Source organism: Girardinichthys multiradiatus, chromosome 12 (genome assembly GCF_021462225.1).
Source record: "Girardinichthys multiradiatus isolate DD_20200921_A chromosome 12, DD_fGirMul_XY1, whole genome shotgun sequence".
Classification (NCBI taxonomy): Eukaryota; Metazoa; Chordata; class Actinopteri; order Cyprinodontiformes; family Goodeidae; genus Girardinichthys; species Girardinichthys multiradiatus.
The window spans coordinates 45,329,417-45,612,956 of NC_061805.1; the positions used below are offsets into that span (position 1 = coordinate 45,329,417).

The window sequence follows — 283,540 nt, forward strand, 5'->3', positions numbered from 1 at the left end:
TTAGGGCCTGGGCTAAAGACCCCAATGGTTCATACCCTAAAAACGCCCCTGGTGGTACCTCTATAAGTTATTTTGTTCCATGATGGAGCTCTTAACTAGAATTATTCATATGTGGAATCATTGAAATGAATTGAAATACAATTAATCAATTCCAGACACCCGAAAGACCACAATGCGGCATTCATGAAGGTGCTCTAAAAATGTAAAATATTTGGTTCTGTGTTAGAAAAAAGATGAAGTAAAAGTAAGCCTTGAGACAACATGTGTTGTGAATTGGCGCTATATAAATAAACTGAATTGAATTAAATGTGGAACAGAAAAACTGCAGAGTAAATACAAAGAAAACAGGAAAGTTAAGTAAATCACAGTAACAGCAACTGAATGAATTTCTAAAACAGTAACATCAAATGTACCTGACTCTTTTACAAAAGTAAATGATTCAATAAATAAATAACTAGGCAGAGAGCTTTAAAGGTGGTGTGTGAGAAACACTCAGAGGTTCCTTATTGGTTCTGCGAAGATGAGCAGAGAGCTGTGTGTCCTGTCAGACAGTATCTCTGGTGTTGAAGAAGACCTGCAGAAAGACAACGTGTCGTTCCTCAGCAGCTATAAAGCCACTCAGAGCAGAACCAGGCAGGAAAGGAGAGAGATGTGCTTCACCAAAAGATGGAATCTGGGGTAGTGATGGAAAATACACCGATGGTGCTGGTAAAACTCTCACAGTGAAGAAGAGTCTCCATAGGATCAGAGTCCAGCTGGACTATGATGGGGGGAGGTGTCCTTCCACGACTCTGAAGACTCACATCTACACTCACAGAGACACTTTCACTGAGAATATCTTCCCAAATTTCAGTATCCTGCTGATGCCAGAACTTCTGAACTCAAAATCTGTTAAACTGAGATTTCATTTTAAAGTTTAAAATTGTGTTTTTCAATATTCTGAATTATTTTGCATTTTTAGATCAGTGTTTCTATTTGCAGCCAGACCAACTTTCTTTGAACATCTTGAAACATTTTCATGGTTTTTGAACTTTTAATCGAAATTAACAATAGAAATGGATCACTAAAAAAAAGAATAGAAAATCAACACATCTTGATGTCATTTAAAAAGTCTGTTGTTACTTTTTTGAAACCAGTATAAAAAGATTCCTTTATTAATGTTTTGACTTCAGTGTCTTTTTAATTAAATTGGAAAATCCAAAAAAATCTTTAAAAATATTGAAATATAACAGTCACCGCATTTCACTGAGAAAACATTTAACAATAAACACAATTTAATGTTTTGCAAACCAGATCAAATATTATATTATCATCATCAATCTTTATCCAATAATCTCTCAGCATCATTGGACATTTCTTCACATTCTAATTAATTTTAACAAGGATGATTATTTTTAGTTTGTTTCTAACTCTGTTTTATAAAAACTGTGAACAGAAGTTCAGAAAGGACACAAAGAGCTTAGATTTCTTAACTGGGTTTTCTTGTCAGTCTTGTTTTTAATTGTTGTAATGATTCACTTTAGCAGGAAACCTCTGAAAATAAATATTAAGGTCCAGTTATCTCTCTGACTGGTTCTGCTCACTGATATGATGATTTGTTTTCTATTCCTCAATGTAAAACTTATTTCCTTAATATTCAACCTGCTGCTGAAAATGATCTTTGTTGGTTGTTTATTAAAGTTTCTTTATTTCTTCTACACATTTATTTATTTATTTTGGCACCTGACCTTCAAATTACAGTCAGAACCCAGCAGGCAGTTATATTAGTCCAGTTATTATTGATGCTGATCCAAAGCTTTAAATCATGAAGGTTTTTTTCTCCTGAAACATTTGTCAGAATCAGTTTATATTCACCAGCAGACATTTGATACATGCAGAAAATTTTCTGATAGCAGTTCTGTTGTGCCTCACAGTAAACTGGATTCAGAACCTGACTTGGTCCAGATGCTTCATGTTCTGGTCTCTGTGCAGCCTGCAGAGCTCTTGCAGCTCCTCCATGTAGGAGGATCATGAAGCTCAGACTGCAGGAAGTTAGATTTGTTCAGAGGATCAAAGTGCAGCTCTGATTCTGGTCATAAACAAGTTATCATCCTGGTTAAATATCAACGTTACATTTATTACTGAGATCATTCAGTTTAATCAAAGCAGGTAAAGAAGAAGAAGATAAAGTCAGAAACAGGTTGAAAACACACATCAGAGCCGGTTTTAGAACAGAAACAAGAAACATGAAGGTTCTGGAAAGGTCTTCCCAAAGTCCTGACATCGGTCCTGGTACCAGTTTGTGGACCGTGATTAAAAGTCGGGTCAGAGACAGAAAACGAACCAGTTCATGAATGAACTCCGTCTGTTCGGAAAAGAGTCAGAATGATGCCAGAAGATGGATATCTGTGTTTGTGTTAAACAGAAAGAAAATGATGAGGGAATATTAAAAAGGAGTGAGAGGTGAAGAGATAATATGGTAAACATTGATTTTTTTTTTTCCAGATCAGGAAGGAATCTCCAGAGTTTAAATTACTGATGTGACTGAAATCTAAAAATCATGTTAAAGCAAATTGCCGAAGTAAATGATAAAACTAACTAGTAGATGAAATCAATATGTTGGCTGTTGATGCTGGTTGTCCTGTCATTATATCCTTTTTTAACTGAATAAATTTTATACTCAGTCGCTAGTTGGGGTCATGAGTCTCTTTCCGTTAGTTTGTGGGTCAGAAGCTGAAGGTTTGTGTGAATAACTGGTTTAGATGATATAACAACAAAATACAGGCTCATAAGTTGCCATAAATCCTTATTGATTCTGTCATTTCTAAACAACCTTTCTCCTAATTTAGCTCCAACACAGCAGCTAAAGAAGAAAACATTCCCTTCTTGCTATTAGCATTAAGGATGCAACCAGGGACAGACTGGGACTAGAAACTAGGAAACCTTCTCCTAAACAGATCCACCACCTAAATGTGTTAAACATTTGCTAACAGGGTTGTCCTGATATCTGCCTATTTCACATTAGATTAAAACAGACAGGATTCACAGTGAATAACATCAAAAACCAGTGGTTGATCTTTCACACACAAATAAAACTATAAATACTGTGACAAAACCCTCAATATGCAGCTTCCTGCACTCATCCTGTTATTTTTAGTGAGATCTGCTGATAAATAAAACACTGAACTGAATGTTTACTGTTTGCTGGAGGACAAAAGTTGTTACTGATTCGCAACTGAAGCACAAAAAGTATCAAAGAAATAGCTTCCATCTTGTGAATTGTGATGAAGTACAGAAACAAAAGGTTCAGTTATGATGTCCTCACAGCGTCCTCTGCTGGAGGCAAATACACACAGCAGAGATAAATTACACTTATTGAACACATCTCTGATCCTGCTGACTCAATTCAATTCAGTTTTATTTATATAGCGCCAATTCACAAAACATGTCGTCTCAAGGCACTTCACAAAAGTCAGGTACATACATTCCAATTAATCCTAACCATTGAACAGTGCAGTCAGAGTTAGTTATTTATTCAAATTGGATAAAAAGTTTTTCTATCTAAGGAAACCCAGCAGATTGCATCGAGTCAGAGACTTGCAGCATTCCCTCCTCCCGGATGAGCATGAAGAGACAGTGGACAGTCACTGGCGTTGACTTTGCAGCAATCCCTCATACTGAGCATGCATGTAGCGACAGTGGAGAGGAAAAACTCCCTTTTAACAGGAAGAAACCTCCAGCAGAACTGGCCTCAGTGTGAGCGGCCATCTGCCACGACCGACTGGGGGTTTGAGAGAACAGAGCAGAGACACAAAGAGAACAAAGAAGCACTGATCCAGGAGTCATTTCTATGGGAAGGAAAAGTAAATGTTAATGGATGTAGCTCCTTTAGTCGCTTCATCTAGAAAGAAAGAACAGATCAACTCTGAGCCAGTTTTCAAGGTTAGAGTCCGAAAGAGAGCACATATAATTAGTCACAGTAAAAGCTCAGTCAATTGCCATGTCTAGGAGAGAGAAAGGGTTAAACAATGAAAGACAGGGCCAAGTGGATCATCTGTAGAGGGTGAGCATTAAGTTGTTGCCAGCAGAAGCTTGGACGATTCCCGTCTCCAGAAAGGTTTCACAGGTAGACACAGAGTCAGACCAGGTGTAGCTTCTAGGAAGAGAAAAGAGAGAACATAAAGTTAAAACCTGAAATAACAGCAAATGATGCAAATTTGGAGAGTAGTGGGAGAATGTAGCAAAGAGGGTGAAAGTGGTCGTTATGTCCTCCAGCAGCCTAAGCCTATAGCAGCATAACTACAGAAATAATTTCAGTTCAGTTTATTTATTCATATAGCGCTTATTTACAACAATGTCATCTCAAGGCACCCCACAAAGGGTCCGGAATGGCGGGGGGCCGCCGGGGAGGCCAGACCAAACCACCGAGTGCCAGAGCCCGGCCACCCCAGAACGGGCCACGTGTAGGGGCACTAAGTAAAATAATAAACTGATAAAGTTTTATCCATCTAGAGCCCACTGATGGCCATTGTTATACTGAAAACCACAACGTTAGGGATACCTCTCTCTGTCAGATTGACCATAACCATTGGAAAAGAGAAGGGGTCGTACAGGTAGCAGAAATGGAGGGTGTGTTTGTACCTCAACCATAACTGAGCCGGTTTAGGCTAAACCTGTTGTTGACAGGGAGACTCAAAGCTTCTCTGTATTTAATAAATCAGATGTTGATCAGTAAGAACTAGAAGATTTCTTAATTATAATCGGGCCTGGAAGAAGTCCTACTGAGGGAGTTTTACCAATCAGAACTAGAATGGTTACAGCTTTATTCAGATTTATCAGAGCATAGAGGGATTAAATTAAGGTCAGTCTCATCAGATGATTTAGGCTGGTAGCAGGTTCCAAAATTTTTCATTTTTTATAAGTATGAAGATAAAGTATAAGTTTATTTACATGGTTCTTTTTCATAGAGAGATTTCACAAAGGGATTCAGAAAAGGGGTAACCCAGCAAAATGCTCAACAATGTACAGAAAACAAAACACAATAAATAACTCTAACGCAAATCTTGTTGGACTAATGTCTTTAGCAGCTTTTTAAAAAAACAATTTTTAAAAAGCTGTGGAGTCCAATAGAAAAGTCTGGATGCAACAGCTTGGATAGATTGGTCTCTTCAATTCCTGAAGCGGGTTCAGGGAACCACTTGAAGGTTCTGATTAGATGAGCTCAGATTACAGGATGAGGAATATGGTTGAATCAAATCAGCACCATAGGAAGGAGCCTGTCCATGTAAAGCTCTGAAGGTTAATATTATAATTTGAAAATGAAATTTACATCTTGTTGGCAGCCAGTGTAACAACTTTAAAACAGCTTTTGTGAGTTCATCTGTTTGAGTTTTGGACAACCTGAAGACGAGCCAGCCCTTTCCTATTGAAAGAAGTACACAGAGAGTTACAATAGTCCTGTCATGTAGAGACAAAAGCATGAATTATTATCTTCAGTTGATTGGTTGACACAAGAAATCTGTGTTTTTAGATATTTCTCAAATAAATCAGTTTCTTACTATTTGTTTAAATGATGCTTCAGGGAAAAGCTTCATCAAAAGGTAAACACAACATTTCTGAGGCTATGCTGAGTCTTAAATCACCCTGCTGGAGTTTAATGTCAGAGATTTCACTGTCTGGTGCAATAATCAAAGCTTCCATTTTGACTGAGTTTAGCTGGAAGTAGCTGTTATTCAACCACTGCTTTATGATTGTCATAAAATAGTTATAACTTTTTTTAGGATCAACTTTAATGGCCAAGTTTGTATGGAAGAGAATTAGGGCCACTAAAAAAATAAAATAAAATTTTGACTTTAATCTCAGAATTCTGACTTTAATCTCAGAATTCCGACTTTAATTTCAGAATTCTGACTTTTAATCTCAGAATTCTGACTTTAATCTCAGAATTCTGACTTTTTTCTCAGAATTCTGACTTTAATCTCAGAATTCTGACTTTAATCTCAGAATTCTGACTTTTTCTCAGAATTCTGACTTTAATCTCAGAATTCTGACTTTAATCTCAGAATTCTGACTTTAATCTCAGAATTCTGACTTTAAATTCAGAATTCTGACTTTTTTTTCAAAGTCTTCCCTGCAAATCAGTGTTAAGATCACCCTTACGCCAATAGGAAAATACTGACTTTAAATAGCATAAAAGCTATATATTGTTTTAGGGAGACATACAATGGTGAAAGAAGGAGCTAAAGCATAGCCTTTCAGTAAATGGACCATCCTCTACTTTATTTAAAAATGAAAGGATTGGATTGATTATCATGTCGGTACAATAACACCGATTCATTAATATACAGTCTAATAAAGGGTATTACACATAGAACACACAATGAAACATTGTATATCATTATTTGGAACAGCAATTGGATCATCCATCCATCCATCCATCCATCACATAATTTTTCGTTTCCATTGGTTGTGCGAACAATATCACATCACCCTGTGGTCAAAGTTCAAGGCGGCTGTGCTCCCCAACCAGCAATTTTAGTTTTACTGTTTTATAAGAAACATTAATGAGTGTATTAAGTTTGATTTAGTCAACTGTAGCCCACCATTTCCGCACCTTGGCGATAACTGCACTGACAACAATGAGGGTAGCTCAGAGTATAAAATGTCATTTAAGTCTTGAGCTGGCACATAAAACACAGAGCAGGAAAATTATTTTGTGATTCTGACATTTTAACAGTTTGTATATTTTTCCGACATTGTACCACTAACATAGCCTATATATAGTTATTTGCACAACATTAGTTGGTGCTAGCGAATGGTTTGAGAGGATCTTTAGTCAACCACAATCAGAACAACAATCGGGGATCGGCAGCTGTTTATGCAAGCCATCCATTTTCCTGATTAATATATATAAACATGTATTTCACCTTCAATTTCATTCAAGTTTCTCTCCTCTGCTGTACGAAAAGTTACTCAATTGAACGCATCAAATACATTTCTCATGTTGGCAGGTGGTTAGCGTCTATAATTCAACTACTGGTTAATTACCTTGGAAAACATTCAACACAAAGAACAATAAAATAAAACACAACCAACACTTTTGGGATAATTCCAGCAATCAGCAGCTAATAACCCTATATTCAATGCGTGTGATGTAACATTGTGGAACACGTTTATTCCTCCTAACGATGTAAGCTAACAAACATGCTAACAGCTGGTTCCATTTTGGACACTAAACCAACTCTGTTGTTTTTACTCACCTTCTGCTCTTCCAATAATGAAATGGCATCTTCAGGAAGCCCTCTGCCACGTAAAAAGTCACTTAAATCTGACATGTTCCCCAAGATTGCTGGACGTTCCCCTGCACGACTCACATCTCAGGCAATGAAGATGGTTGCACCCAGATGCTTCCAGGTGCTCACCTGCATTAAACTCAGAATTCTGAGATTAAAGTCAGAATTCTGAGATTAAAGTCAGAACTCTGAGATTAAAGTCAGAATTCTGAGATTAAAGTCAGAACTCTGAGATTAAAGTCAGAATTCTGAGATTAAAGTCAGAATTCTGAGATTAAAGTCAGAACTCTGAGATTAAAGTCAGAACTCTAAAATTAAAGTCAGAATTCTGAAATTAAAGTCAGAATTCTGAGATTAAAGTCAGAACTCTGAGATTAAAGTCAGAACTCTGAGAAAAAATTCAGAATTTTATTTTATTTTTTTTAGTGGCTAATACTCTTCCGTAGGTTTGTGAGTACAAAAAAGGAAATTGACTTAGGTTTCCATCGCTCACGTCGTATATCAAGCATTAATCCAACACAACAACAACTACATGTCAAAAAACCTTGAGATTTATTTTTCTTTAAATATATTAATATAAATACACACACACATATATATATATATATATATATATATATATATATATATGACTATATATATATAGTCAGTCAGTCAGTCAGTCATTTTCTACCGCCTATTCCATAATGGGTCGCGGGGGAGCTGGTGCCTATCTCCAGCAGTCTATGGGCAAGAGGCAGGGTACACCCAGGACAGATCGCCAGTCCATCATACACATATATACATACACACAGCAGGTTGTGGGAGTGCAATGTGTTTATTTGTTTCCAGCAGAGTAGCTGACTACGCTGGCTGTATGGTGTTTCTGTTATTCTCTGTTATTCTGTTATTCTATATTCTAGGTTCTTCAAAGTAGCCACCTTTTGCTTTGATTACTGCTCTGCACACTCTTGGCATTCTGTTGATGAACTTCAAGAGGTAGTCACCTGAAATGGTTTTCACTTCACAGGTGTGCCCTGTCAGGTTTAATAAGTGGGATCTCAAGCCTTATAAATGAGGTTGGGACCATCAGTTGTGTTGTACAGGGGATGGATACATTACACAGCTGACAGTCCTACTGAATAGACTGTTAGACTTTGTATTATGGCAAGAAAAAAGCAACTGAGTAAACTTACTTTAAGAAATGAAGGTCAGTCAGTATGAACAATTGGGAAAACTTTGAAAGTGTCCCCAAGTGCAGTCGCAAAAACCATCAAGCGCTACAAAGAAACTGGCTCACATGAGGACCACCCCAGGAAAGGAAGACCAAGAGTCACTTCTGCTGAGGATGATAAGTTCATCCAAGTCACCAGCCTCAGAAATCGCAGGTTAACAGCAGCTCAGATTAGAGAACAGGTCAATGCCACACAGAGTTCTAGCAGCAGACACGTCTCTAGAACAACTGTTAAGAGGAGACTGTGTGAATCAGGCCTTCATGGTAAAATAGCTGCTAGGAAACCACTGCTGAGGACAGGCAACAAGCAGAAGAGACTTGTTTGAGCTAAAGAACACAAGGAATGGACATAAGACCAGTGGAAATCTGTGCTTTGATCTGATGAGTCCAAGTTTGAGATCTTTGGTTCAAACCGTGTCTTTGTGCGACGCAGAAGAGGTGAACGGATGGACTCTACATGCCTGGTTCCCACCCTGAAGCATGGAGGAAGAGGTGTGAGGGTGTGGGGGTGCTTTGCTGGTGACACTGTTGGGGTTTTATTCAAAATTGAAGGCATACTGAACCAGCAAGGCTACCACAGCATCTTGCAGCGGCATGCTATTCCATCCGGTTTGCGTTTAGTTGGACCATCATTTATATTTCAACAGGACAATGACCCCAAACACACCTCCATGTTGTGTAAGGGCTATTTGACCAAGAAGGAGATTGATGGGGTGCTGCGCCAGATGACCCGGCCTCCACAGTCACCGGACCTGAACCCAATCGAGATGTTTTGGGGTGAGCTGAACCGCAGAGTGAAGGCAAAAGGGCCAACAAGTGCTAAGCATCTCTGGGAACTCCTTCAAGACTGTTGGAAAACCATTTCAGGTGACTACCTCTTGAATCTCATCAACAGAATGCAGAGAGTGTGAAGAGCAGTAATCAAAGCAAAATGTGGCTACTTTGAAGAACCTAGAATATAAAACATATTTCAGTTGTTTCACACTTTTTTGTTCAGTATATAATTCCACATGTGTTAATTCATAGTTTTGATTCCTTCAGTGTGAAGCTACAATATTCATAGTCATGAAAATAAAGAAAACTCTTTGAATGAGAAGATGTGTCCAAACGTTTGGTGTGTACTGTGTGTGTGTATATATATATATATATATATACAGTTTATCTAAATTAAGATTATTTCGATTCAAAATCGACTATCACCGTAAATAGTGTAAAAACATTGCGAACTCATCACGGCAAACCGCTGTTTAATTCTCAAATTAAAGACAACAATAGTTTGACGGTTTTAAATATGCTTGAAATGGCGCTGTCGCGGAAGAGAAGAAGTCTGAACATGCGGATCTGAAACCTCGGGGGCGGTCTGCAAACAAATGCTTCTTCTCAGAAACGAAACTGAACGGATTATTTTACGGATCAAGAAGACTACGTTAAAAGAAAGTCTCTCGTCTGTACAGAGGAACACAGAAGCAGGACTGCATCTCAACATACTGCAATCTATTAATCTATTCAAATGGCGGAGAAAATCGCTCTTGTTGAAAGTTTCCTGAGCTGCCATGTGTGTTCAGAGACTTTCAGAGATCCTGTGTCTCTGAGCTGCAACCACAGCTTCTGTTCAAGCTGCCTGCAGAAATTCTGGGAACAAACTGAAAACAAGAACTGTCCCATCTGTAAGAGATCTTCTAAGGATGATCCATCCATCAACTTCTCTCTCAAAGAACTTGCTGATTCATTTGCTGAGAAGCAGAATGAAGTTTCAACTGAGATGGAAAAAGAGGATAAGAAACAGAAGAAGGTGGTGTGTGAGAAACACTCAGAGGTTCCTTATTGGTTCTGTGAAGACGAGCAGAGAGCTGTGTGTCCTATTTGTGAGTTTTCTCTCCACCAGAATCACAAAGTGGTTCCTATAGAACAAGCAGTCAGTGAGCTGAAGGAGCAGCTGAAATCTGACTTAAAGTCTCTGCAGGACAAGAGGAACAAACACAAACAGGTGGAGGAAACATACAATGATGTGATTCAACACTCCAAGAAGCAGGTGTTGTCCACAGAGAGACAGATCAGAGCAGAGTTCAACAAGCTCCACCAGTTCCTGAAAGAGGAAGAGGAGTCCAGACTGGCAGCTCTGAGGGAGGAAGAGGAGCAGAAGGGGAAGACTATCATCAGAGAGATGAAGAGGATTCAGGAGCAGATCTCCTCTCTGTCAGACAGTATCTTTGCTGTTGAAGAAGACCTGCAGAAAGACAACATGTCGTTCCTCAGCAGTTATAAAGCCACTCAGAGCAGAACCAGAGCCCAGAACTCACTGTCAGATCCACAGCTGGTCTCAGGAGCTCTGATAGATGTGGCCAAACACCTGGGCAACCTGTCCTTCAGAGTCTGGGAGAAGATGAAGGAGAAGGTCCACTTCAGTCCTATCATTCTGGACCCAAACACTGCGAGTGGATGGCTCCATCTGTCTGATGATCTGACCAGTGTGAGACACAGAGACACGTGGCAGCAGCTTCCTGATAATCCAGAGAGAAACAAGTATATTGAAGTGTTTGGTTCCAAGGGTTTCATCTCAGGGAAACACAGCTGGGACGTGAACGTGGGCGACCATTCTGACTGGTATTTGGGTTTGGTTAAAGAGTCAGTAGACCGAAATGGAGAAAGAGATGTGTCACCACACTTTGGGATCTGGTGTTTGTGTTATGAAGATGGAGAATACACCGATGGTGATAATAGGTCCATCTCAGCGAAGAAGAGTCTCCAGAAGATCCAGGTCCAGCTGGACTACAACAAGGGGGAGGTGTCCTTTTATAACGCTGAAGACATGACTCACATCTACACTTACAGAGACACTTTCACTGAGAAACTCTTCCCATATTTCAGTGTTGGAGAAGCTGCTGAAGACAACATGACAGAGATCAAAATATGTGAATCTTAATGTGGGTGAGCTTGAAATGACTTGTTTTTTATGTCTGATTTTTCTTTTTATGTTATTTTACATCGTGCAGTTTTATTTCAACAGGTATTAAAATAATATTCTAGTTCACTCTGTAAATGAGAAAAAAGCTGAAGTCTGGGTAAAAAAAACAAAACATTATTTTAATTGTTTAACTATTTGATAGAATCAAAGAAATATTCATATTGACGGTATGGATCCTAAAAGCTGCTGAAGCATAAATGTAGTTATGCTTTATTGATAAAAACTGCTCTCATTTCTTTTAATTTGAAGATATATTAACCAAATGTTTTTCAAGATGCATTGATCAAACTTTGGTTAACAATACTTTCTGTTTTCTTTAAGGTCCCACCTTACTTAAAGGGCTTTGAATGGTCAAGAACCACCATACCTCTCAGAACTGTTGTATGTCCTTTAGGTCATGTGACCAAGGCCTGGTGGTTGTGCATCATACGAGGTTAAAATCTAGAGGTGACAGGGCCTTCTCCTCCCCAGACTCTATTAAGGTCTTTAAAAAGCAACTACAAACACCCTTTTACAAATGCTTTTGATTAGCTATTGTCTTTAGTTTTCTCCTGTACAGCACTTTGTTATATATATATATATATATATATATATATATATATATATATATATATAGTCCTCTGGTCAGTTTAAGTCCAAACTGAAAATGTATCTCTTCTCCTTGACCTTTAACATTAGCTGAAATAAGATAAGAAAGATGTATTTTATTGATCCCAGATTTCAGAAATTTTATTGAAATGGAGTATACCTTGGTCTGTTACTTTTATTGTTACCTTTATCGCAAATGTTATTAATTTCATTGTATTCCCCATTTCCTTTTATACCTATTTCTATTTGTGATGCAGTAACTATTGTGCAGCTGAGGTTGTTTAAAATGTGCTATATACATTTTTTATATATATATAAATAAGGTTTTAATTACTTACTTTTACTTACCTGCTGAGTCCAGTCTTGGCCAATTCTGATTTTCTTCCTGAGAACCGTAACACAGAACATCTTGTTTGGCTTCAGCTAATAAATTTGGAGATTACAGTGTTTTTAAGTTGTTACAGATTTTTTTTTTTTTTTTTTTTGTCTTTGCTTGTTTTATCCCACTTAAATGTGGAAGATCATCAAAAGATTTTTTGATAAGACAAAGAAAACCTGAGTAAATACAGGTAGTCCTTCAATGATGATTTCACTGAGACAAAAAGCTACCTAAATTAACCTGGCCCTATGTTAAAAGCAATCAGTTCAGAACTTCAGACCTTTGTGCTCTTGGGTTTTGCAGCAGGGCAGTAATCCAAAGTTCAACAGAAAGTCCACCTATAAATGGCTAAAAGAAAAAAGGTTTTATAGTGCCTCAAAGTCTGGTCTGAAATCTGATTGTGATATTGTGGCATGACCTTAAACATTGTTCATGCTTGAAAACCCTTGAATCAGTCTGAATTAAAAAAAGATTCAGAAAAAAAGAATGGGCCAGAATTCCTCCACACTGACGTAAAAGACATCACTGTTTGACACAGGGCAAGACAGGTTTGAGTATGTTTTTTCTTTAATAAATTAAATCAAATTATTCCAATCCAAGTTATCTTTGTCTGGTATTATTAATTTGTTTGCTGGTCTAAAAAAATATAAGTGCGACAAAGAACAAAAACCTTGGAAATCTCTAATAAGGCAAATACTTTTTCATAGCATTGTACCAGTCCATTTATGCATCAGCAAATGTTTAAAGCGCACCAGAGAACCGGCTGTTCGATAGCGTGTGACAGATTTAACCTGCTGATCATCAATCAAGAGAAAAAGCGGCCAGTTTGAATCACTGGCCAGCTGATTGGTGCAGCCTAAGGATTTCTGTGTGACTTTAGGTTTTGATCATGTTTTACAGTACAGAATGAACTAATAGTTCAGCTGGTATTTAGTTATATTGTTATACTGACTAACATACTGTGTACATTTAGTTGTCTTCGTTAAACTTTTGAAAACAGTTTATATCTTTATATATACAGTATATTCATCTTTTTAGTTATTCACACACCATAAATAATATTCAAAATATCAAATCTAGTTTTTAGAAACATTTACAGTATTTCTTGCTTTGATATATTGTCTGTGCATCTGTATCTGTTTATTGCCTTCTCCTCGGTATGGATGTTAAAAGCTTAGATGCTTATGTGAGTGATTGTAGAAAAAGATTTAATAAACATCAATTCGATTTGGAATGATGTGTTGTCCCAGAGTGTTCTTGTAAGCTAAACCAATGTGATTATTTTTGTTGTATATTTTGCAAATAATCAGCATGCACTCTGTAGTTTGTGGGTTTTACAAACACAAAGACACCAAAGTTTCTATTTAAACTCATTTTATTGATAACACCTTAACACATTTTCTTGAAGTTAGAGAAACACGTGTAGCACGTAAGAGAACGAAGCAATAATCTGAAGAATCGGAGAACTAGAGGATTAATATTATACAGAAGAAAGTCAAACTGACAATAAGAGACAAAGGGAAACTAGAAAGAGCCAACTGCAGAGAAATGATTGAAGAAGGCTGGAAACAAAGGGAGCAGGAAAGAGAGAAAGACTCCCTGGGAAGAGAAACCAGCTCAGTGCTGTCAGAGCAGCTTAGTCTCTGCTGCAGGAAGATGGCAGAAGTTCAGAGTGAACATGGTGGCTCCAGTTTGTCTCTACTGTTGTTGCTGTAATGAATTGGACTCTCTCTCTCTCTGATCCAATTTCTGGATCAAATATTTCTGTCAAATAACAGTCAGTTTGTGCTCATGTGGTGCGACTGCACCTCCTGCTGGAGCACCTCCACCTAGGAGACAACCACTGCACTGACAACACTGAGAACCCATAGAAAAGCATGCAAAAGTATCATCAACACATCATCATCATCAACATCGACTTCATCATAGTCATCCTTAGTGCCACACTCATGAATATAATAATCCTTACCATATGGATAATCTTCATTATATTATCTGGAGACAAAAATAGTTATATGCACTTAAAAAGCTGAGAAAATAGAGAAAGGTCGAGTTCACCAGCATTTAGTAGAAAATGAGAACCCAAATAAAAACACCAAAAAACCAAGAGTCCTTTTGACTGTCATGCACGAAGATGAAAGCTACGCTGCTATTAGCAGTGCTGTAATACTGTGTACTCCCTCATTTTAAATATGTGAGTCTTATCATACTGATTTTCAAGGCTAGAAACACTAAAAAGAACAGAAGAACATCACCTTGGTACTGAACATGCTGCTATTTCTTCTTTTTTTCAGGAGGGTCGGGGTCATGTTCGGACAACGACCTCTTAGTATTAAAACATGTAGAAGTAGACATGAACGTTCTTATTGGATGAGACATGAGTACAATACAAACTAAGTGGTGAGAAAAGGCTTCATCTGACAAAATTCACCATCCTATAAAGAACGTGTTGATGAAGCATATGAAGGACAGTTCACACAAAATACAATCCTGTATAATATGAGTCATAAAGTGTCCCACATAAAACATTAGCTTAAAAAACTCTATGGAGGTCCAAATGTGCCGCAATTCAATAAGGAAAATAAATCATTAAATTATTACCAAATGTGTCTTTTAATTATTAGAACTTCAATATAAATGCATAGATTATTTATTATTTAACTTTAGCATAAACTATTAATTTTATTTACTTTAGTGAAGTACTAAAATAATTATGGATACATTTAATTTTCTGGTTTTGATTTTATTATAATAAAAAAAAAATATTCATTTATTTTTTACATTGTGGAACTTTTGGCACTCCAAAGAACTAACTCACTGCATGTTGGCGTAATTAGGTGCGCTATCCCTTTAAGAACTGGTCTTACATGGAGCAAATTTCTGTTTGAACAACAACAAACAGTACTTTTGCACAATTGCAGGAGTTGTACAACAGGAGAACAAATTAATAAGAAAAAATAATAAAGCACAATAAAAACATTGACTAAAATAAATAAATAAATACTCAAAATAAATAAAAACCTGAGGACTGTTCACCACACCGACTGCTGGGTCTCTTTGAATTTCTTGTTCAGACCAAGCGGTGAGATAAAACGCAAAGGAACCCATTGGTGGACGAAGAACAGCAGAGTTGATCGTGAGACGAACCTTCACTAAAACAAATCATCGGTTTTCAGCGCTGCAAAGTCCATCTGTTCTACCCTGCTGCCTCTGGTACAAGCACTTATGAAAGGCTAATAATGCTGTACACAAACCAAACATAATGAAGTAAAAGCATAAAAAACAAAGCAAAAAATATCTAATTTGACCTGGGTTGAAGGCCCTCTCTTTCCATTTCTCATAAACACCTCCAGAATTTCCTCCCAGGGTTTTAAAGAGCACACAATGAAAGCTTTACATCTACATGCACATACAAATATATTGCACAGCGTATTAAAAGACCGACATGATTGAAGCACCAAGCAAACAGCCGTCATGATTCCTCACAGCTGCGGGTTGGAGTCGTAGTTTTTGAATGTGCGTCATTTGGAAGAAGCAGCAGTGGCACCAGCTTTTTGCTCTATGGCTTCAGAAACGAGAAAGGTCACATATCCCAAAGGATCCGTCATTCAGAGCTCTGACTTCTTTTGTCACTTTCAATTAAAGACAAAGAACCTGCTGCTGTGTTCTAGGCAGCAGTGCAGCTGTAGCAGGGTTAAAAATAAGTCCGTCTTTTTAAGAGAAAGCGCTGAGCTTCAGGCGGGTGTTCATCTGTCTCCAAGCAACAGCAGGAGACACCAACAGAGCATCCCCGTCTGCCCAGAAAATAACAAGCACCAAACAGGTTCAGGATGAGTCACTGAGCTTCAGGTCTGACTAAAAACAGAGGGAGTCTTCAGCAGTGCTTCCTTCTAATCTGACACTTTTCTTATGACGCATGTATACGCTCTTAAAAAAGAACTAAAAACCAGCTCTGTAGACAATGTGTTCTTGTGCATTTTTACAACACTGCTTTAGGTTTTGCAGCTTTATGTGGTTGTAAGACATGAATCAGAGCTCCTGAGCACAAGTTAGAACAAGGTGGGAAAGAAAGTTTTCTTCTTGATAAGTTTATGTGCTTCAGACCTTAGCAAAGACTCTTTCCTGCGCAAACACTGCAGCTAAGAAACAACATCAGGCTCCTCAGATTGTGCTCAGTTACCTGGAGTGAACTGTGAATGCTACCTCTCTACCTTGCACGACCATGCCCACAGACACACGTCATGTACAGTTCTGATCATAAGTTTACTTTCATCTGTTCAGAACTTTATTAATTTATTTGAACAGTTCTTTTTCCAGCCTCACTTATAATAAACAACCAAATTGACTTTTACGAACCCCTAACCCTAACCTCATATACCATATACCTTCTAATGAATGGTGCTGAATGTTTTACAATTTCTTAACTTCTGGTCAGTTATAATAATTGATTCCAGCTAGCAGTTTCTCTTAGCTGGGATTAAAATATTTTTTGATAGAACTGACAAATGATAAGAACAGTAGGAAAGACCAAGGAACTTAGCAAAGATCTAAGAAGGAAAACTTTAGATTTGGGAACACAATTTAGGATTGCCTTTTCTAAATATTTTGATAGTCCCCGATGATCTGTTTAAATAATTGTACCCAATCATTGAATTACTGTATATGGATTTTATACCACTTTGCTAAGACCCAAATGGTCACCATCAGATAAAAGGGAAATATTTAGGACAGCCCAGGAGACACAAAGGCTTCAACCTGCCATGAACTTGAAGCTTCTGGAAGCCTAGTGTCACTGTCCACAGTTTACATCTGATGACCAAGAAAGAAGCCCCTGCTCCAAAATTGACACCTTCAGGCAAAACTGAACTTTGAATAAGGTACATGGCTTCTGTTTTATGGCCAGATGGGAGAAAGATTGAGCTGTTTGGCTACAGTGAAAAGAAGTTTGGAAGAGTCAAGTTAGGGGTTTCAGGCTTAAGAACACTGGATCATCAGTCAAGCATGGTGGTTGGCAGCATCATGCTGTGGGACTGTTTTCCTGTCGGTGATACTGGTACATTGCGTAAAGTATAGGGAATAATGAAAAAGGAAGACTTTTTACCTCAAATCAACAACTGGTTGTTTAAACAGGATAACAATTCAAAAAACACATCTGAACTGGTTTTAGAATAAATGAACCAAAAAAACAAACCAGTTAAAATAAACTATTAAATTCCTGCTAAGACATCAGATCAAACATGGAGCCAGAAGTATGAAAGAAGCTTGCTGATGGGTACCAAAATAATTTGGTAGAGATGCAACTTGCTAAGGAACATTTACCAAATATCAGTGGGGATTTCTCCATAAATTTGAGCCTGTATGTATAATTATGACTCTCTGTCTTGAGATAAAATCCACAGTAAAACCAAACTTGCATTTAAAAATAATTAAAGTTGTGTTTTTGGAACAATAGACAGGAAAGGTAAAAGTTTAAATAAGTTTCAGCCCAACTTAACGACATCCATGCCCATGATGACTGTATGTAAACTTCTGAGCCCAGCTGTAACATCATACTCTACATTCTTCAATGACACCGATCAGAAACACCCCTTCCAAGAAGCAACAACAAAGACCGAACGATAAAAAGTAAAGATACCAAAACCGACAGAAACGTTTGAACCAGGACTTCAAGTGCAGTTTTTAACTCATGCAGAAGAAGCAAATTAGACAAACGGCCAATAATCCTTTTCCACTTAACAGCCACAATAAAAAATAAAAAGCCACTGTTACTATGGGGATAAAACATGCTTCCTTAAAAAGATAAAACAAAAAAATTCCTTCAACTCTAAAAACCACTGGCATCAAGAAATCTGAATTATACAAAGTACATATACAATTGCAAATGTGTAACAATAATAATCATAATCATAATATAGTAATGATAATTATAGATTTTACTTAAAACTTTACATACTGTTTTTCCAGTGAAGTGTTTATGTCACAAAGGTGTAGATTCACAGGAGAACAAGAGGGTTGGTGTCACAAAAATATTGTTGGGGAAGGAGAGACCGCAGAATGGAGGAGTCCCACCCCGAATCAAACACCCAGCTGGAGAGAAGAAGAAGACGAGAAGAAGTCGAAGGCTAGTGGTGTCAAGCTGCTGAGCGATGTGTAGCCGATGTCGGATAGTTGTCAGGAGCTCATGTTGTGGATGCTGACAGAGCCGGGGTCATAGCTGTAAAAGTAGAGATGCATGCTGGGGGATGGAGGCTGGGAGTCCAGTGAAAGAGGGATTTTTTTTTGTTGAGGCGTGATGAGCCATGTCCTCCAAGTCAACACTGGATGTGTTCCTTCATCACTTCATCCTCCTCTTCTCTCTCCAGCAGATCATTCCTGACAGACACAACTACAGCATTCAACCCCTGAAAAGGAGAACAGACCACTATTAAAGTTGCAAATTTAGCCTTTTAAGCTTTTCCCAAATTAAAAACAATGATGTATAAGTTGACAGAGTGAACATAAGAAAGAGTGAACAGGAGAAGCATTATTATGTCTTATTTCCTCACGTTTTAAGACATTTTGGTTGGCTTTTCTTACCATATGACATAGCAATCACTTGGATTCATATTGAAATTATCTTAAGCTGTTCAGTCACAATTTATAGTCAACAAAATTTGCAAATGTTCCTTTTCTTGCTTTTATGAGATTAAAAATGTGTCATGCAAACCCTTTTTAAAGATGAACAAGGACATTACTGCATATCCTACTTTAACTGCTATCTGTCCCTGTCCTGGTGTTTTCGTGTCCTCTTCTCTCTTCCAGTCAGTTGAGATAAAATAGTTGTCCTTCCAGATTTTTGAAGGACTCGTCCTGCTATACTACCACCTTACTGTTTGCCTCTAATCATTAGGGTTTGAATTGTATCAAACTTTTTGCATAGACACAAACTCCACAGAAAAGCAAAATAAACTATTAAAGCACACCCAAGGTGGTAGCCACATTTATTGGCATTGCTTGTTAAAGTTGTGCAAAAACCCTTTAAATAATGTTATTTTTTTTATTGGAGCAGCATAATCCCAATACTTAGAAAAATCAAACCATGTTTTTTTTAAAGAAAATGACACATTTACAGTGTGGCATTATAGTTGGAACCCTGAACAAATAAATGTACCTGAAGCATTTCTTTTTATTTATACTGTACATTTTAAGTTGATCAGAGTTTCTAACGTCTACATCATAATTTTCTGTTTTCAATGGGTATAAATATAATGTGACACAAAAATCCATTTCTATTAGCCACTAGTCTCTAGGCTGGATTAAGACTCATGTTGATCTTGCCACAATGTCCAGTGAGGAGGATGGTAAAGCTGGTAAAAAAAATCTTCCAAAGTTCTGCGTTGGAGGATGGAAGTAAAGTAAAGACCGCATTTCGGATTCACCAAGTCTCCGCAGCAACCATTAGACACTGTCTACATGCCATCCAGGTGATTCCAGGAAAAAACATTTCTGTCGTACCATCACAGAAGTAAATATGTGGCTTTCTGTACTCTGCTGGGACTTTAAGCGGAACAATGTGTGATGATCAGATGAGACTAGCCAATAAAAAAAGTTGTATGGGACTTGAAAAAGTCACACCTTGTGAGCTGGACTACTATCACAATGTACCTTAAAAGATACCCGACTGCAGCAGTCCTGTGCCAGAGCGGTTTGACAGAGATATCAGTGCAATAATGGGCAGAAAGTTTCAGGTGTTTCATACTTTTCATTACAGTTTGATGCTGAAAGCTGAAGGGGATGTAGACAGCAGAAGAAGCAATCATGGATAAAAAATGGACGATAATCAGATTTTACTTGCTGCAGAAGTCACACTGCACGGTTTGGCCCTTGGAACCTTCTTTGACCACATATCATCATAGACTCTCTGAAATCCCAGAAGATAAATGAACATCTGTTTTTTTCTCTGCCAGAAAACTGGTTATAAAATTCACTAGGTGTTTCGGTAAATAATCATACATGGTCAAATCAACACAGAAATGCTTCATTAGACACACAATCAACATTCCTCCATTGTCAGGTGGGCTGAGCTGAAGATAGGAGAGCATGGCAGAGGGCCTACTGTTCTAGACTATCTGGAGAGATTGTAGATAGAAATAATCCTTCGCTCTGAAGACAAAGTGCTGTTTTTTTGACAAAGGGGAGTTACCAGTAGGTCTGCCCAACCATTGTGTCACCAGTGATTTTGTTACAAAAAAGGATTTCTTGTTGAATTTTCTTTCATGTTGAATCTTATCCCCAATGGATCAATGTATTACAGTTAAAAGCTGCATTTTTCAAACGTTATTAAGCTACTGCAATAAAAACACTATCTGCCGCCATGTTTTCCAGTTGGGTGGCTCGTACCTCACTGGAGAGGCGCAGCTGGCGCGCCTGAGCAGTGGAAGTGGATGTTCTGCCACTTGCTGTCTCTGCGATGCCAGACACGCGTTTCCTCTGACTGGCTGGAGCGCGGCTGGCCCTGGTTGTCGACAAACTGAGTCAGCCGGATGTACGCGATGCAGGCGGCGTCCTCGCCAATCAAGTGGACGTGGGGGTTCAGGATGGTGGTGTGGATGGGCTTGTTGTTCTTAGCCAAAACTGATAAAAGAAGACATTGGGGAAAAGGTCAGGAGGACAATCAACAGAAAAAGAGAAGGCAAATAAAAAACCATATGCTATAACTAAATCTAATTTCTTAATTACAACCACACACCTCAATGCACCTCATTTGGATTTTATGTGAAAATGGAAAGTATGCAATAACCGCAAACCTACCAAGACACAGGAAGAAGAAAGCCAGTGAAGTAATTGTTAAAGTTTGCCACATGTCATGTAAGAGACACAGCAAACACAATAAAGAAGGTGCTCTGGTCAAAAGAGGCCATAATTTAACTTTTTGGCCGACTTAAACACTGTGTGTGATTTAAAACTGTACATCACCTTGACAACACCATTCCCACTGTGAAACATGGTGGTGGCAAAATCATGGAGTGGATAGGCTTGTAATCAGCAAGGTCATAAAAACACGTCACAGTTGGTGGGGAGATGGATGAAGCTAAATCAGGGCAATCCTGGAAGAAAAGCTATTAGATGCTAAAAAAGACTTAATTTTCCAGCTGGACAACAACACTAAATATGCAACTACAGCTACAATGGAATGGTTTAGATCAAAGCATATTCATGTGTTGGAATGGCCCAGTCAAAGTCCACATATAAATTCCAGAGAGTTTGTGCCAGGACTTGAAAATCAATGTTTTCAGGGTCTCTCCATCCAATCTGACTGAGCTTGAACTATTCTACAAAGAGAAATTAGCAAAAACACTCTTTCTCTAGATATGCAAAGCTGGTAGAGACATGGCCCACGAAACATTTGACTGTAAATTCAGCGAAAGATGGTTCTATAAAGTATTGGGTTAGAGGAGCTGAATTCAAATGCAAGCCACACATTTCAGATTTTTATTTAGAAACATTTTTAAATTCATGTATCCTTCCGCTGCATTACTTTGTGTTGATTTGTCAAATAAAATCACAGTAAAATCCAGTCAAGTTTGCAGTTGTAATGAAATAGTTCTGCTGATGTAGAATTTTATTTAAAGTTGTGTTATAAATTAAAGCTGTATTATATCCTACTTATGCAAATAAAGATCCTTTACAATTTATTTTTGATGTTAAGAACAAAATTCTACACAAAAAAGTTTAATTTATTTTTTTCTTTAAATTTACTGTAAAGCAAAATGTTTGACTTCATCAACAAAGGAAATCATTTTTAAGCAACAGTCCTTATATTGGCCACAATCAGGCCAAACTGGATCTTATCTAGGTGTCTTAACTGATGCAGGTAATTAATTTTAAAGCATTTTTTAGCCAATACTAATCGACATCATCAGGCATCATGTCATATTTCATCCTAATTACCATAATTCAGATCTGAGAAGTGATGTGCGGAAATCTTTCTTCGTGGGTAAATTATCACTCTTAATGATTCCTATAAAAGCTTCTTCTGATGTGACCAAATAGGCATGGCCATGTCTCTGTCTAAACCCACCATTACGGCTGAGAAGAATCTGGGGGAAACAAATATTTATATCTTACGATTCTCAAAGTAGAATCTGTGGAAATCCATTCCCTCTACCAGGTTTCCCAGCGCCTCCGGTTCAAACGAAGTCAATCCAGGTTCGCAGATCTTACTGAAGAGAGAACAGCAGGATTTGTTTAAGATGTAATATTATGCAACTGAAACAAAACACACCAAAGAGCCCAGACTCACGCGTATGCGTCAAAGTCTCCATTGTTGATGGCCTCAATCAGCTGTTCGGTGATCTTGATGATTTCTTGTTTGCGCGCTGCAGAGGACAGAAGTAAGACCGGTAAATCAAAAGTAACCAATCACATGAGCTCGACTAACGGAGGGAAGTTAGTTCAATAAGTTGAACACAACCAAACAGATGCTCTGGCAAAGGCAGCAATAACTCCACCCAAGGCCGAAGAAATGTCATTACAGACAGTTACTCTGTTTTACAGAATTAATGAGAACACATTCAAATAAGAGCAAAACCTTGCGTACGGAAGAGAATTAGGGCCACTAAAAAAATAAAATAAAATTTTGACTTTAATCTCAGAATTCTGACTTTAATCTCAGAATTCCGACTTTAATTTCAGAATTCTGACTTTTTTCTCAGAATTCTGACTTTAATCTCAGAATTCTGACTTTTTTCTCAGAATTCTGACTTTAATCTCAGAATTCTGACTTTAATCTCAGAATTCTGACTTTTTTCTCAGAATTCTGACTTTAATCTCAGAATTCTGACTTTAATCTCAGAATTCTGACTTTAATCTCAGAATTCTGACTTTAAATTCAGAATTCTGACTTTTTTTTCAAAGTCTTCCCTGCAAATCAGTGTTAAGATCACCCTTATGCCAATAGGAAAATACTGACTTTAAATAGCATAAAAGCTATATATTGTTTTAGGGAGACATACAATGGTGAAAGAAGGAGCTAAAGCATAGCCTTTCAGTAAATGGACCATCCTCTACTTTATTTAAAAATGAAAGGATTGGATTGATTATCATGTCGGTACAATAACACCGATTCATTAATATACAGTCTAATAAAGGGTATTACACATAGAACACACAATGAAACATTGTATATCATTATTTGGAACAGCAATTGGATCATCCATCCATCCATCCATCCATCACATAATTTTTCGTTTCCATTGGTTGTGCGAACAACATCACATCACCCTGTGGTCAAAGTTCAAGGCGGCTGTGCTCCCCAACCAGCAATTTTAGTTTTACTGTTTTATAAGAAACATTAATGAGTGTATTAAGTTTGATTTAGTCAACTGTAGCCCACCATTTCCGCACCTTGGCGATAACTGCACTGACAACAATGAGGGTAGCTCAGAGTATAAAATGTCATTTAAGTCTTGAGCTGGCACATAAAACACAGAGCAGGAAAATTATTTTGTGATTCTGACATTTTAACAGTTTGTATATTTTTCCGACATTGTACCACTAACATAGCCTATATATAGTTATTTGCACAACATTAGTTGGTGCTAGCGAATGGTTTGAGAGGATCTTTAGTCAACCACAATCAGAACAACAATCGGGGATCGGCAGCTGTTTATGCAAGCCATCCATTTTCCTGATTAATATATATAAACATGTATTTCACCTTCAATTTCATTCAAGTTTCTCTCCTCTGCTGTACGAAAAGTTACTCAATTGAACGCATCAAATACATTTCTCATGTTGGCAGGTGGTTAGCGTCTATAATTCAACTACTGGTTAATTTCCTTGGAAAACATTCAACACAAAGAACAATAAAATAAAACACAACCAACACTTTTGGGATAATTCCAGCAATCAGCAGCTAATAACCCTATATTCAATGCGTGTGATGTAACATTGTGGAACACGTTTATTCCTCCTAACGATGTAAGCTAACAAACATGCTAACAGCTGGTTCCATTTTGGACACTAAACCAACTCTGTTGTTTTTACTCACCTTCTGCTCTTCCAATAATGAAATGGCATCTTCAGGAAGCCCTCTGCCATGTAAAAAGTCACTTAAATCTGACATGTTCCCCAAGATTGCTGGACGTTCCCCTGCACGACTCACATCTCAGGCAATGAAGATGGTTGCACCCAGATGCTTCCAGGTGCTCACCTGCATTAAACTCAGAATTCTGAGATTAAAGTCAGAATTCTGAGATTAAAGTCAGAACTCTGAGATTAAAGTCAGAATTCTGAGATTAAAGTCAGAACTCTGAGATTAAAGTCAGAATTCTGAGATTAAAGTCAGAATTCTGAGATTAAAGTCAGAACTCTGAGATTAAAGTCAGAACTCTAAAATTAAAGTCAGAATTCTGAAATTAAAGTCAGAATTCTGAGATTAAAGTCAGAACTCTGAGATTAAAGTCAGAACTCTGAGAAAAAATTCAGAATTTTATTTTATTTTTTTTAGTGGCTAATACTCTTCCGTAGGTTTGTGAGTACAAAAAAGGAAATTGACTTAGGTTTCCATCGCTCACGTCGTATATCAAGCATTAATCCAACACAACAACAACTACATGTCAAAAAACCTTGAGATTTATTTTTCTTTAAATATATTAATATAAATACACACACACACATATATATATATATATATATATATATATATATATGACTATATATATATAGTCAGTCAGTCAGTCAGTCATTTTCTACCGCCTATTCCATAATGGGTCGCGGGGGAGCTGGTGCCTATCTCCAGCAGTCTATGGGCAAGAGGCAGGGTACACCCAGGACAGATCGCCAGTCCATCATACACATATATACATACACACAGCAGGTTGTGGGAGTGCAATGTGTTTATTTGTTTCCAGCAGAGTAGCTGACTACGCTGGCTGTATGGTGTTTCTGTTATTCTCTGTTATTCTGTTATTCTATATTCTAGGTTCTTCAAAGTAGCCACCTTTTGCTTTGATTACTGCTCTGCACACTCTTGGCATTCTGTTGATGAACTTCAAGAGGTAGTCACCTGAAATGGTTTTCACTTCACAGGTGTGCCCTGTCAGGTTTAATAAGTGGGATCTCAAGCCTTATAAATGAGGTTGGGACCATCAGTTGTGTTGTACAGGGGATGGATACATTACACAGCTGACAGTCCTACTGAATAGACTGTTAGACTTTGTATTATGGCAAGAAAAAAGCAACTGAGTAAACTTACTTTAAGAAATGAAGGTCAGTCAGTATGAACAATTGGGAAAACTTTGAAAGTGTCCCCAAGTGCAGTCGCAAAAACCATCAAGCGCTACAAAGAAACTGGCTCACATGAGGACCACCCCAGGAAAGGAAGACCAAGAGTCACTTCTGCTGAGGATGATAAGTTCATCCAAGTCACCAGCCTCAGAAATCGCAGGTTAACAGCAGCTCAGATTAGAGAACAGGTCAATGCCACACAGAGTTCTAGCAGCAGACACGTCTCTAGAACAACTGTTAAGAGGAGACTGTGTGAATCAGGCCTTCATGGTAAAATAGCTGCTAGGAAACCACTGCTGAGGACAGGCAACAAGCAGAAGAGACTTGTTTGAGCTAAAGAACACAAGGAATGGACATAAGACCAGTGGAAATCTGTGCTTTGATCTGATGAGTCCAAGTTTGAGATCTTTGGTTCAAACCGTGTCTTTGTGCGACGCAGAAGAGGTGAACGGATGGACTCTACATGCCTGGTTCCCACCCTGAAGCATGGAGGAAGAGGTGTGAGGGTGTGGGGGTGCTTTGCTGGTGACACTGTTGGGGTTTTATTCAAAATTGAAGGCATACTGAACCAGCAAGGCTACCACAGCATCTTGCAGCGGCATGCTATTCCATCCGGTTTGCGTTTAGTTGGACCATCATTTATATTTCAACAGGACAATGACCCCAAACACACCTCCATGTTGTGTAAGGGCTATTTGACCAAGAAGGAGATTGATGGGGTGCTGCGCCAGATGACCCGGCCTCCACAGTCACCGGACCTGAACCCAATCGAGATGGTTTGGGGTGAGCTGAACCGCAGAGTGAAGGCAAAAGGGCCAACAAGTGCTAAGCATCTCTGGGTACTCCTTCATGACTGTTGGAAAACCATTTCAGGTGACTACCTCTTGAAGATCATCAACAGAATGCAGAGAGTGTGTGGAGCAGTAATCAAAGCAAAAGGTGGCTACTTTGAAGAACCTAGAATATAAGACATATTTCAGTTGTTTCACACTTTTTTGTTCAGTATATAATTCCACATGTGTTAATTCATAGTTTTGATTCCTTCAGTGTGAAGCTACAATATTCATAGTCATGAAAATAAAGAAAACTCTTTGAATGAGAAGATGTGTCCAAACGTTTGGTGTGTACTGTGTGTGTATATATATATATATATATATATATACAGTTTATCTAAATTAAGATTATTTCGATTCAAAATCGACTATCACCGTAAATAGTGTAAAAACATTGCGAACTCATCACGGCAAACCGCTGTTTAATTCTCAAATTAAAGACAACAATAGTTTGACGGTTTTAAATATGCTTGAAATGGCGCTGTCGCGGAAGAGAAGAAGTCTGAACATGCGGATCTGAAACCTCGGGGGCGGTCTGCAAACAAATGCTTCTTCTCAGAAACGAAACTGAACGGATTATTTTACGGATCAAGAAGACTACGTTAAAAGAAAGTCTCTCGTCTGTACAGAGGAACACAGAAGCAGGACTGCATCTCAACATACTGCAATCTATTAATCTATTCAAATGGCGGAGAAAATCGCTCTTGTTGAAAGTTATCTGAGCTGCCATGTGTGTTCAGAGACTTTCAGAGATCCTGTGTCTCTGAGCTGCAACCACAGCTTCTGTTCAAGCTGCCTGCAGAAATTCTGGGAACAAACTGAAAACAAGAACTGTCCCATCTGTAAGAGATCTTCTAAGGATGATCCATCCATCAACTTCTCTCTCAAAGAACTTGCTGATTCATTTGCTGAGAAGCAGAATGAAGTTTCAACTGAGATGGAAAAAGAGGATAAGAAACAGAAGGAAGTGGTGTGTGAGAAACACTCAGAGGTTCCTTATTGGTTCTGTGAAGACGAGCAGAGAGCTGTGTGTCCTGTCTGTGAGTTTTCTATCCACCAGAATCACAAAGTGGTTCCTATAGAACAAGCAGTCAGTGAGCTGAAGGAGCAGCTGAAATCTGACTTAAAGTCTCTGCAGGACAAGAGGAACAAACACAAACAGGTGGAGGAAACATACAATGATGTGATTCAACACTCCAAGAAGCAGGTGTTGTCCACAGAGAGACAGATCAGAGCAGAGTTCAACAAGCTCCACCAGTTCCTGAAAGAGGAAGAGGAGTCCAGACTGGCAGCTCTGAGGGAGGAAGAGGAGCAGAAGGGGAAGACTATCATCAGAGAGATGAAGAGGATTCAGGAGCAGATCTCCTCTCTGTCAGACAGTATCTTTGCTGTTGAAGAAGACCTGCAGAAAGACAACGTGTCGTTCCTCAGCAGTTATAAAGCCACTCAGAGCAGAACCAGAGCCCAGAACTCACTGTCAGATCCACAGCTGGTCTCAGGAGCTCTGATAGATGTGGCCAAACACCTGGGCAACCTGTCCTTCAGAGTCTGGGAGAAGATGAAGGAGAAGGTCCACTTCAGTCCTATCATTCTGGACCCAAACACTGCGAGTGGATGGCTCCATCTGTCTGATGATCTGACCAGTGTGAGACACAGAGACACGTGGCAGCAGCTTCCTGATAATCCAGAGAGAAACAAGTATATTGAAGTGTTTGGTTCCAAGGGTTTCATCTCAGGGAAACACAGCTGGGACGTGAACGTGGGCGACCATTCTGACTGGTATTTGGGTTTGGTTAAAGAGTCAGTAGACCGAAATGGAGAAAGAGATGTGTCACCACACTTTGGGATCTGGTGTTTGTGTTATGAAGATGGAGAATACACCGATGGTGATAATAGGTCCATCTCAGCGAAGAAGAGTCTCCAGAAGATCCAGGTCCAGCTGGACTACAACAAGGGGGAGGTGTCCTTTTATAACGCTGAAGACATGACTCACATCTACACTTACAGAGACACTTTCACTGAGAAACTCTTCCCATATTTCAGTGTTGGAGAAGCTGCTGAAGACAACATGACAGAGATCAAAATATGTGAATCTTAATGTGGGTGAGCTTGAAATGACTTGTTTTTTATGTCTGATTTTTCTTTTTATGTTATTTTACATCGTGCAGTTTTATTTCAACAGGTATTAAAATAATATTCTAGTTCACTCTGTAAATGAGAAAAAAGCTGAAGTCTGGGTAAAAAAAACAAAACATTATTTTAATTGTTTAACTATTTGATAGAATCAAAGAAATATTCATATTGACGGTATGGATCCTAAAAGCTGCTGAAGCATAAATGTAGTTATGCTTTATTGATAAAAACTGCTCTCATTTCTTTTAATTTGAAGATATATTAACCAAATGTTTTTCAAGATGCATTGATCAAACTTTGGTTAACAATACTTTCTGTTTTCTTTAAGGTCCCACCTTACTTAAAGGGCTTTGAATGGTCAAGAACCACCATACCTCTCAGAACTGTTGTATGTCCTTTAGGTCATGTGACCAAGGCCTGGTGGTTGTGCATCATACGAGGTTAAAATCTAGAGGTGACAGGGCCTTCTCCTCCCCAGACTCTATTAAGGTCTTTAAAAAGCAACTACAAACACCCTTTTACAAATGCTTTTGATTAGCTATTGTCTTTAGTTTTCTCCTGTACAGCACTTTGTTATATATATATATATATATATATATATATATATATATATATATATAGTCCTCAGGTCAGTTTAAGTCCAAACTGAAAATGTATCTCTTCTCCTTGACCTTTAACATTAGCTGAAATAAGATAAGAAAGATGTATTTTATTGATCCCAGATTTCAGAAATTTTATTGAAATGGAGTATACCTTGGTCTGTTACTTTTATTGTTACCTTTATCGCAAATGTTATTAATTTCATTGTATTCCCCATTTCCTTTTATACCTATTTCTATTTGTGATGCAGTAACTATTGTGCAGCTGAGGTTGTTTAAAATGTGCTATATACATTTTTTATATATATATAAATAAGGTTTTAATTACTTACTTTTACTTACCTGCTGAGTCCAGTCTTGGCCAATTCTGATTTTCTTCCTGAGAACCGTAACAGAACATCTTGTTTGGCTTCAGCTAATAAATTTGGAGATTACAGTGTTTTTAAGTTGTTACAGATTTTTTTTTTTTTTTTTTTTTGTCTTTGCTTGTTTTATCCCACTTAAATGTGGAAGATCATCAAAAGATTTTTTGATAAGACAAAGAAAACCTGAGTAAATACAGGTAGTCCTTCAATGATGATTTCACTGAGACAAAAAGCTACCTAAATTAACCTGGCCCTATGTTAAAAGCAATCAGTTCAGAACTTCAGACCTTTGTGCTCTTGGGTTTTGCAGCAGGGCAGTAATCCAAAGTTCAACAGAAAGTCCACCTATAAATGGCTAAAAGAAAAAAGGTTTTAGAGTGCCTCAAAGTCTGGTCTGAAATTTGATTGTGATATTGTGGCATGACCTTAAACATTGTTCATGCTTGAAAACCCTTGAATCAGTCTGAATTAAAAAAAGATTCAGAAAAAAAGAATGGGCCAGAATTCCTCCACACTGACGTAAAAGACATCACTGTTTGACACAGGGCAAGACAGGTTTGAGTATGTTTTTTCTTTAATAAATTAAATCGAATTATTCCAATCCAAGTTATCTTTGTCTGGTATTATTAATTTGTTTGCTGGTCTAAAAAAATATAAGTGCGACAAAGAACAAAAACCTTGGAAATCTCTAATAAGGCAAATACTTTTTCATAGCATTGTACCAGTCCATTTATGCATCAGCAAATGTTTAAAGCGCACCAGAGAACCGGCTGTTCGATAGCGTGTGACAGATTTAACCTGCTGATCATCAATCAAGAGAAAAAGCGGCCAGTTTGAATCACTGGCCAGCTGATTGGTGCAGCCTAAGGATTTCTGTGTGACTTTAGGTTTTGATCATGTTTTACAGTACAGAATGAACTAATAGTTCAGCTGGTATTTAGTTATATTGTTATACTGACTAACATACTGTGTACATTTAGTTGTCTTCGTTAAACTTTTGAAAACAGTTTATATCTTTATATATACAGTATATTCATCTTTTTAGTTATTCACACACCATAAATAATATTCAAAATATCAAATCTAGTTTTTAGAAACATTTACAGTATTTCTTGCTTTGATATATTGTCTGTGCATCTGTATCTGTTTATTGCCTTCTCCTCGGTATGGATGTTAAAAGCTTAGATGCTTATGTGAGTGATTGTAGAAAAAGATTTAATAAACATCAATTCGATTTGGAATGATGTGTTGTCCCAGAGTGTTCTTGTAAGCTAAACCAATGTGATTATTTTTGTTGTATATTTTGCAAATAATCAGCATGCACTCTGTAGTTTGTGGGTTTTACAAACACAAAGACACCAAAGTTTCTATTTAAACTCATTTTATTGATAACACCTTAACACATTTTCTTGAAGTTAGAGAAACACGTGTAGCACGTAAGAGAACGAAGCAATAATCTGAAGAATCGGAGAACTAGAGGATTAATATTATACAGAAGAAAGTCAAACTGACAATAAGAGACAAAGGGAAACTAGAAAGAGCCAACTGCAGAGAAATGATTGAAGAAGGCTGGAAACAAAGGGAGCAGGAAAGAGAGAAAGACTCCCTGGGAAGAGAAACCAGCTCAGTGCTGTCAGAGCAGCTTAGTCTCTGCTGCAGGAAGATGGCAGAAGTTCAGAGTGAACATGGTGGCTCCAGTTTGTCTCTACTGTTGTTGCTGTAATGAATTGGACTCTCTCTCTCTCTGATCCAATTTCTGGATCAAATATTTCTGTCAAATAACAGTCAGTTTGTGCTCATGTGGTGCGACTGCACCTCCTGCTGGAGCACCTCCACCTAGGAGACAACCACTGCACTGACAACACTGAGAACCCATAGAAAAGCATGCAAAAGTATCATCAACACATCATCATCATCAACATCGACTTCATCATAGTCATCCTTAGTGCCACACTCATGAATATAATAATCCTTACCATATGGATAATCTTCATTATATTATCTGGAGACAAAAATAGTTATATGCACTTAAAAAGCTGAGAAAATAGAGAAAGGTCGAGTTCACCAGCATTTAGTAGAAAATGAGAACCCAAATAAAAACACCAAAAAACCAAGAGTCCTTTTGACTGTCATGCACGAAGATGAAAGCTACGCTGCTATTAGCAGTGCTGTAATACTGTGTACTCCCTCATTTTAAATATGTGAGTCTTATCATACTGATTTTCAAGGCTAGAAACACTAAAAAGAACAGAAGAACATCACCTTGGTACTGAACATGCTGCTATTTCTTCTTTTTTTCAGGAGGGTCGGGGTCATGTTCGGACAACGACCTCTTAGTATTAAAACATGTAGAAGTAGACATGAACGTTCTTATTGGATGAGACATGAGTACAATACAAACTAAGTGGTGAGAAAAGGCTTCATCTGACAAAATTCACCATCCTATAAAGAACGTGTTGATGAAGCATATGAAGGACAGTTCACACAAAATACAATCCTGTATAATATGAGTCATAAAGTGTCCCACATAAAACATTAGCTTAAAAAACTCTATGGAGGTCCAAATGTGCCGCAATTCAATAAGGAAAATAAATCATTAAATTATTACCAAATGTGTCTTTTAATTATTAGAACTTCAATATAAATGCATAGATTATTTATTATTTAACTTTAGCATAAACTATTAATTTTATTTACTTTAGTGAAGTACTAAAATAATTATGGATACATTTAATTTTCTGGTTTTGATTTTATTATAATAAAAAAAAAATATTCATTTATTTTTTACATTGTGGAACTTTTGGCACTCCAAAGAACTAACTCACTGCATGTTGGCGTAATTAGGTGCGCTATCCCTTTAAGAACTGGTCTTACATGGAGCAAATTTCTGTTTGAACAACAACAAACAGTACTTTTGCACAATTGCAGGAGTTGTACAACAGGAGAACAAATTAATAAGAAAAAATAATAAAGCACAATAAAAACATTGACTAAAATAAATAAATAAATACTCAAAATAAATAAAAACCTGAGGACTGTTCACCACACCGACTGCTGGGTCTCTTTGAATTTCTTGTTCAGACCAAGCGGTGAGATAAAACGCAAAGGAACCCATTGGTGGACGAAGAACAGCAGAGTTGATCGTGAGACGAACCTTCACTAAAACAAATCATCGGTTTTCAGCGCTGCAAAGTCCATCTGTTCTACCCTGCTGCCTCTGGTACAAGCACTTATGAAAGGCTAATAATGCTGTACACAAACCAAACATAATGAAGTAAAAGCATAAAAAACAAAGCAAAAAATATCTAATTTGACCTGGGTTGAAGGCCCTCTCTTTCCATTTCTCATAAACACCTCCAGAATTTCCTCCCAGGGTTTTAAAGAGCACACAATGAAAGCTTTACATCTACATGCACATACAAATATATTGCACAGCGTATTAAAAGACCGACATGATTGAAGCACCAAGCAAACAGCCGTCATGATTCCTCACAGCTGCGGGTTGGAGTCGTAGTTTTTGAATGTGCGTCATTTGGAAGAAGCAGCAGTGGCACCAGCTTTTTGCTCTATGGCTTCAGAAACGAGAAAGGTCACATATCCCAAAGGATCCGTCATTCAGAGCTCTGACTTCTTTTGTCACTTTCAATTAAAGACAAAGAACCTGCTGCTGTGTTCTAGGCAGCAGTGCAGCTGTAGCAGGGTTAAAAATAAGTCCGTCTTTTTAAGAGAAAGCGCTGAGCTTCAGGCGGGTGTTCATCTGTCTCCAAGCAACAGCAGGAGACACCAACAGAGCATCCCCGTCTGCCCAGAAAATAACAAGCACCAAACAGGTTCAGGATGAGTCACTGAGCTTCAGGTCTGACTAAAAACAGAGGGAGTCTTCAGCAGTGCTTCCTTCTAATCTGACACTTTTCTTATGACGCATGTATACGCTCTTAAAAAAGAACTAAAAACCAGCTCTGTAGACAATGTGTTCTTGTGCATTTTTACAACACTGCTTTAGGTTTTGCAGCTTTATGTGGTTGTAAGACATGAATCAGAGCTCCTGAGCACAAGTTAGAACAAGGTGGGAAAGAAAGTTTTCTTCTTGATAAGTTTATGTGCTTCAGACCTTAGCAAAGACTCTTTCCTGCGCAAACACTGCAGCTAAGAAACAACATCAGGCTCCTCAGATTGTGCTCAGTTACCTGGAGTGAACTGTGAATGCTACCTCTCTACCTTGCACGACCATGCCCACAGACACACGTCATGTACAGTTCTGATCATAAGTTTACTTTCATCTGTTCAGAACTTTATTAATTTATTTGAACAGTTCTTTTTCCAGCCTCACTTATAATAAACAACCAAATTGACTTTTACGAACCCCTAACCCTAACCTCATATACCATATACCTTCTAATGAATGGTGCTGAATGTTTTACAATTTCTTAACTTCTGGTCAGTTATAATAATTGATTCCAGCTAGCAGTTTCTCTTAGCTGGGATTAAAATATTTTTTGATAGAACTGACAAATGATAAGAACAGTAGGAAAGACCAAGGAACTTAGCAAAGATCTAAGAAGGAAAACTTTAGATTTGGGAACACAATTTAGGATTGCCTTTTCTAAATATTTTGATAGTCCCCGATGATCTGTTTAAATAATTGTACCCAATCATTGAATTACTGTATATGGATTTTATACCACTTTGCTAAGACCCAAATGGTCACCATCAGATAAAAGGGAAATATTTAGGACAGCCCAGGAGACACAAAGGCTTCAACCTGCCATGAACTTGAAGCTTCTGGAAGCCTAGTGTCACTGTCCACAGTTTACATCTGATGACCAAGAAAGAAGCCCCTGCTCCAAAATTGACACCTTCAGGCAAAACTGAACTTTGAATAAGGTACATGGCTTCTGTTTTATGGCCAGATGGGAGAAAGATTGAGCTGTTTGGCTACAGTGAAAAGAAGTTTGGAAGAGTCAAGTTAGGGGTTTCAGGCTTAAGAACACTGGATCATCAGTCAAGCATGGTGGTTGGCAGCATCATGCTGTGGGACTGTTTTCCTGTCGGTGATACTGGTACATTGCGTAAAGTATAGGGAATAATGAAAAAGGAAGACTTTTTACCTCAAATCAACAACTGGTTGTTTAAACAGGATAACAATTCAAAAAACACATCTGAACTGGTTTTAGAATAAATGAACCAAAAAAACAAACCAGTTAAAATAAACTATTAAATTCCTGCTAAGACATCAGATCAAACATGGAGCCAGAAGTATGAAAGAAGCTTGCTGATGGGTACCAAAATAATTTGGTAGAGATGCAACTTGCTAAGGAACATTTACCAAATATCAGTGGGGATTTCTCCATAAATTTGAGCCTGTATGTATAATTATGACTCTCTGTCTTGAGATAAAATCCACAGTAAAACCAAACTTGCATTTAAAAATAATTAAAGTTGTGTTTTTGGAACAATAGACAGGAAAGGTAAAAGTTTAAATAAGTTTCAGCCCAACTTAACGACATCCATGCCCATGATGACTGTATGTAAACTTCTGAGCCCAGCTGTAACATCATACTCTACATTCTTCAATGACACCGATCAGAAACACCCCTTCCAAGAAGCAACAACAAAGACCGAACGATAAAAAGTAAAGATACCAAAACCGACAGAAACGTTTGAACCAGGACTTCAAGTGCAGTTTTTAACTCATGCAGAAGAAGCAAATTAGACAAACGGCCAATAATCCTTTTCCACTTAACAGCCACAATAAAAAATAAAAAGCCACTGTTACTATGGGGATAAAACATGCTTCCTTAAAAAGATAAAACAAAAAAATTCCTTCAACTCTAAAAACCACTGGCATCAAGAAATCTGAATTATACAAAGTACATATACAATTGCAAATGTGTAACAATAATAATCATAATCATAATATAGTAATGATAATTATAGATTTTACTTAAAACTTTACATACTGTTTTTCCAGTGAAGTGTTTATGTCACAAAGGTGTAGATTCACAGGAGAACAAGAGGGTTGGTGTCACAAAAATATTGTTGGGGAAGGAGAGACCGCAGAATGGAGGAGTCCCACCCCGAATCAAACACCCAGCTGGAGAGAAGAAGAAGACGAGAAGAAGTCGAAGGCTAGTGGTGTCAAGCTGCTGAGCGATGTGTAGCCGATGTCGGATAGTTGTCAGGAGCTCATGTTGTGGATGCTGACAGAGCCGGGGTCATAGCTGTAAAAGTAGAGATGCATGCTGGGGGATGGAGGCTGGGAGTCCAGTGAAAGAGGGATTTTTTTTTGTTGAGGCGTGATGAGCCATGTCCTCCAAGTCAACACTGGATGTGTTCCTTCATCACTTCATCCTCCTCTTCTCTCTCCAGCAGATCATTCCTGACAGACACAACTACAGCATTCAACCCCTGAAAAGGAGAACAGACCACTATTAAAGTTGCAAATTTAGCCTTTTAAGCTTTTCCCAAATTAAAAACAATGATGTATAAGTTGACAGAGTGAACATAAGAAAGAGTGAACAGGAGAAGCATTATTATGTCTTATTTCCTCACGTTTTAAGACATTTTGGTTGGCTTTTCTTACCATATGACATAGCAATCACTTGGATTCATATTGAAATTATCTTAAGCTGTTCAGTCACAATTTATAGTCAACAAAATTTGCAAATGTTCCTTTTCTTGCTTTTATGAGATTAAAAATGTGTCATGCAAACCCTTTTTAAAGATGAACAAGGACATTACTGCATATCCTACTTTAACTGCTATCTGTCCCTGTCCTGGTGTTTTCGTGTCCTCTTCTCTCTTCCAGTCAGTTGAGATAAAATAGTTGTCCTTCCAGATTTTTGAAGGACTCGTCCTGCTATACTACCACCTTACTGTTTGCCTCTAATCATTAGGGTTTGAATTGTATCAAACTTTTTGCATAGACACAAACTCCACAGAAAAGCAAAATAAACTATTAAAGCACACCCAAGGTGGTAGCCACATTTATTGGCATTGCTTGTTAAAGTTGTGCAAAAACCCTTTAAATAATGTTATTTTTTTTATTGGAGCAGCATAATCCCAATACTTAGAAAAATCAAACCATGTTTTTTTTAAAGAAAATGACACATTTACAGTGTGGCATTATAGTTGGAACCCTGAACAAATAAATGTACCTGAAGCATTTCTTTTTATTTATACTGTACATTTTAAGTTGATCAGAGTTTCTAACGTCTACATCATAATTTTCTGTTTTCAATGGGTATAAATATAATGTGACACAAAAATCCATTTCTATTAGCCACTAGTCTCTAGGCTGGATTAAGACTCATGTTGATCTTGCCACAATGTCCAGTGAGGAGGATGGTAAAGCTGGTAAAAAAAATCTTCCAAAGTTCTGCGTTGGAGGATGGAAGTAAAGTAAAGACCGCATTTCGGATTCACCAAGTCTCCGCAGCAACCATTAGACACTGTCTACATGCCATCCAGGTGATTCCAGGAAAAAACATTTCTGTCGTACCATCACAGAAGTAAATATGTGGCTTTCTGTACTCTGCTGGGACTTTAAGCGGAACAATGTGTGATGATCAGATGAGACTAGCCAATAAAAAAAGTTGTATGGGACTTGAAAAAGTCACACCTTGTGAGCTGGACTACTATCACAATGTACCTTAAAAGATACCCGACTGCAGCAGTCCTGTGCCAGAGCGGTTTGACAGAGATATCAGTGCAATAATGGGCAGAAAGTTTCAGGTGTTTCATACTTTTCATTACAGTTTGATGCTGAAAGCTGAAGGGGATGTAGACAGCAGAAGAAGCAATCATGGATAAAAAATGGACGATAATCAGATTTTACTTGCTGCAGAAGTCACACTGCACGGTTTGGCCCTTGGAACCTTCTTTGACCACATATCATCATAGACTCTCTGAAATCCCAGAAGATAAATGAACATCTGTTTTTTTCTCTGCCAGAAAACTGGTTATAAAATTCACTAGGTGTTTCGGTAAATAATCATACATGGTCAAATCAACACAGAAATGCTTCATTAGACACACAATCAACATTCCTCCATTGTCAGGTGGGCTGAGCTGAAGATAGGAGAGCATGGCAGAGGGCCTACTGTTCTAGACTATCTGGAGAGATTGTAGATAGAAATAATCCTTCGCTCTGAAGACAAAGTGCTGTTTTTTTGACAAAGGGGAGTTACCAGTAGGTCTGCCCAACCATTGTGTCACCAGTGATTTTGTTACAAAAAAGGATTTCTTGTTGAATTTTCTTTCATGTTGAATCTTATCCCCAATGGATCAATGTATTACAGTTAAAAGCTGCATTTTTCAAACGTTATTAAGCTACTGCAATAAAAACACTATCTGCCGCCATGTTTTCCAGTTGGGTGGCTCGTACCTCACTGGAGAGGCGCAGCTGGCGCGCCTGAGCAGTGGAAGTGGATGTTCTGCCACTTGCTGTCTCTGCGATGCCAGACACGCGTTTCCTCTGACTGGCTGGAGCGCGGCTGGCCCTGGTTGTCGACAAACTGAGTCAGCCGGATGTACGCGATGCAGGCGGCGTCCTCGCCAATCAAGTGGACGTGGGGGTTCAGGATGGTGGTGTGGATGGGCTTGTTGTTCTTAGCCAAAACTGATAAAAGAAGACATTGGGGAAAAGGTCAGGAGGACAATCAACAGAAAAAGAGAAGGCAAATAAAAAACCATATGCTATAACTAAATCTAATTTCTTAATTACAACCACACACCTCAATGCACCTCATTTGGATTTTATGTGAAAATGGAAAGTATGCAATAACCGCAAACCTACCAAGACACAGGAAGAAGAAAGCCAGTGAAGTAATTGTTAAAGTTTGCCACATGTCATGTAAGAGACACAGCAAACACAATAAAGAAGGTGCTCTGGTCAAAAGAGGCCATAATTTAACTTTTTGGCCGACTTAAACACTGTGTGTGATTTAAAACTGTACATCACCTTGACAACACCATTCCCACTGTGAAACATGGTGGTGGCAAAATCATGGAGTGGATAGGCTTGTAATCAGCAAGGTCATAAAAACACGTCACAGTTGGTGGGGAGATGGATGAAGCTAAATCAGGGCAATCCTGGAAGAAAAGCTATTAGATGCTAAAAAAGACTTAATTTTCCAGCTGGACAACAACACTAAATATGCAACTACAGCTACAATGGAATGGTTTAGATCAAAGCATATTCATGTGTTGGAATGGCCCAGTCAAAGTCCACATATAAATTCCAGAGAGTTTGTGCCAGGACTTGAAAATCAATGTTTTCAGGGTCTCTCCATCCAATCTGACTGAGCTTGAACTATTCTACAAAGAGAAATTAGCAAAAACACTCTTTCTCTAGATATGCAAAGCTGGTAGAGACATGGCCCACGAAACATTTGACTGTAAATTCAGCGAAAGATGGTTCTATAAAGTATTGGGTTAGAGGAGCTGAATTCAAATGCAAGCCACACATTTCAGATTTTTATTTAGAAACATTTTTAAATTCATGTATCCTTCCGCTGCATTACTTTGTGTTGATTTGTCAAATAAAACCACAGTAAAATCCAGTCAAGTTTGCAGTTGTAATGAAATAGTTCTGCTGATGTCGAATTTTATTTAAAGTTGTGTTATAAATTAAAGCTGTATTATATCCTACTTATGCAAATAAAGATCCTTTACAATTTATTTTTGATGTTAAGAACAAAATTCTACACAAAAAAGTTTAATTTATTTTTTTCTTTAAATTTACTGTAAAGCAAAATGTTTGACTTCATCAACAAAGGAAATCATTTTTAAGCAACAGTCCTTATATTGGCCACAATCAGGCCAAACTGGATCTTATCTAGGTGTCTTAACTGATGCAGGTAATTAATTTTAAAGCATTTTTTAGCCAATACTAATCGACATCATCAGGCATCATGTCATATTTCATCCTAATTACCATAATTCAGATCTGAGAAGTGATGTGCGGAAATCTTTCTTCGTGGGTAAATTATCACTCTTAATGATTCCTATAAAAGCTTCTTCTGATGTGACCAAATAGGCATGGCCATGTCTCTGTCTAAACCCACCATTACGGCTGAGAAGAATCTGGGGGAAACAAATATTTATATCTTACGATTCTCAAAGTAGAATCTGTGGAAATCCATTCCCTCTACCAGGTTTCCCAGCGCCTCCGGTTCAAACGAAGTCAATCCAGGATCGCAGATCTTACTGAAGAGAGAACAGCAGGATTTGTTTAAGATGCAATATTATGCAACTGAAACAAAACACACCAAAGAGCCCAGACTCACGCGTATGCGTCAAAGTCTCCATTGTTGATGGCCTCAATCAGCTGTTCGGTGATCTTGATGATTTCTTGTTTGCGCGCTGCAGAGGACAGAAGTAAGACCGGTAAATCAAAAGTAACCAATCACATGAGCTCGACTAACGGAGGAAAGTTAGTTCAATAAGTTGAACACAACCAAACAGATGCTCTGGCAAAGGCAGCAATAACTCCACCCAAGGCCGAAGAAATGTCATTACAGACAGTTACTCTGTTTTACAGAATTAATGAGAACACATTCAAATAAGAGCAAAACCTTGCCAGCTTCCAGATGTTAATCCTGAACACACACAGTTTAGTAAGAGGGCACACACACACACACATACACACACACACACACACACACACACACACACACACACACACGGCACCTCCTCCAATGCCATCACAAGCACGGTCACCTTTTTTTAAAATTTAAAGACATGTCAAAACAGCCAGCTGAAACACAGATCCATCTGCAGTTAGTAGCAAACTACCTGCAGAGCACTGACAAGGCTTCATGAGGCTCAACAGCACAAAAAACAAAACAACTGCATTTAGATCAATATGATGCACTTCAGAACATCATTCTGTTTATCCACACATGTTAAAGATTAACATTAACACACAATCCCACACTGGAGTCCAAAGTCATCATGTCTTCTGATTGGTTACCATGCAGCAAGAGGGGGGTGGTGTTGGACTTAGTACTCACTCTGGGAGGAGGACAAGGGGGGACTGGAGGGGGAGTGAGGGGGAGGTGGGGGAGTGGTGTGTGCAGGTGGAGGGGCCGGCTTGGCGCTGGGAGCTGGCGCCGAGGCGGCGTCGGCTTCGGGTGCAGCGGGGGGCGGCACCCTGCGAACACTGCTTACCAGGTCTGTGAGCCGGGACACTGAGGGGGGGGGGTCCAGGATGGATGGATGGACAGAAATCGTACGAGAATATGGAACAGATTAGAAACAGTAAGATGGGAAGAAAACAGGAAAACAAATGAGGAAAAATGAAGCAATGGGTAAATATCTACAGTCAAATTAAATAAGAAGCTATATGGTACTTTCACAAATTAGGATACAGTATCAAGTTTTTGCTACAAACGAATTATTCCATTTACTAACAGTATTTCTTCTAAATCTTAATTTTTGGTTCTATTAAAAAATAACAGAAAGAGTTGCTTATTAATCATTAATCATCGTTATTTATTAAGCTATAAATATTCACTGTGCTGCACTCTGAATGCCGCATAGAGGCTCAAAATTTAAACTTTACCTTAATGTAATTATGGTGGTATTTTTAATAGAGTTTTGGAGAATAACAGAAGTTTCTTTGGGTTTTAAGTTTTTGGTAATTTTTCAAACAAGAATATTTCCTCTTTAGCTTTCAAAATGACGTGAAGGATGTAATTGTGTTGTCAAGGACGGACTGTCTCGGGGCACAGCCATTTATAAAGGTCCCCATCATGTCAGGTAGTGGAGTGAGACACCCACTCTTAAGTACATTCCCAGTTTCTTTTTCATTGTTTTTTTCTGTCTCTCTTTAATAATTTAGCATCATCTTATCTTTTTAAATATGTTCTGTAAAAAAAAAAAAATCTGTCTTTTGTATTTTTCTGTAGTCAGTATCTTTGCTCTTGGTCATTTTGTTCCTTTATCAGGTTTATTTGTGGGTTTATTAGCGTTGCTCTTTTTTCTTGTGTCAGTTTTGACTAAGTTTGCATCTCCTTAGAACTGTATTGAGCACTAGTGTAGACTGTGTGAAATGTTCCATGTCGTTTTTGTTATTTTCGTTGTTTCTCTGAGGTCAGTTTGTAACTGCAGAGTTTTTGTGCAACATCTTGAATCTCTTTCTTGCAGTTAAATGTTTGCCATTTAAATTATTTTTATAGCTTTTTGTTCAGAGCTTGCATGAATGTCTCTTTATAGGAATTATTAGCACTAAATAAGTGAGAAGCTTTTGGCTTCCTCGATTGCCTTGTTTTACATCCATTATGACCCTGTTCAGTAATCTGTCCAGGCTTCTCATCATGCAGCATCCTGGCATTGGATCAGAGGAAAAGCAGATGCCAGCTGACTGAATATAACTCTCATTTAGAGGTCATTTGCTGTTGAGTCTGTTTTGGCTCCTGCCCACTTACTCTGCATGGGGACAACGGGGGTGTGTGGAAGGGAGGGGGTGGAGAGGACAGCGGGAGGTGGAGTGCTGGATCTACCTTCTCCGTCGGTGATGGGCCCTGAGCCCCTACGCACCGAGCCCAGGAGGTCAGCGAACTTCGCAGCAGCTGAATTTGGGAAGGGAGGAACATGGAGGCGTTTGAATATAAGATAGAATTTAAAAACTTCCTCCTTGTGAGCAGTTATTAGCATTAAAATATCCTTATAGCTCCCAAACACTTTCTGCATAATGTTCTGACAAAGTTCGTGCTTGGAACTGTGAGGAAAATAAAAAACCAGCACCGACCAGAATTAAGGAGGACTATTGTTATTTTATTTAACTCCATCAGAGGAAGTCAAAGAGTCATCCTTAAGACAGAGTTGGAGAATTGACTGAAAGAATCTAAAGCAATTTAACATTTATGTTCAATTCTAAATGCTGTTAGTAAATGTTTAAAAAGGCTCAGGGTTAAATAGAAAAATGCTGCTGACGTCACTCTGCAGAAGCCTCTGGGATTTAGTGTTGCTAAACAGCAGCAGATGGATGCTTTTAATACATGCAGGGACCAAATGGAAGACACACCAAAGTAAATGTAGCCAGCATCTGGTAGGAGATATGAATGTGTGCGTGTTACAGGCTGAATTTGGCCGACCATGCCGACTTACAGTGCGCAGCAGCTGAGGAGCCCTGGGTGCTATCAGGCTGGGAACTTGTGCTGGACTGTGCCTTAAGCGAGCTGCTGTCTAAGCTCTTTCCTGACAACATGCACACACAGAATGAGACCAAACACAAGTAAATCAACAGATGAAATCCAGATGGATATTTTCCAATAGAGAAACAACAGAAATCGTGAAATAATGAAAGGAGTGGGGTTAAGACATGATGGGGGTTTGTAAATGTGTGAAAAACCCATTTCTGTCCTCACACTGAGAAATTAAAGCAACTATTTAGATGACGCACCAAAAGTAATCGTTATCTCAGTTAGCGACTCAATTGCAGACAGATTTACAGCTATGGCTGCTGCTGCAAATGGGGTTTTTATTGGGATATTACTACGATTCTCACCAGAGAGCAAAAGATCAATGATGACAACAGTGATTCCTGTAATGAGAAAGATTACTCACGTTTGACTGTTTAATCAGCTGGAAAACAGCGGATGAACATCTCCACATTTTTCTCGTTACAACCACAAACTAGAATGATTTTATGAGACAGACCAACACCAGGTAGTACATAACTGAAGTGGAAGGAAAAGAATAAATGATTTTCAATACTAGAGACAAATAAGAAATGTGCGGCTTGCAACCTCCTTTACTATGGTAATCCCAAATAAAATCCAGTGCAAACAATTGCCTACAAAAGTCACCTAATTGGTAAATAAACTCCACGTGAATGTAATTTTATCTCACTATAAATCTGGCTGATCTGTGAAGACCTCAGACATTGTTAGAGAACATTAGTGAGCAAACAACATCATGAAGACCAAAGGACACAACAGACTGGTCAGAAGTTGTGGAGAGGTTTAAAGCAGACTTAGGTTATTAAGTAATATCCCAAGCCTTAAACATCTCACAGAGCTCTGTTCCATCCATCTGAAATAGGAAAGGGCATGGCACAACTGTAAACCTACCAAGACATGGACATTGACCTAAATCCACAGACTGGACAAGAAAAGCATTAATCAGAGAAGCAACCAAGTAGGCTACGGTGACTCTGGAGGAGCTACAGAGATTTATAACTCAGGTAGGTAAATCTGTCAGTAGGGCAAGTAACAGTTGTGTACTCTACAAATCTAACCTTTATTAAAGGGTGACATGAAGAAAGCCATTATTAAAAGAAAGCTGGTCAGAGTTGATGGAAAGATGGATGGAGCTTAATACTGAAAACAATCCTGTAAGAAAGCCTGGTGGAGACTGAAACACCACTGAGACAAATGTGGAGGTTCAAACTTCACATCGGTCTCACATCTCCACATCGACTGGAGCTACAAAAGAATGGTCTAGATCAGAGGTCTGCAACATGTGGCTCTGGAGCCGCAAGTGACTCTTTGGACCTTCCACAATGGCTCTTAAGAACTATGGCTAAAATGATAAAGAGCCATCTAATGTTTATAAATTTAGATAGAATAACAAATTCTGATTGTTATGGGATAATTGCATTGAATATCCACAACAAAATGACATTATAAGTACCTGTAATATTTTTTTAGATATGTTTTTCTTGTCATAGGGTTGGAAACTATGTGCATTTTCCTGCAGTATCAACATCCTGGACAAGAAAATGTATCCATCCCATCCGCTGTTTGCAAAAGTTGTTTTTCTTTATTTTAAAACCTAAAAATAGAAAGAAATTGTGGTTCTTTAAAAATGACAACACATTACCTAACTTGTATGTTGTCTTTCCAAAAAGTCACATAACATTAGTTGCTCAAAAATTTAGTTGGTTTGAGGACAGAAATGGCTCTTTGGTTGCAGATCCTTGGTGTAGATAAAATCATATTCATGTGTTGAAATGGCTTAGTCAAAGTCCAAACCTATATCCAATTAAGAATAGTTGGTGAGACTTAGGAATTGCTGTTAACAGATGCTCTTCTTCTAATCATAGTGAGGTTAAGCTAATTTGCAAAAAAAAACAAAAAAAAACAAAATCAGTCTCCAGTTGTGTAAAACTGGTAGAGAAACGGCAACGAAAGGTAATTCTTTGACATCTTGCCTTAAAGAAGGTGAATAAAAATGTTCACCACACTTGTCAAATTTTGATTCCTAAAATATTTTAAAAGCCATGCATCCTTTTCATATCACTTCACATTTACGCGCTACTTTGTGTAAGTCTATCAAAAACTCTCAAGATAATCCAATCAAGTTTGTTGTAATAAGTGAAAAGGTTGAAGGATCATTAATACTTTTGCAAGGCATGAATTCATCTGGTGCACATGAATGTGATTTGAAAATAAAAGGAAAAAAAAAAAAAGACATAAAAACCCTGCAAATAACAATAAACTAAATATACCAACTTCAAAATAACCAGTAAACAGAACAAGGTCTAAAATGTAAAAGAGTATTGTGCAAGTATTGAGACTAATACAACAGATAAGTACAGATGATCCAAAAGTCAGTGTGGGTGTCTGATTACAAAGCAGCTGTCAAGCACTACCCTGACAAGACCCCACAAAGACCAAGAAGGAACGAACTGTTCCAAACAAACACGACTGCCCCTCCTGTCTCACTCACCTGGCCCGTGAGGTTTTCTCTGCACCGTCACCCCTGTTTAAATCTCAAGATCCATAAAAGTGCCGTGTGAGACGAATGCCTTCCAGCGGTGGCGCTAGCAGAGCGGCGTGTGTTCACTGTGTCGCCTCTCTGGGCGGTCCGTTTCTGTTTCCTGCCACTAAAGCTAAATTTAAGCAGCCTCCCCCTTTTTTAGCCTCGACATCCAAGTCAAGTCAAGTCAAGTTTATTTATATAGCGCTTTTCAGTAACAAGGCACTCAAGGCACTGTACATAAGGAAAAACATTACAATGATACAGAAAATCAAACAACAGAGGTAATTAAAAAAATAAAGAGAATAGAATGATGGATAAGAAAATGAAAGAAAAATTGGACTGAAAACTTAACTAATAATGTTTAGATAACACATTCAAAGGCCACTCTAAACAAATAAATTTTTAATCTTGATTTAAAGCAATTTAGGGTTTCGGTGCTTTTACAGTTTTCTGGGAGTTTATTCTAGATTAGTGGAGCATAAGAACTAAAAGCTGCTTCTCCATGTTTGGTTCTGGTTCTGGTTCTGCAGAGTAGATTTGAGCCAGAAGACCTGAGAGGTCTGGGTGGTTGATACATTGACAACAAGTCTATAATGTATTTTGATGCTAAGCCATTCAGTGATTTATAAGCTAACAGAAGTATTTTAAAGTCTATTCTCTGAGCTACAGGGAGCCAGTGTAGGGACTTTAGAACCGGGGTGATGTGCTCCACTTTCTTAGTTCTAGTGAGGACGCGGGCAGCAGTGTTCTGGATCAACTGCAGCTGTCTGATTGACTTTTTAGGCAGACCTGTGAAGACAGCGTTGCAGTAATCAATTCTACTAAAGATGAACGCATTAATTAGTTTTTCAAGATTCTGCTGAGACATTAGTCCTTTAATCCTGGAGATGTTCTTTAGGTGATAGAAGGCCGACCTAGTTACTACCTTTATGTGCCTCTGAAGGTTCAGGTCTGAGTCCATCACTACACCCAGGTTTTCGAGCCTGATTGGTGGTTTCTAGCTCTATTAACTGAAGCTGTGTGCTAACTTTTAAACGCTCTTCCTTTGGTCCAAAGATTATTACTTCAGTTTTGCTTTGATTCAGCTGAAGAAAAGTTTGGCACATCCATGCATTGATTTCTTCTAAGCATTTACCCAGCGCTTGAATGGGTTCATAGTCACCTGGTGACATCGTAACGTATAGCTGTGTGTCATCTGCATAGTTATGATAACTTACGTTGTTGTTTATTAAAATCTAACTTAGGGAGACATGTAGATATTAAATAGGAGGGCCCCTAAGATGGACTCTTGGGAAACGCCACATGTGATTTTTGTGCTCTCTGATGTAAAGTTACCTACTGACACAAAAAAGTCCCTGTCCTTCAAGTAGGATTTAAACCAGTTGAGTGCTGTACCAATAAGGCCTACCCAGTTTTCCAGGCGCTTTAACAAAATGGAGTGATCAACAGTGTCGAATGCTGCACTAAGGTCCAATAATAAATAATAAATAATAAAAGCTTTCTTAAGGAAAGCTGTGGGTAAAACATCGAGACGGCAGGAAGAAGAGCTTAGTTGCTGTATGATTTCTTCTGAGATTTTGCAATTTATTTGGTGAAATTGGGAGATTTTGTCAAAATCAGTTCTAGTTGGAGACAACATTGGTACTGGAGTTGATGTGGATGTGCTGATTGCCGCTCTGATCTTTTGTGTTTTTACAGTAAATAATTTAGCAAAATCATTGCAGGCCCTGGTAGAGTAGAGTTCAGATGCTACAGTTACAGGAGAGTTTGTTAACCTGTCGACCGTGGCAAATAATGCACGAGCATTGTTAATGTTTTTGCTGATGATCTCAGAGAAGAAAGATTCCCTTGCATTTTTCAGTTGTAGGTTATATCTGTATAGTCTCTCTTTATAGATAATATAGTGAACCTGGAGTCCAGGTTGCATTTTCTTATCATGTCTCTCTGGCAAACTGAGTCATTGCAGATGATGCTTTCAAAAATAACAGAAAAGTGGTCAGATGGAGCAACATCAATTACAGACACCTTGGAAATGTTTAGACCCTTAGTGATGATCAAGTCCAAAATATGTCCGTGTTTGTGCGTTTGCTGTTTAACATGTTGAGTCAAACCAAAATTTCTAAGAGTGTCTATTGTACTTCTGTCTTCAGGATTGTCCATGTGAATGTTGAAGTCTCCCACAATAATTAAACAGTCATAATCAACACATATCACAGATAAAAGTTAATTAAAATCACTGAAAAAGTTTGTTTTGGACTAAGGAAGCCTGAAGAACATGGTTCGGACCGGGCTCTTTACCTGGAGAGCCAAATATCCAAAAGTCAAATTTGCCCAGAAATACTTTTTTACACTTTAGTAAATCTTTAAACACAGTGGCCACCCCTCCACCTTTTCTTTGCTGTCTGCTCTCACAAAGAAAATTGTATTTCGGAGGCGTCGCCTCTATCAGAATGGGAGCTTCATTACATAACATCAAGATCGTGGTCAGTAATGAAGTCATTGATTAAAAATGATTTTCCTGACAGAGATCTAATGTTCAATAACGCCAGTTTATATGACTTAGTTGTTGATATTAACTCTGTGTCTGGTTGTACCTGACAGTTTATGGCTTTTGTTGATTGTTTATTACTGTCTCTTATCCTTTTGGCTTTGTTCTTTCTGTCACGTATAAGCACAGAGATTTTACAACTATCTCCTATTAGGGACCCAAGTTTTTCCTGGACATGCGAATTCCTGATAGAGTTACCTCTGGGGCCCAGACTGTCACAGAGAAGTGATTTGAAGGTCCTGATTAGGAGGAGATAGATTAGGAGGTGGTGGGGCTCTGCAGCATTTGGAAGATGTTGGTTTAGTAGCAGGGCCTCGGCCACGGGGGGTGTTGAATGGAGAAGATGTCAGAGCCATTTGGGTCCCGATTTTAAGAGCTCCTTTCATGTTATCAGAATCCAGTAAAGCAAAAAGCGGGCTCAGTGGGGAGATTGGGGAGTTCTGTGCGGTCTAGGTCAGGGTCTGAGGTGAGGGGGGTTTAACGGGGAGGGTCGGTCTAGGTCGGTGTCTGGGGTAAGGGGCGTATAACGGGGGGGTTCACTTTTGCTGTGGAATTCGGCGGGGAGACCTTTTGTGATGACCTCTCTTTCTCAGCCAACTGGCTGATTGTTTCTGCTGGAGCTGTTGGAGGCAGCGTTATCATTGTTGTTGATACTCCATGTTCTCTGCTGAAGGTCGAAGCTGCTGGTGGATTATTTACTAAATAGAAGAGATTAGATGTGAGATGTCTGGCTCCTAGCTTGTTCAAACAGAAACCATCTTGCTTGAAGAGCTGTCTTTTTTCCCCAAAAATATTGAAGTTGTCGATGAAGTTCACAGGTGTGGTGGCACATGTTTTTTTCAACCACTTATTAATCATCAGAAGTCTCGAAAAAACCTAATCTCCACAGAAAATCGGTGCAAAGAGTCCGCTGAGAAACACCTTGATAATGAGACCTCCAACAATATTCAGAAGACGAGTGAAATCCTCCTTCAGTGCTTCAGATTTTTTCTTAGCCACGTCATCCATGGATCCACAGTGTATAATAAGGTTTTCTAGAGACGGGCACTTTTCTGTGATTGCAATAATATTCTCTGAGATATTCAATTCAATTCAAAGATACTTTATTGATCCCCGAGGGGAAATTAGAAAATATCGGACACCATGTTACTGGTACCAATCATAACGTCTGTGTTTTTCTTGTGTTGCCCCCACTATTAGGGTTCTTGGTCCGGTGGGGCGCTTTTTCTCTGGCAGCTTAGGAGAAGACTGTTTAGAATGAAGGTTGTTCTCAAACCTTTTATTGTTCTCAGAAGATGGATCATTTTCCTGGTTTTCATTCTGTAGTGAAGCAAATCTGTTTTGGAGGGGAATTCCATTATTTCCAGCTGTCTCACTCCTATCAGTTGTTGTGACAGCAGCTCGCTGTCGAAGTCTCCTTTTCCCAGGGGAAACGGGGACATTTCTCTGTAATTCTGGCTATTCTAATTTATTTAGTTGCTGAGATCTTCCAGTGAGTCGTCCACCTTGATTTTTTGGGTGTGCGCCTAAAACATGCCAGGGGGGTCGGCCGGTAGGTTTATTCTCAGTGTTCTGATTGCCGGCTGAGTCGTTGAGCTGACTGTCACTGTTTGGGATCACAAGCAGAGTTGAATCATTGTTGTACCCCATATTCACCTCCACATTCACTTCTAGTCGATGGATTTTCATCTCCTAAACAGACAATTTCTGTAAAAGTTTGTCGAAGTCCTCTGTGGTGAACGGAGGCATTGTGTGCTGATTAGCTGGCGTCAACTTGTCCTTTCAAGTTCAATTATAAAAACATCAAAATCCTTTAGAAAAAAAAAAAATTTATAATAATCCTTGGGAGTCACTGGTAAGAAGTAGTTTTAGTCCAATATTTCTGTAATTTTGGCTAAGAGATAAAAAGTTAGGAGTAAAAAAATGCAAGCAATCAGGGAGCTTAGGAGAAAAGCGTATGAGTAGGCAGAGAGGCGGAAGCAGAAAAGTCCCTGCCAAAGGTGCCCCAACCCTGCCAAAGCCTTCTAGAAGGGTGTGGTGGTAAGATAATTTAAGGAGAGAAGTACGGTGCCAGGCTTTAAGGACTACAAAATATATGAACAATTTATCAGCATGCACAGTACAACGTGTAAAATAAGTTTCAAACACGTCTGCATTGTTCTCTGTTTAAATGTTGTTAATATGGGCAGTGACATAAGATTTAAATTCGATAATGGTAACAACCAAGGGTATCCACACATACAAAATAATCTAAGAAAATTTGTCCAAAAATTAAGTTATGTGTTCAAATTTGGAATGAAACTGGGAATAAGTTTGAACATATGAAGAAAATAATGTGCAGAAAGGCATGGAAAGCCAAAACCCCTAGCTAAAATATGTCAGTATTTAGAAAGCATTAGTGCTGGTATGTGCAAATCAAGATACATTGGTTTGATATTAACAGATGGCCTATGAAAAGGTTTCTCAAGAAAAAAGGGTTTCTCAAGTACTGCACAGAGTGGTACAATAGGTAAAAGCACAGAGACCTTCACAAAAAATTCTTTATGTTGCAAAACATACTAATGGCAATGGTTACTGCTACATTTCTAAACTCTTGAATGTTCCAGTGAATGCCGTTGGAACTATAATTCGGAAGTGGAAAGAACACCATTGCACAATAAATCAGCCACGACCAGATGTCCTTTGTAAGATTTCTGACCGATGAGTCAAAAGAGTTTTCCCAAAGCGAAGAAGCACTCGCAGAGAACTTCAGAAACACCTGGAAAGAGCAAGTACAGTCCTGAATTGGACCAGTTTTTGTGATGGAGAAACCACTGCCGTTAAACAGCCCCAATGTATTGAGATTTTAAAGGAACCCTGATTTCCTTATAGAAGTATTAGCTGACCATATGCTGGAGACAGTTCATGTTCATGCCAGGTCCCAACACATTTAAATTGCTTGATTTAAAGACTTGGGTCGAAAACGGCAGCACACACAATCACAGCGGCTTCTTTTCCTCCAGGAGAAAAAAATTAATTTATGAATCCATGTAGTATGATGAAAGTTTTCTGGGTGGTTATGATGGAGATAATGTTGGCCTTAGATGACTTTGATGTTTGAGGGACAGAAGAAGCCTTGTTGTGGAGGAGAGGCTACATGGTCGACTGCTTCAATGCGGCCTGGCTGGACAAATTAGCCCTGAGAAGTCACATGGAATGTGGTGTGCTTGGGGCCTGTCATCCCAAAATTATTTCAGGATTATTCAGGATCTGACAAGACTTTAACAATCACTGTTTTAGTCTCTTCAAACATATCCTGTAACTCACTATCAACTAAAAATAAAGCTGATGGACAATTCTACAAAATATGAAACATGGTGTCAATCTTAATCTGGGTGCGCAGTTGGTAGCACTGTTGCCTTGCAGCAAGAACGTCCTGGGTTCGACCCCCGGCCGGAGGTCTTTCTGCATGGAGTTTGCATGTTCTCCATGTGCATGACTGGGTTCTCACCGGGTACTCCAGCTTCCTCCCACAGTCCAAAAACATGAATGTTAGGTTTGGTTAGGTTTGGTCTTTCTAAATTGCCCTTAGGTGTGAATGAATGTGTGTATAGTCGTTTGTCCTCTGTTTCGGTGTTGCCCTGCGATAGATTGGCGATCTGTCCAGGGTGTACCCTGCCTCTCGCCCGTAGGCTGTTGGAGATGGGCACTAGCTCCCCCGTGTCCAACTATGGAATAAGTGGTATAGATGATGAACGAATGAATGGTGTTAATCTCTATAGGTTGGAAAAAACCCAGACTCCTCCAAAAACCTAGAAAACACTGCTTTATATCTGGAAAAAATTAAGAAGAGTAATAACTTTTACCATACATCTTTTAACCAGAACATCAACTTTGAAAACCTGGTAAAATAACTTCTTGTTCTGTTCTACTTAATAGTTGTTTTTTCTTTGCAACACTGGTTCAGCTTTCATGCAGTTCTCAGCTGTAGTTGCTAGGGAATTCAAAAACAAAGAGGAACAGAAGATGGAACAGCACAATCTGTTCTATGTGTTTGACACTGAAAAAAAGCATTTATGACCCCGTTAAGACACATTGTACTCAGCTGAGATGTTGAAAATGGAGCTATTTCATTTAACTGAACTCCACAGGCCATAAAAACTCAGGCACACCCACAAAAGAGAACAAAAAGACTTGAAACAAAAGCGGTGTGGAGTTATTTGCTAATATGCAGGCTATGTTCTGCACAGCCACAACTGTGCCAGCAGAATATTCAAACAGGCGTGTTGGTATTTTAAGGAACGGATTACTCAGGATCGTACATTCAACCAAACACGTTTGCGGAGAGCCAAACTAAAACAGCTGTACATGACATTTAACATTTTACAGCCCTCGCTCACCTCTCAGACACACCAACGATCACACAGCAGGTGTCAGAATGCATCATAATGAGGCAATGCAGTCGGGCTCCACCAGGGGTCAGTAACAGGTTAGCTTTCAGCTGATTTAATGCACAGCAAAAACATTAGAAACATATTTTTTGTGAAGAATTCTTAACTATTATAATGTGCTGCAGGATCTTCATGTAGGTGTTTACACACAAATAATACCATAATAATTTAAAAACGACCACATAAGCAGGAAAAATCCAAAGACAAGAAACGTCATCAGTGGTTGCCATAAAATACATTATATATATTCTCAAGGTTCCTACAGATTTTTAAAGTCCAAATGCCACAGTTTACCAAGACTTAAATAAGTTGATTTCTCTGTCCATTTCTGGTCCAATAATTAGGTTCCGGCTCTGGTTTTAAATACAAAACCAGGAAAACCAAAGCGGGAGGGATGGTGGAAGGGAGGGAAGGAGAAGGAAGAATGAACAAATGATTACTCAAACAAATTAATGATTGATGGACAGACAAACAGATGGACCAATGAATGGATGGATGGATGGATGGATGGACAGAAAGACAAACGGATGGATAGATGAATGGACACAGACAGACAAACGGATGGATGGATGGATGGACAGAGACAAACGGATGTATGGATGGATGTATGGAAGGAAGGATGGAAGAATGGGTAAATAACTAGATGGATGGATAGATGGATGGATAAATGGACAAATAACTGGATGGATGGATGAACAGATGATAGATAAAGAGATGGATAAAGGGAGATTTAGACAGTACCAGTGAATAAAGTCTGTAAATATTTTTCCAAGTTTTGGACATTTTGCCCCTGAGACTCAAAATATTACAGTCTTATAAACAACAGAGGCTCAGGGAAAACAAAAGATAAAACAAAGTCTTGTTCTTAGACAAATATTCACAAACTGAGCAACTCCACAAAGAGACTCTTTCTGTAACAAAACTGTCAGGAACGAAAACCTGCTACTCTGAAAAACAAGAACCCTGCTGCAAATTAAAAAAAAAACTACCAGGCAAGAAAATGGAAATAAAAAGAATTTTCCTCTGCAGTTGTAAAACATACTCATCTGTCTAATATGAAATTCATCATCACAAGCCTGCAGTTACACAAGTTGGCTGCCATGACAAACTGCTTCATGAACAGTGCTGCTTGAAATTTACCAGCTTGGATTTATTTGTATCTGTGCAGCCTTACCTTTCACATCCTCGTCCTCCACAGTGGTGTTGCTGCTGTCTGAGGATTCCTGGAGAAGAAAACAAATTACACAATCATTTTGTGTTCAAGCACAGCAGGGGATTCAAACTGTGCAGGATGCACATAAAGAAGCACATCACAAGAGGGGTAAACAAGGTAAATCTGCACAGGCAGAATACATGCCAGCAGGGGGCACACCCTATCATGCCATTTCATGTTTTCAGAAAGTCACGAAAATCCGAGAGCATCTATAACATCTAAACAAATTTATGTGGAATTCCTTCACAAGAGGAAGCCAAAAATCCTGCGTATGTTAGTCAGAATCATTGTTAAACTGTGCCATCACACCAAACTGTGAAATCTGTGTGACTTTTGACCTTAAACACTTTCTGTGTACATCAAAAATGCCTTTCTTTCTTTCTGGAACTTTTCTTAAAAACAGAAGCAGACAGAGAAGCTTCTCATAGGAAGATCACATGTCATCCTCAGCTGAGTGGCACGCTGTTCAGATATATTTATCTACCTGTCTGTCTGCCTGCCTGCCTTTCCGTCGCTCCTTTCCCCAGATGAGGAGTTTCTGACTTCCAATTAGCAGATTAAATGGGTCTAAATTCCCCTGCATGTACAGGGGTGCTGAGAGACTTGATGACCTGATTAGTGAGTGCACATGTGCACCAGCAGCTTCAAGAGCACAAAAGTGGGTTTTTATAGCCTTTAAAAGAGCAGCTGGTGACGTGAGAAGAGGAAGAAAGAGCAAGAGGGAAGTAAGCTTCATTTCTGTTCCTGAGAGGGAAAGGAGACTGTAACACTTCTTCAACTCCTAATATCTGATAAGACTTTGTGTTTGTTTTGTTGCACATTTGGCAGTTTTCTTCCTCGTATATTTATAATACAGTTTATCAGATATCTCAGCAGCAGGTTTACTAGAATCCTTAGATGTCAGATTGACTTTAGAATTAAAGAATAACTATACTTTTGGTTTGAAACGTTCTATACAATTCAAAACTACTCAGATCTACTGAAATGAGAATTATTCTTCTCTAAACCAGGTGTGTGACAACCACAAGGGTTTCAAAAAATGTTGTGTTAGTATTTACTTTGTGTAAAAACACACCAGACATCCTAATAAGGTCAATTATGCCTGAGTAGAGGGGAGTTTTCTGCCAACTCATGCAGATGCATGCACTACTTCCTAAAACAAACTGCAAAAACACATTTTCTGAACTAACTATCAGAAGTTACATAAGCAGAGAAATGTACAAACATAAGAGTACATTTACCTACAATACAGCTCTTTGATTTTACATGAGAGATAAGAATCTGATCAAATATCTTACCGATACTTACAGTTAAACCTCACCGCTGGTTGTTTGGGTAAGAAAAAGCTTAAAGAGACCATGTGGTGGGATAATAAACCTTTACTAAACTGAATTTCAAGGTTTTTTTTTATTTCATAAAACATCTGACTGCAAAGTCAACAACAAGATTGAATCATCTAGACTTACTTAGATGGATACCTTTTTACCCACTGGCATCATCTGGTTGGCTGAATATGACTGTTTTATCACTGGACTGATTTATTAATTGGACCTGAATCTGACTATATGATGGGATTATATGGGAACAAACTGGACTGATCTAAACAGAATTTGGACCAAAGTGGAGTCTAGAGAACTGCATATGAATTTTACCTGTTTGTCAGTTAAAATGACAAAAAATAAAATTTACTATGATTTGGCATTTTAGAAAAAAATCTAAATAAATTGAATTATTTTCACTTTTTCCAAACCAAGAAACACATTAGTAATAATTATTTCACATGTCTTCGTCCAAGCATACTGAGGACAAAATAAACAAATCATGAAAGGAGTCTAATTTGAAAACAAGCACTATTTATCTCTAACAATATAATTTCTTACAAAGATTTTTAAAAACCACTGATGAGTAATTATGGGAAAAGAGTTTTTTTTTCAATCAAGTCTCCAAGGGGAATATTTTCATTGTGCACTGCATTACATGGATGAACTCAACATATCTGCACATTTTGCCATTGAACACGGGTGCACCTGGATCTGATATTCTTGATCAGATACAGTTGCTAAAAACTGATGCATTTGTATATTTATACTCTATAATCAATATGAAAAGCCAAGATTTTTTTTTTCAGGTAATAAAAAGAAACAGAAAACCACATAATGCACTTTGATGCAAAGCTATCAAATCAAATAAAGTACTACTAAGTTTTAGGTCAGTTTTTATTTTATCTTTTGCTGCAGATTTTTCATACATTTAGCTATCAACTGCTTGATACCTTTTAATTATATTCTAATTTATTCATATGCACCTGTATGTAGGGAACACATCTATGAGGAAGTCGAGGTAAAAACAGTTACTGAGCTAAAGGCCTGGCAGGAGCAAATACTAGTTTTTTACTAAGCAGAACGTCATGGAAAAGGTGACTGCAAGAGAGATCATCAGTGGGTCTTCCTCCTGTTGGACTGTTGACTTAGAATTCTGGTTTGTAACAAATAAACATGCAAAGGTAGGGAACATTTTTTTCATAACAGCATGTATCTGTGGAGTTCAATCGGTTACACCCACACAAACACTATATCTACACACAATGAAATGGTGCACTCACACGGATGCATATTGAAAACAATTTAATAATAGGAGAAGGAAAAGGAGAGGAATGACAGAAAAGGATGAGGAGTGAGGTCAGGACTCGGGAAAGGAGAATACCTTTGTCCGGTCCACCGGATTATGGATGACAGTTGTCTGAGGTTCCTGAAAGAATATAAGGGGAGGTGGAAGAATATGGAAGAAAAGTGAGAGAGAAAGAGCAGAATTTGAAGTAAATTTAAATAGAAATGGGAAAAGTAAAGAAAAAGAAGAGACAGAGACAGGAAAGCTGGATGAGAAGAGATTTCTTGGAATGCTGATGTAAGACATGGGGGTAGAACCCTCCAACAAAGCGACAGAGTGGGTGGATGAGCTGAAAACTGTAATTTGGAGTCAGCTCTGCTCCCGGCAGACAAATGAATGAAGAACAGAAACAGTCATCCAACAATATAGTTTAAAATCAGCTCATCAAACTCATTTTTAATTTCAAAGAATACTCTACTCTGACTTACCCTAAAAATCTCGTGCAAAGAAAGCACAGATTTCCCCACAACATGCATTAAACAGGTAAACCAACTGTGTTCTTTACTGTACCTGAACTTACCCTGTCTCCGCTGTACAAGAGCAATGTCGTATTTCTGGACCAGCCAGCTGTGCATGCATAATTTTGAACTGCCCTCCATGTTTTCGATGATACAAACATGCACTGAATCATGTGAATTGTAAGAAAGCAAAAGAGAAGAATCAGCCTGCTCATATATTATGCATAACGTGTACTGTGACATATTTCACAAGGGGATGGCAAACCCTGCACAAAAACTGCAATAACCCCCAAGATAAAAATAGGTCAAGCTGTTCTATCACCCTCGTCTCAAAAGAGAAGATAGAACAGTGAGAACCATTATTTCAGGATTATAATCTAAAAACAAAAATTCAGAAATGGCGTTTTGATAGTTGGAATGTTTGCACCGAGTCGGGCCTTTACTACAAGATGCCACAAATAAATGCATAAGAACACTCAGAAAAACATTGTGCCCTTTCTAATATTTTTTGTTTAAGTAACAATCTAACATTAGCCACCCCCTGAATTACATATTGCATTGTCAGAGTTTGACTCAAGGCTCCTTTCAAACCCCAGTTCTTGACTTTTGTGACATACAGTTAGACACTATTCCCTTCTTATTTCAGCTGGCTCTGATACCTTATGACTCAAGCCGTTCACAGATGTTTTTCCCTCCGTTTTCTACAGCTGTACAGTCTTCACTGGAAATACAGTAAATCAGAACCCATCAGCACCCTCCATATCCTCAACAACACTCCTCTCCCTGCAGGAAGTGACACCTCTGTGATGACCAATCATTAGCTGTCTCTCTCTCTCTCTGTGATGCTCCTAGTGTTGCCTAGGCAACAGTCTCCTAGGGAAACAGGCACTGATGGCAACTCAGATGATGATGATCATGAGTGAGAACAAAGTACCTGGGGTTTCCACATTAGGTGGGTGTGACTGCTGATGGCATTGTATCATCCGGTGGGGGAAGGGAGCACCACTGAAATCACTTTGGGTCAGTGTAACTGATTCATTACAATTTGGAATCACAAAAACAAGACAGAGTTGGTATGAATGCATTAATGCCTTCCAAATCCCTTCAAATGACCCAACACCTTCCAGGTCAGATGATTAGGGTTGTGGAAGTGAAAGCAGTGTGCTCCCGATTCGACAAGCATGAGTTAACATACTTAAAGACTAAACACAAACTTGCTAGAGTCCCTGGCAGCATAAAACAAATCCCAGCCTCCCTCCCACTCTCAGTTCCTTTCAAGGATCAGATAATCTGTCTGTTCTACAAACAGCATCAGTGAACATTTGTAAAAATAAAAGTGTACCTCTCCCCTTAAACACTTTTCACATGAGCTGAACAGAGTGCATAAACACACACACGAGGAACACACAGCGAGCATGCTTGGTTTAGAAACACGCACATGTGGCGGCACGTGTTGCTCTTTACTCAGAAGAGTAGATGTTATAGATTATTACTACATGCTCAGCTGTGTAACATGTCACAGTTACTGAGATCATCTGGAGCTACGTTTCCACCCATATATAACTGTGGCCTGAGGGTACAAGTGGCTATACAGAGCCTTGCAAAAGTATTTCCACAGTAGGAAGAAAGAATGTATAATTAATCTTAAAAAACCTACTTTTAGGAATGTTGAATTAAAAAAATAAAGTCCAACATTTAACATGAATTTATAACTCACACTGCATTTTGCACAATTTGGAAAGAATAAAACATCTTTTCCAAAACAATCTGTTCTCAAAGGCTTGTAAGCAAGCAGAAGAAACTGTACTTTTAACTTCTTAAGAAAACTACAGGAGTTGGACAATGAAACTGAAACACCTGTCATTTTAGTGTGGGAGGTTTCATGGCTAAATTGGACCAGCCTGGTAGCCAGTCTTCATTGATTGCACATTGCACCAGTAAGAGCAGAGTGTGAAGGTTCAATTAGCAGGGTAAGACGCAGTTTTGCTCAAAATATTGAAATGCACACAACATTATGGGTGACATACCAGAGTTCAAAAGAGGACAAATTGTTGGTGCACGTCTTGCTGGAGCATCTGTGACCAAGACAGCAAGTCTTTGTGATGTATCAAGAGCCACGGTATCCAGGGTAATGTCAGCATATCACCAAGAAGGACGAACCACATCCAACAGGATTAACTGTGGACGCAAGAGGAAGCTGTCTGAAAGGGATATTCGGGTGCTAACCCGGATTGTATCCAAAAAACATAAAACCACGGCTGCTCAAATCACGGCAGAATTAAATGTGCACCTCAACTCTCCTGTTTCCACCAGAACTGTCCGTCGGGAGCTCCACAGGGTCAATATACACGGCCGGGCTGCTGTAGCCAAACCTTTGGTCACTCATGCCAATGCCAAACGTCGGTTTCAATGGTGCAAGGAGCGCAAATCTTGGGCTGTGGACAATGTGAAACATGTATTGTTCTCTGATGAGTCCACCTTTACTGTTTTCCCCACATCCAGGAGAGTTACGGTGTGGAGAAGCCCCAAAGAAGCGTACCACCCAGACTGTTGCATGCCCAGACTGAAGCATGGGGGTGGATGAGTGATGGTTTGGGCTGCCATATCATGGCATTCCCTTGGCCCGATACTTGTGCTAGATGGGCGCGTCACTGCCAAGGACTACTGGACCATTCTTGAGGACCATGTGCATCCAATGGTTCAAACATTGTATCCTGAAGGTGGTGCTGTGTATCAGGATGACAATGCACCAATACACACAGCAAAACTGGTGAAAGATTGGTTTGATGAACATGAAAGTGGCCACTATCCTGCAAGAAGAATGGCATAAAATCCCTCTGACCACTGTGCAGGACTTGTATATGTCATTCCCAAGACGAATTGACGCTGTATTGGCCGCAAAAGGAGGCCCTACACCATACTAATAAATTATTGTGGTCTAAAACCAGATGTTTCAGTTTCATTGTCCAACCCCTGTAATTGATGAATGTTTGAAATTTTCTGATCTGAAATAAGTCATGGTTGTATTCTGACAGTTTCACATGAATCTTTAACAAGACACTGGTACAGAAAGACTAAAGTTTAAATACAGTATTGACATAAATTATTCCAGAAAATGTGCAAAGCGTTGTGTGGTTTGGCAAGAAGAAAACTAGCATTTCTCTCAAGAAGCATTTTACTGTATTATTAACAAAACATGAAACTTCTTCACTCTTTGCTTTAAAATTTTAGGATTGTTCTTTTGAGGAATGACAATAACATTTCCCTCATGTTATGTACAATAAACATATTTTAATAGGTTTATCCTGCCTTTATAATAAAATGCATTTAATTTTTTACTCAAGCTTTCTGACATGGCATTGGGTGTACTAAGGTTTTAAAAGGTTTATGAATTTCAATGTTGCTGTTCCTAGCCCCATGAAATTGACTGAGAAAGTACAAGAGCGACTTGAGTTTTAACCCAAAACAGCTTAAAACAAACTTGCTCTTTTAAATGGTCGTGACTTCAAATTTCATCTAACTACTTGGAAATCTTTCAAAATGTCTGTAGCTTAAAGAAAATGACTGGTAAATCACTCTCCATGTGTATGTCTATGCATGAAAATAAGAAGAACATTTTTATATGGAGTTAAAGTATTTTAACAGCAACATAAATACTGTTGTTTTTCCATTTGGAATAAAGGCAATTGAAACATGTTTTAAGCTTATGTTTTAAATAAATCAATACTGTCAAAAAATACTGAGGGTTATCATACCATAAGAACCTAATTCCAGCCTATGACTAATCAGAATTGAAAATTATGAAGCAAATAAAATCTATCTATAAAGCACCATTGGAAGCATAAAATCACAAAGTGCGTCACATGAGCTAGCAATGCAAAACAAAAACCCAAAAAACAAGATAAGTTCATTAAAAGCAGATTTACAATGATTTTTCAAAGATATATATTTTAACTGAGACCACATAGTCCACAGATCTCAAGTCCAAAGGAAGAGAGATCCAGAGTCTGGGGGCCACTGAATGGATGCTCTGTCTCCTTTTGCTTTCATATTAGTATGGAGAACCATCAGCAGGCCCTGGTCAGAGGACCTCAGCGACCTTCCCGGGCGCAGAAGACCTTTGATTGAACTTGGTGCCTGTCTGTGAAGAGCTCTCCAAGTCAGTAAAAGAATCAAACTGTGTCTATAGCACAAAAACACATCTGTTCAGGGGATGCCGTTGTTGGATTAGTTATTATTAATCTACTACTTTTTGTTACTTAATGTTTTATTATTCTTTTCAGGATACATGTGATGAACTACCCAATGAATTGCCCATTAGGACTAATAGTTTTCTCAATCTTAATCTTATTTGTACTAGGTTAAACATTTTAAAAATGGTTGCTGATAATAAGCATAAAGGTCCTCCAAGTCTATTAACATACAAGCTTCCATTTCAACCCATGAGATTTAAAACATGAACAGAAGAAAATCGGTTGTGGTGTTATTTTACCGATGTCGGTGTATCTGTGGACTCACACAATGGAGATCAGATTTGCTATGAGAAGAACAGGGTAAAATCACACTGAGAGTCCCTGCAGGCAGTCAGTGTCCAGTCCTTATTAGAAAACTTACTTAGACGGGTAAAATGCCACGGCAGCACAATCCCAACCTGGGTGCAAGTCAAACCGCATCCCCACCAGCCACAGATAAATGTCTACCTACATTACCTGCTGATCTAAAACCTAACCAGCCACTCTGGCCAAAGATTACCTACAACTGGTGGATGCACAGAGAAATAAACAAACAGGGAGCAGTAGGGCGAAGACAGGGAGGTTTAAGGCACAAACACACACAGGTGAAGGGAGGTTGGGAGGTAAATACCAGAGCAGGTGAAGGGATGTTTCCTTTGGGACTGGTGACTATGCTGTTTTTGGTGCTGTTTGTCTGGGGCTGTGCAGGAAAGGAAAGGAGAAAGGAAGAGACACAACAAGAGTGTTAACAACAGCAAAAGAGTGTTGTCCATGCTGGTGTATGTGTGTTCTTCTTCACTGTGATGGGGTATGAACTGACTGCAAGCATTTTGACTTCATGTTTGTGAGATAGCAGTTTTATGTTTTTTTCTTTTGACTTAGACATACAGCAACGTGCAAAGGTCCTGAGTCATCCCTCAATCATTCATTTTGCTCCCAAGGAGCCAGACTTTCTTGTAATATTTTAAATTAGTTTCAATCAATATTTTCTTCAAGTTTTTTTCTCTTTTAAAGCTGCTGCTTGGTCAGTCCTTTATTGGTTAAATATATTATGTGACTGTATGAACTAGGAAGTGCTTTTTTGTTGTATGTTTCCATCTCTTTTAGGACATAAACTTGCAACAAACAGCATGTTCTTTGATGCAATTCGTTTTGATAAAGGTCTGGGACATATCACTTGATCCATAAATAAGGATAATCTGTAAACTCTTTTTACATGTAATAGTTGTTTTGTAAAATGCATTAATGCATCTCTTTAGAGAAGCAACTTTAAATTAGATCTTTAAGTTTCATTCATTGCTGGATTATTTTATCTTTCTTAAAAGGTACACGAGTATGATACCGTCCATCTGTCTCTAGATACTTTTCAAGACTTATACATTTTTGTCATCCTCTTGTCCAAATTCCTGTTTTTTGTAAGAAAATATGGTGTTTGTCAGGTGCAATAACTTCATAAAAAGTGAGTGAAAAAGCAGCAAAAGTCAAAATAGAAATATTGAATATGCCACAGAAAACCTAGAAAACTAGTAATCAAGAAGATTTTAGTAGATTAAAGGTAATTTTGGCTCCTTGGAAAGCATGATAGAACTGCTTTATAGATGTATTTATAGTGTCCTCTGCATTGATTGGCACCCCTGGTAAAATGTGTGAGAAGTATCTGCTTCAGGTACATTTATCTTTAGGAACTGTAGGAGATGGCACCAAAGGTTGGATTTTTCTACATTTGTATTGTCAGACTGCAATAAAATATAACTTTATTTTAATGTTTGTTTAGCATACCTTCACCATGGGTGCCAATAAAAGAGGAAGATGCTGTATATAAGTTATCAGATGAGTTTGTTTTTTTTTCTATTAAGTTTTATCTTCAGTAGATGTGTAATAAAAATCTCCATATAAAGAGAGGGAATATAATAATATGTGAATGACCTCACAAGCATAGCAGGATAAAAATAGGTGCATATCATATACAGTGTAGAGTCCAGAAAGTAAGAGGTCGCTGCAGAGATAAACAGTGAACACTATCTTAAATGTTATTCCTCTAAACTGATCTGTTTATCGTAAGAGGTGACGTATTAAGGGTGAGTGGTACTGCCTGACATCATCTCATAGTCACCACTGACGCCTCCTGTTAAGGGTTACACATAGCAACCATTCAACAATGCTTTTTGGCCGCGAACCTCCTGCTTAAAAGCTTTGTGGAAATGCGCGTCAGAAGGCCGCACATCAAAGAGCAGCCACTCCTTCATACATCACACAGATCATAGCGCTTTGGCATCGAATCCGCATTAAATCTGTTGGGTGAAAACATCAACTTGAAATTGCTAAGTGGGGCAGAATACTGGGAGTGGAAGTGAATCATCAAAGTGAGTCACTTTTAGAAAGTCAGCTCCCATTACATAAAATTTTAACCATGAGACTCTGTTCCGTCTCAGCAGTTCCTACTCATCGGTACGAGGTCAAACGAGGTCAACGGTTACTTAATGCCAAGAATTGTGTGATGTGGGAGGTAAGATTTTAAAAGGGAGGGAAAATAAATCTTTAGGAGGGTATAGGGAAAGTTTGAACTAGATCACACCTGATCAAGTTAATGATAATCTTGCATCTTGATTTAAAAAAGGAACAATTTCACCTTGAAGGCACCTGTAATCTGCTGTGCTGAATCAGAGAGATGGTTTATTGTAAAATGAAGGATAAAAAGGAGTTTGTGTATCTGTGTTAATGTGCTAGCCATAATGTGATATTTATACACCAGTGAACTTACACTGGAGAGGGAAGGATAGTAAGAGAGAACAGGTGAGCACATAGAGGCAGAAAAAAAGCTCAAAAACATTGAACAGCCATTAAAATAAAAACAATTACATGCAGTAAAGTCAAACTCAATCATTCCCAAACAAACCCCTCCTCTCATACAGACATTACAACTGCCAAGCTCATCTTCCTCTGTCAAACCACACAGGATAAATGATTCTTCATCAACAATCAGCTCCAGCGGTATCAGTGCTTCCATCATACCATGTTAGAGAAAAAAAGCTCAGAAAAGGCTAAATTAATCATGTTCATTGTTGTCCTATTGGAAGCAAGACCACAGTATGATTTATTAGAAGAGCAAAACAGAGAAAGTTGTTGAGAAGTTACCCAACATTGCTCTTGAAGATAAATAAGATGAAGGATAAGGGCAAAACCCACAGACAGCTTCCCAAGTGGGAAAGAAACGTTGAACACTGGGAGAAGAGAAGAAAGGAGGAAAAAGTCCAAAAAAGTCAGAGAATAGGGAAACAAGTTAGAGAGTCAAATAGCCTTCACATTTAATTACAGTACTTATTTGGTTTAAAAAGGTTTTTTATTGAACATTTTTAAACCAGAGAGATGTTATTCAGGAAGTTCTAACACTTGAATGCAGGAAAAAGTGTTGACAATTGTACTTTTATTTAGAAGTATATACCAGAGATTTTTACAAGTCATTGACAAGTCATTTTCTATAGAAGAAGAAGAAGCAGCAGCACTAGCGCCAAGATGACGGACCAAGAAACTACGGTACAAAGCCAGGTAATGTTCAAAAGTTTATGTATGTCTTAATGTCCTGAATATATGCTCTTGGTCAGTCATCTTGGCGCTAGTGCTGCTTCTTCTTCTTTTTCTGCTGGTGGTACGCAACAAATTCAGAGGTGCATACCGCCACCTACTGTACATCATTGTATAACTCCACCCACTATATTCTATGTTTTAGTTTTGTATTTCATAAAAATAAGAACAATGCTTTATTTATTATACTCTTGATTTCCCCCCATCCCCCTCTGTTCCTAGTATTCCTTTTAGACTGAATTATCTCCCATTACCTTTTTCCATCATCATATCCCAGCACTACGTTTACTGGCGGTGAGGAGTGTGACAGCGAATGCGCAATGCGAATCGACTAACTCTGTGCTCCACTAACCAGCCAGAGATCACGTGATGCCAAGCCGCTGATGTAAATTTTTATTCTCAGAGATAAGAAATCGTATTCACAAACTCTTATAGCATATTGTATTCATAAAGAATAAACCACAAGTGTAAACTTGAACTTTGTGTTTGTAATTTCTTGAAGCTGTAACATTTTATTTTGTATTCTTATAGAGAAAATATACAATACCTCTTTTGGATTTTACTTATGCACAACTATTGACTAATATGCACACATTTCCGTCTTTACATACATATTGTTTTTGACAGGGTTCTTATCCCATACTTTCCCTTCCAGAATTTTGTGTCTAATCTTGAAATAATTTAGGGGTTGGTTTTAGGATCATCCCGAATCACCAAGGGATCAAAGGTCATGAAAAAAAGGAATCTTTATTTTAGTGTTCAGTTCAATGATAAGAAATGGCACCCGTTGCACTTCAGAAGAAGCACTGAAAGGCACATTTCCACCTACTTCACCAACTGTTTGAATAAAAACTAAAAAAGGTACCGACACCTGCTATCAAACGGAATGAAAGTGAGGGAGAGATGGATAAAGCAAATGAAAGTCAGCTGAACATTATGATCAAAAAAGGAGTGACAGCGCAAAAGTGTTATTAGCATGCTCACCATGTACTGGACAGTCGAGCTGGACTTGCGTTTCTGTCCTCAGGCAATTGATGGGATGGATTTATTGATGGATGTGCAGATGATGTATAAAAAGAAGAGGTTGGGAGAACATAAAGCAAGCAATAACGACTGAAGAAGAAAATATAACTTCTGCCCCAAAAAAGGAAATGGCATTCATGAAAAGACCGTCAATAGAGAAGTCTGACTTTGAAAGTTATTGCAAAAGAACGGTGGTTTAAGCAAGAAAAGAATGACATCAGAGAAAAGACATATAAGAATGAAGTTTGCAATAAAGAGTGGAAAAAGCAAAAATTTGCTGACTTTTACATCTTTTAACAACATTATGAGCAACAAGAAACAAGATGGCACCGTACAAATTAGACAATTGAATAGAAATCTATTTATAATCAATAGAAACTGAAGCCATTCTAAGTCATTTTATAATAAATATATCCAGCGACTGTCTGATTAACAGATCAACACCGTTTGAAATGCTGAATGATGTGGTTTTAATTGATGTAACTGGCAGCACAGGAGCCTAAAGGTGGCAGGTAACTAGTGCCAAAGAGAGACCGCCTGCATGCGCTGGACAGGTGCTACAGCTGAGAAGCGTCAGGTGCCATTACGCATTAATGACTCGGGAGGAAGAAATAACGGAGAATTGAAAACGATGACAGGAGGCCGCAAAAACATTAAGGGAGACGTGGAGGAAAGGAAGGGGAATTGTGGCAAGGGAGGAGAAAAGGAGGAAAGCGGGGATATTAGCAAATGAAGAGGACGGCTTTAGAAATGCTTCAGGGTGAGTGTGTGGGGAGCCTGTTGCTAGGCGATGAGTGCGCCGCAGTGGAAGTAACAGTCTATTTCTGTCGTTTGAGCTTCCAGGGTCCAGACTGGCAGCTATTCCTGGAACCGGAGTCACATTCCCTGGTGAACCGAATGAGCAGGGAGGAAGGGGGGCCTTCACACACACACTTACACTGACACCCACGCTTACACACACTCCACGTGCAGGCATGCTCACACCCACATTTTCACTTTCAAGGTTTTGTTTATTTTAACTGGACGTACTGACAAACACACGTGCAAACTCCAACATAATGCATAACTGAACAGTATGTTCCATGCTTCGGCGCCATGCATACAGACGCACTGATGGAAGCCGTGTGTGGGATGTGTTACTGCCGAGTGTCTCCGTGAGCGTGGGATGGTGAGAGATCTTCATTAAAGGATGAGCGGGAATGTGGGGTTAACGACCAGATGGGGTGAGGAGGAAAAGGAAGCGATGAAAGAGGAGGTGGAAGAGGCCAGTGTGGTGGAATGAGAGGGAGAGGAATTGATTAAATAAGGAGGGTTAACAGATGGTTATATTCAATAATGAAGATGTAGATAATGGTGGACCAAAATAAAGGGGCCTTTAGAAAAAACTTGCTACTGGACGTTTGTGGGTTGGGAAGAAACACGCAAGTTGATGCAAGAGCAGAAACACAGTAGATGTGTATCCAGGCAAGAGCTGTTTTATTAAGCAAAATAATATCTCAGAATAACCTTAATTTTAAAACTGCCAGAAATGAAAATGAAATGAAAATTCCCAAGCCCTTGTTTAGATGCACACAAGTGAAAAACAAGCCCACAAATCCAACATCTATCACAAGGAAAGACAACAGCAAGGCAAAAATGAGCAAGGCAAAACAGAAAAATCAGCAAAGAGGTAGAGGAGACAGACTGTATAGCAAAGACAAAGAAGAGAAGGAAGTGTTGAAAAGTGCGAGGGAGACAATAATGTCTTACCTTAACATCTGCCTTTTTGTTGAGCAAGGTCTTGGCTGCTGCAGGGACAATGCAAGGGAAGCAACAATCAGTGTTTCACTCTGTTTCATGTTTAGCTTAGATTGACGCCTTCAAAGATAACATTCACAGCATTTTTTAGGATATGTTGTTCTTAATTGATCTATGTAGTAGATCTGCACAATATTCTGAGTGCCAATTTCAATGCATTATAAATGTGTGCCATATCACAATAGCAAAAAAGGACTGCATGGATGTGACATTTGGTAGGCTATTATATCTCATGTGTAATGCATTTAAACTCGGCAGGAAAAAAGAAAGTCTGATAAACTTCTGCTGTACTACACGTCCACGCCTGATCCAGAGCTTAGTGATATAGAGACTAAAGGTTAGGGGAGTGGTGGGGATATAGTTATAATGGAATCGATAGAGTAGTGATGAAAATGTGGGTTAATCGCAATCACAGTGTCACGTTTTCCTAATACTATACAGTCCAACTTTGTAGTCAATCATTCTTTTATATACAGCAACAATTAGCAGCGGTAGCCTTAGACAGACAGAGAAAAAGCACCTTATCAACTTGTGCAGCAAAGTGACACCTTCCAGTTATGAAATCACACCTACCTCCACATTCCAGCACTGCTTTAAGTTAGTGACTCATTTAAGGGTCATTCAACTTTTCTTACTGTTGTTTCCTCCCAAAACAGGATGCACTTCAGTTGTCTTATCGTTCTATACTTTGAACTGAGATGGATAGAAACTTTATCTAACTGGAACTTCAAGCTTACTTCCGCATAAAGCCACAGAGCTGTTTTATGAGTAAATAATAAGAACGTTGTTGTCAGTGAAATAAAGATGTTCTCTGATTTATTGTTCCAAGGCTGACTCCAAGGTTCCCCGCAGGACTAGAAGAAAGCTGAAACAACAATGGCCACCACACATAGCAGCCATGTAAACCCAACAATAAGCCCTGCTTGTGGAAGCCTTAAGGAGGATTAGTTTTCGGTCTGCTCTCTAATGAAGTTTAATGACGGAGGGGGTGAGCGAGGGAATAATACTTCGTTGTCTGATGAATATTAACACTAATCAGCCTTTACAACAGCTAATGGAAACTGCAAGCAGAAAACAGTCTGCAAGATATTTCAGCTATTCGAGGTGGTTCTGCTTCAAGAACAGATTGAAGGAGGTCTGACTAGATTTAATTATTGTCCCCCCAGAGGGACTCCAAACCTGAGCCAGACGTGTTGCTGGAGTGAGTCGGGGTAGAAGATTAAAAACAATTGTTATATGTTTGAGTGAAGATGCATGAATCTGTGCTTTTTTTAATGCTTTTCGTATCCCACATTCCCAAATGTCAGGACAAATGTTTAATGAAAGACTTCCATCACACACAAAGTAATGGGTTTTAATGGATTATTGTCGGGTTTACAGGTCCAGCATTTAGAAAACCTTTAGTCAAAGAATATGAATTTGAAGTTTGATAAGTATAGTCCTCTAGACTTAATGCACAATGAACAAAAAAAGCTCTTCCATTGATTTTTGTACACTTCCTTTGAAGTTCACATGCAAACAATGAGCATTGGTAAAATAAACAAAGGTCGTCACCATTTGAAGAAGCCCAGTCTGCTCTGACTGTCTTGATACATAATATGTGTCAGGCATGATTGTTTTACCAGAAAAAACAAATGTTATAATAATCAGTCACTTTGCAATGCGACTGATGCAAACCCCCAAAACTGATATTACAGCAGATATTGTTACTTACTGAATTATTTATCCACTGTGGAGTCCATGGAATAATACATATTAGGTTTGGATATAAAATAAATAATTTAAATTATTGTGCACTGGACAGGTCAAGTGAAGAGGCCTTTTCAATATTTGGTTTTTGGAGCAATTTTAGTGTTATTGTGGTGCTAGACTGCTAGCAGCTTCAGAATAATAGCGAAAAAAACATTTTGAATTTTGTAAAATTTTTTAATCACCACTTTATACTCATCACAATAAATATTGCAAATGCTAGAGTTAACAGTTTTGGTCATTATCACCTATTCTTAAGCATAAATTAAAAATTCCAAATCTCATTTTATTGTGCACCAAAGAAGAATAACCTGAAGTTCAGTATGAGCTGCATAGATTTAATCATTTACCACAAAATGTTTGTATTAAAGTCTTATTCCTGGACCAAATATCCATGCATTAATTACATATGAAGGATAACATTTAATGAAAACATTTTTTTTAAATATATTGTGACAGCATGACTGGACTGAATTGAACTTTAAGTACTTTTTCAACCCTTTTTTCCCCAACAGGACAGCAATGAGTCTTCTATAAAATTTCACAAAGTTGGAGAATAAAAAGAGAGGTATCTGCACAATCTCTAGATCATCTACAGGTTTGGGTCCTTCTTTATGCTCTTATCTCCTGAGCTCGCCCCACAGTTTTTCTATAGGATTTAGGTCAGCAGCCTGAGGTCTTCATGGAAAGAGGTAAAATGTTGGTTTGGCGCAACATTTCGGTGGTAATTTGACTATAGGTTTTGGATTATTATCCTGAAAGACTCAATGGTGACCCATTTTCAGTTTAGTGGTAGAGACAAATAGATTTTTCTTTTTATAATGCAATTCACCCTAAGAGCCTTCCAAGGGACTTTGGAAGATAAGTCCAGAGCACCTCAGACCCTCCACATATGTATTTTATTTAAACCTAGACCCACAAAGAGGTGCACATGCCTACTGTTAGAAATGAGCAAATTCAGTACATTTAGATTTGTGATGGAAGGACATAAAAATAAGTTTTCTTGACATGCCTCCCAAAAAAACAGCTAGGATGTTGATGGGGTCTAACGGTTGTGGGTCTAATGTAGACTTGGAAAACCCAGATGCCACCCTTTGTTACAGTTCATTGGGCTTTGGAGATATTTCTTTCTTCCATCCTCACCATCTTGTAGGGTGACAAGATAAACCTTTCAGCTTTTAAATATGACTAAATAGGACTGTAAATATGAGCAACTCGTGAATTAACATTTTATTTTACCCATTTCCTTACTTATGAAGATAAACACATATTACCACTTCAATCACATGTTCTCTTGTTTGTCTTCTTTTAAAGACTGTTTAAGAGAAATGGACCTCTGACACATCTTGTTTTTAATTGCATGGAAACAGGAAGTCATTGATTACCATTTAAACATTCTTAAAGACTGTTTAATTTAAAATACAAATAAACAGTTACATATTACAAGTGTAGCATTAGTGATTTTGTACATGTGATTTTTCTACGTTTCATTGGGTTATTATGAGATTACATCTGATGTAAATTGACAGTATATGAGTAAACTTAACTGAACGATATCAGGTACATATTAGATCATTTGATATTATCATTATAACCTAAACATGAGCAACCTGTGTGTTCTAGGTTACTGTTGGAACATTTTAGTGAATAATTCATGACCTGCTGGTTAAAGTGTCACAGTCATGGCTTCCTTACTTCCATGGATGAAGTCCTTGCAGGAACTTTTCAAGTTCCTGAGTGCAATTTCAAGTCTAATCAGATGCAATCACATCAGCTTCCCGCCGGTTACGTAAAAACACTATTTCTGGAAGTCTGGCATGTTTTCCACTCTCTCCTTCTTCATCTCCCTCTATTGTCTCTTTTTCGGAACATCTTGCTCTCAGTCTGAATTTGTTTTGTGTTCTTCTCTTAACATGTTCCAAAAGCTGATAAATTTAGAGATAAAAAAGCTTGGATTTACTACTTTTTTTTATAAGACTAGATTTAAATGTATGTTTAGAGATACATAAAAGCAGGAAGAATTGATATAAAAAAAAAAACAATAGGTCAGAAACGGACATACAGTAACTCTCCCACTTTGTTCACGTCTGCTTCACTGATCAAGTATCTCATCCTTGAAATAAATTTTCATATTCAACAGTATAGGGGGAAGGAAAAGGACGTGATACATAAATAGAGCATGTTCCAAATAGAGGAGACAGTGGCATGAATGTACACTACTTGTAATGCTGTTCGTCCTCAGTCTACTTCCAAATGCTGCCTGCTTCTGAAGGAGAAAAAATGGTGTCAGAAAAAGAGTCACGTTCGTTCTGTCCTATTCTTTGTTGGTTTGTCAGAGGAGGAGAGGACATGAGAGAAGAGAGGAAAAGTAAGTGGGGATGGCAATCACGCTGAGCGTTCAGATTTTAAACATGTTAAATATGGTTTTGAACTCCAAGCACAATGAGGGGACTCTGAGGAATTCTTAAAAGTCAAAATACAAGGGAGGTTATTTGAAACCACAGGTGTGGAAAAAGGGGGCGCTCCTTACCTTGCCAAAAATTACACATGAAGCGAGAAGAGAGAGGAAGAACAGATTAAAAATCAAACTATAACGAACATGAATCTGTTAAAAATAGCAAGATGCGTCACTGCAGAAACAGAGCAAGGATGGGCATGGAGTCACATGAACAGGTCGGACCAAGTTGCACTGAGGTGCAAGGCTGCCTGAATACCTTCTCTTTAAAACACATAATTTACCCCTGCATAAAACAGAACATGTACCGCTAGATGGTGACTGCATTTGTGTGTATGACATACAAAAGGCAACAGGGCCTCCCGTAAGATGGTGAGGCAGAGCACTATAAATATTTGATTGGAGCCTCCTGGAAGCTGAGGGACATGGAGAGGACCAAGGGGTCCCGATGGACCACAGAAACAAGGACGCGGCTACCACTTACATCTCCTTAGCTGACAGCTAGGCTGTCATGTCAGAGAGTTATTACAGTCTGTGTAAGTGGTTTTCATTGACAGAGACCGGCTCAGACAGAAGAAAATTAAACATTTTTCAAGAAAGATGAGGCTGGAAAAAGCTGTAGATCAGATCCATGTTTGACATCATTAGTAAGGTTTGAGGTTGGGTCCTGTTGCATTTGTATAAGCTGATGTGGTCTACAATGACTATCAGTAATAACCAAGTGTATATGACAAGACTTAGCTATGACTACACAGACATTAAGATAAGTTTGACATGATTGAAAACTATGAAATCTTAGCTGTGGAAACAAAAAAAAACAATAACTGAACTGATTGTTCCCTTTAATCATTAATTTAGGTCCGGAGTTCCACTGGTCCACTCTAACACATGCATACGCGTTGATCTAAACTATTTAATTGAATTTGTGCCGTACCGCAGGAAGCTGAATCTTCAGTCTCAAGTATTTTGCAGCCTGTAACACCTTCCCTCTCCCTGCTGAAGAAAAGCATCCCCACATTATGATGCTGCCCCCACCATGTTTAGCGCTGAAGAAGTTGCATCCATAGTGATATGCAGGGCTAGTTTTCCAGCATTTTGGATGTAGGTAAAAATGTTCTCCAACACGGTTTCTATGCCTTAAAAATTGCTGGTAGCAAACTGGGATTTCTTATGCCTTTGTTTCAACAATGGCTTTCTTTTTACATAAAAGCCAGATTTGTGGAGTGCATGAAACATAGGTTTCTTGTCAACTGGTTCTTGGCTATGTCTTGTTGGGTTTGAGGTTGTGACATCCCCATCATTGTCAGATGATGGATTGAATAGTGCTCTGTAAGACATGGGATGTGTTTTTTAACAATTAAACCTGTTTGAAACGTCTCCACAAGGTTTCTGTCACCTGTCTTCTGTGTTCCTTGGTCGTCTTTGATGCTGTTTGCCCACTAATGTTCTCTAACAAACCAGAGCTGACTATATTTACTATCAGATTTCATTATAAGAAGAAAAAAGTGTCTAAATAAAAAAGCACCCCATTAGTTTTTATTTGTGAAAATTTGAAAACCATTTTTCTCTCATTTCACAATTATGCACTGCTTTGTGTTGTTTTATCACACAGAATCCCAATGAAATACATCAAAGTCTGTGTTTGCAATGTGACAAAATGTGAAAACGTTTAAGGGGTAAAAATAATAGAGGCACTGTATTATCAACAATCAGCTGTGATATCAACTCGGATAGGTTGGCATTATAGTTCTACATTGGGCTGACTCAACTGCTCACACAATCAACATGTCCGACAGAGAGTCTTTGCAAAAACCTTTACAGACATACAAGCAATATGCAAAAGCATCAAATTAAATTTATTTTAGAGCTAAGCCACATGTCTCTACAGTCATATCACTGAATTTTACATGAACATTTGTGACTTTGTTGGAACTTTCCACTGAATTTGGTCCCAAAGTAAATGAAAAACAGATCAAACTATATTTTTTCCTTCCTTTGTGTTTATGAAGCTTTCAAGTTCCAGGTTTAGTTCAGCTGTTTCAGATTACAGAGGTGTTTCTTTATCACATTAATGCTGATCAGCGTAAAATAAGTTGTCATCACATTTCCATTAAATCTTTTAACAATCTCATATTGTCAAAGGTTTCAGTGCAGAGTAATATAAAATATACCCAGAAAAAACGTGTGTGAAAAGGTCCGTTGAGATCTACATCATTAAATACATCTATACAGCCACAAGTCAGGTCAGACAGCAGTCATTAAACAGCCTAAATAAGAATAAGTATTAAACCAACATCCTAAAGGTTTTTGGCTCTATGTGAGCATGCCCAGTCTTGCATCATCTGCAGTGTTCATCATGCACCAAAAATCCCTTTTGTGCAGCAGCGCATGCACCAGTCCAGTGCCCCATGCAGCATTCACTGACAGCTCTCAGGCAGTTCCATCCTTCAAAGTTGCAGGGGGTGAACTTTCCAGTGTCATTGTCCGACAGTGAAAAGAGAAGAGAGGGAAAGAAGAGCGAAGAGAAAAGCTAAGATGGGGTGAAACAGTAGGCACATGGAAACCTTGAATGAACCGAATTAAATTATGGAGAAGAACCAGGTGGGGTGAAGGAAGATGATAATCAGAGAGGTCGTATGATAGATGATGAAAAAAAGAATGGATGTAAAATGGGGTTGTGAGACACATGAGATGACAGTAAGAGATTGAGAGGAGCCAGAGGTGAGAACATCAGTCTGACAGGACCAAGGCCATGCTCTGTGTATGAGGGGGAGGACAGGATGAAACAGTGATGACAGAGCAGTGATAGGCACCGAAGCCACACCATTAGATCTGAGACAGGAGGTGACGTGTGTAGACAGTTGTAGCTAGGCTTTCATCCGTAATCTCCTGAATCTATTATAAAGCACTGACACAAAAATAATCACACAAAAACGCAAATAATTGTTTTGCAATGATGTCTATCTTCTTTATATTTAAGAAAAAATACTTTATATGGTTATTCTTATGAGTTTCAAAGAGCTCAACAGCAAATATTAAATTAGGGCTTCCCTGTCAAAAACTACACTCAAAGTCCATTTTCTTGCCAAAAAGTAACTTTACACATTAAAAATGTATACTTGTAGGCTAAATAATTGGATGAAAACTAAGCTAGACCTGCATCTGATGAACTGATGACAGATGTAGTTAGCAGTGTGGTCAGCCATCATGCTCTGAACTCCCATGCTCAGGGAGGAGGGAAGGAACGAAATTAGAAGAGAGTTAGAGAAAGTTTTAGAATTTGGTCAGATAAAAAAAAAAAAAATCAAGTATACAGAGAAGGAGTAGAGGGGGAGTGGGGTGGCATGCCCTGGGTGAGCCACCGAGCTACCTTGTTCCACCAGCCCTGCGGTGGTGCCGGCGGCTGCAGCCACAGCTGCCGCGGCCGCAGTCACAGAGGCTGGAGCGGTGGTCTGTCTGCTGCCGACTGTTAAGAGTCCAAAAACCCAGTAACACGTGAAGAAAAAGAGTTAGACATTAAAGGAGAGGGGGAAAGGATCAAAGAGGTGATGGACGAGGGAAGATAGAGAAAAGGCCCATATGATATTCAAGAGAGGGAGTCAGTCAGCAGGAGGTCAAGGGGAGGGGTTGGGAAGAGGCTCATTGGTGGGGATTCATTTACAGTTCTGGTGAGAATTTCCCATTAAATCATCACTGGCATGAATGTCATTAATTTTGGTCTTTTAAAAACATATTTAAATCATTCTTTCTCCAGGATGGAATGGTTATAAGACAAATTACTTCAAATATTAAAAAGGAGTGCCAAAGTTTGAGTTCATTGCTGATTTTCTGTGATCCACACAGCGTTAGAGTTACAGTATACAAGCAGACTGAAACATACACATACACCTGAACCAAGACTTAAATGTCCCTTAGCAAGACACAGCTCAGCCACATGCTTGTTGTATCAATCAGCAAGCTTCTGGCATAATTTGTTAAGGATATTCTTGGCAAAATTAGTAGAGTTCATTTAAATTGATTGGTTTTCTGACTTTTAAAAAAGTAGGGCTGAAACAATTAATTTGATTAACTGAAATAATCATAATCGATTAATCGAATAATTGTTAACGGAAGTATACAGACTCACATCATTTGCTGAGAAAACAACCTACTCAGAGCAGTAATTAGGCCAAAAATGTACAAAAATATATACATTTTGCATTTAAGATGATACATTTTCTTTGTCGGTAAATATACTCCATCAAATGGCATAGCTTTAGCCTTACCTGGTTCAAATTCTGTGAAACAAAATCTACTATTAAGCAACTTTTGCTATCAGATCATTAATCAATCAGAAGAATAGTCAACAGTTGAAGCCCTAAAACATTGTCAACATATTTGTAATGAGGTTAAAATTGTCACTTTGGAAAGAATATTGAACAAGCTGAATGTTAGCCAGTTTAGGTCACTTCAAAATCCGTTTGGTGCCTGTTTGGGATCATGGTCCTATTGGAGTATCAAACCATGTCCAAGTTGTAACTAGCTGTTAATTTGAGATAAGCTTAAAGAACTTGAAGGCAGTCATTATTATATCGGTAATGCAACAAATTTCCAGAATTGACTTTGGCAACAAAAAGCCCCCAATGATGATTCAGCCACCGCCATCCTTCGAACAGCTCAATCTTTGTCTCGTCTTTGCCTCGCTTGACCATGTGGGCAGCTAAAAATTTAGGGCGACCCTGAAAGTATCGTTTGGAGCAGAGGATTTTATTTTTGTCGATATGAGGCTTGAGTGTTTTTGGTTCCTTGGATGTTTGTGAACATTTTAACACATTTATTGCATTGGAGAGGGACTATTTGGCTCTCCTTCTACACCTAGGCAAAGTGGTGGCGTATCCTTATGACTAATGCTTGATTACTTATGAGTGCTTGAACTGGTGATCTTGGAATTTACCAATGATTAAGAATGGCTTAAAAAGACATTGAAGTATGTGGAGTTTCCTACTGCTCTGTATACTAATCAATAAAATCTGTGCCAATAGCAAATGCTTTTAATGACGAAGAGAAAGTACAGACTGCAATCAGAATTACCAATGAAGATTTTGTCTCAAATGAATAAAACATTTAGCTGAATGTATGTAAATATGTAAGCCTGTACAATTTTGACATGATGATTAGAAAAATCCACAATCCGACTTAAATGTTTTTTTTTATATAATCATTCCATCCTGGACAAGGACACATTAAAATAAATGGTTAAAAGCCCAAAATGCAGATGGCATTCATGCCCATGATGAGTGAATGTTAACTTCTGAGTGAAACTGTGTGACCAGTGACATTACTTGGTATATTCTGTCATACATGAATCCAAAAACAAAAAAAAGTCAGGGAGAGAAACAGGTCTTATCTTTTGTCTCACTGTTTGAAGCTTAACACTCTACTGCATGTTTTCTCAGTAAAAGCCTTAATGTTAGTATGATGGTAATGGTAATGATGCAGAAATTAGCAATGTTAATATTTGGCTTCATGTGGCTATATTAGTGCTTGCTGACCTAAGAAACTGCCAGTTTAATTTGACATATGAATGTGGGCCTATGTTACAGGTGATAAATCAGATTTGAAAATCATTCTTTTACCTTTTTTATGGTGTTGTTACAGTCTACATCAACAGGGAAATAAATCGCACCACCTCTGCTTGTACAGCTACACTCTTTTTATAATGCGTGACTCAAAATATGCTGAAAAGTAACTCAATGCAAGAAGTACTTATGCTGACATTTGCTTTGGTTTACTGTACAACAACTTCCTTCCACTGATGGCTCAGATGCTTTTTAAAAAACTTTCTCATTCTCTTACTCATCACCCTGATGGCCTCACACTTATAATGGAGTACCAGTTCCTAAAAAAGGGGAAAAAGAGTGAGAAAAGGTGCTTGGGTGAGGTGAGACAGCAGAGTTATACACCTGGGTCAGTGTGAGTGTGTGTCTGTGGGAGTCAGCTGAGTGGTTGCAAAGTGGATCCTCAGACAGTTTCCAACTGTGCAGCTTACAGAGTCAGAAAGCCCACTGTGAGTCATGTTTACTTAAGCAGCGTGTCAGCAGAGGCACATGAACGCACACACAGAACACACAAATATTTCAAACCAACACACACCTTTAATGACTCGTTCTAAATAAATATAATCAGGAACGTTCCTGAGTAGTTCACTCCAGGAAGGATTTAAGTTTCAACAGGTATTTTTAAACATTTTTCCTCCAAGTTGGATGGCTTTAAAAGTACGATTTGTTTTCTGGGAGATTCAGTATGATGGTCGAAAATGCAACTTTTATTTCACTGACCACAAGGTAAAAAACAACTCATTAGGTTAATTGTTGAGTCATTTTTGCAGATTTTTGGATCTCCTGTATTTTATTTAAAAATAGTTATTACAGATAATAAAGGGTTAAATCTTTTTGTAAAAAATCAGTTACAAAAGGTTTTAAATGAGGTGGGGGGTGGGGGCAAATATTTATTCTGTCTCACTTTATTACTTAACAGGTTCAAACTCCTGACTAAGATATTTAAAAAGATGCCAAACACAGGGATATACAGACATACAAAGACAAGAACAAAGACATTATGCATCTTCAGCTTTCGGATCAAAGTCAGTGTTCCCTTTATTTTATTGTGAAAGTTCAGAAAAAAAACAGCAAAATTAGATCCAAAATACTTGGACATCATTCTGTTGGGGACCAGCGTTCACAGTAAGCATTAGAGATGCAACTAGAAATCAGGTGATTTTTAACTTGACTGTCGCTGAAATCTGATCTTTATCGGATCAGTGAATGGAGCACAACATTCTTCAGTACAGAAGTTGTTACTGTGGGAAGAAGACTCAACGTTAGTTATTATAAAGTAGCAGATTTTCTGTCTTTTGGCACATCTAAAAGTTTGTTTCAGACTCCTTTGAGTATGAAAAAGAGCCGTCGGTCAGTGGATGTTAATTTGTACCCATGTTGGGGACACTGTTTCGAATCAGGAACAAATTAAGACCTGCAGCCAATGTCTGTCAATACCAGGAAGGCTGAAGTACTTCTGTTTTATCATCTTGAACTTTCAACCTCTATCTTGAATCTGTGAGACATCACTGTTTTTAAAACAAATCATTTATACAGTGAAGGTTTGCGAAAACACTGAATTTGAACTGCAATGAAATGAAAATGTGATTTGCTTTTTATAACATGCTCTAAAAACTTCAAACTAAGTCTTGGGTTAAGGGAGAAAAGTGATTTGTTGTTTAATGCCGTCATTTTAGCACACACCTAAAATCCGATTTAACATCGCATTAAGTCAGGAATCAGATGAGGTTCTTCCAAGATGATGGCATGCTCCAACCACAAGAGTTCAACAGACATTTGAGTTACACTGAAAGCTGGTTATTGACTAGTGCTACTTCAGAGTTAAGTTATAGAAACTGTGAATAAAATGAGTCCATAACGGTCCTACCTGAGAAATTTCGAGAAACCAGCATGGTCGTAAGAATCGCCCCCTAAGAGAAACAAAAAAGCATTGAAAATAATTTAATCAGATTCATCAGATATCTTTTTATACAAGAAAATCCATTATGCAGCTAATTAATCAGCCATTAACCAAACCTTATTATATTTTTTTAGAACTTAAAACAAAGATAAATTTTTGAAAAACTCTTAAATCAAATCAGGTAGAAATTCATTACGGGAAGAATAAAACTCAAAGTAATACACCATAATAATGCTGTTTTCTGGAGAAATGCTAAAAAGAGAACAAGCTCAGATTGCAATCAACCACAGTTTTAGAGTTTGGTGTGACTGATTCACAATAAAAATATATTTTAAATTGAAAATTCAATCAAACTAGAGAAATTAAAAAGGAAAGAAAAGGTTTTTAGCTGAAGCTACCCACACTTTTTAAATTCTTGATGTGATAAAACATCAATTAGAAGCCAAAGAGATGATGAACACGAGGTAGGAAAATTGTAAAATCATCCTAACACATATTTAAATTCATATATTACTATATTTCAAAAAGGAAGGGCTGCACACTAACTAAATGTGTGACAAAGTGTGAAAACCAGAAACAAGTGATTAATCATTTGTAAATCGCTTTGCATAAAAGCATTTGCCGAAGGTATAAATGCAATGTAATGGAAATGTAATTTTGTTAAGTTTACAAAACTTGTATCAATAAAGAGGAGAGCTCCACAAATGGTAATGGCACATTTGGAAATTTAAGCAAATGTGATCCCATTCACCACCAACATTTCTCTCCCTTTTCCTATTTCAAACTGCAGTTTGTTGTAAATTCCCATCTTCCAAGGGTCCATCTATATTTTAAGTGTGAAAAGCCTGAGAGTATTGGTGGCAGCTGATGGCATGCTGGTTGAATAGTGCAACATTTGCCTGCAGCCACCTGCGCTTCTGTTTCCAGCTTCCAATGAACTGGTATTTGAGCCGTGCCAAGAGAGGCCTGAAAGCAGCAGGGTAACAGTGTCATGCTCCAACGGCTAAGCTGTTATATCCACACAGATGTCAGCAATAAATCAGCATGAAAGGAAAAGTTCTGATGCAACACAACTTTGCCCTTTTTACTGCATTTTCACAACAAAGTCTAATTATATGAGTTGTTCATTACAGATCATATAAAAGGTAATCATTTATACACAAATAACAGATGAGACATAAAACAAGAAAAAACAGTGGAAGAAGTACTGCTTTTTGGTTATTTCACCTCACATGAGAGCTTATTAGAGCAGAGGAGGGAGATGTTGGAGAATGAAGCATGCAAACAGACCTTGAGTTTCCTCCTGGCATTGAATTTCTTCAGGCACTCCACAGTCTCCTGTCTGTGCATCATAGATGCCACTGTGGATCGTTGCTGGGAAGAGAAGGAACAGAAAAAGAAGCTGAGGACATGATAAACAAAGAATATGAAAACTCAGGTTTCATTCTGATGATCCACTTATCTGTAAGCTTGTATTTAGCTAACTAGTAAAGAGGGGACCACATACGCAGACCCATGGGTGCTTGAGGGCCTCCTGAGCAGTGATCCTCTTGGCTGGGTTGATTGTAAGCATCTGGTTGATCAGGTTTTTTGCCTCTGGGGTGACTGTGTCCCACTCTGGGGACGGAAACTGGAAAACAGAACAGAATCTCTCTAACTATGCGGCCAGTCCTTAAATAGACAGCATTAAATATGGTGGTTATTCTTTGTGTTTAAATAGGGTCAAGCTTGTTTGCACAGTTTAGGTATAATTTATGAACCGAATAAAAAAAAACAAAAGAAAACTGGAGGATGCACTACAGCAGGAGAACATCTGTCCAAATTAATACATACAATCCAAAGTGAAACCTAACTTGGAACAACTAAGCAGCTCATAGTTACAAGATTCACCAAACCGGTTCTGGTGCTGAATCAAGAATGAGCACCAGTGTCCTCTAGTACTGTTATACTGGTGCTATCTGTGCACCAGTTCTTTGTTGGGCAACGACAATGAACTGCTTTCAATGCAGTTGGAGAAAACAAATTACAAAACAATGCTTTGAGGTCAGTTTAACAACTCTATGGTTTCATTTTTAATTTAGGACCCAAAAAAGTGGATGAAGTGAGCTTTAATAATATTAAAAGTCAGATTAGTTTTGTAGCAACACAAGGATACTGTCTCCAGTTCTTTGGCTGTGTGTTTTAATATCACCTGCTATGTGATGAACCCAGCTCAGTGCACTGCATAGATATGCATTGACAATTTATATTTTTAACAAAATTTATAAATGTGATTTTAAACACAGTGTTTATGATAATTTTACAACTTCAGCTTGAAACCATGGATGTAATCACAGGTTGCAGATCTGTTGATAAACGTTTTTTGTTTTTTTTATATCCTCAGTATTTAGTATCTATTGTGTAAATATCGGTGGTCGGAAATGCTGTTAAAAAATGTAAAGAGTGTTAATTAAACCCAATTTATGTTTAAAACAGCATCTATAAATAAGATTTATTCCGATTTTTAATACGGACGTTTGTTTCCAGTCAATGCAACGTGGATTAAATTTGTCACAGCGAAGTGATCCTCTGAAAATCATGTGAGGATGTAATGACCAGTTGGGAATTGGCTCTAATATCAGTCTCATTTTAGCACAGGAATTTCATTGTTGGGAAAACCTTAACAGGTAATGTTTTCTGAAACATTTAAAGTAAACTGACTCTTGTTTTGAAAGTTTTTTGTATGAGATTGTAAATCAAGTTTCTGTTTTTCTTTTTATTCATACTTTATACAAAAAGTACTATACAACAGAATACATGAATAAAAACCCTTTTGCAAATATTTTCTAAAACAAGCAGTATGTTTTGCAGATTTACATTTTAAATCAGATTTGTGGGACTAATAAAACTGTCTATATTAGAGTAATTTCTATCACTCCATGAATTAATCAGTTCATGTTAGGTTCAAAAAAGGTATTATTCTCTGACTCTGCAGCAGTGAAGCTCTCTAAAGAGCCAATCTGTATTTGATTGAATGCTTCAATTAATTCACAAAACTGCATATTGCTCAATGTTACCTTCCTTGTGCTTTGCAAAGACTGCACTTATTGATCCAACAGGCTTTCTTAGCATTTTCCTTAGCATTTTTTGAGAACCTTGCTCAATTTTCATAGGGCAAAAGAAGAAAGTTTGGGGGAATGGAAAAAAAAGAGCAGCTGGGAAAATTTGAAACTACACAAAGTCATAAATACTCCCAGAACAGAACATCCATAACTGAGAGACTGAAATATGTATCTAGTCCACAGTAAGTAACCAACACAGGGAACATGTTTGCATACTGTGATCACTGGGAGAGTTTAACACTGATAAAGAAAACAAAAAAGCTGGTTAGAAACCTTTATTTTATCTGAATGCTGTAAGTATTGTGAGCTAGTTCAATGTTGCACATATTTTCAATTGATTACTCATGAGAGCACTGGCCAATTCAAGCGTATTACCAGGTGAGGCACATTAGTAAATAAAAGGTATTTAAAAAAAAACTGTTTAATAATAGACTTGAAACATTTTTAGTAAAAAATAAATTAATCAGCGAAGGTCAATACGGAATCAGATCAAAACGATCAACAACAATAGCCATACTTGAAGTTATTGAAGAAATAACATCTGCTATTGACAATAGGAAAATTGCTGTAGATGTAAATCGTTGATATCAAAAAAGCTTTTGAATAATCATGATTTGCTGCAAAAGAAAAACTGGAACACTATGGGATCAGGGGGTTTGTCTTACAAGTGGTTTAAAGGTTATTAAGGGGGCAGACAACACTATGTCAAACTGAGAGATGGTTGCTCTGTTTGGACATTACTTGTGGGGTTCCTCAGGGATCAGTACTGAGTCCTGAGCTCTTCATAATATATGTAAATGAGATATGCAAAACATCTGAAATAATGAAGTGTATATTATTTGGCGATGACGCAAACATTTTCTGTGTTAAAAATAGCTTAAAACATCTGTTAAAGGATGTAATTGCAGAAATTAATCAATTAAAATCATGGTTTGATAGTGATGAATTGTCTTTAACAAAATAAAAATTATTTATTTATTTTTGGGAAACTGTAGACCAAACATGGAGCAGATATATAATACAGATATAGTGTATATATAGTGAATATTGAAATGGTACATGAAAACAAATTTATTGGTATTATTATTGATGACAAAGTAAACTGCTGCCTTAAATTAAATATGTCGAAAATATGAAACATTTAAAAAAAATTTCTTTGTTGCACAAAGCCAAACATGCATTAAACACAAAGCACTTCACATTCTGTACTGTTCCTTAGTTTTCCACTATTTCAGTTACTGTGCAGAGATTTAGGGAAACAATTACAAAACTACAATAGAGTCATTAATCATACTTCAAAGAAAGAGCAATAAGAATAATTAACAAGGCTGGGTACCTGGATCACACTATCCCTCAATTTAATCAAAATGTTTCAAATTCATGTACCGTATTTTCCGCACTATAAGGCGCACCAGATTATAAGGCGCACCTTCAATGAATGGCCTATTTTAGAACTGTTTTCATATATAGGGCGCACCGGATTATAAGGCGCATAGAATAGAAGCTACTGCAGTCAAACGTTTGACTGGGGTTGCGTTATGCATCCACTAAATGGAGCTGTGCTAAAGAGAATGTCAACAAAACAGTCAGATAAGTCAGTCAGTCAAACTTTATTAATACACTACAAACCAGCGTTCTGATAACTCCATTCACTCTCATGGTAAGGTCTCCTCTACATAGAATTATATTGAATAGAGCCAACCGCACGTTAGGAATGCATTGGAGTCTATGAAGTTGAAGTTGAAATCAAACGTTAGTTAAAACGTGAAAGGGAACTTTTCCCTGATTCAGTAAACACGTAAAAGAAACAGTTTGATGCACTAAATCAAACGTTAGTACTGTTAACCTTTCCTGTTTCTGTCCCCTGACCGTAGTCTGATGACACAGAGGAGACGCTTTCTCCAGGGCCGAAGTTACTAGTTTCCTCGGGGTTAACTCCCTCACTCATACGTTGCTGAGTTGAACATGAAGAAACAGCATCAAAACACTGAGTTGTTGACGAGATTCGGGGTTCTTTTTAATGACTTTGCAGCACGTAAAAACACAGGGCTTACAGACTCATACACCGCTGCTCCGGTCGCCGTCTCTACCCACCCCACACACACACAATAATACCGACGTCACTCCTTCACTCTTGATTCTCAGCTACGGCAGCACACAGCGCCACCTCTGTCCGGAGGACTAATGTCAACATCTTCCATACACACACACGAAACATACACCCCACACACTGAGCTTCTAATCACATATAGTTCAGGCAATTCCTGCAACAGTACATTCAAACGTTATACACACACAAGTGGTGTTGGACTAGGAGTAAGCACAGTACAGGTGTTTACCGCTATTACTTCGGCGACACCCCTGACTACGGTAGCCGTAATGCTGCAAGCGGTGCGGCTTTGTAGTTTACCAGTCGTACTGAAACATTTTGACAGAGCGACGTGTACAACCAGTATGGATCAACCAATTAACCAATTGATCCATATATAAGGCGCTCCGGATTACAAGGCGCACTGTCATTTTTTGAAAAATTAAAGGTTTTTAAGTGCGCCTTATAGTGCGGAAAATACGGTATATAGTTGAACTACAAACAGGACTAATTATGTTTAAAGCCCAAAATAACCAGCTACCAGAACAACATCAGAACAACAAAGAGAGGTTTCTGTATTTCTGTCAGTGGGGTGAAGCTTTGGAAAAGTCTCAATGAAGCTCAAATATTGTCTAAACAATTAAACAGTTTAAATCACTGCGTATAAACAGGATTAAAATGGATATTATACTTATTATTATTGCATTTGTTGCTTTTATTTGTAGTAGTGTTGTTGCTTATATGTAAATCTAATGGATATTATTTGTAAATAAGTAGAAAATATTGGAGGAAGAACGTTTTCATCATTTAACTGAACAGATCAGTGTGAAAGTGTGTCTGGTAAAAGCGTGGCTTCTGCCTTTCTCTTTCCCTTGAAGATGTACACCAATTTGTTATAACATGTCACCGTTTTTCTTTTCTTGTTCTTTTTGTTTCTTCTTTGTTTAACATTCTGTATATGCTATTACATATTCAAAAACAAAGAAATAAAAATCTAAGCTTAAAAAGCCCAGTATAACAGAATACATTAGATGCAGATACGTTTTTGCATGTCCCAAAATAGCAATTAGCTGAATAAGAAGAAAAATAAAGTACATGGGTACTTGGGTACCCATGTACTTTGTTAGGATTAGGGTTAGCCCTAACCCTAACAAAAATAATTAAATAATAAAACAAATGTAGCACTATATTTACAAACTCTTTTGGTGCTTTAGAAAGACTTGTTAGTGGCAGATCTCAACCCTGGATGTAGCAGTACATGTGATTTTTTCATATACAGCAGCTCCCTTCAGGTGGATTGTTTATTAAAACCAAAAGCCAGTTGAAGCAGACCCTCCAGCAATTTGTAACCCTCAACCCATCAGGTCCTGTTGTGTTTATGCATAAACACTAAGGTCTGTGTACCATGAGCAAAGAATCACTGCCAGAGTTAGTCAGGTTCTCTCTCTTTATTTGGCATGAAGTTCAGTGTGATCCATGCTGAAACCTGCTCTCTTGCACCCCTTGAAATATAAATGAGGCGACTCAGTTATGTAAGAGCAGCCAAAAGGGGCGGCGGGTAGAGTAGGGAGGGCATCGCCATGGAAGGAGGGGAGTAATAAAAGAGAAAAAGGGAAAAGGAGCGGAGACTCACATCATAAGCCCCAGCCTTGATCTGCTGGTACAGCTTGTGCTGGTCCTCGTCCCAGAAAGGGGGGTAACCCACCAGCAGGATGTAGAGAATCACCCCTGAGTCACAAACACACACAAAAATACGTGAGACAAATACACTCCAATGAAAAAATACAATATTAACTCAACCTTCTGTTACTGTGTGTGTGATCGCTTAGGAAATACCATATGGATGTTGTGTTTAAATGAGTGCGTTTCTCTACAACTCACCGCAGGCCCAGATGTCCACAGGTTTGCCATATGCCTCTTTCCTCAATACCTCAGGGGACAGGTATCCTGGTGTTCCTGCAAACCCTGCAGCAAAAACCCATAAACAATTGATTAAAATGCTACAAGAAGCAGTTTGTGCCGCTGCTTCATTTGGATTAGCATGCAGAGAAAGCAACATTATCATCAGTATTTTGGCTTTGAACTGATAGATGTGAAATGAACTTTTCAATGTGATCTATTTGTCTTTGTGTTGCAATACAGACTAAGATAATACAAGCCTCAGTCAATTCACTCTTTTGTCTCAATTTAACCTTTTTGTGTCCAATGTATTTAGAGCGAAGACTCCCAGCACCTGGACCTTGATGACCTAAGTGAAGACAATGCTTACAGTAAAATAAAAACAACTGAACAGCTGTATTAGGAGCACCTGGATATTTCAGTGACTAAATAAAACATAAGCTCACTTATTATTTAGTAACACAATTAAATTTGCAAAGAACCTCAAAAGATAAAACAAAAAACCTTTTATTATTATTAAAACAGATGGAAATCAGGTTTTCTAGATTACAGGTTAGATTACTGAGTTTTCCTTTGGCCAGGCATTGCATATTTTTATTTATATGCTGTATTTGGTTTACTACAAACATGGTGCTCTGAGTTATGGTCACACATCTCTATATTTAGTTTATAAAAGTTCTGCGGCTCATTCAGATGCATATAAAGCTGCAACCTTAGTCATGCTTTCATGTTATATTTAAGGGCAGAAACTTCAACCCTTTAAAAAAAAAACACGTTTGCTTTGTCTTTGTTCTAATTGCACTGCAATGTACTTCAAAATCTAAGTTGTTAACTGAGTCCCAAAAGGTCAGCGACTAAGCTCTTGGTTAAGAACAGTGGGCTTCAAATTGTTTAGAAATAGCCTTGGGACCCTTCTTAGATTGATAGCAGCAGTCGTTGCTTCTCTAAGGACATTGCTGATATCTTTCATCCCTGGCATTGTGTTAACAACCACCTGTTTGCTACCAATACTCCTGCTTTTATAAATGTGTTCACACTGATGTGTTCAGTTAATTAAGTGCATTTATTCAGCAGCTCCTGGCTACCACTTTTCTTTTTAAATCCTATGGGTTTTTGGCTTGTTTATATTCAATATTTAATAGCTAAGGACAAGGTGGTGTCTGTTGTGTTTTTATGCATACTTGAGCTTAATGGTTAGTTTAGATTCTGGTGGCAAAAATGTTCTTATCGTGCCCTGATATATAAAAACCCTAACAACTTAGTGGGATGTACTACCTCTACACCATGCTTAAAATAATCTGCAGCAAGCAACAAATATTTTAATTTATTTTAAAATAAAGGCCAGATGAAGATCAAGATTGTGGCTCGTACTCGTAGTCTTCCGCTTTATCCGGGACCGGGTCGCGGGGGCAGTTCCCAGGCCAGCCGAGAGACATAGTCCCTCCAGCGTGTCCTGGGTTGTCCCCTGTGCTTCCCCCCGGTGGGACGTGCCTGGAACACCTCCCAAGGAAGGCGTCCAGGAGGCATCCGGTATAGATGCCCAAGCTACGTCAACTGGCTCCTCTCGATGTGGAGGAGCAGCGGCTCTACTCCGAGCCCCTCCCAGATGGCCGAGCTCCTCACCCTATCTCTAAGGGAGTGCCCGGCCACCCTACGGAGGAAGTTCATTTCAGCCGCTTGTATCCGGGATCTCGTTCTTTCAGTCATGACCCAAAGTTCATGGCCATTGGTGAGGGTAGGAACGTAGACCGACCGGTAAATCGAGAGCTTCGCTTTTCGGCTCAGCTCTCTCTTCACCACAACGGACCGGCACAGCGCCCCCATTACTGTGGCAGCCGCACCGATCCGTCTGTCGATCTCCCGCTCCATTCTTCCCTCACTCGTGAACAAGACCCCGAGATACTTAAACTCATCCACTTGAGGCAGGAACTCCCCTCCAACCTGAAGAGGACAAGCCACCCTTTTCCGGTCGAGAACCATGGCCTCGGACTTGGAGGAGCTGATCTTCATCCCAGCCGCTTCACACTCGGCTGCGAACCTCCCCAGTGCATGCAGTAGGTCTTGGCAAGAGGGGGCCAGCAGGACCACGTCATCTGCAAAAAGAAGAGACGAAATCCTCTGGTCCCCAAAACAGACCCCCTCCGGCCCTTGGCTGCGTCTAGAAATCCTGTCCATAAAAGTTATGAACAGGACCGGTGAAAAAGGGCAGCCCTGCCAGAGTCCAACATGCACCGGGAACAGGTCCGACTTAGTGCCGGCAATGCAAACCAAACTCCTGCTCCGCTTGTACAGAGACCGGATGGCCCCTAGTAAAGGAATAATAAAGGGATCCCCAGGAGGGGCACTATCCAGCACCCCCGACAGGGATGCCAAGAAGGCCGGGTAGTCCGCACTACCACTTGGCCCGTAGGCTGAATTGATAGTCAGAGACCTCTCCCCAACCCAAAGGCACAGGGAAGCGACCCTCTCATCCACTGGGGTAAACCCCAACACTAGACGGCTGAGCTGGGGGGCGACAAGCAAACCCACCGCAGCCCGCCGCCTCTTCCCATGGGCCACTCCAGAGTAGAAGAGAGTCCAGCCCCTCTCGAGGAGATGGGTTCCAGAGCCCACGTTTTGCGTGGAGGCGAGCCTGACTATTTCTAGTCGATATCTCTCGACCTCCCACACAAGCTCAGGCTCCTTCCCCCCCAGTGACGTGACATTCCAAATCCCTAGAGCCACCCTAAGCATCCGAGGATCGGGCCGCCGAGGTCTCCATCGTCGTCTGCCACCCAATCCTCTTTGCACCTGTCCCTCACAGTTCCCCCTGCAGGTGGTGGGCCCACTGGGGGATGGTCTCGCGTCTCTCCTTCGGGCTTGGCCCGACCGGGTCCCATGAGGAACAACCCAGCCACCAGGCGCTCTCTGACGAGTCCCGACCCCAGGCTTGGCTCCAGGGTGGGACCCCGGCTCCACCGTACCGGGCGAAGTCACGTGCCTCGATTTTGTAGTCGTCATGAGGGGTTCTTGAACCGCTCTTTGTCTGACCCGTCACCTACAGCCTGTTTGCCATGGGAGACCCTACCAGGGGCATTTAAGCCACAGACAACATAGCCTCTAGGATCATTCGAGCACTCAAACCCCTCCACCACGTTAAGGTGGCGGTTCAAGGAGTGCAAGATTGAGGCATTAACACAAAATGCAACACATAATATGTGCATTCTGTTAAATAAAAATAGTGGGCTAAACAAAAACCTAAAACATGAAACTGATTAATTTAAAAAACAACATCTTTCAGTTTCCTTCACTGCAGCTAAAAGCAATTACTAAAGATTTGACTTTACAGTTCTGTGGTGCACAGAATGCAATTAAGGAGGACATTACGTTAGGAAATGTTATCAGAGCTGTACCTTTTAATCTTTTCTGCTCTGAAAATGAGACATTTACATCCACAGTTGGAACAAAACATGATGACAGAGTGGTTTGTTATGTCAACACCATTCATTATAAATATATTTACTCCTGTTACTATGGTACCTACCAAACCAGGCCTGCTGATCCCCCTGCACCTCAATGGCCAGGCCAAAGTCGGCAAGCTTCACTGCAGCATTCTTACATTTGCTTGCAAGGAGAAGGTTCTCTGGCTGAAGAGAAGAAGAGGTGGCCAAAAGGTCATCAAATAACTTAAAGGATGTGACATGAAAACCTGACATTCCTCATTGGGTAAATGACAGAAGCAGACAGTTAGGCATGCAAAAGATTATAATGAGGTTCATACTAAACATCTTTAAGAATGCTGGATTTAGTCAAGACAAACATTTACAAAGCATAAATTTTATATTTTTATTCATGCACAGACATATATGAAATTTACAGCAAATGTTAGTCCACATTACAGCCTTGTTAAACCCAATAAGTCTGCAGCACTCCTACTTCCTGGCTCAATAGGCTCCATCTATGTGCCCTAGATAATGCAACTAGCCTCATTATTCTCTGTCAAAGGAGAATTCTAATAATGGGCATCTATCCCCACCGGTCTCTGCTCTTTCTCACTTTCTTCCTCTTAGTCTCACTTAATCATTGCCTCTGTGAAGGTAAAAGCTCTGACTACTGTATAAAGCCCCCCTGTGGGAAATATTAACACAAAATATGAAGCGAGGCTATAATTTTTTCAATATTCTTTATGCTGGATAATCACCAGGATTGCTAACAAGATTACCGATATATTATGTCAGATTGGCAATCAAAATAACCCATTAATCAGAAATGGTAGACTAAATTATTTCAGTTGATACCTGGAGAGTTAGACACCCATCCAAACACTTAACTTGAGAGTAACATGTAAAGGAAAGAAAAAAAAAAGTTAAGTTCTAGGCATTCTTGGCGTCGGTAAAGGAAGTTTTTTCAACTTTTAAAGAGCGTTTAAAGAGAGATAAACTCTTGTGATCAAAAACTTTTAAGATCCTTCCTGTTCTTACAGTTAGCTAATGAAGTTGTTTCTATGGATCAGTGATGAGCAACATGTGTCCAAACTTTCTGAAATCAAAGAATTAGGACATAATGTTCAGGCTGGATTTGTGTCCCTACCTCCCCTGCACTGCAGCAGCCTCTGTCTGCATCCTCTCATTATTCTCTCCGCTTAAATCAGAGAGTTTGCCTATACTCAAAGCACACCTAGTTAAAGGCGTGCTTTTTATAGCATTGGAGCCAATTTGTAAAAGAAGGCAATGGGGTAGATGAGGCAGTAATCCATCAACTTTACACCTACATCATGTCATGATATTTTCCTGGCTCTTCTAACACCTTTTCTTTAGCAAACCATGGAGTTGGAAGGGGCTAGCACTGCAGCAGCAGTATAATCTGTGACAACGGGTGTGGGTGGAAATCATGATGAAGCAATGGCTTCCATGAAAAAGGTGCATTCACGTTCAAACGTTGAGCAACAAATATATCATCGCTGCTTGGCATGAGAGCACCAGCCTTTTCCCTGCGACATTCAGGCAGACGCACACAGTTAGACACTTGCAGGTGGCTAAGTGCAAGGAAGACTAGCTGCTGGTTTGGGTCAAGGAGGGCAAAGAGGGACGGTTGCAGATGATGGAAATAGCTGCATTTGAGAGCAGGTCATGAGTGGGTGTCTGATTTCGGAGTGTTTTCCAGATTTTTACTCTTCCTTCTCTATTTATTGTTCTGTAAATGATCTGGCTTTGCTGTGGCAAAGTAGGAGACACGTAGGGCTACAGTGGGGAGCTGCTTTATTTTAAAGACTTTGGATTTTTCCTTGCTGTGTCTTTATATTTGTTTTAAACGTTGATACTTTTCACTGGTTATTTTGATATACAAGATATCTGAGATTCAAGTACATTTATTTCATGAAAAAACAAAATACAGTGCACTGTAAAAGAGTTTATACTTCTTTAACCTTTATACACACCTTCTTGTTAAACTCACTAATTTAATGTGTTTTATTGGTATTTTATGTGATAAACAAAGACATAGCAGCACAAAATTGTGCTGTGAAAGGCAAATGATGCATGGTTTTAAAAACTGCTTACAAATAAAAATCAGAACAGCATGGCCAAAATTTGTTATCAGCCCCACTGTGCCATAACTTTGCAGAACCACCTTTCTTTGCTATTAGAGCTGCAAGCCTTTTGGGAGTTAAACTAAACCAGCTTTGCAAATCTTTTTATGTTTTGCCACAGATTCTCAACAGTATTTAGGTCTGAACTTTGACTGGACCATTCTTACACTTGAATATGCTACAGCTAGAGCTGTACATTCAAGGTTGTTATCCTGCTGAAAGGTGAACCTCTGTCTCAATTTTTTCCAGTCTTTAACAGGATTTCCTCCAAAATTATTCAGAATTTGGCTCCAGTCATCATCCTATAAACTCTGACCAGTTCCTTTCCTCGCTGAAGCATGATCCTACCACCACGTATTTCACTGTGGGATGGTGTGTAGGCCAAAAGTTTAATTTTGGTCTCGTCTGACCAAAACCATGGATGGTCTTTGAGATGTTTTAAGGTTGGTATACTATTTAATAACCTAACCCTGCTTTAAACTTCTACACAGCTTTTTCCCTGACCTGTCTGCTGTTTTCCTGTGTTTCCGGGGCAATGGTGGCTCAGGTGGTAGGGGTTTGTCCTGTAAGTTGTGGGTTGCTAGTTCGAACCTGCTCTCTCTGCGTCAGTTTTAATGTCCTGGGGAAAGACACTTCACCCACCTAGCCTGCTGAGCTGATGGTGGCCTGGTGGTGCAGATTGTATGGCAGCCCTAATTCTGTCAGTCTGCCCCAGGACAGCTGTGGCTACAATGTAGTCTACCACTGTCAGTGTGTGACTGTGTGTATGAATGGATGGATGACAGATTGTAGTGTAAAGCGCTTTGGAGTCCTTGGACTTGATAAAGCACTATACACTCACCGGCCACTTTATTAGGTACACCTTGCTAGTACCGGGCTGGACCCCCTTTTGCCTTCAAAACTGCCTTAATCCTTTGTGGCATAGATTCAACAAGGTACTGGAAACATTTCTCAGAGAGTTTGGTCCATATTGACATGATAGCATCACACAGATGCTGCAGATTTGTCAGCTGCACATCCATGATGCGAATCTCCCATTCCACCACATCCCAAAGGTGCTCTATTGAATTGAGATCTGGTGACTGTGGAGACCATTTGAGTAGAGTGAACTCATTGTCATGTTCAAGAAACCAGTCTGAGATGATTCATGCTTTATGACATGGCGCGTTATCCTGCTGGAAGTAACCATCAGAATATGGTTACACTGTGGTCATAAAGGGATGGATATGGTCAGCAACAATACTCGGGTAGGCTGTGGCGATGACACAATACTCATTGGCCCTGTCCCAATACCCGCACTTCCACCCTTGTGTCCCTGAATTGCGCGTTCCCGTTGATGGGTTCGAGTGCGTAGTGTGTCCAAATTCTCCAGAGTCGTCCTTAGCCCCGCCCCCTTTGTGCCCCACGTCCGCCCTTCGGCGAAGTCCGCTTAGATGCGGGCTTCGCCGAAGTATATGACCCACAATTCACTGCTGCAGATGACGTTCTGAGCAAAAACCAATCACAACCGTCCACGTAACCAACCATCAAATCAGAATAATAAGAACTGCGTAAACTTTAGACAGCAAGCCGACAAATATATTTTTTTACTGGTTTTCCAGGCTCTACATTGTAAGATACCACTAGGTTCAGAGTGAGTCAGGGCAGTCAGTAGCCCACAACACTGAAGTTACCTTTCAAACGCGCGGCGAGAGTCTGGTGTATAAGCTTCCGTCGCTTCCAGCAGTTTCTTCTCCTCAAAACAACTGCTTGTTGCAGTTTTCAATAGTTTCTTTAGCAGCAATACTGTGAAAACAGCGCTGGTTCCCGCCCTTTTTGATGTTGCAGTTACGGTGCAGAGTCGATGACGTAACCCCTACTGTCCCAATTCTCCAATTTTGCAGCTTGTAATCTGCGCACTTCAAACCATTACATGCACTTGTACAAAGTACACACTTCATAGAGGGGCGTAGGGTGTAGTGTGGGTATTGGGACAGGGCAATTACGTACTAAGGGGCCCAAAGTGTGCCAAGAAAATATCCCCCACACCATTACACCACCACCACCAGCCTGAACCGTTGATACAAGGCAGGATGGATCCATGCTTTCATGTTGTTGACGCCAAATTCTGACCCGAACATCCGAAGGTTGCAGCAGAAATCGAGACTCATCAGACCAGGCAACATTTTTCCAATCTTCTATTGTCCAATTTTAGTGAGCCTGTGCGAATTGTAGCCTCAGTTTCTTGTTCTTAGCTGACAGGAGTGGCACGCGGTGTGGTCTTCTGCTGCTGTAGCCCATCCGCCCCAATGTTCGACATATTGTGCGTTCAGAGATGCTCTTCTGCATGTCTTGGTTGTAATGAGTGGTTATTTGAGTTACTGTTGCCTTTCTATCAGCTCGAACCAGTCTGGCCATTCTCCTCTGACATCAACAAGGCATTTGCGCCCACAGAACTGCCACTAACTGGATATTTTCTCTTTTTCGGACCATTCTCTGTAAAACCTAGAGATGGTAGTGCGTGAAAATCCCAGTAGATCAGCAGTTTCTGAAATACTCAGACCAGCCTGTCTGGCACAAACAACCGTGCCACTTTCAAAGTCACTTAAATCACATTTCTTCCCCATTATGATGCTCGGTTTGAACTGCAGCAGATCATCTTGACCATGTCTACATGCCTAAATGCATTGAGTTGCTGCCATGTGATTGGCTGATTAGAAATTTGCGTTAACGAGCAATTGGACAGGTGTACCTAATAAAGTGGCCAATGAGTGTACAAGTGCAGGCCATTTGTTTTACCATTCATTGGGCTTCAGGATTCTGTTTGTTGACTAAACATCTCTAATAAACCTCTGAGGTCTTCACAGAACAGTTTAGCTTACAGAAATTAAATTACTACTGTTAGGTGTTGTCTGAAGGGAACTCTTTGCACTGGTTTTATTTAGTGGTATCAGGAAAGGGGGGAGTAAGAGGTGCTCAATACAAATGCATTGCGATTTGAGATTGTTTTTATTGGCACAAAGACACAGCTTGACTCTCTTGTTAGCTATTGCTAATTTCAGGGATCTTGTCAGTGAGGGCTGTCCTCAGTCATCACACTATGACCTATAGCGAGAAACACTCTCTGGTACGTGGCTGTGAAACAAGATAGGTGTGTAAGCTATATAAAGCCATTGCCTACAACAGTTCTGATAAACACAACCACCTTTGCTGGAATGCCAGGACTGACATTTGCATAGTGATCTACTTGACAAAGTGCATCATGCAAAACAAGATGCAACATAGAGGCACAACACATGCAGAAATACCAGCAGGTACAACACAAAGCAGCAAAATACAGGACTGGAAAACAGGTTGATTTCTAGTTATTTGCAGACACCGATTCAGAGACATATTATATTGGACATGTATGTTGCTTTGCAGAATCAGAAAGGCATCTAAGCAAAAACCCCTTAAGAGCACTGAGGGCTATGTGGACAATGTGAAAAATATTCGCAGAAGATAATACTGCTCTGTCAAGTAAATGAACTGGAGATAAGATTAGGTATTCTCTTAGCTGATATTATGTGGAGCAGCTGTGCAGTGACAGAAATCCTGCTACAAAAAGGTTACATAGCAGAAGCATTGGTCAGCCAGCATGACCTGCATTGCATGCTTAACACTGTTGCAACTCTCCACACACTGGAAATGACAAGAAGGTGGCTGCAGGTTCAGTATAGCACAAGAAAGCTGGAGTAAATTCAGGAAATGTTTTGCCCTGAATCTAAATTACAAAATTTTAAAAACTAGGTTTTATATTCAGTCTGAACGGTAAATATAGGAGGACTATTTTAAGCAGAATATAGAAGCAATGAGGTGATCCACAGCCCTCTATAACTCTTGAGAATTTGCTTGCAACAACCACAATTTCTAACTAACAGAACAGAAATCCACAAACTACAGAAACAGCTCAACCACAAACCCCAATGACACAAATATACAGCTCTGAAGGGGGCAGCAAAGCAATTCCCATCACTCACCTTCAGGTCACGGTGCACCACGCCCATTTGATGGCAGTGAAGCACCGCCTCCAGGATCTGCTGGATGCAATGACTGCATGCAAACACCAAGGGAGGGGGGCGCATGTTAGTCTTAGCAGCGCTACAAACCGTGCACAGACCGGGGGCGGCAGAAAAGAAGGACTGGTAGGTGGTGGAGAAGACTTTGAGGGTAGAACAAGAGTTGAAAAGACTCTTTTGTTGCCAAAGTGTCACATTTGTACCATTCATTGGCTTTGGTGGTTCCACAAACAGGCAAAATTATTTGAAAATGAAGCTAAACCTATTAGCTCTGAGTTAGCTTTGAACCCATAAGGAATACCATAGTACAAAGCATATTTCAGCATTCACATCGTTAGCAATCAATTGGTATCAATTAGTGAAGATTTTGTTAGGTTGACTGTTGTGGTAGAATGGCATAGCCGTGGGTGCTCTGCAACAGAAGACTCCTTTAAGTCAATCTAATATGCAAGAACTAACTGATGGTGGCAAATTTTTTCAGCTTAAATTTTTTTTTAACAACTCTTATCAAAAAATATTAGAAATTTCATCTGAGTCTAGATAGCCTTCCACCATCCATGCATAACCCAGCAGGTCTTAGACAAGACCTGAGGGATATGAGAATTTGACTGGCCACAGGGGGATGGAAAGCACTGATGAAGAAGGTAAATGAAGGACTGAGTCATTGTATAGTTAATATCATTTGAACATTGTCTGTGTAAGAATAGGCTGACAAGACTGGAAAATAAATCTGTTGTTGGTAAATCACCAGAGATTAAAAATAAACCTTCCAAAAGCCAAAAACTGTAAGAAAGAAACTAGGAGGCAGCAGTGGTGCGAGACTAGATAACATTTCTGATATGATGGAAGAGGTTATGATTAAAGCTATGATGACACTCACAGGAAACAACAGAGCGCAGAAGTGTGAATATTGTTCAGCTGATGGATGAGTAGAGCTCCAGTGACACACAAGAAGTTCAAGCATCAATCTGGGCTGATGTGTCTTCTTGGATGTGATTAAAGCTTGAACAGGTATGAGCGCCTCCTGTGCACTGACATTTTTTTAATGGATTTACTTTGTATAATATTTAAAATGTATGGTTCGTTATCTGTACCTAATGAAAAACTGCATGTAAATGTAATATCTACAACAGGGCATGAAACTATTTTTAATGACAAAAAAAGTCTCCTTGGAAGTCAAATAAAACAAAGAGTAAAAAAGTCAGATTCTTAGGAGCAATCTGTCAACTTTTGCCACTCTGACCTACAGTGGCATTTACTGAGGGGCTCTGGCAATAAATAATTAAGAAGAAGGTCAATTATTTTGTAGAGGAAAACCTTTCCATCCAGTGGCTATACAGTCAGTTAAAAAGTACCTCCTTTAAATTCTAGGGTTTCATCTCAGGACTTTATTGTGTTAAGAATTTATGATATTAGGAGTTGAGAAATTATGAATTATTGGGATACGCACATTCGTTTCCATTTTGACTTTGTTTAATACATCATCACATGGTGGGATCTGTGGTTTGTTATACTCGAGGTTAGATTAACACAATTTTACATGATTTGGAAGAATAGCTAGAGTGTACTTTCTGTTTTTCATTAAATCTGCAATAAAATTTATTACAAAAGATCATAAAATTCTTTAAGGCCACATCCACACTGCAGGTCTTAATGCTCAAATCCAATTTTTTCAGAAATCTGATTTTTTGGTGTGGTCAATCACATTACTTTGAAAATGTTGGGGCTCCAAATTGACCTACTGCAGCAGTGGCAGATCATCCTAAGCTCAGTAACCTCGATAGCACTTTAGTCCTCTGTTTGAACGGTTGTATACGAATTTTACAATAAAAACGACATCCCACATCCAGACGGTTCCTATGAGCCTTTCAATTAGACTTGAATAAAGATTTATCTCTAACGTCCTGCTGTCTTTCCACTGTGCAGTACTATTCTAGCCCCTCATCTGTTTTGCTGACTGCTACCATTTCCTGCTGGGCGGCGCAAAATTGTGACAAATGCGATGCAAAGTGACGTCAAAGTCACATCTAATCTGCCTTGGTCGTTCCCACTGAAGTCACATTCCAAAAGATGAGATACAAGTCGGATTCAGGAACACATATGAATGTGGCTCAAATGTCAGTTGAAAATGTCAGATATGGGTCAGATATCAGCATTCATACTTGTTCTAAAAAGTCTGACCTGGTTATTTGACCTCCCAAAAAATCAGATTTGGGCCACATTTGCCTGCAGTGTGAATGGTGCCTAGCTAAGCCAAACGACCAACTTTCTAGTGTGTTGGCATATCAAGAGCCATCAAATAACTGTATCTGACCAAAAGCTGTTGTCTCAATATAAATGTCCATCGTGGGAAATATTTGTAAAGCAAAACAAAGAAAGAAAAAAATAGACATGTTTTCTGATTTTTAAAAAGATTCTCCTCAATGATCCAAGTACTGTTTGCTTAAATAAACAATGAGCAATACATGTAGAACACAATAACCTTTGGATTTAATGACATGTTACAAAATCAAAAATTCAAAATAAACTGAAAAAAAAAAAAAAAAAAAAACTAAAAAAATGTAATGTGAATGTGAGAAGGAGCTCTAAATTGTGATTTATCACAACATTTAATGACCATCAGTTTCTCTATCATCTTTTTCTTTAATTTGGTCTTATTTCCTTTACAGCTTTGTCACATATCAAACTGTCATAATGAGGGAAACTTATTGTATGGAATCCCTTTGAGATGAGTTAAAAGAAAGACACAAGTCTAACTTTCTTCTTAGTTTCCAAAAACCTACTAAATTGGCTCTGATAGAGATAAGATGTGTTCATTTGCAAAGGAAATGACAAAAACAGATACAGAAAAGAAATGTGAAATTGGCTTTATTTTGTTTTTTGTTTCTAAAGCAAAAAGCGATAATAACCATTTGTTTAGAAGGTTGCCATGTGAGCTTTCTCTAAAACAGTTTTTATGTGGACAAAAAGATGTAAACATATAAGCAAAATTTTGTTTTACAAAACAAAACCAAATTAGTTATTAGAAGGCTTAAAACCATGACATCAGGGTAAAATACATCTCTAACTAATACCTGATCTGCATAAGCAATGTAATGTATCTAAAGCTAATGTTAATTTTGGTTCCTTAAACTAAAAAAACAATTACATAATATAATAGGGCAGATCCTGAAACAACATGTAATGTAATAAATCAGGTCAGACAATACAAGTTGAAAACCACACAGAGTGAGAGGGAGGAAGAAAGATGTTGCAACCTGAGGGTAAAGTTCAGGACTATTAGGAATCCTGTGTCTCATCTCTATAGGTCTCCCAGTGAATGGACAGGTCACATCTACAGAGTGTGTCTACGTGCGGGTGCAGGCTGATCATAAAGAAGCTGCTCTTGTCATGATCCCTGGGTGTTACGGAAGGTCTTGCTGTATTCAGTTAATTTCTCTGTGTTATTATCGTTAGAAAGGTGTTGCCATGTAGGTTATTTTCTTCAGGTTTAGTTTTTTACTTATCTCTTGTAGTCTGTTATTCTAGTTTATTCTCTCAGGTCCGTGTTAGTCTTGTTCCTCTTGGTTTTTAGTTTCCTTTGTGTCTAGTTTAGTTCCCTCTGTGTTAATTAGTCTCATTTCCTAGGTTTCCCTGTTCAGCCACTCCCCTCTCCCAGCTGTTCCACGTTCCCCTGATTAGCCCACCTGGATCCAAAGTCATTCTCCACTCCTCCCCCAGTAAAAGCTCACTGGTTTTCACTCTTCTTGATGGGTTCCTCCCATTACTGTGTCCTACTCTTAACATACAAAACTTGACAGCCCTGTAACATTAAAACTTGTTTGATCGTTGTATTTGTTGTTTCCGTAACAGAGACATAGAACCCAAACACCGCCTCTTTCCAGGTTATTCCAAACAGACCTGTAGAACCATAGATTTAGTCAAAGCAAAGTTATCCACACCGCTGCCAAAATCCTTTTCCATTCAGCTTGATTGAAACTGATAAGCTCCTGGTAATTCAAAGATTTTTAATAAATTTAATTTATTAAAGGTTCCTAAATATATCATATTTTTAGGCACTAGAATTTATTTTTATCAATTTCTTGAAAGTGAGCTGACAGGAAATGGGGTGGAGAGAGGGAGAAGACATGCGGCAAACGGCGACGGGCCGGGACTCAAACCCATGACAGCCATGTCGAGGATCAAGATTTCCAAACATGGGTCGCAACCTTAACTCCTGCACCACCACCTGAACTTAATTTTTTTTTTAAAGTAGTCTGTATGTTAGAATTAATCTTTTGTGTTTGTTTAGTCATTTTTGTTTAATCATTGATGAGTAGATATTGGCTGACTGAAAATAAATTACATATTTGTTTTATCTTAATACTTTCCAGCTTTTTTAAATATTTTAACTGAAATGTTGCTTTAAAGTAAATTCTTAATCCTGAACAATTTACAGAGATATCCTTGAGCTTATTTAGTGGGATAAAGATAGCTCTGGGGAGTGTTCACTCTTCCTCTTAAATATGATGTTATGAGACTGATTGACCTATGAACATTAATATGGCTTGAAGTAGGTTCAACATCCCTAAATTTGAAACCTTCAGTCATACCTACAGAAATGTGTTTCTGTGTTTAGGATAAATTCTAAACTGCTTGCATATCCACATATCCTCAGACACGGTCAGCTGTTGAACTGGTCAACTCCTCTGTGTGAGCCTTGTACAGGTCCTCCTCAAAATATTAGCATATTGTGATAAAGTTAATTATTTTCCATAATGTCATGATGAAAATTTAACATTCATATATTTTAGATTCATTGCACACTAACTGAAATATTTCAGGTCTTTTATTGTCTTAACATGGATGATTTTGGCATACAGCTCATGAAAACCCAAAATTCCTATCTCACAAAATTAGCATATTTCATCCGACCAATAAAAGAAAAGCGTTTTTAATAAAAAAAACGTCAACCTTCAAATAATCATGTACAGTTATGCACTCAATACTTGGTCAGGAATCCTTTTGCAGAAATGACTGCTTCAATGCGGCGTGGTATGGAGGCAATCAGCCTGTGGCACTGCTGAGGTCTTATGGATGCTTCGATAGCGGCCTTTAGCTCATCCAGAGTGTTGGGTCTTGAGTCTCTCAACGTTCTCTTCACAATATCCCACAGATTCTCTATGGGGTTCAGGTCAGGAGAGTTGGCAGGCCAATTGAGCACAGTGATACCATGGTCAGTAAACCATTTACCAGTGGTTTTGGCACTGTGAGCAGGTGCCAGGTCGTGCTGAAAAATGAAATCTTCATCTCCATAAAGCTTTTCAGCAGATGGAAGCATGAAGTGCTCCAAAATCTCCTGATAGCTAGCTGCATTGACCCTGCCCTTGATAAAACACAGTGGACCAACACCAGCAGCTGACACGGCACCCCAGACCATCACTGACTGTGGGTACTTGACACTGGACTTCTGGCATTTTGGCATTTCCTTTTCCCCAGTCTTCCTCCAGACTCTGGCACCTTGATTTCCGAATGACATGCAGAATTTGCTTTCATCCGAAAAAAGTACTTTGGACCACTGAGCAACAGTCCAGTGCTGCTTCTCTGTAGCCCAGGTCAGGCGCTTCTGCCGCTGTTTCTGGTTCAAAAGTGGCTTGACCTGGGGAATGCGGCACCTGTAGCCCATTTCCTGCACACGCCTGTGCACGGTGGCTCTGGATGTTTCTACTCCAGACTCAGTCCACTGCTTCCGCAGGTCCCCCAAGGTCTGGAATCAGCCCTTCTCCACAATCTTCCTCAGGGTCCGGTCACCTCTTCTCGTTGTGCAGCGTTTTCTGCCACACTTTTTCCTTCCCACAGACTTCCCACTGAGGTGCCTTGATACAGCACTCTGGGAACAGCCTATTCGTTCAGAAATTTCTTTCTGTGTCTTACCCTCTTGCTTGAGGGTGTCAATAGTGGCCTTCTGGACAGCAGTCAGGTCGGCAGTCTTACCCATGATTAGGGTTTTGAGTGATGAACCAGGCTGGGAGTTTTAAAGGCCTCAGGAATCTTTTGCAGGTGTTTAGAGTTAACTCGTTGATTCAGATGATTAGGTTCAAAGCTCGTTTAGAGACCCTTTTAATGTTATGCTAATTTTGTGAGATAGGAATTTTGGGTTTTCATGAGCTGTATGCCAAAATCATCCGTATTAAGACAATAAAAGACCTGAAATATTTCAGTTAGTGTGCAATGAATCTAAAATATATGAATGTTAAATTTTCATCATGACATTATGGAAAATAATGAACTTTATCACAATATGCTAATATTTTGAGAAGGACCTGTAAATACCCTGGCCCCAAATATGCCTTTTTCCTTGTGCATTTTCTTGCAGTTGCAATCACAACTAAATGTCTAGTCTCTGACTTTATCTCTTCTATTTTACAGTTTGTTATAAAAAAAATCCAAAGAAATGTCTATTTAAAAATAATCTCTGCCCATCTAAAAGCTCTAAAACATGAGGTTGAATATAAGTAAGGCCAGTCCACACAAACACAGATATTTTAGAAATTTTATGCTGTGTTTGCACCTCTTGTCCACTTGCACACACACTTTTTTCAGTGAAAAAACTATTGTTGAACGATGTTTTAAATGTTTTTAAAAAATACTTTCTGAAGTCAAAATCCTTAGAAACTCAGTTTGTGGTGTATGGACCGGATATGACTTTCTGTGGTAGAGACCCCGACAAAAACAACTTATGTTGATTTTCTGTCACATCAGTCTCATGGTGTCTTGGCCGTTTTCATGAAGCTTCAAATGTAAGCAGAAGAGTAATGTCTAACAGCAAAGACTAAACAGAGAAAACATGACATCCAATGGTGTTGGGATAACCTTTAACCTTACACTGCTTTTATTAGCCCACATCTTCTTCTTCTGAAAATCTGACATTAATGTCTACGTTATCGTCCCCTGCTGGCATGGCAAAGATGTTCCAGCTTTTTTTTGTATTGGAATCCCAGAGTCTCTACACACATATTTGTTGAAAAATGCATTAAAAAAACTGTTTAAAAAACCTCCAGTTGTGCTGTAGCTGACGAGTCAGACTACATATCAAAAACCGAAAAAAATAATTGCTTTGGTGTAAATTGCTACATTAATAATATAAAAATATTTGCTAAAGAAACTCTAAAAAACTCCGGGCAAACTCTAAAAAAAACTGAAAATATTTTCAAAAAGGGAAGTATGGTCCACATCATTTCTGGCAGTTGTGTGGTTTGGATTCCTTTTATAACATCAATCTGTGCATTAAAGCAAAAATCAAGGTTCCAAACGTTATGGGGTAAGAATGCTTACCTATGTTTTAAAAAGAAGACGTAATATTTGCTTCCAAGCTGATATTTCTTTGAGCGCTAGGGCATAACAGTTAACTGAGCATAAATATTTGTAATCTTGCTTGAAAACATTTACGATTATAATATGCTCCCATATATAAAAATATAGCTGATGTTAGGCATGGTTACAGGTTTTAGGATATGCTAAGCTTTTAAAATTACTATTTGCAATGTTTAACGTCCTTTATAAGATGCCAGAGAGAGCGGTGGAGAGACCAGCGTTTTCTCTGGCTATATACCGCACAGAGTAATACAGTGTTACCCCTCGCCCACCTGCTGTTGGTCACTAAAATGTTTGCAGCAGCGAAAAGTAAGGAAGTACTCATGGCATAGAAACTAAATGTGAACCACACATCATTCTTATTAAAGTAACTAAAACTAAAGCTGACAAGCTAAGACTGACATCCGTTTAGCTGCCAACTACAGGCTGATAGCCCCACTAATAACCAGCTGATATCAGTTTGATATATTCCCAGTATGACTCTATAAAGAGCAGAAATATAAAAAGAGATAATATTTTGCTCAGTAAAGCACTGCTAGTAAATTTAGAGGGGTCTTTTGTTTTTTTGCTCAGATCTATAGATCAACTGCAATAATTGTTGCTATTCTGATTTAATAGTCATCATATTTTTGTCATATTATCATGATAAAGATATGACAAAATAAACACTCAAAAGTGTTTCTACTTGGTTGAGAGTAGGGCTGCACCTAACAATTATTTTGGTAATTGATTAATCAATTGATTATTTTGTCAATTAATCAATCAATAATCAGAAAGCAAAAGCTGTTTAATAGGACATTTTGTACAGAATTTGAACCAGGTGAAGCTAAAGCTATTCCACTTGAGGACTTCTGGATTTTTATAGGCAAAGATGGTTTTTCATCTTAAATGTAAAATGTATATATTTTTTGTACAATTGGGGCCTAATTTCTGGTCTGAGTTGGTTGTTCTTTCAGCAAATGGCATGTTTTAGAGTCTGTATACTCAAGTTGTTAATTATTTGATTACTAAATTAGTTGACGATTATTTCAATAATCGATTAATCACGATTAATCTGATTGTTTCAGCCCTAGTTCATAGCAAACACAAATCCCATATAATGAGTCGTCCATTCCGTTACTGAAAAAACTATTTCCTTCTCAATAAAGTTTTATTTTAAAAGTTGCCTCTAGCCGACGTTATTGTGCAAAAAACAAGTGTCATTGAGCATATTGCAGACGTAGAGGGCCTAATTGTATGGTACTTAAATAATTAGCTAACATTTATTGCAGTCTAGGCACTTCTCTGCAATATGTATATTGCGTGAAGTTATGTTGCGATGTATTGTGTAGCATATATACTACATCTGTTTTCACAGAATTTTGTAAATATTGGACATTTATCAGGGATGTGCCCTGTGCAGGTAACCGTGTGTGAACATGCTCAATCCCATTTGCTAATATGTGGGCTTCCAGTCAGTGCAACAGGAGCTTTGGCTATGGGACCACTTGTGGGATGGTTGTTAGGAGAGCAACCAGGAGGGCAGATGGAACTGGAAACGTGGGTGAGGCAGGCCAAATTCTTCCAATTAGAAAAAAATAAAATGAAATTCATAACATTAATTAAGCCAAAAGAAAACATCCACAACAAGATACAAGTCGGACAGGCGCACATCAGAACTGAGACGTACAGGATTGACACAAACGGACGAGGTGGAGTAGGGAGGGGGTAAGGAAGGAGGAAAGGGGGTGGAGGAAAGGAAGCAAGCAAAGGTGGTGGCTGGGAGGGGTGGTTTAAGGGTAAGGGATGCAAATGCTCCTCAACACATACTAACCTTCAGGTCCCTGTGCACTATGTCATGTTGGTGAATGTGATGGACACTTTCTAGAATCTGATGGATACAGTGACTGTGAAGACAAAACAGAGAGAGGGGGCAGTGGGGGAGGAGGACAGATGAGCCACAGGGATGCACAGAGAGGGACAGGAGTGGTATGGAAAAGAACAAGGATGCCAGAAGAATAGTGTGACAGACAGGGCAAATAAGCCCACAAAACGGAGGAGAAAAGGGGCAGGTCAGATTAGAGGAGTGACAGTGGATGTCAGAGGAAATCATGTAAGAGGCAGAGGAAAAGAAAAGGATGTGATGCAGACAGAGAGCAATGGGAAGGGTAGGCGAGTAAGTGTAGGTGGAGGAGACAGAAATGTTTCGTTTTGCTTTTTTTAAACCCGATGAGACAAGAGTAGCCACAGCAGAGTAACCTGCCAGACAAAAATCACAACAACACTGGCACAGAAAAAGTACCGAATACAGATGACAGCTTGTGAAAGAGAAGAAAATCACCATTTGCATAGAAAAGTAAGAGATACTAAAAAGAAATGAAACGGTCGTGTATAGGCTGACACTGAATCATAGAGGACAGGTGGTTATTTTTCTATGCCTAAAGGGAAACATTGCTGTGTGCGTACTCTGCAAAAACAAACATGAAATGTCCTCCTAATGTTGTATGTGTACATGTGTGTTTAAAATATTTGTGAGTGCAGCAAAATCATTGTGAGAGAGAGAGTAATGTACAGAATATGTGACTAATAGCAGGCACAGGGAGACGGGCAACCTGCAGGATCCACACCCACACTGTGTCTAGAGTGGGAGGACTGAGAGAGAGAATCAGAGAGATAGATGCACATGCCCCGTTCATCTGAACTACACACAAAAGCACACATAATGGGACGCTGTTCTTAAATACAGCGTCCGGCACCAATACATGTCTAAGACTTCCCTAATTTTGAGAGTCATCGTGTATTTAGGTATTAAATTATCAACTTGTACTTTAATTTGTCGCATAACCTGCAACTCAGGGATTAAGACTCTGATGAACAAGACTGTTAGGAAATGTGTTTTTATTATAAATCATTGTCTGGTTTATTTTTTTTAAATATCTGAGGCCTTAACAGAACACCGGGGCTGCACGGTGGCGCAGTTGGTAGCACTGTTGCCTTGCCGCAAGAAGGTCCTGGGTTCGATTCCCGGCCTGGGGTCTTTCTGCATGGAGTTTGCATGTTCTCCCCGTGCATGCGTGGGTTCTCACCGGGTACTCCGGCTTCCTCCCACAGTCCAAAGACATGCTTTGTTAGGTTAATTGGTTTATTTTTTCACTCTAAATTGACCGTAGGTGTATGAATGAGTGTGTGCATGGTTGTTTGTGTGTTGCCCTGCGATGGACTGGCGATCTGTCCAGGGTGTACCCTGCCTCTCGCCCATAGACTGCTGGAGATAGGCACCAGCTCCCCCGTGACTCACTATGGAATAAGCGGTAGAAAATGACTGACTTAACAGAACACCAATGTTTATTTTATGATTAAAGTATCCAACCAAATGGGACTTTTAATTATTTATTAAGTGACTTCTGAAGTCAATTGGATGGATTTTATTTACGGGGATCAGAGTACAGGAGTATACAACTGCATGCCTAATGTTTGAGATTTCTATTTGTAAAAAAAAATATATTTGTTTATTGTTTTCCTCTCAATTCACAGTTATGTACTACTCTTAGCTGGTCTGTCCCAAAATATGCCAAGAAAATATATTGACCTTTGTGTTAATAACGTGACAAATTATGGAAAAACTCATAAGCATTAATAAGTAAAAGGGACAGACTAAGAGAATTTTCTTTTTACATTCCGAGAATAAAGTCGTATTGCAAGAATAATACATTAGCTTACATAATGACTGTACGGTACGACTGACATCAGCTGCTGGGCTCAGGTTGAGGCTGTTGTTTGGTTGAACTGGTTATGTCAGATCTGGATAACTCTATCGAAGCTTTTTTCTCAGTAGAACAAATTTATTCTCATAATGTTAGATCTTTATTCTTGTAATTTCCATCAGAAAAATCTCTTAGTCTGGTCCTAATACTCCGTTGTACTTTGAAAGCACGTTACCATGAAAGAAAATCTAAAAACATGGAAAGTAATTCCAATTCTAATTAAAAAAAAATTTTTATTATTTAGCAACAAAGTGTATGAAGAGTCCATGAAGCACTCTTAGGAAAAACAGTTTCATCATTTTTGTTTTATTCAAACCGTAAGATAATGAGGTAACAACTCAAACAATACAATAACGTTTTTAACCATTGCAGTTCGATAAAAACTCAAAAATTGTTGAGCAAATTCTTATTTTGTAATTTGTACTGCAGCTCGCAGGGAGCAAACTGGATTTTTCTCATTTGGGCTGAGTTTCAAATCTGAATAAGTAATCCAGTGCTCCTACAAATCTTTTATATCACAATAACATATTTTCAGACATATTTTCCAGATTAATTTGACCTTTCTTAATGTTAAAATAAAAATGATTACTGGTTTTTTTTATTTTTTACAGTAACCAAGCTTTTTATCCATTTATCCACTTATGTTAAAATACAATGAAAAGAACCCAAATAGAAAACAAAACAAACCCTGACTTCTTCGACACTAGTATAGAAATCCCAGGGCAGAACCTTGTTATGACCCGCTCTACCAGCTGAGTGATCTCTGTCCACCTTCAGACTTCATTTCCATGTTAAAGCTCAGGGTTTTCTTGTTTCGGTATTAAATTCAACAGACAAACAGATAAACTAACTCACAGCAGTTGCTGGTTGGTGCTCTTGAATCATACTATCATTCCTCCACCACGAAATGATCTGGTGTTGAATAATACCTGGCTGCATTCTGGAATGAAATCACTTCAATGCATTTCTTTTAGGAAATGGAATACAGAGAATAAAGCCTGGAAATGCTAAAAATGCAAATATTTCTCCATTCTCCATTTTGTTGTTTTCAAACTTCTCCAAACTTATCTAGTCCTGGAAAACACTAGAGGCGAATTCCAGGCTTTTTAAGGACTGCAGTCCCCCCAGTAATTGTTAGTTATTTGAAATTATTTCCAAGTTTAACGTAAATGAACTCTTCAAAAGTAAAAAGCCAGTTAATGATGTTTTAAAATAGCTATCAGGTGCTCGGTGAGGGAATTGAAGTATAACTAATATACAGGGGTTGGACAATGAAACTGAAACGCCTAGTTTTAGACCACAATAATTTATTAGTATGGTGTAGGGCCTCCTTTTGCGGCCAATACAGCATCAATTTGTCTTGGGAATGACATATACAAGTCCTGCATAGTGGTCAGAGGGATTTTAAACCATTCTTCTTGCAGGATAGTGGCCAGGTCACTACGTGATACTGGTGGAGGAAAACGTTTCCTGACTCGCTCCTCCAAAACACCCCAAAGTGGCTCAATAATATTTAGATCTGGTGACTGTGCAGGCCATGGGAGATGTTCAACTTCACTTTCATGTTCATCAAACCAATCTTTCACCAGTCTTGCTGTGTGTATTGGTGCATTGTCATCCTGATATACGGCAACGCCTTCAGGATACAATGTTTGAACCATTGGATGCACATGGTCCTCAAGAATGGTTCAGTAGTCCTTGGCAGTGATGTGCCCATCTAGCACAAGTATTGGGCCAAGGGAATGCCATGATATGGCAGCCCAAACCATCTCTGATCCACCCCCATGCTTCACTCTGGGCATGCAACAGTCTGGGTGGTACGCTTCTTTGGGGCTTCTCCACACCGTAACTCTCCTGGATGTGGGGAAAACAGTAAAGGTGGACTCATCAGAGAACAATACATGTTTCACATTGTCCACAGCCCAAGATTTGCGCTCCTTGCACCATTGAAATCGATGTTTGGCATTGGCATGAGTGACCAAAGGTTTGGCTATAGCAGCCCGGCCGTGTATATTGACCCTGTGGAGCTCCCGACGGACAGTTCTGGTGGAAACAGGAGAGTTGAGGTGCACATTTAATTCTGCCGTGATTTGGGCAGCCCTGGTTTTATGTTTTTTGGATACAATCCGGGTTAGCACCCGAACATCCCTTTCAGACAGCTTCCTCTTGCGTCCACAGTTAATCCTGTTGGATGTGGTTCGTCCTTCTTGGTGGTATGCTGACATTACCCTGGATACCGTGGCTCTTGATACATCACAAAGACTTGCTGTCTTGGTCACAGATGCGCCAGCAAGACGTGCACCAACAATTTGTCCTCTTTTGAACTCTGGTATGTCACCCATAATGTTGTGTGCATTTCAATATTTTGAGCAAAACTGTGCTCTTACCCTGCTAATTGAACCTTCACACTCTGCTCTTACTGGTGCATTGTGCAATCAATAAAGACTGGCCACCAGGCTGGTCCAATTTAGCCATGAAACCTCCCACACTAAAATGACAGGTGTTTCAGTTTCATTGTCTAACACCTGTATGTATGAATTGCAAGTAAACAATGACAAAAGGAGGCATGTTGATGTATTTATCGGCCCTTTATTAAATAACGTGACAGTTATACAGATATCTTGCTTCTACCCTGACCCAGCCTCACGGCACTTCAGACACTTTAAGAGCTGGGCAAGGTCACATTTAGGGTTCTGTAACTTAATTTTCTGCTCTGACATTAATGTGGGCCATATTCCATCTGTTAGCAATAAGCCTTAATAATATTTACTGGGTATGCATTTGACTGAATGTAGTCAATCGCTACAAACGACCAGAAGAAACTGCTGCCTGGAAGAATTTCTGTTTATCTCCAAAATGCTTAATTTATTCCTATTGATTCTTCAACATCTACCAATAACGTCTCAACAATAAATAAGAATATAAATGATGAATTTAGGTTATATTTAACTTTTAAAATAGATACTGATCAACATACAACTTCACATCTAAGACGAGCCATAGACTGTTAGGATTTCCTGGCATTTGGTGGAATTTCTAATTGATTTTGACAAGAAGTGATTGAAAACCTTACTGAATTAAACAATGCGTGGGTATGTGGCACAACCTGACAGCATCCCACTGAACATGGCATTTAGAAATTGAAGAGCACTTCCATGCCTCTCTTTTGTTTACCTTCTTGTGCAACCCTCTAATGTCCTACTGTCTAAAAACATGTCATTTTAAAGAACCTGCCTGTCCATCGACACTCTGTAGGGAAAGCATGTAAAAAGTGCATTCTTGGTCACACTGGCTAAAAATATGCAACAACAGTTCTATGCAGGAAGGTAAAGTGGTTTTTGGAAGAGCATCCATAAAAACAACATGTAAAATAAGTTATGTGGCATGACAGTAAAATCCTGCTGAAAAGAAATGGGCATTTTGTTGAAATGAATCTGACTGATTTGATATCACTGTTTTAAATAGTCACCATCTTAAAAAAATAAAACAAATGCAGCTCTTTAACATTCGGTCATGTTTAAACTTTAAACTCTGAATCTAAAGGACAGTGTGGAGTTTTCTCTGAACAGAACGTAAAACAACACACCTTCCACTTGTTGCTGCCAGCTGCCAGTCAGCTGTGTATGATGGATGAAATATAAGGGAATTCTGCAAAACCTTTGTACTCATTTAGTGAAAGACTAAACTTAGCATCTTTAAACACAAACAGTTTTCACTTGCCTAGCAGAGGAGGGAAAATATATCATCATTTTTAAAGGTAACACTGTTTTAAAACTAGTTAGCCTCATAGCATAACTGCCTAAGTCATATAAGCCAAAATATTACTTAGGCAATTATGCAGTTTGCAACAATCCTTGAGATTTAGCATGTCTACTGGTGAATAAAGAGCACAAAAAGGTCACATTGATAGAAGTACTACTACATGCTGCATGTGCTCCTCTATTGCCTTGTGCTCTTCCATTAAAAAATTAGCATCTTTTTTTTAACAACAATTAACTACGTTACACTTTTTATGGTTTTGCTGGTTCACAGTTTTTTAATAGGACTTTAGAGAAAGCCATTCTTTAGGTTGCCTCTGGGCATTCATACGTTACCAATCAACTTTTCCATGATGTCATACAAAGAGGTGAGCATTTAGAAATAAAGCCAGAATCTTAGAACCACAGAAGAGAACATATGTAGAACTTAGTAAGACTAATGTGGAGTGCCATGTATAAAATATGTCAGAAATCTCCCACTCACAGTCTCATGGCTGGTTGGTTGCACACCCAATTGGTCATTGGTGTTTCCTCAAACTGTGAAGCCGGCTAACCTTTAAAATGTCAACTACTAAAGGTGCAACAGCTACAGGCTGAGTTCAACCCCTTTTCAGAAACCACACCTTTACTTCTAGAAAGTGACTAAGACCATCTTAAAAGTATTTTTGTAAATGGGACTAATCCTTTCAAAATGTCCTATTATCCCACACCTACTGCTCAACTATAAATAAGAGCCCCGCAAAGTGTACTGTCCATTGCTCAATATATGTGTAGGTAAAGCTATATCTAGGGTAAAACAACTTAATGAACCAGCATTGGTGTGTCTTAGATTTTCTGTTGAGCCTTTATGGCCCCTACTTAGGAAAGATTACTTGATTTGCACTTGGGTGTAATTTACTCACAGATTTACTCATTATGGCCCCGATCTAATCAAGCGTTCTTAAAAGGATTTCTGATAGATTTTGACTGGGGGTGACAAGGTGTGATTCTGCACAGTTTTGGGTCTGAGTGTGAGCGAGAATAATTATCATGGCTAATTAAAGTCACACTTCTTGCTAGTCTCCAAGGGAGCTAGGGTGGCAGTGTGTGTGTGTGTGTGTGTATGTGTGTGTGTTTGATACTGGCCTGAATGACAGTGAGTGACATTCAGATCAAGGAGGAAAAGATCTAGGATTGTTTAAGAAGGAAAACTATCACTATCCCATTTAGGTGTTGGTTTGTAATGTTGGGATTGCTTAAAACTGGACCATAAATCCTACAGTGAGTTAGGAATGCCAAGCTAAAAACATTCTCTCTTTTCCCTTTTTTGGACAAGAATAATAATAGTTAAAATTGATTTTATACGCAAACAGAAGAATGTTGCTGCCAGCTGTTGGAAATGCCTAAATATATAGTTCCAACATATAAATAATTGGTAACCATCTAGATGTACATCAAAATGCCTCTAGGTAGTATTTAACCTGCTGAATAGTTTGTAATGGCTGTGCAGCAAGTTGTATCCAAGAAATATTGGACTAGTGTAAAAATATACTATATATACTAGTGTAGAAATCCTGTGCAAGATTTCAAGTAGTGGGTTTACTGTGGACCACATTTGATTGATAATTCTTCACTGGTTTCCTTTGAAAATTAGAAAGACGAGAAACAAAAAGACATTTTAAGAAGTGATTACACTAACTGGTTTGTAATATGATTGGTTAAAATTTCATATTTCAAACAGCAATGGCAATCATTGAATCTTATTGGCAGACCTGGCTCTGTCTACTTGCCTCTCATAGGAGAAACAGTTGTTTGGGATCCAACTGATTTTTATAGCATGAAGGGAGGCTATTAAGCTGATTCGGTCTCCAGTGGACGTCCTTAAGAGGTTATGCCAAAATCTAGTACCGCATTTTACACGGTTAACAGTGCAGGTCCAATCCATTCTAGGGTTTTCAACACAAAATAAATTCAAAGTGCAAAAGGAAATTTAAATGGTAAAATAACTCCTAGTATCCAAGTTTCTTCACAGAGTCATTATACCTGGTGATGGTTGTGGGCTGGAAGGCTCTCCTATAGCGCTTTGTGTTGCAGTAGATATGAAGAAGCCTCAGAGGTCTTGTGAGGGCAATGATCAGGGTCGTCCTTTATCTTCTTCATTTAATGGCAGATCCTTTTCATCAGCCAGTCTTCTTTTAACAGCTTGTTTAAGTCACTAGCTATGATGCTGTTACACCAACAGATCACCACAAGTAAGACCTCAATCTACACAGCACTATTAGAAGATGTGCAACATCTTGCTGCAAACACTGAAGTTTCTTAGAGAAGCACAGTCTTCTCTGTACCTAATATTTACTTCTATATAATGTTTGACATATTCCTGCTTCTCCTAAAATCCACAATCATCTCTACAACAGGTGGGTCAGGTATGCACAAATTCAAAGATAAACCATAATGGACAGTGGCATTGGGAGGTGGATCTACCTTAAATTAGCTAGAGAAACTCTGCTGTACACAATTTAGTGTGTATGGCATCATTTTAGCAAGTTCTGCACACTATTGTACTGGACAGTCATATTTTTAATGCTCTACAGCCAGATGGACTAATAAAGGTCGGAGAACTGTTTAGAAGACAAGATTTAATGAAGCATTCGACAGATAAATACTTACAGTATATTTTGGAAGTATCATACTAACATGACAAGACATTAAACATTTGCAGAAACTTTGCTACTGTGAGAAGAACTGTTAAATTTTCTTATCTGTTTTTTGGACTCATTAATTCTCTGTTATAACGTTAAAGTAATTATTTTTATGTTCATCCATGTTGCAAATTCTGTGGGCAATACCACAAAGAAATAGTGACGTGGTATGTAAATCCTGATTTATTTATAGGATCTGCACCTGTGTCTAGTCCGTTTTTCATAAGTGACGGCCACTTCAGATGAAACGTTTGAAATGGCAAACCCTTATTTAAGGTCTTCAAAAACTGCAGAAGATGTAAAACAATCCTGACATTTGACATTTTAGGCTTAATTGTGTTGTATTATTTTCTCCGGTATAAAATGGGTTTGTTTTCAATAAAGGGAACAAATTACTGAACACTGCTGGATTTGACCTTTTAGCTGTGAGTTATTTATGGGCTTCTCAGCCACCTGTTGGTGCTGCTGGAAACACATCAGTACCTCTCATCCAATACAACTATAGCCAACTGCTGAATGAGAAAATAACTCTTAACTCTTGAAGCTACAATTATTAGATGAAATCGATCCAAGGCGCTAATCCGGTACACCAGTCAAACAAAACAGGTCGCATCTGCCTTGATTTGATTGTTGATGCTTGTTGTGCTAACAGCTAAAAATCAAGCTGAGCTTTGGCTTTTGTTCCTCCTCTTAGCGAGATGATCAGGAAAATTACAGTTCTGTTTAAACATCTATGGATATCAGACAATAAATTAAGTTAGTGTTACTAACTAATCTTACTGAAGCACTTAAATATTTTTTAGACACAAATCCGAACGCCACAACTTGCATTTACACACTTATTCTAGAAAACATTGTAAACTGAGTTTTAAAGGGATTTTCCCAAAAGATCTGGAACATTTGGAGAATTCGCATGACCTTCAGGGGTTAAAATAAATGAGGGCCTTTTTTATTATTATGGCTGCATGTTATAAATAAAATTATTCATACTTGTTCAGTGATATTTAAACTGACTCAAAATTTATTGTTTTTTTCCCCATCAATCCAGTTATTTTAAAACAGGTTGAAAATTCTAATGCATGAATTGTAATGCTGGATTTCAGTACAAAACTCATGAAATGTGCCACCAATACTAAAACGTACCAGTAATTTAGGTCAGTTAGCGGTTAAAAACCCTTTTTACTCCAGGTAAAAATGGAACAAAACCAGAAGTCCTACTCTTTAGTTCAGGAAAGCCACCAGTTTTTAGAAAGGGATTGCTTTTAGAATAAACACAGGCTACAGTTGACGCAGCTTTAAAGTGGACACTGGAGCTGGAAGCGATCATTTACTGTAACATACTGTAGAGATTGTAGCGAAAAAAAATACAGGCCACTCCGTTTGGCTTTTAATGTTGGTGAATGGACTGACACCCACACTCACAACTGTCAGTTTCAAGTATCTCTCTCATTCTTCTCTCAGCCTATTGTCTGTCCACCCCCCCACTACTCCATTTCCTCTTCCGCCGATGGTTGAAGTGAACTGTGTGCGACGATGAGTCAGCAGGGGGCGGTGGGCGTTAGATATAAAACAACACAGTTGGTGGTAAAAGGGTGAAAAAGAACAAAACCAAATAAAGAAAGTAAGTGAAACTGTCACCGTTGTTCACACTTTAGATTCATTGACATTGTTTTTATCTTTTCCACTGTCTGAGGAGAAGGAAAAGGAGAGGAACGATGAAGGAGACCAATAAGAATCTGTTGATTATAGTTTCAACAACAAAAGACAGATATACGGTGGTTTTAATTACCGTATTTTTAGTAACTAAATGGTGAAAGTCCTGGTGTTCCTAGCTTTCAAAGCATTTAATTACTGTTTTAGCTAAAAAGAAAATCCAAATCCCTGCAGGATACTCTGGGTGGAAATCATAAATGTGTCATTTTTATAGTCTACATATTAGAAATAAAGTGCTGCAATTAGCTTAATAATAGAGTCAATATTCATCACCAACACACCAATCCATTTTCTTTATATTAAAACCTGTGATTGGTCAAACTTAAGATTGGTCTTAAATGTGACTTTCGTGTCAGTGTGACAGGTGAGGGCAAATAATGCAGGGGAGAAAGCAAGGAAAGGAGAAGACTGGTAAAAAGAAAAAGAGCAAAGACAAAGCATAGCTGTGACTGGCAAAAGTATTCATCCCCATGGAACGTTTTTTCCTTTTTTGTTGTGTTACAACAACAAACTTCAATGTATTTTATTAAGATGTTATACGATAGACCAACATGTCATAGAGCATGACTGGAAAGAGGAGAAAATGATCCTTGGTTTTCCAAATATTTTACAAACACAAACCTGAAAGGGTAACGTGTATTGGTTTACCCAGAAGCCCCTAAATAAAATCCAATGCAACCAATTGCCTGTGTCTAATTAGTAAACAGTTTTTGGATCACACTGTAGATCATTCTGAAAACACCTTCCCCATAGTGAAACACCGTAATGGCAGCATCATGGTATCAGGATGACCTTCTTAAGCAGGGACAGAGAAGACTTAGTTGATGAGAAGATAAATGGAGCTAAACACCTCTAAGAGGTGAGTGAATGTTCTCCCTAAACATACAGACAGAGCTACAATGAAACGTTTTATGTGTTAGAATGGCCTAGTCAAAGTGCAGACTTAATTTAGAATCCATTGCAAGACGCTCCACATCCAACCTGACTAAGCTTAGCTATTTTGCAAAGAACCGTGGACAAAACCCTAGGTGTCTAGGTTAGCAAAGCTGGTAGAGACACCGCAAAAAGACTTGCAGCTGTAATTGCATCAAAAAGTGGCTCTACAAGGTATCGATTCAGGGGGTCTGAATACAAATAGACGCCACACTGTTTCTGTTTGTAAAACAGTTTGAAAACTGAATATTCATATCCTTACACTTCAAGTTATGCACTAGTATGTGTCGGCCTATACAGTTAAGTCCCAATAAAATACATTGACGTTTTTGGTTGTAACCTGGCAAAATGTGAAATCTCGGGCATTGGGTACAAATACTTTTGCGAGGCACTGCAGCTGCTAAAGTTAGAAAGAGGAAAAAGAGAAAAGCAAATGACTATTTGACGAGACAAAAATAAGCAAGAGAAACTAACAAAGAAGAAATAACAGAGACAGGATTTATGAAGCTGAAAACAGGAGGTGAGACAAAACTACAAAAAGCAGAAACTAAAGGAAAAGGAGAGGAACTCGAGAGGAATAAAGAAGTACAAAGATAACTACAGACAAGAAAACACAACAAAAGACGAGGAACAGTTTTAAGACGAGGATGGCCCCGTCTCACACAGAGAAAGTTGAAGGCTGTGCTCCTACCTGGCGTCCGCCTCGCTGTAATACTCTCTGGCTACAATATCCTCAAACAGTTCACCTCCGGTCACCCTGAATTGACAAAAACACACGCAAACACACTCATTTATTCAATCTTAGATGCTCCAACTGTAATTACTTCACCGCGAACGGAAAGAAGAACAGAAATAAGAACAGTGAAGACATTCAAAACAAGGATCCATCACCATTTGTTTCTTTTTGGCTCACCCTCTTTACCCCTAAAACTCCCCTCCACTACCCCATTCCCAGGCCGTTGCCATGGAAACTACAGGCAATTGCTGAGAGATGGATGCAGAGAGTGTGGGTGGTGGTGGTGACAGGGATGGGGTAAATATAGGAGAGAGTTATGCAATGGTATAGGCACAGAGGGTGCAGGAATCAAGGGAAGAGGAGGAAGAAGAAAAAGAGGAAGATGAGGAGTGTGTGTGTGTGTGCTGAAAAAAAGGAGAGAGAAAGGATGACTTACAAATCAAAAAGGAGGTAGTGGAAGCCCTCCTCTGATATACTGTCGTGAAGACGAACTGGAAGAGAAAGACGAAGAGATTGAGGGATTTAGTGCCGTCACCGTCATAATATTGTGCTGTACAATAAATTCCACAGAAAGATGATTCAATGTTCTTACAAACTGCCTCTGAATAAAGCATCGCTGCTGCATTTTAAGTGCAAGTTTAAAGAAGAGTAAAAAACAGCAGGGAGTGTGTGTGAAGGAACAAAACCACAGGGAGTCATAATAATAGAGTGTTACATTATATTTTTACAATACAGTAGGAGGTTCTGCAATTAAAATTATACATTTAAGCAAAAGGAAAATGTATTACGGTATTATGTTTCATTTAGAATATAAAATTCAATATTATTATGCCTGTTTTGAGTAAACCATGTGAATAAGGGGGGAAACAAAATTATCAGCATGAATTAGATTTTATGTAAAAAAAAAAAGAAAAGAAAACAGACAGTATGTTGCTTAAACTGATTTCATATTTCGCTGTGTTGGTGTTAAAAGGAGCGAAACAGAAAGACCTCCTCACCGATGTTGGGGTGTTTCAAAAGGCGACATATCCGAGCCTCTCGCTCCAGCTTCTGGTGATCTGCAAAGCAACGCAGGAAAAAAGATGAGGAACGAGGAACTATGCAGAGTTGGTTTCAAATCTAACTGCAACTACATGATTTCATCATGAGCAGGACCTTATGCAGCTTGATGTCCACATCAGGGTTAGATGTGGTAGAAGTTCTACATTTTACAGTATTTGATGCAGAAATAGACACTTAAGTAACAACCATCAAGGTGAACTACAGCAAGAGATAAGTGTTGTATGAATATTTTCACTGTATCCTAAAAGGTTTTCTCAACACTTTATTTTGCACAATATAAGTGGTCATGTCACAAATATGTTCAGTAGATATTTACCCCATGTCTGTACTTTAGATTCTAAACAAAGGAAATGTTTAAATGCAGTTGAAACTAAATGCAGGTCTACTGAACCATAAATTGTGTCTTGAGGAATCTGTAATCGCTGTGAAGCATCAGTTAAGGTTTGACCTTGTTTACTGGTATAAACTGAAAGCAGTTGTGGCTAAGACACTTACTGGCAAAGGGGTGAACTGACCCAGAGCTTTCAACAGTAAGGCTGAAATTAGAAGCTCTGCATAGTGTATATTTTCGCACATTTTCTGAGTGAAGATCAGATCCATTTGACAATGCTCTGACACCAATCAGTCACTGATGCCGCACAAAGGGTGCGCTGCAACCTCGATCGGGCTTGATTGTGGTACCCAAGTTCTTTTGTTGTTGTCTGGGCTGCTTTGCTTGTCATACCTTGGAATGCTTCACCATCTTTGTGATGAAATCAGGTGCTGTTTGCCCCTCTTTGCTTGTCTTTACTTTAAGCATTTGATCAATGATCAATGATCGGATGACTTTTTGTCCAGACTGGTCAGAAATTCGCTCAGACAGACTCACATATCAAACACACCCACAGACAAATAAAAAACACGTGAAGAAGTAGATTACCGTAAAAACCAACACTCAAACGATTCAAGAAAATAAATACATACTGTCGCTGGAAACAGCATAGTACATTCTGGGATAGAAATAGTTCGGAAAAACGCAAGCAGACACATTTCCATGGGTACAGAGGAGTGACAGTGATGTGTAAGCCCAGTGATTACAGTCTTAGAAGACGAGCTGAGTGGGTTGGAGGAAGGAGTAGGGAGCGTTGAAGGACAGAGAAGGTGGGAGGAGGAGGAAAATATGCAAGAACAATTAAGCCTGCGTGCCATCTTTCTGTTGAAACTAAAACAATGCTAATAGCTGCTGCTGCTGTTGCATGCTGCATGTTTTCTTCCTCTCACTTGGCTCATTTGCTCTCGGTTTGAGGAACTGACTGAGTATTATTTTCCATTCATCTGTCTCTGTAATACAAACTGTTTTTTCCTAAACTAGAGTTGAGGTTATTCTAGCGTCGGTTCTTTGCTGTGTCCAAACTTCCACTGCCTGACCTCATCCTGTCCGCTTGTGGTGAACACTCCCTGACATGGTGCCTCAATGCCAAATGGTGGAAAACATGTCATAAGCAACAGGATCAGGTTTCATTCTGTCAGTGGCATCTGCTGATAATACAAGTACATAAATGGCCCAGAGTGAGTGACTCCATTCATCATGGTTAGGCCATCAGTCGACGTGGCTGAGCGTTTGTTGTTTTTACTCTGTAGGATGGCATGACTAAACACTGGAGTGGAAATTAGCCTGCTAGATGTGATATACAACCTGAAATTGCTTTCATTAACTAAAATATGAACTGTCACACATCCTACACAAACCTTTCAATGAGTTCTATAAATATTTTTTGCGTTATTGTAAAAAGAATAATGAAAAAAGTTCACGTGTGGGAACAACTGTGCGTCATCTTCTTTTGTTCTTTCCTTCATTTAGCACAGCAATACTGGGTGATGTATACTATCACAGAACACACACAGCTAGAATCTGAACATCAACGTCAACTTTATTTGTGATCAGGATGAAAATGGGTCCAGGGCGTTTATGACGCTGACTGGATCACACAAAACAACATTCATGAATGACTGATGAACCTCCTGCCCCAGTTTTCTCAGCTTTATGATGGATCATCTCCATGACTGTCAATTTATCTGCCTTACATGAAATAAACTGGGAGAAGTGTGGTTGGTGAAAACAATGAACTGGATTAGGGCGAAGGTCTGAAACTCAGTGTATAGTGAACTGTTTATTAAAGGCCTATTTGTTTCACACAGACACTGGACATGTTCCTTTTATTATGTATCATTTAGTTTATAGGAGATATTTTTCATGCAGTATACTTGAATTAAAGTTAAAACCCAGTTAATAAACATTTTCTGCTGAGATTACCACCCTGTAAAATATTACATTTTCAAAGGATTTTAAACTATTAAATGAGGACAAGGTGTTGGGAGTTTTTTGTTGTAACGTCCCCTAAAACACAGTTCCCTAACTACCTGGACATAGACCAGTCCGTGGGTCATTTGCTCCCGGGCGGCAGAGTAAAAAAATAAATATGTCTTGCAACTTCTGTCATAATGACCATCGGACCAAGCGAGCAATTTTATTCAGAAAGAAAGAGAAACATCCTTGTGGTTTAGTTGGTGCGCTTGAAAAGTTGGAAGATGGGCAGTCGATAGGAAAGAAAAGCTTGTGAGTTTATATGGAAAAGCGGGCATATGGCCCATCAACCCACTCTGTTAAAGGTTTGCCCCCAGCCAGTAGGTGAAGACAGCTGCTCATTCTGAGCCTGTTAAAATCAGTTGTCCTTGTCCACTGTCACCACATGCTTGCTTGTGACGAGCTATTAGAAATTTGACTGTATGTGTATTTGTACCAAACTGTCTCCGTACAAAAGTAGCACGAATACAAGCAGACAGGAGAATAATGGGTCAGTCACAGGCAATGACCAGTCTCACCCAAAAGTGGACAGACATTACTGCTATGACAAAAACTGACTAGAATAAACAACTATAAACAACACTCCAAACCAAATTTATGCAAGAATGATCGTAGTGGGTTTACGGCATGCTGTTTGTGTATTTATTCTATAGTCTTGAGTAACACAAGTATAATTAACTGATATTAGCTGGTTAATAAGTTGAGCTATCTGCTCCGGTTGGCAGCCTGCAGTCAGATGCTTTAAAGACATCCCATTTATACCTTGTCAGAAATAGTTTCTAAACCATGTTAGCTTAATAAGAGGAGCTGCTGGCACCTTACTGTAGTATGACTGTGCTTGTCATGAAAGAAATATTTCCAAACAGGTGAAACTGTCTTTCTTGTAAGCGAGGAAACTGCAGTAGCTTTTTTTTCAACCAGCTTTAACCAGTAGTGCTCAATAACAGTTCAAAATATTAATATCAAAATATTACAAAATTTTTTGCATGTTTCTAGTTTGATGAACAATAAACGTGACATATTTATGGAAAGTTATAAAAAGGTAAACAAACATTTATTCCTTTTATAATACTGTATACAAAGTTTCAATCAAAATCAGAACTTTCATTAGGTTGTTGTTTTGACTATAAGGAGTGTCTGACTGACACTCCTTATAGTCACCAGCGCTGTTCTTCTGAAGCAGCGGGGTAAAGAAGAAATGAGCGGGGAGATAAAGAAAAAAGGCAGGATGGTGAGGACCAGTGCTGAAGTGGGATGAGAGAGGAAGTGGAGAAAAAGAGAACGAGCAAGAGGAGATATGTGGCAAACAGGAACAAGAGCTCGGAGTGAGATAACTCAAGGACAGCATGCAGTGAAGTCTGCAGGAGTCATTGTGCTGGAGAAGTAAGTAAGTAAGTAAGTAAGTAAGTAAAATTTTATTTATATAGCACCTCTCAAGACACAGATCACAACACTAATACAAAGTACAATTGGAATAATATATTCATAAATGTAAAATAGAAGATAAGATAAAATCAAAAATAAACTAAGCAAACGCAAGCCTAAAAATATGAATTTTTAGCTGTTTTTTAAAAGACACCACCGAATCCGCAGTCCTTATACACAAGGGGATAGAGTTCCAGAGTCGGGGAGCTACTGTTGCAAAAGCTCTATCACCCTTAGTTTTCAGCCTTGTGTGATGTACAGCCAGTAGGACTTTATCGCATGACCTCAGAGACCTGGGGGGAATGTACGGATATAAGAGTTCACTGATATAAGAAGAAGAGAACAAGCAGTGAGGAGAGGAATGTATTTGGGTTAATCATCGCCAGTTAGGGCTGGAGTCTCAGGAGATGAGAGGACATCCACAAAGTGAGCCAGATATAACCACTGTTCAAAAATATGCGACTTACAACATCAGCATGTCTCACTGCAGGTGGGAAATATGGAGTATAAATGTTACTTTTTCCTCATTTCTTAAAAATAAAGTAATGAAGGAAAGCGAAGACATGTAAGGGTAACAGCAACCCTGTGGAGGACGTTGGTCGAGATCAGGCCAACATTCAAAGTTTTGACCAACATACAAAATGCTATGTGTGGCAGGAAGCTTCCCCCCCCAAGTAACATGGTGGAGGCGGTATCATGCTGTGGGGCTGCTTTTATTCAGCAGTACAGAAAAGCTATTCAGAGTGGATAGGAAGATCTGAGGAGCTAAATGCAGGACAACCGTTGAAGAAAAGTTGTTAGGGGCAGTGAGAGACCTGAGACAGGAACAGAGGTTCACCTTCTAGCAGAACATTGACTCTAAACATACAGCCAGAGCTACAATGGATTGGTTAAAAATATCATTCTGTAAATGTGCGAGGCTGGTAGAAAAAAAAACCTAAATTGTTATTAATAACTCAAACAGAAGTGTAGCTCTAACTGCAAAAAAGATTGACCAATAAAATATATTATTCTTAATATTGGTCCATTAGGTCTGGAAACATGTGCACGACACATTTGTAGAATTTTTATTTGAAAAACCAGTATTATCACATAATGGCTGTAACATAAAAAGTTCAAGCAGTATTAAAACTTTCACAAGGCACTGCATATTTCAACTGGCAAAAATAGCTCAAATCAGAAAAAAACCTGGAAGTTTGGGGTGAACATAACCTTTAAGGGAACCGTTAGAGTCAGAAAAGAAAAATCACTGAGAAGGCTTAATCGAACCCATAGGAAAATCTGCTCAACTTGTGGCTATATTACAAACCAAACAACCTTTACTGACGTTTGTAATTACATCTAATGTGATTTGACTTCATAATAGGCTTACATGTATTAGGCCCTCACTTAAATACCTCCGCACGACTTCTCTGACATTGGCACAAAAGCACAGGGACTGAAATCAGGTCAGCTCTCTGCTGCTTCTGCACTGAAGGTAAATCTCAGAAAAGAAAAACACCACACGTGCACATTTACATGTATATACATACACACATGCACAGAGACCAGCAGATCCACTCTACCATAATGCAAGGCCATACAGGAACCTCTGCCATCCCTCATCCACAGATCACTGCCAATAAAGTGCTATGATTGGCTGGAAGTCTTGCCCAGCAGACCTGCCCTATATTTCCTGTTGACATGAGCTGGATTGACATTAACCAATTGCCATTGGCTGTAAAGTAAAGGAGGGTTGAAGTTGAAGGGGAGGGGGTTTAGGTAGTCCACAAATAACATTTAGTCATCCACTCCCAGATGCTTGATATCGGGACTTTTGAGAGGGTGAATCATCATGACTGCAGTAAATAAACAAAGTTCACTGTTAGAATGACCATGAATGTGTGTGCCAGAGTAAAGGAGAGGCAGAGTCAGATGAGAGTCCCGTGCTAAAGGCATGTAGGCGTACAGGCGCATGGCCCTCAGCTGCCAAGTGCCTGGGGTGCCTTCTTTGCCATGACCTATCCGCCCTCCCCGCAGCTACCATCTCCATCTGCCCGTCCTAAACAGTAGCCTCGGCGGGGCATTAAACCCTCTGCTTTCTGAGAAGCAAAAACAACCCCAAACAAATCCCACTTCTGTAGTGGAGCAGTAAGTCATCGTGAATGCCATAAAACCTGGCTGCAGCAGCCCATGTCAGATAGGTCATGGAGCTATAATTAGCACTGGAGTAGAAGTTGTATGCAGCAGCTCTGCTGTTTGAGAGAACATGGCTCATCCATTAGTAAAGAGTGCAGCACCACTCCGTCGACTCAGATCAACAAATCTTAAAGCAGGAAGATTATGCTGTACCTCAGAAATCTGCAAGCAGCTGCAGCCTTTCGTCAAGCAGCTGAGGAGAAACGTATACTCCCAGTTAGTAGAGATGCACAGATCAGAGATTTATGGTCAATTTTCCACCCCATTTGTTCGTAAAGCCTTGACCGTTTTCGATTTCTCTAAGAGCTATAATTAACAGAACTCAAAATTTTTTGCTTAAGCTTTCCTGACGTAAGTAGGCTTTGATAATTTACTACAGGAGCAAAGATGATGACACGCTGTGTGTGTTAGTGGAGATGCACCGATCAGACATTAATGGTTGATGCCAAATCTCTGTTTTTTGTAAAGCTTTAAATGGTTGATTATGTGAGTGGTCCTCAATTATTTATTATAAGAGGTGGAAAGACGTCACACTATGTGTGTGACAGAGCCAAACAGGGTTTTATTAATATTTTCAAAGACAAAATAGTTGAGAAGTCAACGGTTTAAGAAATGTTTTAACATTTTATATTAGTAATATTCATGAATAGCACAGTGTCCACATGAATTTCATGGAGCAGTAATTTCCAAACTTTTTGGCTTCTGACCCACATGAATCTGTTGAGCATAGCAGTTAGTTGTAAGTCAAATTAACAGAGGTCTAACGACAACACAAACAGGGTTAACAACCAATACATTAATTTATTTAAATCAAGTTTTTATCCATTTGTAAATACTGTATTTTTAACTTGTTGTCATATTTACAGCTTACATGTCTTTTAACTATTATTACTTTTGTTATTTAGCTTGGGTTGACCACAACTATTGCAACCACTGCCCTAGAGATCAGAACACTGAGATTTGCCAAGAGGCTCCCGACATTTCTAAACCCAGCTTGTTCCGTGACAGACAGAGGCTGAAAGTTTTAAATTATAAAACAGAGCAGCTTTGCTTTCACTCTTCTCATTTTCAGCTGAAGTTGGTTCCCGGTTAATTCACCCTCTCGTCGATTTCATTAAAAAACATCCCCCAAGGTGGGTGTGAATTGACGTCGTGTGGCAGACGGCTCCTTTTGTACATGAATGAGTTAGGTTTGAATTCATCAAAACTGCAAAAACACAAAATGATGCCTCTTAAGTTGCAGAGGCTTTAGCCCTCTGTGTCTACCATTTGCTGTGGTTTTAAATACTACACAGACAGCACTCCAAAAACTGCGGCACAACTTTGTCCATTTGACTTATTTAGTGTAATTACAGTGTTTCCAAGTGTTTGCATACTAAAGGAGAGCAACACATTACTTTATAGTGATCAGAAATGTATTCAAGTCATTTGAATTTTTAACGATTTTCTCTGACAGCCTTACTTTCTCAGTGTTTTATAATTGCTTTCCGACTCTTACTTTCATAAATCTGTCTGCATGGATTAATGGCATCTGAGCAATTGTTTCCAAAGGAAATTAATACCCACAGTAAAAGGTTAATTGACAGACACAGACAGATATGAGCAGACATTCTACGCCTGTTCAGCCACACTCTACATTTTCCCCAAACACAAGCCATGTGTGAGTGTGTGTAGCAGTGTAGTGTCAGTGGGGTGCCACCTGGCACAGCCGTGGCTCTGGGTCTCCGGTTGCAAGCTGCAGAGGCAGCAGGAGATTTACACCGGGCGAGTGTTGGTGTGAGGAACCACAGCGACCACTGAGGAGCAGGACAGCCTTCGTCATGGTGCTGCCTAAATCAGGCTTTACGGGCTGAGCAGCGTGTCCTTTAGAAGAGTTACTTTCTAACTGTATACTGTGAACACCATCCTATAAATATACAGTAAACATTTTCATATGGTGAACTTAGTTTTTTCATGAATAACAGAAATATGAACATACCCAAAATTGGACAATTCAATATTAGAAAATAAGAGCATCGATCCCTTCATAATATGCCAATCTTCACTTACATCATGGTATAGCACCCTTAAAGTGACAAAGATGAACTTTTGCTACAGATCATGATGCTTGGGAGAGCATATTTGGAGGGATTTTTGATATATGAAGTTTAACTCTATAAGACTTTAAAGTTAATTTATAAAATAAAGTTAGTTTAATAAAATAAAATACACCAACCATGAATCAGAAAAACTGACCGTTGAAAAGAAAACTGATTTTTATAAAAGCATTTTTTTATCATTTCTAAAATGCTTCTAAAACGCTTGTCGCTTCTAGAAATGAACTGAAGGGTTTTGTTGGAAACGGGGCCAAGTGTTTTTTTGCAGCCCTAGCAACCTTTATTTGTCTCTGGGGGGTTTTTTTTCCAACAGTAAACTGACAGGACAGGGGTGGAGAGAGTGGAAAGACATGCAGCAAAGGTCGCCCTGGCCGGGGGTCGAACCCGCAACGACTGCATTGAGGACTGAAGCCTCCGAAAATGGGTCGCGGTTTCACCCTGGTGACAGTGCCGCACCCAGATTGTGAATGTTTAACTGAAGCAGAAAAACAATATCAGCAGTGTTGTCGTTAGACAGTGTAGATGGTGCTAAAAGTGTATGGAAATATTTATGAGTAAAATCAAGTCTTGAAATACAGTTTCTTTTTTTTTTTTTTACAAATATCTAGACATTGAAAACACTAATAAAATAATATGTTGAAATGTTTTTTCAGAAAAATGTTGTTTTAGGGCTTCTAAAAATTAAGGTAAGGTCAAAATATACAAAACAAAACCCCAACCTACTTACAGGGGTTGGACAATGAAACTGAAACACCTGTCATTTTAGTGTGGGAGGGTTCATGGCTAAATTGGACCAGCCTGGTAGCCAGTCTTCATTGATTGCACATTGCACCAGTAAGAGCAGAGTGTGAAGGTTCAATTAGCAGGGTAAGAGCACAGTTTTGCTCAAAATATTGAAATGCACACAACATTATGGGTGACATACTAGAGTTCAAAAGAGGACAAATTGTTGGTGCACGTCTTGCTGGCTCATCTGTGACCAAGACAGCAAGTCTTTGTGATGTATCAAGAGCCACGATATCCAGGGTAATGTCAGCATACCACCAAGAAGGACGAACCACATCCAACAGGATTAACTGTGGACACAAGAAGAAGCTGTCTGAAAGAGATGTTTGGGTGCTAACCCGGATTGTATCCAAAAAACACAAAACCACGGCTGCCCAAATCACGGCAGAATTAAATGTGCACCTCAACTCTCCTGTTTCCACCAGAACTGTCCGTCGGGAGCTCCACAGGGTCAATATACACGGCCGGGCTGCTATAGCCAAACCTTTGGTCACTCATGCCAATGCCAAACGTCGGTTTCAATGGTGCAAGGAGCGCAAATCTTCGGCTGTGGACAATGTGAAACATGTATTGTTCTCTGATGAGTCCACCTTTACTGTTTTCCCCACATCCGGGAGAGTTACGGTGTGGAGAAGCCCCAAAGAAGCGTACCACCCAGACTGTTGCATGCCCAGACTGATGCATGGGGGTAGATCAGAGATGGTTTGGGCTACCATAACATGGCATTCCCTTGGCCCAATACTTGTGCTAGATGGGCGCGTCACTGCCAAGGACTACCAAACCATTCTTGAGGACCATGTGCATCCAATGGTTCAAACATTGTATCCTGAAGGCGGTGCCGTGTATCAGGATGACAATGCACCAATACACACAGCAAGACTGGTGAAAGATTGGTTTGATGAACATGAAAGTGAAGTTGAACATCTCCCATGGCCTGCACAGTCACCAGATCTAAATATTATTGAGCAACTTTGGGGTGTTTTGGAGGAGCGAGTCAGGAAACGTTTTCCTCCACCAGTATCACGTAGTGACCTGGCCACTATCCTGCAAGAAGAATGGCTTAAAATCCCTCTGACCACTGTGCAGGACTTGTATATGTCATTCCCAAGACGAATTGACGCTGTATTGGCCGCAAAAGGAGGCCCTACACCATACTAATATATTATTGTGGTCTAAATCCAGGTGTTTCAGTTTCATTGTCCAACCCCTGTATGTCATAGTGCTAAATGTTACCCTTTAGTTCAATTGCGGGAATTACAGTCCATAAAGGGCAATGGTGAAATCCTTAGACAGACGACTCTGATTTCCTGGAATGTTTTGGAGGTCTATAATTTAGAGCATGTAATGTAGTGTAAATAAAAGTAGCAGTGCGCTTGATTTTTGGTTAGATCTTGCATTTGCATCCATTTTTATATCCTGACTTCTTTTCACAAATTACTTCCATCATTTAGGAACTGCTGCTTATTGCATACACAGAGGAGCCCTGTAGTCAGCAGTCCCACAGAAACTGCTAGCATTCAGCCCCAGGTGAAGTTCGCTTACAGTAATTATCCATAAGGTACAGACATGTGGATTTGAGTGGCATTTAGGAATTTACATGGATAACTAGCATGGTGGCTAAACTAATAAGAATGTAACTTTAGTAACAGATTAGACAAAAACGGCAGAAAAATTAGAAGTTTTCTCTTGTTTGATTCAGAAGCTTTTTGACATTTTGCAGAGTTTTTTGTGCCAAAGTCATCTCCTTTCACACCACTTTTCCATCACAATGTTCTCGAGCTGTTACCCCAACCTGTGAGGTATTTTCTCTCTCATTACTGATCAACTGCACAGCTTTCAGAGCTACACCTCCACCAGTTCTGTGGACATCCTTCTTCTGACCATTAAACTCTACATAAACCAAGAATGCATCATGTTCTGACTATATGAGGACATCCAGAGATGACATGTCGAAATAATCACTGAAATAATCCTTACCTCTTGCAGATAACTTTTTGGTGTTGATTATTTTAGCAGCATACTCCTGACCTGTTGACAGCTTGACACATCTGCGCACCACTGAAAAGGCACCCCTGTAAATAAGAAACAAAATGTATTTTATGTCTATAAGGTGAATATTTTCATATTTTCATTAAATATTGAGATGAACAGTTCAAACTCTCTACTGTTTCTTGCTTACAGGACACTTCTTCAGAGCCTTGGTTAACCTAATGACTCTGGTTTTTGCTGATAATACTCATGTTAATAAGCACAGCTGGTGATTTATTTTAGCTACAAGCAGGCTTAATATTCATCAAATGTAACTGTGGAAAGCTTCATTTAAAGACCAAGCTGTCCAGATTTATCTGTTTAACAAGCTCCCACGAGGAACCTCAGAGCCAGTCAGCATGTTCTAAATAATGCGCTCGCATGTGGACGGTGAGATGTGCAGCTAAAAGAACAAATCAAGATCTTAAACACTGGTCAGCATTGGTGGATGTGACTTACACATTGGAACTACAGCTCAGACCAGTCTGGCCGGTCTGACTTCCAGTGGGTGCTGACAGTCAAAGGTTGAACTGTGACACTGGGTTTTGTTTCCAGACCAACAAGGTCAAAGGTGAAAGCTGTGAGACCAGATGGTCTGGAACTTAGACGAGGCATCGCAGAGGACCGAATCTCTTTGATGTCACAAAATCCTGCAGAAGATACGAGGTGATTGGGGACTTTGGGAGCTTGTGTTAAAATAGCAAGAAGATGTTTGGAAGGACAGAACTTCTGGAAAGGAATGCCTGGTTGTAGTAGTATCAAACAGTGAATCTGCTCATCTGTAATGGCCATATATGCTGCAATTAAATAACACAGAAGACAGGACAATAGTGGGATCCAAAAAACACAGATGACTGCATTTAAGAATGTTTTAGGGAAAACTAAGAATTAGCTTTTCTTGTTTGGATGCATCGAGTAAATGGGTTTACCAATCACAAACTGCTTTATAAGATCTGTAATCAATGCAAAATTACTTAGTCCAGATCTGCACAGCCTACGGATTGTGGTTTTCATGGTTGTCTCGTTCAAAGGAAGTAATAATGCTCATAAAAACACTGAAAGGAAACAAATGTTTCATAAAACCTTAAACTGAGTTTTAAAGAATCTCTGTTCAGTGTAGAAATATCCAGTTCCAGTGTGACCAGTCAACTTGTTTTAGATTTCGTTTGAGAGAAGATCAAAAGTGATCCAAATTCCTTAAAGAAAACTGAAATAGACATTTAGTGGTGTTTAAATAAGGATGCCAACTTCAGGATCATAAACCAGGGTCCGTGTAAATTAACATTTTCTTGGTGTCTTATCTAATGCTAACACCATTCCTTCTTTCCACTAGGTACCCAAAATGCTCCGGTGCAAACAATTAAAAAATATTTTAAAGTGACTCAGTCACCACAACAAGAGAAGCCCAAGAGCTTCACTTCCCATCTTCTTCCCACTGCTACACACACACTCACACATGGCTTGTGTTTGGAAAAATGTAGAGTGTGGCTGAACAGGTTTCCCATCTTCAGGGTGTCAAACTTAAAGCCTTTATTTTTATACCCTGGGCTCATACTTACAACTAAGACATATTTTACCTGATAAAGCAATGCTGACTGAAACTAGAAAGAGCTTTACAAGACTAATTTCACACCAATTCACAACTAAAACACCCTGAAAGCAGCTTAAGTGTCCAATTCTTACCCAGTTATACAAAATCCAGGTCAGTCCAAATGTAATGCATCTTCTTTAGGAGCTATCAGGAAGCATTGGTGAACATCTGTTCCTGTTACCTTTTAGATGTCCAGTACACAGTCTGCACTGCTGCACTCCTTACAGTCATTTCAGCACTCCAAATAAGCAAGGAGCTCTGATTGGCTGTTCAGCCTACTCTTGTGCAGGTATGAAAGTCCGTGTGCACTGAAAGAGTTGGAAGTGGCATTTATGGTGCGGTTCGTTACACTGATGCTGGCAATATGAGAAGACACAGTTGGAGGCATTTTAATGCAGCTTCGTCCTAACATCTCTATGCGTGTGAGAGATATGAAGTCCGAAAGATATAAACACACACCTCAACACAGATACTGTTACTAAAACTCAAAGTTGCTAAAAAAAGTCTGGAAGGAAACAAGAGTGTGATTGAGGTGTATGCATGTACTGAAACTAAACCTGCCGTTTACTGTTGAATGTGACCTCACTGGGTTAAGGTGATGACAACCTGCTGTTTAACAGACAGTTTGCTACTTAACTCAGTCAAAACCAAAGCTGTACAATCAAATGTCATTCTGCACTCACAATGGTTGGAAGAAAAAAAACAACAAATAAAATAGACGGTGAAAATCTGAGAGATGTGTCAGCTTGTCTGGTGTTTTCAGTGCTATTAGACAGAAATAAATCCGTTAAACCTTGTTTATGATGTTAAGACTGCAAGGATTTTCTACTGTGATCCAGTCTGTCTGTGATATCTGATTAGTTTACCCACTGTTTTATAGGGCTGCGCAATAAATCGCAATTTTATCACTATTGCAATATTACTTTACGCAATATCCATATTGCAAATAACTGCTCAGAATGCATGGATGCAGCAGGCATCTAGTAATGCAGATGTATCCAGATGCAACACAATCAGTCATGTTGTTGGGATGGAAACAATGGATTTCAGTTCATCGCAGTAGCTGATAGATTACTCACCACTTAAAGCAATACGAGATCAACACTGTTCAGTCATATCGTCATGGCAACGTTCACCAACATTATCGCATGTTTTCTTAATATGGTGCAGCCTTGATTTATAAACACAATGTTGAAATATGTGAATCCTATATGAATGAAAAACTTGGTAATGAAATTAAATCAGAAATCTGTTTCTCAAGCTAAACTTAATGCAAATAAACTAAACTAAATTTAGTGGCCATCATCAGCTGTAATGCTGGTTTTGTTTTTAATGTTTCTTTGTTTTGTAATGATTCTTGAAATCTTTTACATTTTTTATACAGGTTTTTTTTCTGGTCTTTTCTCAACCTATGCTTCTGTAAATAGCTTAATTCCCTTCTGTACAAATGGAGCAACATAAATAAACTTGCTTTGACTTTAATTTGCCTAAACATCAACAGCATTCAATTGATGATCGAAAATTTCATAATAATAAAAAAAAAAAAAGAGGTCCAGCATCTTAACGTAAAATACCTGCCCTGCTTTCGGTGAGACAAAAAACACTAAAAACAAACTTCTCCCAACATTGTAGGATTAGAAATCTGTCCTGATATACATTGAAAGTGAGATTATTAGGATACATCACTCTGCAGCAGCCGTAAACAGTTCATGTCTGAGCAAAAAGTTACTTAAACTTCTTTGTTCTGACACTTTTTTCTTGTTCTTCCAATTATTTTTTCATGCCTTAAACCACAGCCTTCTGTTGCTGTATTACAGATAATTAACATAAAGAACGACACAAGCAATAGCGCAGAGAGCAAGCTGTGTATATTGACAATCCCCGTGCACTCAGTAGGACTGCAATAAAACAAGACTTTAAGAATGTATTCATGAAAAGTAAAACAAATAAGGCTGCCGGACTCGGCGCTAACAAATTGGACTGATGCAAAGTGGAAGACTGTCTGAAGGATCGAAGTGAGGTTAAAAAGCTGAGGGACTAAAGACTTCTATCAGGGTATGGTTTAAAAGGATGAGGGTGGCTTCAACTCTTCATCAATGTCAAACAGGTTTTGGAACAATTACTGTCGACCAGGCTGATTTGATTCGGGGAAGAATTTGATTATTTCAGCAAAAAAATACAAGAGTCACTTTCCCTACAACAGGCCATCAGTAATCTAGACTCCTCACCGAGAACTTATTGTACTTCAACACAGACATGAGCATCTTTAACCATGAATTCAGCAAAAACTTCAATTTCAAAGCAACAATCACATCTCAGATGCATGTAGGTGGATAAACACGAAACAGTTTGCTTGTCTCAAACTGTTTCAGGGAAAAAGGAAAAACTTCTAGGTTTCAGTATCTCCTGTGTTGATTACTGCATTCTATTTATATGCAGATATTTGCGCCGATTTTCTTTTTATGACACATTGCTGAAGTCTTTTGGAAAATTTCCATTCACTAACCTATTAGATGACAGATAAAGTGTGAAGCAGATTTTGTGTTTTCTGTTTCAAGTCTTCAGATTTGATGTTCAACGTGTGCAAGGACAGCTGATAGGGCTTATAAAGCCTTGGAAATTGATCAGCACACATGCATGATGCCTTGCATGTGTTAACTGCAACAGAAACGCAGCAAAAAAGCATTTTTAAGGATCTGTCCCTCAAGCAGACGTTTATGAAAGCTGCAAACTTTCAACAATAATGGAATAAGTCCAACATTTCCAAATGCACTGCAAAATTCAAAGGCAAAGAGGAGAATATATCAGAGTTTGTCTAATTTATTTATCATTTTAAAAAGAAATATATATATCCTAGAATTGCAGAGGACAGAACAACCGCCATGCTTGCAACCGAAGCAGATGTTTTTCTGCATATATGCAGATCCCCGCTCTGTGTGAAGGGCACACAAAGTTAGAAAAACACATTTTCTGCAAACCGCAGTTTTCATGCTCGTCTCATGTAGAAATGCTTTCACCACAACGCGTTTGTTGCTTTCATTTTTATTTCAGCGTGAAATAAACCCATAGTGGAAATATGCCTATTATTTCATATTTACGTGTAAATATAAAACATATCGGCACAAAGATTTAAAATCGCACTCAGACTGTGGCAAAGGGGGCAGCGTGTTTAGAGAGCTTGCATGCTGAAAAAGGGCGCACACACACTCTCACACACACTCTCACACACACTCAGCGAGCTGCTGGCCTGCGGCTCCGCTCAGCTCTGCACCGCTCTGGGAACCAGCCCTGCTGCCGCCTGTCCGAACCTCACCGCACAGCCAGCAGCCGTGCAACCGACCCAGGCACGCTGACACAACCACTGATACTCACTTCCCCAGCTCCTCGTAAAGCTGATATTCGTCCGTGAATCGCGTACAGGTTGTCGTGGCCATGGCTCTCCCCTGTCTCTCACTATGCCTCGCTTCTTTCTCCCGAATCAACTCCGAAAGAATAAAATGTTAGTTCGGGGTAAGAAACGGTGTATTAAAAAAAAAAAAAAAAAAAAAAAAAACCCAACAGGTGTCCGCCCAGCAGCTAGCTGGCAGTTGGAGCGGCAGAGAAGCCTTTAAAGAGGCGCCCAGACACGGAGGAGTTTGACACAGAAAGACGAAGCAGGCGGTGTGGGTGTTTTCTGTCAGTCTGACTCCGCTATCTGACAGCTACCGCGCTCAGCGGAGCGCCTCGCCAAGCTGGACAAGCTACGTAGAGCCACTTCCGCCAAGGATTTTCTAAATAAAATAAAGCTTTCAAACAGCAAAAATATCCATTCAAAGTTTTTTGGTGTAACAAAACCTATTAAAGGTAAAAAGTCTCAAATTGATTCCAGATATTTTCACAAAAAGGTAGCCGATTTAGGCCCACACTGTCCCCTTGATCTGAGACATATTTTCCAGTGTCCTCTGTTAGATAGGTAAACATTTACAGACCCAGTCAATAAATTAGAATATTGAAAAGTTTATTTATTTCAGTAACTCAATTCACTAAGTGAAAAATTAGAAATGAATAAAGCACAGACTGATGTTTTAAAGCCCTTTTTCTGTTAATTATGAAGATTTCTACTTAGGCCTACTGCTAATGAAACACATTTTTCTTAAAAGATTATATTACAGCAGACCAATAAATAAAAAAAACACTTGTAACATAAAAGTGTGAGCTTAATGAAAAGACAAAAGAGCCTCATTGGAACGCATCTTCTGATTTATTGAAAATGACTATAGATTAGGCAGTTTCTTGATCTCTCACAGGGGAAATCTACATGCCACAACAGTAGCAATTACCACAAGCAGAGAAAACAAATCCACAGCAGCTGGAGATCGGGAATAACATTAAATAAATCTGTAACATGAAGACCAAATGCCTTACAGTGTTTGTGTCCACTTGTTTTCAGCCAAAACAGAACTTGACCCCTCAAGGTTTGGTCCTGTAAGTTGCAAGGTGAGGCATCAGTGGCTTGGAGTTTCATGTCCAGCACATCCCACTAATGCTTGGTTGGTTTGACATCTGGGGAATTTGGAGGCCAAGTCAGTTCTCAAAACTAATTGTTATGGACCATAAACCATTCCTGAAGCATTTTTCCTTGGTAGCAGGGAGCATTATTCTTCTGAAGGAGGTCACAGCCATCAGGGATTGCAGTTTTCACGTCAGGGTGTAAATGATCAGCAACTTTTTCCCAGCTGAACCTTCGCCAAAGCATCACACTCCCTCCACTAGTTCTTCTACTTCCCATAGTGCATCATGGTACCAGGTATAATCATCAGACCAGGCCACCATCTTCCATTGCTCGTGGTCTAATTCTGAATGTCTCACTGACAGCAGTAAGCCTTTATGGGCCAAGACCCTGTCCCTGTGTCATCACTGTTCCTGGCAACTGCAGAAGGGGAACACACCAGATGAGCTGCAGATTTGGCACCATCACAGGCCTCATCTTGAATAAAACTAATACCAACAAATAAAAACTAAAAAACACGTCTAATTCCTGTCAATTTGGTTTTAACATGACAGAAAAGCTATTGAAAAATCGTGTTTTATTTGGTGTTTTATTTTGAAAGCCACTGTCAACTCGTTTTCCGGCCTTGTGCTGATCGCTCTGCCTGACTTGACGCAACCCGCTTCACTGAGCTGCAGGTTCTCTACAGAGAAACGGTGGGGCGCTCACTCAATGTCGCCCTCTGGTGGACACAGCGCGCACAGGCGAAGCGCCACAACGTAACCGAACACACCTCCCTCCTGCATGGTGCGTACTTCCTAATAGGGGCAAATATGAGGGAGGCTGTTTATGGCTCCAAAACTTGAGTTGCAAACGACACGTTTCAGTGCAAGCGTTGTCGATTTAACTAGAATTCACGCTGCACAGCAATGGATGCCAATTTTTAAACAATACCTACAAATACTAGAGAGCAAGACCACAATGTTTACCAGATGAAGTTCTGTTTAAAATAACTTTACATTCGTTTCATGATTAACATGGATATTCTATATAAATAGTATAATGCAATCTCAGAATACATACAACTATACTTTTTATTTACTTGACAAGTATAATCCGGCAGTGGGACTCTGGGGGAAAAGTAGGTTAACAATCAGTGGATGAAAGAGATCTTTGAAATGCTGCATGGCTTTCCTCATTACATTTACATTTATACTCCGTGTTTGCCACATTTTTCAATGTTTATGTACATTTCTTACAACCACCATTTCACAGGCATAATAGACCTTTTAAATCTTGAATTTGCAACATATTAAGCAGTAAGAAAAAGTACAGCTCCAATCTGTTAATTTATTCGACCAGGCTTTTAATAGTTTCTGGCATTTTACATTTTTTTATCCCGATAATATTAATGACTAACAGGTTAAATATTTTTGTTTAACAGGAAATTTTTCTTTTTCAACAGCCTTAAACGATACATGAAGGAGAATCATAGAAGAGCTTTTACTACCAAGAGGTAATATAGGTAAAGGTTTTTTCTTTTGCTCAGTTATTTTGATGGATTTGTATTAGCGCTTGTACCTTCAAACATTTACTTTGTTTTATAATTATTTTAGCAAGCTGAATGCTTCAACACAATCTCTTAAAGTTGCAGCCACACAGTGTTTGAGGGTAACCAAATTCAGTGGCTCAGGAGCTGCAACTCATTCAGCCACATAGTTCAGTGCTTCCCACTTGTGCAGCAGCATAATCACAGTTAATTAGTGTTATTAGGCACTTATGACTGATTAGACAGTTGCCCTTTCAGCCTCTTGAGTCTCATCTTCAGCTGATGTCTGGTGAGAGGTCACTGACCCACCTTTAATTAGATCATTGTTGGGTGGAGGGGGTAGAAAATTGAAAACTTCAGGGTTCAGATAAATTCTTTATTTAATGCACAGAGACTCACACACACTCTCTCTCTCACACACACTCACACACACAGGGATTAGAGACTGACACAGGAATAAATTAACAACAGATATATTTCAGAAAGAAAACACTCAACACATTTCACACATCAACCCTAAATGTTAAATGGACTGAACTTATATAGCGCTTTTCCAGTCATACAGACCGCTCAAAGCGCTTTACACAAGAGCCACATTCACCCAATTGCACTCACTAACGCTCACACATTCATACACCGATACGCAGATCGGTAGGCAACTTGAGGTTAAGTGCCTTGCCCAGGGGCACATCAACCTATGGCAGGAGGAAGCTGGAATCGAACCCACAACCTTCTGATTGCAAGAGGACTACTCTTCCTACTGAGCCACAGTCCCTTAAATAAATAAAATTGGTCACTTCTCAGGCACATACTACATTTGTGAACAGTCTAAGTATTTTCAAATGACAATAATTCTAGTATTAATAATAATATCATGATTTTTTTTCAGTCACTTAATGTTCAGCTTGTTGCAGCACCCAAAGAGCTCTGTGTGTGTGTGTGTGTGTGTGTGTGTCACTGCAGGAGACGGACAGAGTTGATGTGGAGATGGTACAGGAAATCCGCGTAGGACGCCCCTCCATTGGGGCTCTTGTCTTCCACCAGGTGGCGCTGCAGTGCCTCCTCACAGGTGTCGCCTTGTTTCACCACCACAAGCTAAAACAGAAATAAAGAGTCTTCTCAAAGGGCTAAAAAACATTTTCTGAGTCAACATTCAGTGTAAACCATTTAACCTGATGAAGATTTATGTAAACTGCGGCCACAAATTAACAGGGACTTATTTTCAGGGTTTTTATTCGTTTGTCATAAATGTGCCACTTTGTTACAAAATCATTATATACAGTCTTATTCAATAAATTAGATTAAAAAATTTATTTAATTCAGCAATTCAACTCACTAATTAAAACACATAAAGATTATTTACAATCGCTACATGTTGACATAGTGTGGATCTTATCTCTTCAAAATACCGGTGTGAATATTACTTTTAAAGCTCTGATTTGAGAACCGTGTGATATTCCTGGAGCATAAACAAACCAGCGGAGCAGAGCGGGGTAAAAACCTCCTGAGGCAGCAGCGTTGATAGAAAGTCACATCATTCAGTCACCTGACTTCCAACAAAGCAACGCGTCTTCTATCAGCAGCTCACCTTGCGGCTGTAGGGAACCTCCGACTTGAGCGAGCTGATGAGTGACCGAACACTGAGGGACAAACGGCTTTCAAGAGCTGGGAGGTTGGTCTGAATAAACATGATATGAGACAAATACATTAAACCTGGAGCTTGTGAGCTCATCACTTTATTCGACATGTTCTCCTCATGAAATTAAAGTTCAGAAAGTAAGTCAAGCTGTGTACAACATGTTACTGTTTTATTTTCTAATTTTCCTCCAGTAACTACCAGAGGTTTGCATCATGAGTGTGTGCACCCACCTCGCCTGAAGGCAGCGAAGAAAAGCAGCTGGCGTTGAAGAGCTCAACAAGTGCACACGCTGGGACCTGCGTGCCCACCCAGAGCAGCACAGTGAAGGGTGCATGAACCAGATACAGACCTCTGGACTCCAGGCTGGAAGCAGTGCAGCGTAGCGCCCCCTCTCTGTTTGGAGGACTGGAGCTGTCAACTGAAGGCAGCTGCAGAAAAAAATACAATTAGATAATTAAAACACTCGGTGACTGATAAAAAAATAAGACTATGCTGTTGGACCATGTGTTGCTGAATATTGGACCATTTTGTAAGTTGCTGGACGCCAGTATGCCTTCTGGCGTCAGCGGCCATTTTGTACCCCAGGATAGTCCGCTACTACAAATCCCAGCGGATTTTTAATTATAATTCTTGATGAATATTAATTAATCGTACTCGTCGTCTTCCACTTTATCCGGGACCGGGTCGCGGGGGCAGCAGACTCAGCAAAGACGCCCAGACGTCCCTCTCCACAGACACCTCCTCCAGCTCCTCCAGGGGGAACCCAAGACGCTCCCAGGCCAGCCGAGATACATAGTCCCTCCAGCGTGTCCTGGGCCGTCCCCTGGGCCTCCTCCCGGTGGGACGTGCCTGGAACACCTCCCGAGGAAGGCGTCCAGGAGACATCCGGTATAGATGCCCGAGCCACCTCAACTGGCTCCTCTCGATGTGGAGGAGCAGCGGCTCTACTCCGAGCCCCTCCCGGATGGCCGAGCTCCTCACCCTATCTCTAAGGGAGTGCCCGGCCACCCTACGGAGGAAGCTCATTTCAGCCGCTTGTATCCGTGATCTCGTTCTTTCGGTCATGACCCAAAGTTCATGGCCATAGGTGAGGGTAGGATTGTAGACCGACCGGTAAATTGAGAGCTTCACTTTTCGGCTCAGCTCTCTCTTCACCACAACGGACCGGCACAGCGCCCCCATTACTGTGGCAGCCGCACCAATCCGTCTGTCGATCTCCCACTCCATTGTTCCCTCACTCGTGAACAAGACCCCAAGATACTTAAACTCCTCCACTTGAGGCAGGAACTCCCCTCCAACCTGAAGAGGACAAGCCACCCTTTTCCGGTTGAGAACCATGGCCTCGGATTTGGAGGAGCTGATCTTCATCCCAGCCGCTTCACACTCGACTGCGAACCACCCCAGTGCATGCTGTAGGTCTTGGCTAGAGGGGGCCAGCAGGACCACGTCATCTGCAAAAAGAAGAGACGAAATCCTCTGGTCCCCAAACCAGACGCCCTCCGGCCCTTGGCTGCGTCTAGAAATCCTGTCCATAAAAGTTATGAACAGGACCGGCGACAAAGGGCAGCCCTGCCGGAGTCCAACATGCACTGGGAACAGGTCCGACTTAGTGCCGGCAATGCGGACCAAACTCCTGCTCCGCTTGTATAGAGACCGGATGGCCCCTAATAAAGGGCACCCGATTCCATACTCCTGGAGAACCCCCCACAGGGCATCACGAGGGACACAGTCGAATGCCTTCTCCAGGTCCACAAAACACATGTGGACCGGTTGGGCAAACTCCCATGAACCCTCGAGTACCCTGTAGAGGGTATAGAGCTGGTCCAGTGTTCCACGGCTGGGACGAAAACCACACTGTTCCTCCTGAAGCCGAGGTTCGACTATCGGCCGGACTCTCCTCTCCAATACCCTGGCGTAGGCATTACCAGGGAGGCTGAGGAGTGTGATCCCTCTGTAGTTGGAGCACACCCTCCGGTCACCCTTCTTATGTAGGGGGACCACCACCCCAGTCTGCCAGTCCAGAGGCACTGTCCCCGTCCACCACGCAATGTTGAAGAGGCGTGTCAACCATGACAGCCCCACAACATCCAAAGACTTGAGGTACTCAGGGCGGATCTCATCCAACCCTGAAGCCCTGCCACAGCGGAGCTTTTTAACCACCTCGGTGACTTCAGCCTGGGTGATGAAAGAGTCCAACCCCGAGTCCCCAGCCTCTGTTTCCACCAGGGAATGCGTGATGGCAGGATTGAGGAGATCCTCGAAGTACTCCTTCCACCGGCCGATAATGTCCTCAGTCGAGGTCAGCAGCTCCCCACCCCCACTGTAAACAGTGTTGGCGAAGCGCTGCTTCCCCCTACTGAGGCGCCGGACGGTTTGCCAGAATCGCTTCGGGGCCAACCGGTAGTCCTTCTCCATGGCCTCACCGAACTCCTCCCAGGTCCGAGTTTTTGCCTCTGCCACCGCCCGGGCCGCGGCACGCTTGGCCCCACGGTACCCGTCAGCCGCCTCAGGAGTCCCACAAGCCAACCACAGCCGATAGGACTCCTTCTTCAGCTTGACAGCATCCCTTACTACCGGTGTCCACCACCGGGTTCGGGTATTGGCGCCGCGACAGGCACCGCAGACCTTACGGCCACAGCTACGGGCAGCAGCATCGACAATAGATGCGGAGAACATGGTCCACTCGGACTCTATGTCTCCAACATTCCTCGGAATCTGGTCAAAGCTCTCCCGGAGGTGAGAGTTGAATACATCCCTGGCCAAGGGGTCCACCAGACGCTCCCAGCAGACCCTCACTATGCGCTTGGGCCTGCCAAGTCTGTCCGGCTTTCTCCTCCTCCAGCAGATCCAACTCACTACCAGGTGATGATCAGTGGACAGCTCAGCCCTCTCTCTTCACCCGAGTGTCCAAAACATGCAGCCGAAGGTCTGATGATACGACAACAAAGTCGATCATCGACCTCCTGCCTAGGGTGTCCTGGTGCCAAGTGCACTGATGGACACCCTTATGTTTGAACATGGTGTTCGTTATGGACAATCCGTGACTAGCACAGAAGTCCAATAACAAAACACCGCTTGAATTCAGATCGGGGAGGCCATTCCTCCCAATCACGCTTCTCCAGGTGTCACTGTCGTTCCCACACGTGGGCGTTGAAGTCCCCCAGCAGAATAATGGAGTCCCCAGGAGGGGCACTATCCAGCACCCCTGACAGGGACACCAAGAAGGCCGGGTACTCCGCACTACCACTCGGCCCGTAGGCTGAAATGATAGTCAGAGACCTCTCCCCAACCTGAAGGCGCAGGGATGCGACCCTCTCATCCACTGGGGTAAACCCCAACACGAGACGGCTGAGCTGGGGGGCGACAAGCAAACCCACCCCAGCCCGCCGCCTCTCCCCGTGGGCCACTCCAGAGTAGAAGAGAGTCCAGCCCCTCTCAAGGAGATGGGTTCCAGAGCCCACGCTGTGCGTGGAGGCGAGCCCGACTATTTCTAGTCGATATCTCTCGACCTCCCGCACCAGCTCAGGCTCCTTCCCCCCAGTGAGGTGACATTCCACGTCCCTAGAGCCAGCCTAAGCATCTGGGGATCGGGCCGCCGAGGTCTCCACCTTCATCCGCCGCCCAATCCTCTTTGCACCGGTCCCTCACGGTTAATATTAATTAATCAATAACCATAATCCTAACAATTCTGAGATTCGGTCATAATGGTGTCAGAGGAATTTGATGGTACTGGTTGTCTTTTTATCTTGCAGGAGATAAATGTAATGTTCTCCAAGATGCCACATCATTTTTATGCACACAGCCTCTGAGATAGAGTTTACTTATGAATACCGCAACTAAATATTAGTTATTCCTTTGTTCATTACATAAAGCAGAACCTTTCAAGAATAACTCTGACGTGTTGATCACACTAACCAGAGGCAGCAGCAGGGGGTAGAAGTGCCTGACGGTGCTGCAGGTGTCTAGGCCAAGCACCCGGCAGCGCTGCTGCAGCCGCTGGTGGACGGAGTTCCTCAGACCCGGCAGCAGCACCTCACTCTTCCTCAGACTGTTGACGTAAACAGGAAGAGCTCGCAGGAACTGAGGAAGGACCAGCTGCAGGATAAATGACACAATTAGGCTAAATCAGCTAAAACAAAGTGGAGGCTGTTTCTTTGTTGCAGTTAAATGGCTTTAAAATGTTTGATAGTGTTCTTACGGAAGCAGTTACAATTTATTAACAAACAGAATAAATAAAACTGAATATGTTCTGGAAATACTGCCATGTATTTATGTGTAACTGTTATCTCACCTGCCCAGCAGATACTGAAGACGAGCAGCAGTGTTTGCGGTAAGATGCCAGCGCTTCGGTTACATCTGTTTGCAGTTCCTCCCTCAGCTCCTGCAGAGGGCGCTCTAAGACAGCACAGTACACTTGACAGGCACACAAAGGAAAGTGACATTAAAAACAATGTACCTCAAACGTATGTAGATTAGAACTGAAATCTCATCTGTATCAGTCTTAGCGTTTAGTTGATCTTAGAAGGTGCATCTCCCATAGTTTATCCTATTTGGTTTATAGCCAGACGATGTCTGGAAAATATTTAACTGTGATATTATCGCTGTAAATCAATTATGATTAACCAACATTTTTCTTTGCCGTTAGACGATGCCCTCACCACTCTCTGTGAGTTTAAGTATTTCAGCAACTACAATCTTGTATTTGGTGTGATCATTGGAGGGAGTTAAGAGTCCATCCAGCTGGCCAAATATATAACTTATATTCAGAACGTGACTGTCTGACACTTGAAATATGATGTCCTACTTAATACAAGTAGATATTGTGCAGCACTAAACGGGAACAAAGCAAAACAGAAGCTAGTTCTGAATGTGTTTTCACACTTGAGGCGTCTGCTCCATTTAAAACGAACTCCGGTTGGTTTACCCCCTTGATCCGGTTCGTTTGTGTAGATGTGAACACTAGCAACTGCACTGCGGTGCGAGATCGTTTGAAGAAGATAATCTGTAGAGCGGTTCATTTATAGTGTGGAAGGTGATCCGGCTTCAACTGGACACAGCTGCCAGGTGTATGATGCAAGCCTGAGCCAAACTCCGTCTTGTAGCCAGGTATGCATTGCATTGTGGGATGCAGTAGACTAAACAAACTAATAAACAAAGACTGCAGGTCGTTTTTGTAAAATATAAAGCTCTATGAAACCTTCAAGACATCTTCTCAAAATCATTCAATATATTTAGATAGTTTTGGCTGAAATATTACAATGAAACACGCTAAATGATATGAATAACTTGTTGTGTTTTCTGCTAGCTCAAATGCAGTGGACACATCTGACCAATAAACAGACTAAACATTCTAGACTGGTTTGTTGTGAAAGGTGTTGCTTTGCTTGGACTTTTCGCTTTGTGAAAAAAACCTGAACCGCTCAAGAAAGTTACAAGTTAAACTAATCAACTGATTCGGACCAAAGTAAAAGAACTAAATGTGTGAAAACACCCTCAATGGTAATTCATCATATTGTACAGAATAAAAAAATAATTATTAAAGTCAAACTAGCCTGCACTCAGAGGATGATACGATTTGTACCCATTAACAGCTACTTCACCGGTGCTAGTTCAGTGTATGATGGTTGACTAATCAAAGCAAACCTGGGTGTTTCTTTCATCCATAACCTATAAGTAAACCGTAAATATGTAAGTATGAACAATATACAAAGCCGTGGAGCATGGAGTGACACTAAAGGTCAATTATATCAATTTAAACCATAATTACCAAGTTGAAAAAAAACACTAAAGCGCTGTGAAAACCAACATCCACATCTAGGACTTTTAAAACATTCACTAAACTTTGTTCAAATTGGGAAATCACAAATAACCATCCTGTGGCACACAGTAGCAAGGCAGCATAACTCTGTTACAAATCTCACTGATTCACAGAGCATCCGTCATACTTTTCTTGCAGTAGAAAGTGAGAAGGGTTTCAGCCTGGTAGTTCCTGAAAGTGTCCTGTAGGTGGCGTGAGCATCTTAGTGTCAAAGTGTGAACTCTGACCCTTCTCTCTCCCGTCTGTGAAGTGTAAGACAGGACAACCTAGTGCATAGGATGAAAAAAAGCATACAAAATATTACATAATGTTTCCTGTTGAGTTAAACCTCAATGATGATGTTACAAAACGGATTCGCCTGATTTTCAGCTTGATCGACACTGACCAGCGACATCGACTCACCGTACCGGAGTACTGCCAGCTTACGCAAACAACAACACTCTACGGTGTGGAAGCAGTTACTGAGCCACGAAGACTCAGTTAGCCATTTTTAGCATCAGTGATGTGATTAAAAATGAAGTCAGACGGCGGACGAAAGGTGTAAGAAGCTACTTGAAATGAAAATGTGTTTTCTCAAACATGTCTGGGGTTCATTCAGAATGTGAGAGACAGAATAAAATAGAACCACACAGATACATACACTAATAAAATAAGCAATAATCGTAATGTGACAAGAACAAAAGGTGTGAAAATCTCTACAGTTTTAAAATAAAATAAAAAGCTGATGTAGATTCAAAGACATAAAAATGTGTTGGCTGTTTTATGGTTTCAAACCAGTTCATTGTTGAGTTGAACACCCAGGTAATTACAGGAGTCCACTAACTAATGTCCATGAATGTTCACCAGTGTCAGTGTTGTGTGTCTGCGACTGCAGAAATCCACCACCGGCTCCTTATTTTTTCCTGCATTAGCCATGTTTACATGAGCAAAATTTCTTGATCGGATTCAAATATGTTTGGATTGAACAAAAAAAAAAAAAAAAGAAAGAAAGAAATCCAAATTCTCCATTTTCATGGGCTAAAAATCAAATAATCCAACAATAACAAGCGTTTACATGCACCTAAGCAGAGTTGTCAAATTTCAAATTAGTAGTGCTAGCCACGCTAGCTGCACTACTTGCTGATAGACGCTAAAGACAGTTTAAAATGTTTAATAGCAACTGCTCTTTCACACACTTAGTTTGACATCCACTCTGTTCCTAATATAAATAACAACTGTTTCCAGACGGAACGCTATATTAATATCCAAAATGATGTTCTTATATCTTTTTATATTTTAGTAGAGAAATCAGAAGAAGTGAAAGCTTTATAAAAAAAATTAGATCCGATTGATGCATCTCTACCTGTTTCTAACTCACCTGTATGGCTGCGCCTCTCGTCTCATCCAAAGCCTTGCTGTGTGCGAGCTCCACAGCCAGTGTGGTCCTCCAGTCGAGTGTTGCCATGGTGATGTGTCCAGGGTTCGAACCAGGGACAAACAGCCCATAGCAACCAGACACACGTAAATCTGGTGAGGTTGATACAAACGGTCAAATCGCACATTTTATAAAGAAAAGGGCGAGAATAAAACCAACAAAATCCTCTTTTACCTTTGCTGACAAATATCCTGAGCTCAGCCTTGTAGCCTGTGTCTGGCTCAGCAATCTGCTGTAGATCCGCGCTGAAACACTCTGTGTCCAATTCGCCCTGTAATGGACCAATGTAAAGTACCAGTTGCAATGAGGCTTTATCTGCGCCCTTCAACACTTTACATCTCAAAGTTGTAGGTTTGATTCCTGCTAACTTGCTTGCTAATCTGTGCAATGATGTATGAATGTGTGCACGTTTGTGACTGCAGCTGGATGATTGGGACATGGACTGTAAAAGCACTATGAGTTGAGTCCACTTAACAAGAACAAATTTAACAATTGCTTTAAAGTCAACGAGAAAATGTTAAAGAACAAGATTCTCAGCAGAATTCATTAAGTATCAAACTACTAGTTTAGAAAAAGACAACAACAATATATTTCCAGCCACAAAGTGGCACAGTGGGAGGAGCTTCTGATGTACCTGGAGGTAGCTGTAGGTGTGCAAAGCTCCACCAGTTAAATATGGAATGTGGCCCGGCCATGCCCCGCCCACATCTTGCTGTGAGAGAACAAACATGTGAACGCAGCATCCCTGGCTGATGCACTCCTTAGCCAATGACATGGCTTTTTCCGATGGCTGAAAGATGGACTATGGAAAACAAGCAGGGAGGGAACAAACGTATCATATGTTGTTGACATTTGTTAGATGAAACGCATCTCTTACCGCTCTAGAATGATTATATAATAAACACGACACAGTTTGTGTTAGATGTACCTTTGGTTTGTTGGTCCCAAAGAACCCTGAGGAAGAGTTTGTGTGTCCCGTCTCTATCAGAGAAGCAGTGTGGAAGATAACCAGTTTCCCAGGACACTTCAAGCCCTACACGTTTTGTAAAATAATCTCAGTTTGTGTTAACTCCAAATCTATAGCACTAAAAACAGCAGAGAGCTTAAGCAAGGTGTGTGTTTTGATGCCCCACCTGCAGCACAGCCAGGCCTGCTTTAACAGGAAGCTCAATGGGAGGTCCACTGGAGTCACCGCACTCAGCACTGAACTGAGGAATGAGCTGCAACACACTGCAGAGAGAGACAAAAAAGGGTATATAAAATCTAGATACTAAAGACATTTTTATTGTACTTGAAGTTAAATACTTTCCCAGACTCAGATTTTTAAGTGTGTTTCGTCTCATTTGTAACCTGCAAAGCGCAAACGGTACAGATGCGAGAGGGACAGATGGATATGAAGACTTAAAAAAAACAAAACAGGTCATCTAAAACAATAAAGTAAAAGAAAAAAACCTGAAATTAGGATTTCTTAATTAACTCTTAACAGGAGCAGCTACGTTACAAAAAAAATCATATTTTAATTATAGCAGAGACCAGAGCTCTTCAACAATGGGGTCGCGACCCCTAATGGGTCCGTGGAGGTGTCATGAGATTTTTGGTTAATTAGACTTTTTTATACTTTATTCCAAAGTTGTGTCTTTAGTTATAGCAAACTGATAAATAGAGGCATAAATATAGAGTGTATTTTAGTCAGAAATGCACACAATCAGTGAGCACACCGGCTTCACTCACAGCCTAACCCTCTATGCATTCTGGAGGTTCAAGATGTGATCACTTTCTGGCAAATTATATGAAATACAAACTATTTTATACAAAATAAGAAAAATATTTGAATTTAAAACTGTAGTGGAAACAAAATATATTCAGTTATTTTAATTACTTGTAAATATCAGTTCTTAAACCCCAAAACAAGGTCTCAAGATATCAAATTTCAAACACCAATAAAATAAATAGGTAATTTGTGTGCAGCTGCTTAAAAATGTATTAAATCTAGACAGTCTGTCTAGATACTTTAGCTGTTTAATTTTAAAATAAACATAAAGGCTTTTAAGTTTTAGCTAAAACTATAAACGAATAAAATCTACAAAATAAGTACTACAATCTCAGATACGATAATGAAAGAAGGGAGTACTACTTCATTTAAAATGCTATGTATTTGTTCAATACAGAAATCATCTGCTCCCAATAACATCCAAAGTTTTTCATCTTCCCACGTGAGGAAGAACTGGGGAGTTTAAATCCTGAGGAAAATGACAAAAAAACTAAAGAAGTACGTCTGAGACTACAAGTAGAAGTCTGCATGCTCAGAATGACCAAAACTTGTGCACAAAATAGTACTTTAACATCAGTTCAAAATCAAGACACAAGAATACATCTGACAGAAAAGTTGGTATTTATTCATCACCTGTCTATACTTTCTTTACAGTCTTTAAGGGACACCAGAAGCCCCTCCCTCACAGGGAGCTGCAGGTCTTCCGTCTCTGCGATGACCAGCATGTGAGGACGGGACAGCTCGGGGCTGAGGTCATACAGGTGGATTCTGCTGTCATACGTCATCAAACCCACGCGGATATCTGACGAGGGATCTCCTTCCCTACAAAAAAATAAAAAACACAATCAAACCTGATATTTCCAAACATGCACAAGAAAATGACAGCTCTGAGACAACAAACTTCAACGTATTTTAATAGGATTTTAATGTGACCAACAGAAAATAGTAATTATATTTAATTTGAATTACAAAGTGTACAGAAACACGCTATCAATTTTATTTTTCAAATTCAAACCTAAAAAGTACTGAGTGCATTTTTGTTAAGCTCTTTATTATGACACCCCTACATAAAATCCATTGCTACTATTTACCTTCAAGCGTCACCTAATTAACAGTCCAGCTGTTTGTAAATCATTGTCAGTATAAATGCAGCTGTTCTCTGAAGACTTTAGAGGTCTGTTAGAAAGCAGCAGCAAACAAACAGCATCATGAAAACCAAGGAACACAGCAGACAAGTCAGGCATAACCTAGAAAACAAAAACTGCAATCCTACCAAGTCATGGCTGCCCACATGAAGAGAGCATTAATCAGAAAAAAAAAACAGCCAAAAAGCCCATGATAACTCTGGAGGAGCTACAGGGTCAGATCAGATGGAGGAATCTGTCAACAGGACAACTAGGAGCTGTGCACTCCACAAATCTGGCCTTAATTGAAGAGTGACAAGAAGAAGGCCATTGTTGAAAGCCAGCCATAGTAAGTCTTTGCTGCGGTTTGACACAAGCCATGAAGAAAACAGACCAAACATGTGGAAGAAGGTGTTCTGATGAGTCCAAAACTGAACTTTTGGCCAATAAAGAACATGTTATGTGTGGCAGAAAAGTAATACCACACATCAACGTAAAGACAGAATCCCTACTTTGGAACATAGTGGTGGTTGCGTCATCCTGTGGGAATGCTAATCGTTAGGAGGGATGGGGAAGCTGGCCAGAGTTGAAGGGGAAATGGATGGAGCTATAAAAAGGGAAATACCGGAACAAAACCTGAACAACGACCCTAACCATACAACCAGAGCTGCAAGGACCTTGTTTAGATCAAAGCATAATCATGAGTTAGAATGGTCCAGTAGAGGCCAGACATAGATCCAATTGAGTAACTGTGGTAAGACTTGCTTTCAGATACCCGGCATCTAATCTGACTGAGCTTGAAATATCTTGCAAAAAAGAAAAGGCAAACATTTGCATGTTTAGATGTGCAAAGCTGGTAGAAACAAACCTCCAAAAGTCTTGCAGCTACAGCTGAAGCAAAGGGTGGCTTTTCAAATAACTAACTACAGGGGCTTTGAGTAGAAACTTAATCCCACAACTTTCTGACTTTTATTTGTAAAAATGTCACTCAGCTCTTGAATTAAGCACTACTTATAAAAATCCATTAAAATAATTTGGAGTTTATGGTCGTAACGAGAGAAACTGTGGAACAGTTCAGTGGGTGTAAATATCTCTGCAGGCCACTGGATTTTAAGGAGGAAGTGTGTTTACCTGTTCAATGAGGCGAGCAGCGTATGTATTTCCTGTGCTACAAACTCTAAGTGTCCTCCTCTCAGTGCAGAGGAGGAAACATCTATGGCTAGAAGAAGAGCAGCAGGTTCACCCTCGGATAAAAAGAAAAAGGTTTTCAAACAAACATTTCCTTCCAAAAAAAACATTAAATCACTCAAAACTCACAAAGGTAAATATGGTCATTAAAAAAAGATCCTGAAGACCAGGGGCCTCATGTACAAAAGAGTGCACAGCTTTCATACTAAACGTTTGCGGTAGGGAGAAATTCAGAAACTAGCAGCGCACAAAAAAATTCAGATGTAGGAAAATGTGCGTAGACACGTCACCGCAAACGTAGCCATCATACATCCCAATCTGCGGTGGATTTGACATAGCTGCACGTGGCACTTGGACCACCCGGTCCCACCTCTTAAGACATGTGTTAAGTAGAATAAATAGCCAGAAGGCAACCATCATGTGTACAAATAACCATGGCAACGGTGCTGTGATAGTCAAAGAACCGGTTCCTTTTGGCAGAAAAACGCTAAGAGAGACTGTCTACACACCATGAGGTGATGTTCGTAGTCAGTTACAGCAAACCAACGACAACTTGAATGACATCATTGACTCAATCCTGACTGAAAATAAAACGTTTGTCGACTCGAATCCATTTAGTTCAACAATGTGTGAATCTAAACCCAACAGCGCTGCCTAGCTGCTGCACTGAGCTCAATTAAAGCTCAATGCTGATCATTATAATGACGTGAAAATGCCTCCCATTATATTTCTATTAGGAAGACTGTCACCACACACACAATGCGAAGTCCGTTAAATCTTTGCAACCATTCAGGATGTCACATAAAAAAAAGATGGAAAATTACCTAGTAGCCGCTATCGTGCACGGAGGTTTGTTCCCAACACAACTAATATTATTAGATTAATTATAATTATCTTATATAAATGAATCATGAGTTGCATTTGCACATCACAAATAAGTGGCACATATGTTGAATTCAATTTGTAAAGCATTTTCACTTACAGCTGGTGCCCTTATAGCAGTATGAGTGTAGTCCATAGCTCTGATTATATTCAGAAATCATCTCCTCACTGCAAATGAGAGCCACAATTTAGGGAAATATATCCAGAGCAACATACTGATGAGGCCGACCTATATAGCTGGCATGGCCCGGCTCAGGGATGGCTGTTAAATACTCAACCTGTCAGTAAGTTCCCTCTGAAAAGCTCTGGTGTAGTGAGAACTGGAACTGGTACCGGCGACGTACAGTTCCTCCTGGTTTCCCTCTGTAACACTGAGGCCAGCTCTGCACAGAGCTCCAAAATAATGGCCCTGGACGATCTAAACCGGCTGATAAGCCATGCATCATCATGTGCCAGCAGGTCAATACAACCCCTAAATAAAACACTCCCTCTGATGTCTTCCATCCTCCAGCTGTGCCAAAGCTGCCATCATTCCACAGTTATGCACCACTTTATGCAGCTATTTATGGAAAAGTGTGATTGTCTCCAGCTTGCCCGTGTCATGAATCATCAAACCTGACTTGTCTGGAATTAATCTTCTGATCCGACTGTTTTCTTTTTCAGTGAGAAGAAAAGTGCCCCTTAGATGATTCACATGCATTTATGATCCTCAGCGCACAGACCGCTGAGCATTTCCATCTACAGGTGACAAAAGCAGAGGAGGTTTCACAGTTTACATTCGACTGAGGTTGTTTCCATCATTTTCTGAGGTGCGTTATTATATGAGGCTAAACGTAATTCAGTTTCATTTGGCTCTGGTTTAAACCATAAAAGCTCAAACTCATAAAAAAAGCATCAGATTTGATTCTCTATGAATTAAATATAGCTGAAAGGAGTCATATTTCAGTGGATTTGGATGAGTTTTGTTTTTTGTAGTTTATTATTGTCGATTGAACAAGTTTGCGTAGCTTCCGCATATTTTCACAGCAGGTCAAACGTTTGTGTGGATTTAACGTTCATTTTAGTACATGCCAAGTTGTGTGTAAAACATTGCGGTGCAATATTTTTGTGCGTAAGTACGCTTTTGTACATGAGGCCCCAGGTGAAGCCAGTTACCTTCTCTGAGTTCAGTATTTCATATGACCCCATGCTGAGTTCTGGCCTCTTGTCTTTGTCAACTCGAACCCCCTCCACTCCTTTGGTGGGCTGGTATTGCTGCCATGGCACTGAGACACAGAGAGTAGAGAAAAAAACAGCTGCAGAAAAGGTAAGCAACAAACTACAGGAAGCAAATGTCAAAGAACTGGACATTTGTTCTTTCTTTAAACTAAAACGAGTTGTTTTTAAATTCTACCTTCACTGAATTTCCCACAGAAGGGGCAGTAAAACCTCTGTCCACAGTCCTGCCAACCCATTGCTGGGCACATGGCGGCTCCACAAAAACGACAACCCACAACACAATCTGTGTCTCTGCATAGAGGGATGGGCTTCTGGTGGCAAAAAAAAACCCCAAAACAAAATCTGTGGTAACATATATGTCTCTTTAAGTGGAAAATGCATTCATTTCTCTCACATTCATATTCTAATGAGGGCACCGAATGAAATGGGGGCAAACTGACCTCGCATGCAATTTGTTTGCTGAAAGGGGTAACCAGCGCCCCCAGTGGCAGTCTGCTGAGCAGCGCCGTCAGCCCATCACACGGGACACAGTAAGTAACAGAGCGGATGGCCAAAGGGCTTACATTACCTACAACATAAGGACAAGATCATTACAGATGATAGCCTCAAATATAGTTAAATGAATATAACAAAATCCTATTGTGCTGTTGTGTTACAGAAAGTACCGATTTACTATGTAATGTGCACAAGACTTTAATAGTAGCGAATAAATCAAGATGATGAGAAAAAAGTTAACATATCAGGCCTGATATATTTCATGTGTTATGAGATGCTAATGCAACGCTTCAGGTTTCTGCAGCCACGTCACTGAACTGAACGCATGATGGACTACATCTCTGTGACACAAGCAGACAGAAACTGTTCACCTCCGTCCTCTATGACACACGGAGTGGTCGGCAGAGGAGGCAGTCGGGAAAAATGCTCTGAGATGAAACTCTTTCCCTCCCACTCCGCTCTGTCCTCTGCCATCACCTTTACCTTCACACAGAGACAGAGGTCTGTCAGCTTCTGTTGCCATTTCAGTTTATTCAAAGATAAGGATATGGATTTAATGATTGCATGTAAACACTTTTTGATGACTAGTCATGTTCTTGTCAGAGCAACTGACAGCTGGAATTAGAGTGAAAATTAACGAATTGAAAGTGAATAAAGGAACTTACAGCGTTTGGTAACAGTTCAGGGTTCAGGCCATAACGGGACTCAGGGTTGGAAGGCTGCAGAGAAGACAAAGCTTTTTACAAACATGCATTGTTTTTCTAGCCTTAAGATTAAATGAATTCAGATACAAAAGAAACTTCTGGCAGTCATGCAAACTAACTGAGACTCAGATGCTTTTCTTAAGCCCGAGGAGTATCAGGAACTCTAAACCCTTTAAGAGCTTCGGAGATCAACAGATCTCTGAAGCTCAACATTTCCATTAAAAATTCACATAAAACTACATAACAAAATAATGACACTTGAAGTTTTTTCTTCTCAGAAACAAAAGCAATCAACCCATTAGGTGACCCAAAAAAATTATGTTAACAATTCAAGCCACATGCACATCTATGAGAATTTCAGATCAATACATTTCTTTACACCACTGCAAGAGAAAGACACCACCAAAGAAGCAGGTTTTCTACACATTTTTTCAACATCTCATGAAGCTTATCATAGATTTCTCTATAGTGGATAGACTTTAAATATGGGATGGATGGACAGACAGAAGCTCTTTCAATGACTGAGCCACATTTGTTTTTATTTCAGTCTGAAACATTACTACATTTTACAGAAAATCTAAAATCTCACTAACCTGCGGTGTCAAATTATGGTCCAGTGCAGCTGTATTGATGCTCCCTGAAAAAACAGAAATTGAAACTTGAATTAGAGGAGTGTTTGTTCACACCGTTAACATATGAATAGAAATAAAGCTACCTTTAGAGAGTGCTGCAACACTCCATAGAGGCTGCTGCTGGATGGGAGCCCCGGGTGAGGCCGGTGCTTCATTATAGCCAACAAAAGACCCCAGGTTCACCGCGTCGGATGCAGGCTGTCGATTGTAATTTAACTGAGGATCGACATGCGAAGGGATAGCAGGAAGAAGATTATGAGCGGGTGACTGAGGCTGATTCAGTAGGCTTCGATATGCGTGTTGAGAATAGAACGAGGGATCTACTGCTTGGTAAGGATTAGGAGGGGAATAATGTGGTATTTCCTGGGGATTGAAATGCTGCGTCTCCTCATTCATATATGGAAGAGAGCATGGCGGTATATTCCTTTCTTGGCCTATAGGTGGAGCTCTGGATAAAACATGAGCATCAGGAACGCTCTGCTGCACACTGTGATCATCATTATTAACATACTGAACGCTGTGATGAGGGTTGGTCCTGGTTGAAAAGGCAGCAATGCCGCTCTTAGAGTAATGGCCGGATGCCTGCGGGTGGTTGCAGCTCGGATTTTGGTTAGATGCAGAGCCCAAGCTGAGCTGCTGGAGGTGGGGCCGAGGATTGCAGAGAGGTCCTGCAGGTGCGTCTGAAGACCAGCCGTTCTGGACAGCCCACGGATGACAGGGAGGATGGCTCTGATTAGAAGATGGGACATCCATCATCCTCCATAGATATTAGAGATCAGAGTTTTTCTCATTGGAGGCAGGACCTGATGAAACAACAGAGCATGACAAAATAATATGAAAGCCTGTTTAATCGTGAATGATATCCTGCTTATTTTTCAGTACATTTTCTTTTTTGTCTCAGTTGCTAACTGTTTGCATTTAAAATTTCTTCTTTTTATCACTAGATTTTTTGGGGTTTTCTTTTTACACACTTCCTCTCTTAAAATGCCTTAGAAAAGCAAAAATATCCCATGGGTCATAATCTGAGGACAGTGAGGGGCAGTGGTGGTCTGTTGGAGTGTCCCTACCCTCTGTCCTGGATCTGTTTCAGTAGCGCTTTACACACAGGGCTCTGAACAGTGTATTTAATCATTTTTACACTAAACTGTTGAGGATCCCTGAGAAGCACGGTAATATTTTGTTATACGCTAGTAGTTAAACAGTGAAGTGACTAAAAAGTTTGATTTGCTTTTCTGTAAAGCTTCTTTCCAATATTGGCGCTTGGATGTAGGTTTTCTTTTGTTTATCCATCCATCCGTTGTCTTCTCCATATAAGGAGATCGGGTTGCAGGAGTATCAGATTCTAATTTGTGCTACCCGTGGATAATTGAGCTCCTAACCCTATCTCAAGGTTCGACAATCAGTAGGCACCTTTTCTCCAACACCCTGGAGTAGGATTTCCCAAGGACGCTGAGGTTTCTTCCACAACAATACCGCTTTACCCTGCTGAGTTTTAACACACTTTTTATTCATAATTGCAATAATAAGCACAAACTATTATTGTTGCATGCGTTTCTTTTCTGCGTTTTTGATTGAGGCAAGCCGCTGATTAGATTCGTGCACCATTACGGATAGAAGCATTGAAACAATTTAACTAAGTAAAAAGCAGGTATACTGAAGGACAGGACGGGATTCATTTTAGCTGTTGTCAATAATTAACCTGAGTACTGTTTGTTGTAATCACTTCAATGGTCACAGATGTTTGCATCTCAGAGCTTCATGGAATGGGTTTCCATGGCTAAGCGGCTGCATCTGAGTGCAATAAGTAAGGTGTCAGAGGCAGTGGTGTAAAGCACACGACCAGCAGACTATAGAGAAGTGGGGACATGTTCTCTGAAGTGACAAATCAAGCTTCCTTTCTGGTAATCCAATTGGATGAGTCTTGGTTTGGTGGTTGTGATGAGAATGATCATTTTCTGACTGCCTTTGGAAACAAATACAGTTCAGTGGAGGGGATATGGTGGTTTTTAATTGTTTTTCAGTGGCTGGGCTTGGCCCATTAGCTTCAGTGAAATAAACACGTAATGCTGTGTCATTTAGGAGAATTTCATCCACCTGACTCTGTGAGAACTGGTTTGAGATGAGCGCTTCATTTATGAGAGGACTGAGCTTCTGTGAACAATGCAAGGTTCACAAAAACATGAATGAGCAGGTTTTACTGGTCTGCACAGAGACCCGACCTTAAAATGACATAAAATCTTTGGGATTATTTAAGGCAGACCCTGTGACCCAGGGTCCTTCATCCAGCATTAGGGTCTGACCTCAAAATTGCTCTTCAGTAGAAATGGTCAATTATTCCCATAAACAAGCCTCTAGACCTTGTGTCTTACCAGAATCATTGAAGCAGGTGTAATTGCAATAATGTTGTTAAAGTTAATACTTTTGGTAATATCGTGTTTATAGGAACATATTAAATAGAAAAATGATTATTATACTACGACTTTTTCAGCTACTACCTAAACCACACGATCACTGTAAAATCAAACTGAAGTGAAATTATTTTTCCTGGTTTATTCCTGCCTCAGTGCTAGCTAGCTAACCTAGACTCTCCTATGACAGATTTCTGACGCGACACAGAAGCTCCACACATACAGTTACTCCAAATTAACATGCATGTCAAACAAAAATCTTACTTGAGGCTAGAAATACCTGTGTGTATAAGTGAACAGAGATAGGAGTCAGTTCCCTTTGACATCAACGGAAACAGGAGACTCCGTCTGCCTCGGCGGACGTCACGCACGTCGGCGTCTTCATTTTCTTCTCCGCCCCGAGGTAAATAAAACACCTGGTCCAAAAAATAAACCACATGGGAATAAAAGCAATACCTTCAGTCCCCTCGTTTACGACCAAACATTACCCAACCTCATCCAGAAACCGCAAAGCATCCCGAAAAGCATGAATCAACGTGGCGCGCTTCCGGCCTTCCTTTCAAAATAAAAGGATTCTAGATTGACTTTGTCTTTAAAATAAATTCGGCTGACTAAAGAAGGTAATGTACAGGTCCTTCTCAAAATATTAGCATATTGTGATAAAGTTCATTATTTTCCATAATGTCATGATGAAAATTTAACATTCATATATTTTAGATTCATTGCACACTAACTGAAATATTTCAGGTCTTTTATTGTCTTAATACGGATGATTTTGGCATACAGCTCATGAAAACCCAAAATTCCTATCTCACAAAATTAGCATATCATTAAAAGGGTCTCTAAACGAGCTATGAACCTAATCATCTGAATCAACGAGTTAACTCTAAACACCTGCAAAAGATTCCTGAGGCCTTTAAAACTCCCAGCCTGGTTCATCACTCAAAACCCCAATCATGGGTAAGACTGCCGACCTGACTGCTGTCCAGAAGGCCACTATTGACACCCTCAAGCAAGAGGGTAAGACACAGAAAGAAATTTCTGAATGAATAGGCTGTTCCCAGAGTGCTGTATTAAGGCATCTCAGTGGGAAGTCTGTGGGAAGGAAAAAGTGTGGCAGAAAACGCTGCACAACGATAAGAGGTGACCGGACCCTGAGGAAGATTGTGGAGAAGGGCCGATTCCAGACCTTGGGGGACCTGCGGAAGCAGTGGACTGAGTCTGGAGTAGAAACATCCAGAGCCACCGTGCACAGGTGTGTGCAGGAAATGGGCTACAGGTGCCGCATTCCCCAGGTCAAGCCACTTTTGAACCAGAAACAGCGGCAGACGCGCCTGACCTGGGCTACAGAGAAGCAGCACTGGACTGTTGCTCAGTGGTCCAAAGTACTTTTTTCGGATGAAAGCAAATTCTGCATGTCATTTGGTAATCAAGGTGCCAGAGTCTGGAGGAAGACTGGGGAGAAGGAAATGCCAAAATGCCAGAAGTCCAGTGTCAAGTACCCACAGTCAGTGATGGTCTGGGGTGCCGTGTCAGCTGCTGGTGTTGGTCCACTGTGTTTTATCAAGGGCAGGGTCAATGCAGCTAGCTATCAGGAGATTTTGGAGCACTTCATGCTTCCATCTGCTGAAAAGCTTTATGGAGATGAAGATTTCATTTTTCAGCATGACCTGGCACCTGCTCACAGTGCCAAAACCACTGGTAAATGGTTTACTGACCATGGTATCACTGTGCTCAATTGGCCTGCCAACTCTCCTGACCTGAACCCCATAGAGAATCTGTGGGATATTGTGAAGAGAACGTTGAGAGACTCAAGACCCAACACTTTGGATGAGCTAAAGGCCGCTATCGAAGCATCCTGGGCCTCCATAAGACCTCAGCAGTGCCACAGGCTGATTGCCTCCATGCCACGCCGCATTGAAGCAGTCATTTCTGCAAAAGGATTCCCGACCAAGTATTGAGTGCATAACTGTACATGATTATTTGAAGGTTGACGTTTTTTGTATTAAAAACACTTTTATTTTATTGGTCGGATGAAATATGCTAATTTTGTGATAGGAATTTTGGGTTTTCATGAGCTGTATGCCAAAATCATCTGTATTAAGACAATAAAAGACCTGAAATATTTCAGTTAGTGTGCAATGAATCTAAAATATATGAATGTTAAATTTTCATCATGGAAAATAATGAACTTTATCACAATATGCTAATATTTTGAGAAGGACCGGTATAGTATGCAACCTTGAAACAACGTTTTGGGCTTAAGACTAGGGGTGAGCATTTATCGTAATGTTCGTTGTACAAGAATTGTGAATTATTGCAACGATAAATTCCAATTAATGTTTGAAAACTGAGGAAAAAAAACCCAAAACTGACTGTTTTGTTACTACTACAGTTTTCTCCACAGTTTGTTCTATGAGAGCATCCATTTATATCAATACATTTGAAAATATGATTAAATGCAGTCACTGTGTGCAGTTTAGTGTCAAAAATCCCAAAGGAGCCAGTTTTTAATAATATTAAAAAAAATTAAAAAGTCCATATTGCTCAACCCTACTCAAGATCATTTTTAGCCTCTGCTACTTTCTTACATAATTTTGGAAGAAAAAACCCCCAAATTGTTCAGTTACTTGTAGTTGGTATGTGGATATTTATTTCACAAATGGTCATTATAGGATTCCAACAATTTAACCTCAAGAAAAAAAATAATTAAAACCAAAAAGTACCCTGCAGGATTTAAAGATTCCTTTGGTTGAATACTTAAATCCCAGGACATTTTAAATAAAAATCTGACTTCGTTTTTGATACCTGCATTATTTTATTCTATGTTTAAAAAAAAAACAAAAAAACACTACATATATATTGGTGAAAACGTATTTGCATGTTTAATGCAAAAAAATACATACCCACTAACAGCACATTTCCTCTTCAACACAGGTACCCAAGTGACCTGGGTCACAGGGATCAATACAAGACAATGTGCTTTCAGGTCATTTCTGGAATAATGACTCTTCTTTGAGTTCACAAACTTTTACATTATTATTGAATCTGGGTTTCGTAAGTAAATTCTAACAAAATAAAAAAAAAAACCCACAATGTTACATGGTCAAACAGGACAACCTCACTGTGCCATACATGAGAAACTTAAAAAAACAAAATGTACATACAGAATATATTCACATAATCTTTTTTTATAAAAGCTTTAATTTAATACAAAATGCTAAAAAAAAATAAAAATACAGTGATCAAACATCTGCAGGTATCTAGTAAAGAAACAAAAACACGTTTAAACCAGAGGTATCCAACTCCAGTCCTCAAGAAGTCCTGCGACCTTTAGAGCAACACATCCGAGTCTAATGAATGACTCGGTACCAGGCCTCTGCAGAAATCGGAGCAGATGACTTTACTCGCTGATGCACACATGGCAGAACTGGATGGCAAGCTGAAGAGGTCATACAGCCATTTGATTCAGGTGTGTTAGAGCAGAGATGAATCTGAAAGTTGCAGGAGAAGCTATCGAGGACTGGGTTTGGAAACCCCGAAAACAATTATCCGATTTTTTTTGCAGCTGTCCTAAATAAGGGAGTTATTAAACAAGTTGAGGTTAATTAGATACAGAATATACAAATGCAACAAAAGTACCTATATAAGTCAGCAAGAATGGATCATGGAGACAAACTTCCAGGCATAGTTTTGGACACCCAGGTACACCTACAACTGGTGGTAACGTCCAGAACTCTGCTTCGGTTTGTCCTGCCTGGATCTGTTGCTTTTTGAAGCAGGCTTTGAAAAGCCACTGTGTCTTTGTAGAGTAGTGATTCTGTTCCTGACATAGTCCTTCACACCCTTCCAAGATCGGTTCCTCAGAGCATGTGGCTCGGCGTCGAGGCACCGAACACAGTCATCTTTCTGAGGCAGTTTTTGCTTTGTGATGAAACCCATCAGGTGTTTTTCCACGGCTTGGACCTCTGCTTCGTTCCACGTATGCTTGGATTTCGTAAGCAAACCTGCAGGGGCTAAATACAACAAAGTTAAAAGAAATGAGTTCTAAAATAATTGTTATTAAACACAGACTTCAATCTTTTTAATTAGATCTTAAATCTTGAAGTTTATTGTGTTTTTAAAATCTTATTTTGTGACCTTAGTAAAGAAAATTACACAATAAAGATTTTTTTTTTCTAAGCTTTTTTTAATGCTGTGAACTTGTTACCACAGACTCCATCAATCTCATGGAAGCAACTTAATGCAAGCAGGCATCTAGACATGATGAAGATGACTTGCTGAAGTTCAAAGTGAGCATCAGATGGACCAAGAAAGGAGATTTAGGCGACTTCTAACATGGCATGGTTGTCAGTAGGATTTCAGACACTGATGATCCACTCGGATTTAAAAGAAATGTGGATAAAGACGCCTTGTCGATGTCAGAGAAGAGGCAGAATGGTTCAAGATGAAAGAAATGCAAGAGTAACTCAAATGTGCACAACATCACCTCTTAATGTACAGCATGCTGAACCTTGATATAGATGGGCTACAGCAGCACACCAGGTACCACTTCGATCCACTAAGAACTGGAAACTGCAGCCATAACTCAAAAAGACTCATCAAACTTGAGCAATAAGGGCTTGGAAAAACATCGGCTGGTCTCGATTGCAGCTGGAACATTCAGAAGGGAGGGTCATAATTTGGTGAGTCTGGAAAGCATTAATCTCTCCTGCATTGTATCAACGGTTAAGGCTGGTGGTGGTTGCATTATGGTGTGGGGGGCATATTTTTGGCAGACTTCGGGCCCCTTAGTATCAACTGAGCATGACTGAAATGCCAGCAGCCTACCTGTGCATCCCTTTATGATCAGTGTTTCCATCTTGAGAAGGCTACATCTAGCAGGATAAACCACGTCACAAAGCACAAATAAAGTCAAACTGGTTTCTTGAACATACTCATCGTGGATGTGCAGACAACATAATCAGCAACGGCCTGATGTTATAATGCCAATGTGGAGCAAAATATCAAAACGTTTCTGAACGTTTTATTGAACCTGTGCCATATAGCACTCCAGGTAATTCTATAGGCAAAGAGGGTCCAATCCGGTACTATCAAAGTGTCCCTAATAAAATGGCCAGTGAGTATATAGTGCTTTGGGATGCTGCAGTCCTTTTTTAATCATGTTAAATGATCGTCTGAATATTTGGGTAAGATAGCCTGTTGCTCTAAAAAGCACAGCCAAGTAACTTCATGTTATTAGTGGCTCATTACTGTAGCAAATATGAATCAAAGCACAGAGAAAGATCAGACTTTAAATGTCAACCGGAAAGATTTATTGCCCACTATATAAATACCTTTTTGTTTTGATCTGCCAGACTTAGGAGGAGTGCTCATGCTGCAGCTTGTAGTTACTCCATAAGTTTGAGGTTGAAAAAGATTTGAAGAACTAAACATGCAGCTGGAGACCACATTTTGAAGCTCGGGGGCAGCTTGTTCTCCATTTGGAGACTGGAAACTATCTGGTAAAACAAAGACAAAAACAAAAAAATAAAGTTAATATTACCAAGAATGAACAGTTAGCCTAAGAGTCCTAGATTTGTGTCGCTGAAAGTTTGAAATTACACATTAAGTGGTTACCAGAGCTCTGTGATTTCTCCTGCCTGGGCTTGCTCTTGGTGTTTGATGAATCTTTGGAAAAGCCACTCTGTCTTTGCAGAGCTGTGATCCTGTTCCTGACGTAATCCTTTACAACTTTCCAGGAACGGTTCCTCAGCGCATGCGGCTCCGCTTCGAGGCACCGGACACAGTCTTCTTTCTGGGGCAGCTTGTGCTCTTCAATAAAATGCATCAGATGCTTTTCAACGGCACCAACCTCTGACTCGGCCCATTTAGGCTTGGTTTTGTGGCGCAAGTCTGAGAGTGGTGAGAAACAAATATTAACTTGCTTGATTTTTCTTGTTATCCTCTTGTGTTTTAGAAGAATTTGTACATGTTAAATAAAATGGAAATTAAAATAAAAAACCTCTTACATGTCAACTAAATAGTGAGACTTCCAGTCATCAACATAAACGGTTACCTTTTTCTTTCTGAGACCTAGAAGGAACAGAAGATGAACTGGGACATGAAGTGGGACCAGAACTGGGATTCTCTCTGGCTTCCTTCTCTCCATCCGAAAGCTGCAACGTTGCTGTAAGAAATATAAAACCCTAAGACGTTTCCTAAAATGTACCATATTTGATTTTTAATCACCATTTCTTTCAATGGAAGACTGATATAATACATATGTAAGTCTTACCAGAACTCTGCTGTGGTTTATCTTTGCTGGTTCTGATACTGCTTTTTGATGGTCCTTTGGAAGAGTCGGCTTGTCTTTGCAGAGTTGTGATCCGGTTTCTGACGTAGTCCTTCACACCTTTCCACGAACGTTTCCTCAGTGCATGCGGCTCGGCCTCAAGGCAGCGAACACAGTCGTCTTTTTGAGGGATTTTGTGCTTCTTGATGAAACTCATCAAGTGTTTTTCTATGGCATGAATCTCTGCTTTGTTCCATGGAAGTTTGGCTTTGCTGTGCAGTGCTGTAAAAGAAAAACAATGCAGTATTAAGATGGCTGTCATTCCTTAAGGTAAAGTCATTTGAAGGTGTGGTGGTTTCTGAGAAAGCAGGAGCTCATGAGGATCCTCTCTTGTGGAACCAGCTTCCAGTTTTCAACTGTCCAACAGACACAGGATCTAGATTTAAAACCTGGCTGAAAACTTTCCTGGTTGTTACAGCTTATAGGTAATCATTGATTAGTTCTGTTAGTAAAGGCCTTAACTGCTGAGAACTGCATGCTGTGAGCTCAGTCCAATTAATGTTAACATTTTCCATTAATGCAACTAATTCCTGTAAGGTATTCTGAGCTTACTGCATCATTGCATCTTTCTCTAGAGACAGGTGGCTGCTGGAGGTGACTTCCTGTTTCTCTCCACTTTCACCCTTAGCATGAAGGGTTGCATCAAGCTGATGATTTGATTCAATGTGGCGGCTCCCTTAAACTCCCATTTAACTGTAAATGTTTGCTAAACGTCAAGACATTAAAATAAATAATACCTAATTATGTATGGCACTCTAATGCGGACAGACAATACAGCCTGTATGGTTTATAGAGAAGTACTACAAAAAGAATAATGGCATAAGGTCATTTAAAATGCAACACGTGGCTCTAATTACATTCCAGTACTAATTGATATCTACATACAATACACCCGATTACTTAATCCTGAAGTTGACTCAACGCAAAATACACATTGGGAACAGCCAGGTGTTTGGAACATTTGACGTCCATAAATTCTTTCCATAAAAGGCAAATTATGCTGAAATACACCCAAACAACACAGAACACTGGACTTCAGCTGTGGGTATTTTTTTTTTTTTAGCAAAGATCACCAGAAAGCAGAACAATGTCGAAGCCGTGCTGTGCAGCATCAGTTAGCAGCAAGGTGCTGTCGCTATGGTTACGAACCAGAATTAGTAGAGGTGAATATATCCAACGCATCTTCAAGAGCAACACTATATCGTATTGTATCAAAGGAGAACAAGATGAAAACTCAGAAGATTATATGTATGTATGATGACTACTGCTGAGAATTACAGAAATACAATTATTAAATCTTGCAAACATATGGCAACTCTATAGTATGAACTGATTTTAACCGCTGAGGTTTAATTATTTTATGCAAATAGTTGCATATATGCTAAAACATGCATCGTTTGCAGATTTGATGAGTGCCTGTTGGGGAGGTCTTCACTTGGCCCACTTTCATTACCGTAAACGAAAATGTATTACTGATTCTCTGCTGCAAAAATATGAGATGGGGTTGGCACCAAGAGCTGGTAAGGAGTTATTGTTGAATATAAAAAAATGTTCTTACTGCAATTGTTCCTAACTTTTTATATTTATATTTTTATGGAGCTAATTAAAATTATAGGACATCTGATAGCTGGGAGGCTTTACCACTTCAACACAAAGAAAATGATAAAGTTGTATCTAATTATTGTAAGTACCTTCTCTCCTCAATTTCTTCACTGCGTCAGCCGTACTGCAGCCAGTCGCTCCTCTGCGCTGCTGATAAAATTGAAGTGGTCCTGAAATAAAAAAATACAAAAAGATTTCTTAGAAATCTTTCTAGTTCCCAAAAACACAAATTCATGTTTAATACATCCTGACTCAGTTAATTAGGAGTATATGATACTTTAAAGGAATTTAATCAAATTTCTGCAGTCTGTTATTTTTTTTAATGCATGTTTCTTAAATAAACTGTCAATAATTTTTTTTATTTATTAGATTCAGTCCAGATTTCTGCTTCTCCAGCTTCTAGCAAAAAGAGCTCAGAATCTGCTAAAATGATTTTTTTTACTTTTACATTAGAAAATGTTCATATTTTCAAACTATCTAAACTACTTACAACAAGGTCAGACCTTTAGGGTCAGAAATCTGGTGAGCTGTAGCTGCCATGGACTGGACATTAGTCAAGTTTATTTATATAGCGCTTTTCAGCAACAAGGCACTCAGACTTTATCAGTCTTAAATCCTGTTCTTTTAAGCAGTTTCAACAATGAAAACCTTCACATATGCAGAAATTAAATCATATCTTTCTAATTTAACCCTGGGTTATAAGAAGGTCACCTGTCAACCTCATAACTTAAGACAGTCACACTTGTGAATAAGCTCAAAAAGAAAAAGATCACCTCCAGACTCCATGATGGTATCATCACACATTGTGTCGTTGACTTGTCGCAGCATTTGGATGTCACTGCTGGGGCCTAAAACCTGTCTGACCTCTTCTTCGTCCAGGTTAAGCAGCTGCAGCACTGTTGTAAAATGCTTCCGGATCTTTAGCACTCTGAGGGCTGCAGGGTCTTCTGCTCCACACTCTTTGGCATACATCTGAATGCAACACGATCCTCTATGAGGAGATAGCGCAAATTGTCGGGCAAACACATATGGGTTGTTGCTGAAAATCCCGCAAGCTTCCCGAACATTAATCAGAAGCTCTATAGATGACTCAAGCGAGGGTTTAAGAATGATGGGGACCTTTCTCCCACAGCTCCCTCTGATGTTGACTCTACTGAACAAACCACACAGTTTCCTTTCCAGCTTCGAGACGGATACGTCCATGTCATCGCAAACATCTGATTGCACCCGTGACTTGAAATCTGTCACTAAAATTGACCCGACCTCTCCAGGAAGTCTCCTGTTGAAAAGAATTGTCCGGGCCAGAACCACCTTGGCCAGAGCTGAGAAGTTTTCCAAACAAACGTTCTCCTGAAGCTTCTTCTCAACAGCGTGGTGAGCCGCTTCCAAGTGATAATGCAGACGTTTCACGTCTTGAACAGATGGCACCTCATTAGCTTTTTTCCTCTGAATGGCTTTGATATTTGATAACGCACATGAAGTGACACGCTTAGTCCATTTTTTGTGATACATGGAGAGAAATATTTTGCAAGCCTCTACCACTTTAGTCTCGTCAGAGCTCCGGGCGTTGCACTCGACAATGCCGCAGATCTTCTTAAGGTGGTAACCAAGCTTGAGGGCAAGTGATGCCCTGGCATACTGTTTTTTTTCTGGGTCATAGCCTGCCAGCACCTTCACAGCAGACACCACATGTTTAAAGTTAGCAGGGTTAAAGAAATCCTCCAAACTCTGCATAGGGGTTGACTTTTGAGCCTCGAGCAGCAGTCTTGCAACGTGTCGAAGGTTTTGTCTTATGTATTCATGCTTCTTTGCATCACGACTATACTCATTAAACATCTGCTCTCCAAACTGCAATATGATTTGGTCTTCCATGACAGTTTCTGACACCTCGTCATAGACCATCTCGCCAAGGAGGGTCTTAAAATCCTCACTTAAACCCTCACAACTTTTAGTCAAAAGCGCACATACTGATACGATTCGCTTCGGTCCCTCCTGTGGTTTATCTTCTTTCTTGACTTTTTCTTTGCATCTTTTTATATGTATAAACATTGATTTTTTTCTAAACAGACCATGACAGTAGATACAATGAACAAAATCTATTGCTTTGCTTGGATTACTAGGTCTTAAACGTACAGCAAGTTGTCCGTTTCCTGTTTTTAAAACGTTTTTGTTGTGTTTGAAGTTTCCGTCGTTTATTAGTTGTTGCCATATCTTTTTCCTTTCCTTTGAATTCGCAGGGTACTGAAATGCAATGGCAACCTCGACTCTGTCGCTGTGGATTCTCGTAAGATGCCTTGCCATTCTGGTCATTGGTTTTGCACAAAACAAACAGTAATTTAGCTTGCTGCTACGATGTTTCTCTTTTGTTTTAGATGTTTGTACCACCACCGTTCCAGATTTCGACATCTGGTTATTTTCAAATGTCTTTTTAGGATAAGTGGCATTTTCTTCCTCTGACAAATCATCCTCAGATTGTTCCTTCTCCTTCCGCGTGTCATTTGTGGGACTCGATGGACAGCTCCGACTGGGACGATCCTCAGACTCGGAATCTGAAAAACTGACTTCACTTTGAGGCACATAATCAGAGTCGCCGCCAGCATTAGCCTCTGACCCACTGCAACTTTTATCCATTTCCTGAAACAATAAGGGAAAATTATTTTAAATTAATTGCTAATTTAAGAAATAGATAATGATGCTGGATATTCTTTTTCAATTGGCCATATTTCACTTCAAACATTAGTTTCCCTGAAAACTTACAGTGCCATCCACACTTATTAGCGCCCCTGTTAACGATGTTAAAATAAATTTTGTTTATTGCCGAAAATTTTACAAAAACGTTTATCACATTAAAAGAATAATCTCACACATTTTCCTAATTTATTTTTGACACTAAATCAGATTAAACTTTTCCTGTTTAGTTTAAATAGGACTACCAAATTTATTTCTATGTACTAAATGCCAGAATGAGATCCATTATGCATCTTTACATGTTTTTTAATTCAGATGTATATATTTCCTTAGAATTTGGTAAAACTGCCTGTTAAATTCTCTGATTGGGTCAGAACTTTTGGACATTCTACCCGAAGCTTCTCACATTAGTTTGCTGGATTTTTGGCCACCTCGATCTCACAGCTGAGAACAGGGCTTAGTGATGGTCACTCCGAAACATCGCCTCCTTTATCCTTAAATCACTTGGCAACAAATCTGCAGGTGTGCATAGGATCATCATGCATTTGGAAGATCCATTAGTGTCTTCGCTCTAACTTCCTGACTGATGTCTTGAGATGTTTCAACAGACCTTCTCACTAAAGATTTGAAGGTGTGATAAAGGGAGCCTTTTTGACACCTCCAAGGCCGATGAACCAGGCGGACTAGCCGACTGATGTATTGATGACATATTGTTTGTGCGACCACCCAGCCACAGGATTTAAAAGCAGAAGCATAACTAAAAAGTTATTTCTGACCAGAAGAACAAGAAGGTGAGATAAATCATTTCTATTTGGAGAATTTCCTTAACAAACAACAGACATCACTGTGTTCATCTGTCATTATGGTTTTGAAAGGATTGGTATGGAGAGATCTCAGAAACAGAATTTATGCCTAGTGGTGCCACCACACCTCCAGCTGTTCCACACTGGTGGCGTCATCTCTGAAAGCTCATAGCTGAGCAGGATATCTTTTGGTTTAAAAGAGGCAGCTTGGAGGCGATCTGTTTTTTCATGTTTATGACCGAGATACTTTATGAAAGAGGCTAATATTTCCACATAATGTTCTTTCTTAATAATACCGTCTATTTTCTGAAGCGCGCCAGTCCCTACTGCAGCAAAAACACCCACGAACCATGATTCTACCACCATCGTACATCACAGTCTAGACGGATGTTGCAAGCTTCCATCTTTATCCTCCAAATATAACGATGGTCATTATAGGAAAACACTTCAACTATGTGAGACCACAGGACATGTCTCCAAAGTTAAAGGCTTTGTCATAATCTTGATTAATCTGCATTCTTACAGGTGATAAACAAAGCCTGAAAATAAAAAGGTAGCTACCCTGGACTCAGCTGGTGACCCCGGTGACCCTGGGAATCCCGGGGATCCTGGTGAGTCTGACAAACTTTGTTTATCGCAGAATGAGGGCGAAGAACAATTTTCTGCAAGTGGAGACTAAAAACAAACAAGAAAACCAGATGTAAAATGTGTGTAACTAAACTCTGAACTTCACAGTAGATCAATAACCTGAAAAACTAAATACAGCAGTTTTTCCTGCATTTTAAAAGGCAGTTAGACATTTAACATGCAAGGTGTTTAGGTAACTTACCTGAACATCATTGTTTGAAGGCTCCTCTTCATTGCTGTCATCTGAAGGCAATGATTCAAGCTTAAGTGGAAAAAATTAAAAATAAAAGTTAAAAATACCCATCATCTTTATATATAAAAACTGCTATTTGTTTTAGAAAAAAAAAGGTATTAATGGGGCAAAATAATAAAAATAAGAATGACCACTACTTGACCTTCACATACTTACAAGTTTATCAATGTTTTCCAGTTGTTTGAGCAGCTGTGCACGCTGATTTAAAATTAAAGAGCGTCGTTTGTCGCTTTCAGTCTGAAAACAGGCACAAAAATAACAGCATGCATGTGAAAAACTTCAGTGATGCTCCATAGCTTTGAACTGTACTTGGAATGGATGACACCTTATATTTAGAGCAATAATCTGTAAAACCTCTAGAGAGATAAACAGAAGTAGGTTCAAAGTTCAAAGATCATATCTCTACCGAAGAAGGAAAACATTTCTCCTGCGACGGCGCTTTGTTGACATGACCATCTACACCGGTGACTGTTCCTGAGAAAAAGACAACGTTAAACACCAGTTAAAGACCACATATATGAAATGAACTGCCACACATTTCACCTCGAGTGGCTAATAGTGAATAAATAAACACTCAGCACGATGCTTCAGCTCTTCAGAGTGGTCAGGTTTGTGTGTTTAACTCAGGGGTTTGCAACTCCAGTCCTCGAGTGCCGCCGTCTGGCAACGTTTGGATGCATCCCTGCTCCAACACACCTGAATCAAAAGGCCGAGTCACTTCCGTGGCATTTTGGCAAGTTCTTTAAGGGCCTTGCAGGTCATAAACTATTCATTGAATTCAGGTGCGTTGGAGCAGAGATGCATCCAAGCAATGCCAGACGGCGGCACTCGAGGAATGGAGTTGCAGACCTCTGGTTTTAAATTTGATAGACAGGTCAGTGTAATAGTTTAGGTTAATCCCTAAAATCAAACCATGTTTACATTAAAGGGGAGATTCATTCTTTTATTACTTTTGTCACTTCGAGACTGGACTCCTGTAACTCTCTTCGTCATCTGCAACTAGTCCAAAACGCTGCTGCCCTTCTGACGGGTAAAAGGCGACATGAGCACATTACTCCCATATTAAGATTCCTGTGTTGTGTTTTTTTCCTTTAAAAGCCATTATTTCATGAAGGGAAATCGTCATTACAACATGATTGTGATTTACTGTAAATGCCAGATTTGTAGTTCTGCAACACTAATCATTTGCCTGTAAATAGATTCCTTCCACCTGAGCTGTGTGCAGCTCCCCCAGAGTTTCCATAAGCCTCTTGGTTGTTTTTCTCTTTCAATATTTTCATGTTATGAAAAGCATTCCCTGAGATGTCTTTACCATTGTTGACTTATGTTCTCCAAGAAACCTCTGAGGCCCACATTGAAAAGCAGAATTTGCACTGAGCTGAGGTGAGGTAAGGTTAAGTTTATCTATATAGCACTTTTCTGTAACAAGACATTCATAGCGCTGTACATGAGGAAGAACAATTACAATACAATCACAAAGAAAATAAACACAGATACAGACACAGAAAAACAAATCAAATGACATTAACAATCCTTGGGAGTAATAATAATTAATAATCCTGGTAGAAATTGGTTCAAAGCCAATCTTAATAATAAAGCATCTTATGCTAAAATGATGAAAAATTGATAATCTCATCATTCCACTGAATTCTAACTAGGGAAGCTGAGTCACTGGAACAAAACAGCTTTAATCCACATTTTCAGGTGCTAATAATATATTGCTTTTACTGGTACTGAAGTTGAACTAAGTAATTACAGTCCATTGTAGTCTAACTAAGAAAGCTGGGTATTGAGATTAAATCACAAACAGCTGGAAACTAATTACTAATTTGTAATAATTGCAATCTGAGTTCTGAAGGCAGTTGATGACATTAAAAACAAAAAACAAGAAAACCATCACTTTCCTTCAAATTCATAGTTTTGCACTACTTTCTTTTATTTATTTATAACAAAATCAACTTACAATAAAACACAACTTACCTCCACCACTAAATGAAGGTCCCCACTGATGCTGCCCCATGGAAATGGGTGATTTAAAGGTGTTTTGGTGTCTATTGTCATTAATTTGCCCCCCAAATGTTGCTGGAGACATGCTGACATTTGGTCCACATGATGAAAGACCAAAGGACTGATCTTGAAGTCCATGTGATAAGCCATGACCAGGTAACTGATTGTGAAACAGTTTGTAATTGGCTGCCTGAGGAGGTATATTCTGGACCCGACAAGGCTGCGGACCCTGGTTTTGTTGGGAAAGAGCTGAAGCTGGAATTGTTTTCGCTTGGTTTGTTGCAGCCAACCCTGAAGATGTGTAAGGAGAAGGCGGAACAAAGGTCATCCCATGAGAAGCACTAGTGATAGGAGAGCTTTGAAAAATTGAGTTGGATGAAAAAATGCTGTTCATGTTGGAAGCCTTCAAGAGGCTGTTGTTTCTGGAGGACAAGCTGTTCATAGAGCTCATAGAGCTCTGGTTGGACGTCTCCAAGTGGCCGAACAACGGTCTCTGATCAGAGGTAGAACCCAGACCGAGAGTTTGCGAGCTGGTGTGGAGGTTCATTGAAAGTCCTTGAGATGAAGTTGTGGGCCAGCCACTGTGGTTCAACCATGTTGGACACTGTGTGTGGTTCTTATTTGCAGCAGAGTTGTCCATTGTTTTCCATAACCATCTAGTTTGTTGCTTGGAGTCTCTTATTTCTTTAAGGATGAGACCTACAATAAGATAAAAAGGTACAGATTTAAATTCTCCACTTTATATATTGTGGTTTCCCTGAAATACTTAACTTTAAATATTTATTTTAATCATTAAAACGGCCATATATACTAACTATACAGATTTTTTCAGTAGTTGTTTTTTCTTTTAATGTTTTGTATTGCTTCACTTTTCAGTCTAGACCTTGCTGATCTTTACAATATTAAGTAAGGAATTGGAGGGGATTTGCTTTTAAACAACACATGAAAAAAGTCGGAATAATGTTTTTAGGACAACCAAATGCTGCCACGAAATCTGAGATATTTGTCGAAACTCCCATATTCCTTAACATACATTTAATTCCACATTATGACAGGTTGATATTAACAGTCATGTGGCTTTTATATAAATTTCAACAAATTTAGGCTTTGCAAATGGAATCTTAAGGTTTAAAGCAACCATTTAAAACTTGTTCTAAATTAGGGTGCTCTAAGAATACACAACTTATTAATCCATAAAATAAGACGCATTGTTAGGCTTAAATATGTCATCAGAGCTAATAAAGATTACAGTGGTACAAATAATAGGTGACTGCTTTGATTCACCATCCAAAAATCTGTTGTCTGCTTTACATTTTTTTTTTGTAATATTTACCCACTTAGAAATATAAACTGGCATATATGGTGCAAGAAAACTAATAGAAAGAGATTAAAACCTGTTGTTGTTGAATTTCTAAATCAATCCTTGTAATGACTAAGTTAACAACTCTCTGTCCCCGTCTTTATATTGTCCTCTCCTGCAATAAATATTACACTAATGTGGTTTGGAGGGCTTTCTTTTCCTCAGTCCGTGCTGGAGAAATTTTATAATATTGGGAAACCATTTACTAAATCCACATTTTCAGATGTGTTGAAGCAGAGAAACATCTAAAACTTGCAGGACACTGACCCTCGAGGACTGCCCACCTCTGGCCTAGGATGTTCCCCGCTTCTCGCCCAATAACCGCTGGAAATACACCCCTGACTGCCCCCTCATCCCAAATGTTTCCATTGTGCTTTTGAAAATGCAGTTTTTTCTAAACCTAAGGTTCCGTCGACAGAATTTTAATGCAAAATCTATTTTTAGGAAAGCCGACTAATCACCTACTATTCGCCAAAAACAAACACCTAAATATTCAAAGTAAAAATAAATGAGAATGCGGAATGCATAAACACATGCTTACCGCAGGGAACTGTTGTTTTTTGGCTAACTCCTTTAATGAGATGCTAGCTGCATGTCTCAACATCTGGATGTTTCTGAGCTGATAAACATTCAAAGTAGAACAATCTGCAAAAACAATGCTGTCAAAATTAAATCTGGCTGTTTTGCAACTAGAAGTTTGAACACTGAAGGCATACCTGCGAATAACCCGTGCAATGATTTTTCTCTTCTTCTTTTTCTTCGTGGTGTTTATTAACGTCTGACAAACAACGGTTTAGCGCACTACCGCCACCAACTGGTATGGAGTGTTAGGTTTTTTATTTCGGTGGCAACTTTTGAGTGCATTTCTGCCACCGTCTAAATTAATTTAATCCCGATTCCTTTGAACATCCCATCTTTACATAAAAAATGTAAATGCTACGGTTTCCGGTGATTTTTTCTCAACAATCCACAAACGGAACACCCGGTTCCCCAATAACTAATTCTAAAGTTGGTTTACAATGTCTGTATGTTTTGTGAGTTTCGCCTGGTTGTGGCGTGATGTATACATGTGTTTCTACGTTTTTAAGCTTTATGTTTTTTCATTTTTTTATTTTAATGATATGGAATAACTTTGACTAAAATAAAGGTGAATACAGTAGCCTATCTGTCTTTCCTTTCAATAAAAATACACGTTCTACTGTTTCTTCTAGTCCACACTAATCACCACTACCAGCATGATGCTTATTAATCACCAGAGCTCAATTTTCTGTCTTGATATGCCATCTTGCTCTGTTTTATTTCTATTGCTCCTTCTGAACCTTCCTCTGTATTCAATAATAACACCTCCTCTTCCTTTCTCTGTCTATGTTGCTATGTTTTTTATTTGTATCTACAGCGTTCCTCTTCACTGCTCCCTTTGCAAATTTATCTGCCAATTTGTCTCCATCCAAACTAAATCCACCAAAACAACTACGTTGATCCTTCACTTTTTGTTCTGGAAATTAAATCACATTATATCTTCTCTTGTATCTTGATGCATAAGGGTGTATACTAATTCATGCACTACTTGAATCTAAGCAAATTAAAACTTCTCCTTGTGAAATATCTTCTGTCCAACATAAAGCACATAAAAATGCTGAAGGCTATCCCATATTAACAGCTAAATCATTAATTATTTTTTTCCATAATTGAATACATTTTAAAGTTAAAAAATAATAAATATATTTGCTTGGTTTGAAATTTGGTAAATTAATGTAAACGCTGTATTCGATGTTTAAAGTGCAGCATCAATAAAAGCACTGATTATAAAAAAAGTACTTTGCAATTCTTATGATTTAATCAACACAACTTCAAGAAACCACCAGTAATTATAATACTGGTCTTCTTGTTGGAGCTGTTTCAATGGAGATAGACTTTAATCCCATGACATAAATGTAAAGGTAACCAATCAGGGACCAGAAGTAGCATCATATAACTGTTTGTTTTATCCACCATAATATCCAAACACATCAAAATAACAAAACACATTTGACAGCTTTGTTTCATGCTTTTATTGCACAAAATATCTCAGCAGCTCAATTGAACCGGAATCAAATTGTAGCGTGTGCTTTCCCCCAGTAGGCGGCGCGGACTTTGCACAAGGGCTAAGTATAAGGATGTAAAAATATAACTTACAAATAATAATCATTCTTTATGGGCCGTCTCAGAAAAAAAAAAAACTGTGAAATTAAAACCTATGTTGTTCAAGTTTTTTAACCAAAGCATCAGTCATTGCAACATATACTCAGACATAATAATACAACAATAATAATCACATAACCTAGAAAAAAACACGATTTTGAAGGGGATCATGTAAATGAAACACAAGCAGTCAAAAGAACCCAATCAATCAAAACAGAGTAGTTATACTTGGTTACATTACATTGTCTTAATATAAAGTCCAGGTGCAGTTATTAACGAGATTCAGTTCTGTTCTGTATTTGCCTTTGGTGTGTGTGTTAATGTAAAAAATAACAAATTCACAGGTGGAACTGATAGATGTATGAATGTAAAGTGACTTCAGTCTTATGGAAATAGAAAAATTACTAGTTTGCATCCATCTTTTGTCAAATCTTTTACCTAACTATGGAAAATGTTTTGTTAACTAAACTCTATTTTTAGAATTCCAAAAGAAACATGACAAATATAATTTTTTTCTTTGTTTAAGAGCAGGAAAATCATTATCAGTCATCACAGAACAGTTAATTAACAGAAATAGAAAATACAAACATATCTTACCACATAAATCAAAACAACTAAATCCCTGAGTCTGCTTGAACTTTTAAACATAATCTTCACAACCAATAAACAGAGCATTGCAAAAAAAATCATCATAAACTATTTTTGAAAATATAATTATGACATTAAACTGAAGAACTCTCCATAGCAAGTTAGTACAGAAACACAAAGGTTAATATCTTACATTTAAGAAGTCATAAATAAAAGTATTAGACATTAAAAATAAACACAAGGATAGAAAGTTGCCTGTTGCTGGTAAAAGTTAAATAAATGTAGGTGATTGGAAAAGTCAACCAATATTCCCCTGTTTATTTGTAATGTTTTGATCTTTTATGTTTTTAACTCCGGTTTTAAGTGTTTTTTGTAGGGTTGTATGCTTTGTCTCTTGCATGTAATATTCAAAGTCATTATATTTTGTGTTTACTTGTTTCCTTTGTTTCTCAAACTCAAAAAGTAGCATACGACTGGGCCTGATCCATTTTATTACCATATTAGAGGTTTAACCACTCAAACACTAGTTACTCTCTGTGCTTCTCAAGGAGACATTTTACAGATTTTAACATGAGATGTTTTGTCCTCACCAGCTTTTCCAATACAAAAGTATGGGAAGAGTTTTTCAGTGAAAGTGTCGTTGTGACTGCAGAGATGACTCCTGTCCTCACAGTGGTAGAAGGACACCTCTCCTCCATCATAGTCCAGTTGGATTCTGATCCTCTGGAGACTGTTCTTCACTGTCACAGCTTTACCAGCACCGTTAGAGTATTTTCCAGTGCGGTGCACCAAGCATAATACTCCAAATTTCGGTGAAGCATATGTTTCTCTCTTTCGGTCGAATGACTCTTTGACCAAACCAATGAGCCAGTCAGGATGATCTCCCACCTCCACCTCCCAGATGTGTTTTCCTGAGCGGAAGCCCTCAGAACCAAAAACGTTGGAGTACTTGATGTTTCTCTCTGGATTGTCAGGAAGCTGCTGCCATGTCTCTCCACATTTAACACTGGTCAGATCATCAGACAAATAGAGACTTGGGTGTGCAGTGTTTGGGTCCAGAATGAGAGGACTGAAGTAAACCTTCTCCTTCATCTTCTCCCAGACTCTGAAGGACAGGTTGCCCAGGTGTTTGGCCACATCTATCAGAGCTCCTGAGACCAGCTGTGGATCTGACAGTGAGCTCTGGGCTCTGGTTCTGCTCTGAGTGGCTTTATAACTGCTGAGGAATGGAATAATGTTTTTGTGGAGCACTTCTTCAATAGCAAAAATACTGTCTGACAGAGAGGCGATCTGGTCCTGAATCCTCTTCATCTCTCTGCCGATAGTCTTCCCCTTCTGCTCCTCTTCCTCTCTCAGAGCTGCCAGTCTGGACTCCTCTTCATCTTTCAGGAACTGGTGGAGCTTGTTGAACTCTGCTCTGATCTGTCTCTCTGTGGACAACACCTGGATTTTAAGGTGTTCTGCCATTTCACTGAATGTTTTTTCTACCTGCATGTTCCAGTTCTTCTTGTCCTGCAGAGACTTTAAATCAGATCTTAGCTGCACCTTCAGCTCATTGATTGTTTGCTCTATAGGAACCACTTGATGATTTTGGTGGAGGGTAAACTCACACATGTGACACACAGCTCTCTCTTCATCTTTACAGAAGTATTTTGGATCTTCTGGATGCCTGCTACACACCACTATTAATGTCTCCTCTTGTTTTAAACTCACAGATGCTCCAGGGGCCTGGCTTTGGACCCACACAGATGGTCCAAAGGCATTGTTTTGGACCCTCACAGATGCTCCGGGGGCCTGGCTTTGGACCCCCACAGATGGTCCAAAGATCTGGCTTTGGACCCCCACAGATGGTCCAAAGATCTGGCTTTGAACACCCACAGATGGTCCAAAGATCTGGCTATGAACACCCACAGATGGTCCAAAGGCCTGACTTTGGACCCCCACAGATGCTCCAGGGGCCTGGCTTTGGACCCTCACAGATGCTCCGGGGGCCTGGCTTTGGACCCCCACAGATGGTCCAAAGATCTGGCTTTGGACCCCTACAGATGGTCCAGGTGCCTGGCTTTGGACTCTTACAGATGCCCCGGGGGCCTTGCTTTGGACCCCCACAGATGGTCCAAAGGTCTGACTTTGGACCCTCACAGATGGTCCAAAGGCCTGGTTTTGGACCCCCACAGATGGCCCAAAGACCTGGCTTTGGACCCCCACAGATGGTCGAAGGGCCTGGCTTTGGACCCCCACAGATGGTCGAAGGGCCTGGCTTTGGACCCCCACAGATGGTCCAAAGGCCTGGTTTTGGACCCCCACAGATGGCCCAAAGACCTGGCTTTGGACCCCTACAGATGGTCCAGGGGCCTGGCTTTGGACCCCCACAGATGGTCCAGGGGCCTGGTTGTGGACCCTCACAGATGGTCCAGAGGCCTGGCTTTGGACCCCCACAGATGGTCCAGGGGCCTGGTTTTGGACCCTCACAGATGGTCCAGAGGCCTGGTTTTGGACTCCCACAGATGGTCCAGGGGCCTGGTTTTGGACCCTCACAGATGGTCCAGAGGCCTGGCTTTGGACTCCCACAGATGGTCCAGGGGCCTGGTTTTGGACCCTCACAGATGGTCCAAAGGCCTGGCTTTGGACTCCTACAGATGGTCCAGGGGCCTGGTTTTGGACCCTCACAGATGGTCCAAAGGCCTGGCTTTGGACTCCCACAGATGGTCCAGGGGCCTGGTTTTGGACCCCCACAGATGGTCCAGGGGCCTGGCTTCCAGCAAAAGAATCAGCAAGTTCCTTCAGTGTGTAGTTTACTGAGAGCCTTTCATTTGAGGATCTTCTTTTACAAACGGGACAGGTTTTGTTTGTAGATCCTTGCCAGAATCTCTGCAGGCAGCTTGTACAGAAGTTGTGGCTACAGCTCAGAGACACAGGATCTTTTAAGGTATTTGAACAAACGGGGCAGCTTAAATAAGCTTTAAAAACAGTCACCTCAGCCATCTTCTGTTGTCTTTAGGAAGCCTTTCAGAAAAAGGACTCACCGATTTCTCTCCAGTGTAATTCCTGCAAACGTGGATTCCTTTGGAGATCGGGCAGCGATGCTGTTCCTGTAAAGGTGTTTCAGGTGTGTTCATGGTGAAAAACACTTAGATTGTTTTGTCTTCACAATGACGTGTTTCCAGTTAGACAAGTTGTGTTGTGTAATGGTTTTTCTTAGCTCAGTAAATTTCCTTGTGCTCAGAAATCTGCAAACAATATATGTGTAAAATAAATTGATTACATTTTTATTAATTAATTTTTATGTGAAGACATTGAGGAATTTAGAATATTAAGGTTTGTACTCCATCTAATAAACATGATATATTTAAATAATTTGTTTCAGCTCACCGAAAACTGGATAAACAGCATTTTTTCCTTCTGACCTGTTTCAAGAAACCTGTTCTTCTTTAACGTCAGTGTGAACGTGCTCTTGTAACCCACCAGGAGACCTGGCTAATGCTGAGTAAAGACGTTAGCCTTTAATAATCAAACGTGATAAACTGTAAAACTTAGCATTAAGCCGACAAATGTAACAACATACAGCTCCTGTCAGAAGTTTATGTTCACACAACAAGGGCATTAATGTCTTAATTTGGGTCTTTTAGGGATTTAATTCAATGGTTCTTTTACTTTGGAGGGACAATTGTCATATATCCAACTTTGTTGATTTTTCCAACCCAACACTGGCTGCACAAGTTTGAATCTGTGTTGGAAATTATTGACAAAATAATACATGTAGTCTCAAACATTTGCACACTCTCCCACTAAACTTTGGTTAAAGTTCCTTTAAACGGGCACATTGGCCCCTTGCATTTTTTTTTTTTAGTCCTAAACAAGATTCTGGAACAATTGTGTTTGGATATTTGACAACAATTTTTACAGAATTGATAGAGTTCATTTGAATTTGTTGGTTTTCTGGTATGGATCTAGCTTTTAAGCGTAATGAGCAAGGGCCAGTCAGAAAACTTAATGTAAGCCTTCAAAAGTTTTTATTTGTTGTTGTGAATTATTTTCCAGCTGGAACATCCAGTTGTGCTCAAGGTTCAACCAACTGACCCAAACAGTCACCTTCAGAAGAAAGAAAGTTGGAGCAACTGAAGATCCCCTGAAGCTCAGGCTGATCATAACCTGGAAGCTGCTGGAACAGTCGAGCCACTATTCAAAGTAAAACAATTTAAACTCTCCGAAAGAAAACCATTCTGGAGAACCCCTTTCAGAGCTACCTCTGGTCATTTATAAATCATAAATCCAGCTGGCTACATCCTAGACATGTGAGCTTTTAAAAATATAAATCAAAGGAGGCATGGAGAGGAACTCAGCAGGGATAAGATGTAGCAGTAGACATAGAAAAGTGCAGGAAAACTTCTAAAAGGTTAAACACATTTAGTGTTTACAACCTGCGTCTTAGGGCAGCTATTATCTCTGTAGACCCCACACAACCCAGGACACAAACTCTTCAGATTTTCACCTTCAGGATGGCGCTATTGAGCGCTGTTTGCAAAAACCAGACACCACAGAGACAGTTTCTATCCCCAGGCTGTCTCTGATATTCACTTTACAGTCAGAGCGCCCAGATTTGCATTAGTTCAACCTTGTCATCCTCTTCTTCTCACACTAAGATGATCACTGGCATTTGTATATCTCAGAAATAGTATCATAGGTAGTTAATTGACATTAAAGTTTTGTACCACTGATTTAAAAAAAACGTTTGGGTGTAATCATGGAACTGAAACAAGCATAGATTGACAATCTGGCGGTAAGTGTGCTTGCTGCATGTCCTATAACAGTAACTCTCAAACATTTATTCCCCCAGTTTAAAATCCCAGGTGATGTAAAAAATGAGACTCTGATAAATCATTTAAAAACCTAACATTTATACAGTATAATTAAACTGAAAGAAACCAAGTCTATTAGACTGAACAAAAGTTCAGACAATTTGACTGAATAGGTGTGCACATTATTAAAGTAATATTTTACTAAGGCCACTTTTGATTCGGTTTCAGCATTTTCAGTCTTGTTTTGTAAGAAACTATCATCATCCCTCTCCTTCACTTGGAAATATTTACCCACTTCACCAGAAAGTTTTCCAAATCTATTGGATTGTGAGATCGTCTTTTGCTTACACACCTCTTTAGGTGACCGCACAGATTGTCTGGTAACTTTAGTTCTAAGACATTTCTTCCCTCCCATGAAATCATTCTTTTGTTGAAATATCTTTTTATCTTCACATTTCAAGCAGACAAACAAAGGTTTTCAGTCATTGCTGACTGGTGTTTGGACCTGTTTGTTTTTTATCTACTTCAACAAAAACCTGATGTAACTTAAAATCATCAAGCTACCACCCCCATGTCTCACCGTGGGGAGAGTGTTCTTCTGGGTTTTGGGTCAAATTTAACTTTTGGAAGTGTGGCAGAAAGAGGAGTTAAGTTTAATCAGCCTTTTACACATTTTCACACAAGGTTTTAGAAGATTTTAACCAGGGCTGGGTGTTTTCTGAGGAAGAGAACAGTTTTACAGCCTTACGCCTTTGTCCACTTATTGAGAAAACTGTAGAACACATCCAGGCCATGATGAAATATTTGCAGGTCATTTGGTGCTTCTGGGATGTGTTCCTGATCAATTATCTTTATGTCTTTTTAGCCATTTTGGAGATACCTCCAGTTTTCTGTAATGAAACTGATAATAAATAATTTCAACTGTTTCTTTACTATCTTTCTTAACCTTGTAATCACATTGGTTTGTTATGTTATCAGCGTTTTGCTGCAGCTTTAACTGCTCCTTGTGGCAGCTTGTGTTTTGTATCTGGAAATCATCTTTAGGCCCTTAAGAAAGTTTTTGGTAATTAGTTTTAGTTGAACCAATGAAGTGTGAAGGCTTGTTGTAGCCATTATTTGTTTGATAAATTTGCCCTTATAGTACAATCTAAACAACAATCTCATTAAATCATGTTGCTTCATAGACATAAAAACTACACAAATCCTTTATCAATGATTTTCCAGACAGTGTTCATGTTGGCATCTTATACATGTCAATTTTGAATGTTGTAAATGTTTCTTTTCAAGACCACACATGCAACAACAAACATTAATGCCTTAGTTATTTCCATTAGCTTGTGCTTACAAGTTGGTACAGTACAACAACGTTAGAAACTAGAATTAAAACACTGCTCTGACCAAAATGGAGATATTAGTGTCTCCATCTTTGGATGTTCACATTTTCATGCAAAACATTACAGTAAGTCAGTGAATCCATTGGGTAAATTTGAATGGATAGAAAAACATTTGTGATTTTAGATTTCAGCTTTTTTCTGGATTTCTGCATATTTATATCCAGTACAAATAAGGCACTGAAGTCTGAAGGCTTATGCTGGAGTCACTTTAGAATTGTTTTTCACAAATAATTCATGTTGCAGCTAATATCAAGTGTCCTTTTTACTGTTTTCATATGTATCTTCTTAGAAAATCTGCCCAAGAAATGAAATTCAAACAAGATTTCTCTGACATTAGGAAACAAATACATCTTCTTATCTGAAGTAAAAACTCTCGTTCTGTGATAATTAAAAATCAATTTTCGTTTTACAGAGCCTGATATATAAAGATTGAGCTTCACCTGCTTTTCCAACACAAAAATAAGGGAAGAGTTTCTCAGTGAAAATGTCTCTGTGAGTGTAGATGTGAGACATGTCCTCAGAATCATAGAAGGACACCTCCCCCCTCTCATAGTCCAGCTGAACTTTGATCCTCTGGAGACTCTGCTTCTCTGTGACGATGTTATTCTCACCATCAGTGTATTTTCCGTCACCATGCACTAAACACCAGATCCCATATCTTGGCAAAGCACATGTCTCTCCCTTCCTGTCCACAGACTCTTTTGCCAAACCGATATTCCAGCGAGGATGCTCTCCCATCTCCACCTCCCAGCTGAGTCTCCCTGAGCTGAAGCCTTCAGAACCAAAAACATTGGTGTAATTGATGTTTCTTTCTGGATTGTCAGGAAGCTTCTCCTTTGTGTCGCATCTCTTCACGCTGGTCAGATCATCAGACAGAGAGAGCCATCGACTTGCAGTGTTCGGGTCCAGAATGATGGGACTGAAGTACAGTTTCCCCTTAATCCTGTCCCAGACTCTGAAGGACAGGTTGCCCAGGTGTTTGGGGACATCTATCAGAGCTCCTGAGACCAGCTGTGGATCTGACAGTGAGCTCTGAGCTCTGGCTCTGCTCTGAGTGGCTTTATAACTGCTGAGGAATGACAGGTTGTCTTTCTGCAGGTCTTCTTTACCAGCAGAGATACTGTCTGACAGAGAGGAGATCTGGTCCTGAACCCTCTTAATTTCCTTGTTAATTGTCTTCCTCTTCTGCTCCTCTTCCTCCCACAGAGCTTCCAGTCTGGATTCCTCTTCCTCTTTCAGGAACTGGTGGAGCTTGTTGAACTCTGCTCTGATCTGTCTCTCTGTAGACAACACCTGCTTTGTTATGTGTTCAGTCATTTCATCGTAAGTTTTCTCCACCTGTTTGTATTTGTCATTCTTGTCCTGCAGAGACTTTAAGTCAGATTTCAGCTGCTTCTTCAGCTCACTGACTGCTTGTTCCATGGGAACCACTTTGTGACTCTGGTGGAGAGAAAACTCACAGACAGGACACACAGCTCTCTGCTCGTCTTCACAGAACAAATGAGGAACTTCTTGATGTTTAGTGCAGACCCCCATTTTAGCTTGTTTTTCACTCAGATGATGTTGATCTTGGTCTTCCAGCTAAGGAGTCAGTCTGTTCCTTGATTGTAAAATTCACCCAGATTAAAATTCACTGTTGGACCATCTTTCAATGATCTTCTTTTACAAACGAGACAGTTCTTGTTTTTAGAGACACATGATCTCGTAAGATTTAAAAAATAAAAAGTAAAAATCAGAAAGAGTAGTTTCTTCTTGTCTTTGCACACAAAGCAGCAGTAGGACTCACCAATAAAAGTTTTTTTTCACCGTTCGAAGTCAGTTCCAGCCAATGCTTGTTTTTCAGCGGTGATCCAACAAGTTGTGAGGGCATTTTAACTACATTCAGCAGCAAAGAAAACCCGTTTCAATCTGTTTTATGACTCAGAGACGTTTTACTAGTCAGACAAGCTCTAGTAACACTTTTTCACTCACAAGCTTTTTCTATATATTTCACGTCAGTGCTGTTTTCCTGTCAATCTGACATTTTCTTTTCATGTTTTATTGTATAAGAACATAACAAAACAAGTAAAAAGAATTTCCAAAGAGGTTCTTTATAAGGAAAAAAGTGAGGTTTGGAACGCTGTTTGTGACAGAGAACATTTCCTTCTCATATCACTATAAACCTGATGAACAACATTGTTTCTTCAGTTGTAGCAGATAGCTGGTTTCAGTGGGTGGAGCTAAAAAATTCCAGGAATGCTCCAACCAATCTAAGAAATAAAATGTATGCATACTTTTAAAAGTTAAAGTAAGAAATAAAATAATTGAATACTGATACAAGCCTAATCACATCTATTGAAAGCTCTAAGATTATTATACATAGTGGCTGTGGCCACTATGTATAGTAGTGGCCACAGAACCTGAAGTGGCTGTGGACCACTTCAGGTTCTTAGGAACCACCATCTCTGAGGACCTGAGATGGTCTTCACACATAGACACTGTTCGAAAGAAGGCCCAACAGAGACTGTACTTCCTGAGGCAACTCAAGAAGTTCAACCTTCCACAGGAGCTGCTGGTCATCTTCTCCACTGCCATCATTCAGTCTGTCCTGTCTTCATCCATCTCAGTGTGGTTTGGCTCATCCACAAAACAGGACAGGTCCAGACTGCAACGAATAATCAGGACTGCAGAGAGAATAATCAGGGCTGACCTTCCCTCCATCCAGGACTTATACAGGTCTAGGGTCAGGAAAAGAGCTGCTAAAATCCCTGCACATAAACTGTTTAGAGTTTTACCTTCAGGCCGCCACTACAGAGCACTGTTTACTAAAACCAGCCGCCACAAAGACAGTTTCTTCCCCCAGGCTGTTTCTCTGATGAACATTCAATTGAGTACAAAACAACAGCATACAGATGTTGAAAATGCACCTTTTATTTATATATGTGTATATTTGTACATTGTATATATGTATATTCTGTAATACAAAAACAAAACCAGAGAGCAAAGTGTACCGGAGTCAAATTCCTTGTTTGTATGTACAAACTTGGCAATAAAGCTGATTCTGATTGTGATAATTGAATGTTCTTAAAGCATCTATTTATTTTGTTACACATTAAAGTGGTTAGTAAAGTATGCACTAATCATTGTTCAGTTTCAGCATTCTGTCTGCTGGAATTCACACCAAAATCAGTTACAGGAAATCTGAGTGAACTGAGACTGGTAGCTCCAGTAGGACTGTTCTTATGTTTGCTCGTTTGCATTCTTTTGCTAATGGCTGCAGTTTGTAGAGAATAAATGGACTGCAGTCATCAACTGAAGACAATGTGAAACAGCAAAATGTCCTGGTCCTGCCATTTTTGTTCATTCCCTTGTGTTTAGCTTCTTACTCGTTTCTGAGGTTCTGTTTGTACATTTAGCTTATTTCCTTAGGTCTTATGAAAGTCTTGCAATTAATTTATGTTGTGGTTCAACTCCCCATTTTCACTGTGTTAATTATAGTGCATTCCATTTGTACTTGGAAGTTCGAAATTTCAATTGGAACACCTCAAAAGCCAGAATTACGAGTTGGGGCAACACCACCATACTTCCGCATTCTGCATTCTGCCAATGCTGGCCTTGCAGCCAGGAAGTTCCTGGTTCCAACTTATTTTTAAATGAAGTGAAGATATAATAATAAATTATGTACTCTTCTTACAAAATCAAGTCATTCCATTTGGTTCATTTACGAAATACTCTGCCATATTGCAACTCTCCAATGAAAGCAAAGCTAACAGGAAAAAACAGCAATTTAACAAGCATGATCAATGTCATCAAAGTATTTTTTTAATACTGTAAACAATTATATAGATAGGGATGTAACTGTAGTTCTAGCATCAAAACTTCAGCCCTAGCTTAAGCTGATCTATTCAGGATACTGTTGTTGAGTAGCTTAAAAGGTTGAGTAGACAATCATTTATCGATGTATTCATAGAATTGCTCAGGACTCACAAAGGTATTGGCTCAGGTTCCAGTGATTGAGGTGGAGGAAGACCTGGAGGAGATGGAACATGTGCATGACATGAGGCATCAACAGGGAGCTGCATTGGCAACATTATTACCTCCTCCGAGGAGGTTCTGTTTTTGTCTGCATTGGTTTGTCTGTTTGTCCAGCTGTTCGCAAAATATCTCAGTAAGTTAGGAACAGATCTTGATGAAATTTTCAGACAAGTTGTATATTAGGACAAGTGTTTTTGATATGATAATCTCTGGTGCGCTCTCTACTGCCATTGGGTGATCAGTTTCCAAAGGTTGTATACCAATTATTAGCCAGGTTGAAGAGTTTGCTGAAACAGGGTCCACAAACAAAGGCAAGACAGAGACAAACTAAATTAAACCACTGCATTACTTTCAGTTTTGAGATCTCAGGATAGATGGAAAGCTTGTTTAGACCTGCACTGGGCTATGTGGAGAAGTCAAGCAGGTGTGTTTTGAGCTTGCGTAGAAAATTACCCTGTCTTCCAATTGTTCACTAATTCCTTCTGCACAGGTGTTTACCGAGCGAGTGAGCGGCGATTTCAAGGCCAGCATTAGTAATAATCTAGTGGAAGGAACTTAATGATCTAGTTCAGGAGAAGCACTGGCTGAAGGTTGCAGGAACTGTAGCCTCCAAGCTTCCCTGTTGGGGTGGTGACAGCAGCATTGTGGACTTTAACTATAATGTTCAAATGATTATTATTAAATGATTAAGCAGGTAAATCTGATTGTTAGAATCCTTTCATTGGACAGGAAGATGTTGTTGGCAAATAACTCAAGCCTTCCTGTTTTTCCACAAACTCTTTGTCCCGAGAGTAATTAAACTAACAGTTATGAGTAATAAGCAGAGCTTAACCGGTATACAGGGCAGGGTGTTAACCGCAAATTAAAGCAATGAGTAATCAGACAACCGGCCTGCCACGCCTAGGAAAAAACTTTCACTAGACGACAGACTGGGTTTACAAAGATCTACAGGACAAAAATCACAAGCCAAAAAGAAAGGAGTCACTCAAAAGTTGTAAGGCACATATTTAGAGCACAATATATCAAATCTCATTGTCATTGCAAAATCAGTTTGTACTATATAATAGTTGAAAAGGCCATGATGGATGCAATATTTGGTAGGTTATTATATTTTAGCGTCAGGTATTCAGTGATATATTTGGCCACACTTGGATGGACTTTAACTACCTTTAATACTCACACCTGATGTATATTTTTAGTGACTAAGATGCTAAAGCTCATGTAAAATGATGGGGACATTGTGCAATGGTTAAGAAAGAAACATTTCAAGAAAGTGTGGGTTAATTGTAATCAATATTTTTATCACAATTTCTAGCAATAGCATTGAAATTAAATATTTTCAGGAGTTACTGTTAATTTTTAGGATCACTAGGTTTCTGCAGAGGTCCGCATGCAGCCATGACTTTTGTGGCGTGCGGACTATGAGCCAGAAGAAATAATAATAAGTAAATCAAGGCAATAAATTGGCTGTGCACGCAATGGGTTTTTAGTATGGTATCCCTTGGGTTTACTAAATACAGTGACTAAATACAGTGACCTACACAGGGTGACCACCCTGTGTAGGTCAGTTCAAACTGTGCAAGAATCACAATGGGTCCCCCTTGTTACCTATATAGCTGTCTTCGATCAAACCTCTATGTGCAATTAAATGGGCCCATCATATAACACACTAACAATTTCCAGCCCACATCATCCCTATATGTGAATGTTAAAAAAACTGCATTCTTACAGCCATAATGTGTAAAATATTTTTGATAACGTCAACTCTTTGGGAATTTTAATTGCAATACTTAAATGTATTTCAAATGTGTGTCTGTGTACACAGTCATTGAACAATTTAAAAGAAATATATGTTCATTTGCATTGGGACAAGTGGTACCTATTCACAAAAAACACACACTTCTACATAGTCTAAAATAAATTTTAATGCTTCTCATTGTTTAGTTTTTGGTTAAAAAACATACAGAGTATTAAAATGTTTGAAATTCATCACAGAGTAAAAGCACAACTCAACAAATTATCTAGATGTTTTAAAAAAAGACAGCTCAATTTTTAAACTAAATTGATGCCAGTCAGAGTTCAGAATGTTTTGTTTTATTAAAGATATATAAAAACATCAATAGTTAAAAATATTAATTAAGGCACTAAACTGTGTTTTTTATCAGAATCACAGTTTTTTATTAAATGCTTTTAGTGGTGCAGCAGATGTAAACTTGTTTTAGCACCTTATTTAAACAAAAACAGGAATCACTTTTTTTTTTTTAAACAGACACACCTTAGCAGTCAACTGCTTTGCAGTACCTCCACCAACCTCATTTTCAAACACAAATATTTTGTCAAAACCCAAGAAAGAAGCAAGAAACAGATTGTAGTCACATTACCACCTATTTACTTACTGAAACCTACACTCCAAAGAAACTTTCCAATGATTTAGAGGTGTAAAACCATTAGGTACCAAGCTGTGGAGGTCCAAAAGTGCCACAATAAATAAAAAGCAAAATCTTTAAATTATTACTTTACTGTGTCTACATTTATTTGAAAGTGTTGAGAAATGCACAAATAGTGCATTTAATGTATAGTTATATCAATATGTCAATAAATATATCTATTTCATTAACAGAAAATATAAACATCTAACTCTGTATTTAATTATTTCTAGGTTGCATGCTGCAGCACATCATCAGCAGTCAGTGGGCGGGGCTAACAAAGCTCTTTTCAATATAATTGGTGTTGACTAATGGGTAGGTTAACCAGTCAGAAATGTGGATCTCACTGATGAGCGAGAGTGACTATTTAAACCAGGGGTTCCCAAAGTGGGGGTCTGGTCCCCCCAGGGGGTTGCGAGACACCAAGTAGAGGGTTGCTAGATGATTTTCAAAATCATCATAATGTGACCCCTGAGGTATATGGATGGCCAAAAGGGACATTTTAAATAAATAAATATATTATGAAAAAAATGTATGAGAATGTAAATAAATAAATGTACCATTAAATTATGAAATGTACAAAGATTTGTGTTCCATTAAATAATTAAATGTAATAAAAAAAATTCATTTAAAAATACTTATATTTGTTTACTCTCTCTATATATATTTCTATATAAACTATTTTATGGTACCTTCCAGCACATAAAACATAAAATAGATGTATATATTCTGATTATATTTTCAAAAAGTAATGACTTTGAATTTCACATTTATTATTTAATGATGGATTCAATAAATGTTTATCGATTTGTATAGTTATTGATAAATTAATATATTTATTTTTCTGTTTTGTTTAACTTTGAATTTGAAAAAAGTATAAATAACTGTTTATTTATTTATTTGTAATTGCATTTTGGACCATTGGGCACTATGTACAGTGAAAGCATGAAACAGCAAGATTAAAATTTAATGCACAAAAATCACGAAGAAAATTAAAACTGTGAAAAAATACTGTTGGTGAAAATAGAAGTAATTTACCATAAGCAGAAAAATCCCACTAAATTTTACACCACCAATCCTTAGACATGAGACATGCATACAATCTTACACATAAAGCATCATTTAATTAAGTCAAGCAGGATGCCCCAACAAATAAGAAACATTTTAACAATCATCAGATTGTTTTTTTAGAGATTGTGACATCAGAGGTTTTGGTATTTCCGGTGTGTGCGATACTAAAGTAAGGGAAGACTTTCTCATTGAAAGTGTCTGTGTAAGTGCAGATAAGAGACATGTCTTCAGGGTCGTAGAAGGACACCTCCCCTCCGTCATAGTCCAGCTGGACTCTGATCCTATGGATACTCTTCTTGTCTGTGACAGCCTTACCATCACTATCAGTGTATGTCCCACTGCCATGCCATAAACACCACACACCAAATTTAGGTGAAGCATAATAGTATCTCTTCCTGTCCGCAGACTCTTTAACCAAACCCACATTCCAGGCAGGATGATCTCCAACCTCCACCTCCCAGCTGTGTTTCCCTGAGCTGAAGCCCTCAGAACCAAAAACATTGGCATAATAAAAATTTCTCTCTGGATTATCAGGGAGCTGCTGCCATGTGTCTCCTTGTCTGACACTGGTCAGATCATCAGACAGATGGAGTCTGGGGTGTGCCGTGTTTGGGTCCAGAATAACAGGACTGAAGTGGATCTTCTCCTTCATCTTCTCCCAGACTCTGAAGGACAGGTTGCCCAGGTGTTTGGCCACATCTATTAGAGCTCCTGAGACCAGCTGTGGATCTGACAGTGAGTTCTGGGCTCTGGTTCTGCTCTGAGTGGCTTTATAACTGCTGAGGAACGACATGTTGTCTTTCTGTAGGTCTTCTTCAACAGCAGAGATACTGTCTGACAGAGAGGAGATCTGCTCCTGAATCCTCTTCATCTCTCTGATGATAGTCTTCCCCTTCTGATCCTCTTCCTCCCTCAGAGCTGCCAGTCTGGACTCCTCTTCCTCTTTCAGGAACTGGTGGAGCTTGTTGAACTCTGCTCTGATCTGTCTCTCTGTGGACAACACCTGCTTCTTGGAGTGTTGAATCACATCATCGTATGTTTTCTCCACCTGTTTGTGTTTGTTCCTCTTGTCCTGCAGAGACTTTAAGTCAGATTTCAGCTGCTCCTTCAGCTCACTGAGTGTGGGATCCTGATGGAGAGAAACTTCACTGAGAGGACACTCGGCCTTCTTCTCATTCCCACAGAATAAATAAGGATCTTCTGGACGTTTATTACAAACCAGTTCTAACTTCTTCTCTGGTTTCTCCTGATCAACCAAATCAAATTCCTGTATTTTAACAAAAGAGTCAGCCAGTTCCTTTAGCATAGCATTTACTGGAAGCGTCTCCTTAGAAGATCTTCTTTTACAGATGGGACAGTTCTTGTTTTCAGTTTGTTCCCAGAATGTCTGCAGGCAGCTTGAACAGAAGCTGTGGTTGCAGCTCAGAGACACAGGATCTCTGAAAGTCTCTGAACACACATGGCAGCTCAGGAAACTTTCCAAAAGAGCTCTCTCTGCCATTTTCTTCTCAAAGTCTTAAAAATAGGACTCACCATATAACTTTCATCACCCTTCCACTCTTCTTGCAAAGATTGTTTCTCCAACGGAGATCTCACAGCATGTAATGATGCTTCACAGCCAAGGAACGGCTTTGAAAACTGCTTTCGTTCTATTTACCTATTAAGTGTGTGTACCAGTCAGACAAGAAGTGTCATTTAGCGTGAGGTCTCTGTAAACCTGTTCAGTAAATATTTACCGCATCACCAGTCATGAAAAGTTACTTTAATACTAGTTAATCAAAATCCCTTAATTTGGATTACCATATATTCTGGAAATACATCAGAGAGGTTATTGCATTTAGTTTACTTAAGTCTCATTGTTTGCTTATCTGCCATAATCCATAAGGATTTATCTTTTTTACTTTTTCCTATGTTAAGTGCAAAGACAGTTTGACATCCAAGCACTGAATAACAGGGAAGATCAAAAGCCACACTATCTGGTCCTTATTGTAAGGATTTGTTTATATTGAGGGTTTTTTAATTACAGACTCAGTTTAAAGTGAGCTGACAGTGGGCACAGATATATAAACCTTTTGATGTCTATTATTAGTATCAAACATATCTAAAACTGCTTTGGGTTTATAGGGCACTTTTTGGAGGTCTTTCATGACCCACTAAGGTCATCTGGGATAATATCTAGGAAGTCCTGGGTCCTATATTGTAAAGGAGCTTTAACATATCAGAATCTTTTTTGAGAGATGTGGCTTAACTAAAGCAAACATTGAAGGCATTTAGGCAGAACAACAAAGCTGTTTATTGGCTTTGTGAAACAGCCCACAGTTACTGACCCTGGATATTTCTCCACTCATGTAAAACATGTGGGGTTAGAATGAAAGGACCAATCACAATGAAGAGGCGGGGACAAAGCTGGCCACAAATAAAACAACCAGCGAACGCACAGATGAATGCAGTCATCAATATAATGAGCCAAACTATTAAAGCATGAATTTATCCAACTTCCTCTCATTGCAAATGTTAGTGCATTAAAGGCTGCAGGTATCCCCTGTTGGAAATTAAAGACAGTTTTACTCTTAATGTCTGTGTAGCAACCCTATTTTAAATTTTCTTGGCACTAAATGATTTATAGAGATAAAACCTATTCTTCTCAGCAGGGGGAGCTGTTGTAGTCAGTCAGTCATTGCCTATCTCCTGCAGTCTATGGGCGAGAGGCGGTGTACACCCTGGACAGGTCGCCAGTCCATCGCAGGGCAACACACAAACATTCATGCACCTAAGGGGTATGACAAATGTTTCAGGAGAAAGAAACCTTTGAAATTTGCAGCTTTGGATCAGCATCAGTATTAAATGGACTAATATAACTGCCTGCTGGGTTCTTACTGTAATTTGAAGGTCAGTGAACTACAGAGTTTTTCTTCAACAACCATAGAAAATAAATAAATGTGTAGAAGAAATAAATAAACTTTAATAAACAACCAACAAAGATCATTTTCAGCAGCAGGTTGAATATTAAGGAAATAAGTTTTACATTGAGGAATAGAAAAATCATCATATCAGTGAGCAGAACCAGTCAGTGAGATAACTGGACCTGAATATTTATTTCCAGAGGTTTCCTGCTAAAGTGAATCATTACAACAATTAAAAACAAGACTGAGAAGAAAACCCAGTTAAGAAATCTAAGTTCTTTGTGTCCTTTCTGAACTTCTGTTCACAGTTTTTATAAAACAGTTAGAAACAAACTAAAAATAATAATTTCCAATAATATGTTTATATTTAATATTTAATTAAATAACTTTGGGTCTGTAAGGTACTGTCCCATGAATACCAGCCCAATATGGTGGTGGTATTAGAACAATAGATTAACAAATTTTACAATTGTAAAAACATTAAAAAGTCACTAAAGTCAAAGAAAGTCAAATAAATCTTTTAATACTGGTTTCAAAAAAGTAACAACAGACTTTTTAAATATCAAGATGTCAATTTATTTTTTTAGTAATCCATTTTATTAATTTCAAGTAAAAGTTTAAAAACCTTGAAAATGATTAAAGATGTTTATTAAGGATTGAAATAGAAAGTTGGTCTGACTGCAAATAGAATCACTGATCTAAAAATGCAAAATAATTCAGAGAATTGAAAAACACAAATTTGAACTTTAAAAATACATTTTAGTTTTCCAGATTTTGATATCAGACGTTTTAGCATCAGCAGCTTTTCCAACACTAAAACAAGGGAAGAGTTTCTCACTGAAAGTGTCTCTGTGAGTGTAGATGTGAGTCATGTCTTCAGAGTTGTAGAAGGACACCTCTCCCTTGTTATAGTCCAGCTGGACTCTGATCCTCTGGAGACTCTTCTTCACCTTGAGAGTTTTACTATAACCATTAGTGTATTTTCCTTCACGATGCAGTAAACACCAGATTCCATGTTCTGGTGAAGCCTGTCTCTCTCCCTTCCTGTCAATATTCTTTTTAACCAAACCCACATTCCAGACAGGATGATCTCCAACCTCCACCTCCCAGCTGTGTTTCCCTGAGCTGAAGCCCTCAGATCCAAAAACAGTGATATGCCTAGTGTTTCTCTCTGGATTATCAACAAGCTGCTGCTCTGCGTCTCCACGTCTCACACTGGTCAGATCATCAGACAGATAGAGCTCAGGGTGTGCAGTGTTTGGGTCCAGAATGACAGGACTGAAGTGGACCTTCTCCTTCATCTTCTCCCAGACTCTGAAGGACAGGTTGCCCAGGTGTTTGGCCACATCTATCAGAGCTCCTGAGACCAGCTGTGGATCTGACAGTGAGTTCTGGGCTCTGGTTCTGCTCTGAGTGGCTTTATAACTGCTGAGGAACGACACGTTGTCTTTCTGCAGGTCTTCTTCAACAGCAGAGATACTGTTTGACAGAGAGGAGATCTGCTCCTGAATCCTCTTCATCTCTCTGATGATAGTCTTCCCCTTCTGCTCCTCTTCCTCCCTCAGAGCTGCCAGTCTGGACTCCTCTTCCTCTTTCAGGAACTGGTGGAGCTTGTTGAACTCTGCTCTGATCTGTCTGTCTGTGGACAACACCTGCTCCTTGGAGTGTTGAATCACATCATCATATGTTTCCTCCACCTGTTTGTGTTTGTTCCTCTTGTCCTGCAGAGACTTTAAGTCAGATTTCAGCTGCTCCTTCAGCTCACTGACTGCTTGTTCTATAGGAACCACTTTGTGACTCTGGTGGAGAGAAAACTCACAGACAGGACACACAGCTCTCTGCTCGTCTTTACAGAACAGTTTAGGGTCTTCTTGGTGTTTACTGCAGACCACCATCAGCTTCTCTTCTCCTTTTTCTGTCTCAGATGATCCAGATTTCTGTCTTTCTGTAAAAGAATCACCCAGTTCCTTCAGTGTGAAATTAACAGGTGGAAATTCTTTAGAATATCTTCTTTTACAGATGGGACAGTTCTTGTTTTCAGTTTGTTCCCAGAATTTCTGCAGGCAGCTTGAACAGAAGCTGTGGTTGCAGCTCAGAGACACAGGATCTCTGAAAGTCTCTGAACACACATGGCAGCTCAGATAACTTTCCAGCAGAGCTCTCTCTGCCATTTTGTAATGAATTATTTTATGAACAAAAATCACCAAAAATTTCAGCTGCTTCTTCTTAAAATCATCCAAATAATTATTTGTTTTTCAGCCGAGCTCCAACACCCAGTAATGGCGTCTCAGATTAGGTAAATAACGTCTAAAAATACTTTCTGTAATTTAACCTGCCAGTCACATGTTAAATCAAAAAATCTGCGGTGTCAGGTTGTCTCCAGCAGGTGGTGCTGTTGGAACATCTTTCAAAGCTGAAGGTTGGTTCTTGTTTTTGAAAATGTTAGTCATGATGAGGATAAAAGCTGAACACACATGACAGCTCAGGTAACTTTCAAAAAGGCGATTTTTCTCCGTTCTGCCATTTTGTAATTAATTATTTTAAGAACAACACTCACCAAAATTTCAGCTGCTTCTTTTTAAAATTATCCAAATATATGTTGTTTTTCAGCAATTCTAAAGGCGTCTCAGCTCCGATCAACAAAGTCTAAAATTACTTTCTGTAGTTGGACCCTTCAGTCACATGTGAAATCAAATAATCTGCGGTGTCAGTTTGTTTGGAACATCTTTGAAAGCTGAACATTTTTTCTTCTTTTTGAAAATGTTACAGTCATAATGAGGATAATTCTTACAAGTTTGTAATAAAACCTTTTCTTTTTGAACAGTTGGAAAACCTGACTCTTTACTTTCTCACTGTCTGCTTTTTTCAATTCAACATAAAGTAAACATTCATTCATTCATCTTCTATACCTCTTATTCCATAGTGGGTCACGGGGGAGCTGGTGCCTATCTCCATCAGTCTATGGGCGAGAGGCGGGGTATGCCCTGGACAGGTCGCAAATCCATGGCAGGTCAAAATATACAAATAAATTAATAAATATTTTCAGTCTTGTGTAAGATTAAAGAGTGAAAATACTCCCACATCAGAGTATTTAGATGAAAGTATGTTACACAACATTGACCATATTAGGCCTAAAAATTATTTTAGTCATTATCTGATGTTATTTATTGATCCTTCCTCAGATTGATAAAGAAGCTGTGATCCTCCAAATCAGAATCAGAATCAGAATCCATCAGTTAAGATGGATATTTATCGCAAAACAGTCACAGGATATTTTCTAAGAAATATATGAAGATGAAAAGATGATGAAGAAGAACAGGATTCAAAATCAAACCAGAGAAAATTCTGTTCAATTATTCCTTCAATCAGAACTTGAAATAAATGCGAAAACCATCCTGTTTATTTTATACTGTCTTTACTTGCTTTCATTGACACATTCATTAATAAATTCAGATCTACAGAGCTAAGAAGTCTCAATGATCAAGGTGAGAGGAATAAAACAGTTCAGGTTTTATAAATGAGGCTTTTCAGTTCTTCTTCCAATATTTGAAGGTCAGATTGTTTCTTTTCATCATCAGAGTGTTTCTAGCCTTCAAGCTCTGCAGCAGCATCACTGTTACAAATGTTTGCTTCTGATCATCAACCTGCAGTTTTATTTATAGAAATAATGACTTCAGTCTCACAAAGCGCTTTAAGAAAGTTATATTTTCTCTGCTCCTTCATGACTGTTTACAACTAAAACCATATTTGTATTTAAGGAATTCATCCTGTGCTAGAAGAAAAATTATAATATTAATCCTTGAGGTCGCTGGTATGAGGCAGTTGTGGTCCCATCATTCAAATAATAACAGTCATGGGCACTTACTGTATAAATATAAATACACTGCTCAAAAAAATAAAGGGAACACTTAAACAACACAATATAACTCCAAACAATCAATTTCACAGCTGTTGGAAAAATGGAAAAGACAACAGGGGGAAATCTTTGGTGATTAGCAAGACACACTCAATAAAGGAGTGGTTCTGCAGGTGGGGACCTCAGACCACTTCTCAGTACCTATGCTTTCTGGCTGATGTTTTGGTCCCTTTTGAAAAATGTTGGTGGTGCTTTCACACTCGTGGTAGCATGAGACGGACTCTACAACCCACACAAGTGGCTCAGGTAGTGCAGCTCATCCAGGATGGCACATCAATGTGAACTGTGGCAAGAAGGTTTGCTGTGTCTGTCAGCGTAGTGTCCAGAGCCTGGAGGTGCTACCAGAAGACAGGGCAGTACACCAGGAGACGTGGAGGAGGCCGTAGGAGGGCAACAACCCAGCAGCAGGACCGCTACCTCTGACTTTGTGCAAGGAGGAACAGGAGGAGCACTGCCAGAGCCCTGCAAAATGACCTCCAGCAGACCACAAATGTGCATGTGTCTGCACAAATGGTTAGAAACCGACTCCATGAGGATGGTATGAGAGCCCAACGTCCACAAATGGGGGTTGTGCTCACAGCCCAACACCGTGCAGGACGCTTGGCATTTGCCAGAGAACACCAGGATTGGCAAATTTGCCACTGGCGCCCTGTGCTCTTCACAGATGAAAGCAGGTTCACACTAAGCACATGTGACAGACGTGACAGAGTCTGGAGACACCGTGGAGAGCGATCTGCTGCCTGCAACATCCTTCAGCATGACCAGTTTGGCAGTGGGTCAGTAATTGTGTGGGGTGGCATTTCTTTGGAGGGCCGAGATGAGATCCTCAGACCCCTTGTGAGACCATATGCTGGTGCGGTTGGCCCTGTGGTCCTCCTAAAGCAGAACAATGCTCTAGCATTGTTCTGCTTTAGGAGGACCACAGGGCCTCATGTGGCTGGAGTGCCCAGGCATTGTAGGGAGGTCATACAGGCACGTGGAGGCCACACACAATACTGAGCCTCATTTTGACTTGTTTTAAGGACATTACATCAAAATTGGATCAGCCTGTAGTGTGTTTTTCCAATTTAATTTTGTGTGTGACTCCAAATCCAGGCCTCCATTGGTTAATAAATTTGATTTCCATTGATGATTTTTGTGTGATTTTGTTGTCAGCACATTCAACTTTGTACAGAACAAAGTATTCAAAGAGAATATTTCATTCATTCAGATCTAGGATGTGTTATTTGAGTGTTCCCTTAATTATTTTGAGCAGTGTGTATGCATGTAGCCAATCAGTATGAAGTCAACTAAGTGGAGCCACATATTACCGTAGCCAGCCGTTTTACTGAGGAAGGAAATCTGGCCTCCCAAAACAACCCTCTACAAAAAGGTGACGTCAGTTTTTTTTGGAGAATGGACATATGTAGCAATAGCAACAAGTTTATACAGTGATGTCACCACCCCTTTAACATCTTTAAACTGGAAGAGTATGCATTGAAATTGGAGTCTGAGATTTGTTTTATGGACCATTTCTTCTGCTCAGCACTCATTATCTGTTACACATCATCTATTTTACGCTGAAAGACAAATAAATTAAAGCACATTTGTCCAAATAATTCTCTACACTTTGTGAAAACAACCTTTTAAAACCAAACCCTGGAACCTGCCACCAGCTCAGTTTATCAAATGGGACCAACTTTACTCTCTAAATTCTAATAACTCTTTGGCTTCAGATCTCCTCTCTTTGGATTCACTGAATGATCTCAGTATTAAATGTAAAGATGTTTAACCAGGATGAAAGCATGTTTATGACAATCAGTGATGGATATTGACACCTGACACAGTTTGAGCTTTATCATCCTCCAACATGAAAGAGCTGCAGGAGCTCTGCAGGCTGCACAGAGCCAGAACATGAAGACTCTGGACCAAGTTCTGTTCTGGATCCAGTTTTCTGGGAGACAAAACAGAGCTGCTCAGTAAAAGACAGAGTGGTAGAAAAAAATCAGAAAAAAAAGAGATTAATGTCTAATATGAATATCTTTTCACACCAGCAGCAGACATTTAAAAACTCTAAAGAAAACATGCAAAATATAGAATATACTGCCTTTTTCAGGGAGTACAGCCTGGTTGGCATCCCCCCAGGTCTTCCAGGGGCCATGGGGCATCCAGTGAGGCATTGGGGCCGGTGGTTGGATTTTTTCACCCCAAAACAGCACAGCTACGCTGGGGGTTCCCCTCAGGCCCCTCCTGTGTCAGAGAGAGGTCGTGTAAACGGATGCGTCCTCCACGGGCACAGGGGATGTGGTCCCCCAAGCAGGGCAGGAAGCACATCAATCTCATGGAGCTGCTGGCAGTGTTCCTGGCTCTTCTGAGCTTTCTTTCTGGATTGCAGGACAGGCATGTCAGTCATCAATGCCTGACCAGGTCATGGAAGCTGCTGAACTTGACTCACTGGTGGCTTACCTGGGCTGCCCTGCACTTTGCCAACCTCAGGGCAGCATACATTCCAGGCCCACAGAACACATCTGTGGATTTTCTGTCTCGTCAGAATCCGCTTCTGGGAGAACGGATGCTTGATCCATTGGTGGAGTTGTATCTGGCAGACCTTCGGCAGAGGGGTGGTCAACCTTTTTGCCTCCAGGGAGGTGGTTCACTGTCCCCTTTGGTTCTCCCTGACGAACTGCACCAGTACTTTGGGCCACGATGCGCTGGCGCATGATTGGCCCTATGCTCTCCTTCACGTCTTTTCCACTGTTCAACCTGATCTTTCAGACTCTCCTGAGAGGAGGAGGGGCATAGGGTCCTGTGGGTGTCCCCCTTCTGGCCAGCAAGGACTTAGTTTAATCTGCTGCGTAGGCTTTGCTCTGGCTAACTGATGTTCCTCCCCTCCAGGAGAACCTCCTGTCACAGCTGGGGTGTTGGATTCTCCAGCCCGACCAAGGTCACCTCCAACTATAGGTTTGGCACCTGCAGGACCTGGCTCCTCCTTCTCCCGATATGGTGGGGAGGTAAGCCGCACGAGGGCTAGTTCGTGGGCACTGTCCACACATGCTGTCTATGCAAAGTGGGTGGTGTTCGACGATTGGTGCCGGGGTGATAGATAGAACGAAACCTATGACTGTAACTATGGTTCTGTGAATCCCGGATGACTGCATTAGCGCTTGGTACACCAGATTCCTCATGCTCGCGAGACGTAGGAGGGACTGAGCTTCCGTGTCATGTGACTATATAGACTCATGTTGGTCACTGGTAGGTCACGGGTGACTTTTTTGCCATTAGTACTAGACCTGATCAGTCAGTGCTTGAAGCACTACCTTTGGTGGTCATATGAGATTCATAGAACCATAGTTACTGTTGTAACTTTTATTCCCACTCATCTATGTTAATTAGCCTCGCTCCTTCAGTTGCTCTGCATTCTCCATACCACCAGCTGCTCCAAATTTCACCTTATTATATCTTATTGTTCAATGGTCATTTCTCCACCCTGCCTCTGTATTTATACTTTTTGGTTTTCATTAATCACCACTGGCTCTTACCGTTGGTTTACCTGCTCCATATCTGAAAGGCTGCCTGTTTTCCATGTCCTTTACTTGCCAGTTAGTTTACCTTTTCAGTTATTATAGAAGGACTTCAGCTTACCTTGTGGCTCCCATACTCTAGTCTGCATGTTGGTCCTACAAACACCTAGCCCTGTTTGACAGCAACTAGTTATATTTCCTCAGTTACTTTTGCTTGAGTAATCTTTTGAAAAAAAAAATACTTTTAGGAGTACAGTGCACTGTAACGTTTATTGCTACTTAAGTAATTGTTATAGTTTTCCACTTATTGTGGAAGGTGATGATCCGGGCTTTGAAGGGAGGAATGGAGTCCTTGGTGCCAGTCAGAGTGGTGGGGTGTTTCAATTTGTTGGAGGGCAGACAGGGTTTTCCAGAGGAAGAAGCTAATGAGGAGGATTGGGTGTGCTGGACATGGAAACAGAGATCAAGGAGGTTATTATTCTGCTGAACTGAGCCAGAGTGCTTGAGCTTTGTCGAGGAGAAGAACCAGGAAGCTTCCAGGGGATTACCTTTAAAAAGGTGAAAGAGTGGTCAGGGCTAGGTTTCTCAAAAAACACAGTTTGCAGTCAAAGAGGTCACACGAAGGGCTAGAGGTACCACTAATAAATAATTAGAAATCCATTATTCCAAAAATTAAAAAGGCAACAAATGAAAGTTCCTTAACTAATTAAAATAAAACCAAAAACCCAGCTCTTGCTATTAGCCATTTTACTTTCAATTTTTTTTGTCACAGGAAAATTGTCTTGGGAAAATTTGTCACGGGAAAATTTTAAATCTCTCTGTGGCCATAATCTAACTTTATTAAAGCTTGACATTATCTCTGTGTCTGACTTTCCTCTGTGAATAAAGTGAGTAAAATCTGATAAAAAGTACTGATTCTGGTTCTGAGCTCAAAGCTCAGGGTCCCCCCCCCCACCATTCCACCATATCAAAGCCATAGGTTATAATTAGTCCTTGTTTGCAGACAGCAGCAGCAATAGCACCAGACAAAAAGGCAAAACTACTCCTGAGTTGTACAAAAGTACAAAAGGACTGAGAAAGATCAGGTTTCGGCCATGTGACACTGAGGAATCTCAGACCTGCACTACTGATTAAACATTGCACTGTCAGAACACTTATTGCAGGTATGCTACTGCAGGGTAATACACACACTCTTTGCTGAATTTCATACTGTGAGTAAAATGGAAATAAAGAATGGGCATGAATGGTCTGAAGGTAACGGCAGACTTTGCAAAGTCACTGTAGGTCGATTAAAGCTTCAGAAATGCACCTTCAGACACTAATGAGTGTATATTTCATCAAAAGTATAATAGGTTGGATGTTAATACTTACAGTCATTGAAAAAACTAAGTACAATCCCTAACCCCCTGATTATCCACAACAACCAGAAGTAGCTGTTTTCTACCTGACTTTATCAGTCTCTCACATCACTGGGGATGAGTTCTGGCCCACTGTTCTTTACAGCATTTCTTCAGTTCCCAGCTTGGGTCATGCTTCAGCTGTTGCACAGATGGACTCAGATTTAACTAAAATGCTTTAGTATAAGGAGGGGTTCATGGTCCAAATCCTGTCACTGTAAAACAAATCAAAATTCCTCCACCACCATGCTTGGCTGTTCAATTCAATTCAATTCAATTCAGTTTATTTATATAGAGCCAATTCACAACATATGTTGTCTCAAGGCACTTCACAAAAGTAAGGTACATACAATCCAATTAATCATAACCATTGAACAGTGCAGTCAGATTCAGTTATTATTCAAATTGGATAAAAACTTTTTTTATCTAAGGAAACCAAGCAGATTGCATTGAGTCAGAGACTTGTAGCATTCACTCCTCCTGGATGAGCATGTAGCGACAGTGGAGAGGAAAAACTCCCTTTTAACAGGAAGAGACCTCCAGCAGAACCAGGCTCAGTGTGAGCGGCCATCTGCCACGACCGACTGAGAGTTTGAGAGAACAGAGTATAATCACGGCAGAATTAAATGTGCACCTCAACTCTCCTGTTTCCACCAGAACTGTCCATCGGGAGCTCCACAGAGTCAATATACACGGCCGGGCTGCTATAGCCAAACCTTTGGTCACTCATGCCAATGTCAAACATCGGTTTCAATGGTGCAAGGAGCGCAAATCTTGGGCTGTGGACAATGTGAAACATGTACTGTTCTCTGATGAGTCCACCTTTACTGTTTTCCCCACATCCGGGAGAGTTACGGTGTGGAGAAGCCCCAAAGAAGCGTACCACCCAGACTGTTGCATGCCCAGAGTGAAGCATGGGGGTGGATCAGTGATGGTTTGGGTTGCCATATCATGGCATTCCCTTGGCCCAATACTTGTGCTAGATGGGCGCGTCACTGCCAAGGACTCCCGAACCATTCTTGAGGACCATGTGCATCCAATGGTTCAAACATTGTATCCTGAAGGCGGTGCCGTGTATCAGGATGACAATGCACCAATACACACTGCAAGACTGGTGAAAGATTGGTTTGATGAACATGAAAGTGAAGTTGAACATCTCCCATGGCCTGCACATTCACCAGATCTAAATATTATTGAGCCACTTTGGGGTGTTTTGGAGGAGCGAGTCAAGAAACGTTTTCCTCCACCAGTATCACGTAGTGACCTGGCCACTATCCTGCAAGAAGAATGGCTTAAAATCCCTCTGACCACTGTGCAGGACTTGTATATGTCATTCCCAAGATGAATTGACGCTGTATTGGCCGCAAAAGGAGGCCCTACACCATACTAATAAATTATTGTGGTCTAAAACCAGATGTTTCAGTTTCACTGTCCAACCCCTGTATATCTTTATAAATGTCTATGAACACGGTTGTAAAAATTGAGCTTTGAGCAGACATGTCCGGCAGCCATCCTTTAAGTCAAGTACACGCAGCTATGCTTTGCCCTTTATAAGATACAATAAGTACCGAGTATTTAACGGTTGTAATTATCAAAGGCATTGAGCCACAGTTGCAAGACATCTCTGGTCTTCGATTCATTAATGAGGATTTTGGTTAAGAAATTAATTTTGTCAAATTATTTTTGCTAATTATAATTCTTGATAAATATTAATTAATCGATAATAATAATTCCAACAACATGCCTCTGTTAGAATAAGAGCTTTTACAGTGTTTGTTCAGCCTGTGTTTTGTTGTTATATCATCTAAACCAGTTATTCCTAAATCTTCAGCTTCTGACCCACAAACCAACAGGAAGAGACTCATGACCCCCAACTAGTGACTGAGTATAAAACTGATCCAATTAAACAAGGATATAATGACAGGACAAGCAGCATCAACGGCCAACATATTGCTTTCATCTATTTGTAAAGTTAGTTTTATTATTTATGTCAGAAATATGCTTTTTTTATTAATGAAGAGGATCTACAGACCCCACTGGGAACCACTGATCTGAGCAACAGCTTTAAAGTTTGATATAAAGTCCTCTGAACCTTCAAAGAAGTCATTACCATGGTAACAGACCTGAACATCAGTTCATGTTCCTGCTGAAGATGCATCATGAGCTGCTGATGGATTTCCTTAGAGCTTCATGTTTCTTTATGCTCCTTTTTGTTTTGTTTTTTTCTCATTTCATCATGTTGGTTCATGTTAAACTATTTATGACTTAGTAACTCAAAGCTGTTATGAAGGATAATATCCTCACAGATAACAGTATTTCATGGATCCACTGTTTCTGCTTTTCCTTTATTTGTGTCTCTTTTAGAATTCAGTCACATCAATAATTTAAACTTCTGGAGATTTCTTCCTGATCTGGAATAAAATCAATGTTTACAATCTTATCTCTTAAACTCACTCATTTTTAATATTCCTTCACCTTTCTCTTCCAATTTAACACAAACTGCCTTTTTTTATATTTTGAAATTACATTAAAAAAGACACTGAATAAAGAAATCCTTTTATACAGGTTTCACAAAAGTAATAACAGACTTCTCAAATGATATCAAGACGTGATGATTTTACATTTATTTTTTCAGTAATCCATTTCTATTGTTAATTTCAAATAAAAGTTTAAAAACCTTGAAAATAATTAAAGATGTTCAGTAAGGATTTAAAAAGAAAGTTGGTCTGACTGAAAATAGAAACACTGATTTAAAAATGCAAAATATTCAGATAAATTAAAAACACAACTTTGAACTTTAAAAAGAGATCTTAGTTTGACAGATTTTCAGATTAGAAGTTTTAGCATCAGCAGCTTTTCCTACATTGAAGTATGAGAAGAGTTTCTCAGTGAAAGTGTCTCTGTGAGTGTAGATGTGACTCATGTCTTCAGAGTCAAAGAAGGTCACCTCCCCCCTGTTATAGTCCAGCTGGACTTTGATCCTCTGAAGACTCTTCTTCAGTATCAGAGTCTTACCAACACAATCAGCGTATTTTCCATCACCATGCCATAAACACCAGATTCCAAATTCTGGTGAAGCAAATGCTTCTCCCTTCCTGTTAACAGACTCTTTAACCAAACCCACACTCCAGACAGGATGATCTCCAACTTCCACCTCCCAGCTGTGATTCCCTGAGCTGAAGCCCTCAGAACCAAAAACATTTGAGTAATTAGTGTTTCTCTCTGGATTATCAGGAAGTTGCTGCTCTGCGTCTCCACGTCTCACACTGGTCAGATCATCAGACAGATGGAGCCTTCTGTTTGCAGTGTTTGGGTCCAGAATAACAGGACTGAAGTGGACCTTCTCCTTCATCTTCTCCCAGACTCTGAAGGACAGGTTGCCCAGGTGTTTGGCCACATCTATCAGAGCTCCTGAGACCAGCTGTGGATCTGACAGTGAGTTCTGGGCTCTGGTTCTGCTCTGAGTGGCTTTATAACTGCTGAGGAACGACATGTTGTCTTTCTGCAGGTCTTCTTCAACAGCAAAGATACTGTCTGACAGAGAGGAGATCTGCTCCTGAATCCTCTTCATCTCTCTGATGATAGTCTTCCCCTTCTGCTCCTCTTCCTCCCTCAGAGCTGCCAGTCTGGACTCCTCTTCCTCTTTCAGGAACTGGTGGAGCTTGTTGAACTCTGCTCTGATCTGTCTCTCTGTGGACAACACCTGATCCTTGGAGTGTTGAATCACATCATCGTATGTTTTCTCCACCTGTTTGTGTTTGTTCCTCTTGTCCTGCAGAGACTTTAAGTCAGATTTCAGCTGCTCCTTCAGCTCACTGACTGCTTGTTCTATAGGAACCACTTTGTGATTCTGGTGGATAGAAAACTCACAGACAGGACACACAGCTCTCTGCTCGTCTTCACAGAACCAATAAGGAACCTCTGAGTGTTTCTCACACACCACTTCCTTCTGTTTCTGCTTTTCTTTTTCCATCTCAGTTAAAGCTTCATTCTGCTTCTCAACAAATGAAGCAAGTTCTTTGAGAGAGATGTTGTTGGATGGATTTTCCTTTGACCATCTCTTACAGATGGGACAGTTCTTGTTTTCAGTTTGTTCCCAGAATTTCTGCAGGCAGCTTGAACAGAAGCTGTGGTTGCAGCTCAGAGACACTGCATCTCTGAAAGTCTCTGAACACACATGGCAGCTCAGGTAACTTTCCAAAAGAGCTCTCTCAGCCATTTTATAATTAATTATTTCATCAGCAAGACTCACCAAACTTTTCAACTGCTTCTTCTTAAAATCATCAAGATACTTCCTTGTTTTTCAGCAGAGATCTAACATGCAGTAATGGCGTCTCAGCTCATTTCAATGACGTCCGAATCACGTGTTAAATCAAACAATCTGTTGTTTCCGTTTTTCTCCAGCAGGTGGTGCTGGATCATGTAGCAGATTTTGGCAAAATTGTAATAAAATTGTTTTTCTTTTTATACAGTTGAGAAACAACTTGACTATTTACTTTCTCACTGTTTGCCTTTTTCAATTTAACATAATGTAAACAAAGAAATATTTTTTCAAGTCTTTTGTAAGATCAACGAGTGAAGATATCCATATGAGAGTATTTTGTTAAAAGTATGTTACACATAATTGACCATATTAGGTTGGCAAACTATTTTAGTCATTATCTGTTGATGTTATTTTTATTCACATTGATAAAGAAGCTGTGATCCTTTAACTGAGTTATGCTGGAAATTTATCAAGAAACAGTCAGAATATTTTCTAATAAATATACGACGGTGAAAAGACAATAAAAAGGAACAGAAATTAAAATCAAATCCAGAGAAAATTGTCTGTTTATTCCTTCTATCATAACTTTAAAGAAATGTGATAAAAAACAATCCTGTCTAGTGTTTGTTTTTCACGTTCTTTTATTGAGTTTGTGAAAATATTCAGATCTTCCTCCTCTACAGTCACTCTGATTCTCAATGATCAAGGTGAGAGGAATCTTAGGTGTCAAGGAGGAATAAAATGGTTCAGGTGTTATAAACGAAGCTTTTCAGATGTTCTTGTAATATTTGAAGGTCAGATTGTTTCTTTTCATCATCAGAGTTTCCAGCCTTCATTATTCTCTGCAGCAGCATCACTGTTACAACTGTTTGCTTCTGACCATCAACCTGCAGTTTAGTTTATAATAAATGCCTTCAGTCTCACAAAGCGCTTCAAGAAAGTTAGATTTTCACTGTTCCTACATGACTGTTTACAACTAAAACTGTATTTGTGGTGTTATCATCAGAGGTTATTTTATGTAAAATCTTTTTGGAAGAGTGTGCATTGAGTGCATTGAGTCTGAGATTTGTTTTATGGACCGTTTCTTCTGCTCAGGTCTCATTATCTGTTGCACTTCATTTATTTTAATCTGAAATTACAAATAAATCACTGAACATTTGGGCAACTAATGCTCAACAATTTGTGAAAACAAGCTTTTAAAACCAAACTCTGGAATCTGCATCTGCCCACTTCACCAGATAGGACCGACTTTACTCTCTTAAGTTCTAAGAACTCTTTGAATTCACTGAATGATCTCAGTATTAAATGTAAAGTTGATGTTGAACCAGGATGAAAGCATGTTTCTGATCCCAATCAGTGCTGGACATTGACCCCTGTCACTGTGATATAACTTCCTGCAGTTTGAGCTTTATCATCCTCCTACAAGGCGCTGCAGGAGCTCTGCAGGCTCCACAGAAACCAAAACATGAGGACTCTGGACCGAGTTCTGTTCTGGATCCAGTTTTCTGTGAGACACAACAGAGCTGCTCAGTAAAAGACAGACTGGTAGAAAAAAATCACCACTGTGCTGCAATTAAACTATTGAGTTTGGGACACTGATGTGTTTTAACAGTAAAAATGAATATGAAGCATTTCATATGAATAAAACGGACAAATATAACTGCTTCCTGTGTTTGTTGGACTGTTTTAATGTGCTGAAAATCATTGAACTGCTACATTTTAATTCAACAGACAAACAGAATAATTAGTGTCTGAAATGAACTGACTGATCAAATCTGTGTCTCCATTCAATCAAATTCAGAGTATAACTGTACAGACAGCAGAGTCCAAGACTTTATACAGATGTGAGATCTGTTGTCTGTAAACAAATAAACCTGAGATGGTTCCTGTACCTGTTTGCTTCATTAATCCCCTGTCTTTATGTGGATATATATACAGATAGATATATGGGGCGACTGCGGCTCAGGTGGTAGGAGGGCTCGGTGGTCCCAATTGTATGCAAGCCTCACTTCTGTCAGTCTGCCCCAGGACAGCTGTGGCTACATTGTAGCTCACCACTGTGTGAATGTGTGTTTGAATGGGTAAATTAATGATTGTAGTGTAAAGCGCTTTGGGGTCTCTGGGGACTTGATAAAGCACTATACAAGTACAGACCATTAACCATATATTTTAAACATTAGTCTATATAATAATAAGTCATATGTGCTAGTACCTGTTAGTTTGTATTGTTTTATTTTATTTTATATTTATTTTTTAAAATAATTTCCAAAGTGGAATCAACAGCTGCTTTATTTAACTTTATTTAATTTTAATATCTAACTTTTAATGTAGAACTGCGAATTTGAGCTTCTATAATCAGATTTAACATTTTAATCTTCAGGTTTTATTTTTGACTTTTTCTGACTTTACCAACATAAACACATTGATGTGATGATCAATATTCCGTATTACAGCATCCATTTGGATTATTATTAAAGTCATAAAGACTTTGAACGTTTGTTCAATATGAATTAGTTTTAAATATGAGCGACTTGCAGTGAAGTATGTTAAAACTGAAGTGAAAACATAGAATAAATATACAGAGAAAGATTAAACAACCTGATTTATTGCAGAGTTCCAAAAGTAAATGACAGAAAAAAATACATTTATATAATTATCAATTTTATTAGGTAGAAACCAAAAGGTGCTGCAGATTTAACTAAATATTTTATGAAAAACTACATTTAAATTGTACCAATGGCTGGTATTCTTTGAGATGAACACAATTAAAATATGAGTATTTAAATGAATGTCTAAAATTCACATACATAAAAGTTCATATACATTATGCAGCAGATTTGGAGAAATAAAGGTTTAATCTAAGTAAAATAAAAATAAAAACTTAAATCCAAAAACACTCTAAAATCTATGATAAATAAAATTATTAATCAAATTTCAATGATAACATTTCTAAATAAAGGATTTGGTGTGTTCAATAAAACTTATGTCCATCTAAAGCTTCAATTTATTTCATATATGTCAGGGTTAGATCTTAAATTTACGTTACGATTATTTATGTAGCTATAAATGCAAACCAACCAACATGTGACCAACATCAAAGATTAAAACTGATTTGAAAAAATTATAAGTAAAACAAAATCCAAAAACCATGAAAACGGCTATTAATTGTAAAAATATTTACTAAAGGAGTCAACAAAGTAAAAATATTTGATTACAAATGTCACGTCTCGGTTTTCGGATTCATCGTATCTGACAGCACTAACAAGACAAATTATTAAACATTTAATGTTTAAATCAAATCAAAAGTGTTTTTCAAAATAAGTTTTATTACTTTAAAGTTAACTAGTCTGAAAATAAAATAGAACATTTCATTAACTGATCTTGATATCAGATGTTTTAGCATCAGCAGCTTTTGCTTAATGGAAATATGGGAAACTTTGCAGAGTCTTGGTACAAGTTGTGCTGACCTACAGGCGCAACCGCTGAACAAGCAACTTAAAGGACTCATAAGTTAAATGACATATGTGAGCAGTGAAGGATGCTGGATTAATGCTTTTGGCATTAAATAACGACATTTATTAACAACAAATTGAGTAATGACTTTAAATATCTACCAAAACAGGAAATAAACAGCAAAGATATAAAACATGTTATTTAAGTTTATTATTATATCTGAGGATGTTCTGCAAATGTAAGAAAAGCTCTTATAATTATAATTATAATTGTTTTATTCTTGTTGGTAAAACTTCCTCAATGTGACATCTTTCTGTCTGATTGTCATTAAGATGCCTCACTGACTGGCATCAGTTTGTTTATTGCAGTGAAGCTTTGAGTCTGCTTTACAGGCTGAAGAAGGAGTCCTATCGGCTGTGGTTGGCTTGTGGGACTTCTGAGGCGGCTGACTGGTACCGTGAGGCCAAGCATGCCGCGGGCTGGGCTGTGGCAGAGGCAAAAACTGGGCCTGGGAGGAGTTCGGTGAGGCCATGGAGAAGGACTACCGGTTGGCCTCGAAGCGATTCTTGAGGATCTCCTCAATCCTGCCATCACGCATGCCTTGGTGGAAACAGAGGCTGGGGACTCGGGGTTGGACTCTTTCATCACCCAGGCTGAAATCACCGAGGTGGTTAAAAAGCTCCGCGGTGGCAAGGCTTCAGGGGTGGGTGAGATCTGCCCTGAGTACCTCAAATCTCTAGATGTTGTGGGGCTGTCATGGTTGTCACGCCTCTTCAATATTGCGTGGCGGTCGGGGACAGTGCCTCTGGACTGGCAGACTGGGGTGGTGGTCCCCCTTCATAAGAAGGGTGACCGGAGGGTGTCCCAATTACAGGGGATCACACTCCTCAGCCTCCCTGGTAAGGCCTATGCCAGGGTATTGGAGAGGAGAGTCCGGCCGATAGTCGAACCTCGGCTTCAGGAGGAGCAGTGTGGTTTTCGTCCCGGCCGTGGAACACTGGACCAGCTCTATACCCTCTACAGGGAACTCGAGGGTTCATGGGAGTTTGCCCAACCGGTTCACATGTGTTTTGTGGACCTGGAGAAGGCATTCGACTGTGTCCCTCGTGATGCCCTGTGGGGGGTGCTCCAGGAGTATGGAATCGAGGGCCCTTTATCAGGGGCCATCCGGTCTCTGTACAAGCGGAGCAGGAGTCTGTTCCGCATTGCTGGCACTAAGTCGGACCTGTTCCCAGTGCATGTTGGACGTTGGTCCTACAAACACCTAGCCCTGTTTGACAGCAACTAGTTATATTTCCTCAGTTACTTTTGCTTGAGTAATGTTTTGAAAAAATATATACTTTTAGGAATACAGTGCACTATAACGTTTATTATTACTTAAGTAATTGTTATAGTTTGTTATAGTTTTCCACTTATTGTGGAAGGTGATGATCCGGGCTTTGAAGGGAGGAATGGAGTCCTTGGTGCCAGTCAGAGTGGGAGGGGGTTTCAATTTGTTGGAGGGCAGACAGGGTTTTCCAGAGGAAGAAGCTGATGAGGAGGATTGGGTGTGCTGGACATGGAAACAGTTCCTTAACAAATTAAAATAAAACCAAAAACTCAGCTCTTGCTATTAGCCATTTTACTTTCAATTTTTTTGTCACAGGAAAATTGTCTTGGGAAAATTTGTCACGGAAAAATTTTAAATCTCTCTGGCCATAATCTAACTTTATTAAAGCTTGACATTATCTCTGTGTCTGACTTTCCTCTGTGAATAAAGTGAGTAAAATCTGATAAAAAGTACTGATTCTGGTTCTGAGCTCAAAGCTCAGGGCCCCCCCCCCACCATTCCACCATATCAAAGCCATAGGTTATAATTAGTCCTTGTTTGCAGACAGCAGCAGCAATAGCAGCAGACAAAAAGGCAAAACTACTCCTGATTTGTACTTTTGGCAGAGTACAAAAGGGCTGCGAAAGATCAGGTTTCTGCCATGTGACACTGAGGAATCTCAACTATATTTGCTGTTAAAGACTCAACAGGGAACACAGTTTATGATCCTGAAAGAATAAACAGCACTTTCAGAGATTTCTACAAAGCTTTATACTCACCACATATAGACGCGTCAGATAACGACATTGATCAATTTCTGGATAAAGTAACACTTCCTAAATTATCAGATAATCAAGCGATGGCCCTGGGTGTACCGCTGACTTCAGTCGAAATCCAAGAAGCTCTCACTAGCATGCCCAATAAAAAGGCCCCAAGCCCAGATGGATTCCCAACAGAGTTCTACAAAGAATTCTGGAATATTTCGGCTCTACCATTCCAAAGAATGTTGCAGGAAACCAAAGAAAATGGCAGACTTCTGCCAAATATAAATTCTGCCAACATTACTATCCTGTTAAAACCAGGAAAAGACCCAGTACTTCCTACTAGCTACCGTCCCATATTCCTTATTAATGTTGATCTCAAAAAAATCTGTAAAGCTCTCGCAAAAAGACTAGAAAAGGTAACTCCTCTCATAATACATTCTGACCAAACTGGCTTTATAAAAGGGAGGCATTCATCCACAAATTCACGCAGATAACTTAATTTAATAGACTGTTCCTAAAGTAAAAAGGTTGAGACTAATATATTATCTCTAGATGCAGAAAAAAGCATTTCATAGAGTTGACTGGAAATTCTTGTTTCCAACCTTGACTAAATTTGGTTTTGGAAACTCGTTCAAAAACTGGTTAAAAATATTATACACTTCCCCAACGGCATGTATCAGGGCAAATAATCAAACATCTTCCAGCTTCTATCTTCAGAGGGGCACCAGGCAAGGATGTGCACTTTCCCCCTCATTATTTGCTATTTTAATTGAACTACTGGCGGCAGCAATCAGGCAAACTAAAGATATTAAAGGCATAAAAGGCATGAATATTCAGAATCAGAATCAGCTTTATTGCCAAGTTCGTACATACAACAAACAAGGAATCTGATTCCGGTACACTTTGCTCTCTAGGTTTGTTTTTTTCGTTATAAGATATATTCTGCATATATCTTTGTGTCCTTAAATACATATATACAATATACACATATACAAGGTGGAATTGCAACATCTGTATGCTGTTGTTTTGTACTCTATTGAATGTTCAACAGAGAAACAGCTTGGGGGAAGAAACTGTCTCTGTGGCGGCTGGTTTTAGTAAACAGTGCTCTGTAACGGCGGCCTGAAGGTAAAACTCTAAACAGTTTATGTGCAGGGTGTGTGGGGCCTGCAGAGATTTTAGCAGCTCTTTTCCTGACCCTAGACCTGTATAAGTCCTGGATGGAGGGAAGGTCAGCCCTGATTATTCTCTCTGAAGACCTGATTATTCGTTGCAGTCTGGACCTGTCCTGTTTTGTGGATGAGCCAAACCACACTGAGATGGATGAAGACAGGACAGACTGAATGATGGCAGTGGAGAAGATGACCAGCAGTTCCTGTGGAAGGTCGAACGTTTTGAGTTGCCTCAGGAAGTACAGTCTCTGCTGGGCCTTTTTCCAAACAGTGTCTATGTGTGAAGACCATCTCAGGTCCTCAGAGATGGTGGTTCCTAGGAACCTGAAGTGGTCCACAGCTGACATGATGTTGTTGAGGATGGTGAGGGGGATGTATGGGGATGTTGTTCTTCGAAGGTCCACCACCATTTCCACAGTCTTGAGGGGGTTGAGTTCCAGGTAGTTCTGACAACACCAGTGTACCAGTCGATCCACCTCCTGTCTGTATGCAGACATCACCGCCCTGGATCAGACCAATGACAGTGGTGTCATCTGCAAACTTCAGGAGTTTCACAGACGAGTCCGATGAGGTGCAGTCATCTGTGTACAGGGAAAAGAGGAGTGGGGATAGAACACACCCCTGAGGGGCACCAGTACTTATTGATCTGGATCGGGAGAAGATGCTCCCCAGTCTCACCTTCTGCTGTTGGTCTGTCAGGAAGCTGTTGATCCACTGACAGGTGGAGGCTGGGATGTTGAGCTGGGTGAGCTCTGGTGGAGGATGTCTGGTATGATAGTGTCGAAGGCCGAGCTGAAGTCTACAAACAGGATCCTGGCGTACGTCCTTGGACAGTCGAGGTATTGCAGAATGAAGTGTAGACCTAAGTTAACAGCATCATCTGCCGACCTGTTTGCTCGGTAAACAAACTGCAGGGGGTCCAGCAGGGGGCCTGTGATGTCTTTCAGGTTGCTTCAACACCAGCCGCTCAAAGGATTTCATGACCACAGATGTCAGGGCTATAGGCCTGTAGTCATTTAATCCTAGGATGGTGGGTTTCTTGGGCACTGGGATGATGGTGGATCGTTTGAAGCAGGAGGGGACCTCACACGTCTCCAGTGACTTGTTGAAGATCCGGGTGAAGATCGGAGCGAGTTGATTTGCACATTGAACATAAAATCAGTCTTTATACAGATGATGTATTACTTTTTCTCCAGCATTCGCAAACCTCCATCTCTCAGGTAAATCAGAATCAGAATCAGAATCAACTTTATTGCCAAGTTCGTGCATACAAACAAGGAATTTGACTCCGGTACACTTTGCTCTTTTGTTCTGTTTTTGCATTACAGAATATACAAATTTACAATTTACAATGTACAATATACACATATCTAATAGAAAAGGTGCATTTGCAACATCTGTATGCTGTTGTTCTGTACTCAATTGAATGTTCATCAGAGAAACAGCCTGGGGGAAGAAACTGTCTCTGTGGCGGCTGGTTTTAGTAAACAGTGCTCTGTAGCGGCGGACTGAAGGTAAAACTCTAAACAGTTTATGTGCAGGGTGTGTGGGGTCTGCAGAGATTTTGGCAGCTCTTTTCTTGACCCTAGACCTGTATAAGTCCTGGATGGAGGGAAGGTCAGCTCTGATTATTCTCTCTGCAGTCCTGATTATTCGTTGCAGTCTGGACCTGTCCTGTTTTGTGGATGCGCCAAACCACACTGAGATGGATGAAAACAGGACAGACTGAATGATGGCAGTGTAGAAGATGACCAGCAGTTCCAGTGGAAGGTTGAAGTTCTTGAGTTGCTGCAGGAAGTACAGTCTCTGCTGGGCCTTCTTTCGAATGGATTGATAAATTATTTCTCAAGAATTTCGGGTTATTCTATAAATTGGTTGAAATCCACAGTTCTTCCAATTAATTGTGCTTTCCACAATTCCGTTAATACACAACTACAGTCAGGGAATATTACATATTTGGGTATTCATGTCTCTCCTAGATTGGCAGATTTAACAAAAGTGAACCACATCCTGCTTTTGAAATATTGGAAGATGATCTCGCTAGATGGAAATCTCTAACAATATCACTCATGGGCAGGATTGCTTCAATAAAAATTATGGTCTTGCCAAAAATCAATTACTTATTCTGAGTGATCCCAAACAAACCGTCATCTGACTGGTTTAGATTTCTAGACTGCTCCATCACTAAATTTCTTTGGAAATATAAACCCCGACGTATTAGCTTAAAAACACTACAAAGGACCAAAGATAAAGGAGGACTAGATCTGCCTAACTTTCATCATTACTTCTTAGCCAACAGGCTACAATACATCTCAAAATGGTTTAAACACAGTCCTCTAGATGAACCCTGGCTAGACGTAGAACAGACATTTCGCTATAATATTAAGATTTCAGATCTACCATTTATTAGCTCAAATATAAAAAGACATGTATGCTTTGAAAGCCTCAATATCAGCACCTGTCTGACAGCATGGTGGGAATACCTAACAATGACACGGTCTTCACTAATCCCACGCAGACATACACCCATCTGGAACAACCCCGACATCCTACAAACAAATAATATGATAAAGGAATTGAATACCTGTAACATATATTTGAAGGAATTCAGTTCATCCCATTTAACAGATTAATTATACAATATGGGATGGACAAGAATATATTTTTAGAATATAAACAAATTCAATCTGTAATAAATATTAAATTTAGGCTTAAAAATATTGGGTCACAAATGCCATCAAGTATACTAGAGTTCCTAAAACTCAACCCTCCAAAATTATTGTCTAAATTATACAGGACACTGTCTAATATAGATGAATCAATTTCCCTTCCTATTACGAAATAGGAGGTGGACTTATCAGTCAACTTTGACCAAACATTCTGGTCTCAGATACGTTCCAGAACTTTTTAAATGACCAAGAACCCCAGTAAACAATTAATACACTATAAAATCCTTCATATAGAATACTATACAAGTCAATGGATGTTCAGGATGGGTTTTGCTTATGCTGCACAGGCAATATACCTGTCTGAGATACAATATTTCACCTATCCCCTCAGTGTGTTTGTTGGGCAACCTAGATGATGTCAACATAGAGACAAATTTAGTTCATATGGTTATGTATCGCTAAGAAAACTATCCTCATCAATTAGAAAAATAAAAACCTTCTTAATTTTAACCAGTATACAAACTTTCTGTTGGATTATATAAGTCTTGAGACAGCCTCTGCTTCCACATCAGATCAATCTCTCTGGGCTCCTTTAATCAGCTCTATCACCTAGTGGGGCTGGGGCACCTTTGACTTCATCCTGTGGGGCATTGTTGCGGATGTGGGGGGGTGTCTGGATTTGGGGCATTTGGTGTCCCTGGGCTGGAGTCGCTGGGGGGTCTGGCGCCGGGGCCTGTGGCCCCCACTGTGGTGGGGCTTTGCTGGCTCTCAAGGGCGACATCTGGTGGTACTTGGTGCTTTTGGGGAGGGGCCTGTGCCAGCAGACATAGGTTACTGGCCCAGTGGCCATGCTACTCCTTTGCGGGTCTGGGGTGGGCTCAGGGGCTCTGGGTTCCTGGGGTGTGTCGCCCCCAAGTTGGGGTCCTGGCTGGGCCTGGGGAGCTTGGGTCCTGGCGGGTATGTCGCCGGGGTTTTGGGCATGCTCTTGCACCCGTCCCTTTCCCGGGGGCCTTTGGTGGATTGGTGGGCTTAGGGGCCTCCTAAACTGGCGAGTAGGTAACATCTCAGTGCAGGTGCTCTCTCCTGAAGCAGTGCATTCTGCTGGTGGGGCGGAGGGTCTGTGGGAAGGAGAGGGGCAAAGTTAACCTGGGTGTCTAATGTCTTATGTGTTCTGGGAGTTGTTCGAATGTTGGGGTGGGTGTAGGTTTTCTTCTGGAGTGGTGGTAGGTAGTTGTCCTTGGGTGGGGATAGGCATAATTTGGACCTGGGTGGTTTCGGTTCGGATTCTGGTTCCTTGTCTGGGTTTCGGTTCCTGACGCCGGTCTCGGTTCTGTCTGGAGAAGGGGGGTCGGAGGGGTCTGCATGATTTGGGCGGGTGGGCTGGCTGAGGTTGATCTCGGGGTGGACTGGTGTTGTGGAATTTTCTTATCAAAGTGGAGAGAAGTTGACTCATAACAAGAGAAAATCCGGACTTTGTCTTTATAAGTTTTATTCAAAGGCATTCAGTGTTTAAATGACTCTGTCACCGAGCAAGTCAGTTAAGCAGAGCCCCGATCAACAATTACACACAGTATTTATACCAGAACATGACAGTGTTATCTCAACTTAAAAGAGTCTGTGTTTTATGACCCAAACCCTTCTTGAGTTCAAAGGTGACAAAGTTATCTGGGAACAGACCTAACTGCCCTTCTCGATATCGTCCTAAAAGATGGGTCTGAACCATTAAACTTCTGATAATGGCTTTTACAGCTTCCTCCACTAACACAGATGTTCTGAGGAGTGAGATAAAAAAGGTCATACACTGTGGAATGCTTACTGCAAGAATTTCCATCACACTGGTCTCAGCTTCTCGGTGGGTTTTGTTTTTGGCTCTGTGGACTCTGCCTTTTGAGGCATTTGGGTGGGCCCGCTATTTTGGGTCGGGTGTAGCTTATTGGCAGCCTGTGTTGGTGTGGGATGTGTTTTGTTGCCCAGCTGGCCTGGTTGTGGCTGCAGTCCGGTGCCGGGCCTAGTGAGTTTGTTCTGTCTTGGTATGGGGTCGGGGGTTCCATTGTGGGTGCTGTGCTCACCTCATCGAGCTCACCTGTGGAGGTGTGCCCCTGTGGGAAGGGAATTCATGGCTTTTGGGTTCAGGGGCATGTGTTCGATATTGGGGTCCGGTTGCCCCTATGGGGTGTCGGTCCTGGACCTGGGAGTATAGAGTATGTATAGTGAGTGTGAGTGTACGACATCCATTATTGTTTGTCTTTACGTAGGGTGCGTGGGTTTGAGAGTTTTAATGTGTACGCATGATGGTGTGATCGTGTTTTTTGTGTCTGGTTGGGTCTTGGACTGCTCCTTCTCCTGGATCAGTTTCCGCCACACTACCTGTCGGTGGTTGGTGTATCCGGACACCAACACAACCAGCTTTTGACAGAAAACATCCAGTTCTGGTCAGAAGTTTAAATCCACTCATCCTGGGAATAAAAGTCATTATTCTGAGCTTTAAATGATTTAGTTGAACTGTTTTTTAGAAGAAAAAGATTACATCACAAACAAAATAAATGATCTTTGAAACGAAGAACTGGGTACACAAGTTTGAATTTATTGTAGATTGTGTCTCATCCACAAAGTGTCATAATTATACATACAGTCTCACTAGCATTTGGTTTAATGTCCCTTAGTAAGTTGGACCTGGACCACACTCTGTTTGTAGCCATCATCGAGCTTCTGACCTCATCCTGACTCTTCTTTTCAGAACAAATGGAGTTCATTGATGAACTGTTTGGTTTCCTGTCACTGACCCAACTTTTAATCGCGTTTCACAATGTAATGTTGATATTTAACCAGGATGATAACTTGTTTATGTCGTGAGGCGACATCTTTGGACTTTGTGGTGGTTTTATGTTTTGACTTTAGTTTGGTTTTGTAGTCATGGTTGTTTGTTTATTTCCTGCCTCCTAGTGTTTGTTGTTTTCTCTCCCTTCACTCCTAGTTCCTTTAGTGGTTTCTTTTCTTTTACTTGTTATGGTTTTCTTATGATTATGACTATTATTATGTTTGTTGTTTTTCTAGTTCCCTTGTCTTCCTTGTAGTTTCTAGTTTAGTTTCCCATTTAGTATATCTGTGTTTATTTATGTTTTGGTATTTGTTCAAGAGAAGGGGTCATACAGGTAGCAGAAATGGAGGGTGTGTTTGCACCTCAACCATAACTGAGCCGGTTTAGGCTAAACCTGACTCCCCCTAACTCCAACCAACAGGGAGAGAGGAAGGCTCCCTCCCTGATAAACTAAGCCACTCTAACTATACGCTTTATCAAAAAGGAAAGTTTTAAGCCTAGCCTTAAAAGTAGACAGGGTGTCTGCCTCACGGACTAAAACTGGGAGCTGGTTCCACAGGAGAGAAGCCTGATAACTAAAGGATCTGCCTCCCATTCTACTTCTAGAGACTCTAGGAACCACCAGTAAACCTGCAGTCTGAGAATGAAGTGCTCTGTTAGGAACGTATGGAACAATCTGATCTCTGATGTATGATGGAGCTAGATCATTAAGGGCTTTATATGTGAGGAGGAGAATTTTAAATTCTATTCTGGATTTAACAGGGAGCCAATGAAGGGAAGCTAAAATAGGAGAAATATAATTTCTCTTTTTAATTTTCATCAGAACTCTTGCTGCAGCATTTTGAAGCAGCTGAAGGCTTTTAACTGCATTTTGTGGACATCCTGATAGTAACAAATTACAATAGTCCAGCCTTGAAGTAACAAATGCATGGACTAGTTTTTCAGTGTCACTCCTGGACAGAATATTTCTAATTTTGGCAATGTTCCGGAGATGAAAGAAGGAAATCCTAGAAACCTGTTTAATATGGGATTTAAATGACATGTCCTGGTCAAAAATAACACCAAGGTTTTTTACTTCATTATCGGAGGCCAATTTAATGCCATCCAGGTTAAGTGATTGACTAAGGAGTTTCTTTTTTAAAGACTCCGGACCACAGACGACAACTTCTGTCTTGTCTGAATTTAGAAGGAAAGAATTTAATGTCATCCAAGTTTTTATATCTTCAAGACATGCTTGTAGTCTAACTGGACCTGAATATTTATTTTCAGAGGTTTCCTGCTAAAGTGAATCATTACAATAATAAAAAACAAGACTGAGAAGAAAACCCAGTTTAGAAATCTAAGTTCTTTGTGTCCTTTCTGAACTTCTGTTAACAGTTTTTATAAAACAGTTAGAAATAAATTAAAAATAATCATCCTTGTTCAAATTAATTAGAATGTGAAGAAATGTCAAATGGTGAGATAAAGACAGATGATGAAATATTGAAATAAATGTTCTACATTTTCGAATTACATAAAAAAAGTTAGAAATTGAAGTAAAAACATTCATAAAGGAATCTTTTTATTCTGGTTTTAAAACAGACTTGTTAAATAATATGAAGATGTGTTGATTTTCTATTTATTTTTCAGTGATCAATTTCTATTGTCAATTTCAAATATAATATTTAAAACCTTGAGAACGATTAAAGATGTTCATTAAGGATTTAAATAGAAGGCTGGTCTGACTGAAAATAGAAACATTCTTCTAATAATGCAAAATAATTCAGAGAATTAAAACAACTTTGAACTTTAAAAAGAAATCTCTGTTTGATAGATTTTGAGATCAGAAGTTTTAGCATCAGCAGCTTTTCCAACACTGAAATATGGGAAGAGTTTCTCAGTGAAAGTGTTTCTATGAGTGTAGATGAGACTCCTGCCTTCAGTGTTGTAGAAGGTCACCTTCCCCCCATCATAGTCCAGCTGGACTCTGATCCTCTGGAGACTCTTCTTCACTGTGACAGTTTTACCAGCACCATTAGTGTATTTTCCTTCACCATACACCAAACACCAGATTCCATATTTTGGTGAAGCAAATATCTCTCCCTTCCTGTCAACAGACTCTTTAACCAAACCCATATTCCAGGCAGGATGATCTCCAACCTCCACCTCCCAGCTGTGTTTCCCTGAGCTGAAGCCCTCAGAACCAAAAACAGTGGAGTACTTAGTGTTTCTCTCTGGATTATCAGGAAGCTGCTGCTTTGTGTCTCCATATCTCACACTGGTCAGATCATCAGACAGATAGAGCTCAGGGTATGCGGTGTTTGGGTCCAGAATGACAGGACTGAAGTGGACCTTCTCCTTCATCTTCTCCCAGACTCTGAAGGACAGGTTGCCCAGGTGTTTGGCCACATCTATCAGAGCTCCTGAGACCAGCTGTGGATCTGACAGTGAGTTCTGGGCTCTGGTTCTGCTCTGAGTGGCTTTATAACTGCTGAGGAACGACACGTTGTCTTTCTGCAGGTCTTCTTCAACAGCAGAGATACTGTTTGACAGAGAGGAGATCTGCTCCTGAATCCTCTTCATCTCTCTGATGATAGTCTTCCCCTTCTGCTCCTCTTCCTCCCTCAGAGCTGCCAGTCTGGACTCCTCTTCCTCTTTCAGGAACTGGTGGAGCTTGTTGAACTCTGCTCTGATCTGTCTCTCTGTGGACAACACCTGCTTCTTGGAGTGTTGAATCACATCATCGTATGTTTTCTCCACCTGTTTGTGTTTGTTCCTCTTGTCCTGCAGAGACTTTAAGGCAGATTTCAGCTGCTCCTTCAGCTCACTGACTGCTTGTTCTATAGGAACCACTTTGTGACTCTGGTGGAGAGAAAACTCACAGGCAGGACACACAGCTCTCTGCTCGTCTTTACAGAACAGTTTAGGGTCTTCTTGGTGTTTACTGCAGACCAACATCAGCTTCTCTTCTCCTTTTTCTGTCTCAGATGATCCAGATTTCTGTCTTCCAGTAAAAGAATCAGCCAGTTCCTTCATAGTGAAGTTTATTCCAGGATTGTCTTTGGAAGATCTTCTTTCACAGATGGGACAGTTCTTGTTTTTAGTTTGTTCCCAGAATTTCTGCAGGCAGCTTGAACAGAAGCTGTGGTTGCAGCTCAGAGACACAGGATCTCTGAAAGTCTCTGAACACACATGGCAGCTCAGGAAACTTTCAAAAACAGCGATTTTCTCCGCCATTTTGTAATGAATTATTTCATCAGCAAAACTCACCAAAAGTTTCAGCTGCTTCTTCTTAAAATCATCCAAATAACTCGATGTTTTTCAGCAGAGATCTAACACCCAGTAATGGCGTCTCAGCTCCGATCAGCAACGTTTGAAATTACGTTTGTTTGTCTCCAGCAGGTGGTGCTGTCGGAACATCTTTCATAGTTAAAGTTTTGGCTTCTTGTTTATATTGTAACAGTCATCAAGAGGCTGATTTTCACAAAGTTGTTGTAAAACAGTTTTTGTAGCTTTTGAAAACAACGAGATAGTTTATTTTCTCACTATTTGCTTTTTTCAATTAAACATAAAGTGAACAAATGAACATATTTTTCAATCTTTGTGAGATCCAAGACTAACAATATTCCCACATCAGAGTATTTAGCTGAAAGTATGATGCACAACTTTGATCATATTAAGGTAAAAAAATTATTTTAATCTTTATCTGCTGATGTTATTTATTGATCATCCTGTTTATCAGAAAACAGTCACAGAATATTTTCTAAAATCTATACGAAGACAGAGAAACAATAAAGAGGAACAGAAATTAAAATCGAACCCAGAGAAAAGTAGTTTTTTTTTTTCTCACTTTTTGGTTTATTCTTTTAATCATAATTTCTAATAAACGTAACAAAACAATCCTTTTCAAAGTCTGTTTTCTTTGCATACTTTCATTGACAGTTTTGTTAATAAATTCAGATCCACCTCCTCTACAGTCGTTCAAATGTGTTTGTTGAAGTTTTGCAGAACTGAGCTAAGAAGTCTCAATGATCAAGGTGAGAAGAATCTCAGGTATCAGGGAGGAATAAAATGGTTCAGGTGTTATAAATGAGGCTTTTCAAATCTTCCAATAGTTGAAGGTCAGATTGTTTCTCTTCATCATCAGAGTTTCCAGCCTTCATTATTCTATGCAGCAGCATCACTGTTACAACTGTTTGCTTCTGATCATCAACCTGCAGTTTAGTTTATAAAAATTATGACTTCAGTCTCTTCTATCACCACCAAGAGCTTTAAGAAATATAGATTTTCTCTGTTTCTTCATGACTGTTTACAACTAAAACTGTATTTGTGGTATTATTATCAGAGATTATTTTATTTTACATCATTAAACTGGAAGAGGGTGCATTGAAACTGGAGAAGGATTTGTTTTACAGTTTCTTCTGCTCAGAACTCAATATTTGTTACACATCATTTATTTTAAGCTCACATAAAAACTTAAATTACAGAACATTTATCCAAATAATTCTCTAAACTCTGTAAAACCACTGTGGAAAATAAACATTTGCTATACACTTATTTAATTTATTATTTGATGTATTACATTAAGTAGGTTTGAACAGTTAGCATTAGTTACCATATATTAAATGATGATCAAATATTTGCTGTGAATAAGTTTAAAAATTTTTTCCTTTAATTAAAATGAGTTTGATTAACAGTATTTTTCTAAGTATAATTTTGAATTTGCTTTAACTTAAAAACAATAAGATTCAGTAGCTTACAGTTAAGGGTTCTGTTTTATTGCTCTGTTGCACAATTACATGAAGCTAAATAACAGTGGAAAAAAACATGGGACACATCACAAACCAGGAAGTTACAGAAGCTGGAAAGTTTTTTTTATCAGATGACATCATGCAGGTAAAAGGTGATGAAACTTATCTTGGAGGAACTGCAGACGTTATCTGTCAGAATATACTTTGTTTTAGTTGAGGTTTAGTTAACCACATGAAGGATGCTGTGTTGGGATACGAATGTGTAACTCGTCTTGCAGAAGCTGATGGTGAGATTGTACAACAAGAAGCAGGGATGGCAGAACAAAGTTCTCCTGGAATGCAGCGCTGAATCATCAGTGAATGTCAACAGTCTAAACAAGGACCCTCCCCATCTAGTCTTTTAGATAGTTGAACATTCCCTATTTAAACTCGTAAACTACTAGAGAAACAATTTCTTCTGTTCTTATAGTGAGAAGATGGGGTCTGCGTGAATCTTATAATATTTAAGATCCATGTGCATAAAAATTGCAGATTTGTAACAATTAGATATTTTGGGATCCTTTTTTTGAAGCTTTCCAAGTGACTGGTGAATACAAAGTAACTGGAAGCTGGTTGGTGAATGAAAAAGGTCCATTACTTTGTGTATTACCTTTTTGTACTGCAATACTCCTTTGCTGTATTTTTGTTAAATAATAATATTGCTGAAGTCTTCTTTCTGATTCTGGTGTTTTTATTGATTCCTCATAAGGTAATAAACCAACATGCAGAAACAACCTTTGAAATCAAAACTCTGAAACCAGTTCATCAGATGGGACCAACTTTACTCTCTAAGTTCTAAGAACTCTTTGGATTCACTGAATGATCTCAGTATTGAACGTAAAGATGTTTAACCAGGATGAAAGCATGATCACAACCAGTGCAGGACATTGACCCCTGACACTGTGCAGATTTAACTTCCTGCAGTTTGAGCTTTATCCTCCTCCAACATGGAGTAGCTCTGCAGGCAGCACAGAACCAGAACATGAGGACTCTGGACCGAGTTTTGTTCTGGATCTAGTTTTCTGTGAGACACAACAGAGCTGCTCAGTGAAAGACAGACTGATAGAAATAAATCACAGATCTGCTGAAATTAAACAGTTTGGGAAACTGATGTGAATTATTAATAAAATGAACATGAAGCATTTTATCTAAATAAAAACTGGACAAATATAACTGCTTCCTGTGTTGGTCGACATGTATTAATCTGCTGTTTGAAAATCATTGAGCTGCTAAGTTTCAATGAACTAACTGATCAAAATCTGTCTCCATAAAATCACATTTAGAGAACAGACAGCAGAGTCCGACATTATACAGATGTGAGATGTTGTCTGTCACTTTGTAGATGTAAGTGTTTTATTTAAAGTGTATTAGTTCATTTAATAAGTTCTGCGAATAAATAACTTTATTTGTATTTTGTACAATGTAAATTTAAGTTGAAATGCATTTAGATAATTTTCTGTGTGAAATGTTTCTGTTTAAAGGCCATAAAATGCCTTTAGGTTGAGCACAATGAAGACTTTAGTACTTAAAGAAACTTGTAGAAACATATTCATTGCACACATTAAGCTGCAGATTTGGAGAATTAAAGGTTTAATCTGAATAAGTTAAATCCAAAAAGCTATAAAATCAATAACAACTTAAATGACCAAATATCAGCAATAAAATGTCTAAAATATTAAGTGTGTTCAATTAAACTGATTTCCCGCTTGTTTAACTTATCCTGAAGGGAATTTAGATGCTGCAGAAACTCTTGCTGTCAGAACATCTTTAAAGTCATTATAGATGGTTTTCAGTGAGCAGAAAAAGATCTCCTGTAGACTCTGTTATTTAATTTCTATCTTGTGATGAAGACACTCAGGATTGTTTGTTCTGGTTTTAAATATATGAAGCTCTCTTCTTTGCACAGTCAGCTCCAGAGGCTGCAGAACCATCCCCCAGAACAGAGCCAGGCCCGAGTTTGTTACAGAAGATACTTTAAAAATGTTAACAAGATTCATAATTCAGCTGAAGAAAAACTATTTTTACTACTTTTAATAACTTTTTTATAAGAATTGTAAAAAAAAATTTTCGATTTGTGAAGAGTTTTCAACTAAACAGAAATTTATTTCATGTATCCCTAAATTTTCAGTGTTTTGAGAATTTCAGCCGTAAATTCAAACAGCAGAAAATAAGATTTAGTAAAACTGAAAAACTTTTAAAGATTCAATCTGATCTAAAAAAAATAGAAAGGCTGAAATCTGAAAACTTTAAAAAAGGTTGAAATTTGTAAATTAGGGTTAATGAAAAGAGCAAATAAATAAATATTAAATAAAAATATCTTGGTGCTCAGATTCATCGTACAGTGTATAACATTACAAACAAGACAAATGACTCAAGATGTTCTTTTTTTGTATTAAATCTGGCATTTACTTCAAATCTACAAATTTTACCATGTATTTTTTAAGCTATGCAATGATAGACATTGTCTATCAGGTCAAAAGCTTTTATTGAATGCACTTACCAGAGACGTCTTGAATGGCAGTCGTACCTCATACCTTATTATTTAATCGATCTTACTTAGGATGACAGCGATGGATGGCTAGGTGAGAACAACTCCTTGCTTTGCCATGCAGGTGCGCCAAACTTCTCCAGATGACTTGTGCTTTTATCCAAAAGGTTGCGGTTTTTACTTTTTGTGGGGACCATCAAGTTCCATTCTTTTGGTCGCTTCTGGGTTTGGGCGGATCCAGGTTCCAACGCGCTTACAAATAATATCCAGAATGCCAAATATGTTGGGGAATGCTCCCATTTATTGGACAGCTTGTGAGGTTTGACTACTTAATCCATTGGTCTCTAACACAACACAAGATCACCAATAAAAGCTAGGCTTTGGCCAACAGAGCGGTAAAAACCGACCTTCCCTCACCCAGCTGGCATTCGATTGACATTAAACGTTTAAATGTTGTTGAAATAATGTCAGTTTAAGAAAAAACATCAATTCAACCACAAAACAATGTTGAACACCAAACAGTTGAATTGGTGTTGTTAACTCACCATGGATTCAGTATTGAAATAACAGTTTTTGAGCTGTATGTCTAAGCAACATTACTTTTACAAACATGACTTTTAAAAATGTTGCTGAAATATGTGAGTTGAAAAATAACATTGTTCCAACATCCAGACATGAGGATACATGATGTAGAAATGACGTTGCTATTTCAACGTTGGTTAGATTTGCAAAATCAAAACAAAATTCAACGGTTATCCAACTCAACTACCTGATGTTGATTCAACAGTGACTCAATGTTAAAATGCCAGCTGGGAAACCTTGTGCCTTCTCCTTCTGCACCAATATAACTTTCACCCCACACCGCCACCAGTGGTAGAATGAAATATAGGTCATTGTGTAAACCAGTGTGAAAACACCACCCAAAACAAACAAATCAAACTATAACCCAACACCAAGAACATAAATGGCTCCTACACGTGGGTTTGGTCAACTTTTAAGGTGAGACCTGGTAACAGGAAAGTGTCAGAATAGAGTGATCTTTTCTGGAGGAACCTGTAGACCTTGGAGCGCAAATACTCAGGAGAGGGAGATCAGACCACGATTAGATGTCTTCACATTTTCCAGATTTCAAGCGTTACCGTTTTTTCAGCAGGGTCGAGCTCACGGTCAATTTATCTCAATCTTCTTAGCCCGCACATCGCTCGTATGACACGTTTTTATATCAACGGTATCGTTTTAGGTGACCCAGAAAATCCTTCAAAGGCAACTGTTGGTTGTGCTGTCATGAATGTTACTGTTGCACTTAAACTGCCCATGATGTGGATTGCAAACATTTAGTTTAGTCAGGTTGTCGTCCTTAGCTGAATGGACCATGACAGAGATTTGTGTTATTCCATTTTATTTTGTTATCACATATAGCTTGGGTTTTGCTACATTTATTGTAAAACTGAGCTTTTAGACAGGAGGCTCCAGATCTTCGTGACTTGGACATTTACAAATAGCTGGCAATCTGAAAAACTGGGCACCCCTGCTGTTCAGTTGTGTAGTGTTCCCTAATCACAGACTTGCAGGTGTCAACAAAAGCAATAATTTAGTTTGTATCACATTTTCAGACTTAAACCATTTATCATGGTTCTCTTTACAGATTTGAACCACATGCAGAAAGACACTCAGGGGGCAGGAGAAAAGTTTAACAAGTTTATTTTGACAGGAAGCAGATATGGAGCTGGAACTGGGGCCGGATGCACCAAACTGTACGGAAAGGAAGATCAGGTAAGTTACTCTGTGGTTTGATGGAGAATTATACAAAGGATGAGGGGCCGATGGAGAACGATGTGGAGCCTGGGAGGACAGATAGTTGCTGCTGAGTCAGGGATTTAATCCACGGTAAGTGGTGAGCGCTCTGGTGAAGATTCAGGTTAGCACTTGGAAGGTAGATTCCCGCAACAGTTCACAGAAACAAAGTTTCATGAGACTTGATGGAGGGTTTCTGCAGAACTAAAAGGGGGAGGGTGAGCAGGGTTCACTTGCCTGAGATCTTAGGAGTCGAAGGGGTTGGGCTGTCTGCTGGAACTTGATCCAAAACAATTCTTGAAGGCTTGATGTCTTGACTTTGGCAGGAGGCTTACTGAAGCCTGGACTTGGAAGTCACCTGAGAAGGAGTACATGAAGAGGTAAGAAAAACTGGAGTCAAAAAACTAGAGACAAGCAAGGATTCTGTCCAGTAGAAGTTACCACAAAGGCTAACACTCAGGCAATGGTGTGCAGACAGCCCAGCCTTCTTATACTCCTCCACTAGAAAGTAGATTGGCAGCACCTGTTCCTAACAGAATCAGAGGCTCTGGCGGCATCTGGTGGTGAAGGAATGTTAGTAGCAGGTAGAAAACAACTCACTAAAATCCCAGACTCCGACACCATTATCTATTCATATATGTCTGGGTTTCCAGGCATGATTGGCTGCATACATGATAGTTACATTCACTGCTCCTTCATTAAATAAAGGAGATTATGTTTTATTTGTTTTATTATTTATAGTATATTGCACAGTTTTTACATTGAGGCTGTCACCAATGTCACCAGAATATGCTGCACCTCCAATTTAATAATCTAAGTATGCCTTGTTGATAACCACACAGTATTTAAAAAAATAAAAGTCATCTATCTTGGGTTTTATTCTCCTTTACTATACAGCCTGATTGTTTTTCCTAATTGGTTCTTATAGCATTTAGTCTGATAACATTTTTCTATGGTTTTAGTGATGTATGAACCTGTATGCTTTCATTGCCTTTTGCTTTGTTGCTGACACACCTGGATTTTCCCACAGTAAAGGGTGTTCTTTTCAGTATTAAATACACTTAATCAATACAAATGTAGTTGACATAGCAGCTAATTGTAGTTTTGAAGATCATATGTGATGAATCCCACAAAATAACGTGGAAGCCAAGTGGCCTGGGTCTGTGCATGACTCACATATTTGTCTATATATATATATATATATATATATATTTAGTTGCATGTCTACTGTTTTTCATATTAAGTCATGGGCAACCTTTACTCCTCACACTTCATTAATTGCATATGTTGAATATATCCAGTGAATGTTATGTAATGCAGCTGGTAAAGGTTAAACATAATAGCTTATAACTGGACCCTACCTGATTTAACTGTATTCTTAAATTTTAGCATTTTGTTTATTGCACACACACACTTTATTATTTTTTTCTTACGTCGAATAAGTGAAGTCTCAAGGATACAACTTTAATTCTCCGTCAAATCACTTGGTCTCTGCCACGCTCACTCTTTTGCAGCAGCAACACTAACACTTTTCTTTTTAAATATGTGCTGATATTCTCCGTAAGCCATCATTAACATTTCAAATTCCATCAGCGAGAAATATGCACTTCTAGGCTTCTTATTTCCTCCCATTGCCTTGGTGAATCATGTTATCTGCCTTCCATTGATGAGGGCTTCTTATTTTGTGGCACTTGTGCTTAACTCAGGTTTGGAAAACACAGGAGGGTTCCTGGTTGGTTGTTCTTACAGTTTAGAACTTTATGAGATACAAGAATATTGGCAACTTCTTATTTTATGTGTGACAAAACAATCATAGAGAGCAAATAAAAATTAATATATAAATGTGAAAAAGATTAGATTAATAAAAATATATAAACAATATGGTAAAACGTTGCCAGAGCTACTGTTTTGGCATGTTCCCTCTAAGCAGCAATGACATTTTAGTCCTTGTTGAAAGCAGCACTGATCAGTAGCTTTCCAAACTCCGAAGGCATTTTAAAGTTTTATTTCTATTTTTAAATCACATCTGCAGCAGATTAACAGTATCTGAAAGTCATGTTTCTAAAGAACAGGAAAAAAGACCTCATGCTGAACCTGAGTGATGAATCATTCTTTAGTTGATCATTTTCTGTATGCTGTTTTCAGCTTTTAGCTATTTAGAGCCAAAATATTATGTTCTGTTTGTCAAACTGTTAACTTTGTTTTTTTTTTTAAAATAAGGTATTGATTATCACTGTTTTATCACTTTTTCAGCCACAAAGATTATAAGATCAGAGTTAAGTTTAATAGACAAAACACTGGGTCAGGTAATGGACTGAAGAAGAGAAAAAGCAGCCAAAGTCAAAAAAAGAACCTTTAGAAAACCTTGAGAAGTGTTGATCAAGGCTGCTTGTAAAGAAAGTTTGGACATTATCACTTTAATATGCAGTGTACTACAGTTTCAGCCTCAGAGATGAATAGAGAGTAAAAGCACCAAAGTAATCTGTACAATAAAAGCCATTTAATTGGACATGGTAATGTGTGCCGTAGGAAGAAGCAGGGTGGGGAAATTTAGGAGCTAATAGTGAAACTTACATGAATGTGTGTGTTTGTGATGTACCACAGCTCCACCCCGTGGTAGGGGATCCCAATTTAAACCCTGCAGAGGATGAACTTAAATACCCTCATTGCGCTATGGACTCATGTTTGTAATCATAATGTTTGGTTAATAAACACGTTACTGAGAGGGAAAATGTTGAAATGAACAAAAATATGGTAAGAAAGAAAATCTTAATAGTTTTGGTTAAACAGTGTCACATGTTGCTCTTATTAAAGCATCAACGATTCAGATTCATTTAATCTGTTGTTATGCAGGTGGAGATAAGTCTCTTCATTAAAAGAAGAAAGCTTAGTCACCAACAGAAGACATAAAAATATATTGTGATGACAGAGAGATTTAAAGAATGTCAAAAACAATCTGATAACTGAGATGGAAAAACAGAAATTCAAAAAGAAATTTTAGATGTACAGATTTTGATATCAGAGCTTTTCGTAATCCCAGTTTGACAAACACAAACAAATGGAAGAGTTTCTCAGTGAAAGTGTCTCTGTGAGTGTAGATGTGAATCATGTCTTCAGGATCGTAGAAGGACACCTCCCCCCTGTTATAGTCCAGCTGGACTTTGATCACCTGGAGACTCTTCTTCACTGCTAGAGTTTTACCAGCACCATCAGAGTATTTTCCAGACCGATGCATTAAACACCAGATGCCATATTTTGGTGAAGCAGACAACACTCCTTTCCTGTTGGCTGACTCTTTGACCAAACCCACAGTCCAGTGAGGATGATCTCCCACTTCCACCTCCCAGCTGTGTTTCCCTGAGCTGAAGCCCTGAGAGCCAAAAACAGTTCCAGTGTTGGTGTTTCTCTCTGGATTATCAGGAAGCTGCTGCCAACTGTCTCCACGTCTCACACTGGTCAGATCATCAGACAGATGGAGACATCCTCTCGCAGTGTTTGGGTCCAGAAAGACAGGACTGAAGTGGACCTTCTCCTTCATCTTCTCCCAGACTCTGAAGGACAGGTTGCCCAGGTGTTTGGCCACATCTATCAGAGCTCCTGAGACCAGCTGTGGATCTGACAGAGAGTTCTGGGCTCTGGTTCTGCTCTGAGTGGCTTTATAACTGCTGAGGAACGACACGTTGTCTTTCTGCAGGTCTTCTTCAACAGCAGAGATACTGTCTGACAGAGAGGAGATCTGCTCCTGAATCCTCTTCATCTCTCTGATGATAGTCTTCCCCTTCTGCTCCTCTTCCTCCCTCAGAGCTGCCAGTCTGGTGGCTCTGGATGTTTCTACTCCAGACTCAGTCCACTGCTTCCGCAGGTCCCCCAAGGTCTGGAATCGGCCCTTCTCCACAATCTTCCTCAGGGTCCGGTCACCTCTTCTCGTTGTGCAGCGTTTTCTGCCACACTTTTTCCTTCCCACAGACTTCCCACTGAGGTGCCTTGATACAGCACTCTGGGAACAGCCTATTTGTTCAGAAATTTCTTTCTGTGTCTTACCCTCTTGCTTGAGGGTGTCAATAGTGGCCTTCTGGACAGCAGTCAGGTCGGCAGTCTTACCCATGATTGGGGTTTTGAGTGATGAACCAGGCTGGGAGTTTTAAAGGCCTCAGGAATCTTTTGCAGGTGTTTAGAGTTAACTCCTTGATTCAGATGATTAGGTTCATAGCTCGTTTAGAGACCCTTTTAATGATATGCTAATTTTGTGATAGGAATTTTGGGTTTTCATGAGCTGTATGCCACAATCATCCGTATTAAGACAATAAAAGACCTGAAATATTTCAGTTAGTGTGCAATGAATCTAAAATATATGAATGTTAAATTTTCATCATGACATTATGGAAAATAATTAACTTTATCACAATATGCTAATATTTTGAGAAGGACCTGTATTACTGAGATCATTCAGTTTAATCAAAGCAGGTAAAGAAGAAGAAGATAAAGTCAGAAACAGATTGAAAACACATATCAGAGCCAGTTTTAGAACAGATAAAACAAGAAACATGAAGGTTCTGGAAAGGTCTTCCCAAAGGCCTGACATCTGTCCTGGTACCAGTTACCAGTTGATATTTAACCAGGATGATAACTTGTTTATGACCAGAATCAGAGCTGCACTTTAATCCTCTGAAAAAATCTAACTTCCTGCAGTCTGAGCTTCATGATCCTCCTACATGGAGGAGCTGCAGGAGCTCTGCAGGCTGCACAGAGACCAGAACATGAAGCATCTGGACCAAGTCAGGTTCTGGATCCAGTTTACTGTGAGACACAACAGAACTGCTATCAGAAACATTTCTGCATGTATCAAATTTCTGGTGGTGAATATAAACTGATCCTAATAAAAGTTTCAGGAGAAAAAACCTTCATGATTTAAAGCTTTGGATCAGCATCAATAATAACTGGACTAATATAACTGCCTGCTGGGTTCTGACTGTAATTTGAAGGTCAGTGAACTACAGAGTTTTTCTTCAACAGCCAAAGAAAAATAAATAAATGTGTAGAAGAAATAAAGAAACTTTAATAAACAACCAACAAAGATCATTTTTCAGCAGCAGGTTGAATATTAAGGAAATAAGTTTTACATTGAGGAATAGAAAACAAATCATCATATCAGTGAGCAGAACCAGTCAGAGAGATAACTGGACCTTAATATTTATTTTCAGAGGTTTCCTGCTAAAGTGAATCATTACAACAATAAAAAACAAGACTGACAAGAAAACCCAGTTAAGAAATCTAAGCTCTTTGTGTCCTTTCTGAACTTCTGTTAACAGTTTTTATAAAACAGAGTTAGAAATAAACTAAAAATAATCATCCTTGTTTAAATTAATTAGAATGTGAAGAAATGTCCAATGATGGTGAGAGATTATTGGATAAAGACAGATGATGAAATATTGACTTAAATTTTCTACATTTTCAAATTACATAAAAAAAGTTAGAAATTGAAGTAAAAACATTCATAAAGGAATCTTTTTATTCTGGTTTCAAAACAGACTTGTTAAATAATATGAAGATGTGTTGATTTTCTATTTAATTTTCAGTGATCAATTTCTATTGTTAATTTCAAATAAAAGATTTAAAACCTTGAAAATGATTAAAGATGTTCATTAAGGATTTAAATAGAAGGCTGGCCTGACTGCAAATAGAAACATTCTTCTAATAATGCAAAATAATTCAGAGAATTAAAACAACTTTGAACTTTAAAAAGAAATCTTAGTTTGATAGATTTTGAGATCAGAAGTTTTAGCATCAGCAGCTTTTCCAACACTGAAATATGGGAAGAGTTTCTCAGTGAAAGTGTTTCTATGAGTGTAGATGTGACTCATGTCTTCAGGATCGTAGAAGGTCACCTCCCCCCCATCATAATCCAGCTGGACTCTGATCCTCTGGAGACTCTTCTTCACTGTGAGAGTTTTACTACAACCATTAGTGTATTTTCCTTCACTATGCAGCAAACACCAGATTCCATATTTTGGTGAAGCAAATATCTCTCCCTTCTTGTCAACAGACTCTTTAACCAAACCCACAAGCCAGACAGGATGATCTCCAACCTCCACCTCCCAGCTGTGTTTCCCTGAGCTGAAGCCCTCAGATCCAAGAACAGTGGAGTACTTAGTGTTTCTCTCTGGATTATCAGGAAGCTGCTGCTTTGTGTCTCCATGTCTCACACTGGTCAGATCATCAGACAGATGGAGCCATCTGTTTGCAGTGTTTGGGTCCAGAATGACAGGACTGAAGTGGACCTTCTCCTTCATCTTCTCCCAGACTCTGAAGGACAGGTTGCCCAGGTGTTTGGCCACATCTATCAGAGCTCCTGAGACCAGCTGTGGATCTGACAGTGAGTTCTGGGCTCTGGTTCTGCTCTGAGTGGCTTTATAACTGCTGAGGAACGACACGTTGTCTTTCTGTAGGTCTTCTTCAACAGCAGAGATGCTGTCTGACAGAGAGGAGATCTGCTCCTCAATCCTCTTCATCTCTCTGATGATAGTCTTCCCCTTCTGCTCCTCTTCCTCCCTCAGAGCTGCCAGTCTGGACTCCTCTTCCTCTTTCAGGAACTGGTGGAGCTTGTTGAACTCTGCTCTGATCTGTCTGGCTGTGGACAACACCTGCTTCTTGGAGTGTTGAATCACATCATCATATGTTTTCTCCACCTGTTTGTGTTTGTTCCTCTTGTCCTGCAGAGACTTTAAGTCAGATTTCAGCTGCTCCTTCAGCTCACTGACTGCTTGTTCTATAGGAACCACTTTGTGACTCTGGTGGAGAGAAAACTCACAGGCAGGACACACAGCTCTCTGTTCATCTTTACAGAACAGTTTAGGGTCTTCTTGGTGTTTACTGCAGACCAACATCAGCTTCTCTTCTCCTTTTTCTGTCTCAGATGATCCAGATTTCTGTCTTCCAGTAAAATAATCACCCAGTTCCTTCAGTGTGAAATTAACAGGTGGAAATTCTTTAGAAGATCTTCTTTTACAAATGGGACAGTTTTTGTTTTCAGTTTGTTCCCAGAATTTCTGCAGGCAGCTTGAACAGAAGCTGTGGTTGCAGCTCAGAGACACAGGATCTCTGAAAGTCTCTGAACACACATGGCAGCTCAGATAACTTTCAAAAAGAGCGATTTTCTCCGCCATTTTGTAATGAATTATTTCATCAGCAAAACTCACCAAACGTTTCAGCTGCTTCTTCTTAAAATCATCCAAATAACTCGATGTTTATCAGCAGAGATCTAACACCCAGTAATGGCGTCTCAGCTCCGATCAGCAACGTTTGAAATTACGTTTGTTTGTCTCCAGCAGGTGGTGCTGTCGGAACATCTTTCATAGTTAAAGTTTTGGCTTCTTGTTTATATTGTAACAGTCATCAAGAGGCTGATTTTCACAAACTTGTTATAAAACAGTTTTTGTAGCTTTTGAAAACAACGTGACAGTTTATTTTCTCACTATTTGCTTTTTTTCAATTAAACATAAAGTGAACAAATGAACATATTTTTCAATCTTTGTGAGATCCAAGACTAACAATATTCCCACATCAGAGTATTTAGCTGAAAGTATGATGCACAACTTTGATCATATTAAGGTAAAAAAAAGTATTTTAATCATTAGATGCTGATGTTATTTATTGATCATCCTCTGAAGATGGAAATTTATTAGAAAACAGTCACAGAATATTTTCTAAAATCTATACGAAGACAGAGAAACAATAAAGAGGAACAGAAATTAAAATCAAACCCAGAGAAAAATTGTTTTTTTTTTTCTCACTTTTTGGTTTATTCTTTTAATCATAATTTCTAATAAACGTAACAAAACAATCCTTTTCAAAGTCTGTTTTCTTTGCATACTTTCATTGACAGTTTTGTTAATAAATTCAGATCCACCTCCTCTACAGTCGTTCTGATGTGTTTGTTGAAGTTTTGCAGAACTGAGCTAAGAAGTCTCAATGATCAAGGTGAGAAGAATCTCAGGTATCAGGGAGGAATAAAATGGTTCAGGTGTTATAAATGAGGCTTTTCAAATCTTCCAATAGTTGAAGGTCAGATTGTTTCTCTTCATCATCAGAGTTTCCAGCCTTCATTATTCTATGCAGCAGCATCACTGTTACAACTGTTTGCTTCTGATCATCAACCTGCAGTTTAGTTTATAAAAATTATGACTTCAGTCTCTTCTATCACCACCAAGAGCTTTAAGAAATATAGATTTTCTCTGTTTCTTCATGACTGTTTACAACTAAAACTGTATTTGTGGTATTATTATCAGAGATTATTTTATTTTACATCATTAAACTGGAAGAGGGTGCATTGAAACTGGAGAAGGATTTGTTTTACAGTTTCTTCTGCTCAGAACTCAACATTTGTTAGACATCATTTATTTTAAGCTCACATAAAAACTTAAATTACAGAACATTTATCCAAATAATTATCTAAACTCTGTAAAACCACTGTGGAAAATAAACATTTGCTATACACTTATTTAATTTATTATTTGATGTATTACATTAAGTAGGTTTGAACAGTTAGCATTAGTTACCATATATTAAATGATGATCAAATATTTGCTGTGAATAAGTTTAAAAAATTTTTCCTTTAATTAAAATGAGTTTGATTAACAGTATTTTTCTGAGTATAATTTTGAATTTGCTTTAACTTAAAAACAATAAGATTCAGTAGCTTACAGTTAAGGGTTCTGTTTTATTGCTCTGTTGCACAATTACATGAAGCTAAATAACAGTGGAAGAAAACATGGGACACATCACAAACCAGGAAGTTACAGAAGCTGGAAAGTTTTTTTTATCAGATGACATCATGCAGGTAAAAGGTGATGAAACTTATCTTGGAGGAACTGCAGACGTTATCTGTCAGAATATACTTTGTTTTAGTTAAGGTTTAGTTAACCACATAAAGGATGCTGTGTTGGGATACGAATGTGTAACTCGTCTTGCAGAAGCTGATGGTGAGATTGTACAACAAGAAGCAGGGATGGCAGAACAAAGTTCTCCTGGAATGCAGCGCTGAATCATCAGTGAATGTCAACAGTCTAAACAAGGACCCTCCCCATCTAGTCTTTTAGATAGTTGAACATTCCCTATTTAAACTCGTAAACTACTAGAGAAACAATTTCTTCTGTTCTTATATTGAGAAGATGGAGTCTGCGTGAATCTTATAATATTTAAGATCCATGTGCATAAATATTGCAGATTTGTAACAATTAGATATTTTGGGATCCTTTTTTTGAAGCTTTCCAAGTGACTGGTGAATACAAAGTAACTGGAAGCTGGTTGGTGAATGAAAAAGGTCCATTACTTTGTGTATTACCTTTTTGTACTGCAATACTCCTTTGCTGTATTTTTGTTAAATAATAATATTGCTGAAGTCTTCTTTCTGATTCTGGTGTTTTTATTGATTCCTCATAAGGTAATAAACCAACATGCAGAAACAACCTTTGAAATCAAAACTCTGAAACCAGTTCATCAGATGGGACCAACTTTACTCTCTAAGTTCTAAGAACTCTTTGGATTCACTGAATGATCTCAGTATTGAACGTAAAGATGTTTAACCAGGATGAAAGCATGATCACAACCAGTGCAGGACATTGACCCCTGACACTGTGCAGATTTAACTTCCTGCAGTTTGAGCTTTATCCTCCTCCAACATGGAGTAGCTCTGCAGGCTGCACAGAACCAGAACATGAGGACTCTGGACCGAGTTTTGTTCTGGATCTAGTTTTTTGTGAGACACAACAGAGCTGCTCAGTGAAAGACAGACTGATAGAAATAAATCACAGATCTGCTGAAATTAAACAGTTTGGGAAACTGATGTGAATTATTAATAAAATGAACATGAAGCATTTTATCTAAATAAAAACTGGACAAATATAACTGCTTCCTGTGTTGGTCGACATGTATTAATCTGCTGTTTGAAAATCATTGAGCTGCTAAGTTTCAATGAACTAACTGATCAAAATCTGTCTCCATAAAATCACATTTAGAGAACAGACAGCAGAGTCCGACATTATACAGATGTGAGATGTTGTCTGTCACTTTGTAGATGTAAGTGTTTTATTTAAAGTGTATTAGTTCATTTAATAAGTTCTGCGAATAAATAACTTTATTTGTATTTCGTACAATGTAAATTTAAGTTGAAATGCATTAGATAATTTTCTGTGTGAAATGTTTCTGTTTAAAGGCCTTAAAATGCTTATTACTGAAATCTTATGTGAAGTGAGAAGGTCCTCGCTGCAGCTCACCAGATGGGGACATTGGAGTTGGATGTCTGACCCCTCCACATCCTGCAAGCTACAGGCGGGGGTCTTCAGGTGGAGTTGGCTCTAAAATAACACGTGAATTAGAAATCTCATAAAATCCTGCAAAGGCCCAGACTGTGAACACAGAGGGCTGCACTGTTGCCTTGCAGCAAGAAGGTCCTTGGTTTAATTTCCAGCTTGGGGTGTTTCTGTAAGGAGTTTGCATGTTCTCCCTGTACATATGTGGGTTCTATCTGGGTTCTCCACATTCCTCAGACAGTTAAAAACACGACTGTTAGGGTAACTTGTTTCTCTAAAATGTCCTTGTGTGTGCATGGTGTTTAGGACAAGCAACCATACAAGGACACAGAGGATGTGTGTCTCTCTGTTGTCCTGTGATGGACTGATGACCTGTCCAGGGTTTACCCCGCCTTCATTTAATATAGACATGCCTGTAAATAAATGCTCGTATCAAAGAATAAACCTGTCAGTGAAGCTGTTGAGGGTCACAGTAAATGTAGCAGTGTGATTTAAGCCTGCTCTCAATGAGTAATCAGTACGTTTCAAATTATGATGTGACGTTTATGAACGATCCGATCCTTTTGAACGGCTCTTTACCTTGAACAAGAGGACTCGAGTCTCAATTAGTGAGAGCCGTATTTTGTTTTTTACTACTTTGCTTGCTTAAAATGCTCAGCACGCAGTAAACTTGCTGCTTTCTTAGTCCATCAGTCAGTTTCTACCACTTCTTCCATACTGGGTCAAAGGGGAGCTGCCCATAGACTTACTGGTGCCTATCTCCAGCAGTCTATGGGCAGAAGGTGGGGTACACCTTAGACAAGTTGCCAGTCCATTGCAGGGCAACACAGACACACACAGAACAAACAACCACACACTCATTCACACCTAAGGCCAATTTAGAGAGCCCTAATAACTTTTTAGAAGGCAGAGTACCCAGAGAGAACCCACGCATGCACAGGGAGAACAGCAGAGTGTAAAACCCAGAAGAGATGAAGTTTTGGTGCCATTTCCCGCTTGTCTCATAGGACAGCGTAACGGAGGCGCATATCTGGAGAGATAAAAGCTCGCAGGTGAACTTTTGCTCCACAAGGCCATTCCCGGAAGAGGAATGGAAAGCTGGAAATCTGTCTGATACGAGAAGATCAGGAGATTTGTTTACCGATCGAAGACCATGCTGACACCCGGCGCAGGTGGAAACCCACAGAGGTTCTTTGTCCAAGGAGATGAGTTTTCCTCGTTGTGTAATGCAGTCGACTGACGGGTCATCTTTTCCCCTCCTGGACGGTTCAGAAGTTACAGTTTTCTTTCTTTAATTTGATCACGGACGCGTGATCCCCCCTCCTTTTTCTTCAGACCTGATCCTCAACCTGTGGAGAGCAGAAATAAACCTCAAAGTAATTTCGTTCTTTTCATATTAAACCAGATGTGTGCATTTAGAGGTCTGAGCAGGATGAGGCATATTTAAGGTGATGTAGGATCACCAGTAGTTTAATCTAAGGTATTAACTTGTTGCATGCTATACTGATTGAATTATGTTATGCTGAGCTGTGTTTTGATTTGCTGCTGAATTGTTCGTGGTTCATTATTTTCCGGCTGATCTCAAATCAGCCAGGAGTTAGAAGTTGGACTTTTAAAAGTTTTTCATTCAAAGCAACTGCGGTCTGGGCCTCGCCTGACTACTCTTTGTTCCAGTTTTATTACTGGAGATTTTCCACTGAGTTCCCGCCTCAGAGTTTATGACTCTTTGTCAAGATTTGGAGCAATCAGCTGATTGTGGCTAAAGGGGCGTGGCCCCACCGTTTTATCAGCTGATCGCTGCAATCGAGACATCAACAAAACAGGAGGATCTCTTTCCCTTTAACCCAAATTACACATTTTGTCCATAAAACTACTGGTTTGATCTTCATAGACACTAAATGCGCATATTTTTCTTTTATTATCATTGTTAGGTAGTCATTGTTATTCCCTTTGTGTAGAACAGTGCTTGTTAGTTAGGTGATGGTTTTGGACCAGAATAATGGTATATCAGGATTATTTGGCTTCAATAAATCTTCATATATATAATTAAGAGAAGCTTTTGTGTTTATTTCATGCAAGAGTGATTTATCTGTCAAAACAAGGTCAAAGTTCCTCCACCTTCGGTGAAGCGGTTGAATAAACAGTGACAGTTGATGATGATGATTTCCTTTATTTGTACAGGGACAATGCACAGCAATACATTGACCTAAAAACAGGAAATATGCATGGTGCCAGGCTATAGCAAAATATGCTAATTTCCACCTGTAGTCCCTTGACAGGTTGATATTAATCAAAACTAACTGGGTTTTTTTTTTTATGGAAATGTATGAGAGAAGAGAACCAGTGAACATAAACTAATACAATACAATCGTAACAGACCTCGCCCCTCAGTTACACCAGTTATTAAAGACTTCCAGGGATTTATCATTTCTCTATCACACACTTGCACCTATACAATAAACATACCTATTTGTTCATACAAACATACACTTTCACACTCTCACATACTTTCAAATGAACCAACTATACTTTCATTTACACACATTCATCACTAATGAGCGCAAACCTGCTTTGATAAAAGCCATTTCTTTGTCAAATGTGCAAACATTGAGAAACTTGTACATGTTATAATCTCAGTTAGTAATGTATTCCACTGACTCATGGCAACAACAGAGAAGGTAGAAAAAAATCATGAAATTTAAGTACATATGTGATGCTTCAATGGTAAGGGATCCTCGGATGAACCTAAAATTTGCCAGAGTAAATTTTAAAGAGTTGCACAATTTTGTTTACATGATTTTTTAAAGTCAAGGTTTGGTCCAGAGTAACACTTAAATAAGTGAAGTTGTTAACATTTATTCTTTTTTCCTCATTTATATAAATGTCTGGATAATCTAAAGATTTATGTCTATTTGTAAAGTACATTGCAACAGTCTTTTCTACATTTAAGGTGAGACAACAACTTTTTAGCCAGACAGAAACTTTTTTCAATTCAAAGTTTGTGGTTTGGTTAATAATTTGTAATTATTAAAGAGCTTTGAGCCCATAATCACAACACCAGAGGACATCTCTGATTTCTATTCGTAAGTAATGATTTTTGGTTAAGAAATTAAATTGTTTTTCAAATTATGATTTTAAATTATAATTCTTGATGAATATTAATTATTCAATAATCATAATCCTTACAAACAGATCACCCCAGGAACTTGTGAACATGCATTCAATCGTGAAGGAAACTGACACTAACACTAACACACACACACACACACACACACACACACACACACACCCACACACACACACACACCCACACACACACACACACACACACACACACACACACACACCGCGGAGGAACCGTCACATGAAGACCTTCCACCACCTTCAGCTCTCAGCCTGGAAACAAAGGGGATCAAATCAGCAGAGTTAAAAAAAGAAATAAGAATAACATCAATTTGACCTAAATACCTAAAGTTGCCTTAAACCAACTTTACATCTAATTAATCAAACCTGTATATATTCATTTTTGTATTTTCATGAAAAAAGTATAAAATATTAAAATATAAATATCAAATAAATATGTAGCACTTTATTACAAGTGTTGTGTGCAATAATGGCCTTTTGGTGCTATTTGTAACATAGAGACAAAATAAAGAGCCAAAAGTAAGAAAATAGAAGAGAATAAAGTGCACTAGAGTTGCTTTGGCAGAAACAAAAATCACGTTTAAATTTGAGCTTCAACAATCAGAAATACAACATTTTCAGTTTCAGATTTTATTTTTGACTTTTTCTGACTTTACCAACACAAACAGATCAATGTGATCAATAATCTGTATTATGACATCTATTTTGATTATTATAAAACTTTTTTCAATAAAGTGAGTTCAAGTCAAGTGACAACATAAAGGAAAAATAAAGAGATAAAACAACCTAATTAATGGCAGAGTTACTAAGATAAATGATGGATCAAACAGGTTTTATATTTATTTCTTAGACAGAAGCCAATATGTCTAAAACCTTTTAATGAACAAGAACATATTTTAAATTGTACCAGTAGCTCGTTTTCTTTAGGTTGAGCACAATGAAGACTTTAGTACTTAAAGAAACTTGTAGAAACATATTCATTGCACACATTAAGCTGCAGATTTGGAGAATTAAAGGTTTAATCTGAATAAGTTAAATCCAAAAAGCTATAAAATAAATAACTTAAATAACCAAATATCAGCAATAAAATGTCTAAAATATTAAGTGTGTTCAATTAAACTGATTTCCCGCTTGTTTAACTTCTCCTGAAGGGAATTTAGATGCTGCAGAAACTCTTGCTGTCAGAACATCTTTAAAGTCATTATAGATGGTTTTCAGTGAGCAGAAAAAGATCTCCTGTAGACTCTGTTATTTAATTTCTATCTTGTGATGAAGACACTCAGGATTGTTTGTTCTGGTTTTAAATATCTTGGTGCTCAGATTCATCGTACAGTGTATAACATTACAAACAAGACAAATGACTCAAGATGTTCTTTTTTTGTATTAAATCTGGCATTTAATTCAAATCTACAAATTTTACCCTGTATTTTTTAAGCTATGCAATGATATAAAGCCAAAATGTTTCTAGGTAGAGGTCTGGAGAATTTTCATTACTTAAACTGAATTTGTATGAAAATGAAACTAAAATCTCAGTTTTATTAAGACTTTCTCAGAGAAAGTGTCTCTGTGATTGTAGATGAGACTCCTGTCTTCAGTGTTGTAGAAGGACACCTCCACCCTGTTATAGTCCAGCTGGACTCTGATCCTCTGGAGACTCTTCTTCACTGTGAGAATCTTACCAACATCAGTGTCTTCTTCACTTAAATCCTTGAGACACAAGGTTTCTTCTTCTCTTTCCTCAAAATCCAACAAACATTTGTTTTTCAGGTCAGATCTCCAACCCTGTAAAGACAACTCAGCTCAGTTTAACGATGCTAAAATCATTTAATTTTCCTCTTAGTGACGTCTTACCAGTCATACAGGTTGTTGTCTCTCTCTTCCAGGTAAATCTTCTGCTTCTGTTTTGTTCCTGGATAACTTCATTGTATAATCAGTGAACAGCTGCCTTACATTTTATTAATTTAATTTTTTAATGCTACAACCCAAGAAGCAACACAAATAATTTGCTGAAACACTAAATCAATAAACACAAAGGTTTTCATTTCAGTCTAGTAAAGTAAATTCAGTGTAAAGTTCCTTGATAACATTTTTTACATCAGTCGTATCAGGAAGCCTGAGTCTTTAAATGTATTTATTTACACTTTGACTGAATATTTAAGTTCAACATATCTTAGGTTCATTTCAAATATCTATTTTAGTCTTATTTCATCTTTCCGTTTATCTACAATCTTCACAGGTTTTTAGTTTTATTCACCTTTGACAAAACCATTAGGTTGTCTAATGTACTGGTTCAGCATCAATAATAACTGGACTAATATAACTGCCTGCTGGGTTCTGACTGTAATTTGAAGGTCAGTGAACTACAGAGTTTTTCTTCAACAGCCAAAGAAAAATAAATAAATGTGTAGAAGAAATAAAGAAACTTTAATAAACAACCAACAAAGATCATTTTCAGCAGGTAGGTGAAAAAGATTTAATAACGAAAACTCACTCACAGAAGGAGGCAGGAACAAAACAAACAGGCAGGCAAGACAGGCATGGCATGATCAAAAAATAAGACTTGAGCATCAAACTTGACATGAGCATGAGGGTGAAAGATGTTTCCGCGCAGACTAACAGAACATGTGTGAATATATAGCGTGAAAACCAGGTGGAGCAAGGGGACAGATTAACTTGGACAGGTGAGCCAAATAAACTTAATTGACAGACAGAACAAAACGTGGCTGCGGCAAAAACAGAGACTCTAATAAACAAACTAGAAAAACATGAAGCTAAAGCATAACCAGATCCGAAAACCAAACTTGACAAAACATGAATAAGATGACAAAACTAAAGCATGACCAGGAAAATAACAGAAACATGATTCAAAACTTGAACAGTGAAAAACATAAGGAAAAACCCCAAAACCAAAAACCAAACAACCCTACATCATGACAGAAATATTGAATTAAATTTTCTACATTTTCGAATTACATAAAAAAAGTTAGAAACTGAAGTAAAAACATTCATAAAGGAATCTTTTTATTCTGGTTTTAAAACAGACTTGTTAAATAATATGAAGATGTGTTGATTTTCTATTTATTTTTCAGTAATCAATTTCTATTGTTAATTTCAAATAAAAGATTTAAAACCTTGAGAACGATTAAAGATGTTCATTAAGGATTTAAATAGAAAGCTGGTCTGACTGCAAATAGAAACATTCTTCTAATAATGCAAAATAATTCAGAGAATTAAAACAAATTTGAACTTTAAAAAGAAATCTTAGTTTGATAGATTTTGAGATCAGAAGTTTTGGCATAAGCAGCATAAAAAACACCAAAAAATGGGAAGAGTTTCTCAGTGAAAGTATCTTTGTGAGTGTAGATGTGAGTCATGTCTTCAGAGTTGTAGAAGGTCACCTCCCCCCCATCATAGTCCAGCTGGACTCTGATCCTCTGGAGAGTCTTCTTCACTGTGATGGTCCTGGAGTAATTAGTGTATGTTCCACAAACATAACTTAAGCACCAGATTCCATTTTTTGGTGTAGCAAATATATTTTCCTTCCTGTCAATAGACTCTTTAGCCAAACCCACATTCCAGGCAGGATGATCTCCAACCTCCACCTCCCAGCTGTGTTTCCCTGAGCTGAAGCCCTCAGATCCAAGAACATTGGTGTAATTAGTGTTTCTCTCTGGATTATCAGGAAGCTGCTGCTTTGTGTCTCCGCATTTCACACTGGTCAGATCATCAGACAGATAGAGCTCAGGGTGTGCAGTGTTTGGGTCCAGAATGACAGGACTGAAGTGGACCTTCTCCTTCATCTTCTCCCAGACTCTGAAGGACAGGTTGCCCAGGTGTTTGGCCACATCTATCAGAGCTCCTGAGACCAGCTGTGGATCTGACAGTGAGTTCTGGGCTCTGGTTCTGCTCTGAGTGGCTTTATAACTGCTGAGGAACGACACGTTGTCTTTCTGTAGGTCTTCTTCAACAGCAGAGATACTGTTTGACAGAGAGGAGATCTGCTCCTGAATCCTCTTCATCTCTCTGATGATAGTGTCCCCCTTCTGCTTCTCTTCCTCCCTCAGAGCTGCCAGTCTGGACTCCTCTTCCTCTTTCAGGAACTGGTGGAGCTTGTTGAACTCTGCTCTGATCTGTCTGGCTGTGGACAACACCTGCTCCTTGGAGTGTTGAATCACATCATCATATGTTTCCTCCAACTGTTTGTGTTTGTTCCTCTTGTCCTGCAGAGACTTTAAGTCAGATTTCAGCTGCTCCTTCAGCTCACTGACTGCTTGTTCTATAGGAATCACTTTGTGACTCTGGTGGAGAGAAAACTCACAGGCAGGACACACAGCTCTCTGCTCGTCTTTACAGAACAGTTTAGGGTCTTCTTGGTGTTTACTGCAGACCACCATCAGCTTCTCTTCTCCTTTTTCTGTCTCAGATGATCCAGATTTCTGTCTTCCAGTAAAAGAATCAGCCAGTTCCTTCAGTGTGAAGTTTATTCCAGGATTGTCTTTGGAAGATCTTCTCTTACAGATGGGACAGTTCTTGTTTTCAGTTTGTTCCCAGAATTTCTGCAGGCAGCTTGAACAGAAGCTGTGGTTGCAGCTCAGAGACACAGGATCTCTGAACGTCTCTGAACACACATGGCAGCTCAGGAAACTTTCAAAAAGAGCGATTTTCTCCGCCATTTTGTAATGAATTATTTCATCAGCAAAACTCACCAAAAGTTTCAGCTGCTTCTTCTTAAAATCATCCAAATAACTCGATGTTTTTCAGCAGAGATCTAACACCCAGTAATGGCGTCTCAGCTCCGATCAGCAACGTTTGAAATTACGTTTGTTTGTCTCCAGCAGGTGGTGCTGTCGGAACATCTTTCATAGTTAAAGTTTTGGCTTCTTGTTTATATTGTAACAGTCATCAAGAGGCTGATTTTCACAAACTTGTTATAAAACAGTTTTTGTAGCTTTTGAAAACAACGAGATAGTTTATTTTCTCACTATTTCCTTTTTTTCAATTAAACATAAAGTGAACAAATGAACATATTTTTCAGTCTTTGTGAGATCCAAGACTAAAATTATTCCCACATCAGAGTATTTAGCTGAAAGTATGATGCACAACTTTGATCATATTAAGGTAAAATACAGTACTTTTATCATTATCTGCTGATGTTATTTATTGATCATCCTGTTTATCAGAAAACAGTCACAGAATATTTTCTAAAATCTATACGAAGACAGAGAAACAATAAAGAGGAACAGAAATTAAAATCAAACCCAGAGAAAAATTGTTTTTTTTTTCTCACTTTTTGATTTATTCTTTTAATCATAATTTCTAATAAACGTAACAAAACAATCCTTTTCAAAGTCTGTTTTCTTTGCATACTTTCATTGACAGTTTTGTTAATAAATTCAGATCCACCTCCTCTACAGTCGTTCTGATGTGTTTGTTGAAGTTTTGCAGAACTGAGCTAAGAAGTCTCAATGATCAAGGTGAGAAGAATCTCAGGTATCAGGGAGGAATAAAATGGTTCAGGTGTTATAAATGAGGCTTTTCAAATCTTCCAATAGTTGAAGGTCAGATTGTTTCTCTTCATCATCAGAGTTTCCAGCCTTCATTATTCTCTGCAGCAGCATCACTGTTACAACTGTTTGCTTCTGATCATCAACCTGCAGTTTAGTTTATAAAAATTATGACTTCAGTCTCTTCTATCACCACCAAGAGCTTTAAGAAATATAGATTTTCTCTGTTTCTTCATGACTGTTTACAACTAAAACTGTATTTGTGGTATTATTATCAGAGATTATTTTATTTTACATCATTAAACTGGAAGAGGGTGCATTGAAACTGGAGAATGATTTGTTTTACAGTTTCTTCTGCTCAGAACTCAACATTTGTTAGACATCATTTATTTTAAGCTCACATAAAAACTTAAATCACAGAACATTTATCCAAATAATTCTCTAAACTCTGTAAAACAACTGTGGAAAATAAACATTTGCTATACACTTATTTAATTTATTATTTGATGTATTACATTAAGTAGGTTTGAACAGTTAGCATTAGTTACCATATATTAAATGATGATCAAATATTTGCTGTGAATAAGTTTTAAAAAAATTTCCTTTCATTAAAATGAGTTTGATTAACAGCATTTTTCTAAGTATAATTTTGAATTTGCTTTAACTTAAAAACAATAAGATTCAGTAGCTTACAGTTAAGGGTTCTGTTTTATTGCTCTGTTGCACAATTACATGAAGCTAAATAACAGTGGAAGAAAACATGGGACACATCACAAACCAGGAAGTTACAGAAGCTGGAAAGTTTTTTTATCAGATGACATCATGCAGGTAAAAGGTGATGAAACTTATCTTGGAGGAACTGCAGACGTTATCTGTCAGAATATACTTTGTTTTAGTTGAGGTATAGTTAACCACATGAAGGATGCTGTGTTGGGATACGAATGTGTAACTCGTCTTGCAGAAGCTGATGGTGAGATTGTACAACAAGAAGCAGGGATGGCAGAACAAAGTTCTCCTGGAATGCAGCGCTGAATCATCAGTGAATGTCAACAGTCTAAACAAGGACCCTCCCCATCTAGTCTTTTAGATAGTTGAACATTCCCTATTTAAACTCGTAAACTACTAGAGAAACAATTTCTTCTGTTCTTATATTGAGAAGATGGAGTCTGCGTGAATCTTATAATATTTAAGATCCATGTGCATAAAAATTGCAGATTTGTAACAATTAGATATTTTGGGATCCTTTTTTTGAAGCTTTCCAAGTGACTGGTGAATACAAAGTAACTGGAAGCTGGTTGGTGAATGAAAAAGGTCCATTACTTTGTGTATTACCTTTTTGTACTGCAATACTCCTTTGCTGTATTTTTGTTAAATAATAATATTGCTGAAGTCTTCTTTCTGATTCTGGTGTTTTTATTGATTCCTCATAAGGTAATAAACCAACATGCAGAAACAACCTTTGAAATCAAAACTCTGAAACCAGTTCATCAGATGGGACCAACTTTACTCTCTAAGTTCTAAGAACTCTTTGGATTCACTGAATGATCTCAGTATTGAACGTAAAGATGTTTAACCAGGATGAAAGCATGATCACAACCAGTGCAGGACATTGACCCCTGACACTGTGCAGATTTAACTTCCTGCAGTTTGAGCTTTATCCTCCTCCAACATGGAGTAGCTCTGCAGGCAGCACAGAACCAGAACATGAGGACTCTGGACCGAGTTTTGTTCTGGATCTAGTTTTTTGTGAGACACAACAGAGCTGCTCAGTGAAAGACAGACTGATAGAAATAAATCACAGATCTGCTGAAATTAAACAGTTTGGGAAACTGATGTGAATTATTAATAAAATGAACATGAAGCATTTTATCTAAATAAAAACTGGACAAATATAACTGCTTCCTGTGTTGGTCGACATGTATTAATCTGCTGTTTGAAAATCATTGAGCTGCTAAGTTTCAATGAACTGACTGATCAAAATCTGTCTCCATAAAATCACATTTAGAGAACAGACAGCAGAGTCCGACATTATACAGATGTGAGATGTTGTCTGTCACTTTGTAGATGTAAGTGTTTTATTTAAAGTGTATTAGTTCATTTAATAAGTTCTGCGAATAAATAACTTTATTTGTATTTCGTACAATGTAAATTTAAGTTGAAATGCATTTAGATAATTTTCTGTGTGAAATGTTTCTGTTTAAAGGCCTTAAAATGCTTATTACTGAAATCTTATGTGAAGTGAGAAGGTCCTCGCTGCAGCTCACCAGATGGGGACATTGGAGTTGGATGTCTGACCCCTCCACATCCTGCAAGCTACAGGCGGGGGTCTTCAGGTGGAGTTGGCTCTAAAATAACACGTGAATTAGAAATCTCATAAAATCCTGCAAAGGCCCAGACTGTGAACACAGAGGGCTGCACTGTTGCCTTGCAGCAAGAAGGTCCTTGGTTTAATTTCCAGCTTGGGGTGTTTCTGTAAGGAGTTTGCATGTTCTCCCTGTACATATGTGGGTTCTATCTGGGTTCTCCACATTCCTCAGACAGTTAAAAACACGACTGTTAGGGTAACTTGTTTCTCTAAAATGTCCTTGTGTGTGCATGGTGTTTAGGACAAGCAACCATACAAGGACACAGAGGATGTGTGTCTCTCTGTTGTCCTGTGATGGACTGATGACCTGTCCAGTGTTTACCCCGCCTTCATTTAATATAGACATGCCTGTAAATAAATGCTCGTATCAAAGAATAAACCTGTCAGTGAAGCTGTTGAGGGTCACAGTAAATGTAGCAGTGTGATTTAAGCCTGCTCTCAATGAGTAATCAGTACGTTTCAAATTATGATGTGACGTTTACGAACGATCCGATCCTTTTGAACGGCTCTTTACCTTGAACAAGAGGACTCGAGTCTCAATTAGTGAGAGCCGTATTTTGTTTTTTACTACTTTGCTTGCTTAAAATGCTCAGCACGCACTAAACTTGCTGCTTTTTTAGTCCATCAGTCAGTTTCTACTGCTTCTTCCATAGTGGGTCACAAGAGAGCTGCCCATAGACTTACTGGTGCCTATCTCCAGCAGTCTATGGGCAGAAGGTGGGGTACACCTTAGACAAGTTGCCAGTCCATTGCAGGGCAACACAGACACACACAGAACAAACAACCACACACTCATTCACACCTAAGGGAAATTTAGAGAGCCCTAATAACTTTTTAGAAGGCAGAGTACCCAGAGAGAACCCACGCATGCACAGGGAGAACATGTAAACCCTATGCAGAAAGAGCCCCGCCTGGGAATCGAACCGAGGACCTTCTTGCTGCAAGGCAACAGTGCTGCCAACTGCAGCCACTTCTTTTCCAATTTCATTTAATGTTAAATTGTATATTTATTACTGAGGTGGTTAATTCCAGAAACTGCATGCTCATTTCTCACGGTGTGCGACGGTCCTGACTGAAATGCTGATGCAGGCTGGATGCCGAGGAAGAGAGAAGGAGGGTAAAACTCGTCTTTCTCAACTTAAATTTGCCAGTTGATACCAAGGTGAAACAGAAGAAACCTTAAAGCAAGATACTACCTTTTTATCTCAGGGCTCCTTTTTCTCTGAATGTTTGCACAATTTATTTGAACTTTACTGTTCACAGTTAAGTGTGGTTTACCATTAGTGCGTTGCTTTAACTGTTATATTACCTGTTGAACAATAAAAGTTAAATAACTCAACTGCTGCTTCTTTGGAAATCAATAAAAATAAATAACAATTAAATAAAACTATTAAAACTGGCAGGTCATAATATATATGACTTCTAATGATGAAGCCAAATGTTTCAAATAAATACATGTAGCAGCACAAGGGTATGAATTAGGTTATTTGGTGCTTTGACCCATAAGCTCACTATTTTTACTCCAGCAGGGGCGGCCAAAAGTTGTCAAAAACGCCGCCTTGAGAATTTTATCCAAAGAAATATATAACAGCACCAGTAAGACGCACAGGATCGTTTCACTAAGGATGAGACAGGAGACGTGGTTCCCTTCATTTCAAAAGTATAGATTCATTATTCTAAGTTTATTTGAAAGCATTTTAAAATTGAAAACCATACAGCCTGAGGCCTGAGAAATGGTCAAATGGGGTGACGGGGAACTTTACATCCTCGTAATAAAACCTGTATATATTCATTTTTGTATTTTCATGAAAAAAGTATAAAATATTGAAATATAAATATCAAATAAATATGTAGCACTTTATTACAAGTGTTGTGTGCAATAATTGCCTTTTGGTGCTATTTGTAACATAGAGACAAAATAAAGAGCCAAAAGTAAGAAAATAGAAGAGAATAAAGTGCACTAGAGTTGCTTTGGCAGAAACAAAAATCCTGTTTAAATTTGAGCTTCAACAATCAGAAATACAACATTTTCAGTTTCAGATTTTATTTTTGACTTTTTCTGACTTTACCAACACAAACAGATCAATGTGATCAATAATCTGTATTATGACATCTATTTTGATTATTATAAAACTTTTTTCAATGAAGTGAGTTCAAGTCAAGTGACAACATAAAGGAAAAATAAAGAGATAAAACAACCTAATTAATGGCAGAGTTACTAAGATAAATGATGGATCAAACAGGTTTTATATTTATTTCTTAGACAGAAGCCAATATGTCTAAAACCATTTAATGAACAAGAACATATTTTAAATTGTACCAGTAGCTCGTTTTCTTTAGGTTGAGCACAATGAAGACTTTAGTACTTAAAGAAACTTGTAGAAACATATTCATTGCACACATTAAGCTGCAGATTTGGAGAATTAAAGGTTTAATCTGAATAAGTTAAATCCAAAAAGCTATAAAATCAATAACAACTTAAATGACCAAATATCAGCAATAAAATGTCTAAAATATTAAGTGTGTTCAATTAAACTGATTTCCCGCTTGTTTAACTTCTCCTGAAGGGAATTTAGATGCTGCAGAAACTCTTGCTGTCAGAACATCTTTAAAGTCATTATAGATGGTTTTCAGTGAGCAGAAAAAGATCTCCTGTAGACTCTGTTATTTAATTTCTATCTTGTGATGAAGACACTCAGGATTGTTTGTTCTGGTTTTAAATATATGAAGCTCTCTTCTTTGCACAGTCAGCTCCAGAGGCTGCAGAACCATCCCCCAGAACAGAGCCAGGCCCGAGTTTGTTACAGAAGATACTTTAAAAATGTTAACAAGATTCATAATTCAGCTGAAGAAAAACTCTTTTTTAGTACTTTTAATATTTGTTTTATAAGAACTGTTAAAAAAAATGTTTCGATTTGTGAAGAGTTTTCAACTAAACAGAAATTTATTTCATGTATCCCCAAATTTTCAGTGTTTTGAGAATTTCAGCCGTAAATTCAAACAGCAGAAAATAAGATTTAGTAAAACTGAAAAACTTTTAAAGATTCAATCTGATCTAAAAAAAAAGAGAAAGACTGAAATATGAAAACTTTAAAAAAGGTTAAAAATTGTAAATTAGGGTTAATGAAAGGAGCAAATAAATAAATATTAAATAAAAATATCTTGGTGCTCAGATTTATCGTACATTGTATAACTTTACAAACAAGACAAATGATTCAAGATGTTCTTTTTTTGTATTAAATCTGGCATTTAATTCAAATCTACAAATTTTACCCTGTATTTTTTAAGCTATGCAATGATATAAAGCCAAAATGTTTCTAGGTAGAGGTCTGGAGAATTTTAATTACTTAAACTGAATTTGTATGAAAATGAAACTAAAATCTCAGTTTTATTAAGACTTTCTCAGAGAAAGTGTCTCTGTGATTGTAGATGAGACTCCTGTCTTCAGTGTTGTAGAAGGACACCTCCACCCTGTTATAGTCCAGCTGGACTCTGATCCTCTGGAGACTCTTCTTCACTGTGAGAATCTTACCAACATCAGTGTCTTCTTCACTTCAATCCTTGAGACACAAGGTTTCTTCTTCTCTTTCCTCAAAATCCAGCAAACATTTGTTTTTCAGGTCAGATCTCCAACCCTGTAAAGACAACTCAGCTCAGTTTAACGATGCTAAAAATCATTTAATTTTCCTCTTAGTGACGTCTTACCAGTCATACAGGTTGTTGTCTCTCTCTTCCAGGTAAATCTTCTGCTTCTGTTTTGTTCCTGGATAACTTCATTGTATAATCAGTGAACAGCTGCCTTACATTTTATTAATTTAATTTTTTAATGCTACAACCCAAGAAGCAACACAAATAATTTGCTGAAACACTAAATCAATAAACACAAAGGTTTTCATTTCAGTCTAGTAAAGTAAATTCAGTGTAAAGTTCCTTGATAACATTTTTACCATCAGTCGTATCAGGAAGCCTGAGTCTTTAAATGTATTTATTTACACTTTGACTGAATATTTAAGTTCAACATATCTTAGGTTCATTTCAAATATTTATTTTAGTCTTATTTCATCTTTCCGTTTATCTACAATCTTCACAGGTTTTTAGTTTTATTCACCTTTGACAAAACCATTAGGTTGTCTAATGTACTGGTTCCCAACCTTCTTTGTCTTGTGTTCTCCATGAGCTATTTTGCTATAGTACCCCCTCCAGTGTTTACATATATATATATATATATTCTCCATCTTTCTGTCTCACTCTTTATCAAATCTTTTATCTGTTTCTGTCTCTTTCCATTGTTCAATCTTTATCTATTGTCTTTCTTTATCTATCCATCTCGTATGTATTTCATGACCAAGTTCTGTCTTTTAAAGCCAGGGAGATTATTTCACCTCCAACAGCCAATCCAGGTCAAAAGCTTTTATTCTGTGGTGACTTGTCTTTAGCTGCGTGTCAGGGGCAGGACAGGAAACACTTGGGCTATTTTTTGTACTTGTACCTTCACCATATGTACCAGGAGTAGGAGAGTTAGCCCTGCTGCCATCAAAACCAAATTCTGCGCTTTTAAAAACCGCAGATATCCTTGCCTGGTTTCTAAGTTTTAGCAGCATGTTTTTCCTGTCTGCGGTCGGGAGCGTGTTCACCTGCGTCATACATCCAACAATTATCCCTACTGACTCATGATACGTACCTGTCATCTTGGAAATAAAATATTAAATGTTTCCATGTACCCCCTGCAATGTGCTCACATACCACTAGGGGTACGAGTACCCCTGGTTGAGAATCACTGGTCTAATGAAGCCTTTTTATCTTATAAATGTGATTCATGTGTGCTGCTCTTTACAGGGAATCAGTCGAGTGAAATATTTGAGCAGTGAAGGTTGCTGCAGTAATGCTTTTGGCATTTAATGAAGAGGTTTATTAACAGTAAAAACTGAGTACTGACTTTTATTAATTGAAAAAAGCCAAATAAACCCAAATACAGTGAAGCTTTAAAACATATTATTTAAGTTTATTACTTTATCTGAGGATGTTTGTTAAGAAAAGCTGTCATCATTAAAGTTCTAATTGTTGTTGGTGAAACTCTCTCAAAATGACATCTTTCTGTCTGATTGTCATTAGGAGGTCTCCCTGTTTATTGCAGTGAAGCTTTGAGTCTGCAGTATCAGTGATGTGTTCAATGCAATCCAATTTAGTTTATTTATGTAGCACCAATTCACAACACGTCGTCTCAAGACACTTCAGTCAGTTCAGTCGAATCATACAGATTTCTAAGTCAAGTACATATAATTGAACCTAACTATTAAACAGTGCAGTTGGATTCAGTTTATTATTGAAATTGGTTAAAAAGTTTTTCTATCTAAGGAAACCCAGCACATTGTATCGAGTCAGTGACTTGCAGCTTTCCCTGCTCCTGTATGAGCATGTAGCGACAGTGGAAAGAAACCCCCTCTTTAACAGGAAGAAACCTCCAGCAGAACCAGAACCAGGCTCAGTGTGAGTGGCCATCTGCCATGACTGAGTGAGGGTTTTAGAGAACAGAGCAGAGACACAAAAAAATTTTTCAACAAATGTGCTGAGATGTACCTCTGCAGTGTCTCCAGCAGATGGCGCTAAGAGGACATCTTTCACAGCTGATAAATAACTTCTCCAAAACTTAATGGGTTTTAATTGCAGACCACTAATAAAGAAAATTCAGATAATTTATATGAATAAAAAGAACTAAAGTCAGGATCAATAAAGATTTATAGCAACTTATGAGACCACATGCCTCACATTGTTTTGACAGTGTTTGTTCAGCCTGTGTTTTGTTGTTATATCATCTAAACCAGTTATTCCCAAACCTTCAGCTTCTGACCCACAAACTAACAGGAAGAGACTCATGACCCCAACTAGTGACTGAGTATAAAACTGATTCAATTAAACAAGGATATAATGACAGGACAAGCAGCATCAACGGCCAACATATTGCTTTCATCTACTTGTAAATAGTTAGTTTTATTATTTATATTAGAATAATGCTTTAACATTATCTTTAACATTCAGTTTGATTTCTGAAGAGGATCTCAAGACCCCGCACCTGCTGATTAACGATCCACCGTGGGGTCATGACCCCAGCTTTGGGGACCACTGATCTGAGCAACAGCTTTAAAGTTTAAAATAAAGTCCTCTGAACCTTCACAGAAGTCATTACCATGGTAACAGACCTGAACATCAGTTCATGCTCCTGCTGAAGATGCATCATGAGCGGCTGATGGATTTCATCAGAGCTTCATGTTTCTTTCTGGTCCTTTTTATTGTTTTTTTTCTCTCTCATTTCATCATCTTGGTTCATGTTAAACTGTATTTATGACTTAGTAACTCAAAGCTGTTATGAAGGATAATATCCTTACAGATAACAGTATTTCATGGATCCAATGTTTCTGCTTCTCATTTCTTTGTGTCTCTTTTAGAATTCAGTCACATCAATAATTTAAATTTCTGGAGATTTCTTCCTGATCTGGAATAAAATCCGTGTTTATCATCTTATCTCTTTAACTCTGACTCATTTTTAATATTCCTTCAACTTTCTCTTCCTATTTAACACAAACAGCCTTTGACTAACAGAAAACATCCAGTTCTGATCAGAAGTTTAAATCCACTCATCCTGGGAATAAAAGTCATTATTCTGAGTTTTTAATAATTTAGTTGAACTGTTTTTTACAATAAAATGATTACATTACAAACAACCTAAATGATCTTTGAAAAGAAGAACTGGGTGCACAAGTTTTAATTTACTGTGGATTTTGTCTCGTCCACAAAGGGTCATTATTATACATACAGACTCACCAGCATTTGGTTTAATGTCCCTCAGCAAGCTGGACCTGGACCACAATGTTTGTAGCCATCATGGAGCTTCTGGCATCATTCTGACTCTTCTTTTCAGAACCCATGGAGTTCATTCATGAACTGGTTCGTTTTTTGTCTCTGCAACGACTTTTAATCACGATCCACAAACTGGTACCAGGACTGATGTCAGGACTTTGGGAAGACCTTTCCAGAACCTTCATGTTTCTTGTTTTATCTGTTCTAAAACCATCTCTGATGTGTGTTTTCAACCTGTTTCTGACTTTATCTTCTTCTTCTTTACCTGCTTTGATTAAACTGAATGATCTCAGTAATAAATGTAACGTTGATATTTAACCAGGATGATAACTTGTTTATGACCAGAATCAGAGCTGCACTTTGATCCTCTGAACAAATCTAACTTCCTGCAGTCTGAGCTTCATGATCCTCCTACATGGAGGAGCTGCAAGAGCTCTGCAGGCTGCACAGAGACCAGAACATGAAGCATCTGGACCACGTTGGGTTCTGGATCCAGTTTACTGTGAGGCACAACAGAACTGTTATTAGAAAGGTTTCCAGTTTCTGCTGGTGAATATAAACTGATTCTGATAAATGTTTCAGGAGAAAAAACCTTCATGATTTAAAGCTTTGGATCAGCATCAATAATAACTGGACTAATATAACTGCCTGCTGGGTTCTGACTGTAATTTGAAGGTCAGTGAACTACAGAGTTTTTCTTCAACAGCCAAAGAAAAATAAATAAATATGTAGAAGAAATAAAAAAACTTTAATAAACAACCAACAAAGATGATTTTCAGCAACAGGTTGAATAGAATTAATTAATTAAAAAGAGAGTTAGAAACAAACTAAAAATAATCATCCTTGTTCAAATTAATTAGAATTTGAAGAAATGTTCAATGATGGTGAGAAATTATTGGATAAAGACAGATGATTAAATATTTGATCTGGTTTGAAAAACATTAAATTGTCTTTGGTGTGAAATGTTTTCTCAGTGAAATGTAGTGATTGTTAATATGTTATATTTTTGAAGAATTTCTACATTTTCAAGTTAAACTAAAAAGACACTGAGATTAAAACATTCATTAAATAGACTTTTTCTACTGGTTTCACAAAAGTAACAACATACTATTTAAAATGTGTTGTGCAATTATGATTATTTGATTATGAATATATATTAATCCTATCCAGGAGTGACGCTGACAAACTAGTCCATGCATTTGTTACTTCAAGGCTGGACTATTGTAATTCTTTACTATCAGGATGTCCACAAAATGCAGTTAAAAGCCTTCAGCTGATTCAAAATGCTGCAGCAAGAGTTCTGATGAAAATTAAAAAGAGAAATTATATTTCTCCTATTTTAGCTTCCCTTCATTGGCTCCCTGTTAAATCCAGAATAGAATTTAAAATTCTCCTCCTCACATATAAAGCCCTTAATGATTTAGCTTCATCATACATCAGAGATCTGATTGTTCCATATGTTCCTAACAGAGCACTTCGTTCTCAGACTGCAGGTTTACTGGTGATTCCTAGAGTCTCTAGAAGTAGAATGGGAGGCAGATCCTTTAGTTATCAGGCTCCTGTCCTGTGGAACCAGCTCCCAGGTTTTGTCGGTGAGGAAGACACCCTGTCTACTTTTAAGGCTAGGCTTAAAACTTTCCTTTTTGATAAAGCTTATAGTTAGAGTGGCTTAGTTTATCAGGGAGGGAGCCTTCCTCCCTCCCTGTTGGTTGGAGTAAGGGGGAGTCAGGTTTAGCCTAAACCGGCTCAGTTATGGTTGAGGTGCAAACACACCCTCCATTTCTGCTACCTGTCTGACCCCTTCTCTTTTCCAGTGGTTATAATCAGTCTGACAGAGGGAGGTATGCCAATCGTTGTGGTTTTTAGTATAACAATGACCATCAGTGGGACCCTTTGTGGGGTGCCTTGAGACGACATTGTTGAAAATAAGCGCCGTTTAACTAAATAATCTGAACTGAAACTTTCTGTGTAGTTATTATGCTATAGGCTTAGGCTGCCGGAGGACATAATGACCACTTTCACCCTCTTCGCTACATTCTCACACTACTCTCCAATTTTGCATTATTTGCTGTTATTTCAGCTTTTAACCTTGTTCTCTCTTTTCTCTTCTGTTGGACCACTTGTTTGCTGAATATTGGACCATTTGCACGTTGTTGGACGCCACTATGCCTTTCCAACGTCATCGGCCATTTTGTACCGCAGGATAGTCCTACAAAACCCAGCGGCCCCTGCGGCTGATAAGACAGGGGCGTTGCAGCCCTGAGGCCACCGTCAACTATATAACAGAGGATGAGACTACCCACCATTTGCCTTCAGCTGGAGACCGTGACGCGGTGACCACGCAACTGAAGCATCATCTGGAGAAGAGTCCCGAGTGGATTTCATTTATTCTCCTTTGTTGGCCAACGAAAAATTCATAAAAGAGGTTTCTGGAATAAGAAGGCCAGAAATTTCACTACGCCGATCGAAGACGTGAACTTAACATGTAACCAAAAAAAACCCCACGGAGATTCAAGGAGACGAATCGCCACCTTGTTTTGTGTTCTAGTCGACTGCTGATGGTCAGATCATATTTTTCCTTTTTGCCAAGGAGGCCAGAGGACGAAGATTGACCGCTTCTCCTGAAATTAACTGTGGAAGCACATTAACTTCCAACTTTCCCCTTCCTCTCTCTCAACTCTGCTCAGAAGGAAGACTTCAACAAAGTAAAACACATCCTTTTATTTTTTATTTTTTTATTTCTTTATTAGGAATAGCCGGGCAGGGTAGAGGAGATTTTTAGTGCGATTAGAGTCGCCATTTAGAGTCTAATGTGTTCGGAATTGTATATGCATGCCATTGTTTTGAAACTCGCTGGTACTTTCGGAGACCGCCGTGTCTTGCAAGTGTGTCTTTACCGTGCAAACACCTGTGCGCAGGTGCGCTGTGTAACTGGACTGTTATAATAACCTCATGGTGAAATTCACCAATTTCTTTGTCTTCAACTTTACTGCTTACTAGCTTGCCGCCAAAAGTTTTATAACCCTTTGTCTGCTCACCTCGCCCAGCGTTGGGGGATGTTTTATGACTGAGTAGAACTGAGTTACAGATTGAGCTGCGCCCCACCCTCCACTCAACACCACACCCCTTTTGTCATATTATCGTTTTTGCCATAACTCCTTGTTTGATCCCATACGCACCCACTGCTGTTTTGCTTTATGTTGTTTAGTTAGATATTTTACTCCTTCTGTGTAGAACTTTGCATGTTTGAGTAGGTGAATATTATTAAATGGGAAGAACGTATTGTATCCAGGCTGTGATTTAATAAATATTCACATAGATAAACAGAAGGCGTTTTGTGTTTATTTTGTGCAAGAGTGATTCGTCAGTCAAGATAAGGTTGAAGTTCCACATGTTTTGGCACCCTTTGTGGGGTGCCTTGAGACGACATTGTTGTAAATAAGCGCTGTTTAATTAAATAATCTGAACTGAAACTATCTGTGTAGTTAGGCTGCTATAGGCATAGGCTGCTGGAGGACATAATGATCACTTTCACCCTCTTTGTTACATTCTCACACTACTCTCCAATTATTTGCTGTTATTTCAGCTTTCAACTTTGTTCTCTGTCTTTTCTCTTACTAGAAGCTACACCTGGCCTGACTCTGTGTCTACCTGTGACACCTTTCTGGAGAGGGGCATCGTCCGAGCTTCTGCTGGCAACAACTTAATGCTCACCCTCTACTGATGATCCACATGGCCCTGTCTTTCAGTGTTTAAACCCTTTCTCTCTCCTAGACATGGCGATTGACTGAGCTTTTACTGTAACTAATTATATGTGCTCTCTTTCAGACTCTAACCTTGAAAACTGGCTCAGTTTATCTGTTCTTTCTTTCTAGGTGAAACGAACAAAGGAGCTACATCACTAACATTTACTTTTACTTCCCATAGAAAGTACTCCTGGATCAGTGCTTCTTTGTTCTTTTTGTGTCTCTGCTCTGTTCTCTCAAACCCCCAGTCGGTCGTGGCAGATGGCCGCTCACACTGAGCCTGGTTCTACTGGAGGTTTCTTCATGTTAAAAGGGAGTTTTTCCTCTCCACTGTCGCTACATGCATGCTCAGTATGAGGGATTGCTGCAAAGTCAACGCCAGTGACTGTCCACTGTCTCTACATGCTTATCCAGGAGGAGGGAATGCTGCAAGTCACTGACTGGATGCAATCTGCTGGGTTTCCTTAGATAGAAAAACTTTTTATCCAATTTGAATAAATAACTGAATCTGACTGCACTGTTCAATGGTTAGGATTAATAGGAATGTATGTACCTGACTTTTGTGAAGTGACTTGAGACAACATGTGTTGTGAATTGGCACTATATAAATAAACTGAATTGAATTGAATTAAAAATTATAATTTAACAATCCTAAACAATTCTTTCAACCTTGCAGTTAAATAAGCCAGTTAAAAGATTTATTCGCTTAAAACTAGTAACACTCACTAAACTACTGAAAAATAAAACCAACAATAGTAAAATGGAAAATTAATTAATTTATGAGTAATGGAAGCTGGAAAAAATGGAATAATCAAAGCTTTGGGTCAAATGAGAACTTGAGGAACCATGAAGAACATCAGTACCAGAGAAAACACTTTAGCATGAAATGATTATATCAGTCAGTAGCAGAAATCACAGACCAACAGATCAAGTCAGAATATGAGAAGCAGCAATGAACATTAATGGTTTATGTCTGTCTGGGAAAAGGTTATTTTGTCAGCAAGTTGATAATCCACCTGTGGGAAGATGCTCCAATGTGCCTGACATGGCAACAAGAGTGATGTCAGTGTGTGCATGACCTATGTGACCTCGGACAGCAGAATCAGCAATGAATGCTGGGAGGTGTAGTTTGATCAGTCCTTCTCTCCAGTCGATGATGGCCCAACAAGATGTGTTGATTTTCAATATATGTTTTCAGTGATCCATTTCTATTAATTTCATATAAAGGCTTAAAAATCTTGAGAATGATTAAAGATGTTCATTAAGGATTTAAATACAAGGCTGGTCTGACTGCAAATACAAACATTTATCTAACAATGCAAAATAATTCAGAGAATTAAAACAACTTTGAACTCTAAAAAGAAATCTCTGTTTGACAGATTTTTAGATCAGAAGTTTTAGCATCAGCAGCTTTTCCAACACATAAAAATGGAAAGAGTTTCTCAGTGAAAGTGTCTCTGTAAGTATTGATGTGACTCATGTCTTCAGGATCATGGAAGGACACCTCCCCCTTGTTATAGTTCAACTGGACTCTGATCCTCTGGAGACTCTTCTTCACTGTGAGAGTTTTACCCACACCATCGGTGTATTTTCTATCACTATGATATAAACACCAGATTCCATATTTTGGTGAAGCACGTCTCTCTCCCTTCCTGTCAACAGACTCTTTAACCAAACCCACATTCCAGGCAGGATGATCTCCAACCTCCACCTCCCAGCTGTGTTTTCCTGAGCTGAAGCCCTCAGAACCAAAAACATAGGTGTAATTAGTGTTTCTCTCTGGATTATCAGGAAGCTGCTGCTTTGTGTCTCCATATCTCACACTGGTCAGATCATCAGACAGATGGAGCCATCCACTCGCAGTGTTTGGGTCCAGAATAACAGGACTGAAGTGGACCTTCTCCTTCATCTTCTCCCAGACTCTGAAGGACAGGTTGCCCAGGTGTTTGGCCACATCTATCAGAGCTCCTGAGACCAGCTGTGGATCTGACAGTGAGTTCTGGGCTCTGGTTCTGCTCTGAGTGGCTTTATAACTGCTGAGGAACGACACGTTGTCTTTCTGTAGGTCTTCTTCAACAGTAGAGATACTGTCTGACAGAGAGGAGATCTGCTCCTGAATCCTCTTCATCTCTCTGCTGATAGTCTTCCCCTTCTGCTCCTCTTCCTCCCTCAGAGCTGCCAGTCTGGACTCCTCTTCCTCTTTCAGGAACTGGTGGAGCTTGTTGAACTCTGCTCTGATCTGTCTCTCTGTGGACAACACCTGCTTCTTGGAGTGTTGAATCACATCATCGTATGTTTTCTCCACCTGTTTGTGTTTGTTCCTCTTGTCCTGCAGAGACTTTAAGGCAGATTTCAGCTGCTCCTTCAGCTCACTGACTGCTTGTTCTATAGGAACCACTTTGTGATTCTGGTGGAGAGAAAACTCACAGACAGGACACACAGCTCTCTGCTCCTCTTTACAGAACAGTTTAGGGTCTTCTTGGTGTTTACTGCAGACCACCATCAGCTGCTTTTCTCCTTTTTCTGTCTCAGATGATGCAGATTTCTGTCTTCCAGTAAAAGAATCAGCCAGTTCCTTCATAGTGAAGTTTATTCCAGGATTGTCTTTGGAAGATCTTCTCTTACAGATGGGACAGTTCTTGTTTTTAGTTTGTTCCCAGAATTTCTGCAGGCAGCTTGAACAGAAGCTGTGGTTGCAGCTCAGAGACACAGGATCTCTGAAAGTCTCTGAACACACATGGCAGCTCAGGAAACTTTCAAAAAGAGCTCTTTCTGCCATTTTGTAATGAATTATTTCATCAACAAAACTCACCAAAAGTTTCAGCTGCTTCTTCTTAAAATCATCCAAATAACTCGATGTTTTTCAGCAGAGATCTAACACCCAGTAATGGCGTCTCAGCTCCGATCAAAAACGTCTGTTACACTTTCAGTTTCTATAACCTGTCTGTCACGTGTTAAATCAAACAATCTGTTGTGTCAGTTTGTCTCCAGCAGGTGGTGCTGTTGGAACTGTGACAGCTGGACAGAGGCCTTCTTATTTATACTGTTACAGTCTTCATGAAGCTGTTAGAAACTTGTAATAAAACAGTTTTTTTTTCTTTTTGTACAGTTGAAGAATAACTTGGCTTTTTACCTTTTCACAATTTGCTTTTTTCAATGCAACATAAAGTGAGGAAATAAGTTTGTCTTATCGTCCTTCATGCTGTGTTTTTCTGATCATGAACTTGTTTTATTTCACACCTGTCATGCTTGTTAGTCTAACATTCCTGCTCCACTCAGGCGTTGTTGCGCATTTAACTCTTCCACTGCTGCTCTATTCTCTGCTTTTACTAATAACACTATTACTGACTCCGATTCCTCTTTGTGTTTTACTACACACCTCTCTCTCATTATCAGGAGTCTTGTGGTAAGACCCTGGATCATTTGGCTACCTCATAAACCAGGTACCCTCAACTCACACCTCAGTCGTGCTTAAATGAGCCCCAAGCAGCCAAACGACAGTGCAGAAAAGCTGAGCGCAAATGGAAGAAGGATAAACTACAGGTTTATTTTATCATGTTGAAACGTGTTGTAAATTTTAACAAACCACTGTCAAATCAGAGAAAAACAAAAAATTTTTTCCCAAATCATTGCCTCAAGCTGTCTCAATCCCCGTCTTTATTTTTAATACCATTAATTCCATTTTAAATGTGTACAGTCAATAAAGTAAGCATGGCTGATAGAAAGCGCTCGAAAGTATGGTGCCATTTTTCAAAATGCGATGCAGATTACGCTTGCTGCAATGTTTGTGATGCAAAGTGTAAGGCCAGTGGCGGGAATATTTCTAATCTGAGGAAGAACCTGGTTAAGCACAAGATTTTTCTCAAGGCTGAAGAGTTCACAGTTTTTGTCAGCCTCAGATCTACGGCTACATCTCCTGCATTCGCCACCGTTAGCACGGCTACATCCGTTAGAGACTCATCGTCTGCAGCCAGCAACATGGGAGAAGAAATGTTTGAAACCACTAAGATGTTACATTACAGCTGGATGTTGTTTTGATATATTTGTTAAAGTTTAGATATTGATATTAATATTATAAATGGAAGCATTTTAGATTTTATTAGATTGTATTAATAAAACAAATTAACATTTATTACCACATAAACACACACAAAAGTACTAAAAACTGACACCGTTGACCTACTAACAGTTCATCATCCATCCACCTGCTGTTGAGATGTCTCGATGACATAAAGGGCTGGATGGCTTCAAATGTTTTAAGTTTTAATTATGAAATGACTGAAGTTGTTGTATTTAGCCATAGCTCTACTGCTGGCTCTCTTCCTGTGAACCTTGGCTCTCTTGAGGGGATGATTTTAGATGATTTTAAGTTTAACATGCAGATTAACTCTGTTTTGAAGAAAAGCTTCTTCCAGTTAAGGCAGACAGCTAAACTTAAGTCAGTGTTAACCAGACCTGACCTTGAGAAAATAGTCCATGCCTTCGATACAAGCCGACTTGATTACTGTAATGCACTTTATGTTGGGATCAGGTCTCCCTTTCCCATCTCCAGTTTGTCCAGAGTGCTACGGCTCGGCGCTTAACTGGAGCTCGTAGGTTTCACTGGTTTTATCCTGCCTTCACAGGCTCCCTGTGGGTCCCAGAATAGACTTTAAAATTATCTTGTTGACCTACAAATGCCTAAATGGACTTGCACCCATATGTCTATCCAACTTACTTCAACCTTATGTTCCTCCTAAGGTACTTAGATCTGATCAGCTGCTTCTGGTTGTCCCAAAAACTAGGTTGAAACTTAGAGGAGATGGAGCTTTTTCAGTTGTGGCCATTAAACTATGAAATAGACCGGCTTATTAGACAGGCTTCTTCACTTCCTGTTTTTAAATCTCTTTTAAAACACATCTTTTTTCCCAGACTCTTAAACCAGTGTGAGTTGTGTTTATATTTTATTGTTCTGTGTTCTATGCGTGTTTTTCTAAGCTTGTTTTGTAGTTAGTCTTTTCTGTGCACATGACTTCTATTGTTCAGCACTTTGGTAACAACCTGTTGTGTTTAAATGCGTTTTATAACTAAATATGATGTTATGAACTAGGTGCGTTTGTGTCTGTGAGTGTTTTTGTGTGGAGTTTGAGTTCTTTCATGAATTTAGGATGTTTGCTGATGAGAGTGACTGCAGGCTTCTGACTGCACGCCTGTTTTCAAGTATCTAATCCTGGCTGGTGGAGATTTGTTTGCCAACTAGTCTTTGCCTGATGGTCAACCTTGCTGGTAGACGTAAGCCTCTGATTCCTAGTGAACCTTGTTCCTTGACAGTTTTGTCTAGTTTCATGTTTTTGCCTGTTTTTCCTGTAAGTTCACCATCTGCTGCTTTCTGTGCCTCTCAGGAAAGGTCCGGTTACTGCAACAGCTCTCCTGTGGAACCGACTCCAAGATTAAGTCCAAGACGCAGACACCCTGTCTACTTTTAAGACTAGGCTTTCCTTTTTGATAAAGCTAGAGTGGCTAGGTTATCTTGAGCTATCTTTGTAGCTATACTTCTATAGGCTTTTGTTGCATTTCTACTGTTCCTGTTCGTATCAACAATAACACTGTTTGTGCTGCTGACTTTTTATATCAGCCTTTCTTCAGCAAAGTGCTCATTTTCTACATCCATTTTTTAAGCAGGAAGTTTTTGTACGCATAAACATGTTGTTGAGTTTCAAAGAAAATACCTCCTACTAGTGGTGTGGCAGGGGAATTACATTGTGTTAAACGTTTTAATAGGGTGGTGTGCAGAGATAACAATTAAAACGCTGTCATAGATGTGTTAAGAGAAACTGAAAAATATTCCTGTTTTCAATGGATCAGTGCCGTGTGCACCAGGCCTAAATGTTTTCAGATATAATACAATTGGCTTGTCTTTCTGTGTTTAGTCCTCATTATCTCCTAGACACTGCAACTGAAGGAGCTATTGCTGCGACTGTTTTTATCCTTTAGATTATTCAACTGGCTCACTGCCTTTATTTTTAAGTTATGTTTCTTTTCTTGATAAAGCCACTAAAGGAGATACTGTTGCCATTAGACTTTTACGTTTCTTTAAAAAAAGCACTCCTTGATTAGTCCTTCTCTGTGGTTTATATTATGGTTTTTTGTGTCTGGTCCATAATGTTAACCCCCAGTTGTCATGATCCAGAAGGGTTAGGTTTTGGTCTTCATTTGTTTTCATGTACTTCAGTATTTTTCTTGGTTATGTTCTGAAGGTTTTGTCATATTCTATTTTTTTGTTGCCATTAGTTTTGCCCTATCAGCTATTTTCCTTGTGTTCATTGTTAGGTGTATTCGTTTGGTTTATTTCTTTGTGTTTCTCTTGTAAACCTTTTTTCAGTTAGTTTGCTGTTTGACCTCTCTTTGACATCGTTCGCTAGGGTTTCTTGTTCAGCTCCATTCATTTTTTATCTGATAGAAAACCCTGACCAACTATGGGCACAGGTTCTCAGGACATGTCAGGATTTTGTTCAGTGGCACCTGTTAAGAAAACAGAAGCTGCACTCAATTTCACAAAACGTAGTTAAAAATTAAAGATTATTTAGCAGAAATTGCCCTTTTACAGGTCCTTTTCAAAATATTAGCATATTGTGATAAAGTTAATTATTTTCCATAATGTCATGATGAAAATTTAACATTCATATATTTTAGATTCATTGCACACTAACTGAAATATTTCAGGTCTTTTATTGTCTTAATACGGATGATTTTGGCATACAGCTCATGAAAACCCAAAATTCCTATCTCACAAAATTAGCATATCATTAAAAGGGTCTCTAAACGAGCTATGAACCTAATCATCTGAATCAACGAGTTAACTCTAAACACCTGCAAAAGATTCCTGAGGCCTTTAAAACTCCCAGCCTGGTTCATCACTCAAACCCCCAATCATGGGTAAGACTGCCGACCTGACTGCTGTCCAGAAGGCCACTATTGACACCCTCAAGCAAGAGGGTAAGACACAGAAAGACATTTCAGAACGAATAGGCTGTTCCCAGAGTGCTGTATCAAGGCACCTCAGTGGGAAGTCTGTGGGAAGGAAAAAGTGTGGCAGAAAACGCTGCACAACGAGAAGAGGTGACCGGACCCTGAGGAAGATTGTGGAGAAGGGCCGATTCCAGACCTTGGGGGACCTGCGGAAGCAGTGGACTGAGTCTGGAGTAGAAACATCCAGAGCCACCGTGCACAGGTGTGTGCAGGAAATGGGCTACAGGTGCCGCATTCCCCAGGTCAAGCCACTTTTTAACCAGAAACAGCGGCAGAAGCGCCTGACCTGGGCTACAGAGAAGCAGCACTGGACTGTTGCTCAGTGGTCCAAAGTACTTTTTTCGGATGAAAGCAAATTCTGCATGTCATTCGGAAATCAAGGTGCCAGAGTCTGGAGGAAGACTGGGGAGAAGGAAATGACAAAATGCCAGAAGTTCAGTGTCAAGTACCCACAATCAATGATGGTCTGGGGTGCCGTGTCAGCTGCTGGTGTTGGTCCACTGTGTTTTATCAAGGGCAGGGTCAATGCAGCTAGCTATCAGGAGATTTTGGAGCACTTCATGCTTCCATCTGCTGAAAAGCTTTATGGAGATGAAGATTTCATTTTTCAGCACGACCTGGCACCTGCTCACAGTGCCAAAACCACTGGTAAATGGTTTACTGACCATGGTATCACTGTGCTCAATTGGCCTGCCAACTCTCCTGACCTGAACCCCATAGAGAATCTGTGGGATATTGTGAAGAGAACGTTGAGAGACTCAAGACCCAACACTCTGGATGAGCTAAAGGCCGCTATCGAAGCATCCTGGGCCTCCATAAGACCTCAGCAGTGCCACAGGCTGATTGCCTCCATGCCACGCCGCATTGAAGCAGTCATTTCTGCAAAAGGATTCCCGACCAAGTATTGAGTGCATAACTGTACATGATTATTTGAAGGTTGACGTTTTTTGTATTAAAAACACGTTTCTTTTATTGGTCGGATGAAATATGCTAATTTTGTGAGATAGGAATTTTGGGTTTTCATGAGCTGTATGCCACAATCATCCGTATTAAGACAATAAAATACCTGAAATATTTCAGTTAGTGTGCAATGACTCTAAAATATATGAATGTTAAATTTTCATCATGACATTATGGAAAATAATTAACTTTATCACAATATGCTAATATTTTGAGAAGGACCTGTATATGTGATTTAGGTAGTGTTTGCTTTCTCTTTCTTCATCATTTCAAACTCCTCACCTAAATAGAGAGTGTGTGTGTTTACAGTGTATATATATATATATATATATTTTCATAGCAATTTCGGTTAAGCATATAAGATTTGAGTTTTGAGAGGAGGTTTTTCATGATTCGGGGATCAGAACATGAAGTCATTGAACCGTCGTTGGGTTTACTGTGAGAAACAAGAGAAAATTAAAGACATTCTTTGTGTTCTCACCTCACTTCTCTGGAAACTTGTTTGAGTGAAGATCTTGAAAAGTTGAGACTTCTGGGGAGGTTGTTGAAAATGACTTTGACTTTTAAAATAGTATTTACTAAAGAAGTTTGGTATAAAATCCTCTGACTCTTCACGGGAACCATCGATTGGGTAAGAGGTCCAAATATACCTGAAGGCTCCTGGCTGCAGCAGAATCAGGAAACTCGGAATGAGACTCAGAACCTGCTACCAACCCATTTGTTCTGATGAGACTGACTTTTATTTTTTCCTATGATGTTCTAATAAATCTGAATAAAGCTGTCACCATTTATAGTTCCACTTGTTTTGTGATTCTTGGTAGAACTCTGTCAGTGTCTGATTATAGTAAAAAAAAAAAAAAAATTATTTCAATAAATGCACGGTGGTAGCACTGTTGTTGTGCAGCAAGAAGGTCCTGGATTCTGCATGGAGTTTGCTTGTTCTCCCTGAGCATGCATGGGTTCTCACCGGGTACTCCGGCTTCCTCCCACATTCCAAAGACATACCTGTTAGATTAATTGGTCTCTCTAAATTGCCCTTAGGTGTGTGCATGGTTGTTTGTGTGTTGCCCTGTGATTTACTGGCGACCTGTCCAGGGTGTACCCTGCCTCTTGCCTGTAGACTGCTGGAGATAGGCAGCAGCTCCCCCCGTGATCCACTATGGAATAAGCGGTAGAAAATGACTGACTGGCTGATTTCAATAAATGTGATTTATCTCTGCTGTGTGCATTTGTCTCCAGCAAATGGTGCTGTGAGGGCACCATTGATTAACCTTTTACTTCTCGAGTTCATCAGAATATCCTTCAGTACGAGTAAAAACTTTTTGCCATTCCCTATGCAGATCAGAAACAACTTCAGAACCTTTATATGAAGAAGAATAAAATAATGAAATTTTTTCATCCTGCAAGCTGGGTTCTGACTGTAATTTGAAGGTCAGTGAACTACAGAGTTTTTCTTCAGTAGCCAAAGAAAAATAAATAAATGTGTAGAAAAAATAAAGAAACTTTAATAAACAACCAATAAAGATCATTTTCAGCAGCAGGTTGAATATTAAGGAAATAAGTTTTACATTGAGGAATAGAAAACAAATCATCATATCAGTGAGCAGAATCAGTCAGAGAGATAACTGGACCTGAATATTTATTTTCAGAGGTTTCCTGCTAAAGTGAATCATTACAACAATAAAAAACAAGACTGACAAGAAAACCCAGTTAAGAATCTAAGCTCTTTGTGTCCTTTCTGAACTTCTGTTCACAGTTTTTATAAAACAGAGTTAGAAACAAACTAAAAATAATCATCCTTGTTCAAATTAATTAGAATGTGAAGAAATGTCCAATGATGGTGAGAGATTATTGGATAAAGATTGATGATGATAATATAATATTTGATCTGGTTTGAAAAACATTACCATAACAATTTTTTGCATGTTAATAAAAATAAAGAAATCACTAAAGTCAAAACATTCATTAAGGAATCTTTTTACACTGGTTTCACAGAAGTAACAACAGACTTTTTAAATGTTATGAAGATGTGTTGATTTTCAATTAATTTTTCAGTGATCCATTTCTTTTGTTAATTTCAAATAAAAGTTTAAAAACCTTGAAAATTGATGTCCATTAAGGATTTAAAAAGTGTGTTGGCCTGACTGCAAATAGAAACACTGATCTAAAAATATCAAAATAATTCAGAGAAATTAAAAACACAACTAGAGCTTTAAAAAGGAATCTCAGTCTGACAGATTTTAATATTGGGGATTTTGGCATCAGCAGCTTTTCCAACACTAAAATAAGGGAAGAGTTTCTCAGTGAAAGTGTCTCTGTGAGTGTAGATGAGACTCATGTCTTCAGAGTCATAGAAGGTCACCTCCCCCTTGTTATAGTCCAACTGGACTCTGACCCTCTGAAGAGTCTTCTTCACTGTGATAATCTTACCAGCACCATTAGTGTATTTTCCTTTACTATACAGTAAACACCAGATTCCATATTTTGGGGAAACACATCTCTCTCCCTTCCTGTCAACAGACTCTTTAACCAAGCCCATGTTCCAGACAGGATGATCTCCAACCTCCACCTCCCAGCTGTGTTTCCCTGAGCTGAAGCCCTCAGAACCAAAAACAGAGTATTTAGTGTTTCTCTCTGGATTATCAGGAAGCTGCTGCTTTGTGTCTCCGCATTTCACACTGGTCAGATCATCAGACAGATAGAGCCATCCACTAGCAGTGTTTGGGTCCAGAATGATAGGACTGAAGTGGACCTTCTCCTTCATCTTCTCCCAGACTCTGAAGGACAGGTTGCCCAGGTGTTTGGCCACATCTATCAGAGCTCCTGAGACCAGCTGTGGATCTGACAGTGAGTTCTGGGCTCTGGTTCTGCTCTGAGTGGCTTTATAACTGCTGAGGAACGACACGTTGTCTTTCTGCAGGTCTTCTTCAACAGTAGAGATACTGTCTGACAGAGAGGAGATCTGCTCCTGAATCCTCTTCATCTCTCTGATGATAGTCTCCCCCTTCTGCTTCTCTTCCTCCCTCAGAGCTGCCAGTCTGGACTCCTCTTCCTCTTTCAGGAACTGGTGGAGCTTGTTGAACTCTGCTCTGATCTGTCTGTCTGTGGACAACACCTGCTTCTTGGAGTGTTGAATCACATCATTGTATGTTTTCTCCACCTGTTTGTGTTTGTTCCTCTTGTCCTGCAGAGACTTTAAGTCAGATTTCAGCTGCTCCTTCAGCTCACTGACTGCTTGTTCTATAGGAACCACTTTGTGACTCTGGTGGAGAGAAAACTCACAAATAGGACACACAGCTCTCTGCTCCTCTTCACAGAACAGTTTAGGGTCTTCTTGGTGTTTACTGCAGACCACCATCTGCTGCTTTTCTCCTTTTTCTGTCTCAGATGATCCACATTTCTGTCTTCCAGCAAAAGAATCAGCCAGTTCCTTCAGTGTGAAATTAACAACTGGTAAAACCTTAGAAGATCTTCTTTTACAGATGGGACAGTTCTTGTTTTTAGTTTGTTCCCAGAATTTCTGCAGGCAGCTTGAACAGAAGCTGTGGTTGCAGCTCAGAGACACAGGATCTCTGAAAGTCTCTGAACACACATGGCAGCTCAGGTAATGTTCAAGTACAGCAGTGTTTTCTGCCATTTTCTACAGAAGTCTTTCAGTGCCAGAACTCACCAAGTCAAAGTTACTTCAGCCCTTTCCTTCAAATTCCGGCAAACATCCGTGTTTCAGCTCAGATGTCCCACACTGCAATGGTGTCTCAGCTCAGATCAGCTATGTTAGTAAAGACTTTCCTTCTCCTCTTAGTGACGTGTTTCCAGTCAAACAGGTTGTTCTGCAACTCTTCCAGGTAAACATTTTAATTGTCTTGTTGTGGAATTTTCTTATCAAAGTGGGTAGAAGTTAACTCATAACAAGAGAAAATCCGGACTTTGTCTTTATAAGTTTTATTCAAAGGCATTCAGCGTTTGAATGACTCTGTCACCGAGCAAGTCGGTTGAAACAGAGCCCCGAACAACATTTACACACAGTATTTATACCAGAACATGACAGTGTTCTGAACTTCAAAGAGTCTGTGTTTTACGACCCTTGACCCTTCTCGGGTTCAGAGGTGACAAGGTTACCTAGGAACAACCATCTACTCTCCCCGAGGCATCACCCTAACAAATGGCCTTAACCATTAAACTTCTGATAATGGCTTTTACAGCTTAAGGTAACCCAAAGGTCATACACTGTGGAATGCTTACTGCAAGAATTTCCATCACACTCCTTTCTTCTGATTACAAGATAATTACAACTAAAGGAAAATTCTTCAAAACCATCACCCCTCTCAGCTAACAGATTATCCAAAGCCATTCTAGTTTGCAAACTCATCGTTCTAATAGCTTAGGCTGATTGAAGTATAAGTTGTGACTGTAGGTAGTAAGTGAGCTAGATAACATACTCCAGACCAAGTAGCAGGCAGATACAGATATGATCTGTTTCCACACATCCAACCCATGTTCTTAGGACACGAGAACCCATCTCTACTAGGAAAAGTAACAAAAATCCTGGTTAATTTACCTGCCATGCCATACAATTAACCTCCATCCGGTAAGGCTGTAAAATTAAGAGTTAACACAAAGGGATCTGGAGCCAAAGATTCTGAAATAGTACAAGGATCAGTTCTGATAGGACATGACTCAAATTTATGTCTGTTGATTAAAGCACATGAAACAGATATAATAGCTTCGCAACCTACTGTCTTCCCAAGGAAATAAGGTGTACTTTCCTCCTGTGTAATACAAATATCTGGACCTTTAATCGGATTTCTATTACCCCGAATTCTATAAAGAGTTCCTGTAGACGCACACGTTAAATTAATCTCACTAGAAAATCTACTAACATTTCTGCTTTCCCGTACAGTATAATTCCTCACATTTTTGATGCATCAGTTGCCACCAAACATTATCATTATGATCATAGTAGTCAGAAAAGTGATGAATCTCTCTTCGAATCTGCTGATGAGTATTATTAGTCAGATTAACCACACATTGTCTTTGCTGTATCTTTTCCCAAAATGAACACAAGAGTTATAAAAAATACTTGCAATACTAATCATTAGCATCAGAACAGACCATCTTCCTTATAGCTGCATCGTGACCTTGAAGTGGAATGTCCTTTCTTCTGGTACTGAAAGCAAACAGTTTTTTTTCAAAGAAAACAAATTATAAACACAACTTAAAAAACAAAAAAAACAAAAATCCTGCTGTCTCTCCTGAGTGGCTTCAAGCTGCCCTGTTACCAGTCTGGTACAGGTGGGCGGTCGTGGGAAGCTCTTCTAGAAATATGTTTAGAAACAGCAACTCTAACCTGGAAGTTAAGCTTCCATAGTCCAACTAAACAACAGTGGAAATGAACACATTCAAACTTGTAATAATACCATAATGATAAATATCAAGCAATAAACATGAAAGTTAGATAAAAGCATCCGAGATTTCCTCCTCAGAGTCAGTTTCGCTGTCAAAGTGGGAGAAACGAATTTGGCTGACCCTTGCTGTCCAGGCAAAGGAGCCCCTGGTAGCCACCAAATATTAAGAAGTTAAGGAGAATAAGCATCATGGCGCATATTTGACTGTCTCTCTGTTGCAGACGTCACCAGTCCATCATCCAGTGAAAGGTTATGTGCAATGTGTAGAGGTCTTCCCTGTATGTTTCCTATGTGTCTCTCACTGTGGTGTGTGTGCAGTGAGGCAAATGACCTTATGATTTCTAACTTTCAGGCAATGGCCTTAAGTAGATTCTATAATAACGTATCACTGCCCAAGGGATTATTGTGCCCTTGTAAGAACAGTGTTCTTCAACCACCTCTTCAATCACTCGCCAGTGATCAGCTTACAGTTCTTTGTCTTGTGGTGGTCCGCTGTCCTCACACCTTTCAGGCCGTGGTCGATCCAGTTGGAAGATTACTTGTGTCCTGGAAGCCAGATGACGCTGGAGGAGCTGGAGCTTTCCTGCAGCTTTCCTGGGTGTCTAGTAGGATCTGATATGGGCCATTCTAGCCCTGGACTTCCTGTGTTTTCTCCTAAATTCTCTGACCAGAATCCAGTCGCCAGGGATAAAGGACTGGAGGGTGGAAGTGGCTGTTTCTGGTAATGCAGCCTTCACTGTCTGTGAAACTTGAGAAAACACAGTGGACAGGTTTTGACAGTAAAACAACATCCTATCTTCACACAAAGATGTGGAAGAAAATTATCTTGGCAATATCCCCATGTCCAAATTAGGAGACCTGCCACACAGCACTTCAAAAGGACTGAGATTTGCCTGTGTCCTTTTTCTCAATCTCATATAAGTAAGAACAGAGCCTTCACAAGGCTTGGCTAATTTTCAATTCAAAGTCCCATTCTCAAACCTAAGTGCTTAACTACATGAACTTCATCAAAACATCCAACAAAATCCAAAGAATTGATCTTCAGACTTCACCTGATATACTAGCAGTGACCATCAGCTAAATATTCTGAATATAAAAATGTGACATGATGTTTGAGGAAGGTCTGATTACAGGTCAACATTTCATAGTTTCAAAATACCCAAAAAGAATTTCAAAAAGGGTCTAATCGGTGGAGATGTAAAATTGCACAAAAGAATCAACACCATAATTTCAGAGAGGTTTTCAGAATATGGTCTTAGGGAGCTATGCACCATTTATATAAACAAAGTACAACGTCTCTCTCGCATTGTCACTAAGTCCTCACTGGAGGTCTGAGCTACCCTTTTTCCATGAGTGCTAAAACTTTTGGAACCCCATGTTACTTTATTCTGACATTCCCCTCTTCTGGCACAGGGTCCAACCTATGCGACAATCCAGCAAAACGTTTGTACAAAAATGTTCTAGTAACCAAGATCACATTACATAGAACCAAAGAAATGAATTCTGACATAACTATGTGTCACTATGAATTTAACAAAAGCAACATAAAAAAAATCCAGATGTTTTTAACTGCAATTCAGTTCCATTAACAACCAAACACAACTTTAATTATTCAGTTCATCAATGTCTCACTTAGAAATAAGTCACATATCATCCTGATTTGTCTTGTATAAAGATGAGTATTAGATTAATGGACATCTAATGTAATTCAGATGCATAAACACTACAAATCCGAATCTAATAAATAATTCCCACCAAGTATAAAGTCATGACTCAGATTCTTTATCAAAAATATATTCCTTACTTTTGCACATCTTGAACTGTCAGTTACCTTAATGGCACCAGGGAAAACTTTCAATCTAATAAATCACCAATGATTCTGCATGCAAAACTTCGTTCGTTCGTCGTCTTCCGCTTATCCAGGACCGGGTCGCGGGGGCAGCAGACTCAGCAGAGACGCCCAGACGTCCCTCTGTCCAGACACCTCCTCCAGCTCCTCCAGGGGGAGCCCAAGGCGTTCCCAGGCCAGCCGAGAGACATAGTCCCTCCAGCGTGTCCTGGGCCGTCCCCTGGGCCTCCTCCCGGTGGGACGTGCCTGGAACACCTCCCGAGGAAGGCGTCCAGGAGGCATCCGGTATAGATGCCCGAGCCACCTCAACTGGCTCCTCTCGATGTGGAGGAGCAGCGGCTCTACTCCCAGCTCCTCCCGGATGGCCGAGCTCCTCACCCTATCTCTAAGGGAGTGCCCGGCCACCCTACGGAGGAAGCTCATTTCAGCCGCTTGTATCCGTGATCTCGTTCTTTCGGTCATGACCCAAAGTTCATGGCCATAGGTGAGGGTAGGAAAGTAGACCGACCAGTAAATTGAGAGCTTTGCTTTTCGGCTCAGCTCTCTCTTCACCACAATGGACCGGCACAGCGCCCCCATTACTGTGGCAGCCGCACCGATCCGTCTGTCGATCTCCCGCTCCATTGTTCCCTCACTCGTGAACAAGACCCCGAGATACTTAAACTCCTCCACTTGAGGCAGGAACTCCCCTCCAACTTGAAGAGGACAAGCCACCCTTTTCCGGTCGAGTACCATGGCCTCGGACTTGGAGGAGCTGATCCTCATCCCAGCCGCTTCACGCTCGGCTGCGAACCGCCACAGCGCATGCTGTAGGTCTTGGCTAGAGGGGGCCAGCAGGACCACGTCATCCGCAAAAAGAAGAGACGAAATCCACTGGTCCCCAAACCAGACCCCCTCCGGCCCTTGGCTGCGTCTAGAAATCCTGTCCATAAAAGTTATGAACAGGACCGGCGACAAAGGGCAGCCCTGCCGGAGTCCAACATGCACTGGGAACAGGTCCGACTTAGTGCCGGCAATGCGGACCAAACTCCTGCTCCGCTCGTACAGGGACCGGATGGCCCCTAATAAAGGGCCCCCGATTCCATACTCCTGGAGCACCCCCCACAGGGCATCACGAGGGACACAGTCGAATGCCTTCTCCAGGTCCACAAAACACATGTGAACCGGTTGGGCAAACTCCCATGAACCCTCGAGCACCCTGTAGAGGGTATAGAGCTGGTCCAGTGTTCCACGGCTGGGACGAAAACCACACTGTTCCTCCTGAAGCCGAGGTTCGACTATCGGTCGGACTCTCCTCTCCAATACCCTGGCGTAGGCCTTACCAGGGAGGCTGAGGAGTGTGATCCCCCTGTAGTTGGAACACACCCTCCGGTCCCCCTTCTTATAAAGGGGGACCACCACCCCAGTCTGCCAGTCCAGAGGCACTGTCCCCGACCGCCACGCAATGTTGAAGAGGCGTGTCAACCATGACAGCCCTACAACATCCAGACACTTGAGGTACTCAGGGCGGATCTCATCCACCCCCGAAGCCTTGCCACCGCAGAGCTTTTTAACCACCTCGGTGACTTCAGCCTGGGTGATGAAAGAGTCCAACCCCGAGTCCCCAGCCTCTGTTTCCACCACGGAATGCGTGATGGCAGGATTGAGGAGATCCTCGAAGTACTCCTTCCACCGCCCGATAATGTCCTCAGTCGAGGTCAGCAGTCTCCTGCCCCCACTATAAACAGTGTTGGCAAAGCACTGCTTCCCCCTCCTGAGGCGCCGGACGGTTTGCCAGAATCGCTTCGAGGCCAACCGGTAGTCTTTCTCCATGGCCTCACCGAACTCTTCCCAGGCCCGAGTTTTTGCCTCTGCCACAGCCCGGGCCGCAGCACGCTTGGCCTCACGGTACCCGTCAGCCGCCTCAGGAGTCCCACAAGCCAACCACAGCCAATAGGACTCCTTCTTCAGCTTAACAGCATCCCTTACTGCCGGTGTCCACCACCGGGTTCTGGGATTGCCGCCACGACAAGCACCGCAGACCTTACGGCCGCAGCTATGGGCAGCAGCATCGACAATAGATGCAGAGAACATGGTCCACTCGGACTCTATGTCTCCAACATCCCCCGGGATCTGGTCGAAGCTCTCCCGGAGGTGGGAGTTGAATACATCCCTGGCCGAGGGCTCCGCCAGGCGTTCCCAGCAGACCCTCACTATGCGCTTGGGCCTGCCAAGTCTGTCTGGCTTTCTCCTCCTCCAGCGGATCCAACTCACCACCAGGTGATGATCAGTGGACAGCTCAGCCCCTCTCTTCACCCGAGTGTCCAAAACATGCGGCCGAAGGTCTGATGATACGACAACAAAGTCGATCATCGACCTCCTGCCTAGGGTGTCCTGGTGCCAAGTGCATTGATGGACACCCTTATGTTTGAACATGGTGTTCGTTATGGACAATCCGTGACTAGCACAGAAGTCCAATAACAAAACACCACTCGGATTCAGATCGGGGAGGCCATTCCTCCCGATCACGCCTCTCCAGGTGTCACTGTCGTTTCCCACGTGGGCGTTGAAGTCCCCCAGCAGAATAATGGAGTCCCCGGGAGGGGCACTATCCAGCACCCCCGACAGGGACGCCAAGAAGGCAGGGTACTCTGCACTACCACTCGGCCCGTAGGCTGAAATGATAGTCAGAGACCTCTCCCCAACCCGAAGGCGCAGGGATGCGACCCTCTCATCCACTGGGGTAAACCCCAACATGAGACGGCTGAGCTGGGGGGCAACAAGCAAACCCACACCAGCCCGCCGCCTCTCCCCGTGGGCCACTCCAGAGTAGAAGAGAGTCCAACCCCTCTCAAGGAGATGGGTTCCAGAGCCCACGCTGTGCGTGGAGGCGAGCCCGACTATTTCTAGTCGATATCTCTCGACCTCCCGCACAAGCTCAGGCTCCTTCCCCCCCAGCGAGGTGACATTCCACGTCCCTAGAGCCAGCCTAAGCATCCGGGGATCGGGCCGCTGAGGTTTAAACTAGTTTGAAGAATTAGTTTTTGCATGCAAAACTAATTCTTCAAACTAGTTTAAACTACTTCATTAACCTTTTAATAGTAAAACACATAAATCTAAAAGTCATGCTACATCCAAAAAAAACATGTTTTTAAGGCGACAATCACTACAAGCATTTTGATTCTATTGTCTCTTAAACAGTGTTAAAACTCAGGAAGGGAGGTGCTGAGCGTTACCATGGAAGCAGAGGTATGAACCAACCTGGTAGGTGGGGGGAGTCAGGCAGAACTAACCTTTGATTGGCAGCCTATGGGCGGACCCACAGTTTCTTCATTCCAACCCATCTTAGTGAACCTTAAACTACAAAACTGTTAACATCCACCTACCTCAGAAACAAGCTGCTTCTTAACTCTAATCAATCTTGGATTTAGAAACATTATTCTAAACATGGATTATTGTTTCATGCAACATATAAACAAACATTCATTTCAATAAAACAAAGACAAAACATCAAAGACAAACAAATGGCCAAATTTGAAGCTTCAAGAATTCAAAGAAATTTTTAACAATCTCTTTTCAGAATATGTTTTCTCAACCATATCTTTTAATGCTATAATTGGTCAATTTTGTTATGACAATCTTCAGGATCCTTTTTTTTAAAATCAGTGCACATAGTCCAAAACGATCTCAAAGTATTTAGAAGCACAGCAACAGTTTTCTCTTAAATGAATCCAAATTTACTGATGCTGAAACTTTTTGCTAATTCTTTGTACTGTAACTCTATAATAATAATTACAATCCTGAGAGTTATTGTTATAATTCTCTTTTTGTTTGGCTCAATTTGATCACAGCTGTATTACGGAATTTCAGGTTAAATGCAAAGAAGTATTTTAATTCAATTCAATTCAAATTCAAAGATACTTTATTGATCCCCGAGGGGAAATTAGAAAAGTCTGCATTTACATTTTTATGTTATACCCAAACTAAACAAAACTGCAGTGTTTGACTTAATCAGAAATTAAGATAAGAAGCTTGTCTCCAAACTGGACTTTTTCCCACATAGTGTTTCAAAAAGAACAAACATCATTTTCTTTAATTTGGGGTATTTAAATTTTGAGAGTGGGGGAGAACTTATTACTAGAACTCCTCTTTAATAATCCAAATGCTGATAAATGTTCCAATATTTTATCTCTTAGTAATCTGAAATCACCTTGTGTACCTTTGTACTCCTAGGTATTCCTTTAATCTTTAAACCCTAAGAAATCAAACAAGGAGACTGGAGTTTGAGCCGACCATCCTCTTACTGTTAAGAGAGCCTTTATTTCTTTTATTTTCCTAAAATGAAGGATTTTACTTGTCTTGATTCCGTTATAAAAATCCTAACCTTGGTTCCAAAACTAAACTCTTCAACCCCAATCTGTGTTCCCCAGAGTAGAAATCTTTAGTATTATTGCATTTCAAAGCCACCAAATGACTGGAACTCATCATTGGCTTAGATCTATTTTAATAGGTAATCAGCCTACCTTTAATTAAATATTATAATTTTATGGACCCAAAATCTATGGCTTACGGGCTTCAGGAGTCCAGGAACCACAAGTTGAGTACTACTGCATTGAACAATGGTGTTAACTTTCTGCAGAGATTGAAGGATTGGCTAAATATATTATTTCTGCTTGGACCATAATCAGATTTAAAATTATAAGTTCACAGCTCCTAATTTACCTCAGATCATATTTGCTCCTAACCCAGTTCATAAGCAGCTTCAGACAAACATTATGCTAAAAAGCCAAAAACAAAACCAAACAAAAACCAGATCTGTTTTAAAATAAAGTAAAAAGCATGCTTAAAAAACTTGGTACTGTGGTGGAAAATAACTCCACGGTTCTGAAGGCCTTTTCATGCAGAGTCTTTTAGGAGGCATGAGATTAGTTTAATTTTTGTGTGGTACCACTGTCCAATCAGATTCTTTCTAAATAACCCCATTTTTCATTCTCATTTTAAAGGTTTGTTTTACCAAGGGAAATGTGTTTAACAAAACCAATTACTCTCAAAGTTTTAAAAGTTTTAGCTGGTGATATCTTAGAAAACAACAAGTGTTTTAATATTTCTATGCAACACAGAACTGATCAGGTTTCCTTTCCTTCTCCAAAGGGAGAAAAAAGGAAACTGCAGAACCAAGCCTTTCATAGTTTTTTGTCAGGACCTGATATAAGGTACAGTGTAAATCAACACGCTGCATGAATCAGAAGAGGGAAGAAAAACCTAATATAACCTCTTCCCAGCAGCTGCTGTGAAAAACAATGAATTTGTACTTTCCATAAGCGTCAGTTAGCACTTGCGGACAAAAACTGCACCAAACTGTAAATACTGTGTCAGAAACTGTGGAATGCTTACTGCAAGAATTTCCATCAGTCTTTAAATCCAGTATTATTTTCTTGTATTGTTAGTAAACATCTGCCTTACATTTTAATAATCAACTTTCTTCATTTAATACTACAACTCAAGAAGAAACAAAAATCATTTGTTGAAACCCTAAAAACAATAAAACACAGAGGTTTTCATTGTAGTCGTCTACTGATGGAAATTCAGCATAAAGTTGCTGGACAGCAATTTTTTACTTCAGTTGTATCAGGAAGCTTGATCTACTGTAAGATGACTGTAAATGTGCTGTTTTACACTTTGACTGCATACTTCAATTCAACAAAACTTAGCTTATTTTAAAATATATATTTTAATCTTGCACCTCCTTGAAGCACCTTCTTAACGTGGTGGAGGGATTTGGGTGCTCGAATGATCCTAGAGGTTATGTTGTCCAGGGCTCAAATGCCCCTGGCAGGGTCTCCCATGCCAAACAGGTTCTCGGGGATGTGGAAGAAAAAGAGCGTTTCAGAAGCCTTTATGAGGACTAGTACAATGAGGTATGTGACATTGCCAGGTACGACAGAGTCGAGGCCCCAACCTGGAGCCAGGCCTGGGGTCTGGACTCATCGGTCAGCGCCTGGTGGCCGGGTTACTTTTCATGGGACCTGGCCAGGTCAGGCCAGAACGAAAGATGCCGCAATGCCATCCACCAGTGGGCCCTCCACCTGCAGAAGGAACCATGAGGGACCAGTGCTAAGAGGATCAGGCTCAGCTGTTGAAGGTGGAGACCTCAACAAATACATACATATAATACTACAGCCTCTCGCGGGGGTGGGGTTGAGGGGCGACTCTTCTACTCTGGAGTGGCCCACGGGAAAAGGCAACAGGCTGGGGTGGATTTGTTTGCTGCCTTTTAGCTCAGCAGTCTAATTTTGGGGTTTACCCCGGTGGATGAGAGGGTCACATCCCTGCGCCTTCGGGTTGAGGAGAGGTCTCTGAATGTTGTTTCAGCCTACAGGCCGAGCAGCCTAGCTGAGTACCCAGCCTTTGTGGGACACGTCAGTGTTGGGACCACAGCCATGGGTACAACATGAATGGCCAGTATGAGCTTTTCTGGAACTTTCAAAATAAATCGCATTAAGCCACTTCCAGCACAGCCAGAAAAAAGGGGTAACAGTGGACTTCCCGTGATGTCATTGTCCAAATAAAAGCACCGCTCTTCCTACATCCTGTCTCTTCTACGCGTGTCCCCCAGGGGATTTGGACAGAGAGACTATTGTAAATATGAATCTGAGAATATTATTTAATATTTAATATTAATATTTTAATTTTAATATTTTTCAAAATAATATTTCGGTCTGTTAAGGATTGTCCTGTGAATACCAGCCCCATTAAGGCGATGGTATTAGGACAGAATAGAAAGGTGTGAGATGAGCTCTGACATTATTGAACAGCATAAACTCGGCACACACATGGAATGAATTCACACAATTTCTTAAAATACAAGAATTTATTAGCAAAAATAAGTCAACTCAAAGTCAAACATATTTCAATCAACAGACTCTTTACTATGCTAAAACAATCCAACTAAACTACCAAGCAGAATTAAAGAATAATGAAGACTAACGGACTATGTACAATATAAACAAGTTGATTAAAGATGATTAGAAATCATGACCAAAAAGAGTGATGCAACATTACCATGCAATGTTTATGTTTGAGAACCAAGGATTATCTTGAAGAATCTGGAAGTGAAGTGAAGTTAGTCTTGGAACTAACTTAGGAAATAATCAGTAAACGTTTAGACCACCATTCACAATGCAAGATCAGGTAAAATATTATTTGAATAAAATAATGTTTTAAATAATGATCTGCCTAATAAAACCAACCTCCTGGATGACTAATTCTCAACGGTGTCTAATTAACTGCCTTTATTTATTGAAATAATATTTGAAGAAATATTATTGAGTATTTTGGAAAAGAGCCAAATCTTTCTGGAGAAATGGGGCTTAATGGTGTTTACTTAGTTATCAACTCTAGTAAATGATGTTCAGGGACTGTTATTCACTAGCTTGAAAACCAACAACCTTTCTTTTGAATACTCTCGAATATCACACCATGATTTTGGATACTGGACTTAGAAGTTGGACAAAAAGAAGCAGGAGCCTGACTGATTTTTGAATGTAGTTCAGGAGGAGCTATAATCATGGATTCAGTCTTTTTAGTGTTTAAAAGAAGGTAATTGCTTGAACGCCTATCACTAATCTGGGATAAACATTAAACTAAGGATTGACAACCTATCCAGCTGATGATGCTTAAAAGACATATAGAGTTGAATGTCATCTGCATAGAAATGATAAGAAACGTCATTAAAAGATTGTATGATGCCAGCTAAAGCAAGAGTGTAAAAAGCAAATAACAATGGACCCGGAACCAACCCATGTGAACCCCACGACTTAAAGAGGCGATCTTGGTGTTGAACTTGTTTGCCATGATAGAGAAAATCCTCCCAGATAAATAAGAAATAAACCAATCTAGTGCAGAACCAGTAGTACCAGCTAAAACCCTCAGCCTGTTTAATAAAAATGTTATGGTCACTGGTATTGAAACCTGCACTAAGATCAAGTAAAAGTATTATGGAATTCCCTTCTTTTGAAGCAATTAAAGGATCATTATAAACCTTTAAAAGAGCCGTCTCAGTAGAAAGCAGTTTTTGAAAGACAGACTGAAAAGTGTCAAAACTCTGTAGCTTACAACATAGATGTCTGAACTGACTATCTTCAACTTTTTCTTAGAATTTACTGACGGCAGTTTTGAAATCAGGGGTTAATTACCAAAGGAACGGCCATCAGGATTAAGTTTCTTTAGTGGAGTTAACTCAGCATGTTTAAGGATGGAACGCAACCCTGCATTAGTGAGATTTTAATGTTTGACAACAATGAAAGACCAATGAGACTCCCAGACAAGATGGAGGGAGGTAAACTCTCTAAGGAAGTTGAGGGTTTCATTTTGTCAATAAATGTACCCAAGTCATCAAGTGTGATTATTGAAAAACAAGTAAATGACTCCAGGCTAAATGTAGTGGTTGTTATATTTCACAATGTTATAAGAAATTTCTAAATTTTCTAACTAAATTAAAAAGACACTGAAGTCAAAACATTCATAAAGGAATCGTTTTATACTGATTTCACAATAGCAACAACAGATGTTTTAAATATCAAGATATGTTGAATTTCAGTTTACTATTCTGTGATCCATTTCTATTGTTAATTTCAAATAAAAGTTTTAAAAACGTGAAAATTATTATAAATGTTCATTCTATTTTGCAAAATAAAAGTTGCAAATACAAACACTGATCTAAAAATGAAAAATAATTAAGAGAATCGAAAAACAGCTTTGAACTTCAAGAAGAAGTCTCAGTTTAACAGATTTTGAGATTGTAAAATGCTTCTTTTTGGATTCTTCGAAAGCTGCTGCTTTGTGTCTTCGCGTCTCACACTGGTCGGATCCTCAGACAGATAGAGCCCACCACTCGCAGTGTTCGGGTCCAGAACAAAGGGACTGAGGTGGATCTTCTCCTTCATCTTCTCCCAGACTCTGAAGGACAGGTTACCCAGGTGTTTGGCCACATCTATCAGAGCTCCTGAGACCAGCTGTGGATCTGACAGTGAGTTCTGGGCTCTGGTTCTGCTCTGAGTGGCTTATAACTGCTGAGGAACGACATATCGTCTTTCTGCAGGTCTTCTTCAACAGCAGAGATACTGTCTGACAGAAAGGAGATCAGATCCTCAATCCTCTTCATCTCTCTGATGATAGTCTTCCCCTTCTGCTCCTCTTCCTCCCTCAGAGCTGCCAGTCTGGACTCCTCTTCCTCTTTCAGGAACTGGTGGAGCTTGTTGAACTCTGCTCTGATCTGTCTATCTGTGGACAACACCTGCTCTTTGGAGTGTTGAATCACATCATCATATGTTTCCTCCACCTGTTTGTGTTTGTTCCTCTTGTCCTGCAGAGACTTTAAGTCAGATTTCAGCTGCTCCTTCAGCTCACTGACTGCTTGTTCTATAGGAACCACTTTGTGACTCTGGTGGAGAGAAAACTCACAGACAGGACACACAGCTCTCTGCTCGTCTTTACAGAACAGTTTAGGGTCTTCTTGGTGTTTACTGCAGACCACCATCAGCTGCTTTTCTCCTTTTTCTGTTTCAGATTATCCAGATTTCTGTCTTCCAGTAAAAGAATCAGCTAGTTCCTTCAGTGTGAAATTTACAATTAGAAATTCCTTAGAAGATCTTCTCTTACAGATGGGACAGTTTTTCTTTTTAGTTTTCTCCCAGAAATCCTTCAGGCAGCTCAAACAGAAGCTGTGGTTGCAACTCAGAGACACCGGATCTCTGAAAGTCTCTGAACACACATGGCAGCTCAGGAAACTTTCAAGAACAGCAGTATTGTTTGCCAATTTATTTTATAGAAATCCTTCAGTAACAAAACTCACCAAGTTAAACTTTCTTCTACTCTTTTCTCAAATTTTGGCAATTCTTTTTCTGCTCAGATCTCCAACCCTGTAATGGCGTCTCAGGTCAGTTCAGCTATATTAAAAATACTTTCGTACTCCTCTTAGTGACGTGTTTCCAGTCAGACGGGTTGTTATCTATTTCTTCTCTGTGAACTTTGCTCTTTTACTCTAGTCCAGTATAATTTCCTTGTTTACTCAGTGAACAGCTGCCTTACATTTTTATGCCATTACTCTAGAAAAAACACGGCTCATTTGCTGAAACACTAAAAACAAGAAAACAGAGAGGTTTGCATTTCAGTCTAGTGAAGTTAATTCAGGATATAAAGTTACAGAATAACACTTTTTAACTTCAGTTGTAAGATGTAACCTGATGTACTGTTAGATGACTGTAAATGTGCTAATTTTCACTTTCAGAGTACTTAAATACAACAACAATTATTATTAATTTATTATACATTTAGTTAATTTCAAATGTTTATTTGAATCTCATTTAATTTTTCTGATCACCTGCAATTTTTACAGGTTGTTAGTTTTATTCACCTCTGAAAGAAACATTATTTTTTTATGAACCCTTTTAATCATATACATGAGATTCATGGGTGCTGCTTTTTACACGGAGTCGGTTGAGTTAAATATGTGAGCAGTGAAGGATGCTGCATTAATACTTGTGGCATTTATTAACAGGGAAAACTGAGAACTGACTTTTAATGTCTACCAAAACAGGAAATGAACTCAAAGACAGTGAAGCTTTAATACATGTTATTTAAGTTTATTATTTTATCTGAGGATGTTCTCCTAATCCGAGAAAAGTTGCCATCATTATAGTCCTTATTGTTTTATTGTTATTGGTAAAATTTCCTCAGTGTGACATCTTTCTGTCTGATTGTCATTAAGAGGTCTCACTGACTGCCATCAGTTTGTTTTCTGCGTCTAGATATACTGCAAATGTATCAGTGATGTGTTCAATAAATGCGCTCGAGAGGTATCTCTGCTGTGTCTATTTGTCTCCAGCAGATGGCGCTGTAAGGACATATTTGACAGCTGAAAATCTTTGTTTTCTCCTCCATCAGAATATCCTGTTCAGAGAAATAACTTCTCCAAGACTTAATGGTTTTAATTGCAAAACAATAATTCTGAAAATTCTGATTAGTTACTTGAAGAATTAATATGCCCCCCTCCAGCCTAGACCCACAGCATGCAATGGGGCGGGTTGCAGCCAAACATGAAGCGTCGGGGATGAGGATCAGCCCCTTCAGGTCCAAGGCCACGGTTCTTGAGTGGAAAAGGGTGGCTTGCCCTCTCCAGGTTGCAGGGGAGGTCCTCCCTCAAGTGGAGGAGTTCAAGTATTTCAGGGTCAGTCATGAGTGAGAGGAGAGTGGACCGGTAGGGACTATGTCTCTCAGTTGGCCTGGAAATGCCAAGCAGGGTTAAAGGAGGTGTCTAGGGAGAGGGAGGTCTCGGCATCTCTGCTGAGACTACTGCACCCCACAACCCAGTCCTGGATAAGCATAAGACGACGACAACAATGAAATACGACAAGAAATACAACAATGTTTGTTATAAATGAATTTCCTTTCCCAGCCTTTTGATTACATGTAGGCTGTCTTGAGCAGTATGGGATGCTGTTTTATAAAACCTGACAAACCATACCATAAACGTAAATGTTAGTGTTTGTCCTAATTTCAGTTTGTGAATGCTGTTTAAACATGTTCTGACTGACAGAAAGAAAAGACTTCATAAATCCAAAAATAGTATCTGACACTAAGTCAGTCTGA

At 39.3% G+C, this 283,540-nt stretch overlaps 15 protein-coding genes, 1 long non-coding RNA gene and 1 pseudogene across 68 annotated transcripts; 2 read left to right on the forward strand and 15 right to left on the reverse strand.

Moving 5' to 3' along the window:
• The first annotated feature begins 9,857 nt into the window (after positions 1–9,857).
• Positions 9,858–13,650, forward strand: LOC124877451 (nuclear factor 7, brain-like). Its single transcript, XM_047380664.1, has one exon. The coding sequence runs from the start codon at positions 9,995–9,997 to the stop codon at positions 11,405–11,407; it is 1,413 nt and encodes a 470-aa protein (XP_047236620.1). The 5' UTR covers positions 9,858–9,994; the 3' UTR covers positions 11,408–13,650.
• A 123-nt stretch (positions 13,651–13,773) lies between these two features.
• LOC124877453 lies at positions 13,774–22,605 on the reverse strand. Its single transcript, XR_007040529.1, has 3 exons — positions 22,524–22,605; positions 20,796–21,029; positions 13,774–18,817 (listed from the first exon to the last, which is right to left on the reverse strand). It is a non-coding gene; the product is annotated as an uncharacterized LOC124877453 (long non-coding RNA).
• A 101-nt stretch (positions 22,606–22,706) lies between these two features.
• camk2b1 (calcium/calmodulin-dependent protein kinase (CaM kinase) II beta 1) lies at positions 22,707–133,804 on the reverse strand. Of its 50 annotated transcripts, XM_047380659.1 has the most exons (24): positions 133,469–133,793; positions 128,455–128,549; positions 117,585–117,644; positions 117,023–117,077; positions 116,542–116,607; positions 95,631–95,703; positions 89,590–89,692; positions 86,049–86,132; positions 85,801–85,895; positions 80,485–80,607; positions 80,268–80,351; positions 78,945–78,987; positions 74,851–74,946; positions 67,229–67,263; positions 61,506–61,574; positions 56,221–56,265; positions 53,479–53,527; positions 42,729–42,818; positions 42,047–42,190; positions 40,631–40,807; positions 39,905–39,980; positions 39,730–39,824; positions 38,002–38,235; positions 30,980–36,023 (listed from the first exon to the last, which is right to left on the reverse strand). In XM_047380659.1, exons 1-23 carry the CDS (start codon positions 133,528–133,530, stop codon positions 38,003–38,005), a joined length of 2,052 nt encoding a protein of 683 aa, XP_047236615.1. In that variant the 5' UTR covers positions 133,531–133,793; the 3' UTR covers positions 30,980–36,023; position 38,002. The 50 variants fall into 50 exon arrangements, 48 of the variants coding, with proteins under 48 accessions (XP_047236615.1, XP_047236569.1, XP_047236570.1 ...); XM_047380613.1 differs by lacking the exons at positions 40,631–40,807; positions 42,047–42,190 and adding an exon at positions 65,441–65,473; XM_047380614.1 differs by lacking the exons at positions 40,631–40,807; positions 42,047–42,190; positions 95,631–95,703 and adding exons at positions 65,441–65,473; positions 104,836–104,908.
• On the forward strand, positions 27,074–29,631 carry LOC124877452 (nuclear factor 7, brain-like). The gene has a single exon (XM_047380665.1). The coding sequence runs from the start codon at positions 27,204–27,206 to the stop codon at positions 28,614–28,616; it is 1,413 nt and encodes a 470-aa protein (XP_047236621.1). The 5' UTR covers positions 27,074–27,203; the 3' UTR covers positions 28,617–29,631.
• Positions 133,805–136,780: 2,976 nt separating the features above from the next.
• On the reverse strand, positions 136,781–155,936 carry si:dkey-13n15.2 (protein transport protein Sec24C). Of its 2 annotated transcripts, none has more exons than XM_047382673.1 (21): positions 155,687–155,936; positions 153,082–153,801; positions 152,960–153,003; positions 152,328–152,381; positions 152,034–152,145; positions 151,608–151,735; positions 151,343–151,478; positions 151,105–151,214; positions 149,011–149,123; positions 147,389–147,577; positions 146,118–146,214; positions 145,913–146,017; positions 145,619–145,786; positions 145,159–145,255; positions 144,928–145,076; positions 143,698–143,836; positions 142,044–142,165; positions 141,668–141,847; positions 137,983–138,180; positions 137,702–137,791; positions 136,781–137,208 (listed from the first exon to the last, which is right to left on the reverse strand). In XM_047382673.1, exons 2-21 carry the CDS (start codon positions 153,752–153,754, stop codon positions 137,068–137,070), a joined length of 3,045 nt encoding a protein of 1,014 aa, XP_047238629.1. In that variant the 5' UTR covers positions 153,755–153,801; positions 155,687–155,936; the 3' UTR covers positions 136,781–137,067. The 2 variants fall into 2 exon arrangements, with proteins under 2 accessions (XP_047238629.1, XP_047238630.1); XM_047382674.1 differs by having other exon boundaries at positions 155,671–155,936.
• Positions 155,937–158,036: 2,100 nt separating this feature from the next.
• LOC124878559 lies at positions 158,037–171,846 on the reverse strand. The gene is made up of 13 exons (XM_047382561.1): positions 171,797–171,846; positions 169,694–170,419; positions 168,120–168,187; positions 167,870–167,950; positions 167,663–167,722; positions 167,395–167,508; positions 164,116–165,976; positions 163,432–163,512; positions 161,684–161,962; positions 161,465–161,575; positions 161,026–161,301; positions 160,743–160,907; positions 158,037–159,422 (listed from the first exon to the last, which is right to left on the reverse strand). Exons 2-13 carry the CDS (start codon positions 170,358–170,360, stop codon positions 159,118–159,120), a joined length of 4,068 nt encoding a protein of 1,355 aa, XP_047238517.1. The 5' UTR covers positions 170,361–170,419; positions 171,797–171,846; the 3' UTR covers positions 158,037–159,117.
• Positions 171,847–173,107: 1,261 nt separating this feature from the next.
• On the reverse strand, positions 173,108–176,942 carry LOC124878207 (nuclear factor 7, brain-like). Its single transcript, XM_047382050.1, has one exon. It carries the CDS (start codon positions 176,832–176,834, stop codon positions 174,393–174,395), a length of 2,442 nt encoding a protein of 813 aa, XP_047238006.1. The 5' UTR covers positions 176,835–176,942; the 3' UTR covers positions 173,108–174,392.
• Positions 176,943–179,835: 2,893 nt separating this feature from the next.
• Positions 179,836–182,079, reverse strand: LOC124878317 (E3 ubiquitin-protein ligase TRIM7-like). Its single transcript, XM_047382202.1, has one exon. It carries the CDS (start codon positions 181,576–181,578, stop codon positions 180,430–180,432), a length of 1,149 nt encoding a protein of 382 aa, XP_047238158.1. The 5' UTR covers positions 181,579–182,079; the 3' UTR covers positions 179,836–180,429.
• Positions 182,080–187,656: 5,577 nt separating this feature from the next.
• On the reverse strand, positions 187,657–189,054 carry LOC124877916 (nuclear factor 7, ovary-like). Its single transcript, XM_047381550.1, has one exon. It carries the CDS (start codon positions 189,052–189,054, stop codon positions 187,657–187,659), a length of 1,398 nt encoding a protein of 465 aa, XP_047237506.1.
• A 1,441-nt stretch (positions 189,055–190,495) lies between these two features.
• Positions 190,496–203,454, reverse strand: LOC124878441 (nuclear factor 7, brain-like). Of its 2 annotated transcripts, XM_047382385.1 has the most exons (2): positions 203,325–203,454; positions 190,496–192,463 (listed from the first exon to the last, which is right to left on the reverse strand). In XM_047382385.1, the coding sequence occupies exon 2, from the start codon at positions 192,349–192,351 to the stop codon at positions 191,203–191,205; it is 1,149 nt and encodes a 382-aa protein (XP_047238341.1). In that variant the 5' UTR covers positions 192,352–192,463; positions 203,325–203,454; the 3' UTR covers positions 190,496–191,202. The 2 variants fall into 2 exon arrangements, with proteins under 2 accessions (XP_047238341.1, XP_047238340.1); XM_047382384.1 differs by lacking the exon at positions 203,325–203,454 and having other exon boundaries at positions 190,496–192,738.
• Positions 201,710–203,613, reverse strand: LOC124878442 (zinc-binding protein A33-like). Its single transcript, XM_047382386.1, has one exon. The coding sequence runs from the start codon at positions 203,486–203,488 to the stop codon at positions 202,067–202,069; it is 1,422 nt and encodes a 473-aa protein (XP_047238342.1). The 5' UTR covers positions 203,489–203,613; the 3' UTR covers positions 201,710–202,066.
• Positions 203,614–217,260: 13,647 nt separating this feature from the next.
• Positions 217,261–219,090, reverse strand: LOC124878439 (nuclear factor 7, ovary-like). 2 transcript variants are annotated; one of them, XM_047382383.1, is made up of 2 exons: positions 218,968–219,090; positions 217,261–218,727 (listed from the first exon to the last, which is right to left on the reverse strand). In XM_047382383.1, exon 2 carries the CDS (start codon positions 218,653–218,655, stop codon positions 217,507–217,509), a length of 1,149 nt encoding a protein of 382 aa, XP_047238339.1. In that variant the 5' UTR covers positions 218,656–218,727; positions 218,968–219,090; the 3' UTR covers positions 217,261–217,506. The 2 variants fall into 2 exon arrangements, with proteins under 2 accessions (XP_047238339.1, XP_047238338.1); XM_047382382.1 differs by having other exon boundaries at positions 217,261–219,090.
• A 10,827-nt stretch (positions 219,091–229,917) lies between these two features.
• On the reverse strand, positions 229,918–232,088 carry LOC124878058 (nuclear factor 7, brain-like). Its single transcript, XM_047381812.1, has one exon. The coding sequence runs from the start codon at positions 231,930–231,932 to the stop codon at positions 230,505–230,507; it is 1,428 nt and encodes a 475-aa protein (XP_047237768.1). The 5' UTR covers positions 231,933–232,088; the 3' UTR covers positions 229,918–230,504.
• Positions 232,089–241,228: 9,140 nt separating this feature from the next.
• LOC124878060 (nuclear factor 7, ovary-like) lies at positions 241,229–243,049 on the reverse strand. The gene has a single exon (XM_047381813.1). It carries the CDS (start codon positions 242,891–242,893, stop codon positions 241,469–241,471), a length of 1,425 nt encoding a protein of 474 aa, XP_047237769.1. The 5' UTR covers positions 242,894–243,049; the 3' UTR covers positions 241,229–241,468.
• A 14,397-nt stretch (positions 243,050–257,446) lies between these two features.
• On the reverse strand, positions 257,447–259,601 carry LOC124878061 (nuclear factor 7, brain-like). Its single transcript, XM_047381814.1, has one exon. It carries the CDS (start codon positions 259,467–259,469, stop codon positions 258,045–258,047), a length of 1,425 nt encoding a protein of 474 aa, XP_047237770.1. The 5' UTR covers positions 259,470–259,601; the 3' UTR covers positions 257,447–258,044.
• Positions 259,602–266,141: 6,540 nt separating this feature from the next.
• Positions 266,142–268,628, reverse strand: LOC124878062 (nuclear factor 7, ovary-like). Its single transcript, XM_047381815.1, has one exon. It carries the CDS (start codon positions 268,293–268,295, stop codon positions 266,871–266,873), a length of 1,425 nt encoding a protein of 474 aa, XP_047237771.1. The 5' UTR covers positions 268,296–268,628; the 3' UTR covers positions 266,142–266,870.
• Positions 268,629–280,325: 11,697 nt separating this feature from the next.
• On the reverse strand, positions 280,326–281,714 carry LOC124877917 (annotated as a pseudogene).
• Between the last annotated feature and the right edge of the window lie 1,826 nt (positions 281,715–283,540).

Coding starts and splice junctions, on each gene's coding strand:
- LOC124877451 (XM_047380664.1), top strand. CDS start 9,995: ATGGCGGAGAAAATCGCTCTTGTTGAAAGTTTCCTGAGCTGCCATGTG.
- LOC124877452 (XM_047380665.1), top strand. CDS start 27,204: ATGGCGGAGAAAATCGCTCTTGTTGAAAGTTATCTGAGCTGCCATGTG.
- camk2b1 (XM_047380659.1), bottom strand. CDS start 133,530: ATGGCCACGACAACCTGTACGCGATTCACGGACGAATATCAGCTTTAC. Junction 67,264..74,850: donor CGCAGGGCTGGTGGAACAAG/GTAGCTCGGTGG, acceptor TCCCTGCAGCAG/CCAAGACCTTGCTCAACAAA. Junction 53,528..56,220: donor ATCCGGTGGACCGGACAAAG/GTATTCTCCTTT, acceptor TTTCTTCTCCAG/GAATCCTCAGACAGCAGCAA.
- si:dkey-13n15.2 (XM_047382673.1), bottom strand. CDS start 153,754: ATGATGGATGTCCCATCTTCTAATCAGAGCCATCCTCCCTGTCATCCG. Junction 146,215..147,388: donor TGTAAAGAAAGTATAGACAG/GTGATGAATAAA, acceptor CTCTCTCTGCAG/TGTGTTGCAGCTCATTCCTC. Junction 137,792..137,982: donor CTTCGCTGCCTTCAGGCGAG/GTGGGTGCACAC, acceptor ATGTTTATTCAG/ACCAACCTCCCAGCTCTTGA.
- LOC124878559 (XM_047382561.1), bottom strand. CDS start 170,360: ATGGACAACTCTGCTGCAAATAAGAACCACACACAGTGTCCAACATGG. Junction 168,188..169,693: donor ACCTTCATTTAGTGGTGGAG/GTAAGTTGTGTT, acceptor TCTTTTTCTCAG/GAACAGTCACCGGTGTAGAT. Junction 159,423..160,742: donor TGGCAGATCAAAACAAAAAG/GTATTTATATAG, acceptor TGTTGTATTTAG/CCCCTGCAGGTTTGCTTACG.
- LOC124878207 (XM_047382050.1), bottom strand. CDS start 176,834: ATGGCTGAGGTGACTGTTTTTAAAGCTTATTTAAGCTGCCCCGTTTGT.
- LOC124878317 (XM_047382202.1), bottom strand. CDS start 181,578: ATGGGGGTCTGCACTAAACATCAAGAAGTTCCTCATTTGTTCTGTGAA.
- LOC124877916 (XM_047381550.1), bottom strand. CDS start 189,054: ATGGCAGAGAGAGCTCTTTTGGAAAGTTTCCTGAGCTGCCATGTGTGT.
- LOC124878441 (XM_047382384.1), bottom strand. CDS start 192,627: ATGGCAGAGAGAGCTCTGCTGGAAAGTTATCTGAGCTGCCATGTGTGT.
- LOC124878442 (XM_047382386.1), bottom strand. CDS start 203,488: ATGGCTGAGAGAGCTCTTTTGGAAAGTTACCTGAGCTGCCATGTGTGT.
- LOC124878439 (XM_047382382.1), bottom strand. CDS start 218,934: ATGGCGGAGAAAATCGCTGTTTTTGAAAGTTTCCTGAGCTGCCATGTG.
- LOC124878058 (XM_047381812.1), bottom strand. CDS start 231,932: ATGGCGGAGAAAATCGCTCTTTTTGAAAGTTATCTGAGCTGCCATGTG.
- LOC124878060 (XM_047381813.1), bottom strand. CDS start 242,893: ATGGCGGAGAAAATCGCTCTTTTTGAAAGTTTCCTGAGCTGCCATGTG.
- LOC124878061 (XM_047381814.1), bottom strand. CDS start 259,469: ATGGCAGAAAGAGCTCTTTTTGAAAGTTTCCTGAGCTGCCATGTGTGT.
- LOC124878062 (XM_047381815.1), bottom strand. CDS start 268,295: ATGGCAGAAAACACTGCTGTACTTGAACATTACCTGAGCTGCCATGTG.